General features: G+C 44.6%; 4 protein-coding genes, 1 long non-coding RNA gene, 2 other non-coding genes and 1 pseudogene across 20 annotated transcripts; 5 read left to right on the top strand and 3 right to left on the bottom strand.

Moving 5' to 3' along the window:
* Nucleotides 1-7610: 7610 nt before the first annotated feature.
* CNOT1 (CCR4-NOT transcription complex subunit 1) lies at nt 7611-119420 on the top strand. Its single transcript, XM_032325901.1, is given in 50 exon segments — nt 7611-7709; nt 37550-37825; nt 51843-51950; nt 52744-52842; nt 53234-53302; nt 53389-53443; nt 53696-53899; nt 55314-55482; nt 57341-57467; nt 57616-57726; nt 60789-60959; nt 61554-61681; nt 63572-63812; nt 66005-66124; nt 67756-67878; nt 68076-68227; nt 80316-80466; nt 81664-81865; nt 83288-83434; nt 84532-84656; nt 85116-85402; nt 86514-86592; nt 89497-89727; nt 90062-90202; nt 91111-91290; nt 92735-92851; nt 93409-93519; nt 94500-94588; nt 94760-94926; nt 95723-95853; nt 97422-97718; nt 98393-98533; nt 98630-98734; nt 99773-99788; nt 99791-99891; nt 101222-101413; nt 102023-102165; nt 102655-102763; nt 102867-103036; nt 103671-103902; nt 106548-106796; nt 107700-107863; nt 108054-108171; nt 109539-109640; nt 112670-112843; nt 114318-114467; nt 115462-115642; nt 117816-117948; nt 118773-118907; nt 119068-119420. Coding segments are annotated over 49 exon segments (7128 nt in total). The 5' UTR covers nt 7611-7709; nt 37550-37723; the 3' UTR covers nt 119147-119420.
* LOC116579931 lies at nt 72061-73588 on the top strand (annotated as a pseudogene).
* Nucleotides 80767-80902, top strand: LOC116580374. The gene has a single exon (XR_004281627.1). It is a non-coding gene; the product is annotated as a small nucleolar RNA SNORA50 (small nucleolar RNA).
* On the top strand, nt 91849-91986 carry LOC116580373. Its single transcript, XR_004281626.1, has one exon. It is a non-coding gene; the product is annotated as a small nucleolar RNA SNORA46 (small nucleolar RNA).
* A 1169-nt stretch (nt 119421-120589) lies between the features above and the next one.
* SETD6 (SET domain containing 6, protein lysine methyltransferase) lies at nt 120590-125911 on the bottom strand. Of its 2 annotated transcripts, none has more exons than XM_032325891.1 (9): nt 125829-125911; nt 124525-125137; nt 124216-124329; nt 123986-124130; nt 123756-123897; nt 123428-123622; nt 121766-122154; nt 121460-121602; nt 120590-121312 (listed from the first exon to the last, which is right to left on the bottom strand). In XM_032325891.1, exons 2-9 carry the CDS (start codon nt 124549-124551, stop codon nt 121007-121009), a joined length of 1461 nt encoding a protein of 486 aa, XP_032181782.1. In that variant the 5' UTR covers nt 124552-125137; nt 125829-125911; the 3' UTR covers nt 120590-121006. The 2 variants fall into 2 exon arrangements, with proteins under 2 accessions (XP_032181782.1, XP_032181783.1); XM_032325892.1 differs by lacking the exon at nt 125829-125911 and adding an exon at nt 123182-123302 and having other exon boundaries at nt 121766-121946; nt 124525-125781.
* A 14-nt stretch (nt 125912-125925) lies between these two features.
* NDRG4 (NDRG family member 4) lies at nt 125926-166372 on the bottom strand. Of its 6 annotated transcripts, none has more exons than XM_032325896.1 (17): nt 166242-166372; nt 147233-147327; nt 142892-142936; nt 135706-135811; nt 135366-135486; nt 135214-135276; nt 135013-135073; nt 133380-133466; nt 133224-133280; nt 132746-132849; nt 131850-131906; nt 131714-131765; nt 130717-130764; nt 130489-130524; nt 130330-130381; nt 128906-128944; nt 125926-128057 (listed from the first exon to the last, which is right to left on the bottom strand). In XM_032325896.1, the coding sequence occupies exons 2-17, from the start codon at nt 147302-147304 to the stop codon at nt 127903-127905; spliced, it is 1155 nt and encodes a 384-aa protein (XP_032181787.1). In that variant the 5' UTR covers nt 147305-147327; nt 166242-166372; the 3' UTR covers nt 125926-127902. The 6 variants fall into 6 exon arrangements, with proteins under 6 accessions (XP_032181787.1, XP_032181784.1, XP_032181790.1 ...); XM_032325893.1 differs by lacking the exon at nt 166242-166372 and adding an exon at nt 165640-165806; XM_032325899.1 differs by lacking the exon at nt 166242-166372 and adding an exon at nt 160722-160745.
* On the top strand, nt 165921-171026 carry LOC116579932. Of its 7 annotated transcripts, none has more exons than XR_004281468.1 (5): nt 165921-166095; nt 166672-167405; nt 168278-168328; nt 168757-169623; nt 170348-171026. It is a non-coding gene; the product is annotated as an uncharacterized LOC116579932 (long non-coding RNA). The 7 variants fall into 7 exon arrangements; XR_004281466.1 differs by having other exon boundaries at nt 166672-167222; nt 167345-167405; nt 168757-171025; XR_004281464.1 differs by having other exon boundaries at nt 170186-171025.
* Nucleotides 171027-213557: 42531 nt separating this feature from the next.
* On the bottom strand, nt 213558-227259 carry GINS3 (GINS complex subunit 3). 2 transcript variants are annotated; one of them, XR_004281461.1, is made up of 4 exons: nt 226863-227259; nt 219698-219931; nt 216898-218140; nt 213558-214667 (listed from the first exon to the last, which is right to left on the bottom strand). XR_004281461.1 is itself a non-coding variant. In XM_032325900.1 (3 exons), exons 1-3 carry the CDS (start codon nt 227046-227048, stop codon nt 217910-217912), a joined length of 651 nt encoding a protein of 216 aa, XP_032181791.1. In that variant the 5' UTR covers nt 227049-227259; the 3' UTR covers nt 215236-217909. The 2 variants fall into 2 exon arrangements, 1 of the variants encoding a protein (XP_032181791.1); XM_032325900.1 differs by lacking the exon at nt 213558-214667 and having other exon boundaries at nt 215236-218140.
* Nucleotides 227260-240368: the final 13109 nt, after the last annotated feature.

Raw genomic sequence — 240368 nt, 5'->3', positions numbered from 1 at the left:
AAGTCTCTTGGTTTTGGTATTTGGTTATAACGGCTTGAATGGACTAAGATCCTTCTCAAAACACTTTTTTTAAAATTTAAATCTGGATATTGTTTCATCTTTCACTACTCTAAAACAAACCAAGCACCACAGGGCAACAAAGACAAATATGGGCATATACCTATTTTTAGGTGAGTGAATGAGACTACTTAAGTTCAGATTTTAGAGCTGGAATGGGCCTCAAAATAGAGAGGCCAATGTTTTATTCTAGAGATCTTTTGATATTATTTTCCCTGCAGGTTCTGAATTTGGAAATTTTTACCTACTAGAAATTAATGAATTTAGTAAAAGAGTGGGGAAGGATATGCATTTTAAAATACTGAAAGCTGTTCATAGGACCCCAGTAGTATATTTGAGTTTAAGGATTCCTGGTCATGAACAGTCTTTTCAGGTCAGTGGGTTTGGCTGTTTAGCCCACCTTTTTTGGGAGCAGGGATGGGTGATTAGTTCAATGTATGTATCCTGGAAGAGTTTTAGCGAAAGTATTTCTCCTGGACCATTTTCCAGTGTTGAGATTTGTTTTCAAAAGATTTTATTGGGGCGCCTGGGTGGCTCAGTGGGTTAAGCCTCTGCCTTTGTCTCGGGTCATGATCCCAGGGTCCTGGGATCGAGCCCCGCATCGGGCTCTCTGCTCAGTGGGGAGCCTGCTTCCCTTCCTCTCTCTCTGCCTGCCTCTCTGCCTACTTGTGATCTCTTGTCTTTCAAATAAATAAATAAAATCTTTAAAAAAATAAAAAAAGATTTTATTTATTTATTTGACAGAGAGAGCCAGAGAGCACAAGCAGGGGGAGCTACAGAGGGAGAGAAAGAGAAATAAGCTCCCCACTGAGGAAGGAGCCTGATGCAAGACTTTTTCCCCGGCACCCTGGGATCATGACCTGAGCCAAAGGCAGATGCTCAACCAACTGAGCCACTCAGGTTGCCCTGAAAATTTTTTTAAAGATTTTATTTATATATTTTAGAGAGAGAAAGGGAGATGGAGGGGGGTGGGAGCTAGAGGGACAGGCAGGGAGAGAGAGAGAGAGAGAGAGAGAGAGAAGCAGACTCCCCACTGAGCAGAGAGCCCAGCAAAGGGCTGATCCCACAGCCCTGAGATCATGACCTGAGCCAAAATGAGGAGTCAGATACTTAACAGACCAAGCCACCCAGGTGCCCCCCAGCATTGAGATGTTTGACCCATTTGTTCTATAGGTAACATACAGCCTTCATTTGCTCACTGCTTTTTACCTGGTTTGTCTTTGCTCCTCCAAAGAGCGACTACAAATGACTGTAAAAGGCGGGGACCTTTTTTTTTTCTCAGATTCCTAAAACTCTATGCTGTATTTGGCAGAGATTAAATGTTTGATGGACTTACACCTTAATGAGGGAAATATGGTGTGCTGAAGAGGAGTTTGGAGGACTATCCTCGACTTAACGGCTCTTCTCCCATCTCCCATTCAGGATATGATGTGAGTTTAGGTCTCTAAGTTCCCTAAGATGATAGTAGAGATGAATGTTAGGTTAAAAATGTTAAGTCGAGGGGCGCCTGGGTGGCTCAGTGGGTTAAGCCGCTGCCTTCGGCTCGGGTCATGATCTCAGGGTCCTGGGATCGAGTCCCGCATCGGGCTCTCTGCTCAGCAGGGAGCCTGCTTCCCTCTCTCTCTCTCTGCCTGCCTCTCTGCCTACTTGTGATCTCTGTCTGTCAAATAAACAAATAAAATCTTAAAAAAAAAAAAGTTAAGTCGAGGGATGCCTGGGTGGCTCAGTTGGTTGGACGACTGCCTTCGGCTCAGGTCATGATCCTGGAGTCCTGGGATCGAGTCCCGCATCGGGCTCCCAGCTCTATGGGGAGTCTGCTTCTCCCTCTGACCTTCTCCTCGCTCATGCTCTCTCTCACTGTCTCTCTCTCAAATAAATAAATAAAATCTTAAAAAAAAATGTTAAGTCGAGGGAAGGGAGCAAAAAAAAAGAAAAAAAATGTTACGTTTAAGTTGGGTCTGAGATAGTTCCCTGAGAAGTCTTAATAATAAATGGACTAACTGCCAAAGGAGTGGTCCAGATGGGCAAAGGATGAAGAGTTTGGGCTCATGGTTCAGCTTCCAGGCAATCACTTCAAACAGCACGTCTCTAATCAGGGACGACACAGAAAATTAGAGCAGAGCCACAGATTCTGTCCAGCTCAGAATTCTGTCGGTGTCCTAAGTTGTATTCATCTGCCTAGAGCCCAGGCAGGCTTCTTAGACTTGCCCCAATTTGTTTGCAAGCATCTATTTAGATAATTCTAAAGAATCTGTGAACCAGAGGAGTGGATATGTGGCTTTTCCTTTTACTTCCTAGCTTCTTCCTTGTTTTCTCATGAAAAGAGACAGGGGGATAAATAAACTTAAATTAAATCAGAAACTCCTATACAGTCCTGGGACAAATTTCCTATTAAGAAGAGAATCTAATGATTTAAATGTAAACTCAACTGGAAAACACCAAACACACAGCAGTATTTTCAAAACCTGTACCACTTGCGTGCCTGGGTGGCTCAGTGGGTTAAGCCGCTGTTTTCGGCTCAGGTCATGATCTCAGGGTCCTGGGATCGAATACCGCATCGGGCTCTCTGCTCAGCAGGGACCCTGCTTCCCTTTCTCTCTCTCTGACTGCCTCTCTGTCTACTTGTGATCTCTTTGTCAAATAAATAAATAAATAAATAATCTTAAAAAAAAAAAAAACCTGTATCACTAACTCATAACACCTTGTCGGATGACATGTTGCTTTTTTTTTTTTTTTTTTTTTGGTTTGGAGAATATCTGGTTGCTAATGGGCCATTGAACGCTACGGCTAGGAGGCGACCTGGGCAGGGGTTTTTCTGAACTACAGCTGAGAGTATGGTGCCTGAGCCTGTGAGCCCTAAAGCCTGACAGTTTGGGTCCCAACTTTAGTTCTACCATTGACTAGGTATTTGACTTCAAGTAAGGGACTCAACCTATCAAAGCCTCCGTTTTATGATCTGCAAAATGGGGTAAATAACTCAGTCCCTACCTCACAGGGTCCTTATGTGTGGATGAGACAAAGCATGTAAAATTATACTGTTAGAACATATGGGGGGTGCCTCGGTGGCTCAGTGGGTTAAAGCGTCTGCCTTTGGCTCAGGTCATGATATCAGGGTCCTGGGATCGAGCCCCGCATCAAGCTCTCTGCTCAGCAGGGAGTCTGCTTCCTCCTCTCTCTCTCTCTCTCTCTCTCTGACTGCCTCTCTGCCTACTTGTGATCTCTGTCAAATAAATAAATAAATAAATAATATTAAAAAAAGAACATATGGGTTAATTGAAGAAATCTACACATGCATAAGAATTCCAGCACCCCACAGCAAGTCCTTGGCTTCCTAGGAGTCAACAGCTCACAACAACTCACGGGAGCCATGTAATGCTTGTCCAATACCCTCAGAGCAGAGAAGAAGAGGGGAAAAATGGTCCAGGGAGGGGAAGTGACCTTCCCAACGTTACACATAAAGTTAGGGGGACAGCCTGGTTTCGGACTCGGGTTTCAGAATTTCTCCATGAGCTTTTTGCAGTGTGCCTCCCTGGACATCCTCCCCTCAGGACAGAGCCACCAAAGTAATACCAAAGCCTGTGTACCTGGGGAGTTACAGCTTTGTTGCTAGGCAGTGGTGGTGGGCTGGAAGGAGATCAGAATTTAGGGTTAGGGTGTCAAGGAGTTGCTTCGGATAGGACGGAAAATCATAAGGTAGTCAAAACTATTGTGAATTGAATTTACTGAATCGCCTGATAAATAGGACTGAAAAACAGGAGCATGAAATAATAAGGCTTATATTTCTGCTTACCCTTCTTCCAAGCACCTCAAAATTAATAGAGTTCACAAAGATCTTAAAGTCTCAAAGTCCTTTGTCTTCTGGGTAAATTTACCTCTACCACCTGCAACCCAATTCAATAAGGTGTCATAAGGGTTTTGTTTCATAACAGGTAGGTTTCCTCCTCCAGGCTATTTTAGGAAACAATTTAAAGAGTTTGTAAAGTTCTTCCAGAGCCTGGGATGCACAATTAATTGGAGGGTGAAGGACTGAAAGAAGGCTGCGGAAGGAGGCCAGGTGAGTAATTAACAGCTGGCTGAAATATCCTGTTTCTAAATACGTTTGAACCCCTGGATACATAATTGCTGAGTTACATAAGGTGATTCAATCCTTTGTGAAGGTCTCTAGTAAAATAGTTTGTCTGGGCGTGATTTCCTACTATGTCTTTCAGTAAAATGAAAAAGGTACACCAGATGATCTCCATCACCTCTTACAGTTTGTGAACATTCTACCAGTCTCCTTGCTTTCTAGTAGGGACAGAAGCCACCCAGAATTCTTGACAACACACAGTTGAAGGACTTTGATCTTCTGTTGCATGAATCCTGCAGGTACCTGGCTAAGTCCTCATGACAGGTTAAATTCTAGGAGTGTTATTCATGTAATTTCAAGGGAGGGACTGGTAGTGGGTTTAAGAATGTCTTGGAACAGCCCCAGTATAAAGTAGCAAACTATTTTCCTAGCAAAAACAGGCCAAAGTGGGGAAAGGCAACTCAGTTTTATTTCAACTTATTTTATTTTATTTTTTTTAAAGATTTTATTTATTTATTTGACAGAGAGAAATCACAAGTAGTTGGAGAGGCAGGCAGAGAGAGAGAGAGAGAGGAGGAAGCAGGCTCCCTGCCGAGCAGAGAGCCCCATGTGGGACTCGATCCCAGGACCCTGAGATCATGACCTGAGCCGAAGGCAGCGGCCTAACCCACTGAGCCACCCAGGCGCCCTCAACTTATTTTAGGAGATCTCTGTTTGAGGGCTGAACTAGTTGTAGAATTATCAAGTTGACCTTAGATAGTTGACCTTGTGGGTCTCACGTTGTCTTTTTTTTTTTTTTAAAGAAAAATAATAAATTACACAAACAAAACACGAATACATCCTCTTTGTAAACAGTTCAAACAGTGTGGTAATATATAGAATAAAAAACAAAAGTTCCCTTTACCCTTCCCCATTCCACTGCCCTCCCCAGGGATAACCAGATAACCACTGGTGTCAGTTTAATTGGGATGTGTATCTTCCCAAGCCTTTCTTCTTCTTTTTTTTTAAGATTTTATTTTTAAGTCATCTCTATATCTAATGCAGGGCTCAAACTCACAACCCCAAGATTAACTCCAGCACCTGGAACCAGCCAGGTGCTCCTTTCTAAATTTTTTTTAAGCATTCAATAATATGTAAATAGGGACAAAGTTATTTTTTCCTACTCAAATGGTAACGTACTGATTATGCTATTTTTTTTCTATTGTTCACCTTTTTTTCACTTAGCAATAAATCTTGGAATCATGCCATATCAGTACATATAGATTTGCCTCATTTTTAAAAAAATATTTTTATTTATTTATTTGACAGAGAGAGAGAGATCACAAGTAGGCAGGGAGGGAGGCAGAGAGAGAAGGGGAAGCAGGCTCCCCGCTGAGCAGAGAGCCCTGTGCTGGGCTTGATCCCAGGACCCTGGGATCATGACCTGAGCTGAAGGCAGAGGCTTAACCCACTGAGCCACCCAGACGCCCCTATTTGCCTCATTCTTTTAAAAAACTTTATAGTATTCCATTATATGAATGTAGCATGCATTGATTTAACCGATTCCCTATTGTTTCCAATTTTGGGAGGCCCCCTACATGATGTGTCAGTGAATTTCTATACATTCCTATCTGTACAAATTTGCAATATTCACCTGTGGAATAAGTCCTAGACACGGAATTACTGGTCATTCAGTTTTGAGAAACTTGGCCCAAATGCTGCTATCCACAGAGGTTTTGGCAATTTTATATGGCAACATGGAATACAAAGGTGTATTCTTTAGCCTTGGTCGGTTTAAGGGGTCTTTCACTATTAACATTATAAAGTAAGTCTTCTTCTCTGTTTCCTCATATTTCAACATTCGTTTGTGTGTCTACCACACGGTAGGTGCTGTGTTAGGTGCTGAGAATATAGCTATAAATTAGACGAAAGCAATCCTTGCCCTTGCTGTATGTGGGGTCTCTGGGTCTCATACAGTTGCTTGAAAACAGAAGACACTGAGTAAATGTTTGCTGAAAGAGCTGGCCTCCAACCAAGGAAAGGCAGATGTCAAGAAGTATTTTTAGGACATTATGCGAAGTGAAATAAGCCGGTTACAAAAAGACAAATACGGCACGATTCCACCTATATGAGGTATCTGAAGTAGTCAAACTCTTAGAAAGTAGAATGATACTTGTCAGGGATTGGATGGAGGGAACTCGTAGTTGTTCAATGGGTATGAGTTTCTGTTTTACAAAATGAAAAAGTTCTAGAGATCAGTTGTCCAATACGCATATAGTTAATCTTACTGTACAGTAAATTTAATATAGTTAAGGTAAATTTTATGGTTTAAGTGTTTGGCCACCATTTAAAAAAAGAAGTATTTTTAGACACAAGAGGTAGTGAGACAGATGGCTGGGAGACAAGCTGAGTCTAGCCTAGGATGGGGTGATGAGGAGGGTAGGTTTTCTCCAAAACATAGAAAAAACCCAACCAGTCCACACTTCGTTCCCGGTTCTCCCACCTTTGTCTGGGAACAGGTGACCCTAAAATCTTACATTCTGCTCTTGATAAATCGTAGCAAAGTTATGTTTCTATGCTTTTTCTTCTGAGAGCCTCTCTGATAACCTGATAGGTATCCGTTCTGATACCGCTTACAGGGCGTAAGCCAAAAGAGAATCTTAGCTTCCTATCTTTCTGTAAGCGGTCGCTTCTTCAATAGGCAGAACTGGATAAGGAGAAAGTTCTGATCAAGTGAGGCAAACTGGGACCAAGTAGGAGACTACATTCCCCAGCATGCGCTGCTCTCTTAGGACGCAATGACGGAAGAAGACGCGATACTTTAGCGCCAGGAATGGGGCGCGGAATGAGGGACAACTACACATCCCAGAACGCAAAGCGCCCCCACTCTAGTTACAGTCCGGCTTGCTTTTGGGTAACTGGCGTTCGCGGCTAAAGGGACGCGGGGGCGGAAATGCAGCCCCGCTGTGTACGGGACTTGACACTGCCAAAGAGCAAGGAGAGGCGGGGAAAGTGCCTCAAGCCCACTCAAAGTAGCTCCCGCGCACGTTGGCGAGGGTTTATGGGCCCCCTCCCTTATTTATTGTTTCTCAGAGGCAATGCCAGGCCCCTATTGGTCGAAGACCTCGAGGGCAGGTGGGAAGTCTGTGAAGCCCCAAATCGAAGTTATCTGCGTCTCCCCATTGGTCTTCCTGTCGAGCGCAGGCGCGAGGGCTCCGTCTTCAATCCCCAGGGACGGGTGAGCGGCAATTGGCCAAAGCCCGCGAAGTAGGAGTCCGGATTGGTAGTTGCTAGCAGGAGCCTGGTTTCTTCCTTGACTTCTGCGAGTGAAAGTGTGTGATTGGTTTAAATCCGCGGGCACCTGGCGGTGATTGGGCGCGAGTCACGGGCTGGGTACGATCATTGGCTGATGCTCGGGCCATCCCTCCTCGGGCGGGCAGCGAATGATGAAATGGGAACGGGGAGGGGAAAGGCCGCGACGTGAGCGCGCGACCTCCGGCGCCATTTTGTAGAGAAACAAGCGGAGTTAACCGAAGAGGGGGTCGAGGAGAGCCGGAGTCGGGGACTCAGGAGTTTCCTGTGTCCAGCGCTGCCGGAACCGCCTGAGGTGAGGTGGGCCAGGGTCGGTGGCTGGGGCCGGCTGGCGGTGTCAGCTGCGGAACGCGAGCGCCGGTGGGCGAAGGAACGGGGGTGGTCCAGGGGCCATTGGGAGCGTTTCCCGGAGCTCCGGGGAGTGAGGGGCAGTCGGGACGGGGAAGTGGCGAGGCGGGAGAAGGCGGACTCTTCCCACGGCTCGCGGAGTCTTTGGGCTCTGAAGAGCAGAGGCCGGGACGAAGGCTTCACGGAGCTGAGGGCAGAGCGCGGGGTGGTCCCCCGGCCCGGGCCTGGAGGCTCTGAGGGCGGCGGTGGCGGCAGTTCGGGCGGCTGGGCCTCGCTTCGCGCGGGCTGCACCCTCCTCAGAGCCCACGAGCTCTTCAACTGCCCCTTTCTCTCTGGGCTTCCGGATGGGTGCAGTTGGCTTCGGCCCCCGAGGCCTAGTTCCAGAGGCGAGGGTCCGTGTTTGGAGTAGTTGCAGGCTCCTGGTTCTTTCTGGTCGACCTGGAGCTGGCAGTCCCCCTCCCTCTGCCCCCAGCACGTTGTCAAACCCCCGGTGTTTCGAGTATCCGCCGGTGGGAGGGGCGGGCGGGAGCCAGTACTTCCTCATTACTTCTTGCCACAGGTTTTGTTCCACTCGCGCGCCGGGGCGCTCAGACTTTTCTCCGAAGTCGGCCCTCACTCACTTGGGCCGGTGTCCGAGACGTAGTGGCGGTTTTGCTCTCCCACGGGAAGTGTCCCCTTAGAGAGCCGAACGTTTGTAGGCCTCGACGCTGGGGAAGGATTTCCTTCCTTCCTACAGGTCGTGTAGGGAGGCTGCTTAAGGCCAAACGAAACACTCTTATTCCATACCAGTCCCTCTTGCAGAATTCACCCAGCTGGCCTCACACAGATGACTACCCCCGTTAGGAGCACGATTTGCAGTAAAAAATAAAAAAAAGATGCCTGATAACCCGTGAGTTTGGAAATGCTGTGTTTAAAATAAACTTTGAGAAGTAAACTTTTACCCTGAAGCCACGCAATCAAACGCCACATTTCTTAGGACTCTAATAAAAAGTCTGCGTTCTTCCTGTAAGCTGAGTAATGATACTTAATTTTTCTCCTTATTTCTGTATAATTCTATTGCCTTGGGAGATTTATTTTAACAGCGAATAATTTGAGTAAATACACTTGAGTATTTTGCCGGGGGGGGGGGCGGGGAATTCTGGCCATTGCTTTCATGACAATCCGTTTGATAGGAATACGTAGGACCCCCCCCCCCCAAAAAAGGGAGGACAGGTCGAAAATTAGAAAGCAGGGCAAACACATGAACAAACCTGTTTATGTTGAGGTATTTGGGTATAATATTTTAGTAATCTGTGGCTCAGGTTGACATTCTCACCCTTCTAAAGCTGGGCAGAATAGTATTTTAGCTATTAATAAGATATATGGTAACAGTTTAAATTGTCTTGTTTTAGGACACTGCAGATTGTTACCTTGTCTAAGGAGAAAATGAGCTGATGATACATAAAGTTTTAGGCTTCTAGTTGTACTTTGAAATGGTAGCATGTTGATAAAACCTGTTGAGTTGAGAGGGTTGGTCCCTTTTCAACAAGTGTGGGTCCCAAGTCCTTCATTGGAAACTTAACTCTAGAATCAAGGCACAAAGACGTGACCATTAATAACTGAAAACATTTCCCTTTCTTGCCTAAGATTGTATGTAACCTTAGAAGGCAGAGTTTTGTGGCATGTGGTGGAACTGAACTGAAATGCATTTGGTTTCTAAACACTCAGATGGATTAGTTTTTGGCTTAGGTTTTGTTCTTTTTTCTTTTTCTTTCCTTTTTTAAATCTCTCTCTCTCTCTAGTTTCTGAGTTTCTGCTGGGCTTGTTTAAATCCCGGTCTGTTCAACATGGAATCTTGTCAGGCTAAGTACTGTGACATTCTTCTAACTTGGGGTTATGTCATTTAAAAACTACTGTGTGAAGGCAGGAGAGGAAATGCTCGCTATCTCTTCAAGACATTTCTTGAAGACTAATCGCATATTACTCTTGCATGTTGCTTTTTCTAAGCATGTTTTTGGTTAGATTCTGATAAGCAGTCATGAAAAGCTTTCTTTTTAACCAGCCTAAGGTGATGAACTTGAATTTTTATTTCATTCTACGAGGTAGCAAATCTTTTTGGCATTCAGTGCCATGGTAGGGAATTTATCCATAGTAATTCTAATTGAATGCTCACATGTTCTTTAAGATACTAATTTTGGTAAGATGTTGTTTAGCCTGCCATTTTGAAATGCTGTATTTTATGAACTTGGTATCCTTTATTAAAGTACAAAACTAACTTTCAAGTCATTTAAAAATATTAGCTGAGGCACTTCTTAAATGGCTCTGTGACCAAACTGAACTTCCTGCTGGGACCTTTCAAAATGGTATCCCACTGAGTCTTATTTTAAGACCTTATATATAGAAAAATCCTACAGTTTCTTTTCTGTTTGCTCACAATTTTAAGAAGCGTGTTTCAAAGCTAAAATGGGCTCAAAACCTTTATGCAATAGTTTAATGTACTTTTCACTCTTAAATTTCTAAGAATGTAGTAAAGCAAATAAAATAGTTTATTGAAAAGCCCGTTTAAGGGACCCCTGGGTGGCTCAGTGGGTCAGTGTCTGCCTTCCATTCAGGTCATCACGTCCCATATCAGGCTCTTTGCTCAGTGGGGACCCTGCTTTTCCCTCCGCCCGCCATTCTTCCTGCTTGTGTGCTCTCCCTTTTTCTCCCTCTCCCCCTCTGACAAATAAATAAAATCGGGGGGGGGGGGAAGCACCTTTAAGAACTCAGTAATTAGAGGTGTAGACTTAATCTGAAACCCTGTGTTGAGATTTGAAGGAAATGCAGCGTCTTTGGAAGTGTAGATTTAAGAAATGCATTTCTGTGTTTAATGTTGGAAAGCTCAGCATAAATCTCCAGGATGAAATGTTTCGGTTAATTTTGTTAACAGTTGTTAGGAGGAAATTCGTAAAATGTTGACTGAGATGTTAAACTGTCTGCAGAAGTGTGTGTGTGTGTGTGTGTGTGTGTGTGTGTTGTGCTAATTATATAAAATATAAAAGGGAGTGAAGGCGTATTTTGAAAACCTCATCTTACTGTTCTTAATCCTCATCAAGAGCTCAGCATTTTCCATTTCAGATAGTTTTAAAGTTTGTCACCTTGGATTTATAACTCAGTTTTGAAATGCAATGTTAGTTTTAAATTTTTAGACTAATCATAAGAACAGTTAACCCTTCGTTTCAGACCCTGTCTTTCCTTTATCTATCCTCAACTTGGGCTTGAACTCATGATGCCAAGATCAAGAGCCCTGTGCTCTATTTACTGAGCCAACCTGCCCACCCCCCCAGCTTGCCTTTTTTTGCAGTAGCTATATTTCTTTTCTTGCTTTTTTTCTTTTGAAAGAGCTTATTTATTTTAGAGAGAGTGCATGAGTGAGCAGGGGGAGGGGGCACAGAGAGGGAGAGAATCCCAAGCAGACTTGGGGCTTAATCCCAGACCCAGAGGTCGTGACCTGTCCTGAACTGAAATCAAGAGTTGGCACTCAACTGACTGAGCCACCCAGTCAGCACCCCTTTGCAGTAGCTTACTAATCTTCAGTATCTTTCCCTCATGATTTGTTTGTTTTTTAAATTACATACATAATATGTAAATGCATTCCAAATGTAAATAATTCCAGGAATATAGTTAACTCTTTACTGCCGAATTGCCTCCTAAATCACTGGTTTGAAAACAGTGATCCTCTGCTCAGAAGTCCTTCACATCCCATGCTGGGTGCTCTGTAAGTGTTGATCCCTCCCTACCTGTGGCATCATTTTGGTCTTTTTTTTTTTTTTAAAGATTTTATTTATTTATTTGAGGGAAAATGAGTGAGAGAGAGCATGAGAGAGGAGAAGGTCAGAGGGAGAAGCGGACTCCCCAAGGAGCTGGGAGCCCGATGCGGGATTTGATCCTGGAAGTCCAGGATCAGACCTGAGCCGAAGGCAGTTGCTCAACCAACTGAGCCACCCAGGCGCCCATCATATTACTGTCTTACGCTATAGTCACAAGACTGTTTGTGGTTCCTAATACATCTTTGCCTCTTCTATATGTAATGTCATTGTGTCTACCAAAACACCTGTCATTCAAACTTGTATGTGTCTAGGGGCACCTGGGTGGCTCAGTGGGTTAAGCCTCTGCCTTCGGCTCAGGTCATGATCCCAGGGTCCTGGGATGGAGCCCCGCATTGGACTCTCTGCTCGGCGGGGAGCCTGCTTCCTCCTCTCTCTCTGCCTGCCTCTCTGACTACTTGTGATCTCTCTCTGTCAAATAAATAAATAAAATCTTAAAAAAAAAAAACTTGTATGTGTCTATATACATCTCTGCCCTGATTTTCCTATACCTCTTGGGCAGTTTCACTTACCTATAGCATATACTGTTTTGCCTTATAAGTTTTCTGCCTCATAGTGGGTAATCCCCCCACCCCACCCCCAAACATGTTACTGCCCTGAATTGTAATTGAGTGATGCTTCATTTTTACACTTGGGTAGATTTATAGTGTTTTTCTTGGGACCGTATACTTCTAATTCTGTTGATATCTTTTAGATGGTTAAACTTTAAAAGCTAGCCGTATGGAATTATGGTATCATCCTTTAGGAAAGTGAAGCCAAGGAAGGTAAGGTGACTTTCTTAGTTTAAGGTCAGGCAGACCAGGTTTTCCTGCTCTACCCTAATGTTCATTCTGTCTTTCCACATTCCGCTTGAGTTCAGTACAAGGGAAAGAATGATGTATGAATTCATCAAAAAAGAGCATAGGGTCACCTGGGTGGCAAGGTCGGTTAAGTGTCCAGTTCTTTCTTTCTTTTTTTTTTTTTAAAGATTTATTTATTTGAGAGAACTTGTCAGAGCAAGGGAAGGGGAAGCCGACTTTGCTAAGTGCACAGCTCAGTGAGGGGCTTGATCTCATGACCCTGAGATCATGACCTGAGCCGAAATCAAGAGTTGGATGTTAAACCAACTGAGCCACCCAGGTGCTCCAGGCGGCTGACTCTTGACCTCAGCTCAGGTCTTGATCTCAGGGTTGTGAATTCAAGCTCTCCTTTAAAAAAAAAAAAAAAAAAAAAGAGCATAGTCTTCGTGGTTAACCATTTGTTTTTTGAGAGTATCATTGTATAATTAAAATCTCTGGGGCGCCTGGGTGGCTCAGTGGGTTAAGCCGCTGCCTTCGGCTCAGGTCATGATCCCAGGGTTCTGGGATCGAGTCCCGCATCGGGCTCTCTGCTCAGCAGGGAGCCTGCTTCCTCCTTTCTCTCTCTGCCTGTCTCTCTGCCTACTTGCGATCTCTCTCTGTCAAATGAATAATAAAAAATCTTTTTTTTTTTTAAGATTTTATTTATTTATTTGACAGAGAGAAATCACAAGTAGACGGAGAGGCAGGCAGAGAGAGAGAGAGAGGGAAGCAGGCTCCCTGCTGAGCAGAGAGCCCGATGCGGGACTCGATCCCAGGACCCTGAGATCATGACCTGAGCCGATGGCAGCGGCTTAACCCACTGAGCCACCCAGGCGCCCTGAATAATAAAATATCTTAAAAAAAAAAAAAAATCTCTGGAGTCTTTAGTACATCATGACTATCTCTATTAATAATAATTCTACAGAATTAAACTGTTTCTTAGGTAATTACCTAGGGAGATTTTTTTTTTCTTTGCTCCTAATCTGTGTTTCCCCCCATTTTATTGACATAATTGACTCACAGCACTCACTGTATAAGTTTCATATGCATAGTGTAACAGCTTGACCTAGATATATTGTGAGATACTGCCAATATTTATTTGGATGAGATTTTCTTTTTTTTTGGAAGAGATTTTCTTAGTTGTGACCAAAGCAAATACAGATTTTTTTTTTTCCTCAGCAGTTTTTTTGTAGGACAAGACAAAAAGATTTGAACGTTTCTTCTTTTCAGTGTGAAAATGTAAAACTCATAACTTACACAAAGGTGGTCTTTCCTGTTACAGTTACTGTGAGTGGTCATATTTAACTCAGTGTAAATTAACTTGCACTTCCTTTAAGATCTCTTTAAGTATAGGGAGGGATTTAGGTTTTAATGAATAAGTTTTTTCTTGGTATAGTTGCATATGTATATAATATATATATACTTAATATGTATATATTTAACCTATCTATATTCTTTTTTTTTTTTAAGATTTTATTTATTTATTTGTCAGAGATAGAGGGAGAGAGAGCGAGTGAGCACAGGCAGACAGAGAGGCAGGCAGAGGGAGAAGCAGGCTCCCCGCCCGAGCAAGGAGCCCGATGTGGGACTCGATCCCAGGACCCTGGGATCATGACCTGAGCCGAAGGCAGCTGCTCAACCAACTGAGCCACCCAGGCGTCCCTAACCTATCTATAGTCTTAAGATTTATTTATTTGAGAGAGTGAGACTATGTGTAAGTGTGTAAGGAGGGGGACAGAGGGAGAGAAACAATCCCACATGGACTCCTGAGCAGAGAGCCTAGCTCCAGCCCAATCCACCCATGAGACCACAACCTGAGCCAAAACAAGCAGTTGGATACCCAACCAACTGAGCTACCCAGGCACCTTGGTGTAGTGATATTTTAAAAGTAGCTCAAAGTCGGGGCACCTGGTGGCTCATTGGGTTGAGCCTCTGCCTTCGACTCAGGTCATGATCTCAGGGTTCTGGGATGGAGCCTTGCATTGGGCGCTCTGCTCAGCAGGGAGCCTGCTCCCCCCTCTCTCTCTGCCTGCCTTTCTGCCTACTTGTGATCTCTGCCAAATAAATGAATAAAATCTTAAAAAGATAGCTCAAAGAAGGGTACTTTTAGTAGTCAAGTATATTGACTTACGTAGCTTTATAATTTTGTAATTACTATTACAAAATATTACTATAATTTTGTAATTACAGATGCTTCTGAATATTCAGTTGATTCCACAGCAGGAACTTGATTGTTTCCTGATTTTGGAGTAGACATACTTCTTGGTTCACTTTCTCAGTTTTTAAAAAATAGGGGTTTATTGGGGTTTTCGATAGGCTCAGTCTGTAGAGCATGGGTCTCTAGGTCTCTGGGTCATGAGTTCAAGCCCCACGCTGGCTATAGAGCTTACTTAAAAAAACAAATGAAGGGCGCCTGGGTGGCTCAGTGGGTTAAGCCGCTGCCTTCGGCTCAGGTCATGATCTCAGGGTCCTGGGATCGAGTCCCGCATCGGGCTCTCTGCTCAGCAGGGAGCCTGCTTCCCTCTCTCTCTCTCTATGCCTGCCTCTCTGACTACTTGTGATTTCTCTCTGTCAAATAAATAAATAAAATCTTTAAAAAAAAAAAAAAAAACAAATGAAAAAGATAGGGATTTATTTGCTAACTATGTCATACTGTGCTCGTGTATGGAATGGATCAAGTCTTGTAAAATTCTGGAAAGTATAAAAGACTATTAAATGTTCTAAAGGGTTACTATTAAGATTCTGTTGAGTCTGGTAAAACTGCTTATTCAAAGTAGCATGGTTAGGAAGCAGTTCAGCTCTTGCTCCATTTGTTATTCCCTCATTTCAAACCTGTTTACTACTTGTTGACCATTATACCTTTGAATATTTCCTTAACTCTTGTCAGGTGGGTTCCCAAAAAAATGTTTTATACTAGGCTTTTCTAAGCTCAGTAATACATAATTCTGGGATGTTCATGATTGGATTATTCCCACTTGTTTGTGTTCTTTAGTTTGGGTAATAGTTACCATGTGTATACCCACAGTTATGGCATGAATATATTTTTCTTTTTAAAAAGATTTTATTTATTTGGCAGACAGAGATCACAAGTAGGCAGAGAGGCAGGCAGAGAGAGCAGAAAGCAGGCTTCCTGCAGAGCAGAGAGCCCGATGTGGGACTCGATCCCAGGACCCTGGGATCATGACCTGAGCTGAAGGCAGAGGCTTTAACTCACTGAGCCACCCACGCGCCCCATGGCATGAATATCTCAAGACTATTGCCCTTCCCTTGGGTGACTGGCTGGTTCAGTTGGTAGAGTCTGTGGTTCTTGATCTTGGGGTCATGAGTTTGAGCCCCACATTGGGTGTAGAGATTACTTAAAAATATATACATTAAAAAAGGAAACAAATAGTGTTTAAAAAAAAAAGGGAGACACCTTGCTGGCTTAGTTGGTAGAGGTTTCAAATTTTCTTTAAAAAATTTTTTTTTATTTGAGAGAGATGGAGCAGGAGCTAGAAGGAGAGGGAGAAGCAGACTCCCGCTGAGGAGAGAGCAAAGCCAGATGCAGGGCTCTATCCTGGGACCATGACCCAAGCATAAGGCAGATGATTAGCCGACTGAGCCACCCAGGCACCCCGACCTTGCAAATCTTGATCTTGGGGTTGTAGATTTGAGCCCCATGTTGGGTATAGAGATTGGTTAAAAATAAAGTCTTGGGGGGACACTTGAGTGGCTTGGTTGGTTGGGCATCTGTCTTGGTCATGACCAATCCCCACGTTGGGCTCCCTGCATAGTGGGAGGCCTCCTTTTCCCTCTTCCATTCCCCCTGCTTGTGTTCCCTCTTTCAGTCTCTCTCTCTCTCTGTCGAATAAATAAATAAAATCTTTTTAAAAAAATATGGGGAGCTTGGGTGGTTAAGTCAGTTAAGTGACCCACTCTTGATTTCACGTCAGGTTTGTGAGATCAAGCCCTGCATCCAGGCTCTGAGCTTTGATGGAGTCTGCTTAAGATTCCCTCTCTCCCTTCCCCCACACCTCTGCCTCTCTCTCTAAATAAATAATAATGAAAATAAAATCTTAAATACTCCTCTTCCCTTTTCAAACAGGCAAACATGCCAGAGATTGTAGGCATTGAGGTTATCTGTCCAAATGTAAAATGTAGAAATTATATGAAAATATTTAGTCTTGCCCAGTCACTAAGCCTTATGGCAACCACAAAACATTGGTACGATACCTTAATATACTAACTTATATTTGTATAAAACTTTGTAGAGGTCTTCTGTGTGTGGGTTTCAGTGACTAATTCTCTCATAATGTGCTATTATTATCTACCTTGCTTCTACCCTTGGTCCCCTGTAGTTTGTTTTCAGTTCATCATCTAAAGTGATTCTTCCGTTTTGAAAATCCTATCTTGTCATCCTGTTGAAAACCACCTGTTGATTCTCCATTTGTCTTTAGTAAAAGCCAGAGTCCTTCATTACTTACAGGATTTAACTCTGCCCTATACCTCCTCACATATTCTGCCTTCTCCCCAACTTACTCTCTCTGCCTCCTGTCCCCCCACCCCTGTTGGTTTCCTTCAAGTACCCTTGGCCTCCTTGCTTTTTGCCTTACACATGCCATGCACTCTCTTAGGAAGCCTTTGCACCAACTGACCAATCCTTCTACCTAGAACATTTTTTCTCTGATCTGTGTGCATGGCTAAACCCCCCCGGTCATCGGGGAGCCTGCTTCTCTCCCTCTGATGTGTTCTGTGCTTGTGCTCTGTCAGATGAATAAAGAAAATCTTTTCTTTTCTTTAAAAGATTTTATTTATTTATTTATTTGTCAGAGAAAGAGAGGGAACACAAGCAGTGGCAGAGGAGGATGCAGGCTTCCCACACAGTGGGGATCCCGATGCGTGGCTCTATCCCAGTACCCTTGGATCATGACCTGAGCTGAAGGCAGACGTGTAATGAATGACTGAGCTACCCAGGCGCCCCTAAATAAATAAAATCTTAAAAAAAAAAAAAAAAAAAGACTTCTTTTTCAGTAAGGCTCTCTCTGGCCACCACACTAATTGCAGCCCTTCAGTCTCCCTATTTGGTTCCCTTTACCTTGCTGTTTTCTTGTCTGTAGTATTTAGCATCTCCTAACATGTTTCTCATATATATATATATATATATTTTTTTTTTTAAATTTATTTTTATTAGAGAGAGGTCACATGTAGGCAGAGAGGAAAACAGAGAGAGCGGGAAAAGCAGGCCTCCCGCTGAGCAGAGAGACCGATGTGGGGCCCGATCCCAGGACCCCGAGATCATGACCCAAGCCGAAGGCAGAGGCTTAACCCACTGAGCCACCCAGGCGCCCCTCATATATATTTTTAAAAGATTTTATTTATTTATTTGACAGAGCAAGAGAGGGAACACAAGCAGGGGAGTGGGAGAGGGAGAAGCAGGCCTCCCGCTGAGCAGGGAGCCTGATGTGGGGCTCGACCCCAGAATCCTGGGATCATGACCCGAGCCAAAGGCAGATGCTTAACGACTGAGCCACCCAGGTGCCCCTCATGTACTTTTTAATATTTCATTTTTAAAAAAGATTTTACTTATTTATTTGAGAGAGCAGAAGTAGGGGGATCAGCAGAGGGAGAGGGAGAAGCGTACTCCCCTCTGAGCAGGGAGCCTGATTTGGGGCTGATCCCAGGACTCTGGGACCATGACCCAAGCCTAAGGCAGATGCTCAACCAATTAAGCCACCTAGGTGGCTCTTTTCATTTTTTAATTTCTCCTCCCATTTCGGGGTCAAACTCACAATCCTGAGATCAAGAGACATGCTCTACTGACTGAGCCAGCCAGGTTCCCCCCTTTCATTATTTCTTGAGATTATTATTTCTCACCTCCAGTGGAAATGCAGTAATTTATGAATGTCTGTTCACCCATATGTTTCAAATACCTGACACATGTAAGTACTCAATAAATATTTGACTGGGTTAATAACGTATAATAAAGTTACATAAACTGTTTTCTGTGATAAGTTGTGGTAGCCACTTAATATAAGTCGTATAATTTCTTACTGTCTGATGAATTTAAGTTGTGCTTGGCTTTGTGTTAACTTTGTGGAGAGCCAGACTTGAGGTGCTCACATCTGGGGCTTACCCTATAGAAAATAGATGCAACGCCATTTTCTTAGCAAGGGCACTATTGGTGTTTGGGCAGGATAGTTCTTTGTTTGTGGCGGTGTCCATCTTTGGTTATTTCATCTCTAATTCTCATTAAGTGCCAGTGTCTCTCCCACTCCTACAAATTTCGGAATGCTTTTGGAGATTACATTGCCTTCTAGTTTATTCCAGTAAATAACCTCTTGAGGAAGATTTCTTTTCATCGTTCTTTTATTTACTTTAGAGTCAATTATTTTTGGTGTAAATTACAAATTTCTTAAAATTGAATTTTGCAGTGTCCCAAATGAGAAAACTGCATGAAGAGAAGGAATAGTGTATTTCACTGATTCTAAAACATTGTCAACATTTTAATGACTCTGAAATTGGATGTATCATAATCTTTTTTTAAAAAATTTTTATTTATTTATTTGACAGAGAGCACAAGCAGGTGGAGTAGCAGGGAGAGGGAGAAGCAGGCTCCCTGCTGAACAAGGAGCCTGACGCGGGGCTCAGTCCCAGGACCATCAAGACCTGAGCTGAAGGCAGTCACATAATATGCCCACCCATATTTGGGCACCCCAGTGTTTCATGTTAGAAAAGTATTACCAAGTAAACTTTCTTAGTGACACATAAGTAGAGATGCTTCTGTAGTTAAAGACTAATCAATCTTGGGGCGCCTGGGTGGCCCAGTTGGTTAAGCATCCGGTTCTTGATCTCCGCTCAGGTCTTGATCTCTCCAGGTTGTGAGCTCAAGCTCTGTGTTGGGCTCCATGCTGGGTATGGGAATGGGCATGGGCACGGGCACAGAGCCTACTTAAAACAAAAACAAGACAAAGACTAACCTGAAATGAGATTATGGAAAATTATCTCTATTTCATGGGTGACGAAGATGAAAGAAGTTTCCCAAACTTTGGCTACATTTTGCTTGCTGTTATATCTAGTCAAATTGTATTTTAGGGAACTAGAAATTGATACAGTAATGGATTTATCAGGGTTCTGGAATGTTTTCAGTGCTCTCAAAGCCGGTTGGCAGTGATGGTGAGGAAGAGCTGTGGAATAAACCCAAGACATGTATGTCTCTGGGAGCCAATGTAAGGGATAATACGCAGGAAACAATAGTGAGAGTGTGATTAAATTTTATAGTGCATCATAGATACTAAAGAGGAAGAGAGATAGATTAGTAGATTATCCTGTAGATGATCTGAAGTGGTTTGGGAGATTTTGGAGGGGCTAGGGCTTGAGCTAGGCCCTGGTCTTATTACCTCATGCATTGTCCACTTACGGAGGATTCTTAGCCTGACTCCTGGTAACCACTAACTTCCCTCTCTTGAAAGTTATTAATGATCACTTAGTTGCTAATTCCAGTAATTTATAATTCCCATATACTTTTTGTACACTGCCAACTATACCTTTATTTATTTATTTTTTAAGATTTTATTTATTTATTTGACAGAGAGAGACACAACGAGAGCGGGAACACAAGAAGGGGGAGTGGGAGAGGGAGAAGCAGGCTTCTCGCTGAGCAGAGAGCCTGACGCGGGCCTCCATCCTAGGACCCTGGGATCATGACCTGAGCTGAAGGCAGATGCTTAACGATTGAGCCACCCAGGTCCCCCTATACCTTTATTTTTAAAAATATTTTTATTTTTGAGAGAGAGCAAACACACATGTGCATGCGGGTTGAGCGGGGAGAGGCTGCAGGAAAGGGTGAGAGAGAATCTCAAAAAGACTCCCTGCTTATTCACCTTGACATCCTTTGTTGTTTAATTCTTTAGAATCTTAATAATTTTTTTTTATCCTGAGAGATTAAACAGTAGACTTGTTAAGAAAACAAAAGTGAAAATGTAAACAAAATTTTAAAATAAAGTTAAAAAAAATAAAAAAACAACTCTGCTTAGTGGAAAGCTCATCACAGGACTTGAGATCATGACCTGAGGTAAAATCAAGAGTCAGATGTGTAACTAACTGAGCCACTCAGGTGCCTCTGACAACTATACCTTTGTAAAATCTCTCCCCCATGGTTTTCATAGCGTATGGATGTATTAATTATTGGTTGTGGCATAGCAAAGTACCCCCAAATTCAGCCATTTAAAACTTGTTCTTTATTTCACAGACACAGTTGGCTGATTGCTTTTGACTCAGTGTCTTTCACAAAGTTGCAGTGCAGGTATCCACAGGCAGTAGTCAGCCCAAGGCTGAAGGGTGGAGAGTTCTTATAAACTCACTCACCTGGCAGTTGGCAGGCTTCAAATCCTTGCTGGCTGTTGGTTGGCAGACATCTGTTGCTTGTCACATGTGCCTTCTCCATAGGGTTACTCACAGAATGGCAACTTGCTTTTCTTGGAGCACAGGCTCAGAGAGTTAAACAAGGTAGAAGTCAGTCTTTTTGTAGTTGAATCTTTGAAAGGACTATTTTCTTCTTTTGAAACCACTCTTAAGTAAGGTCCATCCCACTTGTAAGGGGAGGGGATTACATAAGGATAGACCTTATCTATCCTTATGCAGGGATTGTTGGGGTTATTTTAGAGGCTGCCTGCCACAGTGGACATTTGTCAAAGATTCGTCCTTGGAACTCTTTTTAGGGAATGTTATCTGTTCATAGGTTTTACTTATTGCCACTAAGTCGAGGAGGACTCTGCTTGGCTTCTGATAATATGCAGTCCAAGTTTCTTCTGCCTGTCTAGCTACTCTGCATTTCCCTTCTTGAGTTTATCTTTTTTCTTTTCTTTTTAAAAAAAATTTTATTTAGTTTTTTATTCATGAGAGACAGACAGGCAGAGGGGAGAAGCAGGTTCCAGGAAGCCTGTTGCAAGACTCAATCCCAGGACCCTGAAATCATCACTTGAGCCAAAGGCAGACACTTGAGATGCCTGAGTGGCTCAGTCAGTTGAGTTCCTCTTTTCCAGCCACCTTTAAAATGCTAAGCTTTTTTAGGATTCTTTTTTTTTTTTTTTTTCTTAAAGATTTTATTTATTTATTTGACAAAGAGAGATCACGAGTAGGCAGAGAGGCAGGCAGAGAGAGAGAGGAGGAAGCAGGCTCCTGCTAAGCAGAGAGCCCGATGTGGGACTCGATCCCAGGACCCTGAGATCATGACCTGAGCCGAAGGCAGCGGCTTAACCCACTGAGCCACCCAGGCGCCCTTTTTTAGGATTCTAAAACCCTTATTTTCTTTATATACTTCTCCTTTGCTGTTTCTTTTTTATTTTATTTTTTTACTTATTTGGGAGAGAGACAGAGACCGAGAGGAGAGCACAAGCAGGGGGAGAGGCAGAGAGAGAGGAAGAAGCAGACTCCCGACTGAGCTGAGAGCCTGACATGGGGCTGGATCCCAGGACTAGAGATCATGACCTGAGCCGAAGGCAGACACATGTCTCTTTCAAATGTTGATAACTCCCAAATCTTTTATTTGCAGCTCACCCTTGCTGTGCTGCAGGCTGAAATTCTCAACCAACTGGTGGGTTTCATTTGTATGTGTCACTCCAGATATGTCCGAAATAGAATTCCTTTTTCTTTCTTGCCATGTAAACTTTCTCTTCTCAGTTTTATGTCAGAAGTAAGTGGAACCCAGATGCTTAGTGGAAATGTTTTTGACTTTTCTTTTGGTTCACCTTTCTTGCTTATTCAGTTTCAGAATCCTTGCAGATCCCTGCTGAATGCATTCACTTCTCTTCCCTTCTAATATGTATATTTTAAAATATTTTATTTATTTGAAAGAGAGCCCGAGCAGGGGTTGGGGCAAAGGGAGAGGAAGAGAGAATCTTAAGCAGGTTCCATGCTCAGCGGGGAAGCCCAGCATGGAGCTTGATCTCAGGACTCTGAGATCATGACATGAGCTGAAATCAAGAGTCGGAGGCTTAACTGGCTAAGCCATCCAGGTGTCTAGCTTCTAAAATTTTTTTTACCTGATCCTGTCCTTTGTTAGTAGGCAAAGTGGGTTCTGTTGTATCAAACAACCCCAAGATATCAGTGGTTTAACAGAGTAGATATTTCTATTCAGATAACTTTCATTGAGAATGTTCATTAGGTTACCTTTCTTGTGGTAATTCAGGAACCCAGGCTCCTTCCATCTTAGGCACTGCTTTTCTCTAGAGGAGGGTCCAGAGTAGGTTTTATGGACAAGGTCTGGAAGTGGCTGGTATCATTTTTTGGCTTGCATTTCGTTGGCTAGAACTCGGGGTTTCTTGGCCACACCTATGCAAGAGAGGCTGAGAAATGAAATCTAGCAATTTAGCCAGGTAGAGGGAAGAGATTGGGTGAACATGTAGCTAGTTTCTCCTATTCCCTTATTCCCTAAAATATATTCAAACGAATACCTGTAGCTTCTAGGATTGTCTTTTTTTTTTTTTTTTTTAAGATATTTATTTATTTGAGAGAGTTCACAAGCTGGGGGGAGGGGTTAGAGGGAGAAGTAGATTCCCCGCTGAGCAGGCAGCCTGATGTGGGACTCCATCCCAGAACCCTGGGATTATGACCTGAGCCAAAGGCAAACACTAAACTGACTGAGTCACCCAGGTGCCCCCCAGGATCATCTTTATGACAGAATCCAGAAGTCTGAAATGGGTTCTATACATAAGAGAAAGGAAAGCCACAAATTTGGTGTCAGTTAACTCCAGAAGACATTTCATTTTGGCCAGTGGCAGGGTTAGTGTGTGGGGGTTGTACTTAAGGCTGTGATTTATTACAGCAAAAGGATACAGAGCAAAATAAAAGGGAAAAGTCCTGTAAGGTGAAGTCTGAGGAAACTAGACTCATGCTTTCAAGCTGAACCTCTCCCAGTACCTTTCCCAGTGGAGTCATATGGGGCATACTTAATTCCTCCAGCAAGGAATTGTGACAACCCATGTGTGTGAAATGTTGCCCAGCAGGGGAAGCGTGTTAGAGAATCAATGCCTAGGATTGTTACTGGGGACTTGTCATGTGAGCACCTTTTGGCTACGACATACTAAAATTCGAGGTTCTCAGAAGGAAGGCCAGGTGTTCAGCATAAATCACATTTTTGGGTAGAGTTTAGGCACAGGGACCCACTCTTAATTAGTTCTGGGAGTGGGGATTAGTTTTTCCCCATTCAAGTTATGACAGCAGCCAAAGGCCAACTTGTTAAGTCTAAGGATAGCAGTCTCAGGCATTCTGTGTTAACTGTTTTCTGCTCATTGAATGAGGTGGATGGTCTCCATGGGAAGGGATTTTGTATAATCTTGTAATACGCAAAACTTTGTTGACCTGATATTTTACTTAAATTACTTTTCTATTTCAGTAGGGGAAAAAAATTGCAGTTCCCTTCCTAGCTCCTTTCATCTATCCTTTCAGATAGTTATTTTTGTATCATTCTAGATGCTCTGCATATAAGGACATATACATATGCAGAATGCTGTTCTGTAACTTGCTTTCCTCCCAATAGATAATTTCCATTCTTTCTAACTCCTTTTTTAAGTTATTACATAATATTCCTTTTTATGATTTACTTAACCATTGCCCTTTTGATAGATATTTAGGCCATTTTCAGATGCTATGATGTTAAATAGTTGTTTGTTTCATGGAGGAAAAGGGAATGAATTAAAGATGACTGCTGAGTATTCAGTGCAGAATTGGGGCTTTAGGGTTCTAAAACTCCTTTTACTCATCTTTTATGTAAGGTTGGAGATACCAGGGTTTGTTTGTTTTAGGAATTGGTATTAAATTCCTAAAATTGGTAGGAATTGGTATTAAAACAATTATTTAGGCAGTGATTTTGGAGGTGCAGCACAGGGGGTTTTGTTTTTGTTTTTTGTTTTTTGAAATCATCTTACCTCTGCTGTCCAGTTCTTTAATGTTCTCTTAAATATTGTCTTTAGGGATGTCTGGGTGGCTCAGTCAGTTTAGTGGCTGCCTCTTGATTTTGACTCAGGTCATGATCTCAGGGTTGTGAGACAGTTGGGTTCATTCTAGGTGTGGAGCCTGCTTAAGATTCTCTCTCCCTCTCCCTTTGTGGGTACCCCCCCCCCATTTGCTTGGAAGATCTCTTTCTAAAAATAAGCATAGAGATAGAGATATATATAGGTACAGATATGGAGGGGCATATGGCTGGCACAGTTGGTAGAGTATGCAACTTTTGATCTTGGGGTTTTAAGTTCATGCCCCATGGTGGGTGTAGAGGTCCCTTAAAAATAAATTAAAAAAAAAAAATGGTGAACGGGGCACCTGGGTGGCTCAGTTGGTTAAGTGTCTGCCTTTGGCTCAGGTCATTATCCCAGAGTTCTGGGATCAAGCCAGAATCAGGCTCCCTGCTCAGTGGAGAGCCTCCTCCTCCCTCTGCCTGCCACTCTTGCCTGCTTGTGTGCTCTATCAAATAAAGAAATAAAATCTAAAAAAAAAAAAAGGTGAGCAAATACTTAAGTCTCATAATGCTACAATTTGACCTTGAAAATTCTCAACTCTGGAAAGTACCATTCCAATTTAGAAGTAGTCTAGCTGAGCGATCTCTTCTCATTTTCTCCAATTATGGAAATACATCTACATCTGAAATCAAGAGTCGTATGCTTAACTGACTGAGCCACCCAGGTGTCCCTGGGTGTTGGAGTTTTAATAAACTGGTAGTGTTGGGTCTTGCCTATTTGGCTTCTTGAAGTACCTGTTGATATTTAAATCTAGAGCAAGTTATGTGATAATGCCAGGATTGCTGGGTTCAGTGCAATGGGAGACCAAATTGCCTTTACAAAGGTATCTTTGGCCCAACTGGAAGTTAAGGAGAGAAAAAGGAACAAATGTGAAGGGCTTTCCTTGTCATCTTAGTAGAGATTGCATTAAGGTTTGATACACTACTTCTTCTTCTTCTTCTTTTTTTTTTTTTTTTTTTTTAAAGATTTTATTTATTTGAGAGAGAAAAAGAGAGAACATGAGAGGCAGGAGGGTCAGAGGGAGAAGCAGGCTCATGGCAGAGCAGGGAGCTGGATGTGGAACTCCGTCCCGGGACTCCAGGATCATGACCTGAGCTGAAGGCAGTTTCTTAACCTACTGAGCCACCCAGGCACCCAGTTTGATACACTTTTTTTTTTTTTTAAATATTTTATTTATTTATTTGACAGAGCGAGAGATCTCAAGTAGGCAGAGAGGCAGGCAGAGAGAGGGGGAAGCAAGCTCCCCACTGAGCAGAGAGCCCGATGTGGGGCTTGATCCCAGGATCCCGAGATCATGACCTGAGTGGTTAAGCAGAGGCTTAACCACTGAGCCACCCAGGTGCCCCTGATACACTTTAAAAAAATTTTTTTATTTGTATAAAAGAGCAGGAGCCTGAGGGGGAAAGGAGCAGAGGGAGAAGCAGACTCCCCCTGCCCTGTGTGGAGCCTGATGTGGGGCCCACTCCCAGGACCCTGAGATCATGACCTGAGCTGAAGTTAGACACTCAACTAACTGAGCCATCTAGGTGCCCTGGTTTGGTATACTTTAAAAAAAACATTTTCGGGGCGCCTGGGTGGCTCAGTGGGTTAATAAGCCTCTGCTTTCAGCTCAGGTCATGGTCTCAGGATCCTGGGATCAAGCCCCGCATCAGGCTTTCTGCTTGGCAGGGAGCCTGCTTCCTCCTCTCTCTGCCTACTTGTGATCTCTGTCTGTCAAATAAATAAATAAAATCTTTAAAAAAAAAACCAAACACACACATTTTCCAGAGCTATTAGTAAGGTTAGTGGTTCTCAACCTTTAAAATGAGTAAGACTAACCTGCAAAGTATGCTTAAAATACAGTGTTCTGGGGACGCCTGGGTGGCTCAGTTGGTTGGATGACTGCTTTCGGCTCAGGTCATGATCCCGGAGTCCCGGGTTCGAGTCCGGCATTGGGCTCCCAGCTCCACAGGGAGTCTGCTTCTCCCTCTGACCTTCTCCTCGCTCATGCTGTCTCTCACTGCCTCTCTCTCAAAAAAATAAATAAAATCTTAAAAAAAAAAATCTTAAAAAAAATCTTTAAAAAAAATATTCTTTCCTCAAGGATTTTGATTCTGTTGGTGTAGGGTGGTGCTTAGGAGTCAGCATTTTATGTATGTATGTATGTATGTATGTATTTGACAAACAGAGATTACACGTAGGCAGAGAGGCAGGCAGAGAGAGGAGGAAGGAGGCTCCTGGCTGAGCAGAGAGCCCAGTGCAGGGCTGAGCCAAAGGCAGAGAGAGGCTTTAACCCACTGAGCCACCCAGGTGCCCCAGGAGTCAGCATTTTAAATAGGTCTCTGTCCCATCTCCCAGATCTTTTTTTCTTTTAAATTTATTTAAGTAATTCCTAAACCCAGCATGGGCCTCGAACTCAAAACCCTGAGATAAAAATCGTGCTCTTCTGACTGAGCCACCCAGGCACCCACCCATCTCCCAGTTCTTAAACACAGTTGCCTTCGTTGCATAGCAGAACAATAAAATCTGTATTTATTCTGTTAAGCCCCTTGAGATAATGTTTACTTTTTTTTGTAGCATCTAAGGTATTCCTGTGGAATGGAGTTAGGCTCAAGCATTTGAATTAATAGGAGTGCCATTGTTAGCAAATGAAGGTTTTTTATAGAGTGTCCTGGAATGAAATGGAAGGAGATCATTTGGGAAATTTTACACAATCCTGATGAAATGAATGGTGTAATAGTAAATTTTTCTAATTAAAAATATTTTCATAGTTTAATGAAATTGAACTTGTTTCTGCAGTCAGGTTTATGTTGGTTTTATGGTTTGAAAAGACTACGTACGTTTTAATGATCTCCAGATTATTGACAGTCGTCATCAGAGAAATTTCATTTGCATAAATGTGGTATATTTAAGATATCTTTAGATCCATTCAAAGACTTAAAATTGGAATATTTAATGTTTATTTGAGAGATAGAATACAAGCTGGGGAAGGGGCAGAGGAAGAATTTTTTTTTTTTTTTTTTAAGGATTTTACTTATTTGAGAGAGCACCCCCATATGTGTTAGCAGCTGGGAGAGGCAGAGGGAGAAAATCTTCAAGTAGACTCTCTGCTGAGTGTGGAGGCAACACAGGGCTCAATCCCAGGACCCGTGAGGTCATGACCTGAGCCAAAACCAAGAGCTGGACGCTCAGTACACTGTGCTACCCAGGCCACCCAACATTGAAATACTTAAAGGTGATGGCCCTTTATCTTCTTTTTGGACAAAATATGATAATTGATTTTTAAACATTTTTGAATGTATTTGAGCCCAGCAGTAAAAATAATTAGGTAAAAGTAATGATAAACATTTAATATGAGAATTTGTGTACATTGCACATTGTAAGACATTACAGCTGTCTCACATGTCACCAAAACAGAGAAGACAAGAAATAATAGGAGTTTTAGTTCCTTCTCTCAAGAACCTGCTACTCAGCCTTTCCATATCATCATGCTGGACCAGTTAGTCACATCTTGGCTGGCCTGCTGTACTCTGTGGCATATGTAAACTTCTCCAACAGTTCTGTGGGAGATTGACAGCTACTTGCTTTTCAGCAAACTCTTATAGCAGATGTTAGATGATAGAGCATCATCTATCTCATCCACTTTGCTTGTCCTGAATACTTCCTTCTGTTGACCAGCTGATGTTATCAGAGGGTAGACTGGTTTGAGCTGCTCTCCAGAGCAATCTAGGAGACTGTCCTGAGGCCTTAGAAGATTCTTACCTCTCAGCCCTTAAAGATCTACCATTTTGGGAAAGCTCTGCTTTAGATGAGGCCTTATTTTTACAAATGGGAGGGGACGGTACAGAGGTTCAGTCACTTTTGATCTAGCCTTTTGTTATGTGTAGTTGCTTGTCCTGTGGGTTTAAATTTTGGATTTAAAAAAATTGCTACTACTTAAACTTCATTTTATAAAAACGACTTTATAGCCCTAAAAGCTAAAATACTGTTGAGTATAAAGTCAGCTTTTGGGGGACACCTGAGTGGCTCAGTCTGGTTGAGCTTCTGGTACCTGTTTTCAGCTCAGGCCATGATTCATGGTTGTGGGATTGAGCCCTGAGTGTGGTGCAGGGATTCTGCTTGAGATTCTTTCTTTGTCCCTCCCTCTGTGCTCTCCCTCTCTCTTGCTCTCTCTAAAATAAATTCTTTAAAGAAAGTCAGTTTTTGGAAATCACATTACATGCTTGTAATCTTTGTTTTAAGTTATAAAAGTAATACACGTCCCTCATCCCTAGTTTTATTTATTTATTTATTTATTTTTAAGATTTTATTTATTTATTTGACAGAGAGAGAGTACAAGTAGGCAGAGTGGCAGGCAGAAGAAGAGGGAGAGGTAGGCTCCCCACTGAGCAGGGAGCCGGATCATGACCTGAGCTAAAGGCAGCCACTCAACTGACTTGAGCCACCCAGGCCAGGTGTCCTATCCCTAGTTTTATTAAGAAAAATTTCACATGTGCAGAAGGATGAAAATAGTACAGTGTAGAGCAACATACTTGCTTCCTAGATTCAACAATTAACATCTTACCATAATAACTTTTTCTGTTGTTCGTATATTTCTCTCTCTCTTTTTTAAAAAGATTTTAGTTATTTATTTGTCAGAGAGCACGCGCACAAGCCGGGGGAGAGAGGAAACAGGCTCCCTGCTGAGCAAGGAGTCGGATACAGGACTCCATCCCAGGACCCTGGGATCATGACCTGAGCTGAATGCAGTGGCTTAACCGACTGAGCCACCAAAGCATCCCTGATACTCGTGTATTTTTTATTGAAGTATATTGGACAGTGTTAATTTCAGGTGTACAACATAGTGAGGTGACAGTTCCATGTTACGCTTATCACAAGTGTTGCTACCGTCTGTCAACATACATTATTACTGTACTATTGATTATATTCTATATGCTTTACCTTTCATTCTTTCATTACTCATTCTGGAACTCTGAACCTCCTGCTCCCCTTCACCATTTTGCCCATCCCTATTTATGTATTTTTACTGGTTTGAAGATACATACACTTGCATATATCTCCTGCAAATTAAGACATCCTTTTTCTTTTTTTTTTTTTAAGATTTATTTATTTATTTGACAGAGAGATCACAGGTAGGCAGAGAGGCAGGCAGAGAGCTTGGGGGAAACAGGCTCCCCGCCAAGCAGAGACCTTGATGGGGCTCGATCCTAGAACTCTGGGATCATGACCTGAGCTGAAGGCAGAGGCTTAAGCCACTGAGCCACTCAGGTGTCCCCTCATTTTTTTTTTTTTTTTTAAGATTTTATTTATGTATTTGAGAGAGGGAGAGCACAGAAGGAGAGTGAGAGAAGCAGACTCACTGTTGAGCAGGATGCTGGATGTGGGCTCTATCCCAGGACCCTGAAATCATGACCTAAGCTGAAGGCAGCCGCTTAGCCAACTGAGCCAACCAGGTGCCCGAGGCATCCTTTTTAAAAAAAAAAAAGACATTCTTGCATAGACACACTACAGCTAAGAATATTAAATACTCTTATAAAAACTCCAGTTGCCTAAAGAATATCTTTTACAACTTTTAAGGTTTATTTATTTATTTGAAGGCAGGAGAGTCCCAAACAGACTCTGCACTGAGTGCAGAGGTCACAACCCAAGGCAAATCCAAGAGTTTGACACTAGCCGACTGTGCTACCCTGTTTTTAATAACTTTTTTGAGTCATGATTTCATTAAGGTTCACATTTTGCTTTTGTATTGTAGTTTCATAATCAGAACAGACCCCATTTTTTCTCTCTCTACTGACCTTCTGAAAAGTACAGGCCAAAAAAAAGAAAAAGAAAAAAAAAGAAAAGAGCAGGCCAGTGGCCTGGTAGAATGAACCAGTACTTGCATTTATCTGATAAGATCTCCTGTGTAGTTTAAACCTTTCCCTTTAACCTTTTATTTCCTGGGAATTGATAGATACAGAGGTATTAGCCATATATTAATGTGGTTTATGTTCATGTGTCAAGGTGATAACTTCATATTGTAACACATCAGTAGACACATATGTTGGGCAGATTTACCATTAGTAATAAAGTATTTTTTTAGTTAAGGTAGTGACTGCCATAGCTGTATTATAAAGGGACATTTTTTTTCTTTTGCAATTAGTAGGTAATTTGTTGGGTAGTAGTATGCAGCTGTGCCAGCAACCTTTTACCTGAGGTTTTTTTTTTTTTTTAAAGATTTTATTTATTTATTTGACAGAGAGAGATGACAAGCAGGCAGAGAGGCAGGCACAGAGAGAGGAGGAAGCAGGCTCCCTGCTGAGCAGAGAGCCCGATGCGGGGCTCGATCCCAGGACCCTGAGATCATGACCTGAGCTGAAGGCAGCGGCTTAACCCACTGAGCCACCCAGGCGCCCCTTACCTGAGGTTTTTAAGGTATTGGTGATTCTTGCCTGAATCAACTTTTTAAAAAAAATTTTTAAGATTTATTTATTTATTTGAGAGAGAGACACAGCATGAGAGGGGAGAAAGTCAGAGGGAGAAGCAGTCTCCCCACAGAGCTGGGATCCTGATGTGGGACTTGATCCCAGGACTCTGGGATCATGACCTGAGCTGAAGGCAGTCGCTTAACCAACTGAGCCACCCAGGTACCCCGTGAATCAACTTTTTTAATTTAAAGATTTGTTTGAGAGAGGGAGAGAGAAAGAGCATGCGGTGTGTGAGTGGGGCAAGGGGCAGAGGGAGAGGACGGAAAACCTCAAGCAGACTCCCTGCTGAGTGTAGAACCTGACTTGGGGCCTGATCCCACACCCATGAGATCATGACCTGAACCAGAACTGAGAATCAGACACTTAACTGATCCAGGCACCCCTGTGATACAGTTTTGTTGTGTATAATCACTGTATTGTGTATTAGAGCTCTAGGACTTATTTATTGCAAGTTTTTACCCTTAAACACTCATTTCTCCACCCCCTGATAACTACTTCACTCTGGTTTTTTGAGTTTTTTTTTTTTTTAATATTTTATTTATTTATTTGAGAGAGAGACAGTGAGAGAGCATGAGCGAGGAGAAGGTCAGAGGGAGAAGCAGACTCCCCATGGAGCCGGGAGCCCGATGCGGGACTCGATCCCGGGACTCCGAGACCATGACCTGAGCCGAAGGCAGCCGTCCAACCAACTGAGCCACCCAGGCGTCCCTGAGGTGTTTTTTTTTTTTAAAGATTTTATTTATGACAGAGGGAGAGAGGGAACACAAGAACAGGGTTGCTGGAGAGGGAGAAGCAAGCTCCCACTGAGGAGGGAGCCTGATACAGAGCTTGATCCTAGGACGCTGAGATCATGACCTGGGCTGAAGGCAGATGCTTAACAACTGAGTCACCCAGGTACCCCTTGAGTTTGGTTTTTAAATTATTTATTTATTTAGATTGAGATAGAGTCTACATAGAATATTATAATAGTGTCAGGTATACAACAAAGAATGATTCAGTATTTCTGTATATTGTGAAGTGATCACTCTGATGAATATAGTTAACATCTAGCACTATCCAGGTGCAGTTTGTTAAGTGTCTAGCTCTTGCTCTCACCTCAGGTCTTAGATCCAAGGTTCTTGAGTTCAGGCCCTGTGTTGGGCTCTGTGCTGGGCTCCACCCTGGGCTTGGAGCCTGCTTAAAAAGAAAAACAAATCTACTACCTCCCATAGGAAAAAAATTATTTTTCCCTTGTGATGAGAACTTTTAAGATTTACTCTATAATTACCATGGCCTATGTTACATCCTTAGGACTTAATCATTATAACTGAAAGTTACCTGTTGACCACCTTCATCATAACCACTACTACCACCATCACCCCCTTTCACTTCCCACCAACCACAATATTCTGTTTCTGAATTGTTTTTAAGATCCCATAATAATGGATATTATATAGTATCTGTCTTATTCAGTCTTATTTATCTCAGCATAATGTTCTCAAGGCCTTCCATATTGTCACAAATGGCAGTATTTTTTTTTTCCCTCCAGGACTGAAAAGTATTCCTCTGTGTGTGTGTGTGTATCTTTTTCCATTCATCTATTGACAGACACTTAGGTTGTTTCCATAAATTTTTTTAAAGAGTTTATTTTTAAATGTTATTTAATTTTATTTTTTCTAAAAGATTTTATTTATTGATTTGAAAGGGAGAGACACGATGAGAGAGGGAACACAACCAGATATACAGTACCTCGGCATCTATCTCTCACATGGTGAGAAAGGGAGAAGCAGGCTTTCCGCCAAGCAGGAAGCCCGATTCAGGGCTCAGTCCTTGAACCCTGGAATCATGACCAGAGCCGAAGGCAGACACCCCTAAACATTTTATTTTTAAGTAATTTCTATACCCAGTGTGGGGCTTGAACTCACAACCTTGAGATCAAGAGTCACACGTTCCAACTGAGCCATCCACGCATCCTGGTTGTTTTCATATCTTGATTATTAGAATATTGGTGCAGTAAACATCAGAGTGCATATATCTCTTAAGTAACATCTTTTCATTACCTTTGGATATATACCCAGAAGTGGGATTGCTGGAATGTATGGTAATTTTATTTTTATTTTTTAAGATTTTATTTATTTATTTGGCACAGAGAGTGCGATTACAAATTACAAGTAGTTAGGTAGAGATGGGGGGGGAGAAGCAGGCTTCCTGCTGAGCAGAGGACCCGATGCAGGGCTCGATCCCAGAACCCTGAGATCATGACCTGAGCCGAAGGCAGAGGCTTAACCCACTGAGCCACCCAGTCGCCCTGGTTGTTTTATTTTTAATTAAAAAAAAAAAATTAGTTTTTAAAGTGGGCTCCGTGCCCAGAGTGGGTCTTGAACTCAAAATCCTGCGATCCAGAGTCACATGCTTTACTGATTGAGCCAGCAAGGCACCCCTATTTTTAATTTTTTGAGGCTCTTCAGCACTGTTCTACTGTTCTACTAGTTCTTCATAGTTGTAGAACCACTTTACAGTCCAGCCAGCAGTGCCCAAAGTTTCCTTTTTCTCTATATCCTCTCCAACAGTTATCTCTTGTGTTTTTGTTGCTAGCCCATCTTACAGGTGTAAGATGATACTTTATCCTGATTTTTTTAAAAATTTTATTTATTTATTTGACAGGTAGAGATCACAAGTAGGTAGAGAGGCAGGCGGAGAGAGAGGAGGAAGCAGGCTCCCTGCTGAGCAGAGAGCCCGATGCGGAGCTCGATCCCAGGACCCTGAGATCATGACCTGAGCCGAAGGCAGAGGCTTAACCCACTGAGCCACCCAGGTGCCCCTTTATCCTGATTTTGATATGCATTTCCCTTGATGATTAGTGATGAACACCTTTGCAGATACCTGTTTGCTACTTTGATGTTGTCTTTGGGAAAATGTCTGTTTAGGTTCTCTGCCCCCCCCCCCCTTTTTTTTTTAAAGATCTGCCCATTTTTTAATTGGATTTTGATTTTTTTGTTACTGAGTTGTAGGAGGGTTTATTTTAATTTTTTTAAATTTTTTAAAATAAGTTTAGTATAGAGGTGCCTGGGTGGCTTAGATGGTTGGGTGTTTGCCTTTGGTTCAGGTCATGATCTCCAGGTCCTGGGATCAAGCCCCATGTCTGGCTTTGAGCTCAGCAGGGAGTCTGCTTCTCTCTCCCTCTGGCTTTCCTCTTCTACTCTTTGTCTGTCTCTCAGATGAATTAAATAAATTTAGTACATTAACCTCTTATCTGGTACGTGTTTTGCAGATATTCTCTCATTCTGTAGGTTGCCTTTCCATTTTGTTTTTTCTTTGGTTGTGAAGAAACTTTTAATTTTGTTGTCGCATTTGTTATTTTTTTCGTTTGCTGTGCTTTTGGTATCATGTTAAAAAATGAAATCATTGCCAAGACTTGCCCTGAAAGTTTCCTTTGTGTGTTTGTTTGTTTGTTTGTTTAAAGATTTTAATTTATTTGACAGAGATCACAAGTAGGCAGAGAGGCAGGCAGAGAGAGAGGGCGAAGCAGGCTCCCTGCTGAGCAGAGCACTGGATGTGGGGCTCCATCCCAGGACCCTGGGACCATGACCCGAGCCAAAGGCAGAGGCTTTAATCCACTGAGCCACCCAGGTGCCCTCCTTTGTATGTTTTTGTCTAGGAATTTGTTTGGTATCAGGTCTTATGTTTAAGTCTTTGATCCATTTTGAGTTAATTTTTGTGAGTGGTGTAAGATATAAGTCCACTTTGATTTTTCTGCATGTAGTTATCCAGTTTTCCTAGTACTGTTTATTGAAGAGACTATCCTTTCTCCATTGGTTGCTTTGTCTCCCTTACCAAGTACTGTTTGACTGTATGTGCTTTCTGTTCTGTTGTTTTGGTCTGTGGGTCTGTTCTTATGCTGGTACCATACGGTTTTAATTGCTGTAGCTTTGTAGTACAGTTGGAGTTCAAGAAGTGTGATGCCTCCAGTTTTGTTCTTTTATTGTGAAGACTTCATTTATTTATTTGACAGAGAGCAAGTGAGAGCCAGAGAGCACAGGCAGGGGGAACAGCAAAAGAAGGAGAAGCAGGCTCTCTGCTGAGCCAGGGACCCTCATGCAGGGCTCAGTCCCAGAACTTTGGGATCATGACCTGAGCTGAAGGCAGATGCTTAAACAGTCTGAGGCACCCAGGAGCCCCTGGTTTTGTTCTCTTTCTCATGATTGCTTGGGCTTTTGAGGATTTTTTGTGGTTCCATACCAATTTAGGATTTTTTTCCTGTTTATGTGAAAAATGCCATTGGAATTTTCATAGGGTTTGTGTTGAATCTACATGGCTTTGAGTGGCATGGACATTTTATTTATTTATTTTTTAATTAAAAATTTTAAAAGATTTTATTTATTTCACAGAGAGCACATGAACACCAAGGAGGGTGGGGGTGGGGAGGAAGATTAGAGGGAGAAGGAGCCTGATGCATGGCTTGGCCCCAGGACCTCAGAATCATGACCTGAGCGAAAGGCAGATGCTTAGCCCACTGAGCCACCTAGGCACCCTTGGCATGGACATTTTTTTTTTCCAAAAAATTTTTAAAAGATTTTATTTATCACAAGTAGGCAGAGCAGCAGGCAGAGAAAGAGGGGGAAGCAGGCTCCCTGCTGAGCAGAGAGTCCGATTTGGAGCTCGATTCCAAGACCCTGAGATAATGACCTGGGCAAAAGGCAGAGGCTTAAACCACTGAGCCACCAAGGAACCATTCAGTTTTTAAATTAAAAAAAAATTATTTTATTTTTATTAGTTTTTTTTAGTGTGGGAGGGAGGGGGAGAGAGAGGATCTTAAGCAGGCACCATGCTTACTGCTGAGTCTGATATGGTGCTCTGTCTCACAATTCTGAGATCATGACCTGAACTGAAATCAAGTTTCAGATGCTTAACCTGCTGAATGGGTGGTGTGGACATTTAAGAGTATTAACTCTTCTAATCTATTAACATTTGTATCCATTTGTTTGTGTCATCTTTGATTTCAACAGAGTTTTATAGTTTCACTGTATAGTCAAGGGCTTTCTTTAGATTCAACTAAGACTTTTTTTTTTTTTTTTTTTAAAGATTTATTTATTTGGGAGTGCATTGAGCCAAAGGAGGGGCAGAGGGAGAGAATCTGAAGTCAAGCCAACTCTCTGCTGAGTGTTGGAGCCTGTTGCTGGCCAGACAACCTGGAGATCATGACCTGAGCTGAAATCGAGTCTGACACCTAACTAAGCCACCTGGGTGCTCCCGAAGAGTTACTTTTTACTGTTTTACTTCACTTTTTCTTTTTACTGAGATAGACTTACCTGAAAATATGTGTCCTTTGAGTTCCTGAGGCAAAAAGAACTCATAGGTATGGAGAGATACTTTTTTGGGGGACGGGGATACATTCCTAATAGTGGAATTAAAGGTTTAAGGATAGCGCAATAAACACTTTGTAGTATTGCCAATTTAAATTTCAAGAAATGTTGTACACAATACCGTTGTTAATAGTCTGATGAGTCCTCTTTTTGCCTGTCTTCTTGTTAGTATGTTCTCGAACTTGGATAATTTTATTGGTCTGATACAGAAAATGAGCTATGACCAGAACATGAAGAAAGCTTCTCTAAGATTTATAGCAGGCAAGTTTAGTTGCATGTAATGGATAGATAGTAATGCAATTTGTCTTTAACTTCTCACATGTTATTTAGAATGAACAAAAAACTTCTTGGCACATTTTCAGGCTTCTATTCTTTTTTGAGGAGCACGTGTAGGGATACCGTTGGTCCAGCTTTTGCTGTGTATAACATGAAACAGAACAGTTGTGTTTCTAATTCGTTTAGAAATTGTTAAAGGTAAAGGTTTTAAATGCCCTTAAGAGGGTCTTTTAATCTTTGTGAATTTTCTGATTGTAATGAAATTATGAGCTGATTTCACAGCATGAAGTTGTATGTAAGTTCATCTGTTTTCAGATTTTTGTGTTTCAGCAGCAATACCTGATGAATTCATAAGAAAAATTTGTGGTTTCCCTCCCCCCCAACTTTTTTTGTAATACAGAATAGTTACTTGGACTCAGCCCATGGTTGGAATTAAACTGATAAGCATTCTGTCATTTTCTGCTTTGGGCTTCCCTTTCTAAATCTTCCTAGTAGAATTCTCATCAATGTGGGAAGGTATTTGGGTTCTGAAGCCATTACTTGCCTTTGAGACAGTGATTCAAATACCTGAAACATACCCTAAGGTACAACTGTAGGACCAAACTGATTGCAAAACCGTGCATGAAAGTTAATGCACATTAACTTAGTTAAATAAATGGGATCTTGTAAATAGGCTGTAGATGCTCTGGGAAGAGGAACAGAAAATGGAAAATGTCAGATGAATGTTTCTTTCCATGAACCCTAATTCTAAGTACTTTCCTGTTTCTAAAGGGTATAGTATAAATAATCATTTTGAAGTAGATTTATAAATAGACATCCAGATAATACAGGTTGTCTTGCTAAACTCCAGCTTTTTAAGGGGGGATACTTCTTTTTATATTGGCGCTGCCTACTTTTCAGACTTGGCATCTTCTGTAATTGGTGGTTGAGACTTACTCATTTTTTTTCCCTGAGTCTTTAGTGGGATTTCAGGTACTAAGATGGAGAGATGATAATGTTTTAACTCTTTTTCCCCTAGTAAAAAACTAAATAAAAAATCTGATTTTTATCCTTTTCTTTTTTTAAAACAGGTGCCATGTTTCAGAACAGAGTAATACCCCTGGTAAAGAAGAACTGAAGACACTGTACAGACATCAGATATAGGCTAATTACAAGGAAAGCATTAACCTGCCTCTGAGGTGACTAAAGGGGAATAATGGTGATTTTGCGCCGGGCTCGGCCGCCTGCTTCCGCCCCAACCAGCAATGAATCTTGACTCGCTCTCGCTGGCCTTGTCTCAAATCAGCTACCTGGTGGACAATTTAACCAAGAAAAACTACCGAGCCAGCCAGCAGGAAATACAACATGTAAGTAAACAGAAAACAAGTACCATTAAAGGAATGAGTGTACAGTAGAAAGAACGTTCTCCTCAGCTTTAATATATAAAAGAGATTTTATCCCAATCTTTTTTTTTTTATTTTTTAAGGAGTCACAGATACAAATTTTTCTGTAAAAATTATGAATACCTGACTTGGTTTAGTCTCGTTTTTTTCTTATCTGCATTTTAAAATTGAGAGAGAGATATATATTTCACAAACTGTAAAGCTCTCCCTTGTAAAATGTGCAATTCAGTAGTTTCTAGTGGATTCACAAAGTTACTTAATCATCACCATCTAAATCTAGAATGTTTTCATCGCCTCAAAAAGAAATACTTGAATCCATTAGCAGTTGCTCTCCCTGCCCTCTCCAGCTCCTGGCAACCACTAATCTTTCCGCTTTTCTGGATATTTCATATAGATGGAGTCATAACAGATGGGGCTTTTTGTGCCTGTTTTCTTTCACTTAGCGCAATGTTTTTAAGATTCATACATCTTGTTGGGGCACCTGGGTGGCTCAGTCAGTTAAATGTCCGATTCTTGATTTTGACTCAGGTCAGGATCTCAGGGTGGCGAGATTGAGCTACTCCTCGGGCTCTGTGCTGGGTGTGGAGCCTGCTTAAGATTCTCTCCCTCACTTCCCCCCCTTTAAGAAAAAGATTCATCTATGTTGGAGTCTGTGTCCATACTTCCTTCCTTTTTATGAGTAATAATACGATGTGAATATTATTTATAAGAATAATAGTTCTTTGAATATTCTCCAGTTTATCTGTAAAATGGATATTTAATTTGTTTCCATTTTGTGGCTGTTGTGAGTAGTGTGGCTTTCAGCATTTGTTTATGAGTTTTTGGATGGATATTTGATTTTAATTTTTTGGGTATATGTGAAAGAATGGAATTGCTGGGTTATAGTATAACTCTCACTTCCTGAAGAATTGCCAGACTTTATCCAGGGTACCACCTCTCTTCATTTCCACAAGTAGTGAATGAGGGTTCCAATTTTTCCTCATCCTCACTAACACTCATTATTTTTTGTCTTTGTTTATACTCATTCTAGTGGATGTGAACAGGTACCTCATTATTTTGCTTATGTAGTTAATGATGTTGAACATCTTTTCATGGGCATTTTGTGTATCTTTGGAGAAAATGTCAGTTCTCATCCTTTGCCCCCCAGTTTTTTTGCCATTGACCCCCTCCAATATTTACTCTTTTTAAAAGAAGATTTAATTTATTCATTAGAGAGAGTGAACGTGCTCATGAGTGGGGGAGGGGCAGTGGGAGAGGGGAAAGCAGACTCCCTGCTGAGCGGGGAGCCTGATGTGGGCTTCTGTGGGGCTTGATTCCAGGACCCTGAGATCATGATTTGAGCTGAAGACAGATGCATAATGGACTGAGCCACCCAGGTGTCCTGATTCCCCAAGTTTTAAAAATTAAACTGTTCTCAAGTACAAGTTTGTTTTATAGAGCATTTCATTCAATCTTTATGAGAGTTAAATAGTATACTATATTTTAGTTGTAGTGATGGTACCCCCTTTTCATTAATAAATGGAGTATTATACTTAAAATTGTATATATTATTAAATTAAAATTCACTAGTTGTGTGACAGTAGGTTATCTTCTCTGAACATTATTTTCCTCATTTGCAAAATAAGGCTAAGTATAAAATTTGTCTGACATCCTTCTTAGGATTAAATGAAGTTAAGAGGAGCACCTAGTGTAGTTCCTGTCCTAAGCATTATTTAAAAAAAAGGAAATTCTCCTTTTTCTACATTATAAATTAACAGTTGTTACATAAGGTAGGTAGTACATACATACAAGTTGTAAATGAAATAGGTGCCTGATTATTTGAGCTAAATCTAAGAATTAATTTTCAGGAGTTTTTTCTCCTTTCCTTGTTTTTGGGGTGTGTGTTTGGAGGTAATTTAATTTTTATTTTTTTATTCTTTTTTTTTTTTTTTGAAGATTTTATTTATTTATTTGAGAGAGAGAGAGACAGATCACAAGTAGTCAGAGAGGAGGAAGTAGGCTACCTGCTGAGCAGAGAGCCTGATGCAGAGCTTGATCCCAGGACCCTGAGATCATGACCTGAGCTGAAGGCAGAGGCTTAACCCACTGAGCCACCCAGGCGCCCCTGTTTTTTCATTCTTAAAGATTTTATTTATTCATTTGGGGGAGGGAGGGATAGAGAGCACGAGTTGAGGGGAGAGGCAGAGGGCGAAGGAGAAGCCGACTTCCTTCTGAGCTGAGAGCTTGATGTGCGGGCTTGATCCCAGAACCCAGAGATGACCTGAGCCAAAGGCAGACACTTAAGAGTTTGAGCCACCCAGGCACCCTTTTTTTTTTTTTAAAAAAGGATTTTACTTACTTACCTGAGAGAGCACTAGCAGGGTGAGGAGCGGAGGGGGAGGCAGACTCCCTGCTGAGCAGGGACTCAGTCCTGGGAGTCCAAGATCATGACCTGAGCTGAAGGCAGATGCTTAACTGACTGAGCCACTCAGGTCTTTAAAATAGGTAATATTACTAACCTGATTACCCCAGCTACCCACTCTTTCTCTGCCCACAGGCAACTGATGTTTGCTGTTTCTTAAATGTTCTTCCAAAGATGCTTGCACATAGAAAATAGTAAAATATTATTTTTATAAAGCTAAATCAGGTTAAATAAAACTATTTTTAAAAAGTTAAAAGAAAAAACTTAGTAAAATACTTTCCATTCTTTTTTCACATATTGGCATATGATAGTTTTCTGTATCTTGGTTGTTTCTTTTTAATTTTATTTATTTATTTTAAAGATTTTATTTATTTGTTGGAGCACAAATTGGGGAGGGACAGAGGGAGAAGCAGGCTTCCCACTGAGCAAAGGAGCCTGATGTGGGACTTGATCCTAAGACACTAGAATCTTGACTTGAGTCAAAGGCAGAGCATTAACCGACTGAGCCACTTAAGTGTCTCTGTTTCCTTTTTAACTTACCAGTCTATCGTAGAAATTATTCTTGGGGTGCCTGGCTGGCTCAGTCGGTAGAGCATCTGACTCTTGATCTCTTGGGGTTTTGAGTTTGAGTCCAGTTGGGCGTGGAGCCTTCCTTAAAAAAAAAAAAATTATTCATTATCCTGTACATAAAAAGTTTGTTCTTTTAAGGCTGTATAGGAAACCATCATATGGATGAAACATTTATTTCACTATTTATGGACATTTAGATTATATACTTTATTTTTTGATTTTGCTATTGACAGTGCATTAAAACTTTTTTTTTTTTTGCATGTATGTGTTATGTAGGATAAATTCTTAGAAATTCATTCTTGGGCTACTCTTCTCCTTTCCTTTCTGATGGAAGCGCTGAATTCTTGGAATTACTCATTTCCTATTTGATTTTTTTTCTTTTCATGTAGTATTTCAGTGTATGTAGTTTATTGTAATAAACAGCTTTTTATGCTTATAGGGTTTATTGCAATTAATGCTTTGATGAATTACAGTGTTTAAGTTCATTGTTCTAATACCTTCAGGGGTCTTTTTAGTAGAGAACAAAATCTAACCTCCTCAATCTGAATTTCAGGGTCCTTTAAGTCATTCTAAATCCTGGAATTTTCATCTTTGAAGAAACAAATCCAGTAACTCCTCATCATTGAAGACTTATCAACCTTTTTTCCTTTATTCAGATTAATTCCTTAGGATAAATTCTGAAAGCTGTGTTGGTCAGAATGTGCCCTGACAATTTTATGCCGCTACTATTTAATCATCTGCTATGTACCATACGTTAGTTTTTTAGTCACCTTTTTTTTTTTTAAAGGTTTTATTTATTTGAGACAGCCAGCATGTGCATGAGCTGGATGAAAAGCAAAGAGGGAAGGAGAGAGACATGCAGACTCCATGCTGAACATGAACCCTAATGCAGAGCTTGATCTCACAACCTTGAGATCATGACTGAGCAGAAATCAAGAGTTGGATGCTTAACGGACTGAGCCACCTAGGCGCCCCCTCTCACATTTTATTTATTTATTTTTTTTCCTCTCTCACATTTTAATTTAAAACATGTTATGGGGTGCCTGGGTGGCTCGGTTGGTTAAACATTCTGCTCAGGTCATGATCTTAGGGTGGATTAGAAGGAACACTACTTGGGGCTCTGCACTGGGTGTGGATCCTGTTTGACATTCTCTTTCTCTCCCACTTTGCCCCTTCCCAGCTTTCATGGACTCATATTTATGCTCTCTCTTAAAAACAAAACAAAACAAAACAGTATTTTTTAAACATGTACTATCTAGTTAATACTCAAGTTTCTTGTTTTGTTTCATCTAAAAAATTTTTATCACACTTGGGTTTGAATTAGGATCCAAATAATATGTATGTTGCATTGGCTCTTATCAGATCTCTTTTAAAATCTTTGGTTTTCCCTCACTCTTTTTTTCTTGTAGTACTTACTTTGTTAAATCAGATTGTTTGCCTTGTTTGTCTTGTAATTATCCAGAGTGTGAATTTTGCTGTAGTGGTGTTTAACATGTTCTTTTATTGCAGTTTCTATTTTCTGTAAGTTGGTATATTTAGAAATGCAGTCAGATTAAGAGTTTTCACCTTTTAGGATGGTTTGTAGTTGATGATGGTGTGTACTTCCATCAGGAGCTTTGCAGTGTCTGGTTGCCTCTACTTCTGTGATTTTTAGCGGGCTTTGTTCATTGACTGGATTCATTAATTTGTTAGGGATTGTGAAATGTTGTTACTCTTATTGTTAAGCATTCTTGAAATAGTTCTGTAAAGGGAAACTTGCCCTTACCAACTATATGGCTACCTGAGATACATTGTATATAGGAAGGGCAAGATCAGTGCTTGATTCTCTATTTATTTGCCAGTTATCAAAGTAACTTCTTTCTGAGCATCTTCCAAACATGACCGATAAATGAGTTTTTTAGTATTCTTGGGAACTCATGTATTTTTTTTTAAGGTTTATCTTTTTAGAGAGCAAACATGCATGCATGCACGTGTGTGGATGGGAGTAGGGGTAGAGGGAGAGAATCCCAAGCAGACTCCCCTCAGTGCAGAGTCCGATGTTGGGCTCGATCCCACAGTCCTGAGATGATCTGAGCTGGAATCAAGAGTCATTCACTCAACTTACTGAGCCACCCAGATGCCCCAGGAACTCATGTATTTTTAACATATTTGATATATTTGAGTTTATTGAAAAGTATTACTGATGAAACTTTTTGGCCAGTGAATGCTTATTCTTGTTGGCTTTGGAGTCCCCTGTCCTCCTATTTTGTAATATTTACAGTCCTTGATATCATTTCAGAAGCACTGGAAACTAAAATATTCTAGAGTCATCTTGTGTATTTTTTGCTTTGGACCTGGAATTAGCAGTTTCTTTAAGAGGCCTTGGTTTTATTTAGTGGGAAATGGGATATGGAGATTGTCTCTTGAGTTAAGAAGTGATTAAGAGAGACAACTTAGGTCATGTGAAAAAACTTTATTTAGTACTTCATTAAGTGGACAATCCTCTTTAGGAGGACTACAAAATGGGGCAGAAGGAAAGAAGCTATTTTTATAGGATAATAAATAAAAAGGAAGAGACATGGAAAACATCTGGTTGGTTGGGGCCACATAGTCAACCTTATTTAAGGTGAGAAGGCACAGAGTTGGCTTGACCTTTGGGTATTGGTTAACTGATACACTGATATAAATATATTGCATTTCTGGTCGAGTGGAGCATTTATAGAGATTTCAAAGTTACCTAAGTTTTGATTTGCTGACACAGCACCCTGGGTAGTAATGGCACCATTTTGGGCTTAGGAAGTTATTTCAGCGCTTGTGTTTGCTCACTGATGATCAGTTGTTCAGTATTAGGCCTTTCGATGTACAAAGCTAAAGAGTAAATATACGAAGAGTTCATACTGATACTACTGATATTTCCAATTTATCTTTACTTTAAAAAAATTTTTTTTAAAGGTTCCATTTATTTATTTGACAGAGAGAGTGAGAGAGAGAACACAAGCAGGGGAGTGGGAGAGGGAGAAGCAGGTTCCCACTGAGCAGGGAGCCTGATGCTGGGCTCCATCCCAAGACCCTGGGATCATGACCCGAGCGGAAGGCAGTTGTTTAACGACTGAGCCACCCAGGCGCCCCTTATCTTTACTTTCAGTTCATGATCGGAAATCTCTGTCTGTCTTTTTTCCCCATGCACAAAATTCCATTTTCAGTGATATAAAAGCCGTTTACCCTGTTCCACACTGTACAATCAAGAGTTCAGATAAAGAGTCCTGACCGTTGTTAATAGCACTATGGTTAAGGAAAATATTTTACTTTTTTAGGAGGTAGGGGGGAAGGGCGGGGAGCCCTTAGGCTATCCCAGAGGTATTCCTAGACATATCTCAGAGATAATGTGAGTTTGGTTCCAGGTCATTGCAATAAAGTGAGTCAAGTGAATTTTAAGAGTTCTGTTTATACTGTAGTATAGCCTATTAAGTATGTAAAATCATTATGTCTAAAAAGTATACACACTTCTGTTAAAAAATACTTTATTGCTAAAGCATGTTATCATATAATTTTTGAGCAGAGTTAATCTTTTTGCTGGTGGAGGGTTTTACCTTTTGTTGATGGCTGCTGACTGGTCAGGGTGGTGGTTGCTGAAGGTTGGAGTGGCTGTGGCAGTTTCTTAACATAAGACAACAGTGAAGTTTGCCACATTGATTGATTCTCCTTTTATGAATGATTTCTCTGTAGTGTATGATGTTCTTTGATGGCATTTAACCCACAGTAGAACTTACTTCAGAATTGGAGTCAGTCCTGGGCTCCTGGGTGGCTCAGTTGGTTGAGCGCCTGACTCCTGATTTTGGCTCATTCATAAACTCTCAGGGTCCTAAGATGGAGCCCCACATTGTACTCTCTGCTCAAGGTGGAGTCTGCTGTTCCTTTTCCTCTGATCCTCCTCCTGCTTGTGCATGCTTTCTCTCTCAAATACATACATAAGTAAAATCCTAAAAAAAAATTTGAGTCTGGGTGCCTCGGTGGCTCAGTTGGTTAAGTGACTGCCTTCAGCTCAGGTCATGATCCCAGAGTCCTGGGATTGAGTCCCACATGAGGCTCCCAGCTCTGAGGGGAGTCTGCTTCTCCCTCTGACCCTCCCTCTTCTCATGCTTGCTCTCTCTCTCTCAAATAAATAAATAAAATCTTTTTTTTTTTTTTAATGATTTTATTTATTTATTTCTTAGAGAGAGAGCGTGCGAGCTTGAGCACAGGCAGACAGAGTGGCAGGCAGAGGCAGAGGGAGAAGCAGGCTCCCTGCCGAGCAAGGAGCCCGATGTGGGACTCGATCCCAGGACACTTGTACCATGACCTGAGCCGAAGACAGCCGCTTAACCAACTGAGCCACCCAGGCATCCCAATAAATAAAATCTTTAAAAAAAAATTTGAGTCCTCTCAAACCTCCTGCTTTATTAGCTAAATTTATGTAATATTCTAACCTTTTTTGTCATTCCACATCTTCAACAGGAGTAAATTCCATCTCAAGGAACTTTGTTTGCTCATTCAAAAGAATCAACTCCTCATCTGTTAAAGTTTTATCATGAGATTGCAGCAATTAAGTTAAATCATCAGTTCTGGTTCTCTTGCTATTTCGGCCCCATCTGTAGTTACTTCTTCCACTGAAGTCTTCATCCTCTAAAGTCATCCTTGAGGGTTGGAATCAACTTCTTCCATTAACTTCTGTTAATGTTGATATTTTGACCTCTTCCCATGAATCCTGAATGTTCTTCTTGGATGGCATCTAGAATGGCAAATCCTTCCCAGAAGGTTCAGTTTACTTTGCTCAGATCCATTAAAAATATTGCTATCTGTAGTGGCTCTAGCTTTAAGAAATGTATTTCTTAAATATTAAGATATTTCTTAAATAGCAAGACTGGAAGGTTGAGGTGACTACTTGATCCATATAGGCTGCAGAATGGATGTTGTGTTAGCAGACTAGAAAACAATATTAATCTTGTTACACATCTTGATCAGAGCTTTTGGGTGACTTGGTACGTTGTCAGGGATCAGTAATATTTTGAAAGAAATCTCTTTCTGAACAGTAGGTCTCAATAGTAAATATTCAGTAAACCATGTTGTAAACAGATGTGCTGTCCTCCAGGTTTTGTTCGATTTATATAATGCACAGGCAGGGTCACTTTAGCATAATTTGTAAGGGCCCAAGGATTTTCAGAATGGTAAGTGAACGTTGGTTTCAACATACAGACTCCTGGTGCACTAGTCCCTAACAAGAGAGTCAGCCTGTCCTTTGATCCTGGTGCACTAGTCCCTAACAAGAGAGTCAGCCTGTCCTTTGAAGTAGGCATTGACTTCTCTCTAGCTGTGAAAGTCCCAAATGGCATCTCATTCTAATAGAAGTCTGTTTCCATCTTCATTGAAAATTTGTTGTTTAGTGTAGCAGCCTTCATTATTTGGCCAGATCTTCTGGACAACTTGCTGTAGCTTCTTCATCAGCCTTTGCTTTACCTTGTGCTTTTATGGAGATGACTTCTTTCCTTAAACCCCATGAGCCAACCTCTGCTAGCTTCATATTTTTCTTCTGCAGCTTCCTCATCTATGTCAGGCTTTATACAGTTGGAGAGAGGTTAGGGCTTTGGCTTAAGGGAATGCTGTGGCTGGTTTGATCTGTGTAGACCCCCAAAACTTTCTCCATACCAGCAGTAAGACTCTTCTTTCTTATCATTTGTATGTTCTTTGGAGTACCACTTAATTTCCTTTAAGAATTTTTTTCTTTGCATTTACACCTTGGCTAACATAGGCACAAGAGGACTAGCTTTTGGCCTGTTTCGACTTTAAACTTGCCATCCTCAACTGACCTTATTAATCATTTCTATCTTTTGATTTCAAGTGAGATGTGTTTGACTCTTCAACACTTAGGAGGCCATTGTAGGGTAATTAATTGGTCTAATTTCAGTATTGCTGTGTCTCAGGTAAAAGATGGAAGTTTGGGGAACAGCCAGTTGGTGGAGTAGACAGAACACACAAGATATTTATTACGTTTGCCCTTGTATATGGGCGTAGTTCATGGTGCCCTGAAACAATTCTAATAGTAACATCCAAGATCACTGATCACAGATGACCATAAGAAATATAATGGGAAAATTTGAAATATTGTGAGAATTACCAAAATGTGACAGACAAGAAGTGAGCAAATGCTTCTGTAGAAATGGCACTGTAAACAGTTGCCGTAAATCTTCAATTCGATAAACAAAAAACATTATCTGCAAAGTGCAATGAAATGAGATATGACTAGTATCTCACTAGAGAGGTACCATCAGATTACTATATTATAGTTATTTAGAGTAGTTCTCGGCATAGTTATTAAATACTTAAATACTTTAAGAACATAGTTATTAAATATTAAATATTTAAGTATTTAAAGAACCAGGTGCCCCTCGTTCTTTTTTTTTTTAAGGTGGGCTCCATGCCCACCCATTGTGGGGCTTGAACTCAACTACCTGAGATCAAGAGTAGTGTGCTCCATCAACTGAGACAATCAGGCACCCATTACTGGAAATATATTATATATTGAAATGGATTCAAGTAAATCCAAAATATTTCATAGAAACCCAAAGTTATTCATACAGATAGGATAATAAAAACGAAAATCAGTATTTTTTAAAAGTTAAAATTGTTTAACAAGTATGATAAATATGAAGATGCATTATTACCTCTGTAGAGTGTATTACAGTCTAAAACTGTGATTATTGTAAGGTAGAGTTACTGCCTTCAATTTTTTTTTTTTTTTTAAATTTTATTTATTTGACAGACAGAGATCACAAATAGATAGAGAGGCAGGCAGAGAGAGAGGAGGAAGCAGGCTCCCTGCCGAGCAGAGAGCCCGATGTGGGACTCGATCCCAGGACCCTGAGATCATGACCTGAGCTTAAGGCAGAGGCTTAACCCACTGAGCCACCCAGGCGCCCCATTGCCTTCAATTTAAATTTCGAAAATCTGGGGCGCCTGCGTGGCTTAGTGGTTTAGGCCTCTGCCTTCGGCTCAGGTCATGATCTCGGGGTCCTGGGATCGAGCCCCACATCGGGCTCTCTGCTTAGCGGGGAGCCTGCTTCTCCCTCTCTCTCTGCCTGCCTCTCTGTCTGCTTGTGATCTCTGTCTATCAAGTAAATAAATAAAAATCTTTAAAAAAAAATTTCAAAAATCTGATACTTATTTTTGAAGTGGGGGAGGGGTTCTCATGACCCTGAGATGATGACTTGAGCTTAACTGACTGAGCCACCGGTGCCCCAAAATTGGTACTTCGTAGTTGTGTAGAATCTTGTTTTTTTTAATACCTCTGAGATAATCTGTTAGGTTTTGTATTTTTCTTTTTTTAAGTCTTTTAGAGCGTTTGTGTGAAAATCTATATCCATACACACACACACACACACACACACACTCTGCTTTTTGGAGCTACGTCGCAGGCATAAATCATCAGGTAACTGATTATCAACATTCTACCCAAAGAAGGGTGTAACAAGTATTAATAGAGAGGGATTTTTGTTGTTTCTTACTATGGAAGTTACCTTTTTTGGACAACATTATTAGGAATTTTCTTACAGTGAGCTAAAATAAATGTTTGAGGCTCTTTCTCTGTATAAGATTAATTATTTCATGTAATTACCCTTCACACAATTAAATCTTTAATTCTTTCTCATGTGTTCTCTAGGGCAAATAGTGTCCCCTTTTTCTAACCATTTCACATGGTTTTCTGAATCTCTACCTCTGTAAATGCACTGTTTGTTAATGTTCCTCTTAATATATGATTCTAGATGAGAATTTGTTACTCTAACTACAGATCAGATCATTATAGAAATATTGTAGTTTGCTTTTGATACAGTTAATTTATTTTCAATGTAGCCTAAAGATTCAATTACCAGATTGTAATGTACTTAATCTAAAACTGAAATATTTTACTGGTCTCCCCTGTTCAGTGGGTGGAATGGTTTAAATTTTAAGTGAAAATGCGTAGGACTTGATCTTGTGGGAGCAGTGATACCTTATTTCAACATCTTTGCAATCCAAGACCATGCTTTTAAAATAGCACTTTAGTGGGAAAACAAAACAGGAAAAGTTTTCTTCTAATGAAGGGGCAGCGTGGTATCACTGAATGAACATTCTGTTTACCTAGTAGTTACAAAACACATCTTCAGATCATACCACTATCCTGCAACTTATGTGTGACGTTTGTTAGTCATTGCAACCTTGATTTTCTAAAAAGAATCTTTATCTGTATTAATGTAGTATTGTTTGTCCTTCCTAGGGTTGTTGGTAAGATTGAGTGACTGTAAAAGCAATTGTAAAATTATATAATATTGTAGAAGTCAATGGAAGGATGAGAAGAGACAGTCATAAGATTGTTTATTCTAGTTAAAAACTTAAACATTTTTTTGTTTTTTAAATATTTTATTTATTTATTTATTTGAGAAAGTGAGAGTACAAGCCAGGAGGGGCAGAGGAGGAAGGGAGAAAGTATCTGAACAGACTTCCCACAACCTTGCTACAATAACCCAAGCTGAAACCAAGAGCCTGAAGCTTAACTGACTGAGATAGCCAGGCGCCCCTGTTTTGTGTGTTTTGTTTTGTTTGTTTTGTTCTTTGGCTTTTAACAGTCAAGCAGAATATCTCTTCCATTTTTAGATTGGTGTAATAGCAGATACGTTGGTAGGTTCCTTAACCATGATCTAGACTCTTGAACTTGACTCCCTCTGACTTTTTTTGTTATTAAATGCATTTGCATACTGTCTACTTTTTTTTCTTTTAAGATTTTATTTATTTGACAGAGATCACAAGTAGACAGAGAAGCAGGCAGATAGAGAGGGGGAAGCAGGCTTGCCGCTGAGCAGAGAGCCCAATGCAGGGCTTGATCTCAGTACCCTGGGATCATGACCTGAGCTGAAGGCCGAGGCTTTAACCTACTGAGCCACCCAGGCGCCCCTGCATACTATTTACTTTTTGCCTGAAATGATCTTTCCTCAAGCTCTTTCTGTGGTTGTTGTTACCTCAGTATTTTAAATCTCAGCTTATATGTTACATCTTTAGGGAAGGCCTTTCTGAGGCACCACTCCGCCCTCCTATCCATGTCACATAACCCTGTTTTGTTTTTTTCCTATGACAGTATTATCAGAAATTCTTCATACTTTTTTCCCCGGTGAGATCATACTTCATGAGAGCTATAAAGCCCATTGATCTCTCCTACTGCTACATTTGTTGTACCTTGCATAGTATCTAGTATGTGGTCAAATACTTGTTAAGCCAGATGATCTCTTTTTTTCTTCCTAAAGGTTTCATTTATTTGTTTGACAGAGCAAAGCACATGCCCGCAAACAGAGTGCCAGGGAGAGGGAGAAGCAGGATCCCTGCTGAGCATAGACCCCCTATGTGGGCTCGATCCCAGGACCCTGGGATTATGATCTGAGCCAAAGGCAGAGGCTTAATAGACTGAGCCACCCAGGCGCCCCAAAGCCAAGTATTCTTGTTCATTTTAGGGAGAGGTCCATTTGGTGGTTGGAGCATAAGTAATTTTATTCCTGACTAATTTGAATTGCCTCTTTAAGATGTTTTTAGCATTCTAGGGGATAGGGTAAAAAATAATCTCTGCTTTTATAGGACTTAAGGAACTGTAAGAGCCCAGAGAATCAATACATTGTGAATAGGTTCACAGTAATTTTTGGAGATGCAGAGGTTCTTATTATTTGATTTTATTGATTTTTAATTTTAAATGTCTGTGGGACAGTGTAAAAATTGGTGTCTTATGTTTAACTACCTGAGTTTTCGGGGTGGGAAAAACTGAAACTGAAATAAGTTAATTTAACCAGGTACCACATAATTACGATTCAGTGGAAAGCATATAGGCTCTGGAGTTGGACTATGAATTCTGATTTCTCAGCTCATCCACTATGGGATTTAAGGCTCATATAATCTGATGCAAGTGTTCGTCTCTTCATCTATAAAATTGCAGTAAATTTTGACAGAATTGTTGAAGATAAAACCAAGGAATCTCAGTACCATACTTAACCTAAAGTGTAAGAAAATATTACTTGTAATATCTTTAAAAAGCATTTGATAAATGATTATTCTGTACTTACTGTGTGCTAAGCTCTTTTCTAGGTGTGAAGAAATGAGCATCACAGCACAAATTCTGTGCTCTTGTGCAACTTAGTCTAGTGAGGGACATAGAAAATAAACAGAAATTATCAGGTGGCCATAAGCTCTACGGGGAAAAGTAAAGCAGGATAAAGGGGTGATGGTGGGGCTGGTCATGTAGCTATGAAAGGAACTGAGAGAACAGCCCATATGTAGATCCCTAAAACTTTAAGTTAGAATAGCAAGTACCAACATTGGTAAATTTGAGAAACAGCAAGAAACTAATGGAGCTTGGGGCAGCATCTAAAGATCTAAAGTACTGAAGTCAGACTTTATTTTTTTGTATTTATTTTTTTAAGTAAGCTCTGTGCCCAGTGTGGAGCCCAGTGCGAGGCTTGAACCCAAAACCCTGAGATGGAGACCTGAGCCGAGATCAGGGGCCGCATGCTTGACCCAGTGAGCCCACCCGGTGTCCCCAGACTGGTTTATTTAAGTCATTGCCTTGTCTATTTTAAGGAGTTACCATTGCGTTAGAGTGATTTATAATGCATAGAAGAAGTGAAACTCGAATAAATACAGTTTGTTACAGAATTGTTGCCTTACAACTTAAAAAAAAGAAAAAGAAAAACATTCTCTATTCTTATTACATGTCATTTTTGCTACTTTGTGTTTTGGTTTAGATACTGACCAAAGTGCACACAGTTATTTATATGAACTAATTAATTTCTTCTATTTTTCCTGTCCCCGACTGTAGGAAACATTTAAAAAACAATTATACAATATTGGCACCTCCATTTTATTAATTCCTATAACTCTTAATCAAAATGAACAATTAATGTATTTTGGGATTTTGCATAGAGACTTTTTTTTGTTAAATTCTCTTTAATGGTGACTATAAATTTATATTTTTGGTCTTTATAGATTGTGAATCGGCACGGTCCTGAGGCAGACAGGCATTTATTACGCTGCCTATTTTCACATGTGGATTTCAGTGGCGATGGTAAAAGCAGTGGCAAAGATTTTCATCAGGTATTGGGGCTTACAGAATTTATGTTTACTTAGATTTAATTGTTCAGTGAATTGCATCTTGGGCATTGTGTAGCAAATAACACCTACAAGTCATGCAGAGTCATCTTAGCTGACTGAGTGAATGAAAGGTATTGGGACTTGTCCTTTTTTTTTTTTTAAAGATTTTATTTATTTATTTGACAGACAGAGATCACAAGTAGGAGAGATGCAGGCAGAGAGAGAGAGGAGGAAGCAGGCTTCCTGCCGAAGCAGAGAGCCCGATGCGGGACTTGATCCCAGGACCCTGGGATCATGACCTGATCTGAAAGTAGAGGCTTTAATCCACTGAGCCACCCAGGCGTCCCGGGACTTGTCCTTTTTTTTCGTCCTTCCCCTCTCCTGCCTGGCTGCAGACCATTAATAGCTACCTAGGTCCGGCTTAGATTGCTGGGGATCAGACCTGCCTGTGGGAAACAGGAATGGGGGAAGTCCTGCTTGACAAGTAAGTAAGGCAGAGAGGGGATCTCTTGTTCTAGATAGAATTTCTTTGGTTTGATTTTCAGTCTGGTAATGGTTTGTCATTATATTGTTCCTTACAGTTATCTGTCAAGGGAAACTATTTTGTAAAGGTGTTGATGTTTAACTTGTTGCTAGTAGACTCTAAGTAGTTTAAATGGGATTTTTAAAGAGCTAATTTTGATAAGCTATGGAAACAATATACAGTATTGGATTATGCTTTAATGTTCTGAGTACCTATGCGTCGGTGAAGAGATGAATGTTAGTGCTAATGAAGATTCACTTTTTATTTTTAAAGACTCAGTTTCTGATTCAGGAGTGTGCGTCGCTGATTACAAAGCCAAATTTTATTTCGACGCTGTCCTATGCCATTGATAATCCATTGCACTATCAGAAGGTTGGTATTGCTTTTATCTTAGTAGTCTTAAGAATATGACTTTCCTTTTTTTTTTTTAAAGAATGTGACTTTCTAAAAAGGCTTTAAACCTTGATCTCATAGTGATCTATCTTAATTTAAAAATTTCAGTAGTTTGGGGTTTTTAAATTTTCTAGCAAAATCAAGACAGTTTGATAATAAGTAGAGACTTACTAAAACCAGATCATGTGAAGTCTTAAGATTGTCATTTCACAGTTCTAGGATATGGGGTGTTGTTTCTGATAAGACTACAGAATTCTTTCACTCCTGTGTAGTACCTTGATTGAGTGAATAGGTGTTTTTATCTTGAAAATCATTACGTTCTTTTTTCTTTTTAAGTTCTTGTTTTAAAATAAAGTTTGGTTTGTTTCAGAGTTTAAAGCCTGCACCCCACTTATTTGCCCAGCTGAGTAAAGTTCTCAAGTTAAGCAAAGTACAAGAGGTAAGTGATTTAAGAAGAGAGATAGGCAAAATTGGAATTAAAACAGTTACTTGACTCTTTGAACAACCTAATCCCTATTGTTTCAGGTAATTTTTGGCCTTGCCCTCTTGAATTCTTCCAGCTCAGATCTCAGAGGTTTTGGTAAGTTACTTTTTTCTTAAAGATCCTGTAGTGAAATTATTTCTTTAAAACCCATGAGTTTTTGAATCTTGAGGCTTCATAGTTTAGACTTAGTAAAATAATCTAAGATTATTTTCTTTTAGTTTGTCTTAAACATGAGCGGGTGAGGGGTGAGTTGGTGAATGAAGATGATGGTCATCTGTGTTCTGATGTGAGTTTTTACCTGTTGTGGTGCAAAAGTAACTTGTGGTTTTTGATTTACCTGACTTCTAGCTGCCCAGTTTATCAAACAGAAGCTTCCTGATCTTCTGCGTTCTTACATTGACGCAGACGTCAGTGGAAATCAAGAAGGTGGCTTCCAAGATATAGCAATAGAGGTCCTACATCTCCTCCTCTCCCATCTCCTCTTTGGGCAGAAGGGAGCCTTTGGAGTTGGACAGGAACAAATAGACGCTTTTCTTAAGACGCTGCGCAGAGGTAAAAGAGTATCTATTGCTTACAAAAGGTGATTTCTTAGGATGAACACAAATACATGACAGAAGGATTTTAGAATACACATGAAGACGATGATTTACTTTTCATTTTTTAAGAGAGAATTTTGTAATTTCACATATGAAAGTGATTAAAGCCCCATAGGAAAGGTGTAAAATGAACGTAACTTCAGTAATCTTGTCCTATGGATAACAATCTTGGTTAAGACTTGGTATGTTTCATGTAGTCTTTTTTTCTCCTTTAAGGTGATGGAGACTACGTTGTTGGGACATACTCTTTTTACTTAGAAAAAATTGGTCATTATTGATATGCCCACTTTAGTTCTTGGACTATTTGAATTGCTATGTTAAGATAACTCCTGGTCCTGTTGTTGATGTTCTTTTCTCTGATTTTTGTTTTGTGGAGCTGAGTAGTCTTCTTAAAACAAATCTTTGATTATACACTAACCACTATTTATTTTCACTCTTAACTTTTTAAAAAAAATCTTTTAAAAGATAGATTTATTTATTTGAGAGAGAAAGAGAAAATGCATACCAGCTGGGGGAAAGGGCAGAGGGAGAGGGAGAAAAGAAGCAGACTCCCCACTGAGTGCCCAGCTCAGTCCCAGGACTCTGAGGCCATGACCTGACCTAAAAGTAAGAGTTGTGTACTTAACTGACTGAGCTACCAAAGTGTCCCTTAATTTAAAATATTTTTAAAGTACGCTTATCTATTTAAGTAGTCTCTGCACCTCATGAGAGGCTTGAACTCAAAACTCTGAGATCAAGAATTCCATGCTGTATCAACTGAACTAGACAGGTGCCCACTATATAGTTGAATTTAATTAAAAAAATTTTTTTAACAGCTACTTTTTTTTTTTTTTAAAGATTTTATTTATTTATTTGTCAGAGAGAGTAGAGGCAGGGGGAGACGCAGGCTCCCCCGCTGAGCAAGGAGCTGGATGTAGGACTGGATCCCAGGATCCTGGGATCATGACCTGAGCTGAAGGCAGCCACTTAACTGACAGCCACCCAGGCGTCAGTTTAATTTTAAACTGCATTAACTTCTCAGTGATAAGAAATTTTCTTCCTGAAATTGATAGTGATATTCTAATTGTCTCTGATGTCTTTTTTGTATGGAAACTGATAGTCCTACTGTGAAAATTTGAAGTAATATTTAGGATGTGACTTGGTCTCTAGGTGTTGTATTAGGATCCTAATACAAAACTTAAAAATATATACCCAAGCAAAAACATCTATATTTTGGAATTGGTGTTAAGGTCCTAACTTGGATGAGTTGGATTGGAAAAAAACTTTGAAAATGAATGTGTGGAAGATTCAGGTTTGGGGGCTTCTAGAAAGAGTAAATGAGGATAGTTTGTTTTTAATCAGTATAGCAGTTGTAATCTTTTGTCCTTCAGATTTTCCCCAGGAACGCTGTCCCGTGGTGCTTGCACCACTTTTATACCCTGAAAAACGGGACATTCTAATGGACAGGATCCTGCCTGATTCTGGAGGGGTAGCTAAAACCATGATGGAGAGCTCCTTGGCTGATTTTATGCAGGAAGTAGGCTATGGCTTTTGTGCAAGGTTGGTATAAAACGTACTGAACTTCTGATTACTCTTGTGCCAGATATGATGTAATAATTCTTTAAGGCAAGTTCCTAAGATGAGTTAATGTGCCCTCATCTTTGTCTCTGAGTTTTGCTTCTGAATTTAATCTTCCACACACAGGCATACCTCATTTTGTATGCTTCACTTTGTTGTGTTTCACAGATACTGCACTTTTTCTCCAAACTGAAGTTTGTGGCAACCTGTATACAGCAGGTCTGTTGCCACCATTTTCCCAATAACATTTGCTTATTAGTTTGTCTTTGTGTCACATTCTGACATTTCTCACAGTATTTCAAACTTTTTCATTACTATATTTGTATAGTAATATAGTAATATTACTGTATAATGGTGGTTTGTCATCAGTGATTACAACTCACTGAAAGCTCAGATGATAGCTAGCAATTTTTATCAAAAGAGTATTTTTTAATTCAGGTATGTACATTTTGTTTAGATGTAATGCAATTGCAGTTTCCTTTTCTTGTTTAACAAAGCTGCTGCTTCAGTGTTTTTGTCTCTTGCTAGGGACACCAAAGGAAATACTTTCACCCCTTTACTACTACTATTACTGTGATAAAGTGGATTGTCAGTATTTTCTTGTAGACGACTTCTTCCTTTTTTTGTTTTTTTGGAGAGAGAGAGCGAGCGAGCTAGAGAGAGAGAAAGTAAGTAAGTGAGAGCATGAGAGGGAAGAAGGTCAGAGGGAGAAGCAGGCTCCCGGTCTGAGGGAGAAGCAGACCTCCTACCCCCCCATCAAGCTGGGAGCATGATGCAGGACTTGATCCTGAGAGTCTGGGATCATGACCTGAGCTAAAGGCAGTTGCCTAACCAACTGAGCCACCCAGGCGCCAGACTCAGTATTTTCTTGAGAATATGTTTTCTTGAGAATTACTATGTTCTGTTTTGACTTTGACTTTTTAATGTTTTTCAAACTTCACAGAAACCAAATTTCCATTTATTTTTGAAAATATATTAGTTGGGTGTGACTGTGTGCCTGGCATAAAACTTTTATTTAGTTAAACTTCAAGGAGCAAAGTAGAAGAGTTAGGATACATTTTCAAGGGTTTGTGCATATCAAAATAATCAAACTCACCTCGAGTTTCAGCATTTTATCTTATATTTTAAAAAACCAAATGTGTGTGTGTGTGTGTGTGTGTGTGTGTGTGTGTGTATATATATATATATATATATATATATATATATGTATTTTATGGCTGGGGGAGGGCCAGAAGGGAAGGAGAGAGAGAAGATTGATTTCCACACTGGGCTCTATGTCGTGACCCTGAGATCATATTGTGAGCTAAAATCAGGAGTCTGTAGTTAACCAACTGAGCCACCTAGGTGTGCCCTAAATATCAGTATTATAAACTTGATTCTATTGAAGGTGGAGGAAATTAATTTTGCTTTTGTGAAGGATAATCATTACTCCTGGCTTGTATTTTCTTCCATTGATCTTTTAAACCTTTTCCATTTTCCTATTTTCTTTCAGTTCTATTGAGAAATAATTGATACAGATATACATCACTGTACAAGTTCAAGCATATAGCATGATGGTGTGATTTACATATATGGTTTGATTTACATATATTGGAAAATGATTACCACAGTAGATTGAGCTAGTTCTTATCTTTTTATATAGATACAGTGAAAAGGAAAAGTTTTCCCATTTTCTTAGTTAAGTAGGTACTTCTTATATTTCTAGCTATATAAAATAACATGGAATAAAGTCATACTAGGAAAAGTCCAAGGATTTCACTCAGGGCTTTTGTATATTAACATTTCTTAACCTTTGTATTGAAGGCGGAAGCGTTTTCCTGAGGTTTAATTTCTGTTTCAGTATTGAAGAATGTCGCAATATAATCATGCAGTTTGGTGTTCGGGAGGTCACAGCTGCCCAGGTTGCCAGGGTTTTGGGGATGATGGCTCGAACTCATTCAGGATTGACAGATGGAATTCCATTACAGGTAAATATAGAAATCAGCTGTTCTACAGTGTGAATTAATATCCTGTCCTCTTTACTTTCTTTATTAAATTATAGTATGATTGATCTGCCAACCAGAGCTGAACACATTAAGTAGTTGGGTTTGTTTAATTCAAATTTTACTTGTACAGAGTATCTCTGCTCCTGGCAGTGGGATCTGGAGTGATGGAAAAGATAAAAGTGATGGAGCACAGGCACACACATGGAATGTAGAAGTCTTGATTGATGTTCTCAAAGAACTGGTGAGTACATGTAATCATGATTTTATATGCATGATGTTAATATGATAGAGCCCAAAGAAAGCAGATTTTATTTTATTATTTTATTTTTTAAAGATTTTATTTATTTATTTGACAGAGATCACAAGTAGAGAGGCAGGCAGAGAGAGAGGAAGGGAAGCAGGCTCCTGCAGAGCAGAGAGCCTGATGCGGAACTTGATCCCAGGACCCTGGGATCATGAGCTGAGCTGAAGGCAGGGTCTTTAACTCACTGAGTCACCCAGGCGCCCCAAGAAAGCAAATTTTAATAAATAAAATGCTTAGCTGAATGAGAGCAGCAGTGTTTTGGGGTTTCCCAACGTCCTTGGCTCCAAAGTAATGAACTTTACAAAGTGATTATATGTATAATTACATACCTGTTTTGTTCATTAGGAGTTGTTGCTGTTCAATTCTGAGTGACACTGCTGAGTTTGGTGAAGTCCTGGTGTGTGGTTATTTTGAAGAAACAAATTTAGTGCAAAGTAGTGATTTTATAAGGAATTACTGAGAAAGGAGGCCTTCTGAATGTTTTGTGGAAAGTACAACAAAAATTCTGCTGTCTTGTTCATGGTGGATAAGGATAATAAAATTCATATTTCTCTTACTACTTTAACTTACAGAATATCCATAAACTAAATAATTTGACCCCAAATAAACGAAGTATCTTTCTTAAAATGTAAAAATGCTTAAGTAAAACATGTAGGAATGAAACCTTGAGAATTGGGGATGATAAAGTGTAATCAGTGGGGGAATAATGGAGTCAATATGTATGTAATATCTTCATTCTCATCCATAAAATATCTAGGAACAAAATACAACTTTGAAGACTAGAGATATAGATATAGATATCTCTATATAGAGATATCTATATCTATATATATTTACAACATAATATTCCTTGTAAGGTCTCAGGACATTGATCCTAATTCTCATTTTTAGTTTTCTATGTTAGTGATTTATGATATAATTGGGTTACAGACAACTTCCATGGATTTTTAAATTTTTCTTGATAGGTAGATTTATAGTATTCAGATTTATTCTCCTTTAGTAATAGGAAAAAATAATACTTGATCATGGCACAAAATTTGGAGATGAAAAAAAAATACCAGTTTTATTACGTATGGATACCACTTCTTAATTTTTAAAGATTTTATTTATTTAAGGGAGAACACCTAGCCAGAGTGAGAGAGCACAAGCAGGGCAAGGGCTGGAGGGAGAAGCAGACTCCCCACTTAGCAGGGAACCCGATTTGGGGCTCCGTCTCAGTACCCTGGGATCATGATCTGGGCAGAAGGCAGACGCTTAACTACTGAGCCACCCAGGCGCCCCCCCAACTTACTGTTTTGATTTTATCTTGTGATCATGCATAAGTAAAAAATGCCCTTTTCACTCAGTAGTTCCATCATTGTACTATATTGCCTTACTGAAATTCTCTTTTTAAAATTGCAGATAAGGACAGTATTTCATGTTACCAATCCTGTTTGCTGTTTTCAGAGAGTGCAAAAGGCTATAAAATTGAGAGCCTGCACTGTGGGTTTGAACTGTTGAGTTAGTAATCTCTTTTCTTCCTTCTTTTTCTTCTTATATTAGAGTTTTTTACATACTTTTTGTGGCAGGGAGCAGAAGACAATTTCATTTTGGGTCAGCAATTTGATTTCTCCATTGCCCAGCAAAGATGAGAGGAAGAAACCAAGGGGATTCTTACATCTTACCAAACTTAGCTCTGGATTTACTAAATTGTCTCTATGATAATGCTGTGTAATAACACATTATTGGTTCTGTTCTGTTATAGTCAGTACTTGAAACAAATGTTAGAAAGAAGAGAAAATCTTATTTTCTGAATGTTGTTGTTACCTTAGAGTGAATACTTCCTTTTGAAGTTTGTTCTTCGTACCCTTGCTTTGTAAAGCAAGCATTGATGTCTTCATGGCTTGCAAGGAGTTGCCTTAGAGCAAAACTAAACTGTCCATGGTGCTTCGAGGATTTTTAAGTATAGAGTGTGCACAGCCTTTTTCTTTTCAAGCATAAAATAAACTTAGTACTTTGTGCAGAGTGTTTGGTAAATTATCTTCTGTAAACTTGCTTCCTTTGCTTCCCCCCCCCCTTAAGATTTTTATTTATTTGAGAGGGAAAGAGAATGAGAGAGAGTGAGCATGAGAGGGGGAAGGTCAGAGGGCGAAGCAGACCCCTTGCTGAGCAGGGAACCCAATGCAGGCCTCCATCCTGGGACTCCAGGATACTGACCTGAGCTGACGGCAGTCGTTCAGCCAATTGATTTCACTCCGGCGCCCTGCTTTATGTTTTCTTAAGGAGTCTTATACTGCTTTTTGGAATACCTTTTCATAGAACATTTTTTTAATGGCATTTTCAGTCATTTTGACATAAAGAATTTAGACCACTTTTCCTGATGCATACTTGGTATACTTTGTAGGGGAGATCTTCAGTTAATTAAGAATGGTATTTGGGAGGTGCCTGGGTGGTTCAGTCTGTTAAGGATGGATTTGATTTTGACTTAGGTCGTGATCTCGGGCTTGTGAGATTGAGCCCTATATCAGGCTCTATGCTCAGTGTGGAGTCTGCTTGAGATTCTCTGTCTCCCTTTCCCTCTGCCCTTACCCCACACTTGAGTGCATGTCTTCTCTATCTCTCTCAGTAAGTCAGATTTTTTTTTAAAAAAATGGTATTTGGGATAATTGACTTATCTTTGCAACTTTGTTCCAAGGTAGTGGAATCTGGGGTGTAAAAACAGAGAGGCATTAATTGAGGAATTTTGCCAAACTGGGATGGGATTGTTTGTTGGACTAAGTTACCCACTCCCATTGGCTGTAAGTATGTCATGAACTAAAAGGTTGGAGTGCCTTGCTAGTAGAACCAATTTATTTTAAATATTAAGAATTGTTTTTCTACGTCTTTATAAATTCCAGGTTATGATTATTTTGAGTTTATAATTAGAACATTTTAATTTCTGATTCAGTTTGGCTTTTTAGGTAAAGCATAGAAATATGTATACTTTTTGTTCATTAGGTTTCGAAATGTTTTTGTTTTAGAACCCGAGTTTGAATTTCAAGGAAGTAACTTATGAACTGGACCATCCTGGATTTCAAATTCGTGACAGTAAAGGACTTCATAATGTGGTTTATGGCATTCAGCGGGGTCTAGGTATGGAAGTGTTCCCAGTAGACCTCATATATAGACCTTGGAAACATGCAGAAGGCCAGGTAAGTGATTGGTGTTCATTTGTAGAAGGGGAGGCAAATAATGACTTCCTTCTTACGTAGTGTCTTCTGTACATTGGTTAAAATAATCTTTTAACGTAGAATTTGTCTTGTGCAGTACAGAATAGTAGAGACATCAGTATTTTGAAAAGGAGATCATCATAGTTGAGTACTAGTCAGACTTAAAGTGTAGCAAACCATTTTTCCAACTATTTCTGTCCAAGACCATTTTTTCTCTTTCATGTGTTTGAATTGTCTGTGGTTTTGAAGAGCAGGTAATTAAGATTTAAAACAGAAATTGTCGGAGCGCCTGGGTGGCTCAGTCGTTGGGCATCTGCCTTCGGCTCGGGTCATGATGGTGGGGTCCTGATATTGGGCCCTGTGTCGGTCTCCCTTTTCAGTGGGAGGCCTGCTTCTCCTTCTCCCACTCCCCCTGCTTATGTTCCCTCTCACTGGCTGTCTCTCTCAAATAAATAAATAAAACCTTAAATAAATTGTCATTTTAATAAGATTAAGATTAGCCTGTGGAAAATACTTCATTTTCATAGCATTTGCATTCATTTATGGTAGTAAGAACTTTTTTTTCTCTTGTTCCAGCTCTCCTTCATTCAGCATTCCCTTATAAATCCAGAGATCTTCTGCTTTGCTGACTATCCCTGTCATACGGTTGCCACTGATATTCTGAAAGCACCACCAGAGGATGACAATCGAGAAATTGCCACATGGTAAAGACTCACCTCTAGCTTTTCTTGCAATACAGAATTAATAGGGAATAATTATGTAGTTAAAAATTTTACTGGAACAGTAATTTTAGTGAGCCTACTTAAACTTTAAATTTTATAGAGGGTTGTTGATGGATAAAAGTGTATTTTTAGTTTCCTTATCACTAGATAGTTATGTTTTTCCTCTGTAAGGTCTGCCAGTGGGTATTCTCTGAAACTGTCAAATATTGGAAGGAAGTTTGTACTTCTCCCTTAGTTTAGACCCCTTTCTTCTGTCTACAGATATGCTTGCTTTCTTTTCTTTGTAAGTAGTCAAGATGGCCAACCCATCAATTCTAATCCTTTCAGCTAAATTACCTAGTTTATTTGAGTTCCAATTCCTAATTTCTGAGGGAGAATCTGACTCTGGCCCAGTACGTTTCTCCTGGAACTCAAGTCACTCCTCTCTAGGAATGTGAGGTAAGGATGGTGAAAGTACTTGCATTACTATTGAAAAACAAACAAACACACAGACACAGACACACACACACACACACACACACACACACACACACACACGGTGAGGGGGGGGACATGGGCTGGATTGCTCCCCAAAGGTAACTGCTTTGTTTCTTACTTTTTTTCTAACCAGTTTTCGGAGACCCTTTCACAACACGGAACAAATGATTGAATTTTGGGGGCTCTGGGTGGGATTTTTAGGGCACTTTAAAGCCCTTTAGTTATTGCCAGAACTTCTAAAGTGAGAGATGATAAACTTCCTGTAACAGATTAGTTAATACCTGGCTTTTCTGGCGAGATGGTCTCTGTAGCAACTGCTTGACTATTGTAGCACAGTATAAATATGGGTGTAGTTCTTTCAACAAAACATTTACTGAAATGAAAAGTAGGTACGATTGATCTTGTGGATGTAGTTTGCTGATCCCTGTTCTGAAAGATTGACTCCCAAACAGTAGTTTGTTCTAGTTTGTCCTTTTCTCAGGTGCTAGCAACATTGGATATGCAGGCTTGATTGATATTTTTTTCCCAATAAATTCCAAGTATATAGCAGTATTTCTTTTGTAAAACTGAAATGTCATAGCGCATTTAACAATTCCTTAACATCAAGTTTTGTCTCAAAAATGTCTTAACAGTTTGTATGATAAAGAGTCCAGACAGGGTTTATATGGTTTCTTTCATTCTATAAATCTACCTTTTCTCATTCTCTTTTTTGAAATATAATTTTGCCATTGATTTGATGAAGTAATAGGATTTTTTTATCCTTTAAACTGTCCCATGGTATGGGGTATATGTTTCCTCATGGCATTTAATTTGATCTCTGTCCCCATAGTTTTCCTGGACTAAGGGTAGAGTAAGATACTGAGATTTGATTAAAGTCAACCACATTCAGCTTCTTGGGGCAAGAATAATGCATAGGGGATGCTGTGGACTTCTGAATTTTCTTGACATCAGAAGGCACTTAAGTTAGACCTTGGCATTACCAAAGTAAGTTTTCAGGCTCTATTTTTGTGTAGAATTTTTTGTGTGTATAAATTAGGTCTGTGTTCACATTTTGGGTTTATGACTATTCCTAAATAAACTCTGTGATGTTGTTTTTATTTTTTATATCAATTACAAAAATCTTTGATGGTATCTCCTTGGTAAGAATGATCCGTGATTGTATAAGTGGTCTGTGGTGTCCCCTCTCCTAAACCACTTTTTGTCAACTTGGACCGCCTTTGAAATTAGTATGAAAGTATACCAGCATATGATTTTAATATGAACACCACCAATTTAAACACTTTTCGAGTTGACAACAACTCAGTTTTATTGTGATAGCTGGTAACACTTATTTGGAAAAGACATTTTTGTGTGCTTAGGTTTTCATTGACAGTATCTTACTTCCATTCTTCTTAGGAAGAGCTTGGATTTGATTGAATCTCTGCTGAGGCTTGCAGAGGTGGGGCAATATGAGCAAGTCAAACAGCTCTTCAGCTTCCCTATTAAACACTGTCCAGACATGCTGGTATTGGCCTTACTACAAATCAACACCTCTTGGCACACCTTGCGCCATGAGCTCATTTCTACTCTGATGCCAATTTTCCTCGGAAACCATCCTAACTCTGCTATTATTTTGCACTATGCATGGCATGGGCAGGTAAGAAATAGACATTTTTTTTCTCTTAATAACTGACATTCTTTGGAGCATGTTCAACTAAATGGTCAATCTTTAGTTATGACACTTTCGAAAAGTGGCACTTCCACAAAGCTTACTTTATCTTTTAGCATCATATGAATGTTAAAGTCTAAAACTTCGAAGAACGAGAGGGAAGAAGCAATAAACAAACAAACAAACAAATAAATAATTCGGTACCACGAAAGCTCTGTACTACAAGGGCACCAGTATGCTTTTGATAATAGTAAGGAGCTTAATTAATTATTATGGAGCCAGAAGGTGCTCATGTCACTTTTTAACAGTAAACAGAAGAAGATTATAAATCAGTTTACTTGACATTATTTTGTCTTTTATCCATATTTAGCATCTACATTTTATTTTAGATTCTGCTGAAATGCCCTTTAAGCCCTGTGCTTTCCATCCCAAAGTCTGTAGAATTGATTTAATCTGTAAATATATTTTGTTCATTGAATTTTTTCCTCTAATGCCCTATTATATTTTTAATAATGACAAATTCAGAATCTGTAGAAAAAGTTATTTATATCAAGTGCCCCCCTTTTTATTTTTTCATTTTATTTTTTTTTAAAGGTTTTTATTTATTTATTTGAGAGACAGTGAGAGAGAGCATGAGCGAGGAGGAGGTCAGAGGGAGAAGCAGACTCCCCATGGAGCTGGGAGCCCGATGTGGGACTCCATCCCGGGACTCTGGGATCATGACCTGGGCCGAAAGCAGTCGTCCAACCAACTGAGCCACCCAGGCATCCCAAGTGCCCCCCTTTTTAAAGATTTATTTAGTATTTATTTGAGAGAGAGAGACAGAGATAGGGGAAAGAGCAGAGGGAAACAGTCTCTAAGCAGACTCCCCATTGATTGTGGAGCCCAACACAGGGCTCAGTCTCCTGACCCCGAGATCCATGACCTGAGCCGAAACCAAGAGTCAGACGCTTAACCAACTGAGCCACCAGGGCTCCTCTCAAGTGCCTTTTTTTTTTTTTTTTTTTTTGGCTATTTTTTTCTTTAGTCATTTATATTCTCACTAGTTCACATTATATACAAGTACTTTAAAAAATTTGTTACAGGGTGCCTGGGTGGCTCAGTGGGTTAAGCCGCTGCCTTCGGCTCAGGTCATGATCTCAGGGTCCTGGGATCGAGTCCCGCATCAGGCTCTCTGCTCAGCAGGGAGCCTGCTTCCTCCTCTCTCTCTCTCTGCCTGCCTCTCTGCCTACTTGTGATCTCTCTGTCAAATAAATAAAATCTTTAAAAAAAAAATTTGTTACGAATCATTTATATTGAAAATGTTAAGTTTAGTTCCATGCTATTCAGTCAGCCCTCCATTTTTAGACTCAGATTACATGGTAAACTTAGAGTTTACAGAATGTTTAACAAGCATTTATCCAAAAGCTTTGCAGGCCAGGTATTTTTAGGTCTTTATCACCACAGGTATAAGGTAGAAAGGGCAGACCAAAAGGAGCTGCATCTCCTCACTCCTTGTTTCATTTGGATCTTCTGTCGCTCTAGGACCGTAACTGGAAAGTGATTAGGTATAGTGATAGCAGTTGCCTTGCCATTCCTTCTCTGAGAACTAGTCACTAAATTCCAACTTAATTTCTTTAATTCAGCTGCAAGTCTTTAGATCAGTCCTCAAAGCCAGGCTGTTTTCTGGAAATAAAGAAAATTGGATAATTACAGAAAAACGAACATTCTCATTTGTGAAAATAGCTAGATGTCGTAAAATGTACAAGTACCATTCCTGGAGTACTACACTGTGCAACATGAGAAATGATTACCTTAAACCAATTTTAAAAGCTTACAGACCAGTAATTCTCTAATTTAACAATAAGGAATTTATACAGATTTGATGTATCCTCATGTTCACATTGTATTCTGTTCTGTTTGAAAATGTATTGGCAGGTGTTTTATAGGATACATTTTTACTGAATGACTGTCGGACCCAAGGTTTAGGGACAGGCTTTCATTTGGAAGATCTGGACATAACTTGATTTTCTTATAGAGAATGTCTCTGCAATCACTGCTTGAGGATTGAACTTAAAGTCTGCACTGATATACCTCAATTTTACATATACATAGCAAATTAGATTAGCTGGGTGTTTGCAATAGTGCCTATGAAAATGTTTAGTAGTACTGATATGTAAACCCCGTTTTTCTTTTTTTAGGGACAGTCTCCCTCAATCCGCCAACTTATTATGCACGCGATGGCAGAATGGTACATGCGAGGGGAGCAGTATGATCAGGCCAAATTGTCTCGAATACTTGATGTGGCCCAGGACTTGAAGGTGAGCTTGGAGGGACAGGCTAACACTTTTATTTATTAATGAGAAAAGAAAGCTTTTTAAATAAAGATTGGTTGGTTTTGGAGAGAGAGGAGGAGTATGAGCAAGGGTAGGGCAGGGCAAGTGGGGAGTGGCAGAGGGAGAGAGAAAACTCAGGTTGACTTCTTGCTGAGTGTGGAGGCTGACACGGGGCTGGTTTTATGACCTTGAGATCATGACCTGAGCCAAAATCAAGTTGGGTGCTTAACTGACTGCACCACCCAGGCACCCCAGAAACATTTTTCATGTAACATAGATGCCTTAGGAATAATTCAAATTTAACTAGTATTTAGCTAGATTAAGTTGATATTTAGTTTGCCTTGGTAAGTACAAAGGGTTTGGAAGGAAAATGGTTTTAGAAAGGTAAGAAATGAGGGTGCCTTGGTGGCTCAGTCAGTCAAGCTGTTGGCTCAGGTCATGGTCTTGAGATTGGGTCCTGGGTTGGGCTACTTGCTGATTGGGGAGTCTGCTTCTCCCTCTGTCTCCCTGCCCCCATCCCTACTTCTTGCTCTCTCTTAAATAAATAAGTAAAATCTTTGTAAAAATGTGAAAAAAATGTTTTCAGTTCTCAGTACATTTGATTGAGTTTTGTTTTGTCTTCTGTGATAGTTGCAAGGCTATTTTATTTTTTTATTTTTAAAAGATTTTATTTATTTATTTGACAGATAGAGATCACAAGTAGGCTGAGAGGCAGGCAGAGAGAGAGAGGAGGAAGCAGGCTCCCTGCTGAGCAGACAGCCCGATGTGGGGCTCGATCCCAGGACCTTGGGATCATGACCGGAGCCGAAGGCAGAGGCTTTAACCCACTGAGCCACCCCGGTGCCCCAGTTGCAAGGCTATTTTAAAGCAAGTGATAATTCATGTAGTATGCTAGATATAATTTGTGGGGAAACTGGTTGGGTTTCACCCTTTTGGGAGTTTTATTAGCATTCATGGTATCTTTTGACAAGTAGTCTGACACTTGATGTCTTTGACCAGTAGGTGCATAGTACTGGTGTTGAAATTGTGCTTAGGTTGGAATAAGTCTGAGTTTAAATTTTTAAAAATGGAGTATTGATTGTTTTTTATGCATTGTGTCTTGCTCTGACTTAGGTTGAGTTATTTTCAGAAGCACAGGGTAAAGTCATGTGTTTGTCCACCTTTGAAATGTGATCTTATTTTTAGTAAAAACTAGTATCACCAATTAATTATACTAAGCTACTTAAAAAATGATGACCAAGAAAATATAAGCAATATGTTTTATTTAGACTTGTTTGTGAAAGTTAAAGCAGGGAACAGAGACTAGAACAGAATGAGAGAAAGATACTTAATTGCTTATCTTAACAGGTTTTTTTTTTTTTAAGATTTATTAATTAAAAAAAAAGATTATTGGAGGGAGAGGGTGTGTGCATGTTGGGGAATGGGGAGGAGGGGGCAGAGGGAGAGGGATAAACAAAAATCTCAAGTAGACTCCCTAATGAATGGGGAGCTTGCTGTGGGGCTTGATCTCACTGCTTTGACATCATGATCTGAGCCAAAGTCAAGAGTTGTAATGCTTAACTGTCTGAGCCATCCAGGCATTCTGACTTAAAGTTTCTGATATTCTTTTGTTTTAGGCCTTGTCGATGCTGCTAAATGGTACTCCATTTGCCTTTGTTATTGACCTTGCTGCACTTGCTTCACGTCGTGAATACCTCAAACTTGATAAGTGGCTCACAGATAAAATTCGAGAGCATGGAGTAAGCAGGATTTGTCCATTTATTAGTGCTTTAAAATTTTGATGGCTTAATTAGTTAAACAATGGCAATGAAGATATTATTTTTTGGATTTTAGTCATACTGTCTTTTAATAGTCTTTAATCTGAAAACAATTTATCTTAAGTCTCAAAGCAGTTAAGATCAGTTTCACATGAACTCAAAGATTTTCTTTTTTCTAGGAGCCTTTTATCCAGGCATGTATGACTTTTTTAAAGAGACGGTGCCCTTCTATTTTGGGTGGACTTGCTCCAGAGAAAGATCAGCCCAAAAGTGCTCAACTTCCTCCAGAAACTCTGGCGACAATGTTGGCCTGTTTACAAGCTTGTGCAGGGTAAGAAGAGTATGTTTACATAGGACTGTTTAGTATTGGAATTGGATTATATGAATAAATTGTTTGGGGAAAGAGAAGTTGAATGATTAAAAGTGACAGCAGCTTAGATAATCCAGTCATTTTTAAATCCAAAGTGCTGTACTAAAAATACGTATTAGATCCATTTGAGTTGATTTTTTTGTATATGAATGTAAGGTGAGATTCAGATTCATTGCTTTGCATATGGATGTTCAGTTGTCCCAACACATTTGTTACTCTCTTTCGAGTTGTGTTCTGAAAAGTTGCCTGAAATGTGGGGGTTTATTTCTGGATTCTCAGTTCTATTGATCTGTACATGTTGATCTTTACACCAGGAACACGCCATCTTGATGCTATAGCTTTTCAGTGAGTTTTGAAATTGGGGAGTGTGAATCCTTTTAACTTTGTTCCTTTTCAAGATTGTTTTGGCTCTTCTGGGTCCCTTATATTCCCATATGAATTTTTCTTTCTTTCTTTTTTTTTTTTTTTTAAGATTTTACTTATTTATTTGACAGACTAAGATCACAAGTAGGCAGAGGCAGGTGGGAGGGGGGTGCAGGCTCCCTGCTGAGCAGAGAGCCAGATATGGGGCTCGATCCTAGAACCCTGAGATCATTACCTGAGCCAAAGGCTTTAACCCACTGAGCCACCCAGGCACCCCTCCCATATGAGTTCTTGTAAAGTTGTGAAGATCATCACTGGAATTACATTGAATTTTATATCATTTTGGGAAGTATTGCCATCTTATTTTTTTTTTTAAAGATTTTATTTATTTTATTTGACAGAGAGAGAGATCACAAGTAGGCAGAGAGGCAGGCAGAGACAGAGGGGGAAGCAGGTTCCCTGCTGAGCAGAGAGCCCGATGCGGGGCTCGATCCCAGGACACTGAGATTGTGACCCGAGCCGAAGGCAGCGGCTTAATCCGCTGAGCCACCTGGCGCCCCAGTATTGCCATCTTATAATACTAAGTTTTGTGATTCATGAATTTTATTTAGGTCTTCAATTTTTTTCAGTGATGTTTTGTCCTTTTCAGTGTATAAGTCCTAATCTTTCTCTGTTGTATGTATAGTTTCTTTTGTACGAGTCAGGTAATGGCGTGAATAGTTCTTTCTCCTTCCCATCTTTTTTTTTTTTTCCCCCCCTACAGTGAACCTGCAGTCTGATGTTGAATAGAAATAGCCAGAGCAGACATTCTTGTCTTGTACTTGAATTTAGAAGGTGTTTAACCATTAAGTGTAATGTTGACTGTGGGTTTAGATACCCTTCAGGTTGAGGTGTCCGTCCTTTTAATTCTAGTTAGTTGCATGTTTTATCATGAAGGTATTTTATTAGATGCTTTTGTCTGTATCTCGTGAGGTGATTGTGTGGTTTTTGTTTATTTATTTTGTTATGCATATTAATTGAGATTTGGCTGTTAAAAAATCTTGCATTCACTTGTTCTTTGTGTATACGACTTTTTATATGTTGCTGAATTCAGTTTGCTAGTATTCAGTGAGGGTTTTTGTGTCTGTGTCCCTAAGGGATATTGTTCTGTGGTTTTCTTGTTTTGTTTGGTTTTGATTATCAGGGTAATAATAGCCTCATGCAGTGAATTGATACATGTTCTTTCCCTTTCCTCTTTAAATTGTTGTGAGAAAAATTGGTGTCAATTCTTTAAATGTTCCGTAGAATTAAGCAGTGAAGCCGTCTGGTCCTGAGCTTCTGTATCTTGTTACAGATGTAAACAGATGTATACAGATTTTTTTTTTTTTTAAGATTTTTATTTTTAAGTGATCTGTATGCTCAGTGGTGCCTTGAACTTAACAAGTCTGAGACCATGAGTCACATGGATCTATTGACCGAGCTAGTCAGGTGCCCCTAGGGAAATTTTCTTTTTTTTTTTTTCCTCTTTTGAATCAGTTTTGGTCATTTTTGTCTTCTCTAGGAGTTTGCCCATCTTGTTCCTTTATACAGTCTCCTTATACTCTTTCTCATTTCTTTCAGATTGGTGGTAAAATCCTGTTTTTCAGTTCCTGGTTTTAATAATTTGAATCTCTTTCTTTTTTTCCTTCCTCCCTCACCACCCTTTTCTTGTCATTGTGGCTAAATGTATGTCAGTTTTGTTAACCTTTTTCAAAGAAGCAACTTTTGGTTTTGTTTTTATCTGTTGTTTTTCTTTTTTTCATTTATTTCAGCTTCTTATTTTGTGTTTAGTTTGAACTTCTTAAAATTTACTAAGATGAAAAGTTCGATTTTCTGTTTGAGATTGTTCTTGTTTAATTTGGGGTGTTTATGGCTTTGAATTTCCACCTATGAAATGCTTTAAGTTTGGTATTAAGTCATCTGAAAATATTTTGTAATTTTCTTTGACCCATAAAAGTTTGTTATATTTAATTTTCACATATTTGGGAATACCTAGTTTCTCTTAACTAATTTTTAGTTTTATTCAGTTGTGAGTGGAGAATATGCTTTACATGATTTTATAGTCTCTTGAAATTATTGAGTTTTATCATGTGGCCTAACAGGGTCTATCCTGGAGAATTTTCCATGTGCCCTTGAGAAGGATGTGTAAAGTCTTCTGTTGGGTACGGTGTTCTGTATGTTTGTTAGGATTAGTTGGTTTAATAGTTTTGTTGAAGTCTGTGTTCCTTGTTTAACTGCACTGTGGTTCTTTCCCATTATTTTTTTTTTTAAGTAAGGTATAATTGACATTGTGTCCGTTCGTGTATGTGTTGATTTGATACATTTATATTTTGCAGTATACAGTTAAAATAGTGTTAGCTAACCTGTCACACCAGGTAATTATCATTTCTTTTTTTGTGTGGTGGGTACAATTAAGATCTTGTCTCTCAGCAACTTAAGTATATAATACAGTATTGCTGACTATCAGTTATTGATAATAGAGTATAGAAGCCTCCAACTATTTTTGAGTTGTTCATTTCTCCCTTCAGTTTTCCCTTCATGTGTTTGGGGGCTCTGTTTTTAAAGGTATGTATGCTTATGATTATATGTCTTCCTGTAAGAAGGATTGGCCTTTTTATTATATTAAAATCCTTTTCTTATTTCCTGTTAATTTTTTACTTTATGGCTACATTTTGTCTCTCATTAGTGGAGCTAGTGTAGTTCTCTTTTTGTTAATGTTTGCATGGTATCTTTTTTCATCTTTTATCTTCAAGTTATAGATGTCTTAATCTAAAGTGTGAGTCAGTTCTGGAAAACATATAGTTGGATTATTACTATTTTTTTAATCCATGTTATCATCTCTTAATTGGAGTATTTGATCTATATATATTTAATGTGATTACTGATAAGGTAATTTATTCATGTCATTTCTATTTTCCTGTATATTTTATGTCTTTTTTTTTCTTTTATTTCTCCATTACTGCCGCCTCCACTGTTAAAACGGGTATCTTGTAGTATATCATCTTAATTCCCTTGTTGTCTCCTTGAATATATGCTTTTGAGTTATGTTTTCCCTTTGTAGTTAACCTGTTAAAATTAACATCTTAACTTAAAACAACCTAGTTCTGATTAATACCAACTGAATTTCAATAGAATGCAAAAACTTACTCCTATAGCTCTGTCCTCTTTCTCCTTCATTGGGCTGCTATTGTTAGATTATACCTCTCTACAGAGTGGTATCATCAAAAAAGGTATAATTATTACCTTGTGCGGTAATTAAATCAAGCAGGAGGTAGGTCTCTGGCAAGCTGTGGATGCTGTTCTCTGTTTTGCAGGGTGGAGTTTGTTAAAACTGTCAAGAGAAAGTCTTGTTTTAAGAGATACCAAATGGATGTTAGAAGATGAGAGGTATAATTGATTATTATGCTCAGAAACACTTGGTAATTTAGGATAAAAATAAGTACAACACATCCAAATATAGAATGATAGTTCAAGTAGCTAACAGAAGGATCATTTGTCAGATTGCTTATGCCAGTATAGAAGGAGATATGATTGTTTTTGCAGCTTATGCTCATGAACTTCCAAAGTACAGTGTGAAGGCTGGCTTGACAAATTACGCTACAGCATATTGTACTGGTCTGCTACTGGCCTTTAGTAGGTTTGGCTTAGACAAGATCTGTGAAGGCCAGGTGGAGGTGACTAGAGATGAATACAATGTGGAAAGCATTGACGGTCAACCTGGTGTCTTCACCTGCTTTTTGGATGCAGGGCTGGCCACAACTGCTACTGGAAATAAAGTTTTTGTGGCCCTCAAGGGACCTGCGGATGGAGGCTTGCTGTCCCTCATAGTACCAAATGATTCCCTGGTTTGGAAAGCAAGGAATTCAGTGCAGAAGTACATGGGAAGCATATGGGTCAGAACATTGCAGATTATATGCATTACCAAATAGAAGATAATGAAGATGCTGACATGAATCAATTCTCAGGGCACCTGCTTGGCTCAGTCAGTGGAGCATTTATTTGACTCTTGATCTTGGGGTTGTAAGTTTGAGCCCCACACTGGGTATGGAGATTACTTTAAGAAAAAAGAAAAGAAAAGACAGTTTTGTCAATATATAAAGAACAAAGTAATTCTAAACATGGTGAAGATGTGTAAGAAAGCTCATCCTGCTGTATGAGAGAATCCAGTCTCTGAGAAGGAGCCTAAGAAAGAAGTTAGAATAGGTGGAACTGTCCCAAATTCTCTTGGCCCTGAAGAAAGATGCGGTAGCGCAGAAGAACTCAAACTTTCACAGAGCTTAGGAGCAGGCCACTGAGAGCTAATAAACCAAACAATAATTTCTATGAAGATTTTTTAGGTAAAGACAATAATAAACTTACCAAGCCAGAAAAAGAAAGATCAAGTAAGAGATTAAAAAGATATAAATTAAAAAACACACACTGTGTTTTATATTTATCTAGGTCACTATGCTGGTGCTCTTACTTGTTTCATATGAACTCAGGGTACTGTGCAGTGTCCTTTCATTTCGGCATAAAGGATTCCCTTTATTTCTTGTTAGGGTAGATTATTTAAGAATAAATTCCCTCAGTTTTGGTTTAAGTGGGGGAAGTTTTAATTTCTCCTTTGTATTTCGAGGATAGTTTTATAATACAGGATTCTTGATTGCTACTCCTTTTCCTTCAGTTCTTTGAATATGCCATCCCAGGGCTTCCTGGCTTCCATAGTTTCTGAGGGGACATCAGCTGTTAATTTTTTTTTTTTGAGGCTCCCTTGTATGCACTACATTGCCTCTCCTTGCCATTAAGCTGCTTACGTTGTCTTTTTTTCTTTCACCAGTTTATGTTTCTAGGTTTAGACCTTGTATGTTTATATTACTTGGAGTTTGTTGAGCTTCTTGGGAGTCTAGATTAATGGTTTTCATCAAATTCAGGAAGTTTTTAGCTGTTACTTCGTCAAATACTCTTTTTTTTTTTTTAAAGATTTTATTTATTTATTTGACAGAGAGAAATTACAAGTACACTGAGAGGCAGGCAGAGAGAGAGAGAGAAGGAAGCAGGCTCCCTGCCGAGCAGAGAGCCCGATGCGGGGCTCGATCCCAGGACCCTGAGATCATGACCCGAGCCAAAGGCAGTGGCTTAACCCACTGAGCCACCCAGGCGCCCCGTCAAATACTCTTTTTGCCCCTTTTCCATCTCATCTCCTTCTGGAACTCCCATTATATATGTCTTGATACGTTTGGTAGTGTTCCACTTGTCTCTGAGTTTATTTTTTTCCACTTTTTTCTTTCACTTTTTCAGGCTGGATAATCTTAGTTATCTTCAGATTCTTGGATTCTCTTGCCTGCATAAATCTGTTCTTGGGAACCTGTAGTGAAGTTGGCAGTTACTACATTTTTCTTTTTTCTTCTTCTTTCCTCTTCTTTTCTCTCATTTTTTCTTTTTGAAGGTTTTTTTTTTTTTTTTTTTTTTTTTTTTTTTTGAGAGAGAGAGAGAGAGAGAGCGAGCGTGCATTTGCAGCAGAGAGAGGGGGAGATCCTGCTGTTGAGCAGGCAGCCCATTTCAGGTCTTGATTCCAGGACTCTGGGATCATGACCTGAGCCAAAGGGAGACATTTAACTGGCTGAGCTACCCAGGCCCCCCAGTTATTGGATTTTCCAACTCTAAAAGAATTCTTTCTTAAAAGTTTTACTTACTTACTTAAGGAAGTTACTACACCTAGTGTGAGGCTGAAACCCATGACCCCAAGATCAAGAGTTGCATGCACACCAACTAAGCCAGCCAGGTGCCCCAAGAAACAATAATTTCTAGATGCTCTATCTTGAGGAACATCTTTTTTTTTTCTTTTTTTTAATTCAGAGAGTGAGAGCGAGCATGCTCAAGTGGGGGGAGGGGCAGAGGGATAGGGAGAAAGAATCCCAGGCAGGTTCCGTGTCGAGCCCCATGTAGGGCTCATTCCCACAACCCGAGATCAGGACCTGAGCCAAAACCAAGAGTAAGATTCCCAACTGACAGAGCCACCTGGGCTTGCCCTCTCCCCTCATAGAATTTTAATTTTTAAGCAATCTGCACCCATCATGGGGCTAAAACTCAAAACCCTGAGATCAGGACTTTGTATATTCCACCAACTCAGCCAACCAGCCAGCCCTTGAAGGACACCTTTTAAAAGTTTTTCTTGTAGTTCTTTTTAACATGCCTTACTTCAATTCTTTTTTTTTTTTAAAGATTTTATTTAGGGGCGCCTGGGTGTCTCAGTGGGTTAAAGCCTATGCCTTCGGCTCAGGTCGTGATCCCGGGGTCCTGGGGCTCTCTGCTTGGTGGGGGACCTGCTTCCTCCTCTTTCTCTGCCTACTTGCTATCTCTGTCTGTCAAATAAATAAAATCTTAAAAAAAAATAAAAGATTTATTTATTTGACAGAGATCGCAAGTAGGCAGAGAGAGGGAGGCAGGCTCCCTGCTGAGCAGAGAGCCCCGTGTGGGGCTCGATTGCAGGACCATGGGATCATGACCTGAGCTGAAGGCAGAAGTTTTAACCCACTGAGCCACCCAGGTGCCCCTACTTCAGTTCTTGAAACATATTGAAGTAAGTGATTTAAAGTCTTTGTCTACTAAGGCCAGCATGTCTTTTTCTCAGGACAGGTAGTCTCTCCCCACCCCCCACCCCCTGCCCCACCAGAATTTCTTACTAAATTCTGATTTTTTTTTTAAGATTTTATTTATTTATTTGACAGACAGAAATCACAAGTAGGCAGAGAGACAGACAGAGAGAGGAGAAAGCAGGCTCCCTGCTGAGCAGAGAGACTGATATGGGGCTCTTTCCCAGGACCCTGGGATCATGACCTGAGCTGATGGCAGAGGCTTTAACCCACTGAGCCACCCAGGAGCCCCTCCCAGGACAGTTTTTGATGATAGCATTTTATTGCTATGTGCAGGCCATGCTTTACTGTGTTTTTGTTTTTGTTTTTGTTTTGCATGTCTTGTAATTTGTGGTTGGAAACTGGTAAGTCAAAATAATGTTTGAGTTCTTGAAATCAGGCACCCGCCCCCACCTCTGTTTTTTGTTTTGTTGCTTTTTTTCTTTCATTTAGAGAGTTTTTGGAACTATTTCTGTCATGTTCATATTCTTTTTTGTCACCTTAGGCCATTGACATTGGGTAGCCTGGTGATCAGCTAAGACTTGGGTGATTTTTTTTTCTCTTTTCTTTAAAAAAAAAAAAGATTTTATTTATTTAATTGACAGAGAGATCACAAATAGGCAGAGAGGCAAGCAGAGAGAGAGGGAGAAGCAAGCTCCCTTCTGAGCAGAGAGCCTAATGTGGGGCTCGATCCCAGGACCCTGAGATCATGATTGGGTGATTTTCTTAAATGCCAGAATGAGCAAGTTACTCCTTTTCCTGTGTTTTTTGTGTGTGTGCATATTGGGGCACATCTTAACACTAATCACTTGACAACTCCTTGTTAGCCTTTATTTCCTTCTTAGAGCCTGAACATCAACTTGAGGTAAGAGCTTGGTCCATTTTAGGTCTTTTTGTGGTAATATCAAAGATTGACATATTGGCGTTGCTCAATACATGTCCAAGGAGTTCTTGATTCTCTGGGAAAATTAGAGTTCTCCATTTCACCCATGGGAATCTTATTCCCCAGATTTTCCTTTTAAGTTTTTTGGTTAACCTCTTATTTGCTCAAACTGTTATCTTCCACCCTAGGCAGCCAGAAAATTAAAACAGTTCCCTTTAAATATATCAACGAATATCTCGTGAGGGAAAAGGCTGTGCCTGGCCAACTCTTAGGTCAGATAGAGATAATCTTGCCATTGTTGTCTCACAGGGTTCTCTGAGGATGAGGCTTTGGAGATCCCTCAATCCAGTTCTGAGCCCTGTCCTGTGATTGTCAGGCTGCTGGTTTTTCTCTGTAATGATAGGTTTTAAAGGTTGCTGTCCAGCTGGAGGGGACGGCATGGAAGTAAAGCAAATTGAGATACCGGAAAGCTTTTATTACCAAGATTCAGTCTTTCTGGAATAAAAATTTCCGGATTGTTCTATATCAAGAGTTCATGTATCATATATATATTATGTATCATATATGTAAGAGTTCTAATATAGTTGATTCCGATAATTTTTGCCACTTTTCTAGTTGCTTTTATAGAGTAGAGAATATTTGGAGATCTTTTCATTTCACCATTTGCTTATGTACTGTGTATATTTTGTAATTTCTGAAGCATAATAAACACCTATGAGTCTACTGTGCAGCTTAACTGGTAACATTTTTGGAGCTAACTTTGTCTTCCTCTCCAGTCCTGTTTTCGTAAGCTATCCCATATAGATTTTGAATTTTATTTTGCTTTTCTATGCTTTTTGAGAAATTTGCACACATATATCCCTAACTGGGTGTTCTCAGCTAGGGAGTATTTTCCTTCCTCAGAGTTATTTGATATTGTTATAGATTGTTACAAGCAGAGAGAAAGGTGTTAAGGACATCTAGTAGGTAAAGGCCAGGGTTGCTGTTAAACATTTTACAGTCCACAGTAGAGCCTCCCAACAACAAAGAATTATCCATTCCATAGTGCTGATGGTGCAACAGTTGAGAAACCCTGCTCTGTAAGTTCTTGATGTTCTAAAATTTAGTTTTAGAATGTTGCCTTTCACATTTGTACATTGTAATCCACCTGGAAGTAAATAAACTGGAATTAAATACTGGAAATTTAAGGGCATATTGAAATTGGATAAAATGTTTTGTATTTATTTGTAAGGAGGTGGTTTACCCAACTCCAGGTTTTAATTTCTTTTGTTGCTCTATTAGAAGAACCTATCTTGTTGAAGAATTTAATGATGCATGTAAATGCCAAAGAAGGGAAGTTCTTCCAGTTAATAAATACAGAAATAATTATGATGGAGTTATAAACTTCAGTGGCTGCTAAAAGTCATGAAAGAATGTTTGAGGAGCAGGACAGTCACCTGATTTGAGTCTCCCCACAAATTACCTTATAATAACAAAAGGGGAAAGAAGCAACATTTCAGTGGAGAAGCTTGGCATATGCCACATGAATTTATAGATCAAAGTGATCACCAGCTCTCTATATCATATGTCTCCTAATTAAATGCACTGAAGGGACATCTGACTCTTGTTTTGAGTTTAAGCCCCACATTGGGTATCGAGATTATTTAAAACAATAATATAAACAAAAAATAAAATGCACGGAGAAGAATGTAATGTAACTTATGTGGTAGTCCTGCAACAAATACATCTAAAATACAAGATATCAGACAAATCAAGGGATATTGAATAAAATAACTTAAAAAAAATCAAGTTGGAGGAAGACAAATAACAGCTGATGAATTTCTCTAGTTCAAATAAGTGGTGACAGCAGTGCAGTGGATTGGATCATGACGCAGGGGAATAATAGCAGTGAAGTATCTTGTGGAAATGATGTAATTTGAATGTGATTTATTTGTGTTAAACTTCGACATATATTATTCTGTGTAGTTCTATAAGAAAATGTCCTTGTTCTTAGGATAAACGTAGCGAAGTATTTAGGGACAAAAGATTACGTCATCACATACACTTGGAGGAGAGTATAGAAAGACTGGCTAAACAAATTGGGCAAAATGTAACTAATTGGTGAGTAAAGCATTTATGGGAATCCCTAATAATATTCTGGTCTCTTTAAGTTTGAAATCGTGTCAAATATAAGCAAGTTTTTTCCAAATAATAAGGAATATTTTAATTAACCATAGCCTGTCAATCTGAGATACCCACTGTTTAATATTTTAATATCTGAAATGATTCATATCATTAGTGATGTCTTAACAGTTGAAATTAGTTTATTTCCTTTTTGTGTAATACATAAAATATTGTGTCTTAAAATTGAAGGCATTTTGTATTTATTGCAACATAGTGATTATTATTTACTGTTGGAGACCATTAACCCATGGCATAGATGTCTTTGGAATTATTTATTTATTTATTTATTTATTTATTTAGTTGGTTATGGTTTCTTTTTTTAACTAAGAGGGATTTTTGTGGCTCTTACTCCCACCTTGTTCTTGTTTGGTAACCATTTTCATTTATATTTGGGGGTTATCTTTGCATTTTAAAAAAGTATTCGTTATTTTCCTCTTTACTACAGCGAAGGGAGAATATTGTATACTCTATTACAACATGCTTTCATTTGATCAGGTATCCTACAGTTTACTCCATAGAATCAAAGAGCTTTCTTATTACTTGTAGTTGCTGCATAGTACTTCATTGAGTAGATGTTTGTGCTTTATTAAACCAGTTTCTGATTGGTGGACATTCTGATTATTTTTGCTATATATCATAAGTAGTGTTATAGTAAATAGTGTTTGCAGCCACCGTCTTTGCTAGTGTTTATTTGGGACCATTAGAAGCAGAGCCTATTGGAATAAATGGAAATGCATGTATAGTTTTATTAGTTACTGGAAAATTTCCCTCCCTAGGAAGTTTTTCATTCTGTATAACCACCAGCAGTGAAAATGTCTATTTCCTCATAGCCTTGCTAGTGGAGTATTTGGTAATCTAAGAGATCACACTGGTATGTCCATGAAGTTTTAATTACATGGGAGTAGGCATTTGAACTTATCTTAGAGGCTAGAGAGAGCTATTCATGTTTTTTTTCTGTTTTAAATGTCTTTGTTTGCAGCATCTTTTAGAAATTAACAGTACTAAAGTAAATAAGTAAACTCACACTTGCAGTACTTGACATCTCCCTCTTCTTTTCCATGATCTGTTAATATTTTTCTTTCCTGCTTTAATAGATGAGGAAAACCCCAACTCATTGTTCATTTAAATTCATAATCCATGTTGGAGCCACTGTGTCTTTCATATTGGTTCAAGCAAGAATTTTGTAGATTGTACTGTAGTGATTTGATGTCCAGTTTTATATTTCATTTCCCAAACATGAAATAATGCTCTTCTCTGACTGACTACTTTTACTTCTTGATGGCAGTAGTAATATTCCGAATTTAGGAGGAAAGATTAAAGATAGAATCAAGTTTGTGTAGAGTTTAGAAATATAAGAGTTTTCTACAGTTTTATGAGGCAGTGATACCTTAAGATGAGAAGGTGGGTTTTTCATTAAACAAAACATTTATCCTACTTGACATTTTAGGAATCAGTTCTTTATGTGCTTGACAGGTGTAGTGACTACATGTATATGGTATTTTTATCTATACTTAAATAAATGTTTTGTATTTATGAGAAACTAGTATTGAGTTTTCTTACTTGTTGGCTTTGCTATATTCAGGTTTGGGCATAATTTTTGGCAAAATGGGTGAGTATATGTAATGTTTCTTGGAGTGTTTTTTAAAATACATTTGTTGTACCATACAAAAGGTTTAGTTTCAAGGGTATAAATTAGGTATCTCAATGAGAGAGCCATTGCTCAGAAAACCCTTGTTTAATGATGAATTCAAAGAATGGGATATGGTGGAAATTTAGGCACATGTTCTGTCAGGTTTTCTTTATTAGAAAATTAGGTATGAGGGTGCCTGGGTAGCCCACTTGGTTAAGCATCCGACTCTTGATCTCACCTCAGGTTTTGGTTTCAGGGTTGTGAGTTTAAGCCCCACATTGGGCTCCACACTGGGCATGGAGCCTACTTAAAAAGAAAATCAGGTTTGTTTCTTTAGGTGTTCTGACTAAGTGATATTTTTTGTTTCTCTTCTGTCGTTAGGAGTGTTTCTCAGGAGTTATCAGAAACCATCCTTACCATGGTGGCCAATTGCAGTAATGTTATGAACAAGGCCAGACAGCCTCCACCTGGAGTTATGCCAAAAGGACGCCCTCCTAGTGCTAGCAGCTTAGATGCCATTTCTCCTGTTCAGGTAAATGAATGCTACAACTGGTACATCTGTGTGTGTTCATAGACTTGGAATAGAATAAACTTCCACCTCATTTGTAATTTGTCAAATGAAAATTTGTCTAAATTTATTACCTTATAGATACCTGCATGTCTAGCATCCACGACTACATTTTAAAGGAGATCCATAAATAGGCATTATAATTGAGGATAGACTTTAATCATTAAATAGAACGTGACTCTGAGAGGAAAGGTACAAAACAATTTATTTAGGTAAATGATAAGGGCTTCTTTTTAAAATAAGAGTAACTTAGACTTGAGAAATAAGCACTGCCTTTGAACCTGATGTGTCTTGTTTGTAGCTTCACGGGCCAAGCAACAGTGCTAGAGCATAAGGACTTGTTATAACTGGGGCTCTTCAGCTCTCAACTGAACTGCTCTTTTAAAAACAAGGTACATATAAGTTACTCCCTGACACCAACCACCCCCCTTCTCTCTGGGAGCAACATATTCCACTTCTCTTTTCATCTGCATTGATTGGCAGATTGGGGTTTAAGAAAAGAATGTTTAGTGATTCTTCAGGGGCCACTTTACAAAAGGCATTTTGTGTACCATTTTCTATGTCATGAACGTCTGAAATAATGACACAAACTAAGAAGCTTGAAAATGCAGTTACAGATATTTTAAAAGATCTTTTGGTGAATAGCTTACCTTGTTTTTTGTTTGTTTGTTCTAAATTAGAGCTGATCTCCTCCAGCCCTCAAGATCTTCATATTTTGAGTAGATTTATTTGTTTTGACTGAAAGATTTATTTCTGATTGCTAAGTTTTTCGTGTTGAAAGTTAAATAATGTAGTTTGAGAGATTCTTTCTGGTATAAAGGGACTTACTGGAAATTTTGAAGACCTAACAACTGTCCTTGTGTCACTGCTTGAGTGCTGGCTGCAGGGCAGTTCATCTTAAGTGTTATTCTTGAAGTTTTGTATCCCTCATTAACGGCTCTGATGCTTTGTTAGAGGCTAACTCTTGAAACCTACTCTGTGATATAGTAAGAAAAAAGACTAGCACAGTTGACTTGATTTGAGGATTTAGGTATTATGATTGCTCGGGGTTTTGCAGTTTACTGATTAAGCATATGAAGAGCTAAAGATTTCTTTACTTGTATCATATGTCTGTATGTTCTTAAAGTATGTTTAATTCATTTTTATAATGTTTTTCTTTAGATTGACCCTCTTGGTGGAATGGCATCTCTTAGTATAGGTGGTTCAGCTGCCCCTCACACCCAGAGTATGCAGGGTTTTCCTCCAAATTTGGGTTCTGCCTTCAGTACCCCTCAATCACCAGCAAAAGCATTTCCACCCCTTTCAACCCCAAATCAGACAACTGCTTTCAGTGGTATTGGAGGACTTTCATCACAGCTTCCAGGTAAGGGGGAGCAGTGGTGGATGAGAGTACAGATTATTTGTAAATCTCATTGTGCTTTAGTGTAGGGTAAGGTGTTCAGAGTCACTGTTGTAATGAAAGCTGTTTAAATTGTGAGGTGGTTTCATTCTTCAAAGCTGGGAAGAGAACACTATACTATTATAATATTAATTAATTCAGATGATAAGGATTCTGTTTTACCAAGTGATAATATAGACATTAACAAGTGTGTTATTGACATTCTGAAAGATGGAGGTTCAGATAAAGAATTCACAGCTTTATGAATCATTCAGTATATAATAAAGGTAGAAAATATTTCACATAGAAGATTCAGGTATATGTTCTGCTTCGTTATACCTCACCTACCTTGAAAATGATAGTAAATCCCTAAAACTTTTTTAGTTATTTTAAATGTTTTGGCTTTGAACTTCATATTGAAGTAAAGGTTAAGTTTTTTCCCCTCTCCTGTACCCATTTGTTTCCTCCTAAGTTATCTGCATCTTTTATCTTCAGGGTATAAGTTTCAGTGTACCAGAATTTAAGGACTGAAAATGTGATGACTCTGTAACCTGATTAGTAGTTCTTTTGTGTGGTTCTAGCCCTGATTGTTGATTTATTTAAGTCAAAATTAATTTCCTTAATAAGGCCTTCTTATAAATTCTGTTGGCTATAGTTGAGTGGAATAAGCAGGTCCTGGCTCATGCTAACTGGAAGATACAATGAAATTCTTTAGTTTTCAATCAGCGTTAAAAGCAAACCAGTTCCTCTTAGTTTGACTGTCTTATATAGCATATCGCCTATGAGAATGTACAGTTAAGGGTGGCTCAGTGGGTTAAGCCACTGCCTTTGGCTCAGGTCATGGTCTCAGGGTCCTGGGATCGAGTCCCGCATCCGGCTCTCTGCTCAGCAGGGAGCCTGCTTCCTCCTCTTTCTCTCTGCCTGCCTCTCTGCCTACTTGTGATCTCTCTCTGTCAAATAAATAAATAAAATCTTAAAAAGATTTCTATATTAGTCTTATTAAGAATATAAATAAATGAATAATTCTATATGCTGAAGACATTTTTGTGTTTTCCTTTTTTCAAAAAAGATTATTTGAGAGCGAGAGCATGTATGTGTGCACAAACGGGTGGGGGCAGAGGGAGAGGGAGAAGCAGACGCCCTGTGAGGGAGTCTGACACAGGGCTGGATCACAGGACCCTAAGATCATGTGCCAGGCTGAAGGCAGGTGTTTAACCAACGGAACCACCCCGATACCCCACCTTGGCCATTTTTATCTACTTTTATTAGTTTAGATCTGTATAAAATTAAATATTGTTATAAGCGAATTTACAAAGACACTGTCTTTCTAAATAAAAACCTAGATCTTTGATGTAAGTAAAGAATATGAGTAATGATAAGACTTCTGGCTGCCTCCCTTTTTTCTAGTAGGTGGTCTTGGCACAGGCAGCCTGACTGGTATAGGAACTGGGGCTCTTGGACTCCCTGCAGTGAATAACGATCCTTTTGTACAGAGGAAACTGGGCACCTCTGGACTGAACCAGCCTACATTCCAGCAGAGTAAGATGAAACCTTGTAAGTGGTAGTGTTGTCTGTGATTGTGAAGTGTGACTGATGTACATAAAGCTTTTTAGATTTCCAGTTTGTTGCCCCTACAGTTATGTGGACAAAAAAATTGACTTAATATATTGTTAGTAGGGGTGATTGTTTGATGTGCCTTGTAGGTCAGTGGGAATTAATTGACTAACTTGAGTTACTGAAGTAAAAAATTGAGTTATCTCTCCACCATTGATGTGGATTGTTAGAACACTATGATGGTTAATAAGAGGTAGCATCTTTTAGGGGTGTTACTCTAAAAAGCCGTTTTTAGCATTTAAATGTATGTATATAAATCTTACACTTATTCTAAAAATGTGTTGGTGGTGTTCTTTTGTTGTAAACAATTCAGGAGCAGCTATGAGAATTTCAAATTTTTGTTTCAGCCTGACAGTTTTATATAAGGCAGTTTATTTTAAGGTTAAAGCTTTATGGTATATATAGCCTTACATGTAATAATCATCGCATGACATATCTGATGTAACTTGGAAGACAGCTTTTAAAGTTTCACTTCCTTAGTAAGTTAATTCTCAAAGTCAAAAGTCCTCTTTGTAAAGATGTAGGTATCATTTACCTATAAATCCCCTTGTTGGGACCAGATATTCATTATATAGGATTTGAAAGTATACCAGTTGACTTGAAAACGTTAGTGTGAAAGGCTTGTCTGAATGTTATGTTTTGTAGCATGCTTTGTGTTTACATCAGTGTCTTAATGCACATGCATTGATAATTCTTATATGTTAGATGTCATTTTTATTATAAAGTAGTAAAGACTTGTTAATGCCAAGTGAGGTTGTGTTAAGGACAAGTGCAGTGTGGATTTGAATGTAGTGAACTTTCATGGTTTGGTAAAATACTGAGGTAGAACTACGTTTGTAAGGCACTTGTTAAAATCTTTTATATGTATGCAAAATACTTGAATATTGATCTTTGACCACTTAATAATTTCTTCATTTTCTTTTATTTTTTTTCCCCTTAAGATTAAAAGGGTATTTTTCTCTTTTTCTCTCTGTATAAAAGTGGGCCATTGGGGAAAAGGCTTAAATGCCCACTGGTTGCCTTTCTGTTTCTAACAGCGGACCTGTCTCAGGTGTGGCCAGAGGCAAATCAGCACTTTAGTAAAGAAATAGATGATGAAGCGAACAGCTATTTTCAGAGAATATATAATCACCCACCACATCCAACTATGTCTGTTGATGAGGTAAGTGTCTAAGATGTTCTAATACTTGGATGGTTTATATAAATCTTAAATCCCCTTTCAGAGTTTTTAGAAATTCAGCTCAGAGTGTTTTGGTATGTGTATGTATACCCTTTGAGATATAATACTCATCTCAGGCTCAGTATATTGTTAAATATCTTGATTAAGAATCCTTTTTTAAAGATTATCTATATATCATATATCTATTTTTAAAGTATATCTATTCTTATCAGTAATCTCTACACCCAGTGTGGAACTCTACCCCCTATGTGGAGCTCGAATGCACGACCCCAAGATCAAGAGATGCATGCTTCTCCAACTGAGCCAGCCAGTCTCCCCCCACCTTAAAGATTATATTTTTAAAAATATATTCTTTTTAACAGTTCTTTGAAGAATATTTAAGGAATGCTTTTCATCATAGTTTCCTTTATGCGTGTTTTGTTTTTGTCTTGCTTTTTCTAGGTATTAGAAATGTTACAGAGGTTTAAAGATTCTACCATAAAGAGGGAACGAGAAGTCTTTAACTGTATGCTGAGGAACTTGTTTGAAGAATATCGGTTTTTCCCCCAGTACCCTGATAAAGAGTTACATATAACAGCCTGCCTGTTTGGTGGGATAATTGAAAAAGGACTGGTCACTTACATGGCACTAGGTCTGGCCCTGCGATATGTTCTTGAAGCCTTACGCAAGCCTTTTGGTTCTAAAATGTATTATTTTGGGATTGCTGCACTAGATAGGTTTAAAAATAGGTGAGTGAATAGGTTTCCTATGAAGCATTTATCTCCCTTTTTTAAAGATTTATTTATTTCTTTGAGAGAGAGGGCATGTGAGAATGGGAGGGGAGTAGAGAGAGGGAGGGAGAGAATCTTAAGCTGACTCCACACCAAGCCCTGCGCGGAACAGAGCCCCACATGAGGCTTGATCTCACCACCTTGAGTTCATGACCTGAGCTGAAACCAGGGTTCCGATGCTTAACTGACTGCTACCCAGGCGCCCTGGAAGCATCTTTATTTAATACACAAAGAAATAATAACTCACTTACCAACTAATTCTTGCCGTGCCCCATCATTATATGTATCTTAACATCTGTATGAAGTAGAAGGGGGGGAAGTGAGAACAGTTTTTTACAATTACCAGATAAGTGGTAGGAAAAGTGTAAATTGACATAGTGTTTTTGTTGTTGTTTATTTAAGTATGCTTTAGTGAAAGGCACCATTTTAGATTACAGTACTTTGAGTTTTGCAGAGTTTAGAACCACTATTACAATCAGGATCTTGAAAATTTGTTACTCCTAAGCAGTTCTCTTATTTCCCCTTTGTAGTTCTTTGACCCCTGGCAATCCTGGATCTGATTTCTTTCTAGTTTTCCTAGTGTTCTATAAGCAGAATACTCTCCATGGAGAGTATGTATGAGTCTGACTTCTTACAGTTAGGCTGATGCTTTTGAAATTAATCTGTTTTACTGTATGTTTCAGTAGTTTCTTTTTATTGTATTGATTATGTATGTATTGGTTAACCGTGTTACTGTATGGATTAACTGTGAATTGTTTTTCCATTTAGCTGTTAATGAACATTTGAAATTGTTCCCAGATAGTGATTTTAATGGCTTGTTGTAATCAAGTTTTAACTGAAATAGGACCTTTAAAAAACAAAGGATACTGTTTTCTGATGTAAAAAGAAGTTCATAGATATTTCTCTCCCTCACTTCCATGCTCTTATCTGGCAATCTCTTCAAGTAGGTGTTTCTTAGGTAGAATGGGGCAAGTGGCCTAGACTAGCAGTTGAACGAAAATCTGTTAATTTTGCTGCTTCTGTTTGTACATGAGGTGATGAATGAATGAATGAATGTTTTTGTTGGCAGATTGAAGGACTATCCCCAGTATTGTCAGCACTTGGCTTCTATCAGTCACTTTATGCAATTTCCACATCATTTACAGGAGGTAAGTGTCTTTAATACCTAAAATCTCTTTAGTAGGAGAGCTTACTTTGATTGATTGTGGATTTGCTGGGACTGGCATTAAGATTTCTTAATGATTGGCATTATATAAGCATGGATACTATTTTTTGCTCATTTTGCAGCTTAATAATAGGTCATGAAAAAATCGTTTTTGGATGATATTTTCTAAGCAGTGGTTTTGGTTCATTTAATAAAGGCTTTTATCAGTTATTTTAGCCTGATACTGCTATTAAAGTATAGACATCATCTGCTGTTAATAAGAATTCTTGCATGGGATACCTGGGTGGCCCAGTCAGTTGAACCATCAGAGTCTTGGTTTCAGCTCAGGTCATTATCTCAGGACTGAGCTCTGCTCATTGTAGAGTCTGCTTTGGATTCTTTTCCCCTCCCCACTCACATGCTCTCTCTCAGATAAGTAAAGTCCTATAAAAAAAAAAAATCTGCCTGATTTGCGAATTCAAGCTTCATGTTGGGTATAGAGATAACTTAAAAAAATATATAGTCTTATTACCACCTGCTTAGATTCCTTTGATGTACTTGTTAAAAAGGAGGCAGTCCCTGAGGAAATGAACATGGGATAGTGTTCATTTTCTTAAAGATTTTTTTTTTTTTTAATTTATGAAAGAGAAAGTGTGAGTGCTCATGTGAGTGGGGGTCAGGTGAGAAGCAGAAGGAGAGGGTCAAGTGGACTCTGCACTGAGCATGGAGCCTGATGTGGGGCTCAGTGCCACCCTGAGGTATGACCTGAACCAAAATCAAGAGTCAGAAAAAAAGGAAAAAAAAAAAATCAAGAGTCAGGTGCTCAACCAACTGAGCCACCTAGGTGCCCCTAGATATTATATGTTATAAGCCACTTTATGTGATTATTCATGAAATTTGTAAGCTTTTGTTCTAGTGATTGATTTTAGATTAATTGGTTAGTATTCATACCTTTGTCTTATCTTTGGTCAAAACCTTGCTTATAGAGAACAAGAAAGTTAATCTTTATTAACTTTGTTTTGCGTAAATCAGAGAAATGGCTTTATAATGTCATATTTACACAAATCAGAAAGATCAGAGTATGAATCTACTTTTAATTTTTATTAGAATTTAGTCCAGTATTTTCACCTAGTCCAGCTGGGTTTGTTTGTAGGAGGGGAGTTTTTGTGATGGGTTAACCTAAAAGATCTATGGAGGGAAGCCACAAGTGTTACTCATTCACGTGAGGGGTTTGGGGGAATATGCCATTACTGTAGTACAGTACAGGAAAGCAGAGTTTTGTAAGGCTAAGATGAGAAATGTGTTTGGAATTCAGAGCTGGGAATATAGACCTAGAGAGTGTGGAGACGAGAGGTGGCCTGGAAATGATCACACAAAGCAGTGATTCCTAGTACCTCCTATAACAAGATAGTTAGAGGGTGAGAGAAAGGTTATTTGTATTTCTGTACTTAGTCAATTTATTTATTTATTTTGTTTATTTTTAAAAGATTTTTATTTATTTGACAGAGAGGCAGGGAGAGAGGGAACATAAGCAGGGGGGAGTCGGAAAGGGAGAAGCAGGCTCCCCACTGAGCAGAGAGCCTGATGTGGGACTATCCCAGGACCCTGGGATCATGACCTAAGCTGAAGGTAGATGCTTAACGAGCCATTCAGGCACCCCTTAGCCAATTTAAAGTGCTATGCTTTATTCAGAGATTGTCTTTCCTACTTGAAAATGCCCTTTATTTATCTTTTTTTTGAAGATTTATTTTTTATCAAAAGCAAGGGAAAGGATTAGAGGACAGAGAGTCTTAAGCAGACTCCCTGATGAACATGGAGCCCAACACCTGGCTCAGTTTTAGGACCCTGAGATCATGACCTGAGCCAAAACCAAAAGTAGGGTGCTTAAGTGACTGTGCCACTTAGAAGCCTTGAGAATGTCCTTCTTAAATAAAGTTATATATCTAGATAGTAGTCATTTGTTTGTTTGTTTGTTTATTTGTTTAGAGCTGGGGAGGGGCAGAGGGGGAGAGAGGATCTTAAGCAGGCTCTTCACCCAGGGGAGAGCCTGATTTGGGGCTTTATCTCACAACCCTGAGATGATACCTGGACTGAAATGAAGAGCCAGATGCTTAACTGACTGAGCCACCTCGGTGCGGCTGGGTAGTAGTTTTTGTTTTGTTCACGCATGGACTGCTAGGAATAGGATTAGGAGCCTTTTATCAGTTTTCTAATTTGTGTGTGGAAAGGAGGTTGAGTGGTCTATGAAATGGAAAGAAATCTGCCTTCCTGCTTCTTTGGGTCTAGCTGACTTGGCTTTCAACAGTGTGTTTCTTTGTTTCATAGTAATATAGTTATTGAGAAATAACTCATTTTTGGTCCTTAGGTTTCTTATCAGCATCCAGTAAAAGAGATCAATGTAGTATAGAAATTTAGGGGTGCCTGGGTGACTCGGTTAAGCAGCTCCCTTCAGCTCAGGTCATGGTCTGAGTCCTGGGATCAGGTCCTGCATTGGGCTCTCTGCTCAGAGGGAAGCCTGCTTCTCCCTCTCCTGCTTCCCCTGCCTGTGCTCTCCTGCTCTCTGTCAAATAAATAAATAAAATCTTTTTAAAAAATTAAGTATAGAAATTTAAAGATGTTAAAGTTTACATATATTAAGGGATTTATGAAAGTATATATGCAGGCATTGGTGGTGGCTGTTTTGAAAGTTGTTTTGCTCGTCTAGTTCCCTTATAATATTGTAAGATAATTATTTTACCTTCCAAAGAGCCCTATGGTATCTACTTATGTATATTATGTATAGGAATATGGACCAGAATGGAGCAGGGAGTAAGGGATATCCCCTCTCAGAAGTTAGAGGAGTATAATTAAGCACTTTCAGTTTTGATTAAGAAGTCTTTTTAATGTCTTATCCTCTCCCTTCCCCTAGTATATTGAATATGGACAACAGTCTAGAGATCCTCCTGTGAAAATGCAGGGCTCTATCACAACCCCTGGAAGTATTGCACTGGCTCAGGCCCAGGCTCAGGCCCAGGTTCCAGCAAAAGCTCCCCTTGCTGGTCAGGTTAGCACGATGGTAACCACCTCAACAACCACCACTGTTGCTAAAACGGTTACAGTCACCAGGCCAACGGAGTCAGCTTTTAAGAAAGATGTGCCAGTAAGTTACATCTCTTTTCTTTCCTCGGGTCTGTTAGTGTTGTAATGTCTCCAGTAGTGAGCATGTATTTTAATTTTATTATAAGTAACACATGCCTACTGAAAGTATAAAGACCAGCATTTCTCCCTCTATATCTTCCCTCCCCAGATTTCTCAAAGACAGGCACTATATCAATACATATTCTGGCCAACGCTTAGAGTATATAGCTGTATATATCATGTGTATGTTTTTTTTTATTTTGAAAGAATTGGTATGCAATTCAAATTCCCTGGGATTTGTTAAGCAGGCATTTCAGTTTATGTTTATGTTTTTTGTTTTTGTTTTTGTTTTTTAGCCTTCTATTAATACTACAAATATAGACACGTTGCTTGTGGCCACAGATCAAACTGAAAGAATTGTAGAGCCCCCAGAAAATATCCAAGAGAAAATTGCTTTTATCTTCAATAATCTCTCACAATCGAATATGACCCAAAAGGTGAGCATGATATAATAGTTTATATACCATTGTGAATGCTATCTTTTCTTACCCTAATGGGTTGGGTGATTTATACTTGATATTCTGCACCCTTTGTAATACTTTAAAGGTGGAAGTAATAGAATCAAAACAAAGGGAATGAGGATATAAACCAGTGGCTGTAGTTTTTGCAGACATTAAGTAGCATTAGTTTTGCAGCAAGTTTTACAGGCTTTTGAAATAAACTCAGTGGTCTCGTCATGGTGGAGGGTTTCATTTGTACCACGTTCTCATGTTTTCCCAGAGACCATTCAGAGCTTTTATTAGATGTCTAATAACTGAGGTAACTTTGTACAAAGCACAAGAAATGACCATTGCTTTTCAAGATTATATGTAAGGCATTGGAAATGCCTATGTTAGCTGGTAATATTAGCCTGAACAAGTAATTTTTGAGATATTACACATACACCATCTTTCAAAATCCCTCCAGAATTGATTGGGGGATAAGCCTTTAGTGTCCTTTTGGAAGAGAGGTTTCCTGGAGTTGGAAATTTTAGGAAAACATAGTTCCGGTGTTAGGTCTCTTAATGGCAGGTTGTACATTAATAATTTATGCAATTTTGGTCAAATGGAGAGTTGGGAATGGTGGAGGTGAGGGACTTCATGGTTTATAATTTTAAAGCTGAAAGGAGCTATAGATTTTTAGTCCTAGTCAACACACAGTTTGGGAGATGACTGTGTACTAACATGGAATTGAATATACAGTACTTCATAGCATGTGTCTAATGTTGGGGGGGAGATGAAGGGTGGCGCTTGAGCATCTGATTTTGCAAGGAGCCACATGCTACATATTGTAGTGTTCACAACAAAACCCCACAAAACTGTATTATCTTTTAATTGTGTACTTCTGTGTTGCATTGGTTGGCTAGGTTGAAGAACTAAAGGAAACTGTGAAGGAAGAATTTATGCCTTGGGTTTCACAGTACCTGGTTATGAAGAGAGTCAGTATTGAGCCAAACTTTCACAGCCTCTATTCAAACTTCCTTGACACGCTGAAGAACCCTGAATTTAATAAGATGGTTCTGAATGAGACCTACAGAAACATCAAAGTAAGATTTAGTTCTTCTGTTTTTTATTCATTACTCTTTTGAATTTGGAAATACTTGATTGTACAAGTAGATTCATGAAGAATTTAGTTACATAGACATGTACTGTTTACTTGGAAAGTAATTCTCCTATTCTGATTTTGTTTTCATCATTCCGTGCATGTTTTAAATCTTAGCCCTGTTAATGTCTCCTCTTCATATTTGTAATATGCTCTGAACTTTAGTCCCTCAGGTTCTTTTTAATTGTCTTATAGAAATCCACTGTCTGTATATTTATTGCTGATGAATATTTAGAATGTTAATAGTTTATGTATTATAAAGACAGTGCTGCAGTGAGCCTTTGATTTCTTATTAAGTGCCATGTATCTCTGTACCGTAGCCTCAATTATAGCTGTTGTGAAGGATTCTCAGCAGTTCAGAGTCCCGAGTTTTCCTAATGTGCTAACACTTGTTCCATAAAAGTAGGTATTTTATTTCTCAGGAAGAATAATGTTTCAAGAAAACCAGCATACAGCTGTCATCATTCTTCGATGAATCACTTGGGGTAGTGGTTTAGGAACTAGCACTATATTTAAACCTGTGGATGGGAATTTTCCCCATTCTTGGTTACGCTGTAGTGCAAAAGAATTCCTGGCTCTTTCTGTTGCACAGCTGACTTTGTGCCGTTCTGCTGTTGCTGGATAAGGTTAAGGAACATAACTATATTCACCCTTTTTTATCTGATTAAAATTATGATTGGGATATGAACGTACGTACATATTATGGAGCAGAATTTCAAGATTCTTTTAAACAAATTGAAATTACAACTTGATAGCCATAAATTTTAAGGTGTAACATGTTGCACATGGATTTGTGTACGTGCCCCCAAACAAACTCATGTGGTGGTTATATCCTATTTAGGAAAGTAACAACTAGAGAATTAATGAAACAGGTATTCTAGAAATTTTAAAAGAAGCGATTAATGAAATAAATAGGTATTCTAGAAAATTTAAAAGAAGCATTTAAGCATTATTATACTGTATTTCAGAAAGCTATTTTAGTTCTCTGTAGAGACACATAGTGACCTAGATAATGCTAAAGATTGCACTCAGTACTATGATATTGGTTACATTTCTCCATATGCTTGTTGTCTTGAATGACTTGGAAGCATTGGTTTATTATCATTTGAATTGAATTTGGCTCTTCAAAACTAGATTTGCAGTTGGGTGTCTGCTTCAAAACTCACTAAAACCTTCAATTTTCAGATACTTTTCTGTAGGACTATACATGACCCCTTAACCTTGTGTAGTTATACTCTGATAATACAGAATAGATCTAATGTGGGGGCATGTTCTCAGAATTGAGGGCTCATTTTTAACGTAGGATAAGGAGGAATTCCAAACATTCAGTTGAGAATTTTTTTTTTTTAAGCTCATTTTCTATCTTTCTTAATCCTGTACCATTTCAGGTGCTCCTGACCTCTGATAAAGCTGCAGCGAATTTTTCAGATCGTTCTTTGCTGAAGAATTTGGGACATTGGCTAGGAATGATAACACTAGCTAAAAATAAACCCATCTTACACACTGTGAGTTTCAGGGGGTCCATGTAAAACTTGAGAATGTTCATACAGCATATTTTGTTTAAAAATCTTGACTTTATTTGGGGCTATTTTTTTAATTTATTTTTTTAAAAGATTTATTGTATTTATTTAACAGATCACAAGTAGGCAGAGCGGCAGGTAGAGAGAGAGGAAGGGAAGCAGGCTCCCTGCTGAGCAGAGAGCTGGATGCGGGGCTCGATCCCAGGACCCTGGGATCATGACCTGGGCCAAAGACAGAGGCTTAATCCACTGAGGCCACCCAGGTGCCCCTATTTGGGGCTATTTTAAAGATGATTGGGTGTTCGTAAGAGTTTGGCCCATGTTTTGAATCCACTTGCATGCTCATGATCCTGCATTGCTAAGCGGGATAAGCAAAAGCCAGTAAGGTCTGACTGTAATCTCTTTCTGTAAGGCAAGAGTCGTACTATATTGATTCCTAATTTGGAAATGAGTTTGGCAAGATAATTTTTTTTTTTGGGTACTTTGTGAAGGGTTTTGAAATACATGCCCAGTTTTTTAAAAAAATATTTTTCTTATTCTAGGACTTGGATGTAAAGTCTTTGCTGCTTGAGGCTTATGTTAAAGGACAGCAAGAGTTGCTCTACGTAGTTCCCTTTGTTGCCAAAGTCTTAGAATCAAGCATTCGTAGTGTGGTGAGTATATTTTAATATTTTATCGGTGGTTGATTTTTAAGAGTTAGCTTGTTTCAGCAAAAGTGCAAGAGATTATGTCTTTAGTTGCTATGAACACAGAGCAACTTTAGTTAGGCTTCCTTAGGGAAACTCGTATTTCGAGTATGAGAGGCTAAAGTAGCATGATTTTAAAGGATTTGGTGTTTTCCTAAAATACATAGATGGGAAACCCAAGGGTTTTGTTATGGCCATATGGGTATAAGTGCTTAACTTTTATATTTTTTAATTCTTCAAATTTTATGATTTATCCTAAGATTTTTTTTTTTTCATGTGATGAAGAGAGACACACAGTAAGAGAGGGAACACAAATGGGGAGAATGGGAGAGGGAGGAGCAGACTTCCCGCTGAGTGGGGAGCCCAATGTGGGGCTCAATACCAAGACCCTGGGATCATGACCCCAGCCGAAGGCAGATGCTTAAGGAATTTGGACCCAATGCCCCTTACACCTGTTTTTTTTTTTTTTTTTTTTTTTTTTTTAAAGATTTTATTTATTTATTTGACAGAGAGAAATCACAAGTAGACAGACAGGCAGGCAGAGAGAGAGAGAGGGAAGCAGGCTCCCTGCTGAGCAGAGAGCCCGATGCGGGACTCGATCCCAGAACCCTGAGATCATGACCTGAGCCGAAGGCAGTGGCTTAACCCACTGAGCCACTCAGGCGCCCCACACCTGTTTTTGTTTTTTAAAATATTTTATTTATTTGACAGAGATCACAAGTAGGCAGAGAGGCAGGCAGAGAGAGAAAGGAGGGGAAGCAGGCTCCCTGCTGATCAGAGAGCCTGATGCGCGGGGCTCGATCCCAGGACCCTGGGATCATGACCTGAGCCGAAGGCAGAGGCTCAACCCACTGAGCCACCCCGGCGCCCTCTCTATAGCTGTTTTATGTAATACAAATTAAAAGATGATTTTGGTGGCCCCCTTAACATAATAGCTTTTTCTTTAGGTTTTTAGGCCACCCAACCCGTGGACAATGGCAATTATGAATGTGTTAGCAGAGCTACATCAAGAACATGACTTAAAGGTAAATTTATTGCTGCTTTATCCTTTAGAACATTTTGTGTCGTCACATTATGAAAATTTATAGAAGTAGAGGATAGTTGGGGTAAACCCTAACATTTGGGTAAGAGTAGTATGTATTGTGAATAAATCTACATTTAAAAAAATTCTTTTTGAATATTTGAAATTATGCAGTTAAACTTGAAGGTTTGAGATTGAGGTCCTCTGTAAGAACCTTGCACTAGACATCAATGAGCTAAAACCTGGAAACCTCCTAAAGGATAAAGATCGCCTAAAGAACTTAGATGAGCAACTCTCTGCTCCAAAGAAAGATGTCAAGCAACCAGAAGAACTCCCTCCCATCACAACCACAAGTAAGTGTCATAATTAGCCCTCTCCTTACCAGAAGGTTTTCTTAAATGGTACGTCTTCATGCATATAGAAAGTTGTGATTTTCCATGTAATGTGGTGCTAAAATTTTATATACTTAGGTGAGCCGCCTAAATTAAGTAAAAGTTAGTTATGTGTAGGCATTGTCTTAGGTATTAGAATTCATATGGTATTCTTAATTAAGCATCATTAATCATAACCCAACTAAGGTTATCTTTTACATTGTTTGAGGTCTCAGAAGAAACTGAATGGTATGATGGTCTCTGTTATTCCTCAAATTTTGGGCTGGCCAGGCAACCAGTTAGATCTGCCAGGGGTGGGGGGTGAATTATTATACTTGGATCATATAGATTGGAAATGTGGGAGCTGTAGAAGTGTTGGGGAAAAAAGATTGGGAGGTGTGTTAGGATAAACCAGCTTTCATTCTCTCTCAGTCCTCAATGGCTAAGAATCTCCAAGTAAAACCAGGGAACAGCTTAGACTGGAAATAGATACCTATAAGAAAGAGTAATTCAGCAAGGCTTGGGCTTCTTAATGAAGCATGTCCTCACAGTTGATGATTTGCCCTGGGGCATTGTCACTGACATAGTTTTATATACTTTGTTCAAATGTCTGTTTAAAATAATAGAAGTTTTCTTATAATTGAGGGTGGAAAAAATGTGACTTGTGCCATTCCCCCAAGTCCTCCAAGAGACTAATCTCTTTGAGAGCCTGCTAATGTTACAATAAAATCAAGAAGTATGCTTTTTATTAGCTTTTATTTTATCTCTTAACATTTAGCAACTTCTACAACACCAGCTACCAGTACTACTTGTACAGCCACGGTTCCACCACAACCACAGTACAGCTACCACGACATCAATGTCTATTCCCTTGCAGGCCTGGCACCACACATTACCCTAAATCCAACGGTATGTAAACACTGCTCCATACCCCATTTCCTACTTTGTGACAAGATAAACTGGTCACCTTCCTTTTCTTTTCGCCATTTCTTCTGGATTCTTAGTGTGTAGACTTGCAGAGAGCAGGAACTGGGAACTGCTCTGTAGTATAGCTTGGCTTTTTTCCTACTCTAAAAATAGTTATTGTGACTAGACATCGTCTATATTTGTTCCTCATATCCAAATCCTGAGATAGTAAGTAGCTGGCAGTCTAATCACAATCACCAGGAATTCCTTCCACAGGTCAAAAGATCTTTAGTGTGTTTATAGCTTTTTGCTCTTTATTTTCATTATCATGTCACCCTTAGCCTTGCATTATGACCTTTCCTGGCAGATAGTTTGAACTGAGCTGATTCCCGTGTGTGTATGTGAAATCTCCAGGCCAGGGTCTAGAAGTGGGACTTAACACTTTTAGTTATATTTCTTTAGCCTGGTTCTAGGAGGAAGTTTGATTTGGTCTATAAAATTCCTACATTTGAAAGGTAGTAGTTACTCTGTATGTTCAGAGTGATGATTATCTTTTATTCTGCTTAACACTTGTTCAGAATCAGGTACTTGGAGTATTCATGGTCTTTGTTTTTTAGAAACTGAAAATGTTTACACATATAGGAGTAACGTGAATACAGTGAGCCCCTTTTTTTTTTAAAGAACATAAAAGGATTTTGAAAGAGATATTTTAACCCTCATCCTATTTTTTGTTGGGGTTGGGGGCTAGATCTACAAATTGTGGTTCCCTTTATAACACTGTCAGTAATCTGAATACTTAATGTATCCCTCATGAGTATTTTAAAAATTTCTTGCAAGGACATTGAGTTAAAGAGACCAACTGAGTATTAGGGCATAGTTTGTTTTAGAGATAAAAGATTGGAAATAGTTTTCCAAGTGAAGCAAATTGTCTTCAATGTATGGTAGTGTAAAATGTTTGGTATTCTGAGGAATTATTTGTGGTAGTGCTTTTTAAGAAATCTTTTTCTCTTAGAAATCTTTGATTCATTTGCATTACTCCAAGCAGCTAAAGAAGTCACTTTCTTTAAATGCCCACATGGGGCACCTGGGTGACTCTGTTTGTTAAGTATTTTCCTTTGGCTCAGGTCATGATTTCAGAGTCCTGGGATCCAGCCCCGTGTTGGGCTCCCTGCTTAGCAGGGAGTCTGCTTCTCCTTCTGCCCTGGCTCTTGTGCTCATGTGCTCTCTCTTTCTCTCTCTCAAATAAATAAATAAAAATCTTTAACAAAAGAGTACTTAAGGCACAAATTTTAACTAAGGAAGCAGGTAATCATCCAGTAATAAAAAATTTGCCCATAAGACTTTTAAAAAACCGAAGACTCTGTCTCTTATCATATATCATAAAGTATCCGAATACTGCTCTCTTTGTAGCTTAGCTTCTATTTCTTGTGTTCTTCATTGGTTTAAGTAGAAATTGGTAGTTAATGGTTAATACTGAAGTAACTTCCAAAATCATGGGTGTGATTACTGATGAAAGTTGGGTTGTCTTACTTAAATAAGCTGTTGACTTAACTTGTTTTTTCCCCACCTAGATTCCCTTGTTTCAGGCCCATCCACAGTTGAAGCAGTGTGTGCGCCAGGCAATTGAACGGGCTGTTCAGGAGCTGGTCCATCCTGTGGTGGATCGATCGATTAAGATTGCTATGACTACTTGTGAGCAAATAGTCAGGAAGGATTTTGCCCTGGATTCTGAGGAATCTCGAATGCGAATAGCAGCTCATCACATGATGCGTAATTTAACAGCTGGAATGGCTATGATTACCTGCAGGGAACCTCTGCTAATGAGCATATCTACCAACCTGAAAAACAGCTTTGCATCAGCCCTTCGTGTATGTTGGTTATGTTTTTGGTATAGTACCTTACTGCTTGCCTGAAAGACGTTCTTTTTCTTCACATATCACCAGATTTGATGTCTTTCTTTCTCTTAGATTGTAAATTCTGTGAGGTGAAGCATCATGTTTGTTTTTGCTTACTGTTATATCCCTCAACATAGTGTTTGGCAGGTAGTAGATATCCAGATACTGTTTAAAGAAATGAAGAATTTTTAAAAATGCGTAAGTTAATAATCTTGTTTTTGTTTATCATTAAGAATTTAGATTAAAACACTTGGAATAGGACAATACAAAACAATGGAAAGTGACTTTGTATGTATACACATAAACAAAAAAACATGCACTCTTTCTTCAAGTAACTCAGTTATTAATTTTGGGTCTTACATGTCATGATTAATAATGACTTTTATTAAAAACTGCTTTACTGTTCACGTATTTGTTCACCATTTTCATAATTGCCTGATAAGTAAAATGTTTTGGGTGAGTACTGTTTTTATCTTATATACAGATGAAGATGATGATTAGGCTATTTCATGGTCAGAGCTAATAAGTCATAAGTCAGAACATGTAAAATTTGTCTAGGCACTGCATTTCCTGTTCTTTTACCTGTCTTGTCCATCCACAGAAAACTTTTTAAATTGTTTTCATTCTGTCTTTTCCCCTTCCAATAGACCGCATCCCCACAACAAAGGGAAATGATGGATCAGGCAGCTGCTCAGTTAGCTCAGGACAATTGTGAATTAGCTTGCTGTTTTATTCAGAAGACTGCAGTAGAAAAAGCAGGCCCTGAGATGGATAAGAGATTAGCAACTGTAAGTGTTTAGCATTTGCCATTTAAGTATTTTTTTCTTTCCTGTTTAAGAAAATGCCTCATAACAAGAACCTCAGTGACTTTTTTTTATTTGCAGGAATTTGAACTGAGAAAACATGCTAGGCAAGAAGGGCGCAGGTACTGTGATCCTGTTGTGTTAACATACCAAGCTGAGCGGATGCCAGAGCAAATCAGGCTAAAAGTGAGAACTGGGGGCTTTGTCTCTCTCTTGCCCATCTTTGTTTTCTTTCTGCTCTAGTTGCTTAAACTCTTCACCAAGACTAAGACAGTAGGGTTAAATGTTAGATGTTTCTGAGACAGATCCCACCTCAGCCTATCATTTGAAGGCCATCTGTGGAGAACACATGAAGGTGCCTTAGATAGGAGTGTCTGGCTGGCTCAGTTGGTAGAGTGTGTGACTCTTGATCTTAGGGATGGAGTTCAAGCCTCACATGAGGGATTAAAATTAAATTAAAATTACCTTCTCTCTCTCTCTCTCTCTCTTTTTTTGGATACTTGATTATTTCTTCTTTTTTAAAGATTATATTTATTTATTTGACAGCACAAGCAGGGGGAGTGGCAGGCAAAGGGAGAGGAAAAAGCAGCCTCCCTGGCTGAGCAGGGAGCTCGATCCCAGGACCTGGGATCATTACCTTAGCCAAAGGCAGACACTTAACTAACTGAGCCACCCAGGTGCCCAAAGATAAAATTACTTTGAGAGAGTACTTAAAGATAAAATCTTTAAAGGATGTGTGTATGTGTGTATTAATACAGATAACCTTAGATGTATACACCTCCCAGTTGTTGAAGTGCTCCCATAAAGAGTTCATGTCCCTGTTAGTTTTTGTGTTTCACAACTTGGTCTTCCCTTCTGGTACTTAAGTTTTTATTGCTACCTGTTGGTGAGAAGATGAGGTGAGAAATCTGATCATTTTTACCAGTTCCTTTGGCGAATTGCACTTGGTATGGTTTTATTTGAGGCATTTTCCAGTGGAAAAACTCAAATGAATTTATAAATGACGGGCACTCTTTACATGATTCAGGGAAATGGGAAACACTGTGAATTGTGTGCAGATGCGTGCATACTGAGTCATGCATCAAACATCAATATGTTGTAGTGACTCCTGTATCCGTTCTCAGAAGAACCCCTGTGCTTACTCCCATGCAGACTTTCCACTTGAAAAAACTTGCCTTTAGTTTGTGAAGAGGATCCTGTAAAAATAGGTTTTCTTCTTCACAGGTTGGTGGTGTGGACCCAAGCAGCTGGCTGTTTACGAAGAGTTTGCACGCAATGTGCCTGGCTTCCTGCCCACAAATGATTTAAGTCAGCCCACAGGATTTTTAGCTCAACCCATGAAGGTAAATTGTTGCTTGGATTAAGTTGGAATGTTTAACATTTTAATTTGAATGTTTTTAGGTGTTAATCTGTCACTTGCTTCCTGTGAGCTTAAGTTATAGGGGGAAAATGTACCCACAGTTACTGAGCATAGCATATGTGCTGTGTTCATATGGGTTTTTTTTTTTTTTTAAAAATGCATGAGGTTCATTTTCATGTTTGGCCTAACTAGAGGAATTTACATGGTGACCCCCACGGCTTTGCCTCTATTTTGTAAAAACATTTTCTAAGGGTTTGAAATATATATAGAAAAGTTGAAGATGTAGGGATGGGAAAACATTTTCCCCCTAAACCATTTGAATACAAGATACCCTGATACCCCAGTCACTCTTGAAAACTTTGGTGTGTGTTACCTAAAAAGACATTCTGTAGTATAGCTGTTGAAATCAGGAAGTTACTACAAATACCTAATCCTTAGACCTCATTCAGGTTTTATGAAGTGTCCCAGTATCACCTTTTTATAGTAAAAGGACCTATTTCAGAATCATACATTTCAGTTAGTTTTATTTTTAAAATTTACCCCAGGTTAGTCTGATCCAGCACCTCACTTTTTCCTCCTCTTTCATGACCTCAACATTTATGCAGATTATAGGCCAGTTATTTTGTAGAATGGCCTGATTTGCATTTTTCCAGTATGTTGTCAGGAATAGATTCAGATCCAGCATCTTTGATATACTTATCACAGAAATGATGCTGTGTTATTATTCTGTCATGCTTTGACACTTGAACTGAGTACTATATTTTTCCATTGTTCAGATTACCTAATTTCCTAGGCTGTGTTCTACCCCATTATTTATTTTGCTTGCTTTGATTATTTGATTGTGTTGATGTCTGGTGGGGTTTCTTCAGTCAAATTAAATACCCCTCCCCTCATCCTTGCTTGCAGTGCCCCACCTAATGTTATTAAGATCGAATAGTTCAGGAAGGGGACTGAAAGAGCCCCTCTATGTTTTGATGGGGGGGGGGCGCCCCTGGGTGGCTCAGTTGGTTGCGTGTCTCCCTTCAGTTCCGGTTATGGTCCCAGTGTCCTGGGATCGGGCCCTGCGTTGGGCTTCCTCCTTGGTGAGGAGCCTACTTCTGAACCCTCTCCTCTCAGCAGCTGTACTCACTAGCTATCGCTGTCTCTCAAATAAATAAAATCTTCGGGGTGGGGGGGGAGTTGTTTTTTAAAAACAAAAAAATTCAGGGATGTAAACATACTAAAAGACTTTTTAATTGATGTATAAGCCGGTGAAAAAAAATCTTAAAAATTATTGCTTATGACTTTCTTGGTTGTTTCCTTTTCTAAAACAGCAAGCTTGGGCAACAGATGATGTAGCTCAGATTTATGATAAGTGCATTACAGAATTGGAGCAGCACCTACATGCCATCCCGCCAACTTTGGCCATGAATCCTCAAGCTCAGGCTCTTAGAAGTCTTTTGGAGGTTGTAGTATTATCTCGAAACTCTCGGGATGCCATAGCTGCTCTTGGACTGCTCCAGAAGGTTAGTTCTTAAATGCTACTTTTAAGAAGAGATGAGGTGTGAAGCAAGTGCAGGAAGAGACTAGGTTTGTAAATAATAGTGACCCATGCCATCATCTCCTTAGGTTATCTTAAGATTTTAAAATTAAGGTAAAACAAGTTGTTTTTGGTAATAAGCAGGTAATTTTCTCTAGAATGTAGTTGTGACAGTTACTGATGGTGAAATGGGAAAGTTTTTTTTTTTTTTTTTTCTATTAAGATCTTTTGAAAATACAGTTAAGAAACTTTAAAAGATAGCAGTTTAGATTTGGAGGAATATGTTGATACCAAGTACTTGGGTAATGTGGGAAGTTTGGCAGGGAGCATTAGACTTTGACTGTTTTGGGACATTGGGCCTGTCATGTGAAGAACACAGTGAACATAAACTAGATAGAATTTAGAGAGAGAGGGAGAGAGAGAGAGTGTGTGTGGGTGTTAGGGTAAGTGAAAAGCATTTTGGTGAGCGCAGACATTGTTCACTGGAGGCTTTAGAGGGTGTGTTGTAGTTTTTGTTAAGGTTTGTGTTTTGTCTTTGATAGTTGGGTCAAGTACTATATTATCCATGTTTGTGAATACTGTTTTTCTTCCATAGGCTGTAGAGGGTTTACTAGATGCCACAAGTGGTGCTGATGCTGACCTGTTGCTGCGCTACAGGGAGTGCCACCTTTTGGTCTTAAAAGCTCTTCAAGATGGCCGGGCATACGGGTCTCCGTGGTGTAACAAACAGATCACAAGGTCGGTAACCATCTTAGAGAAGAGTACTGTTTATGGGACTGTTTCTAACATACATGCCCTGTTTATGTCCAGACATTTCTTTTTTCTAGAAGTTAAGCGAGACATTTGTTCCAGTCCTGAGTAGTGAGAATTGTTGGCCCTTTCCACTTTGGTGCCTATGATGAATGTGAAAAACCAGTACCTTGCTTTGGGGGATAAATTGTGTATCATTGGTTTTTAAAGGTTTTAGTGATTTCATAGCAGTGGTGTTCGTATATAAATATTTCATTGTCTTAAATGGAATCCTTTGTTTTCTAGACTTTGAGAGCAAAGCTTGAGTTTTAACACTGGGTTGTCTTTTTTCTATTTTATTATTGGCTGTTTTGAATCTTAGATACTAATTTGCTGTTGGTTCTCAAAGCATCCTTAATTTGGAATAAATTACCATTGAGTAAAATTGATTATTTGATAACAGTATGGTTAGGCCTTTAAAAGAAATACTTTCTCTAGGTGCCTAATTGAATGTCGGGATGAATATAAATACAATGTGGAAGCAGTGGAGTTGCTCATTCGTAATCATCTGGTTAATATGCAGCAGTATGATCTTCACCTAGCTCAGGTATGGAGGAAATTTTCTTAAACAGGAAAGGTACTCTGATTAGTTGGGATGTGTGTTTGCTGTAAGTGTTGTCTATCTTACATTGTGCTTTTTGTGTTGCCAGTCAATGGAGAATGGTTTAAACTACATGGCTGTGGCATTTGCTATGCAATTGGTAAAAATCCTGTTGGTGGATGAAAGGAGTGTTGCTCATGTTACTGAGGCAGATCTATTCCACACCATTGAAACTCTCATGAGGATTAATGCTCACTCCAGAGGCAATGCTCCAGAAGGGTGAGGATGAAGTGTTTGGGGATCTTTGTGTATTGAGTCTATGAAGGAGCTTTGAAAATGAATGTGCAGACTTAATAAGTAATATTACCTGTAAAAACTTGCTGTACATATAGTATGTGGGAAGCTTTAGTTTGACCTAATATTGTCTCTTGAAGTATGAAGCCTTAACTAACTGCCCAGCCTTCTTGCTCTAGAGCAAGCATTATGTACAGTACTAGACTTGGTATCAAGAGCCCTGTGTTTAAGCCCTGCCTCTGCCACTTTAAAATTGGAGTTTTGATAAGTTGATTTACCTTTTCTTGAATAAAATAGAAATATCTCAAAGAAACGTTGAAATTAAGATACATAACAAACCATAGCACATGGTAGGCGCACAGTGAATATTTGTTAACTGTGAACATCGATCAGCTCCATTTCAACAGGCACTATTTTTGGGGGGTTAAGAAGTGGCTTAACCAAGGTCAGTTATTTGTGTATTATGTGGTTATGAGTAAACAGAGACCGAGGATAGTTTTGTTTAAATATGGAAGTCACTGTTTTGGTTTCTATTAAATAAGCAAATTGTCCAGCTGTGTCTGTCTGTGAAATTGCGACCATGAGTAGACTGATTTTCACTCTGGATTTATTGTACTAGATTGCCCCAGCTGATGGAAGTAGTGCGATCCAACTATGAAGCAATGATTGATCGTGCTCATGGAGGCCCTAACTTTATGATGCATTCGGGAATCTCTCAAGCTTCAGAGTATGATGATCCTCCAGGCCTGAGGGAGAAGGCAGAGTATCTTCTGAGGGAATGGGTGAATCTCTACCATTCAGCAGCAGCTGGCCGTGACAGTACCAAAGCTTTCTCTGCGTTTGTTGGACAGGTAGAGCTTTTGGAAAGAAAGGTGCTTTTTATTCAACATAAGTAGGGTGTGATGCCTCCAGTATTTAAGCTCAGTATTACGTACCTGTGGTCAGACAGTTACCTCCATACTCATGTAAACCAAAATTGTCACCATCGTTACTCTGTTAAATTGATAAAGCCTATTTCTTTTCCTCATCTTTGGGTGCTAACCAGTAAATTCAACATTTCATGTTCTCTTTAGTTCAACTTATCCAATTTCATTTGTCACAGTTACAAAGTATGGGATCAGATAATGAATAATGAAATTGCTAGATGTATGTCATAATTTTACTGGCTTGATAACTAGGGCCTTATGGGCTAACAAAATTCTCACAATAGCTCCTTTTTTTTTTTTTTTTTTAAAGGTTTTATTTACTTATTTGACAGAGATCACAAGTAGGCAGAGAGGCAGGCAGAGAGAAAGGGGAAGCAGGCTCCCTGCTGAGCAGAGAGCCTGATGTGGGGCTCAATCCCAGGACCCTGGGATCATGACCTGAGTTGAAAGCAGTGGCTTTAACCCACTGAGCCACCCTGGCGCCCCTAGCTCATTAAAAAAAAAAAAAAATAATAAGAAAACACTAAAAACTTAAATGGGTGGAATCTTTTCTTATATTTTCTAAATTAAGTAGCTTATTTACCTAAAACTGACTAACATGTTCTTTTGGAAAATGGCTTACTGTATTTGTTTTCATTTGATTTGATCTAAATTGAACTTTGAATTAAAGTAGGAGGCAAGTTCCTAGAATAATTAGGTTTGGAAAGAATGTTTGTGAACAGGAGGAACAGACAAAAATGTAGAAAGAGAGCTGCAGTACCATTTAGCATTCTGTTTTTGATCATTACTGTCTGTTTTCAACCACTGGAGGGATTCATACCCAATAGTCAGTGTGTCCTAATCATACTACTTAAGGGCAAGAATGGTACTTGTGCTGACTGCCCTTAGAATTCCTTTAGTAGGACTATTGTAATGTTTATTCAGGGAGCGATATTTGTTTATCTGCTAATTTCTGCAGATTGACCATTGTATTTCTTTAAACTGAGATGAAAGTTTAGGAGTACTACCAAAGAAAGATTGCAAATTAGTTCTATTATCAGATAAATGATAGTGTGTAAGAGCTGATTTAAATTTTAAAAGTTAGAAATTGGATTTACTTTTTTTTTTTTTTTTTTTTTAAAGATTTTATTTATTAATTTGACAGAGAGAAATCACAAGTAGACGGAGAGGCAGCCAGAGAGAGAGAGAGAGGGAAGCAGGCTCTCTGCTCAGCAGAGAGCCCGATGCGGGACTCGATCCCAGGACTCTGAGATCATGACCTGAGCCGAAGGCAGCGGCTTAACCCACTGAGCCACCCAGGCGCCCTGGATTTACTTTTTAAGATGAATTTTAACTTAGTTAAATAAATCATACAGTACAGTAGCTCTGTACCCAACAAAATTCTAAAATATACATTATTGCATGGATGTTACTGAATGTTTATAGTTTGATTTCTGATTTGGATAGAAGAACTCTGAATCACTTGGTTTTTGCGATCATCAATATTTCATGGGTATGGATGTGGCACCTGTCTCAGCTCTTCCTGCTGGCTTATTTGCTCTTGTTTCTTCTCTCTGCTTAAGAAAGTATAGTTTATACTTTTCTGTTCTCTTTTGTATCCTTTTGAGAATTCTTTCCTCCTTGTGTTCCCTCTTGATCACAGCTGTTTGTCTTCATTACCTTAACCCCCTGTTAGTTTTTCAGATTTCAATGTACCAGAAGTCCCTCTGCTGAACTTCTCTCTTGCCTAGAGTACATAAATGTCAGTTCAGTTATTTTATTGCTTATCAAGGGACAGTGATTTGTTTTAAAATTTCCAAGATAACGGTCAAGTTTTCTTTCTGGGCTTGGTTTCTTTAAGTAAGCACTGACCTCCCTTTCTCTCTCTGCACCCTTAACTCTTTTTGTACTGTCTTGTTTCCTGCTAGCTAAATAACTTTTCTGCTCTGCTTCACTTCCAAATCATATGTCATAAAATTTGCACTTCTATACTTTAAAAGAACATTTTATTTTAAACTGAATTTACTTTAAAATAGACTTCAGTTTTCCTTAAAATAGCCAGATTAGATCTGTGGCTATTTTTTTGGGTACCCATTTATCATACAAATTATTACTTGATTTTCCTGTTGCAGCTGGCTGGAGTTTCAAAAATTTTGTTATTGGTTGAGTCCGTTGGAAGAAGTTAAATTCTGTGGGAAAATATACGAAATATATGGCATTTAATTTCCTACATGGGGGAGTATGAATTGGCTAGAATGTCTTTATATGATTTTAGTGGGCTCCTGAAAGTTGGTTTATTTGTCTACTTAAATTTTCACATTATTTGGCTGTACACTGTTCACAGTTGCCATGTTATTATCTCTTCTGTTCCATCTTTGCTGTTCTCCATTAAACTTAAAACTGAGGAATTCTGTCATTGATCCTTAATGGAGAAGTCATTTTCATGACACCTTTTTTAAAGTAAGAATTAGAAATGTGACAAGGAGTGAATAAGAGAGTACCTCTTAAGCATGAAGATTAAAAATTGATGTGTATTATCTCATTTTTTTTGTTTTTATCTATATATATTCTCATTGTTGTTCCCTTGGTAGATGCACCAACAAGGAATCCTGAAGACTGATGACCTCATAACGAGGTTCTTTCGTCTGTGTACTGAAATGTGTGTTGAAATCAGTTACCGTGCTCAGGCAGAGCAGCAGCACAATCCTGCTGCTAATCCCACCATGATCCGAGCCAAGTGCTATCACAACCTGGATGCCTTTGTCCGACTCATTGCTCTGCTAGTAAAGCACTCAGGGGAGGCCACCAACACTGTCACAAAGATTAATCTGCTGAACAAGGTCTGAACTTCTTTTTTGCCTTAGTCTTGGTATACTTGAAATCTGTGTCAGTGGTTCTCAGGGTCCAACCTATTCCCCAGAACATTTTGTAAGATCCCTTCAGTCCTGAAATTAAATTTGTAGATAGTAGTATAAACATAATCACTAAATTTTAGAAGAGTTTGGTACTTTAACTTAAGACCACAGGTGGTGGGGGGAACAGTGTATTTCAGTATGTTAATGTTTGGTAATGACTACATCGGAAGATACTTAGATAGTATAAAATTTTCACCTGTATACAGAATCACTGTGAATGGAATACTGATAATACACTGATAATACAAAATAGTTTTCTTTTGACATACACAGTGGAGTTCCTGGAAATTTGACTATTAAAACTACAAAAACAAACTTAGGGTTTGTGGGTAATTACCACACAGGTTATCCTGTCTCTTACTCTTCGGTGGGAAGATTAAGTGGAATGCAGGATGGCTCTTTGTATGAGACATTTCTGCAATCCAAAATCGTCCCTGGCCCCTCCATCTCCTAAATGTCAAAAGTATAAACCATTTTGCCTCATCAGTTTCACATCAGACCAGAAAAATAAGGTTTTTTAGATTGTATTAATATAATGGAATATGATGTACCATGCCTATTTTCAGAGCTCTTGAAAAACCAGTGGGTTTGTGGAGAGTATAAGTTCTGGTTGAAGATTATTGAAATTCAAAGAAAATACAAAATTCTACAGGCCACATCAAACCAGTATATGGCCCCTTTGGCTGCCAGCATATAATGTCTATTCAGATGGCATGTCTCCTTTTCTTTAATGTGGGGCACAAGAGTATGAAAAAAAAAGCATGTCTAGGGAGTGATAAAAGTGAATTATCTTCATGATTTACAGGCTCTAATCTGTATATTCTGTAGGTCCTTGGTATAGTAGTGGGAGTTCTCCTGCAGGACCATGATGTTCGGCAAAGTGAATTTCAGCAGCTTCCCTACCATCGAATTTTTATCATGTTGCTCTTGGAACTCAATGCACCTGAGCATGTATTGGAAACCATTAATTTCCAGACACTTACAGCTTTCTGGTGAGTATTACTGAATTTAATAGAGATTTCTCGTTAAGGATTGCTGTTCTTAGTGGTAAAATTCGAGAAGTAGTACTCTTGTGGATTTGAGGCATGTTGATTTTAAAACTAGCTTGTGTGTTTTCTAATTACACTGATGTGTTTGTATTTAAGTTGGACCTTGCTTCTGATGAAGGTTTTTGTCTTTCAGCAATACATTCCATATCTTGAGGCCTACCAAAGCTCCTGGCTTTGTGTACGCCTGGCTTGAACTGATCTCTCATCGGATATTTATTGCAAGAATGCTGGCACATACGCCACAGCAGAAGGTGTGGCTGCAGTTTATCTTCTACAGATGAAGACTGTAACTACTTGGAGCTTATTATTAGCACTCTTAGTCACTTAGTAATAATTGTACTCCTTCCAGGCTTAGTCAAGATTTATTTAATGTGGAGTAAAGTTATGGAGAAGGTTTAACCAATACTTGACTGCCTGTGCCTAGAAGTCATTCCTCAGTGATTAGGGTATTGCTCCTCCAGGTCTGTTGTGAGCAATGTGTTAATCTTGCTTAAGAACTTTTAAAAAAAAAGTCAAAACCTTGGAGTAGCTTTAAATAAAACTTGGGTAATGGAGCTCTAAAACCTGCCAGTTTTACAGGTTCTCACTCTAAATGCTAACGCTTTTCACTCTCAAGAGTGATGAATACCACTGGTCTGTATTTGAAGAAATTAGTATCAAGTTCTAGTAAAGAGTTTTTAAATTGTAATTACAAATAAACACAGTTAACATGAGAGGTTTCTCTCCCATCTTGCTATTTAATGGCATATGAATAGAAAGCATCCCTGATTAGCCCTTAAGAAAATGTGACTACTTAACGTGGTTGGCAAAAAAGAGAGTGAGATAATCCTTAAATGGAGTGGGTTTTGTTTGGTATTCCAGGAGGAGGAACACAGTGACATAAACTTGTCCAAAAGAACATAGTTTGTATAGTTGGGAGTTGATGACAGGCCATGTTTGGCTGAGAAGATTTGTGTTGTGAACTTTTTATAAACTGCAAGTTTTACTGGACAGGAGTTGGAAGTGGGAAAGGAAATGGTTGAGACCTAGGACTTAATTAAAAGAAGGAGTTAAGAAAACAGACCTCTGTCAGTTTCTTAATTGACTGTTTTGTTTTGTGTCTGAAATTTTCTGAGTTTTCTGAGTTTCCTTGTCCTCTTTAAATTTTGCTATAGGAACAAGGACCTCTGTATATCCTGGAATTTCTGGAGGCCCCCCCCCCTTTTTTAAAGATTTATTTCTCTTTAAAGAGAGAGTGTGAGCACATGCATACATGGCGGGGGTAGGGGCAGAGGGAAAGAAGCTCAAGCAGACTCCGCATGAGGGGGGAGCTGGACAGGGAGCTCCGTCTCCTGACCCTGAGATCACAACCTGAGCCAAAATCAAGAGTCCGGTGCTCAGCCAGCTGAGACACTGAGGCACCCCTGGAGCCATTTTGTTGTAAATATTATTTCTCACTGTTGCCATAATTACGCTTAGTCCCTTTTCATGCCAGTCTTTGCAGTATTTAATGTACGTATTCTCTAGTTACATTAGTATGAAGATGATAGTAAGTCACAGTGTAGCTGTCTGGGCATCTTTTTGGTGATAGAAGAGCAGCTGAGTATAATTACGGCTCATGTACATTTCTTTCTTTCAGGGATGGCCTATGTATGCGCAGCTACTGATTGATTTATTCAAATATTTAGCGCCTTTCCTTAGAAATGTGGAACTCACCAAACCTATGCAAATCCTCTATAAGGTAATTAATTTGCAGTTACACATTAAAATACTTTAAACTTAAAATTTTGAACACTGTCAACTGGGAATATGAGGCCTAATTTTTTTTTTTATTAATTAATGCTTTTATTTTTATTTTATTTTATTTTTTAACATTTTATTTATTTATTTGACAGAGAGAGATCACAAGTTGGCAGAGAGGCAGGCAGAGAGAGAGGAGGAAGCAGGCTCCTCACAGAGCAGAGAGCCCGATGCGGGGCTCAATCCCAGGACCCTGGGATCATGACCCAAGCTGAAGGCAGAGGCTTTAACCCACTGAGCCACCCAGGCACCCCTAATTAATGCTTTAAAAAAAAAAAAAAACTGTATTTATTTATTTGAGAGAGGGCATTGGGGGAGGGGGGGAAAGGGAAAGGGAGAGGGACTTCTATCCAGGGCTTGATCCCAGGACCCTGAAATCATGACCTGAGCTGAAGTCAGACACTTAACCGACTGAGTCACCCAAGTACCCCACTTTTCCTATTAGTTTTTAAAGAATAACAGATCCTCAGGAAAACACAAAAATCAAGTGTATTTCATAACCAGTCCCCAAAAAACATATTCATAGGTTCAACTTCAATAGATGCTGCTAGTTTTACAAAGTATATGTGTCCATTAACTCTTATACCAGAATATCCCTGGTATTGTCTGTTTTTTGTTTTAGCCATTTTGGCAGTTGTGCAGTTAGGATCTCACTGTGAATGAATTTTGCATATCCTTGATTTTTTTAATGAGTACAGTGGCCATTTGGGTATCATTTGGTGATGTTCCTTTTATAGTTTTTTGCTCATCTTTTCACCAGATTATGTTTTTCTTATTTTTAAATAGGAATTCTTCATATATTCTGGATATGAGCCCTTTGTTTAATACATAATCAGATATTTCCAAATCACTCTTGTGGCTTACCTTTTTATTCCCTTAAAAATAGGTGTCTTTTGAGGAATGGAGACTTTCAATTTAATGTAGTAAAAATGATCCAAGTTTTTGCTTTCGTTAAATGTTGGCTTTTGTATCTCATGTTGGCTTTGCCAGTCCCAAATTGCCATCTGTTCTGCTTGTACTCTGTTCATTGCCCAAGAACCTATATTATTCTGGCTTTTGTGTTACCATAATATGATCTGTCTCAAATTTAATATTGTGTATGGGTGAGGTTCATTTCCTCATCCTTCCTAGTACTGCCACCCCACAGTAAGTAATATAAGGCTTTAGAGTACCATTTTTTATTCCCCATTGAATTGATTGGGCACCTTTATCAAAATAATTGACCATTTGTGTATGCGTGTCTCTGTAGTTGATCTGTTTATCTGTTCCTAGGCCAGTACCAAACTGTCTTGATTTGTAAGACTTACTAAAAGCCAGAGTAATGAGTAGAGTAAATTGTCCTCACTTTGCTTTTTTAAAGATTATTTTGGCTATTTAATGTCATTTGCCATTGCATAAAGAACTGTATAGTCAGCTCAACTTCTGAAAGCTGGCTGGGATTTAGATTGAGATTGCAGTGGATCTATAGGTCACTTTGGAGAGAATAGAGACCTCTTAATAATATTGAGCCTTTCAGTCTTGAACATGGATGTTTCAATTTAGTTAGGTCTTTAATTTTACTCTGTAATGCTTTGTAGTTTTCCAGCATAGAGGTTTTCGGTCTCTTTCTTTAGAATTATCCTTAGTTATTTGATGTTTTTTGTAAAATTATAAAATACCTTTAAAATTTTTTCTTGTTTGTTGGCAGCATATAGAAACAAAACTGATTTTTTTTTTTTTTTATATTGCCCAGCTACCTTGTAGCTGTGTATCTAGCTACGTAACAAAATTTACTTTTTCTGAGAGTTTATCTGTGTCTTTTGTGGGGAGAAGTGTATTCTTTTTCTTTCTTTCTTTCTTTTTTTTTTTTTTAAAGATTATTCATTTATTAGCCTGCTCACATGCACAAGCAGGGGGAGCAGCAGGCTGGCTCTCTGCTGAGCAAGGAACCCAGTGTAGACATAGATGTGGGTTATGACCTGAGCCGAAGGCAGAGGCTTAACAGACTGAGCCTCTAAGGCGTCCCAGGAAGTATGTTCTATATACACAGTCAATTCATCTACATACAGCAGTGGATTTTTGCTTTACTTTTACCTGCTTATTGTCAGTGGCCAGTAACTCCACAACTGTTGAGTAGAAGATGGAGATAATGTCGTGTTTGTCTCCTTAATGATCGTAAAGAAAGCTTTCAGTAATTCACCATTATATTTTTATAAATCTACAGTTTTGTTTTGCAGATGCCATTATCTGAATAAGGAAATGCCCTTCTATTTATAATTTGTTGAGTTTTAAAATGTCATTAAATGGGTATTGAGTTACATTGAATGCTTTCTTAAAATGAAAATTTTTTTTATTAATAACTCCATCAAATGCTTAAGCTGCCGTTGCATTTGGGACCATTTCATCATGATATATCACTGTGATTTCTATTTCTAATATTTAAGATTTTTGTGTGATTTTTCACATCAAGCTTCGGTATCAAGAGTATGCAAAATCTCATTAAAAGAATTGGAAAAAACTGAGATTGGGAAAATTGTATTCATTTTTCCTTAAGTGCTTATAATGAAGATTTTGCTGGTAAAGCCATCTAAGCCTGGATTTTAATCTTTTCAAGGATACCAGCTTTGTTTCGCCCCTCCTTCAGTACTTTTTACAACATGTAATTGATTTTCCTCTTTTACTTTCTTGGTTTTCATTAGTTGTTTTTTCCAGCTTCTAAAGACAGAATTTTTTGCCTTTTAATTAATTAGTTAATTTATTTTTGCCAGCCTCTTAAAGCATACACATATAAGGTGTAAACTCCCCAAAGCTGGTTTTTGGTGATTTCCAGATGTAAATATTTTGGTAAAAAGCCTGTAATTTGTTACCGTAGTATATACTTTTGTCTTTTTTACTTACAGTAGTATAAATTTTACTCTCATTTCCTAACTTAATGCGGGAAACAGCCAATGTTTTTCTTGTTTCTTTCTTTCTTTTTTTTTTTTTAAATAGGGTACTTTGAGAGTGCTTCTGGTTCTTTTGCATGATTTCCCTGAGTTCCTTTGTGATTACCATTATGGATTCTGTGATGTGATCCCACCTAATTGTATTCAGCTAAGAAATCTCATCCTGAGTGCCTTCCCAAGAAACATGAGGCTCCCAGACCCATTCACTCCTAATCTGAAGGTAAAGTTCCAAACAGTGCAAGGAGAAGTAAGTTATATCTTAGAATTTGAGCCCTTTCTCTAGTGGTAGACCTGTTTAACCCCTCTCTTCTCAGGCATATACACATACAAGTTGTTAGGTGAGAATGCTGTTGGGTGGTGGGGGGAGATCATGTTATTAAGCTTGCTGAATGTTAGTTCACAGTATTTGCCTAGCTGCTATTTTAAATTAATTTTGATAGTAAATTCATTTTTATAGAACCTTAATAGAGGTGTTGAACCAGTTATTTGCTGGGTGGCCCTGGTTTACAGAATTGTAGAACAGAACTTTGTAATGCTCATATTTCAAAGGTGTTTTTTGTATGTGTAGCCCTGATGTGGCCACTGTAATTTTTATGTATTTTGCACTCTTTTCTTTAATATGCATTATTTATTTATTTACTTGTAAGTAGCAAGTATGATCTGTTCTGCTGGGGCTTTTTTTTATTTTTATTTTTATTTTTTTTAAGATTTTATTTATTTATTTGACAGAGAGAAAGAGAGAGCACAAGTAGGCAGAGAGGCAGGCGGGGGGCGGGGGAGCAGGCTCCCTGGTGAGCAGAGAGTTGGATGCAGGGCTCGATTCCAGGACCCTGGGATCACAACCCGAACCGAAGGCAGAGGCTCAACTCACTGAGCCACCCAGGCACCGCGCCCCCCACCCTTTAAAAAAAGATTTTATTTCTTTATTTGATCACAAGTAGCCAGAGAGGCAGGCAGGGAGGGGGGTGGGGAAGCAGGATCCCTGCTGAGCAGAGAGCCCGATGCAGGACTCATCCCAGGACCCTGAGATGATGACCTGAGACGAAGGCAGAGGCTTAACCCACTGAGTCACCCAGGCGCCCCTGGGGCATCTTTTTAAAAACTAGAACTGTTAGGATGAGGAATCTCCTCTGTATTCTTTTTTAAATCCAAGTCCAGGAAACAAACTTTTAGTGGTATACGTTAAACCTCGTTGCAAAAGTTACCTTATCCAGCCTTAATTTAGGAAGGTACCCTGCCCTAATTTAGAAAGATATATGTAAGAAAATTTATTACAGAACGAGAGATTTGTATCATGTTGGAGATATTCTTTTAATTAAAGATTAATAAAAAGTGGGAGCTCTCATCAGGACATTTACAATGTACAGTTTTGGGAAAACACTCCTACCACTTTTTATTTTATTTTATTTTAATTTTTAAAAGATTTTATTTATTTATTTGACAGAGAGACATCACAAGTAGGCAGAGAGGTGGGCAGAGAGAGCGAGGAGGAAGCAGGCTCCCTGCCGAGCAGAGAGCCCGATGCGGGACTCGATCCCAGAACCCTGAGATCATGACCTGAGCTGAAGGCAGCAGCTTAACCCACTGAGCCACCCAGGCGCCCCAATCCTACCACTTTTTAAGGCAGAGACAAAGAATTTACTATTAACTCTACATACACTTCTGGTTTTGATTATTTTATCTGTCTGCTGCAGGTGGATATGTTGAGTGAAATTAACATTGCACCCCGGATTCTTACCAATTTTACTGGAGTGATGCCACCTCAGTTCAAAAAGGATTTGGATTCCTATCTTAAAACTCGATCACCGGTCACTTTTCTGTCTGATTTGCGAAGCAACCTACAGGTTAACTGGTTTGATTTAAAACTTTTAGCTTTCATAGAAAGCATTTTGTAGGCATAGTCCCGTGGATGGCCTATTTGGGAACGAGTGTTTGTTTTGTTTTTTTAAGATTTTATTTGAGAGAGTGAGGAGGAGCATGAGCTGGGGGAAGGGCATAGGGAGAGGGAGAAGCAGACTCCTAGCTGAGCAGGGAGCCTGATGCAGGACTCAATCCCAGGACCCCTGGGATCATGACCAGAGCTGAAGACAGATGCTTGACTGAGCTACTTACGTACACCTGGGAGTTAATGTTTTCAACTGGATTTAAAATTTTTAAAACATAAATGTTATTTCTACTGGTTGGATGAAATTATATGAGATTACCTGGATTATGCATTTTACCTACTTCATTTTATCACTGACACAAAGCTATTGCCTTGGAAGAGGCAACCGGGGAATAGGCTTGTTTTCTTTAAGAATAATACTGCTGATAATCATTCCCTGTCAGTCCTCCCAAGATTGTTCTAAATGGATTCTGGTTGTTGGGTGTACAGAAGAGGACTTGAAATTGTGTTATCTTTCCAGTCTTTCCATACCAGAAAACTACTTTTTCCCCTCCAAATATTTTTTTTCTCTAAGATTTCATTAATTTCCAAAATGAATGTGGGGCTCAGACTCACAGCCCGGTTATCAAGAGTCTCACACCACCTGCTAAACCAGCCAGACGCCCCTCCAGATATTTTAATGTAGTTGAGATAATGCATAGTCTGATTTACAAACTTTACTTGTTTGCTGATACCTTTTCAAGTTTTGGCTTCCAAAGGGAAATCGTTTTTGGTACTGACCCAACCATCCTTAGGCAACTATGTATTTGTTCAGCAACCTCACAAAGTCATGCAAATTTCTAAAATATAAATCACAAATGTTGAGAGCAGTTCAGCTCTTCTATGAAGGCATGAAAAGGGCTAGAAATATTGAATCCTGTGTGAAAATAATTAGCTTTGTTTTGTTCATTTAGGTATCCAATGAGCCTGGCAATCGTTATAACCTCCAGCTCATAAATGCACTGGTGCTCTACGTAGGGACTCAGGCCATTGCACACATCCACAACAAGGGTAGTACGCCATCAATGAGCACGATCACCCACTCGGCTCACATGGACATCTTCCAGAACCTAGCTGTGGACTTGGACACTGAAGGTGAGTGAGGCCAGCCAATTCTGAGAGTTAAGTTCTCTGCACCTTTTGCCATAGTCTGATCATAAAAATATTTTAAGCCAGTTATTTTACCAGTATGTTTATGGCTGTATTTTTTAAATTTCAATCCCAGTTATCAGTGTTACATCAATTTCAAGTGTACAGTATAGTAATTTAGTAGTTCCATACATCACCCAGTGGTCATCATAAGTGCAGTCCTTAATTTTCATCACCTGTTTAATCCATCTCTATACCCACTCCCTGTTAGTAACCTCCAGATTATTCCCTAAAATTAAGTCTGATTCTTGCTTTGACTCTCTCTCATTATTTTCTTTTGCTTGTTTCTTAAATTTCCCATAATGAGTAAAATCATATGGTATTTGTCTTTCTCTGCTGGCTCTTTTATCTTTAGTTGTATACTATCTGCTTAATGCAAAAAAATTGGAGAAATGGAAAGAAATATCCAGAATCCCTACCACATTACTTAGTATTTCAGTTTGTATGATTACACTATTTTTTTTTTTTTTTAGTGTGAAAATGAACATTTTCTTTTTACTAGCCTCTCTTTAAAAATAAGCTCATCTTAGATTGTTTTGTTAGCCTATGTTTCTCCCCAGCATTTATTAGTGTCTGTTAGGCAACTTGCTAAATATTAGGTATATAAAAATTAACACAGGGTTTTCCTTAACCTGCTTTTTGGAAAGTTGACAGTATAGAATTCTTCCCAAAGGTTGCATCTTGCCTGGTCGAATCACATTTCTTTTGGTCTTCTATATTCATTCTTAATAGAGACCCCAGTAGGTACTAATCAACTACATAGACTTGCTTATTTTATTTTTTGAAAGTAGGCTCGAGCCCCACAGGGGTTTGAATTCAGGTGACCCAGCAATCAACAGCTGGATGATGCTTAACCAACTGAGCCACTCAGGCACCCATAACATACATATACTTTAAAAAGGATGCCTACTTTTAACTTCACTGTTACCAGTTCTGGAGGAGATAGTTAATCTTGATACACAAGCACTTGCTTGTCTGTTTGTGAAGGGATCTGAAACAATATAAAATCAAGATTTAACAAGACTGAACACCATTATGTCCATACCCAGCAAAAAAAGGGGGAGGGGCATAGCCTTTAGTGTTAAAGCTCACTTGAATAGCCTTATGAGTAATAATCAAGCAGAGGCAGACAACCAAATCCAGTTAATATGTATTTATTCCAATATAGTCTAAACTAGCAGTTCTCAAAGTGTGGAGTGGAAGCCCTAAGGGGTGGTCGTCCCCAAAACCCTTTCACATAAGGGCTATGAGGCCAAAAACTACTTTCACAATAATGATGTGTGTGTACTCAAGTTGTCACGAGTGTCCAGTGGAGTTCTCCAGGGGCGACATAAAACACAACATTGGAACACACTGAACATGGGGCAGAAGAATCCAGCTGTCTGTTAAGCGACATTAAAGAAATCTGTGAAATTGCTATTCTTCCCTGTTTTTTTTTTTTTAAAGATTTTATTTATTTGACAGATCACAAGTAGGCAGAGAGGCAGGCAGAGAGAGAGAGAGGAGGAAGCAGACTCCCTGCCGAGCAGAGAGCCCGATGCGGGACTCTATCCCAGGACCCTGAGATCATGACCTGAGCCGAAGGCAGCGGCCTAACCCACTGAGCCACCCAGGCACCCCAGCTTTTTTTTTTTTTTTTTTTTTTTTTTTTTAATTTATTTGACAGAGATCACAAGTCGGCAGAGAGAGAGAGGAGGAGGAGGAAGCAGGCTCCCTGCTGAACAGAGAGCCCGGTGCGGGACTCAGTCCCAGGACTCTGAGATCATGACCTGAGCTGAAGGCAGAAGCTTAACCCATTGAGCCACCCAGGCACCCCGTCCCTAATTTTTTTAAATGCTTATATGCAGTGGGTCTGTTTTTAAATATTTAAAAAAATGAAGATACAAAGTACCAACCTCCCATCCCAGAAATGAAACACTGGGGACTCAAGAACTACTGGTTGAAACTAAAGGATACTGTGAAAACCTGTATCAGAAATCCAAACCTTAGGAGTTATAGCTCAGTGGCAGAGCATTGAGTGTAGAAATCCAAACCTTAGCCCCTCAGAATGATTTGTCTTTTTATGTTGGCTTTTCATGTGAGTCAGGTCTGCAATAAAATGAGTTTTCTGAATTTCTAGGTCGGTATCTCTTCCTGAATGCCATTGCAAATCAGCTGCGGTACCCAAATAGCCACACTCACTACTTCAGCTGTACCATGCTGTACCTTTTTGCAGAAGCCAACACTGAAGCTATCCAAGAACAGATTACAAGGTAAGGGAGATGTTTTTCAGATAATTCTATGTGGTGCCTCTTCCCCTTTGTTACGAAGATTTTTTTCCCCCATGTAGTCAGTATTGAGTATCTTTTACCTGTTAAATAGGAGATACGGTTGTGAGCAAAATGGACATGGTTCCTGCCCTAGCAGTTGACTAGTCTGATAGACACAAAATGACAAGTAGAGAATTACAAATTCTAATCATTGCTAAAATAAAAGGTTTTTAACAAAAGGTACTGGCATTTTGATTGAAAGTCAGCAGTTTCTCTCAGGTGGTGGTAGTGGTGGTGGGGTTTTTTCGTCCAGAGTCCTGAATCCACAGTCCTATTAAAAGCCATCTAAAGAACTTGGGCTTTTCTTTATCGTCTAGTCTAGGAGAAGTTTGAAAGAGAAATAAGCAAATCATACGTTTTTTTCTTTCCCCCTTTTTTGATGTAATGGTAGTTTAGGAATCTGTGCAGACTGCTCAGTCTGCATAGCATTGGAGATTGGGCAGTGGGTAGATTCTGGTGAAAGAGATAAACACATTGTAAAAAGTGGGACAGACCTATTATCTGATACGGTTATCTTTACCTTAACTGAGTCTTCTAGGCTAACTAATGGGAAGAGGGGCAGGATACAAACCCAGGTTTTCTAATTCCAGAATCCACCTGATTAACCATACTATATATATAGACATTACTCCACTTGTCATTAGTAAAGCTAACTTTTACACGTAGTTTCATAATCAAGGAGAAAAGTTAGGAAAAAGGGTAAAGGAGAAGTGGTCATAAATTTGTAGGTTTCTCTGTGCAGTAACTAACCTTTTTTTCCCCTTCAGGGTTCTCTTGGAACGGTTGATTGTAAATAGGCCACATCCTTGGGGTCTTCTTATTACCTTCATTGAGCTGATTAAAAATCCAGCGTTTAAGTTCTGGAACCACGAGTTTGTACACTGTGCCCCAGAAATTGAAAAGTGAGTTCAAAGTCATTTTTTATTTAAGAATGAGAAACAGATGATGGCTCTAGCTGGGGTGGGTGATTAAGAAGGTTAATGATAGCCAAAGCTCATGTGACCCAAGATACTGCCAGGTCTGAAGTTTTTCTCACAAACTTGTAACTGTCTCTGTTTTCAGGTTATTCCAGTCGGTTGCACAGTGCTGCATGGGACAGAAGCAGGCTCAGCAAGTAATGGAAGGGACAGGTGCCAGTTAGATGGATCTGCATCTCTGCTGTAAATGTGTCACAGCCTGGAGGTCCCACTGCATCAGGTTTATAAACTGGCTGAAGAACCCTTTCAGCTCTTCCTGACTTTCCCAGCCCTTTGGTTTCCGGGTACCTGCCCCAATTACTGTTTGGGTCAGCTTCCTATGTGGGCACGTTCCAAAGTTTAAATGCTTTTTATTGACTCTTGGCCAAAATTTAGAAGATGCTGTGAATATCATTTTGAACTGTGTAAATATATGAAAGATAAAACCTTTGTCTGGAACTTCTTGGGTTTGTGCAAAATGTGTCCAAGGCTAGTAGGTAAACTTGGTACCTGCCTAGCTTGTAACTGAAGGCTGTTGAGGCCATGCACTTGTGTGGGGATATAACATAGCTCCATGTCTCTGACATTCCTGGTGTCCCAAAGAATAGCAAAAAAAGCCAGTTTAAATATTGTGTAACTTATTTTTTTAATGTGGACAGGGGACCCTGAAAATCACAAAGTTGTTAAAAATGTGTATGTGCTACTATTTGGTATGCTTAGGGAACATGGGAAGAGCTCACAATCGAGAGCCCATGGATTTTTGTTTTGCTTCTTCCCCAAATCTGAAGCTGACTGCTGGGAGAGCATCATTTTCTCATTTCAGCTGGAGAACTTATCCCTTTAGGCCCCAAGATACAGTCAGCTCTTTTTATAAAGGGAAACCACATCACGCCTACAAGTGCCCCTAGCTCTCTCTTCATACTTGTAAATTGTGGGAAAGGGACTAAAGCATATGAATTGCCCTTCCTCCTTCCCAGTGAATAGCCATATAGGCTATGTTGAACAAAAAAGTCAAAAGGACCAATACAGCCCCTTTTGTAAAGATTTTGAATGTTTTGTAAATGTATTGGTCCATGTGTTGTATTTTGTAGCCTTTCTAGTTCCTGGGCTCTAGCTCCCTTACTTGTATGTGTATGCATACTGTAGTCAAAACATTAAAGTCATGACATACGTGTGAGTCCACTGTGCCTTTCTCAGTAGCAGCAGCCAGTGCTGGTGGTGAGGAGGAAAGTGGACGGCCCCATCTCACAGAGCCAGGGGCCATGAGGAAACATCACTTCTTGCTGAATGATGAGATCTTTCCCACTAACCTGGCATGTTTCAACAGTAGAAAATCACTGGAGCAGGTTTCTGTGATAAAAGAATTACAAAAGATTTTTCATACCCTTTCTCCTCGTGGGATTTTGATATATTTAAAATTTATGCCACCTAAAAAATTCCTTACCTTTGATTGTCAAGTTCTATGGCCACAGAGGACAAAAAAGTTCAAGATTAAATAGAAATTTTAACAAGTAAGGTCTGAATGTCATTGGTGTCTTATCTTAGGGTTCCTTCCCTTAAGGTTGAGCTGTGCCATCTATAGCAAACTTCAGATTGCTGAGGAAGTAAAACAGTAGCTGAATGCCAGCGCCATACAGCTCATCAAACCCTCAAACAGGAAACAGTCTTGGAGGGAAGAAGCTTGCTCAAAGTAGATCCAGGTCTACTTTAAAGTCCATGACCTTAACTACTTACCAAAGACCAAGACCTTACTACTGTCACATTTCTGCTAACTCTAGTTCAGACTGAGAACAAAGCAGTTAAATGATTTATTGGTCTTAGTAACCATCAGCAGTTTCCAATTTTAAAGACTGTGCCCAATCTTCAAACGGTTAGCCTTACCTCAGAGTTAACCCTAACATACCACCTTTGCTGCTTTTCCTTTTGGCACTTAATGAAAGGAAAAGTGAAGCAGAAGATCCAAATTCTCATTTTTTTCAAGCATCAGTGAATATTAGCTTAGAATAAAGTTCTTGTCGATATTTCTTCAGGTAACAGAAAACCTGCTAACTTGTCAGTTCCAACAACTGGTGTAAGATCATCTTCTGACCATAGCGAACCTGCAAGGCCTGCTGTTCCCTCCAGCTCAGTTTGGTGTACACCTCCTTGTTACCTAGTAAATCTTGTTCAGATTTTAAGTCTGTGGCATAGTTTTGCAGGGTCAACAAAACACTGTCCCGAAGAAGCTGTCTCCATGATGCTCTGAGTTTCGGGATATTTGTGATTGTCAGGCTGTCCTCTTCCCTTTTATTATCTCCCCATCCATCCTGGTCTTTAAACTCTCTGAACTCCTCAGGAGACATGCACAGTACCTAGAAGCAATCATTGGGCCCTTTAATTGTGTATTTCTAAATTTAGAGAAGCCTATCTCGACAGCATTTAAGTGTGTTCTCCCTCCGTTCCATGTTTCCTTTCTCATCTAAGCTCTAAATATTTTTTGTCTATTCTCAGCCCTTTACCTTGAGTGTAGTGGTCAGTTCCTCTTCAGTGAGTATCTCCTCACGCCCAATCACAAAGGCTCCCTCTTCCCCAACCATCTCCAGTTTACATAAGAAATCCCAGCGTTCATATAGTAGGAGCCTTTCAGCTTTAGCTTTTGTTCCTGTAGACGGTAATAGTGTTAATGTCTCCATATATCCAGCAGTTCCTTTCTTCTTATCTACTACCCAGTTTCCAAAGAATGGGGCAGCTGCTATTTAAGAGCACCTGGGGTGGGCAGAGACCTATTCACTGGTGTCGCAGGATTGCATCAACCAGACACTCACCCTGTAATGCTGCTTCACGAACTGTCACCATCTGAATGTCAGCTGTGTCATCCGTGTTGTCAGGATATGGTTCAACAAAACCATACATATGAATCAGTTGCCAATTAGCCATTTGCCCGTAAGTGTTGAAAATTTCATGGCCTTTAGGAATGGGCTGAGTGGCCACCATCCGAAGACAATTCTGGGGTGGAAGGGAGAAGCTGGGACTAGGCCCTTCCCTGGCCAGCCCCATGAAGATTAATTCCCTCTTCAGAAGATCTTCCAAGTGGGTACAGTTCAGCACTGGAATTGACGATACGCCTACCCACATTTTACTTTTAGTTCCTATTAAAGTCCTGTATAGGCATACCTCAGATTGTATAGGAAAAAAAACCACAAAAAAGCAAATACTGTTTAAAAAAAAATGAGTCAAATGAACTTTTTTGTGTCCCAGTGCATATAAAATGTATATTTCAAAAAATAGTTTTGCTAAACAGTGCTAACCACCACCTGAGCTTTCTGGGAGTTTTATTTACTGATCAGATCACCAAAACGTAATAATGGAAACGTTTGAAATATTGCAATTCTTACAATTTTAATTCTTCCCAAAATAGGACACACAGTCCTGAAGCAAGAGGGTACCTGGGTGGTTCAGCCGTTAAGATTCTGCCTTCGGTTCAGGTCATGATCCCAGGGTCCTGGGATCGAGCCTTGCATCAGGCTCCCTGTTTAGCAGGAAGCCTGCTGCTCCCAAAGGGGGGAAAAAAATGGCACCGACAGACTTGCTCAACACAGGGTTGCCACAAACCTTCAATTTGTAAAAAGCACAGTATCTGAGGTGAAATATGCCTATACAGTAGAATCAAAGAGGTGAGACTTACAAAAGGTCAAGTTCAGCCTCACTGCTTTATTAGGTGAATCTCTGCTCAGTCATCTGCAGTACTTAGAAAAAAGCTGCTTGTTTATAGAAAGGAACAATTAAACCCCAAGTGAAAATGGCAGATGGAGGCCAGGATTAAAAATAGCCATTCCCTAATTCCATAAACTTCATCTTTTCTTACAACATTCCACTTAGTAAATGGAATTGATACAACCCTGGTATTATCTTTGACCTGATGTATGTCCATCCGCTTCCCCTCCCTGCTTCTCTCCACGAAGTACTGACAGTATAGCCAACCTCTGACACCAAGAAAATGATGGCAGTAGCTTAGAAAAATAACCACAACTTTCTTTGCGGGTATTGAGGTTTTGTGTTTCAACTGTTCGGAATATGCAAACAACCTACATCACAAGAAAAGCTAACTTCATCTCAGTTTTTACCATGAGGAGAACGGGGCCCACTTAGCCTCTCAGACCAGCACAAATGACAAGCACTGGTTTGAATCAAATGCCTGATCATCAGTGCACATAAGAACAGTAACAGAGGAAGGCACTCACTGGAGAGTATTCTAGATTGGCATTATGATTGGCTAAGTGGTTTAGTATGTCTGCAGCAGGCACCATCAAAGGGGAGTTTGGCTCCTTTTCATCCTCCTCTTCCTCCAGTGGTTCCTGAAAGCTGCCACAGAGAGAACTCTGCTAAAGCCCAGTGTAGGGTAAGAGACTGGGGTGCAGTTCGCCGTTCTTTCCCCTCTTATCCCTCAATTCTAAAGGAAGAAAGTCCTTCAAGGTCTGCTCACTGACCTGTAGGCCATCACAAGAGCCACGAGCTGGCGGTAGAGTTCCAGGGAGCGAACCCTGGGGCTGAAAAGATCCGGGTGGGTTTCCATGAAGGGCAACACGATGGAATAGTACTCGCTGCGGATGTTGGCCAAGTCCTTCTCTACGGCCTCCGGTACACCTGTGCCCTGCAGCAGTCGCCTGCGCTCCTCCTCAGGCCTGCAGTGACACCCCACCCGAGTTCCCTTCACACACCCCACCGGGACTAGTGCCTGGGGACCCGGTCCCCGGCCAGGCCGGTTCGAGCCACGCTCCGGTGCTGGTGCTCCCCACCCCCTACTAAGGCGCTCACCAGAACATGGGGTGCTCCAATCGGCCCAGCTCCGGCCAGAGCGCAAAGTAGGGGCTCCAGGGCGAGGCCGGGGCCTGCAGCTCGTGCAGCAGCGCCAGCAGCAGCGGCACCCAGCCCGACTGGCTCTGCAGCGCGCCTCGCTCTGAGAGAGACACAGAGGTGAAAACCCGCGCAGCTGCGCGGCCCGCCTCCCCGTCGCGTCCCCGCCGCGTCCCCGCCGGCGCACCCACCTCGCTCCAGCAGGCCGCCAATGGAGCAGGTGTGCTGCGAAAGGAGGGCGGCCCGCGGCACGGCGAACAGCAGCTCCCCGGGCCGCACGCTCTCCCGGGCCACCATGCCGTAACCGGCCACCGTTCCCTGCCGGCTCACCGCCACCTGGACCGGGCAGCCGCGGGTCAGAGAAGGCGTGCGCCCCGCCCCCACCGCCGCGTACGCCAGCCCGCAGCCCCCGCCTCTTCACCTTGGGACTCAACTCCAGCCCAACCTGCCGGCACCAGCTCAGGAAACCGGCCACCGGGTCCGGGTCCGGGTCCGGGTCCGCGTCCGCGTCGCTGCCGCCCACAGGCTCCGCCACCTGGAACGAACCAGCGCCGTGGAGAGGGCCCGCCCGGGAGAACGCGCGGGACGCGGGAGCAGACCGAGGTGCGAGAGGAGGGAGGGTTCTCGGTAGGGGGAGGGGGCGCGGAGGGCAGCCAGTGACCCCCGCAAGCGAGCGGAGCAGGGGAGCGGCGGAAAGGGGCGCGCCCCGCTCCCGTGTCCTGCGACTTACCCGCCGGCGCTTCGCCTCAGTCGCCATTGCCGAAGCCGCGCGCGTCGGGAGCTCTGCGCCGGCGTTGCCGGCGTTTCCGGCGCCTCTGGAGTCCCACAAAAGGCCCTTTTGGGGGCGGGGCCTACGTCCCCGCCCCGACGCCACGTGACGTTCGCCGGTGCCTCCGACGACCAGTAGGGAGTTGCACCTGGTCAAATCACTCCCCCGGGAACGTTCTTCAGAAGCTCAGGAGTTCGCAGCTGGGTTTAGGAAACGGGCGGTCGGACGTCTCCCTGACTGGCCTCGAGCCTGGTTCCGAGCCAGGCCCAACTCTCTCCCCTTTGTCTCCAAGAGCTGAGACATTTCGGAGAACAAAATTCAGTTTCTGGATACCAGCGCGAGGGCCTCCCGGGTGACCGGCTGTGGGCGCACCCAGGTGGGCGGCCAGCCTGCCTTCCTCATCGGGACTGGTCGTCAGCCAGGATAATCGAAGCTGTTCTTTGCGCAGAGCTGGGGTGCGCGCGCGCCTGCGTGCCCGGGCGCCGTGGGGCAGCTTGTGTGCGCTTCCGAGGGGCATGGGAAGGGTTCTCAGAAAGGGAATAAACCACCTCTGCACGCACTCGCTGGTGTATCCCTGTTTTTCATCATACGCATATGGTGGGTTTTATTTTTATTTACGTGCTTTATTGACACGTAGCAGGAACGCTATGTTTATTGAGTTAATGAGTCAGAAGTGGTGGTTAAACATAGGAAAGTGGCATGCTGTTAAGTTTAGAAAATGAAGCAGGGTTTTGAAGTCCTGCAATGCTAAAGCCAGCTCCTAGCTTGGCTGCTTCTTAGGGCAAATCCCTTATCCTGAGCTCCGTTTCTTCACCTGTGAAACTGATTATTTATATCCAGTGGAATTAATGTAAGGATTGTAGGGACACCTGGGTAGCTTAGTTAAGCATCTGTCTTCAGCTGGAGGTCGGGTTCTCAAGGTCCTGGGATCGCCCAGCCCCGCTTTTCCCGCCACCCCGCCCGGCTCCTGCTTCTCCCTCCGCCTCCCCGCTTCCCCGCTCCATGGTCTCTCTCTCTCCAAAAAAAAAAAAAAAGTAAGAATTAGTAAGATAATGTGAGGAGACCTGGAAATAAGTGGGGCACCTGGCTGGTTCATTTGGTAGAGCAGGTGACTCTTGATCACCCGGTGGTCCTGAGTTCTAGCCCCAAGGTGGGGGTAGAGTTTTAGGAAAACAAACAAAAAAACCCCCCAACAAAACTGGAAATAGAAACATGGATGGGAACTCCTGCGTTTTCAGTCCCACCTAAGCCCAAGAAGCACCAACCTCAAGGCTGCCTTTTCAAAAGCTTCCTGTGATGGGCCTGACGTCACCATACTCGAATTCTTCTTCATTTCTTTATTAGTTTGCCAGCACAGTTAACTTTCTACTTTGACAAGGGTTTTATTTGTTTTACATTTTGTCATCTCAAAGTTTCATGACATCAGCCACTGGAATACACAAAATTAGGTTCTTCACTTTATACAGAGAGGAAAATAACTCCATTAAAAGTTCACTTTGACCAAAGAGACAACCTCCGATGGAAAACCACACGCAGGAAGACCCAATATACATATATATATATATAATGTATAGATATTTATAGATATCTCATCTGAAAGAACACAGGAAAAAAAAAAATCCAAGGTCTGCAGCGCTATCTACAATAAGAGAGATTAATTCTACCAGCTTTTCAAACAGTCACATTTGATATTCAAAGGAAGCACGTGAGTGAATAGAACTGGGGACAGACTAACACTCCACCAGGCTCTAGAGCAGTCTAGTAATGGCTTAAGATTCTAGAAGGGGGTGATATGTGCCAAGGAAAGGTGGATGCAGGTGTCCGCTCAGCCTCAGCACCCCACACGCAACTGTCCCCTCCACAGCCCTGCAGTTCTCATTGCTCTCTCCCCTCTTGTTTCAGGTTGTGCGGCAACTGATTTAGGCCCCAAGACCAGTGGCTCTGGTTTCTGGGTCAGGAGAGTCTCCCTGATAGTGTGGGTGGGTGGGATGTGTATGGCACAGGCCTGGGCTTCAGGTGAAGGGAGGAGACCAGGGTGTGTGGAGAGCTTTTCTCCTCTGCCTGGCCCCTGGTCACTTCAGCAACCTTCACTTCCCACCCCAGGACCCAGTAAGGCCCAGCCCAAGCCACTCCAGACGTTCTGAGATGGCAGTGGGGGCCTGCAGAAGTCTCGCTACCTTAGACCATTTCTCTCCAAATAAACTCTCTTCTTTCTTAGTGATGTCCACAGAAAATACTGGCATAGCTTGACCAGGACCAGAGATAATACCATGTTTCTGGTGGTTCTGGACACACTGCTGCTGACTGAATTGTCCTCCACGGAACCTGTGGGCAAAAACCTTGTCCTCCACGGAACTGGGACTCTCAGCCACCACTGTCTCCAGCCACTTACTGGCTCCCGAAGGCAGACACCATGAAGTTCTTGGGTGCATCCAACCCTCATGGGCTATCCCAGCATTTAAGCTCAGTCCCCAAATCAGGTCCCAATGGAGACAGAGGATCAGGCAACTTTCTACCTCTGGGCCTTGGCTCAGACATGGGCCAAGGCCAGGGGGTGGTGGAGTGTTTGGGCTAAGACAGTCTATGGGGTTCTTGCCTTTTAGGTCCTCTGTGTTCTGTCTTCCTTGGGCAGAGAAACCCTGTTTGGACCCTACCTGCCTGGCCCTACATCACCAGGCCAGCCCAGAGAGCACCCGGAAAACTGCTGCCTGGTAGGAGCGCCCCCTTGTGGCTACGGTTCAGATGATTGTCGTAAGTGCAAAAAGACAGAAACAGATGTGCTTGGTGGAGGAGATGGGGAGAAAGGGGCCTGCAGAGCTCCAGGATTCCTGCTTCCCAATGCCCCCCAGTGCCTCCTCCTGGTTGTCCCCTCAGTACCTGAGCTGGACCCTGTGGCTCCTGCTGTCCCAGCACACCACCTCAAAACCACGTGCTGTCTCCAACTGCCCGCCCGAGGGGGCCATCCCGTGCTTTCTTCAGTCTAGGATATTATCCTGGATCCTGCCCAGAGAAGCACTCGAACTCTCTCCTTAGCAAATCCCCTTTCTCCCTGTCCCCCGCCCTAACTGTGGGGAGTTGGAAGAGGGGGTCTAAGTCAGCCAAGGTGACAAGGTGAGTGAGCTGGGGGCGGGGAGGAGTGAGTCTCTCAAAACCACCCGGAGACTGTTCTGCAGCATCTAGGATGGATCCCCTCATCTTTTTAACAAAAGAGAAGTAAACCCATTTCCTCCCCTTGGCCTTCACAAAAATAAACTAAAAGGAAAACGAGCCGGCGCGAGGATGGCAGTGGGACGTTGAGGCGGGCGGGGGCAGGTGGGTGTCTCTGCCGGGCCAAGGGCTTCAACAGGACACCTCCATGGTGTGATTGACCTGGCCCAGCCCCTCACTGCTCTCCGAGTGGGTGCAGGCCTGCGGGCGGCTGCCATCCACCGAGCTGGCACTGGTGAGAGATGCCGTACGAGAGCGGGCGAGGCGGGTCATGCTGGCCGAGGGCACTGTGGACAGAGATGGGAGCGGGTGTGAGGGCGGGCGGGCAGGGCTAGGGGCCGGCGGGTGGGACAAGGGTTGACGCAAGCGAAGCGGCCAGCCAGACCCGTTCTTCCAACGGCGCGGGGGCCCGTCTCAAGCCGCGGCTCTGGCATCTACCCTGTCAAGCCGGGGGCATGCATCACCAGCACCAGTGACTGAGCCCAAGAGGTGGGGGGCCGGGGGCCCCCGCAGAGGCCAGCAGGACCCATCTCATGACAGCTGGCCGGAGCTACGGCTAGAGCAGCGTGGTTGGACTGGGGCCCCCTGAGCTGGTGCGGGGATGGACAGATTTCCCACGATGCCTCCCTCAAGAGGATGACGGGACAGGGGAGCACGACTACTTCTGTCTAGGAGGACAAGGTGCAGAGGCCACAGACTGCCTTAAATCCAGTTTCTGTCTGTACTCAGAGTTGCACAAACAAGACTCTCAGGGCGAATTCCACCTTCCTGAATGCAACTGGCCATCCATCCAGCTCGGGCATGGCCGGACACCCCTGCTCCCAGGGCCAGGCCTGGGCTTCCGCTCTGTGAGGCTCTGGTTCCAACAGCCCGAGCTCTGAAAGCCACATGGCCCACGGCACCCCATAAGCCAGACTGCTCTAAACCCCAGCCACTCTAGAGCCTGAACGGAGGACACAACCCACTGGAGTCCAGGATCCGTGACAAAGCAGGACTCTTTCGGACTTTGGAGGCAAGCAGGACACAAGAAAGTTCCCAAGCCCAGCAAGACGAGGCCCGGCTGCAGCACCGCACAGAGGAAGGAGCAGGGGGTTGTGGGGCAGGGGTCCATGCATGGGAGGGGGCACGGGGCTACCTGCTCCTCCACTCAGCCTTCGGTCCTTCAAGTATGCAACTAAGAGAGAAGACAGAGCCAGAAGGGTGGGGGGTGGGGGTAGGGGAGACACAGAACTCGGGTGAAGAGCGTGGCCCCACAAGGCCAGGGAGAGGAGACAACAGGACAGGCACAGAGCAGGCCGGGCCGGACCACAGCCTCAGGAAGCCCACTCCTGCCCGCCCACCGAAGCAGCCCCTGAGGGAGCCCAGACGCCACGCTGGGGACACTCTTCTTGCCCCCACTTCTCTAGTCTGGGCTGCGGCCTCATGGCGAGAGGGGCTTTGGGGCCCATATCCCTAGCAGCAGCACTCTCCCCCTTCTTCTGGGCCTCAGTCTCCCCAGGCCCAGACTGGGGGAGGCCTGTACCACCTCCTAAATCCTGCCCGGCTTTTGGGCTGCCCGACGACATTTTTCACAGGGCCCTGAGAACAGGTCCCAGCCACCCAACCCTCAGACGTTTGCTGGGAGCTCCTGGAGCTCAGGCCTAGCCTCAGAGCTCCTGCTGTGTCCCTCTGTTGGCTTGGGCCTCTCTTTGCCCTACTTCTCCCCAGAGAGGCTGGCAGGCTCACTTCTGGCTGGGCCCCCAGCCAGAAAGACAGTCTTCCTTCCCTGTCTTTCCACAGAGGCACAAGCTCCAGAGGCTGAAGGCTGGGGGGAGACACAAATTCAGGGAGAGGAGTTCCAGCAGGAGAGCCAGGTATATTGGTGGGGGCGGGGGGGAGGAATCAAGGAGATGAGAAGTTGTGTGTGTGCACGTGTGTGTGCGTGTGGGCTGGAGGCACTCCTGAGCAGTCTGGGCATCTCATCCCTGCTAAGAGGCAGTCGGCAGAGGGGAGGAGGGTGGCCATTGCCACCCTACAGCCCCAATTACCTTGGGGTCTTCACCTGTGCCGCCCCCAGGTTCAGCTGCCTTTAGCTCTCCCACATGTTTTCCTCAGGCCCCAGCCCCCAAGCCCCCTCTGATGCCCCCGATACCATGGGCCACCCTGTGGCAAAAGCCCTTCTCAGGTGCTGTGGGTCTGGCAGGGGAGCGGGTGGTGTGCAGCACTCAGCTTTACGTGGGCTTCGTGGGCAGGACCCAGCCCCGGGCTCCGGTCCCCCAGGCCTGAAGAAGAGCCTACCGCCCCACATCGCCATGAGAACAGTGTCCCAAAGCCTCCCAGAGGGCACCGGAGACCCCGACACAGCCTGGGATCACCTCCTCACAACTCAGATGGAGACTACCGGGAGTCCCCAGTCATGGTGAGAATGTGTAGGGAGACGCGCGGCCTCCGGGCCTGGCGAACACGGAAGTCACACGCCAGCAGGCCGCTCGCCATCACCCGACACGGTGTGCCAGCCCCCTTCTGTTGTCTGCCCCCCGCCCCACGCTTCTAGGGCGGGGTCGGGGGAGGTTGACTTACTGTAGCCCATGCCTTGCAGGAAGTATTTGAAGGCCTCAGTCAGCTTCCCTGGCTGCGGGACAGAGAGAAAGTCACGTGCTTTGATTGGCTGCCTGAGACTGGGGAGAAGGGAAGCCTCCCGAACGGCCTAGATAAGGGAAGGAGGGCCAGGAGTCTCACCTGTGTGACCTGGGGGAGTCCTCCGGAATCTGCCATCTGCAGGGAAGAGAGGGGGGGTGAGCTGAGCAGGGGTCACCCCACACCTTGCCCAGGCCCTGTATACCTAAATAGGCTGCCCTGAGCAGACACACTGTCCGCTCCTGCCTCGGATGGGACCCTAGGCACCCCCCCTCTGAGGGTGGGCCCTTGGCTGGGGAGCTGGCCTCCAGCAGGGGAGGAAGGCCTCACCTTCAGGAAGGTCGTGGTGGTCGGATCCAGCTTGGAGTTGCACTCCACCTAAGGACAAGGTCAGCAGAGTAAGGCAGCCCCCGCCCTGGGGGAGTCCCCTAGCCCCAGTTGCTAAGGCAGGTTCTGGTCCCAGAGCTGGGAAGCTCTACTGGTGAGAGAGGGCATGCAGGCTGCCTTCAGAAAGTCCCAGCCCCTCCAATCAGGAAGCGGTCCCCCACCCCCACCCCGAGGGACCTGACACCCCTGGACTCCACTCACAACTGCTGGCAGGGCAGGAATGGGGCAGGGGCTGGGCCATGTCTTTACAGGAAGCTGAGGCCACCTCGCCGGGCGTGGCTGGGAGAGCTCCAGGGCCCACAGGGGTCAGGCGGTGAGATGAGGGAGGGTCAAGGATCGTTAAGAGATGGGGCGGAGGCGGAGGGGGGTGCTCTGCCTGGGTCCAGACAGTCTGGACCCTATTCCTACACCTATTCCTCCGGGCCCTGAGGCACAGGGAAGGTGTCCTTGTTTTGGGCACACTGGGGGCAGCCCCAGGTACTCCTGGACCTGGAGGGCTCTGTGCTAACGGGGACATGAAGCCTTGGGCTGCCTGCTTCCAGAGTTTCAGTGGGGAAGGTGATGATCCCCAAAGGCAACGGGAGCCATGGCTAGACCCAGGATGCACGTGCTCAGGGATTACTGCAGAGTGAATGAACCAGGCTGCAGAGGAGTGAGCTCAGTCTCTGGGCCTGAGGTCGGCAGAGACTGGGGTCGAGCTATACTGCTGGGAGGGACGGAGGGAGGGGGTGACTGGCAGGTGGTCCGGCCCCAGCTCCCTCCATCTACACGCCTCCCTCACCTGAAGGGTGGGCCTGCCTGGTGGAGATGCATGGCAAGATGGTGGGGAGGTGGGCTGAGAAGTCAACATCCAGGTCCTGGTCCTGCCGGCCAGAGGCCAATGATGCCCTTACTCCCGCCTCCCACACCCCCCCTAGCCAGGGCGCAGTCCCTCACTCACCACCCCATCCTCAGCGGGTGCGTTGTCCCCCACCACCAGCATCACTGGGCAGCTGCAGACACAGAGGAAAAGGGCTGTCTGGCCTGGGCCAGGGGAGGAGGGGGCAGGGGCAGCCTGGGGGGCGCAGGGCACTCACCGGAGCGTCTTGGCATTGGGCACTGTTCCGGGCCGGTTAATGTCCAGGTCTCTGCGGCTGCAGAGAGAGAGGCAGAGTAGAGACAGGCAGCTCAGGATGGGATGCCAGGGATCGTGCGCACCAGGCCCCACCCCAGCATCCCACAATGGCAATAGGGCCTGACGTCCACGTCTGGGCCCAGAATTGGGGCTTATGGTTATTGAATTGTCTCAGCTATGGAAAAGGCCTCCCAGATCCCAGCTGACCCGGAGACAAGGGACATAGCCTGCACAAATAGGGTGTCTTCAGGTGTGCCCTCATATGGGACTTCTCAGATCCCCCAATTCAGGCAGGTGGGCCCTCAATTTGACTGTCGCTCCCCCTCTAAGCACGGCCCCAACATGTACCACTGCCCATGCATGCGGATCCAAGGTCAGAGAGGCAGGGCCTGGTCCTCTGGCTCTCCACTGTATAACCAGCACCACACATACAGCAGGAGCTTAATAAATGTTAGTAGGAGGAAGGAAGGAGGGAAGGCCAGTGGGCTCCAAGGAGCACAGCCTGAAAACCGTGGGCTTCATCCAGCCTCCTCCTCACCTACAGATGTCAGCCCGGAGGTTCAGGCCGTGGGGGTCAGCGATGTTTCTGGCATCCCTCACCACCCCTGGCGGGACCGCAGTGCCCCACGGGAGAGGGTGTGGAAGAGCCCAAGCACCCGAGTCCGTCCACAGCCCTGCTCCCTGTCTGCCCTTCAAGGGGGGTGACTAGAGCCAGCAGTGACTCTTCTCAGAGCTGCACCCAGCTGCCCACCTGCAGACTGGGGAGCGCACGTGTCTGGCCTGCCGCTTTCCCCGAGCCCCAGCAGAGCGAGCACTCAGTGCCTGGGGCCACAGAGCTGAGCCCCACACCGCCCGTACCTGTTGTACATGTTCCAGAAGAGCTGCAGGTTGGCCTGGTTCACCACGTTCCCGATCTGCTGCCGGTAGCTCTGCACCAGCTCTGTGTTGTTCACCAGCTCCTCCTGGGCCCGGGGGACAGATGGGGAGGTGCGTGGAGGGGAGCAGACAGACGGACAGACGGGGATGGGGTCTCAGAGGCGGCTTGCAGGTAGCACAGCCTGCAGCCTTCTTCCCATGGGGAGGATGGGGGCAGTGCCTCGTGGAGTGAGGGGAGGGCTCCATCCGGCAGTCAGAGGAGCACCCCCATCTGTCTCAGCCAAGCGGAGACAGGTCAGATGCCCCAGAACGCCCACCCAGACCTCCTCCTCTTGCCTGGCTGTGAGGGGGTACAAGCCCTGGGCACCCCATAGAGTGGGTGGAACCAGGCCCTCTAGAGGCTCCCAAGACCCCCAGGTCAGCCCCCAGCGCAGCTCCCATGGGGGCCCCACCCCCTTACCTGGCTGAAGAGGTGAGATAGCACCGTGTCAGGTAAAGTGCTGGTGAGGCCAGAGAGCTGGGGGCGGGGGGGGGCAGGGGGGAAGGCTGCGTGAGTGCAGCCCCTCCCCCGCACCACGTCAGCACCCGCACCCCTGTCTACCAGGACCACGCTCACCTTGGTGGCCGCCCAGTCGATCCAGCCTTTGCCGTTGGGGTCAATGTTCATCAGCACCAGCCCCTCCACCAGGTCGGGAAAGATGAGCTACGGTGAGAGGGAGACAGGGTGTGGGAGGCGGAAGGGTGTGGAGGGAGCCTGTCTTCCCACTCGGGCTCTAGGTGCCTGCCCTGCTATGTCGCAGGTGGCTGGGGGGTCCGAGAGGAAGAGTCCCAGATGACTCAGGGCCCAGCCGGATCCCTGCCTGGGCTCCCCTGCCTAGGCTCCCTGCCTACGGTCCCTGCTGATCCTCCTCCTGCCCTCTTCCCCTCCCCAACCTTTCACAATTCTTTGACTGATTTGGAATCTACGTCTGTGGCATTGTTTTCCACGCCTTTTAGTCAGTCTCTGACTATGTTGCTGATGTAAAACTGAGGAGTAAACATCTTCAACGAAGTATTCTGTTTCTTTGCTTTCACAGAGAAAAAAAAACCCTAGTGAAGAAGGAAACCGACCTTTCCAAAGCCTGTGTTGTGTTCAAATGTAAAAGAGACTCGAATGCTTTCTTCAGTGGAAAGCAGTGATATAGATACGATTCTGCTATCCTATCAGTGTTCCTGGGGGGGACGGGGAACGGTCGGCAGCTAACAAGCGGTAAGTGCCGAAATCCACACGGAGTTCAAAATGCATGGCCTTTTCTTTTGGAAAAAGAAATATTTAAACAGAAAAAAATTTTTGAATCCTGAAAATTAAGTTTTTGTTTTCAGATATGAAAAGCCTATGGGCTCCTACTCAACGTGATGTTTCTGAAATGCAACTTCCTTTAAACCTTCCAAACTGGGGTGCCTGGGTGGCTCAGTCGGTTAAACGTCTGCCTTCAGCTCAGTTCATGATCCTGAGGTTGGGATCACACCCCACATGGGGTCCCTGCTCAGCCAAGAGTCTGCTTCTCTCCCTGCCTGCTGCTCCCCCTGCTTGTGCGCTTGCATCTCCAACAAATAAATAAAATCTTTAATACCAGAATGGCAACTAGAATGTCACATTTTGAAAAAAAAAATTCTTCCAAACTTAACATAAGTGTAATTTTTGGTTAAGAAATGACTCCCATTTATGGGGCACCTGGGTGGCTCAGTGGGGTAAGCCTCTGCCTTCGGCTCAGGTCATGATCCCAGGGTCCTGGGATCGAGCCCCACATCAGGCTCTCTGCTCCGCAGGGAGCCTGCTTCCCTCTCTCTCTCTGCCTGCCTCTCTGCCTACTTGTGATCTCTGCCAAAAATCTTTGAAAAAAAAAAAAGAGAGAAATGTAAAAAGGTAAAAATTACCCTAATTAGTGTGTAAGTGATTAGGAAAATCCTTGCTTAGTGGCTAGACCAATTCGTTGTAGAGTTTGTGGCTCACAGATATTTGGGTTTGGGCTAATGGCTATGCACGTTACCATTTATAGTCTTTTGAGGAAATGTATGGAAAAATAGCTTCTTTTTTTAAATTTCCTGGGATGAAAAAGAAAAAAAAGGGGGGGGGAGATTTCCTAAGTGAAGAGGAAGTAGGGGGAGGGGGAGCAGCAGGAAGAAAGAGCCAATGTTCCTGTGGCTGTGGCTGAAGCGTTGCAGGGAGAGGCCAGCCCTGGGAGGGGGGTGGGAGGAGGGAGACTCACCGCAAACTTGGCCAGCACGTAAGCTCCAGCTCCCACTCCGATGCCAATCACGTACTTGAACCTGGCGGAGAGCACGGCTGGTCACTCCAGGGCCAGGGGAGGCGCTGCCCGAGACTGCCCTCAGCTGGTGCCTGCTGGCCCGGCGGCGGCACGGGACACCCTCTGGCCCCCAGCCCAGGGAAGGGTCCCGGTGGGACTCACCCAAAGTGCTGCACCACGCTGGGGAGCATGGCTGCCAGCTGCTCCATGGAGGGGAACTGGTACCTGCGGGTGGAGCAGGCGGTCAGGGCTGGGCGTGGCCTGGACCACGGAGCCGGGGCGATCTGGAGTGGGGAGTGCTCCCTGGTACCTACCCCTGGGGAAACTGTGACGCCCCCACCTGCTGCCCGGGGGCGTCCACGTGGCACACCACGAAGTGCTTGGTGATCTCCTGCATGTCCTCGAAGTTGAAGAAGGTGTTGAAGCACAGCTTGTCTGCAAAGACACACGTCGCAGCTGTGGCTCAGCAAAGGGGGGGGAGGCCTGCGGGCCTGAGAGGGAGGGAAGGTGGAGATGACCCGCCTCGTGGTCCAGCAGGGACACCGAGGCCCAGACGGCGAAGGTCACAGAGCTGTGCGTGAGTGGGGACGTCGGCGGCCCTGTGGGGAAGGAGGGAAGGCCAAGGCAGGCAGGATGGGGCTGGGGTGCACTTACGATTGAGGCCCACGTCATGGTAGGTGAGGATGGCCGGGCGGTTCCCTTTGGGAGAGCCCCGGATCACCACGTGCAGCAGGCCATAAGGTGTCTCAATGTCATGTTCCTGGAGGAAAACAGCACAGGGGGAGCCCTTACTCCTGGCTGTGGTGGGGTCCCCACCTCCCAGCAGGGGGCATCTTAATCCCCTTCCGCCACCACCCCTCGCCCCGGGCAGCCCCCCAGGAGAGCAGACCGGCGGTGGGGGGGGTGGGTGGGAAGCACCCTTCCCGGATGGCTGGTGTGCACAGGGAGGTCTGCTAACCAGTGGGGCGGCCTGCCATTGCCCAGGCCCTGCCACTCTCGGCCCTGCAGGGTCCAGTGACCCTCATTCTCTCCAAGTCACTGCAGCCCCCGCTCCAGGACAGCACAGCCACTCCAGCCTGAGTCCCGCCCTTGCCGTGTTCCTTCACTCAGAATCCTTCAGGGCTGCTGCTGAAGGTCAATGGCCTGGACAGCCCCATCTGAAATCTGCAGTCACACCCCCCACCCCCCCAGCCAAGCCCAGCCTCCGGCACCCACACTGTCCCTGGCTCCCACCTCCAGACTCTTGCTCACGTTTTTTCCTTCCACCTTGAATGCCCATCCCCGTGACCCCCCCAAGGCCTCGCTTCCGGCAGGGCGTGGTTAGAACCCAACCCCAAAGGCCTTCTGCAGTGACCACTCTGGGATCCCCTTGGTTCACTCCCTTGATTTTGTGGCTTGGGGTTGCCAGTCCTTTGAGAACAGGCACTGGATGCTGTAGGAGGAGGCCGATGTGCGCAGGCATCCTTGAGCCTCGGGGAGGTGCCCTGGGGGCTGGTCTCTCTGCAAACTAGTCACTTTTGGCGGCTTGATGGTCAGACTCCAGGAGGGTCTGTCAGAGCTGAATTAACAGCCTTGCCCTGCACCACGGGTGTCAGTTTGCCCTGTGAGTGGGAGGTGGGGCTAAGGTCAAGGGCAGGAGTGACTGACCCCCAAATGTGTGCCAAGTGCCAAGCATGTTATGCATGCGTTTTCCCCTTCTGCACGTGGAGAACACTTAGGTTCAGAGAGAAGCCAAATTCCTGCTCCTGATGGAAAAGGGGGAACTCAAGACAGGAGACAGCTTCCTGGGGTCCCATCTTTCTGGGGTCTCATCTTCCTGGGTCAGGGCTCAGAGGACCCCTGTGTCTCAGCAGGGAATGACAAAGTGGCATCAACCCCACAGCCAAAGGCCAAACCCTGGGAGCCACAATTCTGCTGTGAGGCCTTGTTCAATAAACCTGATGTCCTCTAAGTGGGTCCAGGGCCACCACAGGCTCCCCCCATCCGAGACCTGTCCCCAGGGCCAACAAAACAAGGAACGCTTCCTGCTCACTGATGGCTGACCATCGTGTGCTTCATTTACTTTTCACAGGGACCCAAGTCCTGGAGGAGCAAACGAGGTTGGGAAAGGAGAAATGACTTGCTCAAGGTCAAGCCCAGAAGGGGTAAGCTGGGCCTTGCCAGGTGCCAGCCTCCGAGGCCAGGAGAATGCCCTGAAGCCTCCGCTCCAGAGATTTCCAAGCAGGCAGCTCTCCACGGCTGCCTGTCCCTGCTGGGGGGCCATTCTCTCTGGTCCCCCAGCCCCCACACTACTCTCTCAGCTCTGGAGGGCAGGGGGTGGGGGGCAGGAGGGGCGCCGATGCACACAAGAGCTGCAATGCGCTTCCTGCAGCATGAAGGGCGGTTCTCCGCAGGGGTCAGCGCTGGCCCTGGGGTACCAGTCAGGGCCCAGGGCGGCAGTTGTCCACCCGCACACCTCTGCCGCCCGTCGCTGTGCGTGGGGGGTGTCTACCCGCTTCCAGCCCTGGTGTGACCGCGCGTCACCATCAGCAGACCCTGGGCCTCGGGACTTAGGCACAGTGCTCTCCTCCCGCAAAGGCTGGTCCCGTGCGGCCCAGTGACTTGGCTGAACACCCACCCCCACCCCGCCACCGACCCAGGAGCTCTGACCCAGCTCAGCCAGACAGGAGCCCAGTGTCCCCGTCCCTCGGGGTGCAGCACCAGAGGGGCGACCCAAGGGCCGCAGCCGGATGCGCTCTGAGCCCCCAGCCCCCAGGACCGAGCGCTCTCATTGGCTCCCGGTGACGTCAGAGCCCCCTCCCTTGCTGCAGCGGGGCGGGCGCCCACCTGGAGGTGGGGGCTCTGACGTCCTCTCTTGGTGGGTCCATCTCCCCTCGCTCATGACCTTGAGAGCTGGGGTGGCGGGTGGTCCCAGCTGGGTTTCAACGTGTGGGTGGGGGAGAGGGGCTAGAGGGGGGCGGCTAGTACGATTCATTCCATCAACCACATCAGCGATTGGGCCGACCACTTGGGGTAGGCGCTGACATGCTGCATGGGTGCGGGGCAGTGGAGGTGGGGGAGGGGGAGTGGTGCTGTGCTCCGGCAGGGCAGGCTGGGCGTGGGGTGGAGGAGGACTTGGGCCCCGGCTTCTCCCTCTTTGAGGAAGAACAATACCCCTGGGCACTGCTGCCCGGGGCCCTTACCCCAGCAGGATCATGGCTCCAGCGCTGCCTTTCCCTACCCTCTAAATAAGACACAGCAACCCCTCCTCGTCTCCTCTCTTGCAGGGACCTCGGCCTGAAGGCTGTGATAGCAGCCGGCCCAGACCTCCCGGCCTCAGCCGGACTGGCACCGAAGTTCCCTGGGGACCGCAGCGGAGGAAGGAAGGAAGAGGCTGTCCTTCCGTTCTCACTCCGGTGCCGCCACCCAAACAACCAGGACAACCCTTGCGGGGTCAGGAAGAGTGACACCCTGACACGTGCAGGGAAGAGAGCCTCCCCCAGGGCTGAGGCGGTCAGAGGCCCGCGGCAGATGCCAGCCGGGCACCTGCCAGGCCAAGGGCACACCGTCAGTGGGAAATGCGTGCGCCTCATTCCGCTTTCTGCGGCTTTTGGCCCTTCCCCGCAGCTGACCCCCTAGCCACTGCTGTAGGCCAGGGGCACCAGGGACTCTAGAACCTGCCGCCGGCCTTGCCTCGGTGATGCCCAAGGTGAGGCGACCAAAAGCAGCTCCGCCACCAGAGGCACCGGGCTGTCCCTTGCTCCCTACCCACCTGGCCGCCCCCAGAACCCTCACTCACCCCGTCCCAGCACTCCGGCATCTTGCCGAGCGAGAAGGCGATCCGCCTCTACCAGGCAGGGCAAACAAAGGCCTGAGTCACCAGGGTCCAGAGGGAGGGGGCAGAGCAAGGGGGAGATGGCGGTGCTGTGATGGGGTGCCGCTCCCTGGGCCATTTATATGCAGAGCCCAGCCGATGGCCCGCCCCGCCTCCCTGCGGGGTTTCTGAGCAGCCACTCGCTCTCCCCAGCCCCTGCTTCCAGATTGGTGGGCAGGAGGCGAACTGGGCTCTCATTGGCTTCCAAAGTCCTCACTCACCCCAGCTCCTGCTCCTCCTCCTGCTCCCCCCACTTCCCAGCAACACAGCATCCTTGCTGGTCCCCAGGCCCTGCATCCTGCCCACCCCAGCACAGGCACCCCACCCCACCCCAACCCCCAGCCGCATGAGGGGATCCTGGGAAGATGAGACAAGAATCTACCCATACAGGTGTGTCCTGTGTCAGGGACTCAGGAGCCGCTCATGGACACGCACCCCAACATACGGCAGGGCACACAGACATGCCCTGGATGGCACAGCCCTTGACCCGTTCCCTGGGGAGCAGGGGTGCCTGAGAGGGCTGGGAGCCCAGCCTCCGCCTCAGGTAGGTCTGGATCACTGAACCTTACAGGATGGGGGAGTGACTGGCTATCTGGGGCAACCTTCTGTGGTGACCCTGTTCCTGCTCCTCCTCCCCTCCCCAGGGTCTCCCTTAGGGCAGCCCCCACTCTACCCACATGTATGCCCCGTGCCTGCCCACAGGGCCATTGGCAGGACCAGCGGCATGGTGGGCACACACCAGCTCTGCCCTCCCATCTGCATCCTACAGCAAGGGGCTGGAGGCCACCATGGGAGAAGAGGAAGAGGAGTCAGCCTGCCCAAGCAGCCGGGCCCCCCCCTCCTGCAGACGCCCCAGCTCTCTGTTCTGGGGCCAACCCATGGTGGGGGCGGGGGGCGGGAGCAGGACGCACGGCCAGCACCCGTGCCCTGTCCTCCTGAGCAGCAAGGACTTGTGTGGGGAGCTGGCTAGAGACCCTTGGATAGAGTAAACTGGGAAGGAGGAGGCAGAGGAGAGGAAATGGGTCAGGGAGTGGAGCCTAGGAGGGAGCCCAAGGACCGAGAGAAGCAGGAACGACTCAGGAGGGTGCTGGGCGCCTGTGCCCCCATTCCGTCTCTTTCATGAGGGAACGCGCCACTCAGGCCAGCCTGCTCTGCCAGCCCTGCACGCTGGCTGGCAGCCCTGGGGCGAGGGGGTCGCCTCCCCATCTCTGGGCATCCAGTGACCTGGGCAACACCTGCCATGGGTGCTAGTCCCAGCCATGTCCTCAGCCCTGGGCGCACCAACAACTTTCCCTGCCCCATCTGTGACCTCCAGCACTGGGGACCCTGTACTCTGCACTCTCCCAGCACAGCGAGGGTGCGGAATGGGGTATTCCCCTGCCCCTTAGAGATGGCCATGCTCCCTAGTCCCTGAGGCCACTCTGGCACAGCCCAGCCCCTGCCCTGTTCACCTGCTCCTCCTACCTGCTCCTTAAAGGGGACAAGGGTTGTCCTCCCACTGCTCTTCTGTGGTCTCCATCCAACCTTATGCCCAGTCCAACCTCTGACCCTCTGAGGGGCTCTGCCACCCTTGGTGCCCAGGGAGAAGCTAACCCTGGATACTGCCCACTCCCAGCCAAGGCCCCCATTTCCACTCGGCTCGCTGGCTTCAAAACCATAGACCTGAGTTCAGGTCCCGTCTCCCCCACCCACTAGCTGGGTAACCCCAGGTAAAGCTTTACAATTTCTCTGTGCTTCAGGCTCAACCGTAACACAGGAATCCAGCCTTCCTGAAGAGTTGCTGTGAAAACAAGCAAGAGCTCCATGAGGGGCTCCAAACTTGACCTCGTGCCTGCCCAGGCCCTTAGGGGAGAAACAGGGCAATCCATGTGTCTTTCCACACTGTGGTCCTTTCCCTGGACTGTGGTCGGATAAGGCAAGGTCAGGTCCTAGCCAGCCAAACCTCGGCTCCACCTGTATCTCTGCCCCTTCTCTGCTGTGTGACCCTGGGCAAGTCAGTCAACCTCTCTGGGCCTCCACATCTGTAAATGGGAGAACAGCTGTGCTGTCTGCAAGGATAACACATAGTCCTCACGCGGCTATGGAAAAGGATGAAAAAACTAAAGCACAGAGAAGTTTACTGTCCCACTTAGCTAGTAAACACGGAGCTTTCCAGCACCTTAGCACTCAGGGCCTGGGGTCACATTGTTAAGGGCAGCAAATGCTTATTAGCATATCTCCCACTTGCCAGCCTCTTCCAAACACCTTGCACATGTCATCTTATTTTATCTCCTTAACATCCACGTTACAGATGAGGAAAATGAAGCACAGAGAGGTTCTGTCACCTGCCCAACACCACACAGGAGCAGGGACCACACCCAGGCTGCCTGCCTCTGACTCCACACTCTGGAGGCCAGTCACTGGGAGCTCGGGATCTGAGTGCTGGGCCTCGGGCATCACTTCCCGGGGAGGTCTGAGCTCTCTGTCCTCACTGTGCAGGGAAGGTAGTGACAGGCTCTGCAGGTCACACGGCCCACAGGTGGAAGGGACAGGCCCTGGACCCAGGTCTGTTGGGCTCTTGTTTGTCTTGCCTCCCCCACTGGCTGGGTCCATTGAGGCAAGGAATGAAAAGGGGATAAAATTCCTGCCAGGCCTTGGCCCAGATTAGGGCCATGCATCCTCTCAGCTGCTTTTCGAGGGGAAAAAAAGAAAAAAGAGGCGGCAGCCTCTGGGGGTGTAAGTGGACTAGAAGGGCGGGAGCCTCTAACACCTGCTGTCCTCTACCGAGCAAACGGGCCTGAACACAGCTGGCCAGCCAGCTTGGCCTGGCCCATGGGGCACAGGTTCAAAGGACCCCAGGATCCCCCTGGCCCCTTTCGTACTCCCCAGCTGTGTTTTGGGGGCTGGCGGTCGACACTACTGGTCTGGTAGGTCCCACCTGCTGTCAGCCAGGTCTAGCCGGGCCTTTTGGGGATTTTACTTCTCCAGCCCCCTTCTGGCGCAAAGGGGCTGTCTGTCCTGTCCTCCTCGAGCTGGGAGAACAAGAAGTCCCCCGTGAGGTTCCCCAGCTGGGCCTGGGCCACCTCCCGGCCACATCCCTCCTCTCCCTGCTTCTGGGCTCCCTCTTGTTCCCCAGACCCAATCCCGTCCTCAGCTCCAGACCCCTTTGTGTTTGGAACCGGTGCTCCCAGGGGACAGGAGCACATGCACGTGGGTGGCTCCAAGGCCTCCTCTGGTGTCCTTGAAGGGACACATGACCCAGGGCCTGACGCACAGGCCTGGGATCCGGGTCCCTGCTGCGCACGGGGTGCTGGGGGGAGGAGCCTGCCGGCCTCCCCACCTTGCGTCACCCTGGCGTCCAGACCTGGAGGCTGGGGCTATGGGGGAGGGGGCGGGCTTCCTGAGACCAAACCAAACTGAAGGCAGGCTCAGGCGAGGGAGAGGGACCGTTCTGGCCAGCCAGGAGGAAGGTCCTAGAAGGGTCTGATTTGGTTCAGCAGCTTTTGATGGCCAGCAGCGCTTTGGAACCTGTGGAGGTTCCCGCCGTGTCTACCTTCAGATGTTTTCTGAGGCCTGGAAATAGAGGGCGACGATGGGACTCAGAGGGAAGGAATGGCACCATGCAGAGGAATAAACACAAAGAACAATTTCAATTTTCACAGGGAACCTGGCATCAAACTCCAGAGGACACGGTTGCCCCAGCGACGGTTTCCACGGAAACGGGAGCTATATCGGAGCGCCAGCCTCACTGGAGGAAAGTGCTGATTCAGATGACAACATCCCAGCTCCATCCTCGCTTCCCCTAGGCCTCACCCCTGCTCTGGTCCCAGCAGGGGAGCGGAGGCCTGTCTCTACTGAGCAGGGAGCAGGGAAAGCTGGGGTGAAGAGGGTGGGGGGGGTCCTGGAGGCTGTGAGAAGGGCCGTGACCCTCCTCTGGGACCAGGCTGGGCAAGGTCAGTGGCTGGCGGCTGGCAGTCCTCTGTCTGGGGAGGTGGGGCCGAGACCTACCTTCCAGTCTGTGTCCACGGCCAAGAGGAAGGTGTCGGAGTTCTCCTGAGGGAAGGCAAGGAGAGAGGCAGCACGTTAGGCCCTGCCTGGCCCAGGGGCTCCAGGGGCTCGGGCGGCTCAGCCTGGAGCAGACTCACTTGCTGTGTTCCCGGGTCCAGGTTAATGTTAACAAAGGCGACCCAGGGCTTGCCAAGCAGCAGGCAAGTTAAGTGCCTTGTGGATAAGCCTACAAGTAGCTACTCAGACCAACTTTACCTATTAATTGAAAATGTGGAGATGTCTATCTTACAAGTGGGAAGGGAGAGGCTTAGAGAGGCTGACTCACCTGGCCAGAAAGTGGTAAGAACTCTGGAGCCGAATCCTTGCTGGGGGTCCCTCTGCCCTGCTGCCCCCGCAAGGTCAGACCGCGGGGGCCTCACCGCAGAGGATGGCAGGGAAGGTGGGCAGAGAGAGGCAGGACGAACACACCCACATTAGGGATGGGGAAGCTGAGGCCCCGCAAGGGAGGAACTTGGGGCTTTTCCAAGCTGCACAAAGGCTCTGTCTGGGTCTGCGGCTCCTCCTACCTTTCTCTACCTGCCTGCTTTGGGCTCTCAAAGCACAGAAGTCCCCTGCTTTCAGGCTCATTGACACCGTACAGTGGGAGTCGCTGGTGCCCATCCTTCCCGCCGGGCTGCAAGTCCCATGAGGGCAGGATCCCATCCGGCTCTGCTCTCCCTACAAAGCCTGGGCCGGAAAGGGCTCCCCAAACCCAGACAGAGGTGGATGAGCGTCTGCTTTTGCAAATGAGGGGAATCAGCTTGGAAGCACCCACTGTTTGCAGGGCAGCCGCTTGCGATGCGGAGTGGAAGAGGGGGCTAGAACCCCACGTGTGTGTCCTCTGTGGGTCTGGTCTAGTGAAGGAAACCTCGTGGGGTTAAGAGGGGAGTGGCATGTGTCCAAGAAAAGCAGAGACCCTGGCCCTCTGCCTTGCTCTCTGCTGTGCCTGTCTAGAAACCTCGGCGGTGACACACGGGGCAGGCCACCTCGCTTCACGGCCTCCATGTCCGCGAGGATTAAAGAGAAGCGCGGTCACTCTGTCCTTTATTCTCCTGCACTTGACCTTCTGGGCTGCACAAGGTTCCAGGAGGCTCTACCCATGAATACGTGGATAAATGAGACAGTCAGATCAGGACCAGGATGTTACCTGAGGACGGCAAGACAAGGACTGCTCCGCTAATGGACAAGACGGAAGACGACGCCAAATCATGGGAGTTAAAAGGAAAAGAATGAAAACCAGCAATTCGGATGTTTTACTCTCAACATAAGGATAAGTTCAACCTCCTGCTTTCTGGCAGTTAAGGTGGTGGGGGCAGTGGACAGAGTGAGCCGGCTCTAGAGGGTCTCCCACCCCAAGAGGAAAGCCAGATTTCCCGTGGCTGGGACTGTGGCATACACAGTGGCTGTCCTCTGGCCTCACCTCCCCGCTCCTCCAGGGCCTGGGGGTTCTGGCTGCGGGAGGGGTGGAGAGTGCGGAGGTGGCCAGGCCACTCCTGAACCTCGGAGGGAGGGGATGGGGGTCTCCGGGAAGGGGACGAGGCTGGTGCCTGATGAAGCCTCTCACTGGAAGGTCACGCCCAAGCCGGAGGGCAGGGAAGATCGGTGAGATTTCTAGACTCAAGACCCTAAGAGCGGAGAGGAGGAAGCAGTTTTGTGAAAAACAAAATCAACACAAAGGATGAGGCAGATAATGGCGGGGCGTGCTGTGCGCTTCCAGCGGGCTGGGGGGGGGGGTCCCCGGGAGATGGGAAGGCCTTGGAGGGGCAGGAGCCAACCAAGAAAGAGCAGGGATGATACATGCCAACCCAGGGCCCCAGGAGGTCCTGGAAGGAGAGCAGGAACAGTCTGAGGCAGACGGGTGGGCGAGAGGGCCCAGCAGCGGCTTGGGGGAGTCGGAGGATGGGGACACGGCAGGGGCAGAAGGAGCAACAAATTCCCCGCGGAGCCCTGGACACGCCTGGCGTCCGGGTCTTCCAAGGCAAGCAAGCCCTGAATGGTGAGCTCGATGGTGGGTGAGGATGTGGGACTCTGCATTCCCGGGACGCAAAGAGTTGGCGCCCAGCAGACCGCAGAAGGTTTAAGAAGCGAGGGGACAGACACCTTCCGGTGCTGCAGCTAGGAGAGAGAACCGGGCAACGGCTGGGCAAGAGAGGGCCAGAATGGCTCTGGAAGCCCAAGAGTGAGGTCACGAGAATCTGCAGTGGCCGGGCTGGGAGCACACGGGTTCCCCCGGCGGGGGTGGGGGCGGGGGGGAAGGAGGGTTGGGGCTGGGGATGGGGCCGTTGATGCCGAAGTGACCAAGGCTAGAGCACGAGGTTTGTGCCAGGCCGAGGGAAGAGAGAAGCGGTGGGGGGGCTCAGGGCTGAAACGCAGATCCTTTGGCAGGGAGGGCACGTCACGGTGGCAAACTCAGGTCCGGGTCCAGGAGGGATGAAGGGGGACACCAAATACAGCAGACAGAAGGCAGGGCCAGGCTGGTCAAAGGGGCCGTGCTCACCAAGTCAGGGCGGGAGGGGCAGTAAGGACCGGGCCAGGCTGGCAGGGAAGGGGTGTGGGGGCATCGCTTGGGGTGTCCCGCAGAGGTGGAGGGTGGGAGAGCCAGGCTGGGAAGCACGAGGCCAGGGTGCCCTCAGATCTCTGTGCTGCCCACAGACACTTGGTACCTGTAGACAGCGCCTCTGGGCAGTGACTCCAGAACCCCCACGCCTCAGCTCTTGCGGCAGGGTGCAGGGGTCCCCAAGGGCACCGTCTACCCACCTAGACTCACAAGCAGGGCGGGCTCTGCTTGACTTGAAATGGGGGGAGGATTGTGGGGGGGACTTTTTCAGGAAGTTCTGGGAAACTTCCTTCTTCTGAGACACATCACAATCTACGACGACCTCGACTCTCTTCACCGAGAGCCTTAGGTGTGCAAGGCTCCACTAGGCCCTAGGGAGACCAGTAATAAAACGGGCAGGATCCCTGTTAGGGGGTCAGTATTGGACCTGGAGTTGGAGAAGACCTCTCTGAGGAGGGGCCATTGGGACAGAGCCTAAATAAAGTGAGGACAAGTTTGGAGCAAGGTAGCCCAGGGGAAAGCAGCAGCTGGGGACAGGAGTGGCTGGTTCAAGGAGGAGCAGCGGGCTCCTCGGCAGGAGAGGAGGCTGGGGGGTGGGGTGCAGACCCCCTCCTGGGCCTGGGAAGGGCGGCGGTTGCAGCTCGAGCCAGGTGGCAGGCACTGGCCAGCTTTAAGCAGAAAGTGACATGGTGTATTTTAAAAGGCTGTAGAGTAAGGAGAGCACGAGGGAGGCTCCTGGCAGCCCCGAGACAGGAGATGGGGGGCCTTGGGACAGGCCGGGGAGACAGCTAGAAGGAAGGCGGCAGCTCATCAGCCGCTCCCTGACCATTCCTGGGGGCTGCCCCCACATATTCAGTTCTTGTTCATTACCCCAAGATTCCGTCTTGAAGATAACGGGCGGGACTCCCAGCCTGGTGTGGCTGGGCCCCTGGAGCTCCATCCAGCCACTTTGTCCCAACACAAGGCACCCAGCAGTTCTGGTGCTCAGGTCCTGGCCGGAGGCTGTGAGAGGATAGGGCAGAGACCAGTGTGCCAAGGTTTTGGGGACAGGGCTCCTGGCTTCCCCATCTGTAAACGGAGGGGTGAGCGGCACAACCAGCAGAGACCCGGGGTCCCCACGCTCAAGGATTCTCTGAGCAGTGGATGCACAGCTTTTCTTTGCAGGGAGGGAAAAGGAGGCTGCACCAGGCATCACCACAACAAGAAAATGTGAGGTACAAACAACTCTGGAGTCTAACACCCAGTGCCCGGGAGGGGACCCTTGGGGACAAAACAATCTCAAGTGCCTTAATCCCATTGCTCTGGATGACACGGCTGGTCATAGCTGCCCTCGGTCCTCAGAAGCTTGTGAGGAAGGACAGAGAAGTCCGCAGAGGAGGAAAGGCCCTGCCACTGCCCAGTGGGTACCCTCTTGGGGCTCCATGGCCTTCCAGAACCAAGGGTTGAGCATGGCCTCCTTCCCAACAGCTCTGTGACCTTGGCCAAGTCAGTTAACTTTCTGTGCCTCAGTTTTCACATCACTGAAATGGGACTCACTCTCCTAAAGAGCCTCCCCGCCTCAAAGGCAGCAAAAGCCACAGCGCAGTGGGCTGGGTCTCAGGGTGGCGGGAGGACTCCAGGTGCCGGGCTCCCCAAGGAGGGTCCCTGGGCTCCAGGCCACCGGCAAGACTGGAGGGAAGACACGCGGTTTCCTTCTTGGCCACGAGGTGGCGCCCTCTACCCCAGGACCGCAAAAGGCCACTCACCAGCTCCGCAGCGTCCTGGCCCCGGAGCAGTGGCTTTTCCTCGGGGAATCGCAGCTCCTGCAGCCCGGCCATGGTCACGTCGTGGAGCAGGAGCCCTAGGGAGGGAGGACGATGGTCAGGCCCTGCTGCTGAATCTCCCCGGTGTAGAGGAGGACAGCACAAGCGCCGTGCAGGGGCACAGGGGGCCACACCCACCACTTCGTTTCTGGAACCCCGCACCCCCTCCCTTCCCAGTTCCTAAGTGCAGCCTCAGCGCAGGGCTTCGCACGGGCATCGAGGCTGCGTTTGCAAGACCCGCCTGTTCAGCTCAGAGGCCGTCATTATATTATTTGCTCTTAAAAGTTAAAACACGCTTAGAAAGAAAGAATAAAGAAGAGAAAAAGCACCAAAGGATGATTCTTAACACAATGTCAAGAAAAATTCTGCATTCATTGAGATGAAGAGGGATGGGTGTGGGGAAGCCGAATGCAGGCGCAGAAGCAGACAGAAGCCCCCTGTGGTTGGAAGTGGACAGTGGGGTCCTGGAGGGCACAGGGAGGAACAGAATCAAGGGCTCCCTTGGAGCCTGGGAGGAAAAGCCTGGCTGGGGATGGCCCTGGGAGCATGGCAGGCAGAGCATACAGTGAGGTTGAAAGAGGGGGTGCTGAGCTAAATGTTCCAGCCACAGGGAGGGATGACCGCTCAACCTAAAGCCCCCAGATACGAGCGCCCAACCCCTAACGGCTGGGTGTCCCTGGGAGACCAAGGCTTCAGTCTGAACCTCAGGAAATGGTTATGTGTGCACATGTGTGTGTGCATGCCTGGCTGGGTGTATACATTTGGAGGAGCCCGTGGTGAGGGAAGAGGAGTCAGAGACAATCTGTGGAGCACCCCCCCCAGGATCACACCCAACCCCCCAACCACCCCCCCCCCACACCCGTGATCCTCGCTTGGATCTTATGAGGGCACGGATTAGAATACACTAGGAGAAAAACTAGCCAAGGAGGTGAACTGGAAATCTGTAAAATGATTAAAATTGACCAAAAAATACACGAGAAAATAAAGCTCATGAGAAGTCAAGGAAATTAAAATTAAAACAAAAACAAGATACTTTCTTTTTTTTCTTTTTTGCCCATGGACTTGGCACAGTGTTGGCAGTGCTGGTAATGACGCACGGACGCCAGCGCTTCTCGTGTCCCACCTGTGGGTGTAGAAACGGCTACCTCTTTCTGGAGGGCAGTTTTGCAGAATGAATTAAAGTGATTTAAAAGGTTCATGGTCTGGGACTCAGCAGTCCTCTCCCTGAAGGCATTTCCTAAGGAAACCAGACAGGGTACCTCATGATTTATCTGTAAAAATGCTCACCTCAGGGCTTTCTTGAATAATAATAATAAACTAGAAAAAGCTAAAAGTCCATGAAGAAGGCACCAGACAAACTGTGGGTCAATCACTTGTGAATGATGATATAATACTATGGGGGAAATTACTGTATTCTAATAAATGGAAGAAGAAGTTACAAAACATACAAGATCATTGAGATCACAAAATAGGACCAGCCCCGCAGACAAGCCTGGAAGGATGCACATCGTAAAGTTTATGGGCATCCTTTCTGGGTGGAGGACTGAAAACAGGGGTCCACAATCTGAAATCTAGAAAAACCAGCAATTTTTAGTGACGATATGAAGAGCCCCGTCAGTTCCTTCTTGCAAGCATTTCACGGCTCATGAAGTACTTCCTTGTGCTATTTAACTTCAGCCTCCAGGAAAGTGAGATAAGGAAACCAAGAGGTTCCACGGCATGCCCAGATGGGGCCAGGCCTGGGAATGGGGTCTCTGGATTCCTACGTGGGTCTGGAGCTCATTCCTTAGGGCCACAGCCCCCTGACCAGGAAGGATGGATTCTTAGCGGTCCTCCCATTTGTCTGTCCTGCTTCAATTCTATTTTGATCTTCTCAAGGGGGAAGCCCTTGAACCTTCCCTTCTGCTCCGAAAGGCTGACAGTCCCACCAGCTGGTTGGTCAGAAGGCGCACCCCAGCCTCCCCCTGCCTGTTCCTTCTCTCTGTACAAGACCCAGTGACCGCGGAGTTGGCATGGTGAGTGCCGGGGACTCAAGGGCACAGGGCCTCAGAGGGAACCGATTTCTGTGACAGACGGTCAGGACACCAGCGTGCAGCTCCAGACCTTCCCTGGGCTTCCTTCCCTCCTGTTAGAAGCAGGAAGCATCAGTATTAGGAAGCTAGTGCCTCGAGATTACACGGGAGTCCCCACGGGAGCGTAGTTTGGGGTTCAAATAGGCTGAGGTTGGGCTGGCAGCTGCCGGTCACCCAGGCCTCACGGACATAATGGAGAGCTGCAGAGAGCTCTTGGGAGAGCCCCGTCCTCGGCATAGGGAGGTCCCTGCCCGCTCAGGCCCCAGGTCCCGCACCTCCGGTGGTGCATTCTCTTCCCAGTGGTTTCCGGGGAAACCAGCTAACACAGGGCAGATGGGCTGTATTTTTAGAAAGGCATCCTCTCCCCTCCCCCCTTTCTCTCCCATCCTTTCTGATGTGTGCACACTCATCCGCGGCGGAGGTGGGGGAGGGGGGACGGGCAGCTGAAAGAAGGGCCCCCTCCTTGGAAAACTCTTCCCCCATTAGGACTTTTTTTTAGCAGCCAGTTTCCGGGAATAACTACCTCGACTGAACGCCCTGGCAGCACTGGGGTGTCCCTCCCCTCACCCAGGCCGGTTACGAAACCCTCCTCCCCAAGGATGGAGCTATTCAGAGGACTGAGAGTGGGCAGCACAGGGACAGATGGCCCAGGATCGAGGGGGCGGTGGGGAAGGGGGCTGGAGAGAAACCTGATAATCCGGGGAGCTGGGAATGCGCGGCAGCCCCGGGAAAGCACAGGCAGCCCAGGGCCCAGCAGGTGGTGATGTGGGGCTGCAGACCAGAGACATTCCGACTGGGCTGGCATAGAGGCTTCTTCCCGGGGAAAGTTATGGTTAAAAAAAAAAAAAAGAAAAAAAGAAAAGCACCTCGATGCTAAGTTAAAGGAAAATGTAATTCCTTATGAAGTCAACACATTGTACACCTAAAATGTTCATAATGTTAAATAGCAATTCTATCTCAGTTAAGCTGGCGATAGGAGAGAGATTCCCACCAACCTCCTGCAGAGGTAGCTGGGTGGGGGGGGGCTCAGGTGGCGGGGGTGGGGGTGGAGGGGTGGGTGGGGGTGGTGCACGGAGCTGGGGGGCAGGTGGGGGGATGACCCCAGGGGTCTGGGAAGCAACAGTGTTGGTTCTTCTCACCCCCACCCTTTTTTCTCCCCTCGGATCTCTGACTCCCTAAAGGCAACCCAGCGTGTTCGATCCAAACAAGCCTGGGACCATTCTAGCCCTCCGCCTTCTTGCTCTCTCTGTGTTGAGGCCTGGAGTCATCGGAACACTGGCTCATACTTCTTCACTCGCTGCCTAGCTTTATTTTGGGCGAATCACCGAAAGGATGCTTATGTGCAAAATGGGAACCCAAGCGTTCCGGATTCTTCTGCCTGCCTCAGAGGTGCATCAGAGAGACAACAGACAGAAAATGCTTTTTCAAAGGAAGATTTTGGTACCCATTTGGATGAGACAAAAAGAATTGAGAATAGGGCACTGGGGGCTTCCTTTACTTCCTCTGCATACTGAAGGCAAGCCTGGAGCTCTTTTCCTGCTGTCTTCGGCTGGAGGAGTGATCCCTGCTTACTGGCAGGGAGGCTCCACTAATGTTCGCTATGGAGGGAAATGGCCTCTTTGCGTGACAGAGACCTGTCGACACAGAGGAGATCCGGGACTGGTGACAGGGGCTCCTGGGCAGCGCCAATGGGGGTAATCACCCCCATTCGCAGGGGTTTGGAGGAGCTTGGAGCCCTATAAACCCTCAGATGAGTTAGAGTTAAAAATATAAGTGATTGGGGGTGCCCTCCTGGGTGGCTCAGCGGGTTTAAGTGCCTGATTCTTGATCTCGGCTCAGGTCATGATCTCAGGGTGGTAAGGCTGAGCCCCGGCTTGGGCACGGAGCTCGCTCTCTGACCCTCCCACCTCTCAAAAGTAAAAAAATAAAAAAAATACATATATATGTAAGTGACTACTATGGTCATTCCTGAAACTATTCAATGTGTCCATTAAAGTGATCAGCAGTAGCTACCTCAACTAATAAAGCAATTTTGGAATGGAAATACTGCTCAGACAGTGGAAGGGCATGTCTGGAAATATACTGTGGGGAGCTTTGTTGTCTCAGCAACTGGGGACCCCTACAAGTATTAGGGTCCAGGAGCCAGACAGGACAAGGGTGCCATGCAGGGACAGTGCTGCACGATGAAGAATCACTCCCCACTCCAGGAAACCCCTCGCTGTCCCACTAAGCCACACAGGAACTGAAGCCGCTGAACGTTAAGACAGAGAATGAAGTCAGCATAGGCAGGAGAAGCCCTCCAGGTGAGCCACACCTTGTGGTGCAGGAAGAAACTGGACTGAGAGAGGAGGGGCAAGAGTGTGCAATGGTTTGTATTCTTTCAGCTCTAAGAGTGAGGGGGCCTCTGGCAGGTCATGGTCAAGGTCACAGTCCAAGGTGCCCTGTGGATACTGCATTCCTGAAAGTCCTAGTTATAAGATCCCATTATTACGGGAAAAGTCACAAGCAAATGAAATAAGTCACAACCAGGAGCAGAGTCCGAGGGGGCCTGGCCAGCTCCACCAGGGAGAAGAGATCTGGGCCATGGACAATGACACTGCAGAGGGTGCGCTTGTGACGCGTGTCCAAGCCTGTGCACCCAAGCGCCTTTCTACCACTCTCCCCATGCCAGCAAAGTAGTCTGAAAAGAATCCCCAGAAACCAGGGGACAAGAAATTTCTGGAGGGACCCCAGAAAATGAGGAATTCTTCCACAGGCACTATCTAGGGAATTTGGAACCATACCCATAGCTGGCCCCTTCCAGCCCTCTCCCTGTCCCCATCCTGACCTCAAAAGGCTGGGACAGAACCAGGGGCAGAGCCTGGATAGGACGAGACCTTCCTTCAGCATCTCTGTTCCACGGAGGAGCAAAGAGGAAGGCGCAAGGCGGGAGTGACAGGTGTAGGTCCCTTGTGGCAGATCCAGGAAGGGAACCCAGAGCCTGTGCTCTTGAACCCACACTCCATGTACCTTCTGCCTCCCTCAGGAGATGCCTAACAGCAGGATACAGGGGATGGCACTTATTGCTGGCCCACCCTTCTAGATCTTCTCTCTGGCCATGGTCCCTTGATTCATAGCAGTCTGAACTAGGCCAGCTCTGTTTTCCCCTTGATTTGGGCCTATGAATTCCCATTGCCCCATAACTGCAGCCACCCTAACAACACACACCCTCATCCTTCCAGCACATTCCACTGGGCTTAAGGCAGCCATATGTGGATACTGACACTCACACCTGAGGTCCCCAGCAGACCCAGTAGGCACATTGCTACCCACAGGAGCACGTGCCTTTGCTTGTGCTGTTCTCTCCAGCCGGAAGGCCTTTCCCCATCACATTCCCTACATGACCCCAAAACCAATCATGAATCTTTTCTGAGAGCACCTGATATGTTTTTGTTGAATGAGGTGAATGACTGATTCTTCACTTTAGACTCCAAAGTATTGAAAGACAGATAGCATTTAGCGTGGGTGAGGGTGTGGAGAAACAGCACAGGGTTTTATAGACTCTGAGGTCCGATTTATATACTCTTGGTTGCACTGCAGTGGGCTCAACTTTATTTGGAGTGGAACTTGGTAGTTTATAAAAAAATGCAAATATCTGTCAACTCTGCAAGTCTGTCTTTAGGTATTTATCCTAATCACAGGATACACTGTGAGGCAGGGTGTGCAAGGATGCATTGTTTGGAATAGGAAAAAATAGGTGGAAACAACCCAAATGACTGTCAGGAGAATGGGACATCTACACCCTGAGCACCATAAGCTATTTAAAATATGCGGTATTTCTGTATTTCCGCTGAAATGGAGAAAGCATTCTAAAATACGCAGTCAAGATAAAAAGGGATATCACAGAATATTAAGTATAAACAAACCCATTTAAGCAAAACATATGTGCACCACAATACATATATTTGCAAATTTAAAAAAGAAAAAAAGACAGGGGCTCCTGGAGGCTCAGCTGGTTAAGCGTCAGCCTTCAGCTCTGGTCATGATCCCAGGGTCTAGGGATCAAGCCCCACATTGGGCTCCCTGCTCAGTGGAGAGTCTGCTTCTCCCTCTCCCTCTGCCCCTCCTCCCTGCCTGTGTTTCTTTCTCTCTCCCTCAAATAAACAAATAAAATCTTTTTTTTTTTTTAAGGTTTTATTTATTTATTTGACAGAGATCACAAGTAGGCAGAGAGGCAGGCAGAGAGAGAATGGGAAGCAGGCTCCCTGCTGAGCAGGGAGCCCAATGCGGGGCTCGATTCCAGGACCCTGAGATCATGACCTGAGCCGAAGGCAGAGGCTTAACCCACTGAGCCACCCAGGCACCCCAAAAAATAAGATCTTAAAAAAAAAAAGTCCTCACCTTTGTCAGGGGAGCTGTAAGAGTGCTTGTCTCTAGGGAAGGATATGGTTTGGAAGGTAGAGCAGGAGATTTTTACTCCACGCGGCAGATTTGATCAAATCTAAGATACCACTGATTCTAACTCACACTAACATTTTATGTATCGACAGAAGTGAAAAAAACATTGCCAGTTCAGACATAACCCACCCCCCACTTTAAACATTTTATCCTGAAAGAATTTCAACTTTCTAGAGAAAGTGAAGAAAAAACAAAGCACAGAAATTGCCCACACCCCCGTCACCCGGCTTCCCCTAATGTCATCATGCTACAAGACTGTAACACAACTAGGAGAAACTAGACAAGGCAGGAAACGAAACACTGCCACAATGTTGTGAAGTCGCCTACAGACCCTTGCATCAATTTCAATAGTTTTTCCAATTATATCCCAATCCACGATCCACGTTGCTGGTAGTTCTTGTGGACTCGGGGACAGTTGTTCAGTCTGTCTCTGTCTTTCATGATGCTGACACTTGTGATGAACATGGATTGGTTACCTCTGCAAGACGCCCCTCCGTTTGGGCCTGCCTGCCGTTTCCTGAGGCTCAGGCAGAGGTTACGCATTTTTGGCAAGAACAGAACAGACACCATGTGCCCTTCTCCTCCCATTCCATTAGTAAGTAGGTGATGTCAGTCTGTTTTACTGCTGGGGATGCTGACCTTGACCCCTTGATTCAGGTCGTGTCTGCAGGTTTCTCTAAAGTTACTACTTTCTCTCTGTAATTAGTCAGTATCTTGTAGGAAGACACTTTCAGATTAGGCAACCTCCCGTTTCCCATCACAGTTTCCTCCACTAATCGTAGTAGCCATGGACGCCTCTTGCCTACAGTTATTACTGTCATGTTTTCTTAGGATACTTCTCTGTTTCGAGCACACCTTCTCCATTCATGAATTGGAGTCCTCCTTTGAGAAAGATCTCTCCTTTCTCTTCCATGTATTTCTTCATTCAATGACTCGTTTACATCCGTATGGACTCGGGGATAGTTATTCTATGGAGTGGGTTGTAATCCATTGCTATCATTATTTCATTGTTTAAACTGTGTCAGATTGGGCCATTGCGGGGCGGGGCGGGGGGGGGGTGTTCCCTCCATGTTGGCTTCTCCAAACGTTGGCTTCTCCAAGTTGGGTTCTTTAACTCACACCCATTACTTTCTGGGTAGCTTCTATTTTCTAGCCCCTTATGATGTTCAAAACTCACTTCGTATTTTCTCTGCCGGAATCCTGGAATCGACCGCTTCTCCAGGGAGCCCAGTCTCCTTGCATTGCAGGGTGCTGTTTAGAAACCAAGATTTAGGCACTAGGGATGCTCACCGCCACTGGGGTGCCACTGTTCTAGGGGGTCTCAACAGGCAGAGTTAGGATATGTATGTCAGTAAATTAACACACACACTTCTGTATCTGAGTGTGTGTGCACAAATCTGAAATTTATACTGATATCTTCAATTCCCAATTCAACACCAGTTTTTTCTAAAGAAATTTTTAATTTTAGTTTTTTTTTTAAAAGTAGGCTCCACACCCAACATGGGGTTTGAACTCATGACCCTGAGATTAAGAGCGGCATGCTCAAAAAAAAAAAAAAAAAAAAAAAAATTTTTTTTTTTTTCCTAATTTCCCCCTTTTTTGTAATTTTTTTCTGTCATGGTAAGAAGTCTGGCCCTCATCCTCCATAATATTTTTGCTTATTTGTTTACTCCTAGGATACACACAAAGTAATTATTTATTTTTTAAAGATGTGATTTATTTCAGACAGGGAAAGAGCAAGAGAGAGCAAGAGTGGGGAGGGGAGGGCAGGGGAGGACAGAGAAACAGAGTCCCCCCTGAGCAGGAAGCCTAGTGCAGGGCTCCATCCCAGGACCCTGGGATCATGACCTGAGCTGAAGGCAGACACTTAACCAACATAGCCACCCGGGCATCCTCGCAAAGTAATTTTAGAAGAGCTGCTCAGATAATGAGTTCTTATTATTCAGAAATCTTTGTACGTACTTTATCTAGTTTTTTGTCCTTTACTCTTTTAGACTCATACCCAGATTTTTAAACTTTTTGTTTCCTTGTTTGAGAAGGGGAGAAAGGTGGAGAGAAGCAGAGGGAGAGGGAGAGAGAGAATCTGAAGCAGGCTCCATGGAGCCTGACGCCAGGCTTGATCTCAGGACCCTAAGTCACGACCTGAGCCGAAATCAAGAGTCAGACGATCAACAGACTGAGTCACCCAGGTGTCCCAGACCCATATTTTTAAAAGCATCTATCACTCTTGTAAATTAAAAAGGAACGTACACATGAAATAAGTTCTTTAAGATCTTCCTAAAACCTTTCTACATTCAGGGTCCGATGCCCCTGAGTCACTCTGTCTCGGAGTTGTTGCAGCCGCGTGCTGTTCCATGCAGTCCCTGCTCCTCTGACGTCAGCATTTGACATCAGGGCTTCCCTATCATCCCCAGGATTTTCCTCCCACTGAGAACTCGGAGGTGCGGGAGGCAGCAAGGACAGCTGCTGAGCCCGCCTCACCGACACAGACTGCATTTTAGATGTTCAAGTACGGAAAAGATACGTGTCTCGGAGTTGACATAACAGAACTCTTTCATAAAATTTCCTTCTGCTGAGGCTCGGCTTCTGCTGGAGCTCTGTTTCGGTGCACATCATGGCTCCAGGGGTAAAACACAGGCATACTAAACCTCCAACCCCAGACCAGGACCAAGGAGAGATGGAACTAGAATCCCAGTAACACATTCCATGTGGGCAGCTGCTGTAGGAACCAATAAGAGAGTGCCACTGTGGTAGAGACTAATTGTCCACCAATATCGGCTCTCCCTGTCTTCCTTAAGTTTCCTTTCTTTTTTCTTAAACTTGGTATTCATTCATTCACTCACTCATTCATTCATTTAATTATAGTATGCTCTACACCCATTCTGGGGCTTGAACTCACAATCCTGACATCCAAGAGCTGCATGCTCTACTGACTGAGCCAGGAGCCCCTACATCCCTACATTTCAGATGGGCAGGTGGATCACAGGAATAAAACTTATTTTTGACCACATGACAACATTCTGCCAATGAGATGTAAATGGAAACACGAGATTTAAAGGGAGGAGACATGCCATTCTTCAATCCACCCTCCTTCCTGCTGACTGGAATACAGATGTGACAGTGGGAGCTTCAGCAGCTGTTTTGGACCCTGGGGCAGGATATTAAGGAGTCTGGGTACCTGAGAGTCATGAAGCCATCATTCTGGGTGGCCTATCTTCAGATGCTGTTTATAAAATAAATACACTTTTATCTTGTCAGTCTATCATTATCTTGGGTTTTCTGTCCCATTCTGTTCAAACTAAACATGGGACATTTTTCTTGGAGGCCCACCCTAACATGCTGAAGGAGCAGGAAGCAAAGGAAAAGGAAAGGGCTTGCCCAAAGGAAATCAGGGGGATGCTAGAACTCAGCCAGAACTTGCAGCTTCCCCTTTCCTGTGGGCAGCATAATCCATGAAGCAGTCCTCTCTGTCGCTCTTCAGCAAGTGAGCCAGCTCCTTCTCCCTCACCCCTCATAGGCTCACAGTAGCTGTGCTGATATGGGTAACCATGACCTACCTTAATTAGCTGAAAAGCCCAGTTTGGCTTTTTTTTTTTTCCCCCACAGATTCTCAAGCTGATTTAACACCAGTGCTTGAATTCAGCTGTGTATCTGCCTCATTTGGCAAGTTTCCCAGAAACCAAGATATACTTGTCCTGGATCTTTGTGCAAGATTTAAAGAGGTAAGCTAAGGCAACAAGCCTCGTCCAGCTCAAGGGGCTGCAATATGGTCTGAATTAAAGGAGAGTAAGAAGCTTTCTTCCTGGGCATTTTCCCACAGGAAGCCCCGATCCCCCCACAATGCCGTCATGCATTAGTGTTTCCAGGAACAGCATTCCCCCAGCAGAGAAGGGCTCACTCCACGCGACTCCCAGCGTCTTTCCACTCCAGACACAACGTCTCCAGAAGGGGCCTTTGAGCACGGACCCACTCAATACCTAGGTCCCTTCTTCTCGTCATGGCACCTGGTTTCTCTTTGGGAGACATCCCCCCTACTCTATTCTCAACCCGTGGGCTTCAGGTGTGGAGAACCACAGCTCCAGACACGTGGCTCAGACCGAAGTCTTTTTTGCATTCATTTATTCACCAGATACTGACTGAGCACCTACTGTATGCTGGGCACCGTTCCAGGCACTGGAGACCATTACAGACAAGACATCCTACCTCTGGGGAACTTTCTAGTGGAAGCAGCAATCAACATGTCTGAGTAAATGAATACACAGTGTGTCAGATGCGCCAAGTTATCCGAGGAAGCGGTGTCAGAGAAGGGACCAGACGGCGGTGCTGGGGGGCTGTGGTCTGAAGGGCGCACGCAGGTAAGGGAGAGGGCCCTGCGGATGTGGAGAAGCCCTCAGGGCAGAGAGAAGGGCAGAGGCTTGAGGCAGCCGGGCAGAGGCTTGAGGCAGCCGTTTGCCTGACGAGTGCAGGTACATGCGAGGAACCCAGCATGGCTGGAGGGGCGGTGGCGGGGAAGGACCTGGGGACAGAGCAGTAAGGGCAGGAGCATCAGACCATATTGTGCCTTGAATGTTGTTGGAAGAACTCTGGTTTCTCTGAGTGAGGGGCCCTGGAGCGTTCTGGAACTTTAAAGACACCTTCCACCTGCTCTGTGTGGAGCAGACATGGGGGTGGGAACACCGAGACCAGCTGCAAAGATCCAGAAGAGACTCGAAAGTGACAGTGGCGGTGGAGAAGTCCTCCGATTCTGGGTGCGTCCTCAAGGCAGGGCCGGTGGGAGCTGTGGGCCACTGGACGTGGGGCATGAGGGAGGGACAGGAGTCAACAGTGACTTGGGTTTTGCTCTGAGCTATTGGAGGAAGACAGCTGGGAACAAGAGGCTGGGGGACAGCTTGGGGACAGGTGTAACCTTGAGTGGATGGAGCTGCACCTGTCTGGGCTGCTGACATCACCACAGAGTTGGGGCCCAAACTCATGAGACGGGATGGGGCCAGCTAGGGGGTGACTGAGCCCAGAGAAAGGAGAAGAGAGGAAAGCAGGCTCCCCGCTGAGCAGAGAGCCCGACACGGGGCTCCACCCCAGGACCTTTGGGATCATGACCCCCGCCGAAGGCAGAGGCTTTAATCCATTGAGCCAACCTGGCGCCCCGTCATCTCGCCGTCTTGAGGCAGGGCCTGACTTAGAACCTAACCAGCCCAAAGGACTGAACAGGCAGGAGTTGGGGGGAGGGGAGAGAGTCTGGTGGCCCTGTGTGCCCTGGGTCCACTGTGCTGCACAGACACTCCCAGTCCCCTCGGTGTCACTCTATGTTCAGTTTCTGCAAAGAAGAGTCCTCACACAACGTCTACGGTCTTCTCCCCCACATGGTCCAGTGCTCACAGAGGGGCAGCGGGGCCCGGGTCTGGGAAGGGAGGCTCACAGGCTTGGAGGCGGGAGTTCATCTCCACACTCGAATGACATCGGCACGGTCCACTCCAGCTGCTCAGGGCTTTTTCAGCCCAGCACACCTTGGGGCCTCCAGGCCTCCTAGATGACCACTTCAGATCGCAAGGGACTTCTGGGTGGCCATAACAGCCCCCTCCACCCTGTCCCAGGATGCCAGCAAATATTCTCTAAGTGGCTAGGTCTTTGGGAGAGGTGGGCTGAGAGCTTTCACCGTAGGCACGAGGGAAAGCACGTGCAAGGACTCAGGGTTTCTCCAGGCGGTGGGTGGACGGGATTCTCCAGGCAGCCTCGTGGACATCCAGCTAGCCTCCCTGCTCCACTCCCAGGCCCCGGGCCCCAGCAGTCCATCTCTACTCCTCAACACAAACACAGGGAAGACTTCGGGCACCCTCAAGCCCGGCCCCCGGAGCAGAGTGTCAGGAAACGCTCGCGGCTGCACAGAACAAGATCCTGGCTACAAACTGTGGACTTGGCTATGGGAACCCCCGCCCCCCCACCAGGCTAACTAGACTACAGGCCAGAAAGAGTCCCCCAGGAGGCTAGGGTCCCCCCATCGCACCTGCCGGAGACAGGGTGCATCACCAGGCACACAGCACCTGCCTGGCCTTGTCTCTCCCAAAAGGTGAACTGAAAAAGCACTTCGATCCTCCAAGGCATTTGTTGTGGGGCTTACGATGTGCCATCGCTCTGGCTGGAGCGTGCCTTTCATCTGTGGTTTGGGGTTTCGAGCGCTTGATGACTACGACCAGAGCTCTCTGTCCCCATGCAGAGAGGGGTTCGTGTCAATGCTCATGGGGTGCTCTTCTGCTTACAGAACAGCATCACGGCACTCTCACCTGACCCTGCCGGCTCGACAAGGGGTCACGGGGCCGGGGCTGATCAGAACCAGCTTCCCCCAACCAACCCCACGGTCTGTCTACCGCACCCCCCGCCCCATGCTGCCAGACTCTGCAGAGGCTCCGAGTCGGCTCTGCACGCCAGACCTGGGTTCCTGGGCTGCTTTAGCCAATCACCACCATCTTGGAAGCTTTAAACAAGACTTATTTATCATCGTATCATTCTGGTGGTCAGAAATCCAAACTCCATCACACTGGGCGGAAATCAAGGTGTTGGCAGGACCATTCTTCCTCTGGAGGTTCCAGGGGAGAATCTGCTTTCCTGCCTTTTCCAGCTTCTAGAACCCTCTTCCTTGTGCTTCTTGACAGATGGCCTGTCCTCCACCTTCAAGGCCAGGAGTGTGCAAGGGAGGAGTCTGGGTGCCCCGTCACCTTCTTCCACACTCTGCGGTCAAATCCCCCTCCGCCCCCCTTCCCCGTAAGGATACATGTGGTTGCATTTAGGGTCTACCTGGCTATTCCAGGAGAATGACCCCATCTCAGGTGCCTTAACTCAATCAAACCTGCAAAGTCTCTTGTCCTAGAAGGTAACATTTCTAGGATCTAGGGGTTAGGATCTGAGTATCTTTGGGAGCCGTTACTCACCTAACGCACCCCCCACCCCCGACCCCGCCGTGGTCTGGCCGTCCTTGTGTGTGTCTGACTGTTCACTGTGCCTGGGGTGACTTTGGTGGCTTTCTCCTCCCTGCACTTACAGAAAACCGACTTCAGTATCCACCTTGAAGGACGGCTCTGCCCTCAAGTTTTCCAAGAACACCCCCTCCCTAGCCCTGGACTTCAGCTCTTCCTCTGAGTTCCCACTGGGTTGATTTCATCAGAATCCCAGCATTTAGCACTTTCCCCTCTGCGTTTGTTCATTTTTAGTTTTTAAAAATAGAACTCGAGTTTCATGTAACACACATTCCCTGAGAAAAGTCAGAGACACAGAAAAGAAAAAAAAAAAAGTAAAAAGCACATAGAATCCCTACTCGCCGAGGAAACCACCGTTGACATTTTTCCTTATTCCCTTTCATCATTTTTCACTGCTGATCAACATGCTGAAGAGGGATTTTTCTAAAAACAAACAAACAAAAAACCCCTGCACTGTTTGGAAACATATTTTGGGACTCTGGAGCCAGATATCCTGGTTCAAATTCCAGCTAGCCACTCGCCATCTGTGTGACTTATGGCAAGTTATTTAACCTCTCTGTGCCTCATTGGCCTTATCTCTAAAAAGGAGGAGATAATAGCGCATGCCTGAAAGGGTTGTTAGAATATACAGAAAGTGCTCAGGGCTGGGCCCAGCACGTGCCAAGTGCCATACAGGTGTGAGCTGTCATCACTGTTATCATTATCATTAGGAATGTAAGGGAACGTCTGCTCAGGTGGCCCAATCACCTTAGGTAGATGATTTGCAGCTGCTGGGCTTCCCTGGTAGGACGGCACTCGCATCCATTTATCCTCTCTGCTGTTAGGCACTTACATTGTTCCGTTTTTTTTTTTTTTTTCTTCTTCTCTAAACAACTACAGGATAAACATCCTTGAACAAACACCTCTGCACACATCTTTATTTGTTCCTAAAAATTCAACTGCTGAGTCACAGATCACACATATGTTTGAACTTCTGATACATCACTGCCAAGTGCCCTTCATAAAAGTTGCCCCTCCCCCAACCTGGGGCCCTGGGCCAACTCTAATGTCTCTTCTGCCTGCAGACTAGCCTCCTTACCTGTCTGGGTGTCCCCCGCACCCACCCTTGCAGTTCCCCTGCCCCCCCGGCGAAGCCACGACGTTTGCTGAAATGGATGAACGGGAGATGAGGTTTGGGGATCCTATTTTCAGCCTCCTGGGATAAATCTATGCTTCTCATTTTCCCCCACATGTAAAATGTGGGTCAACACACCTGCCAAGACTCAAACACTATTTAAAGGTCGTCTACGAAATTGTGTGGGACTACATATTCCATGCATTAAAACGACACTGAAATTCCAGACAGAACAGGCAAAAGTTTGGCTTTTTAATCACACATCAAGTGATTAAATATGGGCATTTTTAAGCCACTTCCAGCATCCAATATCAAGGCTCCCAAGGGACCACACTAGGGTCCCAAATCCGCCCTGTTAGAGCTCTCTCTGGTCTCTAAGCCACCCTGGAGGCATACTGTTTGCGAACAAATGCACACGAGCCATCACCTTCCTCTGTGCAAGCAGACTGATGGCCCGCTTGCCCCCACCACAAAAGGCACCGAGAGTCTGCCTTCGAGGACAGTAGCAAGTTTGTGCGTGGGCCTGGCAGCGTCCTGGGCTCCTTTTCATGGTGGTCTTGAGGGACGGCCCCTATTCCCATTTTGCTGGCCAGGAGACGGAGGCTCAGAGAAATTAAGAATTTTCTGAGGAGCTGAGAAAAACAAAGGAGACCCTGACATTACATTCTCTGGTCGCCAAATCCCTGCCCTCCCCACCCATCAAGACACTGAGGGCGTCTGGAAAATGCTGGTCACCGTGGGCATCGGTCCTTCGTGAGACTTCCTAGAACGGCCCCTACCACCCACTTCTCTCTGCAACAAATAGACATGCTCAGACTGCGTGTGACACCTTCTGGACACCTTCCTGACCCCACAGGAGAGGGGCACCTGGCTTTCCGCACCTGATGTCAGAGCTGTGATGTCACTCCAGATGCTGTGCCCCAATTTGTCCCATGTGACAGGAACCTGAGATCTTAGCAGAGTCCCCCAGGGGCACACCTCAGGGCAATCAGGATTGTGTGGAGAAGCCAGAGAAAGAACTGGAACATTCCAGAAGACGAGACCCCAGGACACGGAAAAAACTTGGGGACATCAGCCCTACAAGTACCATTTGCTGACTGCCTGCCGGACACTGCCCTCAGCATTCATGCCTGTTCTCACAGCTCACTGCTGAGGAACACAAGCAGGTAGGTGCTGTGATGATCCCATTTTACAGATGGGAGCAGTGTAGAGCAGCTCAGAGACTGGCCCGAAGCCAGGCAGTCTGAACACACAGGATGACTCAGGACTCAGGGCCGCAGCTGAGCTCCCCCTCTTCCCAGCTGTATGAAGGGACTGACCTCACTGGGAAAATGGGCACACTAACAAACGGGGAGAGTGTGAAAACTATAAACAAGCTGGAGAAGTAGGCATTCAGCCAACAGGTTTAATGAATCATCCGCTAATGCTGACGTGGGGGGCAGGGAGTTACAGGTCTCTAAGAAATTATCCTGGAGACATATCAGATGGACAGGCTAGGTGTGCCCAGGTTCCGCCGACAATTATGGGGCACTTGCTGTATGCCTCCGCAATAAACTGGGTACTGTGCTGACCTTGACCTGCTCATCATCCGACGGAAGAGGCGGGTCAAAATCTCACAGATGCAGGTGAGCAGGGTAAGGTGGAGTAGGGACAGAACCAAACTTCCTAGGGGCCAACCAGCCAGGGGAAGGCGGGGGGCGGGGGGGGGGGCTCTCCATTACAGGAACAGCAAAGATTAAGGAACCAGAAGGAAGATGAAGCCCCAGAGGTGCCCACTGGGGCGAGGCCCCTCACCTGTGCTACCTCAGAGAGCCTCATGCCGACTCTCAGAGGAAGGGGTCAGAAGTTCCATCTCTAAGAGGAGAAACCTGAAGTCAGAGAGGTTAAGCTGGGGAGCAATGGGGTTGGGATTTGAACACTTGTCTGTGGGACAAAGAAGAGGATGGGAAGGGGTTGGGGGAATGGCTGCAAAGACCACAAGGCAGAGAGTGAAGGGATGCACTGGTTTTCAGGCCCTGGTGAGAGGTGCAAGGGTGGGGGCCCGTGACCCACAACCACAGTGTGACAGTGCCTAAGGGGATCCTGTTCCAACTGGCCAGCAGGGAGGGCGGGGGAGTAGGCTTACAGAGTCTGCCAGAACACTCAAGCCTGTCTGATGAGGGAGGGAGGGGCCCTGACCCCAGTACTCAGGAGGTAACAGCGCACTGCCCCTGGGACCCCAAAGCTGGACCCCCCACTGGAGCCCCCACACATGCCTCCTGAGAGCATTCTTCCTCCAGGTCCTTCTGAAGCCAAAGACGGGAAGGGGAGGATCCAGAAGTTCTGCCTTCCATGTAGGGCTCCAACACCCACAGGCTTGTAAAAACTTCCCTCAAGGGCATTAGCAAGTGCAGTGGCCTGTGCGGTTTCCTTTAAAGTCCTGTGGGCTGGCCGGCCTCAAGTGAGCTCTACAGGGAAAAGCTCATAAGGGAGGGGAGGGCCAGCACCGGTGGCTAAGTGGGCTCAGAGGTGGCCCCGCTGAGCACCTGGGCAGATTTTCCAGCGCTTCCCTTGTGAGCCTGTCGTGAGCTGCAGGTGAGTTAGCTCTCACTCACAGCCGGAAAGTGCACCAGACCTCCTTCCCCCTGTGCCGGCCCCTCCGCATCACTCCCAGGGCCTGTGTATGAGCAGGTCTCTCCATCTGCAGCCTGGAATGCCACCTCTCTCTCCAGTAACAGAAATGGTCTTTTAGGGTCCAGTTCAAACACTGCCATGCGCTCAAATCTCTCTGCTTCCCTCCAGCAACCTCAGACTCCAACTTGTTTCCTAAGTGCACCCCCACACTGCTGCCCCCTTCGCTGTCTTGTACCAGGGTTCCTGTGCTCTGTTCTCTTGCACCAGACGGTTTCAGTCCTGGAGGTCAGGAACCAAAGCCTGCCAGGTGCCAAAGGACGGGTACAGGACACAGATCCCCCCCCCCCCCCCAGTACACACTAACTGAGCACCTCCACCATCCAGGCCCTGGAACTGGGGCAGGGGGGTCCAGGATGTTTCCCTTTCTAGCCCCCTTCCCCCTGCCTGAGTCTCTATGACCTCATGCCTGGGAGAGCTCTCCCACCTTCCAGATGCCAGCTCCCTTGTCCCTGCTCTCTGTTCTGCCTCCACTTCTGGGCATACCCAGCGTCCTCTGTTATCTCCAGCCACAGCAACCTGGAGGTGGTTTCCACGGGGCCCCAAGGCCCAAGGTCCCCGCCAGCTCGGTCCCATCTCGCTTCCCACTTCCCAGACCGCTTGGCCTCTACTCCCAGGAAGAAACTTCTCTTGCTAGGGAGAGGCGCTCAGATCGTCGCGGCGGAGCAGGAAATAAGAGGCCTTTGGCAGGGGTCCTGGTGAGAGCCCAGAGAGCTTTTTTTTTACAGGGGACACTGATTGGAAGGCAGGGGCTCTGAGCTCCCTTTCGATGACCTGACTAGTGCTCGGCTAGTCGGAGACTCCAAGGGGCCACTCCCCTGGCCCACGCTCCGGCCGGCGAAACGCCGGCCCCATGGGCTGGAGCACAGCCAGGCAGAGCACAGCCCCACGTCCTCTCCCGCCGCCGGGCTCCGCACAGGAACAGACAGCGCACAAGCTCGGAATCAGCTGGCAACCGTACCCCCTCCTCCGGCTTGAGCCCGAGCCGCCCCAAACCCCGGCCGGCGCGCGGGGCTCCCGCTCCAACTCGGAAAGTAGCGGGCGGCGAGGGCCGCGCTCCGGGGCGGCCGCGGGCAGAGCCGGCGGTACCTGTCAGCAGTTCGATCTTGTGTCCCAGCACCTTCATCTCCGCGCTGCGGCGTCGGGGAGCGCGCTCTGCCGGGCCGGGAGAGGAGCGCGGGAGGCGAGGAGCGGAGCAGCAGGAGAACCAGGAGCGAGGCAGGCGGAGCTGCCGGGAGCCAGGAGCGCTCTCGCCGCCCCCCCCTCCTCGCCGCGCTCCCCCTCCCTCCAAAACGGGTTAAAAAAATCCACCAATTGCACGACCGCGCACCCCTAAAAGGCGCGCGCCGCCACCTGGTTGGGGTAAGCTCCGGGAGGCGGAGGGAGCGCGCGGGGTGGGTGCGGGTGACACTCCCGGCGGCGGCGGGCGGGGGGCCCCGGCGCCTGTAGCTCTAACAAAGAAGACTTGCGGCCCGCTCCTCCCCCACCGCGACACCCGGGGGGTCCCCAAGCCTGGCGGGAAAGGAGGGAGGGGGCGCCACCCTCGTAAGCAAAACGTGGCGGGAGCGAAGGGGCGCGCGGCTGGCGAGTCTCGGGGCCCGCGGGGAGGAGGCTCCGGGTGGGTGGACTGGCCTCAGCCGCGGCGGCAAGGGGGGAGTGGGGGAGAAGGGCCGAGGGCGCCGCCGACTCACCGAGGGTGATATGAGCGAGACAGACGCGCAGGCGGGGAGCGGGGCCTCGGCGCCGGGGCCGCCAACGCGCGGGTGCAGGTGCGGGCAGCCGGGAGCCCCTCAGCCGAGCTGCCGCTGCGGGGGGCGGGGGCCGGGCTGGGGGCGGTGCGCCGCGGGGGGCGTGCCCACGTGGGTGTGGCGGGCGTGGGCGCTCCGCCGGCTGCCTGGGCCCCGCGGGCTGGCCGCGCCCCAGGCGGTCCGGGGCGCTGGGTTTCCACCTCCTGCGGTGGCGGGAGCGCCCAACGGGCGTCCGGCGGGAAGGGGCCCCGCCGCTCAGTGCCGGCGGGGTGCGGTGGAAGGCCCCCGCCCGCGCACCCCGCTTGTCCCCCTGCGGTCGCGCGGCGTCGGGCTCCGGGGAAGGGGGGGAGACCTTGTGTCCGTCTTTGTTTAGATTCCCGAGGGGAAGCCTGGCCAGCCGGTGGGGACAGCAGCCTCCGTCAGCCCCGGCGGCTTGGCCCCACCCGCCGCCTCCTGGGAGCCGATCGGGAAAAGCCCTGGGGGGTCAGAAAGAACCTGGTGCTCAGGGGCCCTGGAGCTTCGTCCAGTTTTCAGAGCCCCAGGGTTTCCTTGGGGGAACTCGTGGGGGGTGATGGTCTCCCGGTAAAGGTGTTCTGGGCCCCCAGGGTCCCGCTCAGAGTGTCAACGTCTCTGCTCTCCTCAGGGAGGGGAACTGGCCCAGCCCTGTCTTCCTCAGGCTGACTCTGGTCTGACCCAGTGACGTTGCTCTCACCTGTCACCCCAAATGAGGCAGAGCCAAAGCCCCTAGATGGAGTCCAGCTGTAGGGAGAATGGAAATCTGATGACCTGAAAGAATTTACTTGGTCAAGACAGCCCAGAACAGTGCTTGTGGAGACGGCAAGGTGGCTCTGTTGAGGCCCTGCTGGTGACCTTGCTCAGGGATCTGCCTTCTCCGGGATTCCAGCCTATTTTTTTGCAGAGCCAGTGAGTTGGACCAGTCATCCGGGAGATCCAGGATGACATTGGGTGGGAGGTCAAGAAGATCCTACAGCACTTCCTCCCCTTCGTCTGGGCTGGCTTGGGCTAAGGTCATGGCTTTCCCTCAGCTCCAGGCTATGTTGGAGTCTGCCAGGGCATTGAACTGACTCTCCTGCCTTGAAGAAGCCGGTAAGACTTGGCCGCCTGAGATGGGGTGCATGCTCCTGCTTGGGGTACAGTATAAGAATCACATGGAAGGCAGCAAACTTGGGTTCTCCTTACAGCCCTGGGGCTCACCTTGGGGAAATCCCTGCCTCTCACCTTCCACTTTTGTGAAGGGGATGGGTGATGTCAGTGGTGACAGAGTGGCCCTGTGTGACCAAAACATCAAGGAGACTGTGGTTCTATATATACAAGTCTGGAGCCAGTCCTTAAGAGCACAGGCTGGGTGGTTAATTTCCTGGCTGTGTGATGTCCAGCAAACTCACCCTCTCTGAGCTTTCATGCCATATTCTGAAATTGGGGTGATGAACTTTCAGAGGGTTCTTGTAACAATTAATTAATGGGGGGGCGCCTGGGTGGCTCAGTCAGTTAAGCTTCTACCTTTGGCTCAGGTCATGATCCCAGGGTCCTGGGAGGGAGTCCCGCATTGAGCTCCCCGCTCAGTGGGAGGACTTCTTCTCCTTCTGCCTGCCACTCCTCCTGCTTGTGCTCTCTCTGTGTGTCAAATAAATTTTTAAAAATCTTTAAAAAAGAGTTAAATGATGGCTCATGAAGAAAATGCTTAATGTGGGGTCTGACATGTGGTTTAAGTGATCACTGAATAGTTGCTGTTATTGATGATTAAATTGTTATGATTGTATTAGAGATTCAGGCTTCCCTGAGTTCTGCCCTTTTTAATAAATTCACACCTAGTCATCAAACAAACCTAACTGTGGATATTCTAGTAACATAATTCATGGGGCCTGTTCTGAATTCCTTGAAGGGAACACGGGCCCCAGGAGGGTCTCAGTGCTGCCTAACAAAAGCTTTGACACTATGACATGTCTGTCTGTGTGCAGAATGGCATCTGCCATGGCCTTGAACTGGGACACACGATCCAGGAGGCTCAGGTAATTCATGAACCCCAGGTGGGGTAGGTTACAGGTTTGAACCCTTAAAAGTGGACACTTAATCGATGGTGAAGAAATAAAATTGCAAGAACCCCCACTCCCCACCCCTGGGGCGGGGGGCTGTTGCACCAAGCATAGGTGCTTAGCTTGGGGAACCAGCAGGTAGAGGGGGCCCCGGCCCCTTCTGGATGGGATGGTAGTCATGCCAGGAAAGGAGGAGTCCCTGCTGAGTCAGCAGAAGGGCCAGCTCTCAGTCCCTTCTGCTCTTGGGCTCCCTTCATCTTTAACACCCTGTGCCGGAGGCAGTGCTGTTTGAGGACGGGCCAGACGGCAGGGCTTTGAACAGAGGAGGGCAGAGCCCGGCAGAGGGCCAAGCTGGTGGCTGGGACTGGGGCCTCTAAGACGCATCCCCTGGCCTTGCTCCTAAGGACCTGAAAGGTGTTGCCTGAGTCACTGCCTTTGCTGGACTTCCCCTCTGCCATCTGTAAAATGGGCAGGAGAGCAGCCTGCACCTCTGCTGGAGACGAGACACGGCCTTTCTGAAGATGCCTCTGAGCCTTGTTTCCCCATCTGGAAATTCCAGCTAATGCAGCAGTCTCGGCAGCTGTAGCAAATAGAGCCTGACGATGGCTAGTTGAAGCAGAAAAGCCTTTGCCAAAAGGAGGGCAGGCAGCTCTGGCCCAACGCGGCAGCATTGGTCTGGTGTCAAAGCCACCACTGCCATCCGTGGGCACAGCTGCTGCAGTTGGCACTGCCCATGGGCAAGGACACCAGGCACTCCATCCAGCAGGACCATGGCTGCCTCTGAAGCCTCAGGTGCCGCTGCCGCTGCTTCTGTGTCCTCATCAGTCTCCCGTGTGGCCTTGTCTTCCTTGTGCCATTCATTTCTAAATCATGGTCAAGCCTGTGCGTGTCTGATCGGAGGCGCCCAGAGCAGGACGTCTGCCAAAGCTGCAAGGGAGGCTGGGAGAAGACGCTCTGTGATCCTCTAGAAGGAGGTGGGCTCTGCCTTGTAGGAAGGGCAACTCAGGTGCTGGTGGCCAAAAGCCTGACAGTGTGCGCTTCCGACCACAGGGCACATGTGAAGCCGCGATGAGGCCACCGTGTGGGGAACACAGCAGCTCAGGTTGCTGAGATTCACGGTGCTGCAGGTCTACAGTGTCCACGGTGGTGCTCCTCCATATTTCAAGTCTTTGATTTTTCAGCAGGTGAAAGACGAAAGGACCTTGAAAGCAGTATGGCTTGCTGCCCTTCCAGACGCAGAGGCAGCTCCGGTCCTGTTGCCAGGAGGACAGGTGACTGGGTTTTTCCATTGTGGTGATGAATTGGGCTGAGTCACCATTCCTCTCCAGTCCCCTCGTGACCATGACTGGAGCAAGTAGAAAGTAAAGTAAAAGAACTAGCAGGTGGGGTCGGAGGCACAGAAGAGCCTGGGGCCATGGAAGCTTGCTCTCTTGGCAGGGAGGGTGAGGCAGGAACCACCCCCACCCCCCACTCACACTCTCCACTCACTGTGAGCCAAAGGGCCTCAGGGGGAGAAGAGTGGATCCTTTTTCTTCTTTTATGGGGTTGGTTGAGTGCCTCTTTGGTGCCAAGACCTGTGCTGTAGAGTGCACTGGTGAACCAGAGCGGATCAGGTTTATGCACTGATGGAGGAAACCAGCTTAGAGTCCCATAATCTGGTACTAGGCCAACTCTGCTAACATGCGTGATTGAGGTTAGCATGCAGTATGGTGGGGGCCTGCAGGAGTCAGCAGGAGCTTCCTGGAGGAAGAGGCATCTGAGAGGTGGAAAGTCAGCGGATGGAGATGGGAAAAGGGATGATGGGGGAGACACCATCCATCCTTCCTCCATTAGGTCAGCCAGGCCTTCCACAAAGCTCTGGGAGGCTCAGAGCTCAACCCTGTCAGGAGTTCCTGAAAGGAGGTCGAGAATGCAGGGTGTGTGTGAGCAGAAGGTAAAGAACCAGGAAGTGGGTGAGAGTGAGTGTCCGGCCTCAGCCTGGATCTGGAATTTCAGCGGGCACCAGATTACCTGCTCCCTGCTCCCTGCTCCTGGGACACCCTGGACCACGCACTGGCAATGTTGCTGCCCCCTTTCTTCCCTGCATGCAAAGACCCACTCCTGCAGGACCAGTTCTTGCTCTCCAGGTAACTCTGGACACCCTACCATCTCCTCCCCCACCCCAGAGGGCAGCAGGACCCCTCCCCACCCCCCATCCCCCACCGGAAGTCTCACCAGACACACAGAGCCCGAGTTTGTGCTACGTCAAGACAAAGGGTGGATCTGGCAATATTATTTAAAAATTCTAATAGTCCTAATAGAATTTAAGAATTCCAATTAAAAATTCTAATAAAACTTATAAGATGCAGAAGGAAAATTAAAATCTCTCATAATGCCATTGTCTAAAGATAACCAGTGTTAACATGTTAATATCTTGGGGGTTGATATCCTTCAGCAGTTTTTGTGTGTGTGTGTGTGTGTGTGTGTGTGTGTGTGTGTTATCCCCCAAAGAATCATACTGCCTGTATTATTTTTGCTGCTCTTTTTTCCCCTTGCCAGTATATCATGAACATTTACCCCGATAAAAGTTATTCTTCTACAACGTAATCACAATAGCTATATTATCTTTACTGTGTGGGAGTGTCATTATCTCCTTGGCCAGTCTCAATCACCAGGCATTCAGGATGTTAGCAAGTTTTCATTATTGAAAACTTGTTGCAAGCAATCCCAATCCTCCCAAAGACAGCTTTGCCCACATCTCTTGGATGACCTCCTAAGGTCACTCTGCAGCCTCGTTTTGCCTGGCTACTTGGTCTCTGTCTTCTGTCAATGCCAACCCATCCATCCTCAGACGGGGGACAAGGCATGCCTAAAAGCCCTCATTGTCTTCACACCTGTGCAAGTTTTGGGGGGCATTCAGTGAAACCGACGAACTGGTTGCCAGCCCTCACTTTCCTGATTGTGCCAGTATCATTTTAAAGCCAGAGGTTTTGATCTTGTAAAATATTACCATTGCAGAATGCTGAGTGAAGAGTACACAGGACCTTTCCTTTTGCAACTTCCTGTACTTTTTTGCAACTTCCTATAAATCTATAATCATTTCAAATAGCAACTTAAAAACAGAAAAAAACCGAGGCAGGCCTGGGGGTAAGCTATTTGGCCCCAATCTCAGGAACCAATGTTTTTAGTTTGTCACAAGGACCAGAGCGAAGTTTGGCCTAGTTGAGCTTGCCTCAGTTTCCCTCAAGGGTAGGAATTGTTCTAGGGAAAGGCAGCCCTGCTGGTGGGGTGGCCCTCCAGGCTGTCCTCTATCCAGCTCTAGGGGTCAGGGGAACCCTAAGGGGCAGAAAGAAGCAGATTTCCTGCGGGCTCCAGGGAGCTCCAGATAGACCGGAGTCTGGCAGGAAGCAGACGAAAGCTGAGATGCTCTCTCTGGGGGAGACAGTGTCATTTTTCTTTCCAAAGAGGACACACATGGCTGGAAGAGCCTCTGTCCCAAAGTTCTGGGGAGAAGTGGCCCCCTTTCTGCAGTGTCATTGTCCCAGCCCCACCCAGGCTTGAGTTAATCAAGACAGGTGCCATTCCTACACCTGGGGAGGACTTGGCCCTGTGGCTGGACTGCCCGCGGTGGGGAGGGGTGGGTGGCCTCCCCTCTCCAGGCCATGGTGTCCCCGCAGAGTCCTCCGCCCCATAATGACCAGAGGCTAGAAACTGAGGAAGTAACCGGGGTCCCCAAGGCTACCCTCACGCTCAGCGATTTGCACAGAGAACTCCCAGAACTCAGAAAAGCCATCACCCCTCACCGTTACCACTTATTTTCACAATACGACATGGAGCCACATCAGCAGAGAGGAAACGTGCAGGAGCAGCGTGCGGGGCCCGCAGGCGTGAGTTTCCAGGGGCACCCCCCAGCCAGTGGAGTCACACGGGACAGGCTTACTTTAGGTGCCAGGAGCAAGAACATGTGCAGAGGACTAGTCAGGCAGGCTCACCTGAGCCTTGGTGTCCAGAGTTTTATTGGTCCCATAAGAGCGCAGCACCAGTGTGACTGAGCTTAGCCGGTCCGTCTCTGGACCCCAAGAGGTCCACCGATGCAGCAGGACCCAGGGCCTTCAGTGATCCCAAACCAGCATTCTCCATAAGTCATATTATTACTGTCACCCACCTGGGCAAACCCATACAGTGTGGCCCATGGCCCCAGACGTACCCAAGCTGCAATTAGAACATTCCAGAGGCTCAGAGGTTATCCACCTCCCAGGAGCAGGAGGGAAGGCAAGTATTGTCTTTAGAATGTGCAGGATCTGAGCAACCCAGGCCTGCGGAGCTGAACCCTAACTGCGCAGATGCCAGTAGTTTAACTCCAAGAAGGTAGGCTGGATATCATGATGTGATACAGGTCAGGGGTCCCCAAGAGAAAACAGGTGGCCCAAGTTTGCTAGCTTTGAGGACGAGGGGTCAGGAGCCACTGCCCCATACCAGGAACCCTCCACGTGCATTTTTTCCCTTTAGTCCATCCAGCTTTGTCCCAAGGTAAAGAACAGAGAACTGAGAGGCTCCCTCTGGCTCCTGCACTAGCTTGAGATCAGATGTCCCTGCCCTTAGGAAAGGCCAGGCTCTGCTGAGGGCGGGAGGGCAGGTTGGGACTCTCCCTTAAGTGTCCAAGCCAGGGTCTCCTTTCCGATCTTGGGGCTTGCTGCTGTTGCAACTTATCCTGGGAAAGAGAGGAGTGTGTTCTTTTTAACAAATGCCCTGGCCTCTGCCCTGGCCTTCACCCCAGGCTCTGGCCCCCCCTAAGTTGAATCTAGCTATTTTTCAAAAGTCTCTGCCTCAGCCCGTTTTCCTCTGTCCAGCCTCCATGCCTGGGGCTGAGCCACCAAAGCCTGGGCTGCCAGCCTGTGCGGCCCTCCTGATGGGGAGTCAGACAGCCTTGGGTTCCCCCATCTATTCCCTGCATGACGTTAGGCAAGTTTCCTCTTCATTGCACATGCATCTAACTATAAAGCCATGAGGAGAGAAGTTGTGAACTGAAGAAGCCCTGGTCCAGGACCTGGCACCTTGTTGGGGCCCACTGGTTCGTGGCTGTTAGGATGCCAGATTTTGTGGCTCCAGGCCACACAGTGGGACAACAGTGAGGATCCTTGTGATGAGTGAAATATGTATAGTGAATCATCCAGCCACCTTGGAGCTAGATGCTAAGAATCCAGGGGATCCCTATGGCTTCTGGACCTTTGGGGAGGGAGCACAACTCCTATACATACAAAGCGGCAAGAGACCTGGAGTGGTATGAGGGTCTCATGAGGATTGAGGGTCCTGTTCACCACAGGGCCTTTGCACATGCACTCTCTCTCCCTGGGGTCCCTTTCTTTCACTTCCTATACTTCCCCTAGCTAATCCTGCTTATCCCTGGGGTGTCAATTTGGATCTCATGTGACTCCATGATTCCCTGACTCCCCTCCTTTGTTGCCCATCATACCACATGCTTAATAATAATATACCAATATTAATAGTCTACCATTCATTAAGCCCCTACTGTGTGGGAGGCATACTTCTAAGAGGGTAGGTACATATGCTATCTCATTTGATTCTCCCAACATTTGGAGAGAGAGTTGCCACTCTATTTTTCTGAGACCAGACAAGATCCAGCATGTTGAGGGTGGTATGGCCATAGACTAATTTTCTGATTTTACACAGGAAGAAACAGGTGTGGACACATGAAGTAAATGACTCAAACACCCTCCCTAAAGCCCGTACATGAGTGCACGGGTCCCTCTCTGCCCTGTATTGTGAGCTTCCTGAGGGCAGGGACTGTGTCTCACTGGCTGCTCAGCTTTAGCCTCCGGCATTGGGCCTCATATGCCATTATTGTTGAAGAAAGAAGAGAGGGAGTGAATGTTTGTAAGCCACCCACCCAGTGCTGAGCTTACCATAGACAACCCACAAATGCTAGTATCTGCGGTAGACAGACCGATCCCCCACATCCCGATGGGTCCGCGTCCTGATCCCGGGAGCCCAGGCATAGGTCGCATTACTTGGCGGAAGGGAACAAAGGTAGCAGGTGAGATGAAGTTGCTGATCACCTGATTTTAACATAGAAAGATTATCCTGCATTTTCTGAGGGGTCAAGATGGGATGACAAGGGTCCTTCAACATGGAGGAGAGGCGGGAGAGAGCAGAGATGGTGGTGGGAGAAGGATGTGGCCTGCAAGCACCGCTGCAGGAAGGCCACAAGCCAAGGGAAGCAGGCAGTCTCTACAAGCTGGAAAAATCAAGGAAGTGGATACTCCCCTAAAGCCTCCAAGAAGAATGCAGCCCTGCGGACACCTTGAATTTGGCCCAGTGAGACCCATTTCAGACTTTGGACCTGGAGATCTGTAAGGAAATACATCTGTGTGGCCCTAAGCCCTGAATGTACTCAGCATTCCCAGCAGCAATCAAAACCTGGCCTAGTCCCTCCCGACACCAGACCGCACCTGGGGGTCGTTTACTCTATGACCGTTGAACTGAATTGGTTTATGACCGTAAGCATCGCACTTCCTATCTGAAAAGACATGTAAAGTGCTTTTTTTTTTTTTTTGTATTTTGGGTTTATTACATCAGAGGCTTAACTTAATTGGAAGGTCGCAAGTCTGAAGATGGGTTAGAGTTCGATCCTGAGACAAAGCCATTAGCTCAGCAGGCTGGGTTGGTTGGGGCTGCAGGGAAGACACGAGCGGCCTTCTAGGGGAACAGAGCCTCTGGCTGGTGTGTGAGCACTGAAGCTGGGCAGGGAGAGTCGGCATCCTGGACCACCCACAGCCTCAGGCCTAAGATGCCGTTTCTGGGCACCGCACCTGCTGCCTCCATAATCATTAGGGACAGCACGCAGGGCCGGGCAGGGTCCGGAGCGCACCCCACCACCGCCCCCACACTCACGTCAGCTTAACCGCCCCGTCTTAGGCATCTCCCATCACTCTGACAAGTACTACAGACTGGGTGGCTTGTCTGCAGCTCTGGAGGCTGGAGGTGTGAGACCAGGGTCCGGGGAGGGCCTTTTGGGATTATAGACAGCAGCAGCCTCCCGTTGGTGGGGAGCAGAGAGAGCTCTCTGGGGTCTCTTTTATGAGGGCGCTAACTCCACTTAGGAGGATTCTACCCTCATGACCTCATCACCTCCCAAAGGCTCCACCCCCTACAACATTTACCCCTGGGGTTAGGATTTCAATATATGAATGGCGGAGGGAGCAGGCACACAATGAGTCCTAACAGATCCCAGCACGGAAGTACCACGAGGGTGCCCGACGGCCAGAGGACGGGACAGGCAGCTCTCGGATACTTCAATGCACTGAGCACTGTTCCAAGTGCTAAGCATCCTTAACCCCTTCAGTCCTCTTCGTAACTCCATGTGCTGGGTGCTATCATTATGTCCATTTTACAGATTGGGAAACTGAGGCCTAGACAGGCAAAGTCACGTGCCTGCTCACACAGTCAGTGACTGGGACTGAACAATGGCAGTGTGGCTTCAGAGTCTCTGTTACAGCCCACTGCGACCTCCTGCCTCTCTAGAAGTCATAATAACTGTAATAGCAGGAACACCGCCTCCCATTTGGAACAGACCTTTCTGTTTGCACACATTCTGTCTCGATGTCCTCCCAGTGGGTGGGCATCAGGATTAGTGCCCCAGGCTTACACTGTGGGAAGCAGAGCTCACGAGAGGAAGGCACCCAGCCTTTCGAGGCAAGGGTGGGCTTCCCGCCCCTGTCTCCTGGCTCCAAGTCCAGAGTCTCTCTCCTCCTTCAGCTGCCCCCTGCCTTACCCTGATGCATTATTTATGACCCATTACTCACCTCCCACAGGCGCCCAGATGCTGCCTGCCAGAGCTGCAACCTCGCTGTGTGCCCCGGAGGGGACCAAGGGCAGCTCCTTGCCCTCAACTTCCCTCTCTTCTCTCCCTTCCCCCCACGCAGCTTCTTTGGGTCTCAGCAGGATCCTGGTGTCTGGCACAGCCTGTCCCCTCTTCCCACCCACGAGAACCACCCTGTGAGCAGTTTCCTCTTTGCCAAGCCAGCCAACACTTTCAGCAGGCTCCCAGCTTTCTGAGCAAAGCAGTGGCAGCAGCAAAGCCCAAACTCACTGTCCCCCGCCCAACACGGCTGCTGTGTGCGCTGGTGTGGGTTGCCGGTGAGTGTATGTGTGCATGTGTGTGATGTATGGTGGGGAAAGAGATAAAGCACTAAGAGGCACGTCTGAGTTTCCTCTTCTGGGTCTTGGAGCAGAAAGCCCAATGGAGAAGGTTCATCTTCCTCCCCCTTCTCGCCACTGGGACCAGGAGAGGCGCTCAGGTATAGGGTTAAGGTTGGGGACAAGACGCTCCAAGGCTGTCGCAGCCCACAGCTGGGAGCTGTGTGACATTGAGCAAGTCACTCCAGCTCTTTGCACATTATTTTCCTCCTCATTAACTATCTCACTGGATCCTTACAGGACTAAAAGAGACAATGTGCATAATGCAGTCAGCAAAGAACTCAAGGGACAGTAAACACTGATAAATGTCTTGACAGTTCCCCATATCTTGCCTCCTGGGGGCCAGGAAGGATGGGTTTGGATCGAAGCACTTGGGAGGAAGGGCTCCCAGAAGAACGGAGAAGCCAAGGGTTCCACAGGACCAGCTGGCTGGCCTCGAGGCGCCAGCAGCGCCACCTTCCCCTCCTTCTCCACGTCTGTAAAATGGGTAGTAGCTCAGTTTAGTGGGGGCTTAACATCATGGCTAGCACCACGGAATGATGGAAAAGGAATTAGCACATAAAACCAGAGAGCAAGCATCTGTTTCTCCTCCCTGCTTGTTTTCTTTTACAATGATTTTTTAAAAAAGCAATCTGTACACCCAACGAGGGGCTCAGACTCACAACCCCGCAATCAAGAGTCACAGGCTACACCGACTGAGCCAGCCAGGTGCCCCTCTCTTCCCTGCTTTTAAGCTCAAAACTCCTGGGTCCTGAGAGACTGGCTGAGGTTCTCAGAACCCTCTGGAGATGCCGTGACCCACACAACCGCTGCTCTGACCCTGGGATCCTGGTCCTACTCTGACCCTGGGATCCTGGTTAGTACCAGCTAGGGCTACTAAAGAACATGTGTCTTTAACCAGCTTTCCCAGTGATTCCAAAGCAGGTGGCCCACGGAGAGAAATGCGAGGCCAAGCACTCTGCCAGAGATCATGCCAGATGGCTCCAGAACGAGCCCTAGACTTCCAGAGTCCTGTCTTCCAGGCTCTTTTTCCTCCATCCTAAGACCTTGCCGATGGAAGGGATGGGCTTCCCCAAACCTTGCCACGTCCCCCTTCCTCTGACTTAGCATCCCTGGATTCTGTATCTTGATCAATTTCCCATCACCAGAACTGTGCTGGACCCAGGGCAACTGACATTTGCTTTGCAGAGGCCCCTCTCGGGAGGCACAAGAGAGCGAGTGAGCGGAGCTAGATCCACAACATGCTGTTCCTCAGAAGGAAGAGAGCACGGGCTGAAGAGCCTGCCTGCCGGCAGCGAGACAGCTGAGTCTGTGTGTTCAAGTATCCAGGGAGCCCCACGTGCCAGCATCATCATTGCGTTGGCACTTGGTGCCGCCAGCTCTGGGGACCCAGTCACCCAGACACCTCCTGGTCCATGGGGCTGCTTCTTTCGGCTGGGAGAGACTGACTGCTGTGTTGTTCACCAAGTCTTCCTTCCCTGCTCTGTCCTCTCCCACCCCAGGGCAGTGTAACGTCCTTTCCCTGCTGACCCCAGGCTTGGCCACATGATTTGCTTTGGCCAATGCAATGTCGGCAGAGGCCACCTGTGTGCTTCTCAGGTTGGGGGGGCGGGTGGCTCTTGCTGTCTGTTGACTTGAAAAGGACACATACTGGGTAGCCACTGCCCACAGGCCAGGGCCAACAGAATAAGATGCAGGGAGCAGGCCTGGCAAGGCCCTGGGGACCAGCGCAGAGCCATACCAGCCCATCTGCAGACCCCTAAGCAAAGCAAACCAAACCAACCCAAGACACAAACCCTCACTGGCTGTAAGCCCCTGAAGCTGGGGATGGTTGTTATCCAGCAATACTGCAGCAATCGCTGACTAGTTCACCAGGATCGATCTATTTCCCCAGAGGCTCTTGAGCTAGCTTTGCGGCTTTGAACCTCACTGCATAATTTCTTGCCTACAGTGAATCAGCAAGAGCCTCGTTCTAAGATTCCAAGTCATTTTGGTGAGCTGCGTGGTCCTCAGTCCCTTCCTTCTCCAGCATCAGCTGCAAACCTCCTGGACGCTTGCCTGGCCTTGTTCTGTCTCATTCATGATAGGAGCAACCACAGCACTCCCCTGTAAGACTTGGGTGTTCACCACAGACTGCTAATTCCTCTGCAACCTTCTGTATATTGGTCACCACTATCCAATAAAGTAGCAGTCTAGATTATCTGTGTTTGCCACATGGGAAAACCAAGGCGTGGGGAAGTTAAGAAACATGCTGGCAACCCTAACCACGGGTAGGTGGGAGAGCAGATACTGGCTCAGATCTCCCAGCCCGTGCTCTTACTGTTCTGCCCAAATGCCTCGCGATGCCGGGAGCCATGCCTGCTCTCCTGGGCCCGCCCCTCCCCCACCCTCAGCGCGCACAGCCCTTCCCCAGGGCCACCTTCCAGTTTCCAGCCCCAGTGCCACCTCCCACTTGCCGGGAACGTACTCCGCGCCCGCCGCCAGAAGTTAATTATTTCCAGAAAGACATTTGGAAACTCAGCTCTGCCCTGTCTAATGTGTTCCCTCTTGCTAATTTAATAACTCTGTTTTTCAAATGTGAATGTACTTTTAAAATGTGTTCATTGGGCTCTTTGTCATTTTACTACCCTCCAGATATTTTCCCACTGTTGCTGTTTCTCGTTGGAACTCCCGCTTATAGGAGCCCTGCGGATTTCAGAGCTGGGACTTGCATCCTGTGACTGGGGTGGCTGTTCACCAAGGGCTCTTCTGTCTGTGTGCTCAGGCTCAGCAACCAGGCAGGACAGTCTGAAATCATAAAAAAATAAAAAGCATTGGATCATTTTTAAACGAGGCACCAGCTTGGGTTCTTACTGGTACATTTGGTTTACCAAATGCTAACAGTGGTTATTTTGGAGTGGTAGGTTTTTTTTTTTTTCAGATTTTATTTATTTATTTTAAAGAGACCCTGGGAGCAGTGAGAGGTGGAGAGCGAGGAGAGGGAGAGAATCTCCAGCAGACTCTGTGCTGCGCATGGAGCCCTATGTGGGGCTCGATCTCACAACCCTGAGATCATGACCTGAGCAGAAACCAAGAGTCTGATGCTCAACCGACTGAGCCACCCTGGTGCCTCTGAGTGGTGGGTTTAAATGAATTTTGGGTTTCTTCTTTATGTGTCTCTTGTCTGTTTTACTTACCATGGTTTTTACATAAAAGGATGTATGATTTCAATAATAAAACAAGAATAAAGTTACTATCATTAAAAATAATGTGCGTCAGATCCTGAAGGAATCTGATTAGACCCTCAGGGAGACCATCGAGGCAAGTTTGGCTTTTGTGAATTTGTGAAATGAACTTCTATAAACTTGTCAGATGAACTTCTATGACCTTGTTAAAGCCAGTTAGAGAGGCAGAAAGTGAGTCCAGCTCTGCTTAAAAAGAGAAACAAGACCCAGACTAACTATTATGTTCACTAAATAATTTTTATATTTTTCAAAAATGAAATGGAACCAAGTTTTTATTTTTATTATTTTTAATAGATTTGTATTTATTCATTTGACAGAGAGAGAGCACAAGCAGGGGGAGCCACAGAGGGAGAGGGAGAAGCAGGCTCTCCGCTGAGCAGGGAGCCCAACGTGGGGCTTGATCCCAGGACCCTGGCATCATGATCTGAGCCGAGGGCAGATGCTTAACCAACAGAGCCACCAAGCACCCTAGAACTTAAGTTTTTAAAATGTTAACTGTGTTTGTTAAACTTCAGATATGACTTTTCTTTGCCCTTGTAGAGTGCATCTGTTCCTCTATGTTTTTCATGCAACAAATATGGATTGAACTTCACCCAGTGCCAGGCAATGTTCTAGGCTCATAGGATTCAGGAAGGAATGGGGATGGATCCCTACCCCTGAGCAGGTCCTAGTCTGGGAGGGAAATAATTATGCCAACAGCAGCTGGTAGGATGAGTGTTCTGGGAGGGCACTGGGGAAGCCCAAATGAGGTGGTCTTTTTCTCTGCCTCGGAAAATCAAGGAAGGTTTCAAAGAGAAGTTGACTGACAGAGTAGTTTAGCAGGAGGAGAAGGTGGGAAGATATTCCAAGTAAAGAGAAGGTGTGCAGAGTCACCTGAGTGTATGAGGGGGTGGTAGGAAAGCTTGAAGTGTGTTCATGAAATAGCCAGTTGCTGACTGTGATGACAATTTAGGGTAGTAATAAGTGTTTGGATGGTGAAGAACCTTAGATGACAGGCTAAGAAGTTTATCTGGCTGGAGATGGGGAGCAGTTAAAAGGTTTTAAGCAGTGAAGTGGCCTGATCATATATGCTTTTTAGAATAGCTGCTCAGGGCATGTGAAGGTCCATGTTGAGACAGAAACCACATCAGTTATTTGAATAGAAAGAATTTAAGAAAAGAATTAACTAGGTGTATCTATCTGTCCATCCTTCCTTCCACCCATCCATCCATCCATCCAACCGTCTTCTTTCTTAACTGTCTTTCAAGGGAACCTGGGCATCCATGAGACCGCCCCCTCCCACACTGAAGCATGCATGCCATTAATTAAACTTCAATTTTTTCCCTGGTTTCTCTCTTCATGTAAACTTTACAATGAAATGCAAAAATGTTCAGCATATGTTTGCTGAATTTTGACAGATGCATGCATTTGTGTAACCCAAATTGCTGTCAAAATATGAGACATTAACATCAGCCTAGAAAATTCCTTCTTGCCCAGCCTCAGGCAATCCCTGTCTCTAGCTCCCAGAGACAACCACGGCTCTGATTTTTCCCCACCATGAGTTAGTTCAGTTGAGGGATCTCAACCTCAGGGCTACTAATATTTTGGTTCAAATGACTCTTCGATATTTGAGGCTGCCCTGAGCTTTGGCTAGCCTCTCTGAGACCTTCATGTCATTGGGATAAATTCTTTTTCATTTGGCTTCTTCCATTTAACATAACATTTATGAGATTCATCCTGTTGTTCTCTGCATCATTGTTTGTGCCTTTTTAAATTTTATTTTTAAATTTTTTTAAGATTTTATTTATTTGACAGAGATCACAAGTAGGCAGAGAGGCAGGCAGAGAGAGAGGGAAGCAGGCTCCCCGCTGAGCAGAGAGCCAGACTCAGGGCTTGATCCCAGGACCCTGGGACCATGACCCGAGCCGAAGGCAGAGGCTTTAACCCACTGAGCCACCCAGGTGCCCCTGTGCTTTTTAAAAAAAGAAAAAAAAAAGATTTTATTTACTTATTTGTCAGAGAGAGAGAAAGAGAGAGAGAGCACAAGCAGAGGGAAGCAGCAGGCAGAGAAGGAGAAGCAGGCTTCCCACTGAGCAGGGAGCCGGATATGGGACTCGATCCCAGGAGCCTGGGATCATGACCTGAGCCCAAGGCAGACGCTTCGCTGAATGAGCCACCCCCGTGCCCCTGTTTGTGCCTCTTTTACTGCGGAACAGTATCCCACTGTCTAGCTACCCCACGCTCTATCCACTCTCCTGTTGATGGCCACTTGGGCCATTTCCAGTTTGGGGTTATTATGAAGAAAGCTGCTATAAACATTCTTGTACAATTTTTTTGAGCGAGCATATGTCTTCATTTCTCTTGGCTAAATAGCTAAGAGGAATTGCTGAGTCATAGAGTAGGTATATAATTGGGTATTTAAGACACCGTCATTCTGTTTTCCTAAGTGGTTGAACCATTTTGCATTCCCGCAAACTCGTTGTCAGAGTCGTGCTGGCTCCACATCCTTGCCAGCGTTCGGTCTTGTCCCTCCTGAATTTCAGCCTTTCTGCTGCGGGTTAGCTTGTCACTGTGGCTGGAATGGGCATTGCCGTGATGAGTGGCAATGCTAAGCCCTCGTGCTGTTGGCCATCTGTCCATCTTCTTTTGCAAAGGCTCTGTTCAAGTCTTTTGCCTATTTCACAATGGACTGTCTGTGATGTCGTGCCTGCCTGAAGAGAGGAGCCACTGTGAGCCGGCCTGGGACCGAGCTGAGCTGGTGGGTTTCCTGAGGGCTTCGTAGCATCCTGTTGAAGCCCCAGGCAGTCTGGGCCAGGAGAGGTTTTGCTCTGCCTCACCTCCATCTCTCTTTCTGCTCCCCAACACTGTGTGCCTCCCTGGAGACCGGTGAGCAGTCCCCTGTGTCACTTCCTGGTACCTTTGTCTTGGGCTGGATTGTGTCCTCCCCCAAATTCCCATGTTAAAGTCCTAACCCCCAGGACCTCAGAATGCGAGTGTCTTTACAGATGTGATTAAGGGACACCAGCCTCTGGCTGTGGCTCAGTCGGTTGGTTAAGTGATTAAGCGGCTGCTTTGGGCTCAGGTCATTGTCCTGGGGACCTGGGATCAAGTCCATCATCTGGCTCCCTGCTCAGCGGAGAGTCTGCTTCCTCCTCTCTCTCTGCTGCTCCCCCTGCTTGTGCTCTGTCAAATAAAGAAATAAAAATTTTTTTTAAGATTTTTTATTTATTTGACAGAGACACAGTGAGAGAGGGAACACAAGCAGGGGGAGAAACAGGCTTCCTGTGAAACAGGGAGCCCGATGCAGGGCTTGATCCCATGACCCTGGGACCATGACCTAAGCTGAAGGCAGATGTTTAATGGCTGAGCCACCCAGGCGCCCCAGAAAGAAAATCTTTAAAAAAATAAAGAAGTGACTAAGTTAAAATGAGGTGGTTAGAGTGGGCTGTAATCCAATAAGAGTAGGGTCCTTATAAGAAGAGGACACATGGGGGCGCCTGGGTGGCTCAGTGGGTTAAGCCTCTGCCTTCCACTCAGATAGATAATGATCTCAGGGTCCTAGGATCAAGTCTCACATCGGGCTCTCTGCTCAGCAGGGAGCCTGCTTCCTCCTCTCTCTCTGTCTGCCTCTCTGCCTACTTGTGATCTCTGTCTGTCAAATAAATAAATAAATAAATAAATAAACAAACAAACAAACAAAAAAAAACGAAGAGGACACATGGACACAGACAGAAGGAAGACCGTATGAGGACACAGGGAGGAGGCAGCCATCTACCAGCCAAGAAGAGAGGGAGAAACCAAACTTGCAGGCACCTTGATCTGGGACTTCCAGCCTCCAGCATGCTGAGAAAGTACATCTCTTATCTGAGACCCTGGGTCTGTGGCGTTGGCTACCGCAGCTCTGACATGCTAGTACAGCCTCACCAGAGAGTGGGGGCCTCGGCCGCCATTGTCCATCCTGGCAGATGCTGTTCTCGGGGCGCTCACCTTGGCAACAGCATCAGGACGCCCCTCAAGCAAGTGTGGGCTGGCTGATGGTCCTTCTTATTTATGACGAAGCCTTGGCTCTCTCTGTTCACTTTCCACCTCCTCTTGGTGTGAGCCAGGTCCGGGGGGGAGGTTTCTGGGTGGGGCGTGTGGGCACCTTCCAGCCCCTGTCCCCAGCCCCTGTCCCCAGGGCCACACAGGTGGCTTTGCCTCATGATGCTCACAGGCAGGTCCATGGTCTTCCTGCTTCCCTGTCAGTGAAGTAGGATTGACCATAGAGCCAACCTGGAAGGTCGGGGGTGGGGGGGGGTGTGCTCATGGCCCTGGCTCACAGGCCTCTTCAGTTTTGGCCCATTTACTGCCACCATGAGGAGCTACTGCTGCCTGGGTGGGGTTGTCGTCCGCAGCTGCATCGTAACAGTGAGGAAACCCAGTCAGAGACCTGCAGCTGGACTTCTAAGTGTCTAAGGGAAAACTCTCTATAAAGCGCTGGGCTGTATCACCCCACAGGCCCTCCTTGCTCCCAGGAATGCCATGGACAAATCAAGCCTGGAAGAATATCTGAGGTTTTGACTCCGCAGGCAAAAGAAACCAAGCCCGAATCAGAGACACAGTTTCTTACAGCAAAAGGAGAGATTTCTCCACGAATGAGAAAGGCCCTGGGGGAGCAGACAGACTGGGTCAGGGGCAAACCAAGGCTGGTGGCCCCAGGCCTCTCGCAGCTCAGACATGTGCTTTCTGCAATGGTCACTTAAAAAAAATAATTGCAAACATTTAAAAATCAGGGATTCTCTCTCCTTCTTCTGTCTGTCTGTCTGTCTGTCTCCCCCCCGCCCTCCCACAACACAACACAGAGTCTAGGTACCAGTCTTCTGAAGGCTCAGAAGATTGGACAATACTGGGGAGCCACCAGTGGGGGCTGAAAGCAACTGGCCTTTGTTGAGCAGGAGTGCCACAGCCCACCCTGGCTGTCCTTCACACGGCTCATAAGGCACTTCATCTGGCATCTCTGACTCTCAGGTGTTAATGCTGCCTTTTGCATTTGGGGGTTGTTTCTCAGATAGGATCCTCAATCTGGCAGGCCCAGGTCAAATTCAGGGGTCCTGTGAATCTGGATGGGTGTATTCGGGAGGTATTCCTGATGTTTTCACATCTGGGGACTTGCTGAGCCTCCGGAGAGACTGCCCCTCCCAGTGTTAGCTAATTCCTAGAGATGGTAAACGCCAGGCCTGTCAGTACATCTCTCAATCAAAACCCATCTAAATCGAAAACCATACACCAACCACCTCTTTCTTGGGGTCATTATTCCCCCGTCTTCATTTCCCCTTGGGCAGGTAGCAGACAACTGGAAACCCTACAGCTCAGAGCCACTGAGATGATCGTAAGCAAGCCTGTCTATCCTGCATCACTGCCTCCTCCCACCCCAACCCCAACACAGGCTCTTGGGTATGGTTTTCTCCTGCTCCTTCTGCCTCCCAACTGACCCCAGTGCCTCCCTGTGTGGTACCCCCTCCTTGAAATCTGGAACACACTACCCCTCCGGGGACAATCATCTCCTAATCTTTTGCCTTTATTCTACCTGAATAATAAAATCTAATCTACACTTTCTGTAGATTTTTTTGCCAATGAGCAAAAAAGATGACATCTTTCTTTCAACGAACCTCTAAGTGCAACTGACTGTAGGCATGAACCCCATGTCAACAGTGCCTGGACCCCATCCAGGGCCACCAGACCTTTTCATGCCACACTACGGTTGTTGTAGATGATTTGAAATACTTTGTTCAGCGCTGCTTTGAAATGATGGCAGCTAATAAGCCTATAGCAAGATGGGGAGCTGGACAGGAAGGCTCTGAGCAGCCCAGCCTGGACCCCACACCCCTGCTGTTCATCATCAGCAAATCAAGCAGCGGAATCCAGGACCAGGACTTCAACCTAAAGAAAGAGGGAGGAGATGGTCCCAAAGGGGAGCCCAGAGGGGCAGCAGGACAGGTCACTGGAGCAGCTGGGGAGGTCCCAGCCTGGAGTCTGCAAGCCATGGATTTGCTGTGTCCTCTATTCCTGTGCTGTTCTGTCCCCGCAACCCAGGACACATACCTCTTAGGATGCACAGGATGCACAAGATGGTTTTAAGTGGTGCTAAATCTCACGGGAAGTTACTCCTTCCAGTGCTGATCATATAAAGGGACAGTCTCTGCTTGGTGCTGGTGGTCTTTAAAACCTCTCATCAGTTGTTCTTAACAGAGAGAGACTGGCTTAGAATTATTGCCTCTGTGTTGTAGAGGCACATGCTGTAGCACATTTAAGTTTTTATTAATTTTTTAAAAAGATTTTATTTATTTGCCAGAGAGAGAGAGAGAGAGAGAGAAGAGCACAGGCAGGCAGAGTGGCAGCAGAGGCAGAGGGAGAAGCAGGCTCCCCGCCGAGCAAGGAACCTGATCTGGGACTTGATCCCAGGATGCTGGGATCATGACCTGAGCCGAAGGCAGCCGCTTAACCAACTGAGCCACCCAGGCGTCCTGCACATTTAAGTTTTTAAAAATCCGGTTACTTGCAATAAAACTGGTGGCATGGAAATGTGGCAAAAAAAAAAAAAATTCTGAATGACAGATTTGAGACATACTACACCAGAGGTGACGTCCCAAGGTCTTCTGAGGTCTTGGGAAATTCCCTGCATAATAACCACCTCCACACTCTGCTCTTCGGGGAGGTCTGCTCATTCATTCATTCATGTCTTTGGAAATACCAGTTTACTGAGCACCTGCAGGTGCTGACCCCATTAGCTGACAGAGATCGAGCAGCTTCCTAACATTCCTCATCTGGACATGGAAGGCCTTTGGCTGTTTTGCCAACTTCCATCTAAAAACTTTTGTACCTTTCCTGGTCCCTCTCCTGATCTGAGAATCCTGTTCCTGGAGGAGTAGACTGCCTTAATCCTGGGGTCAGTGAGCCTACCTGGAGCTGGGGTCATCCCAGGCTATCGGGGTGGGGGCCTGGAGGTAGTGTGGAGTAACCAGTCTGCCTGGGGGGCCACTCACCAGAGGGGAAAAGGTCAGGCTTGCGCGGGTGTCCACAGAACCACTTAGGTGAGCAGCTTTTCTGCTGACATCAGATAGTCTCCAAGCTGATCCTAAACCTGCCCCTTATCCATAGTCCCTGCCAACTCCAAGAAGTCAGGCACAACCTGCAATACCTTGGGCATATCTGTGCTCCCATTTAAGAAATCTGCAATTCGTTTGGATACGTATGTTAGAACACTTGTACGTGACAGAAACCTAACAAATAGGCTTCTAAGAAATAATTTAAGGGGTGCCTGGGTGGCTTAGTCGGTTAAGCATCTGGCTCTGGATTTCAGATCAGGTCATGATCTCAGGGTTGTGAGATCAAGCCCTACGTCAGGCTCTGTGCTTAGTGGGGAGTCTGCTTGAGATTCTCCCTAAAATAAATTTTAAAAAACTAAATTAAATTAAAAAAATGATTTAGAGAAGCTCTTAATCTGCTCATTGAGCTGGGAGGTGGGGTGGCGAACCCAGGGCCACCAATGCCATCAGGCCTCGGTTTCTCCTCCTCTCTGGCTTGTGCTTCTCCTGTGTTCACTTCGCTTTTGGGTTTTGTTTTGTGGCCAGATGGACTCAGGAGTTTGGGCCCCTACCCATCGTCTGGTCTCAGGTCCACAGGAACACACCCAGGGCTGCGTCCAGGGCTCAGACTTGGTGGTGACCCTGCTCCAGTCACGGTCAGGGGAATGGAAGGCAGGGACTGGCCTGGGCCAAGGAGGATCCTACACTCTCTCCCTGGAACTGGGCTTAAAATAGGCTTGTCTAGGACCACAGGAGTCACAGGAGTCACAGTGGTGGTTTCCCAGAGGACAATAGAGGTAGAGATATCAGGGCGGGTACAGAATGGTGACAGAGAACAACAGATGGGGGCACCTGGGTGGCTCAGTGGGTTAAAGCCTCTGCCTTCAGCTCAGGTCATGATCCCAGGCTCCTGGGATCAAGCCCTACATCGGGATCTCTGCTCAGCAGGGAACCTGCTTCCTCCTCTCTCTCTGCCCGCCTCTCTGCCTACTTGTGATCTCTGTCTGTCAAATGAATAAATAAAATCTTAAAAAAAAAAAAAAAAAGAAAACAACAGATGGCTTGTCATGGAGGCTAAGTCAGGGAATGAGGCTTGGATGTGACCCATCTATACCCCAGAGTCCCTCCCTTCCCCAACCCCCACCTCCTGTCCAGCAAACAGCAGCCACTTAATAACTGTACGGTGAGTGCCTTCCCTGTGGCTGTGCTCTGCTCCCCTGCCTGGTGGGAGAGCCTCTTTCTCTGGAAAGCCACCCAGTACCTGGCTTCTCACCCTCTAGAAATCGGGTCCTGTCCTGAAGGTGAGCCCCTTTCAACCTCCCCTCTGCTTTTGCAGCAAAGCTTGGTCTGGAGTGAAACGTCAGAAAAGAACCCAGCCTCTTGTGCTAGGGACACACACACACATACACACACACACAGCCTGCAGGTTCTAGACATCCTTTAGACTTGGGGGAGAGGGGAAGACTCTAGGGCGGGTTCAGATTCCTGGGAGCCCTACAGTGGGCTTCCCCTGGAGCTGGGCTTGTGGGGACAGGGACCTGGTACCAACTGCACCTGTTCAGGGCTGTGTGCAGGGAACCTGATGCCAAGTGGCCGGTGAGGTGGGTGCAGAGGCTGGATGGCAGAGGGCCACTGCGGTGCCAGTCACTGGCCCCAGGGAACCATGAACAGCGGCTGCAGCTCCCTGGCTGAACCTATTTGAAGAAATGAGCCAGAGGCCATGGAAGTGCACCCCATCCCCACGCCTGGAGTGAGGCCACAGTGGCACAGGCTGCCGCAGCGAAATACCAGAGGCTGCGTGGCTTCAACAGACGTGTACATCTGGCGCTTCTGGAGGCCAGAAGTCCAAGATCAAGGTCCTGGCAGTGTAGGTTTCATTCTGAGACCTCTCTTCTGGGCTTGGAGGGTGGCCACTGTTTTGTGGCAGGCCCACAGATCCTCTTCCTCGAGTGTGCGTGAAGAGGTGGGAGGAGAGACGCAAGCTCTGTCTTCCGTTAGGGCATGAATCTCATCATGAGGGCCTGCCCGCATGACCTCCTCAAAACCTCCCTCCCTCCCATAGACCCCACCTCCAAATGCCAGCACCCCGGTGTGTGTTGGGGGGGAGCACTTTGACATATGAACTTAGGGGACACTTCCAGTCCACAACACATGCCGAGTTCCTCCAGTCCCACATCCAGCCTCGCCTGCGTGGCCCCCTATGCTGCTTTGCAGATGGGAATGCTAGACTGGAAGGGTGCGAGACAGGTCCAGGGCTCAGAGACTGTGCTGGCAGAGCCAGGATTTGAACCTGGCCTCACCTGGCTGCAAGCCCACACACTGAGTGTTGGGCTCTGCAGTCCTCCCTCGGAGGGCCAGAACTCCACACTGAAGGCGGCTTGTAGAAACCAGACCTGCCGCAGGGAAGCAAGACTGGGGCCAAGCGCCACCACCGCCTTACTGTTGGTCTGACACCGGAAACCATGTAGCAGGGCCTCCAAACTTAGGGGGAAAAAAAAAAAGAGAGAAAGACTTTGATCCCCTTTGTTGGTGACAGGCTAAGGGGTTCCTGCCCTGGGTCATTGCATTTCTGGCGACACCACGTGGCATAGGCTCAGAGCTTGGTGGATGTGGGGGACGGAGGGAAGGGTGGGGAGCGCCTCTGATTAGGACATTTGGCCCCAGCTGGGAGCTCTTTAACCCATGCTTAAGGTGCAGAGAGTTGTTCCTTTTCCTCCCTTTCCTTCTTTCCCCTCTATCCCTTCTTTCTTTCTTTCTTTCTTTTGTTTTTTTTTTTCTTCCCACACTCAACTCAAACACTTGCGGACCATGGCCGTTAGCCTTTGTGGTTGTTTTTCCTTCCAGTCCTGCCTTTGTGATGCTCACCTGCTTTTGTAATTTTAACTCAGGCATTCCATACATGCTCCACGTTTGAAGATAAGGTGTCATTTGCAGTGACGGTCTTATAATTCAGTACATCTCGTCCGCAGGCAAGCTCCCAACTTCGCCCTCACATCCTGAAGACACGCGCTGGTCTGCTCTGTGAGGTGCATCGGGGCACAGAGAGCAGAAGCGCAGGTGCTGAGAGCGGCTGGGGTCCCCGGGAGGTAAGCACAAGGGGGTAACTCGTGCTCTTTGGGTTCCCATCCTCATTTTACAGATTAGGAAAGTGAGGTCCAGGGCGAAGAGCTATGTTCCAGAGGCTCCATCTGGTTTTATATGTGCAATGCTATCCGTCCAACTCTGCCCGCAGACTTGACGGCTCTTCATTTGCCTCTCCAGATCTGCTGACCTCCGTTCGCAGGTCACTCCGTGCCCTGGCCGTGGGCCCCCTGCGTCGTCCATCGCCCAGCTCCCCTTGCTTTGTGGTTACGGCCAGAGTGGGAGGAGGTCACGGAGGGAGGTGCAAATCGTCTCCTGATACCTTGCCTTCCAGGCCTGGCCTGGTGGGGTCGAGTCCTCTCCTGCAAGTCTTCCTGGTTCCTGGTGTGGTGTCCTCTCCTTGACCTTTCAGCCAGGGGAGATACTGGCATCCCCGTGGGGCTAGTCCTGGCTGCATCCCTGAGCCCACACCTCTGTATAGTCCTTCACCAATTCCCTCCCCTCGACCCTTGGAGCAGGCCAGGTCTGAGTGCAGCCGACTGAGGGACCAGGCTAAGTATGGCCCCTCTTGCTTGTTGCCTGCGCTGCCATCATATGCTCTTCCCGCCCTGATCCCTCTCAGAAATTAACTGAGGTGCTTACTCTTTGGGTTCTTGTTCCTCCCCATGGAGTGTGAGCTCCATAAGACCAGGGACCTTGTCTGCTGTGCCCACCACTGTAGCTCCAGCAGAGTGGGAACCTAATCCAGAGTCATTGGAGGATGTATCCTAGGATGGCAAAGTCACTGAACTTGAGTCTTGCCACTACTAATTCAGCATACTTCCAGCTTATGTTGTAGGCCAAAGAGTCTGATATCAGACCTGTCCTGAGGGGGTTTATTACTCTAGTAGAATATAATGATTATACAATCATACTGTCAAGATACTTAATGTTCACTAGATGCTGGTCTAGTTCTAGCTATTAACCCTCCCTTCTCTGTCTCCTGTGGACTTGATCCTGAGGGTCAGAGACTTGCTTGCTCTTCCTGGCCAGTCACCTGCAGGCTCAAGGGCCTCAACAGCAGTGAGAGAAGCTCTAGAAAGGAGGAGCTGTCCCGTCCACTGCTGTGGTCCATAGAGCCTTGTACATGTCTGGCTGGCTCCGATTTAGCCTGGGCTAAATGAATCAATGTTCAATGGATGGAGAAACCAAGAAATTACTCTAATGGCAGTTGGCGGGAAGCCCTTGGAGTTGGTATAGCCCCTTCTCCAGTCACTTTGGTAAAGCAGCAGAGGATTTCTCCTACTCTGTAGCCTGCTTAAGCCCCAAACTCTGGACATGTCTTGGCACATTTGTGTGCTATTTGAGGGCACAGGCTCTGCAAACAGTGTTGAGGGTCAGCAGAATCCAAGGCCAGCATGTTGCCAGCCTGGTTACCTGCTTGAGGTCACAAGGCCAAAACTGTAGAAGAACCAGGACTTGAATCTAGAGCAGATTCCACAGCCCCAATCCTCGTCCACCTTTGCTTCAGAATAGACACACAGGGCCCTCGGTAGCACAGTCATTGTGGAAACTTACAGATTTCTCTGTAATCTCATGCTCATGTCCCCTGAGAGGGACCCACTCAGACTTACTTCCTCCTGGCCATTGTGGAATGGAGTACCAGGGGTCGGGGAGTGAGGCTGTCTGCCATTCTGAGGTCAAATGGAGAAAGGCACAAGGCTAGGAGCATGTTAGGCTAGAAAGCTTTCCCATATAAATCCCATCTTGGGCCCTCCAGTTGAGCCTTTTTTTTTTTAACTAGAGAGGCTTTTACCTACTCTATTATTTATGATGTTGCCTCTATTAGCTTCCTTTCTCTGAGATTTAAGGGCCCAAATCTACCTACTCTTCCCATTCTCCAAAAGCACGTGGAATAGCAACAAAGAGCTTGTCAGCTGCGGGATGCAGGACATGCTAATGTTTCACCGCATATTTAGAAGGCATGGAGTTTAGGAGGAGTCAAAGTCGAGTCCTGCCCCAAAGTCAAAAGCAGACCAAGGATTCAAGAACGGGACAGAAGAGATGTGACGTTTGAAGTTTTAGGTGTTCAGTTCCTTTCCAGCTTGATGAGCATAATTTAATGTGAGATTCCCAGAGGCGCTGATCAAATCTACCAAATGCTTACTTTGCTCCAGTCAGCAGGGTCTGGAATGATGGGTCATTCTGGGACTGACCTTTTTTTCTTTCTTTCTTTCTTTCTTCTTTTATTCTTCTTCTTTTTTTTTTTTTTTTTTTTTTTTTTTTTTTTGGCATTTTGAGAAGGACACAGATACCTTAGAAATTATCTGGAAGGCAGGGCCTGGGATGGAAACCATGGTTATATGAAGGATGATAAGTGAATGGGAAAATGACCTTATCTTTTGAACCAGCAATGTTATTTCGGGTCTCCTGTTGAATTATTTTCTCATTGTTGCTATAACAAATTACTGCAACTAGGTCAATTAAAGCAATACTTATTGAAAGGACTCTGGAAAGATGGTAGAATAGGAAGTACCCAAGGGAAGTAGGTCTTCCCATCTAGACAACAGTTGGATTGGCAAAATCTGTCTGATGTGTTTTTGTAACTCTGGAGTCTGTTGAAGGCCTGTAACTTCCAGCAGACAGGTTTGGACAGGTAAATTGCAGTTAATTTGGTCAGTTTCAGCTCTGAGTTTAGAAGCACTCATCCCCCATCCCCATGGTAGACCATTGTGCCCATATTCCTGAAATAGCTTATATAACCTTTGGGGGGTTAAAGAGGGTGAAAAAGGACCTTGTCCTTTAAATAGCAGAGACCTGCGCTCTGATCACTGACTACTGTTTTTGATCAGATTTGATCAGATCACTGCTTTTGTGTAGACAAAGGGGCAGGGAGCCACTGTTGTGGCACCTCCCCCTGTTACTGCAACCCCACCCCCTCCAGCTGAAGTGACTTCCAGGGGATTTAAAGATTTTTAATTTATTTGACAGAGAGAGATCACAAGTAGGCAGAGAGGCAAGCAGAGAGAGAGAAAGGAGGAAGCAGGCTCCCTGCCAAACAGAGAGCCGGATGCAGGACTCTATCCCAGAACCCTGAGATCATGACCTGAGTGGAAGGCAGAGGCTTAACCCACTGAGCCACCCAGGCACCCCTCCAGTGGAAGGAGCCCAGCATCCTTTCGCTCACAACTTTCCTCCTTCCATTTTACCTTTTTCTACTCTTGGGAGCCAGATATTAAGACTGAGACATTGTATTAGAGTTCTCCAAAGAAAAAGAACCAATATGTTACATGTATAAATAATAAATCTCCTATATACATGTATCTAAGAATTACCTCATGCTATGGAGGTTTATAAGTCCAATGATCCCTGTCTATAAATTGGAGAATCTGGAAAGTCGTTTGTATAATTCAGTCTAAGGCTAAAGGCCTAAGAACCAAGGAGGTGGGGGGGCTGGTGGTGTGAGTCCTTGAGTCTGAAGTCCCAAAAACCAGAAGGTTTAATATCTGAGGGCAAGAAAGGATAGATATCCCAGCTCAAGAAAAGAGAGAATGTGCTTTCTGCTACCTACTTGTTCTATCTGGATCCCCAGTGGACTGGATGATGCCTGCTCACATCAGTGAGGATTGATCTTCTTTATTCAGTCTACTGATCCTATTCTAATCTCTTAAAAAAAAAAAAAAAAAACTCGCACTAACACACCCAGAAATAATGTATACCATAACAATTTGGACATCCCTTATTATAGTCAAGTTGACACATGGAATTAACCCATCACAGACATTCAAAAACAACTGCATATTTGGGGAAAAATTAAAAATGATCATGCATACCCAAAGAAAGTCTAAAAAAAGACACAATACCTTAAATTTACACTTTAGAGTGATCCTTAGCAAAGAGACATTCTATAATAATTAAAGGGGGGGAAGCTATAAACAAAAGTTAAAAAACAAAAGATGGGCAAACCCTGGGGAAAGGGGAGCATCTGATCTCTACAGTTAAAACATTATTAAACTCAAATGTCCCAAGTTTTTCTAAAAAATTACAAAGCCTACAAAGAAATAGAAAAGTACAGTCCTTCAAAAGGAAAAAATCTATCAACATAGTCTCTGACAAAGACCTGGTGGCAGAGATACTAAATAAAACCAGTCTTAAGGGGCGCCTGGGTGGCTCAGTTGGTTAAGCCTCTGCCTTTGGCTCAGGTCATGATCTCAGGGTCCTGGGATCAAGCCCCACATTGGGCTCTCTGCTCAGCAGGGAGACTGCTTCCCCCCCGCCTCTCTCTGCCTGCCTCTCTGCCTACTTGTGGTCTCTCTCTCTAAAAAAAAAAAAAAAAACACCAAAAAATAAAAAAACACCCCTCCCAAAACCACAGTCTTAAAACACTTTAAAGAGAACTATCTTAAAGATACTCAAAGAACTAAAAGAAAGACGTGGAGAAACTTAAGAAAATGATGTATGAACAAAATTCAGACATTAATAAAAAGATAGAATGTAAGAAAAAAAGAATTTGAACTGAAAATTACAATAATCAAAGTGAAAAATTCACTAGTGGGATTCAAAGGCATATTTAAGTGGGCAGAAGAATCTTGACTGGTCTTGAAGATAGGACAAAGGAAATGATGGAGTCTGGGAACAGAAAGAGATTGAAGAAAAGTGAACAAAGGCTGAGAAACCTGTAGGATACCATCCAGTGGACAAGATACACATTGTGGGAGTCCCAGAAGGAAGAGCCAGCATGAAATGGAGAAAAAGGATGTGTTGGAGGAGGGCACGGAGAAGGCAGAGAGAACGTTGGAAGAAATAATGTGTGGAAGACATGAATATAAATATCCCAGAAGTTCAACAAACTAAGTAAAATGAATTCAAAGAGACCCAGGACAAGACACATCAACCATCCAAAGACAAAGACAATCTCAAAAACAGCAGGAGAGAAAAGCTGCTTGTCATGCACAAGGGATCCTCGATAAGAATATCAGCAGATTTCTCATCAGAAACTTTTGGAGACCAAAGGTCAGTGAGCAAATGTATTCAAAGTGTTAAAAGAAAAAACTGTCAATGTAGACTCATATCTAGCAAAACTGTCCTTTGAAAGGGAGAGAGAAATGAAGACATTTCCAGATAAACACAAGTGGAAGGAGTCTGTGACCAGTAGACCTGTCCCTCCAGAAATGTTGAAGGAAGCCCTACAGGGTGAAATGAAGTGATGCTGAACAGTAATTTGAGGCCAGATGAAGAAACAAAGATCTCAAAGGTGAACACCTGGCCAATTATAAAAGCTAATATTATTGTAACAATGGCTTGCAACTCCTCTGCTTTCTGTGTGATTTAATATACCAATGCAAGGGTGCCTGGGTGGCTCAGTGGGTTGAGCTGCTGCCTTTGGCCAGGTCATGGGATCCCAGGGTCCTGGGATGGAGTCCCACATCAGGCTCTCTGCTCAGCAGGGAGCCTGCTTCCTCCTCTCTCTCTGCCTGCCTCTCTGCCTACTTGTGATCTCTCTCTGTCAAAAAAATAAATTCTTTTAAAAAATATACCAATGCATTAAAAATAATTATTATTTTACATTTTGGGGTAGATAATGTATGAAGGTATAATTTTGTGATAACATTAAGGGTGGAGCTGTAAAGGAGCAGAGTTTTTGATATTATAGAATCTGGTATAAATTCAAAGTGGAGTGTTATAACTTTAGGATATCAAGTGTCATCCCCATGGCAACCACAAAGAAAATAGTTGTACACAAAAGGAAATGAGGAATAAAAAAAAAAAAGTCAACACAAAGGAAGGCCGTGGGATGGACAAATGAATGACCAAAAATAGCTCTAAGTTGTATAGAAAACAAACAAAAATGACTGAAGTCCCTCCTTACCACTAGTTACTTTTAAATGGTCAAAAGACGGAGTTGGCAAAAAGGGATAAATACATGTGATCCAACTATATGCTCGCTGGAAGAGACCTACTTTAGACTTAATGACACAAATAGATTAAAAATGTAAAAAGGTATTCCACACAAATAGTAAAAGAGAATAAAGTGGTTATACTAATATCATACAAAAGTGACTTTAAATAAAAAATGGTTACAAGATAGGGTGCCTTGGTAGCTCAGTCAGGCCTCTGACTCTTGATTCTGGCACAGGTCATAACCTCAAGGTCTTGAGACTGAACCCTGCATTGGGCTCTGCACTCAGCATGGAGTCTGCTTGGGATTCTCTCTCTCTCTCTCCTTCTCCCTCTGCCCCCTCACTGCTTGTGCTCTCTATCTCTAAAATAAACAAATAAAATATTTTGTTAAAAAATGGTTATAAAGGGGCGCCTGGGTGGCTCAGTGGGTTAAGCCGCTGCCTTCGGCTCAGGTCATGATCTCAGGGTCCTGGGATCGAGTCCCACATCAGGCTCTCTGCTCGGCAGGGAGCCTGCTTCCTCCTCTCTCTCTGCCTGCCTGTCTGCCTACTTGTGATCTCTCTCTGTCAAATAAATAAATAAAATCTTTAAAAAAAATGGTTATAAGAAACAAAGAAGGACAATAGAAAATAGAAAGAGGCAGCCCAGCTGGCTCAGTCAGTAGAGCATGTGGCTCTTGATTTCAGGGTTCTGAGTTTGAGCCCCATACTGGGTATAGAGATTACATAAAATAAAAAGTAGAAAAAATAATAAAAATAAAATCATAAAATGGAAAATAGAAAACTAGAGAGGAGGGGAAAAAATCAACAAAACCAAATATTGGTTCTTTGAGCAACAAAACTGACAAACCTTTAGCTAGATGGACTAAGGGGAAAAAAGACAAATGACGAAAATCAAAGCTGAAAGAAGGGGGACATTACTACCGATTTTATAGAGATAAGGAGGACTCAGAGTACTATGAGCAATTGTAGGCCAACAAATTGGAAAACCTAGATGAAATGGATAAATTCCTAGAAACACAAAACCTACCAAGACTAAGTTATGAAGAAACAGAAAATCTGAACAGTCTTATAACTAGTAAGGAGACTAAATCAGTAATCAAAAATCTCCCTCAAGGGCGCCTGGGTGGCTCAGTGGGTTAAGCCGCTGCCTTCGGCTCAGGTCATGATCTCAGAGTCCTGGGATCGAGTCCCGCATCGGGCTCTCTGCTCAGCGGAGAGCCTGCTTCCCTCTCTCTCTCTCTGCCTGCCTCTCCATCTACTTGTGATCTCTCTCTGTCAAATAAATAAATAAAATCTTTAAAAAAAAAAAAAAAAAATCTCCCTCAAGAAAAGCCTGGATCTAATGGTTTCACTTGTGAGTTCTACCAAACATTTAAAGAACTAGTAGTCTTCCTCAAGCTTCTCAAAAAAAAATTGAAGAGGGGCGCCTGGGTGGCTCAGTGGGTTAAAGCCTCTGCCTTCGGCTCGGGTCATGATCCCAGGGTCCTGGGATCGAGCCCAGTGTCAGGCTCTCTGCTCTGCAGGGAGTCTGCTTCCTTCTCTCTGCCTGCCTCTCTGCCTACTTGTGATTTCTGTCTGTCAAATAAATAAACAAAATCTTAAAAAAAAAAAAAATTGAAGAGAAGGGATTATTTCCTAAGTCATTATAGGAGGCTGGCATTGCCCTGATACTGAAGCCAGAGATACTACAAGCAAAAAAATAAAAATAAAAACGAAAAACAAAACTATAGACCAATTACCCTTATGAACATTAGTAGGAAAGTCCTCAACGAATGCAGCATAGGAAAAGGATTATACACCATGACCAAGCAGGATTTATTCTTCCAATCCAAGAATGGTTCAACATACAAAAATTGATCAATAATTAATATACCACATTAACAGAATGTAGGTTGGGGAGGTAGAACCACATGATCATCTCCATCACTGCTGAAGAAGCATTTGACAAAATTCAACACCCTTTCATGATAAAAACACTTAAAGACTAGAAGAAAACTACCTCAACATAATAAAAACCATGTATGCAAAACCCACAGCCAAGCATCATACTCAATGGTGGAAGACTGAAAGCTTTTCCTCTAAGATCAGGAACAAGAACAAAGATGTTTGCCCTCACTACTTGCATTCAGTGCAGTACTGAGAGTTCCAGCCGGAGGTGTTAGCCAAGAAATAAAGAGCATCCAAATTGGGAAGGAAGTAAAACAACCTCCATTCACAGACGATAGGACCTTGTATTTGAGAAACACTAAAGACTACACAAGGGAAGAAAACCCGTTAGAATAAGTGAACTCAGCAAAGCAGCAGGATATAAAGTCAACACATTAAAGTCAGTTGCATTTCTGCACATTAACGATGAACAATCTTTAATTATAAAAATTCCATTTACGATAGCATCTGAAAGAATGCCATAATTAGGAACTAACCAAGGAGATGAAAGATCTGTACAATGAAAACTACAAAAGGATGCTGAAAGAAAATTAAAGGAGACATGAATGTAAACACATCCCATGTTCATGGATTAAAATACCTAATACTGCTAAGAGGTCATTACCACTCCATGTGATCTGCAGATTCATTGCAATCCTTTGAAATCCCAGTGATGTTTCCTCAGAGAAAGAAAATCCTATTCCAAGATTCATATGGAATCTCAAGGGACCTGGAACGGCCAACACATTATTGAAAAAGAAGATCAAACTTGGAGGACCTGAAATCACACGTTGTGATTTCAAAACTTACTACAAAGACACAGTAATCAAAACAGAACAGTGTGGCACTGGCATAAAGACAGACGTATAGAACCATAGGCTAGACTCCCAGAAATAAACCATCAAAAGTCAAAAGACTTTTGACAAGAGTAACAAGACTATTCAATAGCATAAGGACAATTTTTTCTAAAAAACAGTGTTGGGAAAACCGGATGTCCCCATGCAAAATGATGAAGTTGGATCTTCCCTAACATCACGTTCCAAAATTAACTCACAAGGGATCGAAGGCTGGGGCGCCTGGGTGGCTCAGTGGGTTAAGCCTCTGCCTTCGGCCCAGGTCATGATCCCAGGGTCCTGGGATCGAGCCCCGCATCGGGCTCTCTCCTTGGCGGGGAGCCTGCTTCTCCCTCTCTCTCTCTCTCTGCCTGCCTCTTTGCCTACTTGTGACCTCTCTATCTCTCTCTGTCAAATAAACAAATAAAATCTTAAAAAAAAAAAAGGGGGGGGGATTGAAGGCCTAAATGTAAGATCAAAAACTGTAAGGCTCTTAGAAGAAAAACAGGACAAAAGCTTCATGACATTGGATTTGGCAATGATTTCCTGGGTAAGACACTGAAAGTAGAGTCAATAAAAGGAAAAACAGATCAACTGAACTTCATGAAAGTTAAATTTTTTGCATCAAAGAACACCAACAACAGTTTAGAAAGACAACCCACAAGAATGGGATAAACCATTTGCAAATCAAATGTATGATTAAGATTTAATATCCAGAATATAGAGAGAAAACAACCAAAAAAACCCCCTGATTTAAAAATGGGCAAAAAGACTCTGGAAGAGACATTTCTCCAAAGATGATACAGGCTTTCCCCCACGACCGGAAGTAGAGCCTTCCTATGAAATCTTTCGGAAGCTGATGTGGAGAAAAGCAAAGCAGCAGTTACCATTAATTCATACGGAAAAATTTTTGAGCATGCCTAGACTCAAAATATAATGCTCCTTAGGCTTTTCTGATACCTTAGGACACATCTTGCCAGGAGATACACAGAATAAATGGAAGTAAAGTGCAGATGCTCAGAGACACAGTTCAAAGCTATGTCAGCTGGATGCTGAGTGGGGTTCCCCGAGAAAGAGTGTGGTGGGCCTCTGTGAGCTGTGCAGGCTGCACGGTGCCTTTATGAAGGCTCATTGCAAAACACGTGCCCAACGCCATTTCTGCTTTTTGCCTTTTCTCGTAAAGGTGAAAACCTCTTCATATTTCTTTCGGTTACTGAGAACAGGTGCTAATGTAGGGGTTTCATAAAAGAAAAGTAGCATCATATGAATTTTTGAAAAGCAGGGGCTACTTGTAAACACAACAGCTAAAGAGCACAGGAAAAGATGTGCAACATTACTCATGGTTAGGGAGGTGCTAATCAAAACTACAATGAAGGGCCTGGGTGGCCTGGTGGGTTGAGCCTCTGCTTTCAGCTCAGGTCATGATCTCAGGGTCCTGGGATCAAGCCCAGCATCAGGCTCTCTGCTCAGCAGGGAGCCTGCTTCCCTTTCTCTCTCTCTCTCTGCCTACTTGTGATCTCTGTGTGTCGAATAAATAAATAAAATCTTAAAAAAAAAAAAAAAGCACAGCAATGAAAAGAATCCACAGCTACCAAAATCTGTAGAACATCTGTGGAAAGGAGCTGCTTTCTCTCAACGTTTAAAGCATCTCCAGGATTTTACACACTAGTTCTTGACCCACCAAGAGCACAGAATTTCTCAACTATGTTTGCATCTCCAGTGGCTGGTAGAACCCCCTAATAGTTACCACGTGTTTTTTTTTTAGTATTTTACATCAAGTCAGCTTTGCTCTAACCCACTTGTATTTTTTTTAAAAAGAGAACTAAAAACAGATTTGATCTTCTTCTAAAAATTGTAATAAACCCTTTTGTTAAATTTAAATATCACAAGTTAGATAAAATCGTCACTGATTTTTTTTTTCCCCTGGATATCGTTACATTGTCAGCTGGTTTTTCTGCTTAGAAGCAGCTGCCGCCTCTTGGGGTCTCAACTAAGAACACCTGACTCCGTTTCCTCTGGAAATCCACCACCACATCATGGAATATCATTCAGCCTTAAAAAGGAAGGAAACTCTGACCCCTGCTATGACATGCATGAACCTTGAGGACATTATGTTAAGCAAACAAATTCAGCCCCCAAAAGACAAATACTATAGGATTCTACTATGTGAGATTCTTAGAGTAGTAAAATCAGAGAGATGGAAAAATGTGGGTTGACAGTGGGGAGGGAGGAAGGGGGAGGGGAGAAGGGGAAGAAGGAAGGTCTAGAGTTTCTGTTTTACCAGCCAAAGAGCTCTGGAGGTGGATGGTGTTGATGGTTGAACAATATTACGAATGTATCTAATGCCATTGAACAGGATCCTTAAAACACGGTTAAGATAGTAAATTTTACATTACATATATTTTACTGCAGGAAAAAAATCTGAAAAAAAAATCCACAAACTGATTTTCTTACAGTTCTGGAGCTCAGAAGTCCAAACTAGGCTTGTAAGGCTGCATTCTTTCTGGAGGCTCTAGAGGAGAAGCCGTTTCCCTGCGTTTCCTGGCTTCTAGAAGCTGTCTGTGTTATACTGGCCTGTGGCCTCCTTCTGGGAGGGCCAATCCTCCAAGTCCTGCTTCTTCTCCTGTCACCTGCTGTACCTCCTCTTACACAGAATCCTATGATTATACAGGGCCCACCTGCTAATCCAGAATTCTATGATTATACAGGGCCCACCTGCTAATCCAGAATTCTATGATTATACAGGGCCCACCTGCTAATCCAGGAGGTGCGCCTCATTAGGAGGCTTAACTCTCACACCTGCAAGGCCTTTGCCACTTGAGGAAACAGACCCCCAGGTGCTGAGGCTTTGAATACTGAAAACACACAGATAGCCCGATGTCTGGATCAACAAGGGCTCACACGTTCTGTAGGACACAATGTGGCCATAAAAAGAATGAGCTAGATGGCATGAATAGATGTCCATGGTACCTTTGAATGAGAGAGAAATTTCAGAAATTCAAAATTCATTTTTTACACAAATGTTTTCAGGGTCCACATATGCCTGGAGCTGGGGACACAGCAGTCAGTTCAACAGGAGGACTAGGTAGTCCCTTTCTGTATGAAAACGGTGTACCAAAATACGTGTGTGCATGGGGAAAACATGTCGGGAAAGTAAACACTAAATTGTTAAGAGTAATCTGGGAAAGGAAAAGCAGGGAGTGAATGCAATGATTTGCTCTTGTATTTGGATGTTTTCACAGTATTCCTTTTTTCAACAAGCATTTTTTATTTCTGCTGAAAAAGTAAACTGAGACACAGTTCAGAGGACAAGTTTTTCTGTCTTATCTCATTTCATCATGAGAAAACCATACTGTTTGCAAAACAGAAAGGAGGGGGAGGGAGGGAAGGAAGAGAGACAATGGGGGAGGAAAAAACAGAAAGGAGGGAAGAAAAGGCGGGGGGGGGGGCGGGGGGGAAAGAACAAGCTGCTTGGTGTTCACTTGGAGAAGGCAGGGCTCGCGGGGCACTGAGCCAAGCATCTCGTGGAGAAGAGCGCCCCCTCCCCACCGGCAGGAGCTGGCAGCTCCCGAAGGCACAGACCTTCATAGCCCTCTGGCTCGCAGCCCTGTGCCTGTCAGTGGTAGGTAATCGGTGACTTATCGGCCACAAGCCAAGTTACAAAAGGGAGCTCCCATCAAGGTGTAGATGAAGCCTGAGCAGCACAAGCGAGCATTCTGCCAGGGCTTGGCCTCGACCCCACGTGGCAACAGGCACCTCCTGTTCCACACCGAGATCCGTCTCCCCTCCTTTAGAACCATTTCAGCTCAGCGCCTGGTCCTGCCCAAGCGCCTGGGATGTTCTCATTTATCCCCAGTGGAGGTTTTACAGTTCGAGGAATTGGGTGGAAATTCAAGGTCACGATTTCAGCCGTGGTGGTCCCCAGCATGAACCTGCAGTTTGCTACTTCTTGGCCCTGAACTGCAGCCTCTGCAGAGCCGGCCACTCCACACCCCCCATGTGTCTCTGGGGCTGGTGCTTCGTAGGGTACAGGGAAAAGATGAGGGGGGAAGCCCGGGGTCCAGGGACCCTCACCCCTCACAATGTCATCTCAGACTCACAACCCCAAATTCCCCTGGTGACCACTGTCTCCAAGCCACGCACCTGGGAAACGGGCTGTCCGGGAACACAGCCCAGTAACAAAGAAAACACGCTTGTGTCTTTTCGTTTTTCTTGTGGTTGTCACTGTTCTGGGAAAAAGAGACTGAATTTGAGTATCTGAAACATTCACTTGTTTGGCTCAGACAACAAGGAATCTCTAATTTTCTCAGGGGGAACAGTGAGAATTATCACTTCCTTTCAGCATAGACTGCAACAAGGAAAACACAATTCCGATTTGTCCTAAATGTCTCCTTGAACACCTACCTCACCCTTCCTAGACCTCTAGTTGCACAAAAGCAAAACTGCTCCGAAAGTGGAGTTGGATTCAGGCTGCCCAGCCCTCTGCGACATGTTCTTGCCCTCCTCCGGCCCTGTCTTCTCTCCTTCCAGGTCCCCCTAGTGCAATGCTGGCACCTTCCTGCCCCAGGCCCTTTGTACTTGCTTTCCCCTCTGCCTGAACACTCCTTCCCAGCTGTCCTCATGTTTGTGTCCTGCCTTTAGGTCTCTGCTCCAGTGTCATCTTTTCAGGGAGCTTCACTGACCACCCTCTTTAGAACGGCCACCCCCCCATACTGTCCCAGCTTTCCCAACCCCGAGCCCTGCTTACTTTTTCTCCATAGTATTTGTCACTTGCAAATAAGTTACTTCTGTATTTTGTTTATTGTCTACCCACCTTTTAATGCAAGCCCCACGATGGCAGGGAGTTTGGTCTGTTTGCTTACCAGTGTAAACCCAGTCACAGGATCATTACTGAATCTGAATCTTCGTAAAGGAGTTTTGCATTATATATCTCAAATCTTATAAATATGCTAATTCCACCCAGCTAGTCCCTATCTAGAAATTTATCCCTGGGAAGTAATCACAGATGTGTGCCAAGATATAGTTAGAAATGTTGCAAAAGCAAACCACGGGAAATAATAAGAGCTGACATTTAATTAGCACTTACCATGTGCCAGACCCTGTTCTAAACATCTTATGCACACGAACCCTTAAACCACACACTACCCTATAACCCATCTGGTATTGTTTGGATTTTTCAAGCCAGGACACAGACAGACAGAGGGACTGAGGAATATGAAATAGAGCCAGCACTTGACGTGGTGTCTGACTCAAGAGCCCATATTCTTAACTATTCTATGCGTTAAATAATCCGTGCTCCATCCACACTGAGGCTTTCAATGCAAGCATTTGAAGTGATGGTGTAGGGGCACCTGGGTGAGTCGGTTAGGTGTCTGACTCTTAAGTTTGGCTCAGGTCACGATCTGAGGGTCATGAGATCGAGCCCTATGTCAGGCTCCAAGCTGAATATGGCTCCTGCTTAAGGTTCTTTCTCTCCATCTCCTTCCTCCTCCTCCTCTCCCCCCTCACATGCTCCCTCTTTCTCTTCCTTTCTTCCTTCCTTTCTTTCTCAAATACAAATATAAATATATATTATATAGAATATATATAATTACATTACATATATATTTATATATAATTACATATAAAATATATTTTAAAAAGTATATATATAAACAAAATAAAATGATGGTGTAGACTAGGAATTTTTTGGTAAGGGGAGGGCAGACCCCTGGAATTACATACAAATTATGTGCTCAAACACATTGCAGGGAAGAAAACAGCTTCACCAGATTCTCCAAGATGCCCAAGAACCAGGGTTGTAGAATAATTTTTTTACAAAAACAGATTCATCTGAATATATCCTACACATGGGTTGTTAATATTGTTCTCAGCACAGCCTTCCAAAAAAATTCTTTTTAGCTTCCCTCCTTCCACATAAGTTTTGCTTCTCTTGCCCCCAAACCATGTTAGCAATCTCAAATGTCACTGAGGAAGAATCTTGAATGACTTGGAAAGATCTTTGTGGTATCTAGTTAACCGCAAAACACATGTTTCTAGAAAGGGTATCCATTATGACCCCATTTTCATAACAATTCATGCAACAATTCATGCCCAGCCAAACCATGCAGGGCATGATAAAAGGACTCAAATAGATCACAGGTGAACAGTTGTCATTTCTGGGTAATTGGATGATGAGTGTTTTGAAATTTATTTTCTGGTCTTGTTTGTATAATATTTTAGAGCTTTTATAAGAACTTGAATTATTTGTGTAATTAAGGAGACTTTTTTTTAGAGGAAAAGACAACTTTTAGGAAGATAATTGCATAGCCGCTACCCAAATTTCAGGCATATATTCCCTTTTGAAGGAGTAATTCCATTTCCAGGAATGTGCTCTAGAGAAATCTTTGCAATGTGAGTCTGAATTCAGGTCCCATGATATTGTACCGTTGTGAAAATTTCTAAAAAGCCAAAAACCTTCAGAGAAGGTGAGTGGTTAAATAAATTATGATTATCTTCATACTCTAAAAACTGCATAGCTGGGACGCCTGGGTGGCTCAGTCAGTTAAGCGTCTGCCTTCGGCTCTGGTCTTGATCCCAGGGTCCTGGGATCAAGTCCTGCATCAGGCTCCCTGCTCCGCGGGGAGCCTGCTTCTCTCTCTGCCTGCTGCTCCCTTGCTTGTGCTCACTCACTCTCACTCCCTATTTGATAAATAAATAAAATATTTTTTTAAATAACTGCACAGCTGTTAAAGAGGGGGGAAAAAGCCTAAATAGATAGATCACATATTGTTAGGTCAAGAAGGGAAGGAGCAGAACAGGTTGTATAATGAGGTCCAACATACGTCAAGGACACGCGAGAGGGTGTCAAGGGAGCTGCCAGGCCTGGCAGAAAGCCATGTGTTTGTTGACGGGGCTTGTCTCAGGGGAGGGGCCGGGAGCTGGGCGCGGGGTGTGGGAGGTGGAGAAGGAGGGGACCTTATGTTTTATCCTGCATGATCTGACTCTCTCACGAGTCTGTATGTGCAGGAACACATAGTATTTATGTAATCAGTTAAAAAGCACACGGTCAAACTATGAAATCATTTTAAAATAAAAAAGCCTCCAAACTCCCAAATGCCCCACCATTGGCCACTCAAGAGTTCCATTTCCAAGCTAACAGTAAGTCTCAGGAAGGGCTGGGATCTTGTACTTTTGGGACTAGAAACAGGGTCCGTCGCCAGCAAGGGGCGAAGGGGTCTCTAAAGGTGGTGCAAGTGGGGCTGCGTGGAGACTAAGCCACAAAAGTCAAGTGGGACACGGCACAGCCAGAGGGACATGCATACGCCCAGGGACAGGGGCCACAGCGGCTTTGGGAACCTGATGGGATCCTCTTGTCTCGCCCCAAACCTGTTTTTTTCTGGGGCTTTCTTGAACCTGTGGGTGGTCTGGACTCCACCTGTCTCTCATCCTCACAGCCCCATTAACCTGTGTTTATCCCAGCCTTTAAGATGTCCAGGCCTCAGGCTCTGCATCGCTGTGGAAAGGTGCACTTTTAAAGGGAAACATCCTGTTTGCAAGCAGAGAATTTTCTTTTCTAAAGAACCCAGGGTTGGGGGGAGGAGGTAGTCTCAAGCTTGTTGTTAGCCCCATGGTGGGTCTGCTTAGCAGGTAATCTGGCAAAATCCTCTGCAGCTGGTCTTGAGTTAGCGGAAGTTGAGCATAACGCCATTTCCTGTCTGCTTTTTTTGTTTTTTTTTTTGGTGCCTGATTTTTGTAACTTGAAGCTGGTTTAAAGGCTTCCAACCTGCAGCAGCAAAAGTTGTTCATTCCTTTCACACCTTGTAAAAATCGAAGTACCCCCCCCCACCCCCCTCCCCGCCCCGCCAGGGGCCCAAGAAGCCAAGTGTGAAGTTTCACCCAGGAGAGCTGGAGGGATGCATTTCTCTCTACCTTTGCACCTCGAAGTCAAGTCGGCTACACTCCCATGTCTTCTGGTGCGTGGGGCCCACCACACTCCCGTATCTTAACACGGGAGCACCTTCTGGAACCAAAGGGCTTGCGATTCAACCATTCCGTAACAGAACACTTTATGCAAGGTTCTGTGCTTGTTGTTCTGGGGGATTTGGTGGGCCTGGGGCGGGACCCGAGAATTTTCATTTCTCATGAATGCACAGGTGATGCTGACCCTCTTGGTTGAGAACCACACTTTGGGAACCACTGCTTTAGGGTTTTGCTCAAATGTCACCCCTCCTGAGACAGACCCTGACTGGGGAGGGTGCTCCTGCTGTAGGTTCTTAGGCAATCTATATGGCCTCTCCCAGGATCTTGCTTGTGATGATTTAGTAATGTCTCCCACCCCCTACCTAGAGCTTCATGCACGGGGTGGGAGTTTGTTGTGTTTACCCCTCAAAGGATCTGGCCACTATTTCCTACCACTCGCCTTCCAGGCTCCTACCATCCATGCCTGCTTTCCTTCCTCAGAATAGGCCAAGCTACAGACCTCACTCTTTCCTGCCCCAGGACCTTGGCACTTGCTACATTCTTGGCCGGTAACCTTCTCTGGGCTCTTCACTTGGCAGGCTCCTTCCTCAGAGACGCCTTCTGTGAATATATCATGGTTCCTGCTCTCAGTGAAACCCATTCTGGAAGAGGCCAGAAACCAGCCAGCCTTGTCCTGGGGACTCTTCTTTCTGTCAATCTCCCTTCCATCAGGCCAAGCACCCAGCACTTTGTTTTGAGCAAGGCATTGGGGCGGGGACAGAGGGGAGGAGAGGGGAGTTTTGGGAACAGCCAAAGTTGCAGATTAGACACCTACAATCACATCCAGAGGGCTGCACTGTGTTCTGCCAAGTGAGATACCAAGAGCCCCGGGGGCAAGACGCCATGCAAAATATCTTTTCAAAAATAGCAGCTTGCAATCTCAGGAATGAGCATGAATTGTCAAAGACGCGAGCAGTGTTGTGAAACAGAGAGGAGTCCTATTTATATCGCAGATAGTGGGGGGGCAACATGGGTCGATGTTGGGCCAATGTCCCCAGAGGAGACCCATCGGAGGTGGGGGGCATGGAGATGCCTGCAGAAGTTGTGTTGGAAGGACCACGGCTGAAGAACAAGACATCTGGCGGTGTTCGGGGAAGAGGGCTTCCCGCGCCGCCTGGTCAGGCTCTCCTGCCCACGGGACAACACTGCAGTGCTGTGAAGAGCTCAACCTTCAGATGCAGCTGGACCTGGTTCCAGTCCTGGGCTCGGTGCTTGTTGCTGTGTGACACTGAGTAGTGACTTAACCTCACTGAGCCACTTTTCCAGGAAAATGAGGGAAAATTAAAATAAGAATAAAAATAAATCACTATTTATCCCTCAGGGCTGTTGTGAAGTCAGTGAGATAATGCATAGAAAGCTGGTGTCACTGAGTAAGTGCTCAATAAATGACAGCGATTATTAGCCATAACATTTAAAAAATTTTAAAGAATTTAAATTGTGGTTAAAAATAGGTAGCATAGGGGTGCCTGGGTGGCTCAGTGGGTTAAAGCCTCTGCCTTCGGCTCAGGTCATGATCTCAGGGTCCTGGGATCAAGTCCTGCATCGGGCTCTCTGCCCTGCAGAGCAGAGAGCCTGCTTCCTCCTCCTCTCTCTCTCTCTCTGCCTGCCTCTCTGCCTACTTGTGATTTCTGTCTGTCAAATAAATAAATAAAATCTTAAAAAAAAAATAGGTAGCATAGGGGCACCTGCGTGGCTCAGTGGATTAAGCCGCTGCCTTCGGCTCAGGTCATGATCTCAGTGTCTTGGGATCGAGCCCCGCATTGGGCTCTTTGCTCAGCGGGAGCCTGCTTCTCTCTCTCTCTGCCTGACTCTCCGCCTACTTATGATCTCTCTCTCTGTCAAATAAAGAAATAAATAAGTAATCTTTTTTTAAAAAAAAATAGGTAGCATAAAACTTACCATCTTGACCACTTTTAAATGTGTAAGCTCAGTAGTGGTATGTATATTCACTTTGCTGTGCAACTGATCTCCAGAACTTTTTAATCTTGCAAAATTGAAATTCTATAGCCTCAAACTCCCCATTCCTTCTGCCCCCCCAACCCCGAGCCCCTGACAACCGCCATTCTACTTTCTAAGAGTTTGACTATTTTATTAATTTTTAAATTTTTAAAAAGGTTTTATTTTATTTGGGGGGGGGGAGAGAGAATGAGAAGGGGGAGAGGCAGAGGCAGAGGGAGAATCAGACTCCCCGCTTAGTGGGGAGCCCCATGGTGGAGCTGGATCCCAGGACCCTGAGATCATGACCTGAGCTGAAGTCAGATGTCCAGTCAGTTGAGCTACCCAGGCGCCCCAAGTCTGACTATTTTAGATGACTCATATAAGTATTTATCTGTCTGTGACTGGCTTATTTCACTTACCATTATGTCCTCAAGGCTCATCCCTGTTTTAGCAGGTGTCAGAATTTCCTGTTTTTAAGGCTGGATAACATCCCTCTGTATGATTAAACCACATCTTATTTACCCATCGATCCAGAGATGGACACCTGAGTTGCTTCGAGCTCTTGACTATTGAGAACAGTGCTGCGATGAACAAGCGTAGGCAAATATCTCTACAAAATCCTGCTTTCAGTTCTTTTGTGTGTATACCCAGAAGTAGGATTATTGGATCATGTGGTAATGTCATTTTTAATTTTTTGAGGAAACTTTATACTGTTTTCCACAGTGGCTGCACCATTTTACATTCACACCAACAGCGCACAAGAGTTCCAATTTGTCTAAATCCTCACCAACACTTGTTTTTGTTTTTGTTTTGTTTTGGGCAGTGGCCATCCTAATGAGTATGAGGTGCTGTCTATCTCACTGTGGTTCTGATTAGCATTTTCCTAATGATGAGGGATGTCGAGCATCTTTTCATGTTTGTTGGCCATGTGTACGTCATCTTTAGAGAAAAGTCTATGCAGTCCTTTGCCCAACTTTTAATTGGGTTGGTTTACTGTTGTTGAGCTGTAGGAGTTGGTTATATATTCTGAACTTTAACTCCATCTCAGACACATGATTTGCAAATATTTTCTCCCTTTCTGTGTTTTCCTTTTCATGCGTTGATCATTTCCTTTGATGTGCAGAAATGTTTAATGTTTGATATAGTTCCATTTGCTTATTTTTGCTTCTATTGCCTGGGATTTTGGTGTCAGGTCCAAGAAATCATTACCAAATCCAATACCATAAAGACTTTCCCTATTTTTTCTTTAACTAGGAGTTTTATACTTTTAGGTCTTATGTTTGGATTTTTAATCAATTTTGAGTTAAATTTTGTATATAGTGTTAAGTAAGGGTCCAACTTCATTCTTCTGTAGTAATTATTTTATATTGGAATTCCTATCACTTCATTGTACCTAGGCTCTCTTCTATTAAAAAAGCAGGTTAAGAACTTTTCTCTTCATCAACAGATACAACAAAGAAAATTAAAAGACAAGCCACAAACTGGGAGATATTTTTGCAATATGGATAACTGACAAAGGATCAGTATCCAGAATAGTCCTGTAGATCAATAAGAAGAAAAACAACCTAGTAGAAAAACAGGTAACCCACATAAAAGGACATTTCAGAGAAGACTGAGCATGAATGGCCAGTGAATATATATATTTAAAAAGATCAGCCTAGGGGCACCTGGGCGGCTCAGTGGGTTAAGCCTCTGCCTTCTGCTCAGGTCATGATCTCAGGGTTCTGGGATGGAGCCCTGCGATGGGCTCTCTGCTCAACTCATTACCCCTCTCTCTCTGCCTGCCTCTCTGCCTACTTGTGATCTCTCTCTGTCAAATAAAAAAAAAAAATCTTAATAAAAAATATTTAAAAAATCAGCCTCATTAGTGTTAAGTAAAATGCAAATCAGCATCACAGTGAGTTATTTTATACCCATTAAATGGGCAAAAGTTAAGAACTCTAATAGTGAGGACAGCCGATCGGAGAGGATATCGCTACCTTTCAGCACCATCTTGTGAGGTCAAGCAAGTAATTTATCCTATAAGCCAGCAGTTTCGCTCTTGGGTGAAACTCATCCCTGAGAAACTCTCAAATAAATGACCCAGATGCATCGAAGAATGTGCACGGTGACAATGTTGATGATAGAGCAAAAGACCGTACATGAACCAAATGTCCAGTGTTGAGAGAAGGCTTCTGGAAACCATGACATGTTCCCACAATAGGCTGTATCATTCCGTGGTAAAAAGGAGCTGCCCCAGGGTGGCCGGAAGCTCAAACCTAAAACTGAGTGAGAGAGGCCAGGTGCACGCAGCGTGGTATTTGACAAAGCTTGAAACCAAACCAAAACAATATATTCATTAGATAGATAACACAAGGGGGTCATAAACATAAAGTCCAGGAGGGTGGCTACTCCGGGGGAAGGGGACAGCAGGGACCATGCAGAAGGAACCCAGAAGCATTGATTATGTTCTAGAACCTAAGTGAAGGGACATTCAAATACTTTATAATCTAAAGATACGGCACATATTTTTTTTTTACATGTATCAACATGTAACTATAACACGATAAAAAGTATTTTTTACAGGGGCACCTGGCTGGCTCAGTCTGTGGAGTGTGCAACTGTTAACCTCAGAGTCATGAGTTCGAGCCCCACATTGGGTAGAGAGATTACTTAGAAAAAACTAAGTATTCTTCACAGCCTGTCCTAGTTAATCCTCATGGGCCCCTTTGGCTCTAAGCTACTGCATCACAGCTGCCAGTTTAGCAAGGTCTGATAGGAAACACCCCATTATTCCAGTATCTGTTTATTTGGGGGAAGAATTTGGAAAGAGCAGGCATGTCACCGCCTCCAGAACAAATTCTGGTCCCAGAACCCACAGTGGAGGCTGGAGTGGTAAGATGAGGTACCAGGCAAGACTCTGGGGCAGGAGGAAAGATGACAAACTGTGCCCGACCCAGCGCCCCACTACCCCTAGGATCGCTAGAGCTCCTTAGGCTGCATCTTCCTGCACTTTGGCCAAAGTCAGACAGAGAATGAGTGGGTCATCAGGCAGCCATCTACCATTACATTTCTGGGAAGGAACAGGGATAAAATCACTAAACAAAGGGGTCCCACAGAGAATGCTATCAAGAAGCCACCTCTATAAGACTTCTCAGAGTTAGGGGCGCTTGGGTGGCTCAGTGGGTTAAACTGCTGCCTTCGGCTCAGGTCATGATCTGAGTCCTGGGATCGAGCCCCGCACTGGGCTCTCTGCTCAGCGGGGAGCCTGCTTCCTCCTCTCTCTCTCTCTGCCTGCTTGTGATTTCTGTCAAATAAATAAATAAAATCTTAAAAAAAAAAAAAAAAAAAAAGACTTCCCAGAGTTAATGACCACGGCAGGGGTCTGAAAACATCACCTCTTTCCTGAGAGCTCTGTTGTGCGGTGCGGGTCCCCACAGAACACTCGTGGGCTAAATGGAAGGAGGTGAGCGTGTTTCAGCTGTAATTAAGTGAGGCAATACCCTCATCGCCACGTAACTCAGCTTCACCATGTTCTCTCGACAAATACATATAGGTAACTGGACACATTTTTTTCCTGTGGTTTTTCTGCAGTGGCAGAAAAGCCTTTTAAAATCACAACAGTCTATGCAGATAACTAGTCTTTCAAAATGGAGTGAGGTTTGTTAGTTTTTATTAATGTCTTTTGAAAAATGCCTTAAATGTTGTGGAACTTAATTTTCACTGCTGGCCAATAAACATGATGTATCATGCTATGCGGACAGCTCCCCCTAAAGATCTTTGAAATGATGTGGACATTTAGCCAGGAGAATCCTCTGGAATGTGGATCAAGGCCTGAGCTGGCTCAAAACCTGAGAAAACCTCTCTTGGACTTCCCAATGATTTGAAAAGAGGCACATTACTTAATATTTATCTGGAAATCTTGGATAAAGACATGAACGTGAAATGCTAAATTAGAAAATGACAGTGGCTTTTGAAAAGTTTTGTTAAGTGTTTTGCTCCTGAGCCTACAAGATAGCGGAGTGCCAAGCCCTCTTGTTCACATTAAGATAAGGCCACTCTCTGGGAACAACTGTTGTCACCTCTTCCAACCGATGATTCTGGCAAATGCCAAGTCTTATTACTGGTTTCTGTCCCCAGTCTTCAAGCGTCAACATGCATCATTCCCACACATTCCCTTCAATAAGTCACACCCCTTTTCTCTGACCTGTCTCATTGGTTGCCCTTGAATCTATATTCCTTAGTCACTCATTTGCTTTTCTGGATCAAAAGAAAAGAAACTCTCCTCAGGGAAGAATGTTCATTGCAGAAAGGGAGACATGGAAATTGTGTGGGAATCAAATAAACTTTCAAGGGTGATACAAGAACAGAGAATGACATAAAGATTAAAAACTCTGAGTTTTTTTTTTTTTCTTTTTCTTAATTAGGCATAGGTGGGAGATGTTTGCAAGGATTAGCTGGTTCTGTGTGCTCCCTTTATGGATTCTGAAACACTAGCAGTTCCCAGGACTATTTTCAGAGCTGTCCTGACACTTGTTAATAATATTGGTGTATAAAGCTGTGCTCTTTTTAAACTCATTTAGACACAAAGAAAATTAGCTAGTATGTGCCAGAAGGGAAAGGGGAGAAAATCAAGTTATTGCTGTCAGAGAGAGAATGCGAAAGCTTTAAGTAAAATCAAAGAGACCTTTTCCCAACAGATCCAAGTATCAGTGAGTGACATTTTCAGGTGAAAAGCTAATATTCTCCCTTTTTGATGAGCTGACCTGCAGCTCATTCCTGGGCAAGGCCCAACAAGCCCCTAATTGGCCGCCCTGACTTAGATCAATGCAATGAAATGTTTCCAATAAGCTGAACTCCTGAAATTAACATAGTTCAGAAGAGTCTGATGTTCTTTTTTGCTTTCAAAACCGATTTCCCCCTAAATCCAACGGGGGATTTTTTTTTTTTTTTAAGATTTTTTATTTATTTATCAGAGAGAGAGAAAGGGAGAGAGAGCAAGCACAGGCAGACAGAATGGCAGGGAGAGGCAGAGGGAGAAGCAGGCTCCTTGCCGAGCAAGGAGCCCAATGTGGGACTCGATCCCAGAACGCTGGGATCATGACCTGAGCCGAAGGCAGCTGCTTAACCAACTGAGCCACCCAGGCGTCCCCCAACGGAGGATTTTAAATTGCATTCTGAACAGGAAAAGGACATTAGTGGAAAAATTGGTGAAATGTGAATAAAGACCGTGGCTTAGTTAACAGAGTTCAATAAATGCACATGGTTACATAAGATGGGGGGGGGGGGGACGCTGAGTTGAGGATATAAGCTGCCTCTCTATACTGACTTCAGTGGAATGGTGCCCCATCAGTTGACCTGACTCTGATCTCTGAAGAGCAGACAAAGGAGACCTCTGGCTTTGGGGAGGAGCCCCATTTGTACCTTCCCCTAAACCACAGCATACAGGCAATGGGAGAGGGTACCCTGAAACGAGAATGTTCTTGTCCCAAGGAAGGCTGCCAGCCGAGTGGGCTGGGTTATGGTGTCTCTGTGCTAGACAGAAATGCACAGGCCTGGAAAAATCAACAAAATGAGCTCAAACAAAAGCAGGCTGGGCCTGCCACCTTCGTTAATCATTTGCTCTCAGTAGGAGAGTGTGGTTATACATGATCTCAGGATTCCCCTTGATTCACTATTTTAGTGATTTTATTCACTATTCATTAAGGAGGGGAATTTACTGCTCACTCAAAATAGTGGTATCAAGAGTGAGCAACAGAATTCCAAATTCAGACAATTTCTTTAGGTTTTAGGGTATTTAATTGTCTTTTAGAAATTATCTGTGTGTATTTGAATTAAAAAATTTCAGCCTACCCATATGAGGTAAGGATTGTAAGATTAAGTTTCTTATTGTTAAGCATTTATCCTATATTTTATTCAAGTTATTTCAAGTATAGATTTTTCTTTTAAACACAAAGATATCTGCTTTCAGAAACACACATACAGCCTCTGCACAGTTATTTTCCTTTGCTAAGATGTGTAAAATATTTTCATTTAAGCACAACTGTTTCAAGCATAAAGATGAACAGCTCTTCTGGGGTTTCTTGAAGGATGGGGGAACAGAACAGACAGACTCACAGTGGGGCTGACCTGAGTAAGTCACTCAATACTTCTGCATTCTGACTGCACTACTTCAGAAGCAGTGTTCCGGAAACTTCTCAGGTCCAGTGGTGCTGAGAGATTAATGAGAAACTCTGTAAGATACTGAGAACTCTCTTAGGCAGAACATGCAATTTATATTTAAAATAAGAAACAAATTAATTCGGCTACAGAAGCATTAAAAAATTTTTACACCACGGGCGCCTGTGTGGCTCAGTCAGTTAAGTATCTGATTCTTGGTTTTGGCTCAGGTCATAATCTCAGGGTTTTGAGATTGAGCCCCGCCACAGGCTCCATGGTCAGTGGGGAGTCTGCTGGAGATTCCCTCCCTCTGCCCCTCCTCCTGCTCACTCACTCTCTCTCTAAATTAAATAAATAAATCTTTTCTTTGTTTTTTTGTTTTTTTTAATTTGACAGAGAGAGATCACAAGTAGACGGAGAGGCAGGCAGAGAGAGAGAGATAGAGGGAAGCAAGCTCCCTGCTGAGCAGAGAGCCTGATGCGGGACTCGATCCCAGGACCCTGAGATCATGACCTGAGCCGAAGGCAGCGGCTTAACCCACTGAGCCACCCAGGCACCCTTAAATAGCTAAATCTTTTAAAAAAACAGATTAAAAAAAATTTCTATGCCAAATCACTGGGGTTAAGTGAACTTTTTTAATAAAAGGGGCTGGGATGGTGGAATGGTCTTTTTCTTGGATTTGGAAGGGCTTTGAGCTGAGAATAAATAAGATCTGACTTATTTTTGAACAAGACCACTGTGGCTGCTATGGTGAGAAGTCTCAAGGTGGGGTGGAGAGTGGGTGCAGGGGGCCATTGGGAGGTGACCACAACCATCTAGTGCAAGACTGGCGGTGGAGGAAGACGTGTCAGATTGTACAGGTGATTTGAAGATAGACCCAAAAGATATGGAGAGGAAGGGCAGGGCCAAGGAGGCACCCAGGTTTTTGTCCTGTGCAAAAGGGAAGGATGGTGTTGTCTGAAACAGAGAAGACAGAAATTATAGGAGGAGCAGACTGAGGCAGATTAGTTCCATTTCAGCCAAGTGAGGTCAGACGTTGAAGTAGAATGTCAAGTAGGTGGTGGGATCCAAGTCTGGAGTTGGAGGGTCTGAGCTGCAGATCAAATTTTGGGTAGCACGTAGATGGTATTTAAAAAGCTTGAGATAGGATAAGATGCCCTCACGAGGGAGAATGGCTAGGCTAGGAGGGACCCAAGGACTGAGACTGGGGCCATCCAAAGTTCAGAGGTCAAGGAGAGCAGGAGGGACGAACCCAGGAGTCTAGACTTGCCCCACTCCCCTGGCAGCCCAGATGGTCCCAGGGAAAAACCTGAATGTGGTGAGGCGTTTGCATATAATTAAGGCCTCAGTTACCTGGGAACAGAGCCTTAAGGGCAAGGGACACACATTTTCTCGCTATTGATTTTAAGAGCAATTTGCTGTTTGAGTCATTTTTGGACTCATTTTGAAAAACTCACCTCTTTGAAGGGAACAAATAGTGATCTATAAGCCTGATTTGGGGAGAACTGCAGGGGAAAGGGGTAGTAATTGAAAGGCTTGAAGGCAACCTTGTAACTGGAAATAGGTTTCAAAAGCTACTTATAATAATCCGTTCAAAATGTAAAACAGGGAATAAATTCTGCACATGCATACCCACTTACTCCCAGCATGTGACTCCAGCATAATTTTTTTTTCCCAGTAAGAGAAAAAAATGGTAGCCGCCTTAGGACAGACTTTAAATACAAAGCTATCTGTGAAAACAGTGAATCCAAAAATGACACAATATACTTTCTCCCTCTGACTATGCCTTGTCTCTGGGCCCTGGCTCTATGCAAACACCGTGCTAGCAAAGAAAGGCCCACCTTTCTGGGACACAAATCATTGCTACAGAGAACGTCCCTCAAATTCATGAGTCTGGTGCAAACAAAAGAGCAGCCACGGAAGCAAGGATTTAGTTGGGCATTATTGTCAAATACGATCAAAGACAAAATTCTCTGATCGCTTTGTCTGATCATCTGTAGTACTCGAGTTACAGAAATAGTACTTGTACAGAATGTATTCATGTGCAAAATGGATCATTTATTTAGCACCAAAATCAAATTATAAAAACACTGTTTCCATCTTGAAACATGCATTTAAAAAGCCGTTCTGGCATTCTAAGTTTGCAGGGAGACATCTGCACAATTTGGATCCCCAAATCCCTCTATAATTTCTAATGACAAAGACAGTTGTCACTCATGGGAAGTCGGCGTAGAGACAACTATCCTTCAAATGGGTTGGCCTGCAGGGAACAAAGCTTCTTACTCAGGCCAAGGTTTCCGCCTTGATCTCTGGGGAAGAGCTCTGTGCTTGCTGAAACAGATCCTAGGTAAACGGTCAGGAATCCTCTAGGTAATAATGCTGCCGAATTTACTGAAGGGGGAAAACATCGTCAAGATCTCCCGCCTACTTACATTTGCCCCGTGAAGCTTCTCAAATGGGGCCCTTCCTAACCAGTCACCCTAAAGTCTGGTTTTCAATGTAAGAAAAGCTGGTACACACCCTTTAATAATTACTTTGCGATTCCAAATGACTCCCTGACAGCTGCTCTAGGGAGGGAAGGAACTGCTGTGCTGGGGGCTCTGAAGATCTCAAGACAAAAGCCAGGCTCAGGTTAACCATTTCCCCTCCAGGCTGCCTGCAGAGCTTTGTGCACCTAGACCCCAAAGCCCTGGCTACAGAGGAGGAAGGCAATGTGTAAAAGCCCCTTCAGTAAAAGCCCCACCATTCTTCTGTCTGTTCCTTTTTCTTCTTTATTCTTGGCTTGGGGTAACTCCCCATAGGCAGGAGACACAAGTAAGGCCGACATCCTAGGCCTGCCTGCTGTCCTCTGAGCACCCATGAGGAAGATGGAGCAGTTACGCTCACGTGAACATTTGTGAGCAGGCGAAGATGGCCCATTTGTACCTGTCCTTTGGAGCTAGTGAAACTGGACATTGGAGACTATTACATTCCCAGGCACAAGTGTTCCCAGTTCCAACTATACCGCGATGCATGTATTAACCATCCTTCTTTATAAGGGACTTTGGTTTCTCTCCAGCTGGGGGTTCATGGGTTAAGTAGGCCTGGGCTGTGGGTCAGCAGGTTGGGATAGTCTCATATGCCTCATAGGTCAAGGACCTCCCACAGCACATCCTTTCCCACACGGACTGCTGCAGGAAATAAGCCATGACACAGGACACGGTTCTCGTCCTACAGAAGGTCAGCAAGGCTCCTCCTATCAAGGACACACAGGGTGGTTCCCTCCACCAGGAGCATTTCTGTGTTCTTTTGGCCTTCAGTTGTCCATGTCAGTCAGTTTTCTCTTCTTATAGTTCTGAACGAGGCTGGAGGCTGTGATCTGAGAAGCCTGCCCCTTCTCCCAACACTGGAAGTCATTCAGTCCTTTCTGTCCTGTTTGAAATAAGCCCCTCTCCATCTCGTCCAGCCTGGCTACCAGTGCTGAAGTGTCTTCATTGTAAGCGTTCTGGGAGGAGTCCATGATGCGGCGAAAACGTCCAATGAATGTCTGAAGGAGAAGCGAATGAGAGAAATCAGATCCATTTTTACCCCATACATTTTTGTTTTAAAGATTTTATTTCTAAGTAATCTCTTCACCCTTTTCAAGAAGAGCTTGATCTCACAACCCTGAGATCAAGAGTCACGCGGTCCATTGATGGAGGCTGCCAGGTGGCCCATCCCTGAACATTAAATGTCATGAAGGGAAAGTCTGGACTCAGTTGGAAGGAGGTCTGAGGCCACTACCACTCAAGTTGTATCACGTTGCCACATCTCAATTTCCCCGTCTGCAAAACAGACTATTAGGAAAATCCAATGGGTTGTTACGAAAACCAGTGAAGGAATACCTGTAAAGCATCTCACAAATGACTGGCAAGAAGAAGCTCCTCAAAAAGCATTACCTGTTATTGTTTTCAGGGACAAAGGCCATAATAATGCACAGTGACACGTGCAGACAGGTTTCAACCAAAGAAGATTCCTGATCTAACTGAACACATTTTCTACTTTTTTCAGTCTGAGAGCAGGACAGCGACACGTGTGATCTAGGAGTGTCACTCCACCCTAGGGCTCCGAGACCAAGCCACGAGCCCTGGCTTCAGTTTCTTCCACGGCCTTGTGGCGATGTCACCTTATAAGTCAGCAACTTTACAGGACTTCAAAGCAATGATGGGAAAAGAAAACAAAGAAATCACTAGCCAAAGGCAGTGTTCCAGTTCAAGAACATGTCCTGGAGACACTGTAAGACAAATGAGTTTTCCTCACTTTTAGCTTCCTGCTCACAAGAGTTTCCTAAGCTCCAATGGTCTACAGTTTGTGTATTGGCTTCTTTATCTGAATGGAGAGCAATGAAATGTTTCTTTACTATCCACATTAAAAATTGCACAAGGACACATTCTTATAAAGCTAGAAATGAAGGAGTAAAACAAGAGGTAGCAAAGGAGGTTTCTTCTAATATTAGCAGAATAAAAAGTTAAAATAAGATCATACCTAAAGGATGGTACTATGTGCATAACACTGTCTTGTCCATGTAACACAACAATAATAGGTACCATTTATTAAATAGCACAATATAATCTCACTGTGATGTGGTAATTTTGGCATTATTGTATCTCCACTTAACAGGAGAAAAATTGAGAAGCCTAGAGAGAACGAGCAGCTTGACCAGATCACTGTGAGGACACAGTGCAGATGCAGAGCCACATCTCAGCCCCAGAGCAAGGGAAGGGAACAAGTAACAGGTACATTCCTGACAGGCGCCCTCTGGCCAGTCCCAGGGCTGGGCTGGTACATTTGGGAGCCTGTCCCTTGTTGGTCAACCATCATCCCTTTCTTTTTTCCAGGACTTTCTGTTGGTCCCAAGTCTTAACAAGCAAATATGAAAAGCTGCAGACCAATCATTTTGAAGTAGGTATATAATTGGCAAACATAGTCTAACTGTTGGCTGACGTGGAATAACAAACGAACTGTGTAAATAGTACACTTCCCCGAGGATCAGTGAAGTCTGCTGGTGACCACACCAGCTCTGAGGGCCCGTGCAGTGCCTTAGGTTTTCACATCAATCACTTGCCTGCAGGAGAGACTGGGAAATATCTGCATTCTCGGGACTGTCGAAATGCAGGAGCTGGGAGCCAAACCCATAGAAATGTGGCCCCAGCTTGTGGAGGTCCACCACATTGGCGTCGGCACTGAACACTGTCCTCCAACCTTGTTGGTAGATCTTGGGAAGTTCCACGGAAATGATCCGCCGCTTGTTGTCAAAAAGTCCCTTTGCCAGCCACAAAGGGAGTTCAAGCTTTGAGCCCTGTATCAGACAAGAACATAGATTTTAACAACAAATCACATAGTAAGCATGTGTGCTAGAAAAGAAATACACACACCATTGGCAAATATCAGTGTTGGCTGTTCTCCTTGGTGGCAGGGCTACCACGTGCAGAAGTCTGGTTGTGACCTGAAAAACTGAACCGCAGGTGCTCGAGTTCAATGTCATGATGGAACGGCAAGAAATGGATTTATTCAACGAAAGCAAAGTACAGAACAAAACCATGGTATTAAGGGAAAGTTTTCTAACTCAGAAATAAAAACTCCCAATTGCATACACTTCAGAAATATAATAAACATTTCTGCTTTCTCTGAATATTCCATATCTGTTTCTCATATACACTGACTAGGGGAGGGGGGGCTGCTATGTGCTAAGAAGCACACCCTGGGTGCCAAGGGGTAGATGGAAAAACAGTATCAGCCTGACCTCAGACCACAGGCCCTCTGTATCCCACTTCATAGTTTCAGAGATGACAGAAAAGATAAATTTATATTTTTAAAGCCTTAACAGAATTGGAAAATATGGTGAAGGGGCCACAACAGACCAGAAATTGAGATAAATATCCAAAATATAAAAGTCAAACCTAACTAAGTCGAAGGAGGTACAATAGCATAGAACTCTCATGGAGGAGAACTGCTACGAAAGGCGGGAGAGGCTTTGCAGTGTGTATAAGCAGAGCTTTTTGCCAACCTCCCAGGGCCGGGGAGACAAAGGCAGAGTTCAAGGCTTCCAAAGAAGCCAGAACGTAAGGGATCAAGATTTGAGAAAAAAAGGATAGAGAGAGAATGAAGTCCAATTTCTGTACCAAATATCAAGAGTAATTAGGCAATGGCTTTAAAACAAATTTTAAAAAATCAAATAGAAATTCCAGATCTGAAAAATGCAAGAATTGAACTTTAAGAACTCAACAGGGGGGAGCGCCTGGATGACTCAGTCGGGTAAGCATCCGATTCTTGATTTCAGCTCAGGTCATGATCTCAGGATCCCGAGACTGAGCCCCCTATTGGGATTCTCCCTTTCCCCCTCCCCACTTAAAAAAAAAAAAAAAAAAAAAAAAACCAACTCAATAGATTAAGTTACATTTGACTGGCCTTCCAGATTTGACACAGATAGAGGGTCATGAATTTAAAAAAGGGTGAATAGAAAATATCCAACTGAAGCATAGAAAGAAAATACAGGAAACAGCATGAGAGATGTAGAACATGGTAGAAAGGAAGTAAGTCTAACCTGCACGTAATTTGAAGCCTAGAAAGAGAAGAGGAATAGATTGAAGCAAAGGAAGTATCTGAGAAGAAAATAGTCATGGAATTTCCAAAATTTAAGAGAGATATCAAATCACAGATTCTAGGAACATTACGAAGCAGGATAAATTTTTTTTTAAAGATTTTATTTATTTATTTGACAGACAGGTATCACAAGTAGGCAGAGAGGCAGGCAGAGAGAGAGAGGGAGAAGCAGGCTCCCCGCTGAGCAGAGAGCCCAATGTGGGGCTGGATCCCAGGACCCTGAGATCATGACCTGAGCTGAAGGCAGAGGCTTAACCCACCGAGCCACCCAGGTGCCCCCGAAGTAGAATATTAATAAAACCACAACTTGGCACATCTTACTCAAATTGCTGTAAAACGAAGACCTAGAGAAAATCTTAGAAGGCACTGCTGGTGGGGGTAAGAATACATCTCTTACAAAAGGAGCTAGAAGAGTCAAAGCCAACTCTCAACGGAAATGAAGGAAGACACAAAACAATGAAAATGGAATGACGTCTTTTATTTTTATTTTTAAAGATTTTATTTATTTGAGAGAGACAGTACAAGAAGGGGTAGGGCCAGAGGGAAAAGCAGGCTCCCCACTGAGCAGGGAGCCTGATGTAGGGCTCCATGATCATCAACTGAACCGAAGGCTAAAATTTAACTGAAATAGTCAAGCAGGTACCCCTGGAATGACATCTTTTAAAAAGGCCTGAAATAACGGCAAGTCTAAAATTCTATACCCGGTGAAAATATCCTTTAAAAAATAATAGGAAAACAAAGGTATTTTCACACAGGAAGTGTGCAGAAAGTTAACAAAGCAAGCCTCAGACTGCCCTCCTTAGAAAGGCCTGCTTGCAAGGTTGGTCCTTGGTGGGTGTCCTTGAATCTGGGTTTCAGGAGGGTTCCCACTATTCTCAGAATGGATACATGTGCTTCACTGTGCGTAGTTTGCACAATGTGGTTTATGCTGAATACCTGCTTTCCTTCTGGGAGCCTGGAATCTTTGTATATGTTAGGTAGAGTGCCTGTGTAACTAGCCCTCTAGACCTTGGGTACTGAGTCTCTAATGAGCTTTCCTGGTACACAAATGTTTCACACATGTCACAATGCATTACTGGAGAAATTCAGTGTATCCTCTGTGACTCCGCTGGGACTTGAAAGCTTGTAACCGGCTTTCTACAAACTTCATTCTCCACACCCTTTCCCTTTTGCTGGTTTTACTCTATATCCTTTTATTGTATTAAAATGTAAACATAAGAATGACTGTATACTGAGTCCTTTGTGTTCTTTTACTGAATCATCAAACCGCGGATTGGTCTTGGGGACCCCCTTGTACAGACAGAAATGAAGAATTTATCAACAGAAGTAAATCTTGAAGAATGCAAATGATCCCAGAAATAAATATGGAAATACAGGACAGACAGTTAATAGTAGGAAGGCAAAAATAAACACAAATATATCAGTAATTAAATTAAATGTAAACAAGTTAAATACACCAGTTGGAAAATTGTCTAACCAAATAAAAACAAAACCCCAATATATGCTGCTTAAAAGAGATGTACCTATTTTTTTTTTTTTTGATTTTATTTATTTGACAGAGAGAGAGATCACAAGTAGGCAGAGAGGCAGGCAGAGAGAGAGCGGGGGAAGCAGGCTCCCTGTGGAGCAGAGAGCCTGATGCGGGGCTTGATCCCAGGACCCCGAGATCATGACCTGAGCGGAAGGCAGAGGCTTTAACCCACTGAGCCACCGGGTGCCCCAAAAGAGATCTATCTTAAATAAAAAGACACAGAAAATTTGAAAAAAAAAAAAAAAAAAAAGTCATGTAGATAGTAATAAAAAGAAAGGAGACTAGAGATACAATGATAAAAGGGTCATCATATCCACAAGAAAAATAGGCATCTGCTAAACTGACAGAAGTTAAAGGAGAAATAGACAAATTCATAATTATAGTGGGAGACTTTGGCATATCTCTTTAGATAAGTAATAGCCAAAAACCCCAATAAGGATTGAGAAGTTCTCAACAAAATAGCAAACTTGACCTGACTTACATTATTTATCACACATCATGACTTCAAATATATATCTATTCAAGTGCATATAGAATGTTTAAGTGGATTTTATGCTGCAGTATAAAGCAAGCTTTTTCAAAAGACTGAAATCTTTCAGACTACATTCTCTAGCCACAGTGTAATGAATTAAACTAGAAATCAAAAACAGAAAAGATGAAAAGCAAAATCCCAACATGTTTGGAATTAAGCACTGGTCTTCTAAATAACTATGAGTCAATGAAGAAATCACAATGGAAATTAGAAATTATTTTGAACTCACTGATATGAAAATAAAATACAACAAATCAAAATTTGTGGAATGCAATTAAAGCTCAGCTCAGAGGAAATGCAGAGCTAAAAAATGCATAAAGGAAAGCTGAAAAATCAATCACCTGGGGACCCATCTCAAAATGCATGGGCAGGGTTGTGGCGGGTAGGAAACAATAGAAAATTAAATCCAGGGGCGCCTGGGTGGCTCAGTGGGTTAAAGCCTCTGCCTTCAGCTCAGGTCATGATCCCAGAGTCCTGGGATTGAGCCCCACATCGAGCCCCACATCGGGCTCTCTGCTCAGCAGGGAGCCTGCTTCCTCCTCTCTCTGACCGCCTCTCTGCCTACTTGTAATCTCTGTCTGTCAAATAAATAAATAAAATCTTAAAAAAGAAAAAGAAAATTAAATCCAAAGAAAGTAGCAGTAAAGAACTAATTAAGAACTTAATAACCTAAAAACAAGGGTACAAAGAAGAAAACTGAGAGAGTTATAAGTTAGTTCTTTTAAAAGACTAATAAAACAGATGAACACATGACAGGGGGGAGAATGAGGGAGAGAAAGAGAGAGAAGGTAACAAACCATAGGAGATTCAACAGTAGAGAATAAACAGGGTTGATGGAGGGAGGGAGGTGGGGGATGGGCTAGAGGGGTGATAGGCATTAAGGAGGCATTCTGATGACACTGGGTATTGTATAATCACTTAATTCTACTCTTAATCTCTTAATTCTACTCCTGAAACTAATATTGCACTGTATGTTAACTAACAAGAATTTAAATAAAATTTTGAAGAAAATAAAAGACTAATGCAATTGATAAACTCCTAGGAAGACTAACAAAAGGAGCATAATTTCTCCACATCAAAAATAAAAACTGAGGCACCTGTGTGGCTCAGTCATTAAGCATCTGCCTTCAGCTCAGGTCATGATCCCAGGGTCCTGAGACACTGGGATTGAGCCCTGCATCAGCTCCCTGCGCAGCAGGAAGCCTGCTTCTCCCTCTCCCACACCCCCTGCTTGTGTTCCCTCTCATATCGCTATCTCTCTCTGTCAAATAAATAAATAAAATCTTTTGTTTGTTTGTTTTAAAAGATTTTATTTATTTATCTGATGGATAGAGATCACACGGTGTAAGCAGAGAGGAAGGTAGAGAGAGAAGGAAGCAGGCTCCCTGCTGAGCACTGAGTCCCATGTGAGACTTGATCCCAGGACCCTGAGATCATGACCTGAGTTGAAGGCAGGGGCTTAACCCACTGAGCCACCCAGGTACCCCTAAATAAATAAAATCTTAAAAAAAAAAAACCCCAAATAATAAAAACCAAGACACCAATATAACCCTACAGAAATCGGAAAGATAGTAAAAGGATATTTTGAAGATTATACCACTACATTTGGAAATCTGTATGAACTTGTCCAAATTCCTAGGGGAGAAAACAATGTACCAAGAAAAACACAGGAAGAAACAGAAAATCTAAATAGTCCTGTATCTATGAATGAAATTAAATATGTCTTTAAAAGCCTTCCTACACAAATCTCCCAAACAGAAGAATTCCAAATAATTTATGTAGACACCGCCCTCAAAGAGGTAGAGCACAACACCCCACTCCTTACGTGAGGCTGTGTATAATGACTCCCTCCCAAAGAGAACAGTATGGAAAGGTGGAAAAAAGTTAACTTTTTTTGGTGCGGGGGTTGGGGGAGAGAGAGAGAGGGAGGGAGAAAGAGTGTGTGTGACAGAGAGAAAGAGTGAGACAGAGAGAGAGAGGTGGGGAGGGGCAGAGGGAGAGGGAGAGAATCCCAAGCAGGCTCCACTCCCAGAACAGAGCCTAACTCGGGGCTCAATCCCATGACTCTGAGCTCAGGATCTGAGCTGAAATCAAGAGTTGGATGCTTAAGCAGCTGAGTCACCCAGGAGCCCTGGAAAAAGTAACTTTATGGTGAAGAATCCTGACAAACACTATCTTAGCCAGGTGATGGAGGTTCCTATCAGTGATAAACCACACCCCCACTATATGCCCTTTTGATATGCCGCCATGAAAATAGCACTTCACCTCTGTGATCTTCCTCCTCAAATCAGTCTAACCATGAGGGAATCATCAGACAAATCCCAGCTGAGGAACATTCCACAAATTACCTGACCGGCTCGCCACAAAACTGTCATGGTCATTAAAAACAAGGAAAATCTGATCAACTATCACAGCCAAGAGCAGCCCAAGGATGCAGGATACTAAATGGAACGGGGGGGGGTGACCTGGGTGGAATCCTGGAACACAAAAAAGGCCATTTGGTAAAACAAAGGCAATGTGAATAACATATGGGCAGCACATCTCTGTTTACAAGGGTGTATGAGAACACAATCCTTCTGACTATAACGCAACGCTAAGAAATAACGTCTTAATTTTCTACAAATCAAAAAAACAAGCTCACGATTATTATTTAAAAACACAGAGGCAAATCCTGAAGAAACGCTTTAAAAAGTCGACAGACCGGGTGGACCTGGAAAGGAAAACTGGGGGGGGGGGGGAGCAAAGCAGGGGTCCCCTAATTTTTGTTAGAAATTTTGTCTTCCCCATTTGACCTTTGTATATGGATTACTTTGATAAAAATGGAAACAAACACGCCAAACTCACACACCCTTCCAAGCAAAATGTAGGTTAAAGAGGAAATAACAAAATAACCATCTCGAGCCCGTTCCTGGGGCGAACTAGCTTGTGAAGTCCCACAGCTCCGGGCTCCAATCCCAAGCTCACCACGGGCAGTGGGACCCTGAGCAAGTTACACAACCTTTTTGGGCTTCAGATTCCTGGCGTGTAACCAGATCCAACTATAGGGTCAGGGAAGGATTAAAGGAGTCACAGAGGGGAAGATTCCCTCCCCCACACCATCCACGCCGGCACTAAAGCCCTCGGTAGGCGGTTGCGGATACCGTCGTCGCTGCGCCGGAATGAATCTAGGAATTTGCGGTTCCCAGACGTATCACATCCTCTCACAGAACCCAAAGCTGTCGTTTTAAGACAAACGGGATCAGAACCCCCGATCCTGAAGTCGTCAGTGGTAGCCGGCCCTTTAAGCCTCAGACACAAGACGGGGCGAGTGGGGGCACGGCTCAATTTGGACAAATTCAAAAACGGTACCAGACCACCTAGGATAAATTCGGTTTCACACAGGAGGCCACCGCTAAGAAAGCGCTTCAGCGCGCCGCGACCGGCGGTTACGCTTGTTTGTGCAGAAGACCCGCCTTCCCCCAGCCAAAACCACAAATCCCAAGGCGGGGGTCACGGTTTCGGCGCGGCGGCCACGCCCAACGGGAACTGTGGTCTTTCCCCGGGAACGCGCGCGGGCAGGTTTACCTGAGGGATCGCGTGGTCAGTCTCGGGCCCTCCGCTCCGCTCCAGGAAGAAAGCGCCGAGGCGAGGCATGGGGGTCTCTGTGCGCACCGGGAGCTTCTCGTGGGACATCAGGATGTCGTCCAAGGATAGAAAGTTTTCCTCAGGCCCCAGCGCCCCCGACTCCACCCGGAAATAAGCCTCAGACATGGCGGCGGCGGCGGCGGCTTGAACGTCTTCGCTTCCACTCGTGTGGTACTGGGAGTCCGAGATGTAAAAGCCTGAAAAAGCGGATGCTGGTCAAGGTCGTGAAGAGTGTGGAAGTTTGCTGTGGCCGCCAGGCTGATTGAAAATTTTCCCGCTCTGCGGACGGGCCAGACTGGAGCAATCGATCCCGGCGGGCCTGCCCAGGCAGAAACAATCGACAGCCTGCGGGCTTGGTCCCACGTGATCAGGGGCGGGGCGCAGTCCCTACCTACGCTGGGGAAGAGTTGTACTCTGCAGAGTGTGAGCTCAGTGTGGGAACTTACTTATTTTTTTGTAAAGATTTTATTTATTTGACAGAAAGAGGGAGAGCACAGAAGGAGGAACAGTAGGCAGAGGGAGAAGCAGACTTTCCGCTGAGTGGGGAGCCTGATATGGGGCTTGATCCTAGAAGCCTGGCCGAATGCACGGAAGTACCGGGTGCTCCACAGTGTGGGAACTTTAAAAAGGAGCTGGAAATGCCCATTGAAGTGTCTGGATGATTTGTACTAGATTTTATGTGGTCCTTTAAATGTTTACATGAAGTTAAAAACACTTAGCAACATGTTTGGGGGCTTATAAGTGGGCATCATTGCGGCCTCTCCTAGGTCTGATCAAGTCAGACCTATTTACAACAGTTTTGTTACTGAATCTGCTAATCTTCGTACTTCAAAGAAACATTAAAAAAAAAAAAACAAAAATAGGGGCGCCTGGGTGGCTCAGTGGGTTAAGCCGCTGCCTTCGGCTCAGGTCATGATCTCAGGGTCCTGGGATCGAGTCCCGCATCGGGCTCTCTGCTCAGCAGGGAGCCTGCTTCCTCCTCTCTGTCTCTCTGCCTGCCTTTCTGCCTACTTGTGATCTCTGTCAAATAAATAAATAAAATCTTAAAAAAACAAAAACAAAAATAAAAATAAAACAATAAAACAAAACCTCCAGCACTAACCCCAGATAGTCTGGACTGTTTGTAATATTTTGGCTTGGGTAGGGGATGGAGTCGGAGGAGATGGGAGAAAGCACTGGGCTATGTCTGGCTCACGAAGGTCCTGAGTTTACTTCAGAGCCTCCCAGTTCACCTTACCACCCACTAGAAATCTCTTTTTGCAGCTCTTAATTTGAATCCTTAAAAGAGGAAATCTGATTGGCCCAGTTTGTCTTTTTGAAAAAGATCGTAAGAGGCGTATGTTGCCAGCCACCCTATAGACTGGATGAGTATCTGTGTCAGGTGCAGTCAGTCCCTTGTCTAGTTGGGGGGAAAGGGGTAGGGAACAGATCATGGTTATGTGAAAATTAAAGAGAAACCTCAATAAAATGGAGTCAGGAGATTCAGCAGGGGGAGCTCTCCTGCCCTACCACTCTTTACCTATTTCAAATCCAACAGGGAGAGAGGAACCTTGCACATGGATACCATTTTACTACCTTAGCAAGAGGAAGAAAGGCTTTCCTCCAAAGGCCCAGACAATGAAAAACAGTCCCAACTCAGCCAATGAGAAGCCACTGTATTTGAACTCCCATTTTATTCCAGTGGATTTCTTGTTTATCACAGCTTCCCCAAGTGCCCCTCTCCTCCATAAATGAGCCAAGTCTCATGTGTTCTCTGGTCTTGTCTTTGGTTTTGCCATAGCTTGCTTGCCCTGGATGGGCATTCTCTGCTATTCCTGAATAAACATATTTTTGCTGGTAAAATAACTGGCAGTTTTATTTTTAAGGTTGACAGTTACATGCCACCAGACTTGGCCACAGTCGCCCCTGTGGACAGTGGCAGTGTTGAGAAATGCACTGTAGAACTTCATACAGAAAGGCATTTTCTGGGGTTAGGAGAGCTATGAGCAAGGGGCTCATGGAAGGAAGATATGTATTAGTCATGTTTCTTAATTTGCTGCATTTTAAGGCGCCATGACATCGTGGGGCCTTTGACCCCCTCCACCCCAGGAGCTTTCCCTCTTTGGATGAGCTAATGTCTAGAGTAACAAACAATTTATCTGTGGACACACCTTCTATTAACCAAATGGTTGAGAGCCTATATCCCAACCACTTCCTTTAACTCTCACCAAGCCAACAGTTACCCTGTCCTAAAATCATTCCAGGGCTGAGTACTGGACAATGAGAGACACTTTTTATAGCCCAGAGTCCACAGTCATTATTCAAAGTATCCCATCCTAAGCTTGCTCAAATTTGCCTACTCTGTCTCATCCATTTCTTCCTGCAAAAACCACAATAGAGGCTCTGGGTCATGTTCTCCCTCTCACTCCTTTTGCTTCCTTCCTGACCCTGGTACTTCCTGTGTGGCTCTGAATGGCATGATGTGCCCCTTTCTCTTGGGAATGGTGAGCAATAAAAGTTGTTTCAATGGCACTGACCACTCTGTCATTACTCAGTCACCCTTATGAATTAAATCCTGGTGTAACTGAAACAAGAGGTGGTGGGGGAATCGGGGCCTAACTGTGGAAAGACTTCAGCACTAAGGCGTTTAGGCTATTCCATAGGAAATAGAAAACAGTAAGATTTTTGAGCAAGTGACAACATAAATCTGACAGTGGGGTGAAGAAGGGTGTGATTTGATACAGGGAAGTCAGTTTGGAAGTTCAGGGGGCAACACCTTGCAACTAATTGGATATAGGAAGAGAAGGGCAGAGAGGGGTCAAAGGTAATTCGAGTTTTTAACCTGGCCGACCAGGTGGATGGAGATGTCACTAACAGATACAGAGCACAGGAATATGGGCAATGTGGGGCCACAGATGAGTTTGGGATGGCACTTACAGTGGAGTCCAGGGACCACTAGAGGGTAGGTCTGCGGCTCTACAGAGAAACCAACAGTGAACCTTTAGTCTGGCCTCTGTTCAGAGGCAGTTACAGGACAGCCTTGAACTTGATCATATTTTATTTTATTTTATTTTTTTTAAAGATTTATTTATTTATTTGACAGAGAGAGATCACAAGGAGGCAGAGAGGCAGGCAGAGAGAGAGAGAGATTGGAGGAAGCAGGCTCCCTGCTGAGCAGAGAGCCCAACGTGGGACTCGATCCCAGGACCCTGAGATCATGACCTGAGCCGAAGGCAGCGGCTTAACCCACTGAGCCACCCAGGCGCCCCTTGATCATATTTTATTTTATTTTTTTTTTAAGATTTTATTTATTTATTTGACAGCGAGAGATCACAAGTAGGCAGAGAGGCAGGCAGAGAGAGAGGAAGGGAAGGAAGCAGGCTCCCTGCCGAGCAGAGAGCCCGATGCGGGACTCGATCCCAGGACCCTGAGATCATGACCCGAGCCGAAGGCAGAGGCTTTAACCCTCTGAGCCACCCAGGCGCCCCACCCTTGATCATATTTTAAATGTTCAGTTCGCTACACTGTCCAATGTAAAAGTAAACATAATTCATAGTCAGAATTTATAATTTGATGAAGTGACTGTAGGGCTGATACAGTGAGTGCGTTAATTTGTCTAACTGAAGGCAATGCAGGTTATTTACATATAAGGCCAGTAAACTATTTTTGATGTTGAAACCGTTAAGATGGATGATTAATGATTTATCAGTGCCAAGAAAGGCATTATTTTTGTACAGAGACCATTGGCTCTAAACTCAAATACCACCGCTATTTTAATATTAAAGTAACAGGCCAGTGTTTAAGAGAAAATCTAATTATCTTGTTTTTCTTCTGTGATGTCTTGGCTCACAATGAAACTCATTCACTGCTTGTGTATTTTTGCTCTATTTAATCTGTCCTCTTTTTGAACTACTGAGTAAGCCAGAAAGAGTGAAATTAAAGTTTGAGCTTGGGATGCTAAATAGTTACATTAATTCACTTGACACAAGCGGTACATAGTTTATCAAGCATAGATCTGTTTATAGCCTATATTTTAAGAGCCAGGAATGTTCCTTTTCCCTCTGAACGCTTGTGTTCCTTACTACCCAGCCAATCAATCTATGTACCAGAATTGCACTAGACAGAATTTCAACATATTTATGATATTCAGAGTGTGTTCAATATATTTACCATATACAGAATTTCAGTATTCCAAAGGTGTCTGTTGGATCCCTGGGGAAAAAAAACCCCACTAATTCTCCCAGTGTCGTCCTTTCAAGACTGCAGAATCCTAGAACCGTGGGACACACACAGACTCTAGATCAGCAAAACCACAAGCGGCTTTAAATCTGTTCTTTTGAATGCTGGTGCTTTCTAAATTTCTTCCACTGAGTGGGGAGGCTGTGATTCAAGTGACAGAGATCCAGATCAAGGGGATGGGGGAGGATCTATGGAGGGATTAAAAAAAAAGAAGAAGAAATATATTGGACTCTATCCTTCCAGTTGCTTCCTAGGCCAAAAGTTCTAGGGTTTTTCTTGATTCATCTTGTCTTGTACTCTGTAACTGGTCCATCAGCAATTGTTGGCTTTGTCTTCAAAATATTTCTAGAATCTGGTTATTTCTCATCACTGTGGTCCACACCAACATAATCTCTTGCTTGGATTTTTGCAACAGCTTCCTGTCTAGTCTTGCTTTTGCCCATGACCTCCTTATGGTTGAAAGCTCCAAGCACGCTCATTTCTCCGGGCTTGGCTCTGCCTGTTCCTACTCCCTGAATTGCCTTTTTTTTTCTCTATTGAATTTCCACATGGGTGGTCCCTTTCAGGTCTTTGTATTCAAAGTCATCCTGTCAATGAGGCCTCCCTCATCACTGTATCTGAAATTTTAGCCTTCCCCTACTGAGTCTCTCTCTCTTTCTCTCTTGCTCTTTTTCCTTTAGGACGATCACGCTCTTATGTACTATATATTTTCCTTTTTAAATTATTTTTATTTATTTGTCCAAGAGAGGGAGAAAGAGAGAGAGCACAGCAGGGGGAGCAGCATGCAGTGGGAGAGGGAGAAGTAGACTCCCCGCTGAGCAGGGACGCTGATGCGGAACTCCATTCCAGGACCCTGGGATCATGACCTGAGCTGAAGGCAGATGCTGAGCCGACGGAGCCCCCAGGCCTCCCTATATTTTACTCTTTTCCTTGTTGCTTGTCTGTCACCCCTACTTGAACATTAGCTCCATGAGGGCAAGGATTCTTGAGGTGTATTTTTCATTACTATATCCCCACTTCCTCATGCATATTAGGCACTTCATAAATATTCATTGAATTAGTGGTTCTTTATTTGTAGGGGTGATATTCTCCTCTAAAACATTAGGCAAAAAACAATGAATCAATTATAAGCAAATAATAGTACAAGTGGTGAGCACCTGTTACCACAGTCCCAAAGCATGGTAGTGAAACACAGAGAGCACTGAATTAAAGGGGTAAGAAAAGTGAGGTGCCTGGATGGCTCAGTCAGCTAAACATCTGACTCTTGATTTTGGCTCAGCTCATGATCTCAGAGTTGTGAGATCGAGCCCCACATTAGGTTCCATGCTCAGTGGGGAGTCTGCTTGAGATCCTCTTCCTCCTTCTCCCCCCATCCCTCTCCCCCCTCACTTACATACACTTTCTCTCTGAAATAAATAAATAAATAAACTTTAAAAAAAAAGTAGTATCTTAAAATCTTAAAAAAAAATAGTTTGCCATGGTACAGATTAGGTTACATAATCTTCTAGATTTGTGGACTTGTCACTGCTAAATGCCTTGAAGAAAACTCATTAGTTGAGCTCCCCTGATTCAAAGTTGTTGAAGTTTTAGTAGAACTATACTGAATTTCACCTTTACGCCAACTCTAAATAATGAATGCGTAAGCAAAAGAAGTGAATGGGATTTAAAATGGTTTAACCCCCTACCCACGGAACACAGCAGCTGTTTATACTTAACTGCTGTGTGACTTCTGGGATCCAACAGGCCTGGATAGAGTCCGCTTCAGTTGGCTTTGTGACCTTGGAGTAGTTACCCATCTGAACCATGGTTTTTGCACCTGTAAAATGGGGACAATGATGGTAGGAGTGGAATGAATGAGCCAATATACACAGAGCACTTAGCTCAGGGCCTGGCCCATACATGGCAAGGGCTGGTAAGAGTCCTTCTTATTGTCATTATTCAGGTGCTATGTCCTCTGCACCTCAGACGACACCTGGCACATAGCACACACTCTGAGGCTCAAGGCTATCATCGTTCATTACTATTGTCATTGATCTAGGCAAGGTTACGCTTGCCTCCCCGCCAATTCACATTTCCAAAAGGATTTGAAGAGGACAGATCAGTATTCTTCAACTTCTTCCTGCAAAGATCATATAGAACTTATCTCTCCTGAGTTCAAATTATTAAAGGTGGTTTTTTTTCATTTTTTTGCAATTACAGTACTATGTTTGAAATGTTATTATGTAAGGTTAATGGATTTAAATCACTGGAGTTCATTTTTGCATAATTTAAATGTTCTTTTGGTTGAGCTATTTCTTGAGCACTGCTCCACACGCCTTCAATGAGATCAAAATAAATTGATAGGCATGATGCGACCTTATGTGTGGGTAGTGCCGATTTTGGATTCTTCCCACAGTCTTTAGCAGTACGAGGAGACACTGTAAACCCATCTCATACATCCAGAGAGACTCAGTGTGTGTGTCACCCTCCTAACTTGGCAAAGGAGCAGCGATCGCATCATTATAATCAAGGTGCTTACTTGATCCAACTTTTCTTTTTCTGTATTCCCAGCTCCATAAAAATACCCCTTCCTCGCGTTCCTGTATTTTCATCTTTTTTTGGGTAATCTTTATATAATTTAAACCATGATCTGATAGCCAGAGTTTCCCTCAGTCCAAAGTGGGTGGAGTGGCAAGTAAATTCATTAGTATGAGAAGAATACGGGGGAAGAATAGCCTCTCATTTATTTGTCGAGAGGATCAGCGGCTACAGGTCCTCCTCATGTGGACGTGGAAAAAGATACAATGTGTTCTGGGCTGTCTAGGAGGCTGGTGTCCAGTGGAGGAACTAGTAACATGAGGTGACAAAAGCTATGATAGAACTGTGTCCAAAATACTGTGGAAGCTCAGAAAGAGTCGTGAATTCTGACCTACGCAGAATAGGGGTTCATGAAGGCTTTACAAAGGAAGGTGCATAAGAATGGGGCCTCTGGGTGTGAGGAGGACTTTTGGAGGGGGTCATTCCGGACCCAAAAATCAATTCTGAGCAAAGGGGTGGGACTGTGATAGTTCAAGATGAACCTTCTTTCCTTTCAAAGGAGCCCCTCCTCTTGCCTTGCATATGTGAGTTAATGGCTCCACCATTCACCTGATTACCCGTTATCTATCTGGCGAGTCACAGGAAAACACAATTCAAACCTGCTTAAACGTCAGCGGATTTCTAGACTCCATAACTGGAGAGCCCAGGACTTCATGGTCAGTTGATCCAAACGTGTCCCTGGGGATCTATCTTTGCTTTGCTCTGCCTATGGTCAGCTCTAGTCTATGGCTCCTTTCCCTGGAGTCACCAAATGTTTGCCAGTTAAGTCGGGCCTACAAGCTTCCTTGTTCTTGTTCAGTGGAGAGAAGCACTCAGTCCTAGCCTTCCAGTCGAGGGCTTTGACATTCACTGACAATGTTTAGACCACATGCTCACTCCTGAACCAAAAACTATAGCCAGACCAATGCAATATACTAATTAATGTAAGTCAGCCAAAGCCCACCATTAATGCTGGGACAGGGTGAGCTTCCCCAAAGTAAAGGGGCTACACAATAGGGAAATCTGGGGTCAATTCTGGAGTGTTCTTTGGATGGAGGAAGCTGGGTAGGAAACAAATAAATGTGCACTACAATCACCACCCAGTCAGGAACCCGGGAAAATTCACTACCACTTCCTTTCTCCCTTCCCCATATCCAGCTGGTCAGTACAGTCGACTGATTCTACTGTCTTACATTCTTTTGTCTGTCCAGTTGCTCTTGTTTGAGTCCTCATCATTTCTTACCCATACTCTTAAAATCCCTCCTGACTGTTTTTTTTTTTTTTCCCTGTCTCTACTCTCTCCTTCCTCCAAAGTCCCTTTGTACTTCTCTGGCAGGGATCTGTCCAAAAGATTTGATCCTGTTACTCCCAGCTTACAACCCAAATCACCCCCTACTGATTACAGAATACATTCTAAACTCCTCAGTAAGTCTTAGGTGTCTTCTAAGAGCCGTGTATTAGTTTGTGAGGGCCACCATCACGAAATACTGCAGCCTGGGTGGCATCACCAACAGCAATCTTTCTCACAGGCCTAGAGGCTGCAAGTCCAAGTTCAAGGTGTCAGTAGGGTTGGTTTCTTCCGAGGCTCTTCTCCTTGGTTTGCAGATGGTCACCACCTTGCTGTGTTCTCACATGGCCTTTCCTCTGTACATGCACATCCTTGCTGACTCTTCCTCTTCTTCTTCTTCTTCTTCTTCTTTTTTTTTTTTTAAGATTTTATTTATTTACTTGAGAGAGAGAGAGGAAGAATAGAGGGAGAGGGACAAGCAGACTCCATGCTCAGCACAGAGCCCAACACGGGGCTTGAGCTCACAATTCTGAGATCATGACCTGAGCCGAAATGAAGAGCTGGATGCTTAACTGGCTGGGCCATACAGACGCCCCTCTCTTCCTCTTCTTATACAGACACCAGTACTGTTGGATTAGGGCCCCACCTTTATGACCTCATTTAACATTAAGGGCCTAGGCTTACTTGCAGAAGACAGAACAAAACTGGGAGGAGGTCTGAAAGATTAGCATGGGCCCTTGCAAGGACCACGTGACTTTGTGAAGCATCCCATATTCTTCATAGTATGACCCATGTCTGACTGCACACTAATCACAGAGAGGGAAATGAATTTCTACAGTGGAGAAATTGGCTAGTCACCAACACATGGAAGTGCTCAAATCTAACACACAAACAGTGGGACGGTACAAGCAGCTCTCTGAGAGTCTTAAGGGTGTACTTTGTAGCTCCTCTCAGCTCAATAGCTGTGCTTCTAATACAGGTATGCTTCATTTTATTGTGCTTTGCAGAGACTGCATCACTAATATTATTATTAATCTTTTTTTTTTTTTCAAATTGAAGATTTATGGCAACCCTGTATTGAGCAAGTCTGTTGGTGCCATGTTCCCAACAGCGTTTGCTCACTTCCTGTCTCTGTGTCACCTACTGGTAATTATCACAATATTTAAAAATGCTTCATTGTTATTATATTTGTTACAGTGTCTGTGATCATATTTCTTTTAGCAATGAAGTGTGTTTTAATTAAAGTAGTACATTCTTTAGATAGCTATTACACATTGAATAGACTACAGTAGAGTAAATATAAATATTGTATGCACTGGGAAACCAAAAAATTCATTTGGCTCACTCTGTTGAGATGGTCGGAATTGAACCTGTAATATCTCAGAGGTATGCTTGTTCTCCTAAGGATGTGGTCCAACTGAATCTTCACAGGGAGCCCAGGATAAGGAACAGCATCTCTCAAAGAACCTGATCCTGTTGTCATAATGGGAGAAGATTCTGCAGAAGTCCTTGGAAAAGGTGTATGTCTTTTGCAAGTGAAAGAAAAGCAAATAATTTATGGCTGGAGAGCACGATGGTCTCATGGCAATTTTTTAAAAAAGATTTTATTTATTTATTTGATAGACAGAGATCACAAGTAGGCAGAGAGACAGGCAGAGAGACAGGAAGGGAAGCAGGCTCCCTGCTGAGCAGAGAGCCCAATGTGGGACTCGATCCCTGGACCCTGAGATCATGACCTGAGCCGAAGGCAGAGGCTTTAACCCACTGAGCCACCCACCCACCCATCTCGTGGCAATTTTTAAGACATAGTTTCAAATTCTTTAAATCTTTTTGGGTTCTGTGACTAGTTCTAGCAATGCAGTGTGATGGAAGTGATGCTACGTGACTCTGAAGCTAATAAATTAAAATAATAATAATAATAATAATAATAATGCAGCTTCTGTCCTGATTACATTGTTCCCAGATGAAGAGCTATTCTATCAGAACACTGACCATAGTGAGGCCACTGTGGTAGAGAGAGACTCCATGGATATGCTCTGGTGGGCATTCCCAGCTGAGCTCAGCCTTCCAGCCACCCCAACCCAGGTCCTCCACAGACACACAAAGCCAACTTGGACCCTCTGGCCCAGTCCATCTTCCAAACAAATACCAGCCAGCAATTTCTATCAATGTTATAGGTAATAGATGACTTGGCCCTGCCTGGATTCATGATTCACAAAATTGTGAGACAGAAACAGTTGTTTTAAGGGACACCTGGCTGGCTCAGTTAGTAGAACATGTAATTCTTGATCTCAGGGTTGTGAATTCAAGCCCCACGTTGGATGTAGAGATTACTTAAAAATAAATCTTAAAAAAAATTAAAATTAAAAAATAGTTGTTTTAAGCTACTAAAGTTATAAAATACTTTAAAATTTCTTTCTATTGACAGCCAGAACAGAATGTGGCTCTTCGGAAAGTCAAAGTCATGTGGGGGAAAAGATGGGTCGGTTTAAAGGACTACAGCAGCCAAATGCAGTAAATCAGCCCTGATTGGCTACTGGTTCAAAAATTAAATTGCAAATACTTTGGGAAAAACGGGGGAGACTTGAACATGGACTATTTGATAGCATTTAAAAATTATTGTTTATTTTCTAGATACAATCATGATTTTGCAGTTATGTAGAAAAATGTCTCGATTTCTAAGAGATACTTCCTGAAGTAATTATGGATCAAATGTCATTATGAGGGGCACCTGGGTGGCTCAGTGGGTTAAAGCCTCTGCCTTTGGCTCAGGTCATGATCCCAGGGTCCTGGGATCGAGCCCCACATCAGGCTCTCTGCTCAGCAGGGAGCCTGCTTCCCTTCCTGTCTCTCTGCCTGCCTCTCTGCCTACTTGTGATCTCTGTCTGTCAAATAAATAAATAAAATTTTTAAAAAATGTCATTATGATTGTGATTTACAATATAATGCGTCAGCAAAATAATCAGACATACACACAAAGCAAATACAGCAAAAGGTTAACAATTGCTGGATTTCAGGTACTAGGTATATGGTTGGTTGTTCATCATACAGCTCTTTTAACTTTTCTGCACGTGAAATTTTTATAATAAAAAGCTGAGAAAAAATTATCAGGGCAAATTAACTTATGAATCAGAGTATGTGGCAGAATACATGGTAGGTGTTCAATAAATGTTGTTTAAAGTACTTAGGGTGGGGTGCCAGGTGGCTCAGTGGGTTAACTGTCTGTCTTTGGCTCAGGTCCTGATCTCAGGGTCCTGGGACCGAGTCCTGCCATCAGGGTCTCTGGTCAGTGGAGAGTCTGCTTCTCCCTCTCACTCTCCCTCTATGTTCTCCCCCGCTCTGTCTAAATAATAAATAGAGAAAATCTTAACAAAAATGAATAAAAAATAAAGTACTTAGGATAGTCAAATTCATAGAGAAAGCAAGTCAAATGGTGGTGGCCAGGAGCTACCAGGAGGGGAGAATGGGAAGTTGATGTTTAATGGGTATGGAGACTCAGTCTAGAAAGATAAGAGTTCTGGAGCTGGATGGTGGTGATGGTTGTACAACATGAACGTACTTAATGGCACTGAGTTGAAAAGTGCTAAATTTTATGTCCTGTCTCATTTACCACAATTTGAGTAAAGAGGTTTAATGTTGGATGACTGGTGTGGTAAACAGAATACTGCCCCCAACCCCAAACACATCAAGACCTAATACCTGGAAACTGGAAATATGTTCCATGACAAGGGGGAATTAAAGTTGTCAATCAACTGACCTTGAGATAGGAAGATTATGCTGGATGATTCAGTCTAACCCAGTGTAGACATACGGATCTTTATAAGTGACACAGTGAGGCTACAGAAGGAGCCAGAGATTTTAAGATGTGGCTCTGTTGGCTCTAAAGAGGGAGAAGGGGTGATGAACTAAGGAATGCAGAAACTGGAAACATAAGGATTCTCCGTTAGAGCCTTCTGAAGGAACAAGGCCCAGCCGACATCTTGGCTTTAACCCCATGGAACCCATTTCAGACTTGTGATGTCCAGAACTGAAACATAACAGACTTGGCATAGTTGTAAGCCACTAAGTTTGTAGCAGTTATTAATACAAAGGGCAAGAAGGAAAATGTTAGGAAAAATGTTAATGCATAACAACATTTGGTCTCTATTACTATGAAATATTTTAGGCACGCCAAAAAGGCATAACCACCTGAGTACCTGCATATCCAGGCTTGCGCAACATGGAAAGAGTAAGCAACGAAAGTGGAAATGTGATCATTTTCTCCTTACAGCCATCAGTGGTTCCTACAGACTGTAGAAGAGCTTAAATCTTTGCTTCTAACTGGGCTCCTGCTTGAATTTTGGCCTAATCCTCGGCCTGGCTCTCTAGAAATGCTAAATTTCTGGTGTTTTCATTCCCCAAGCTTGTTTGCTCATGCCTCAGTGTCTTTGCCTATGCTGTTCCCTCTGCTTAGATTGCCATTCCCTCCGTGGTGCACCCAGCTAACGTTCATTCCTTCTTTACTGATCAACTCAGCTCAAAGCCTTCTCTAACCTCCAGGTGCAACTTAGCTCCTTTTCTTTCTTTCTTTCTTTCTTTCTTTCTTTCTTTCTTTCTTTCTTTCTCTCTCTCTCTCTCTCTTTCTTTCTTATCTTTACTATATAGAGAGTGTCTACAGACACATGGGGCTTGATCCCAGGACTTTGGGTTCATGACCTGAACCAAAGGCAGATGCCTAACCAACTGAGCCAACCAGGCGCCCCTAAATTTGATTTCATTTCAAGCAAAGTTTAAACTCGTCTTAAAACTCAGCAACTACGACCACAAAATCCTTTTTTTATCTATCAGATTGGCAAAGATTTTAAAAATTTGAGAAGACACTGTGTTGAATGTGACTATAAATTGGTCCAACTTCTTTGGAGGATAATTCAGCCACTGTCAAGATATAAAGTGAACATATATATTTTTTAAAGATTTTACTTATTTATTTGACAGAGAGAGACACAGTGAGAAAGGGAATACAAGCAGGGGGAGTGGGAGAGGGAGAAGCAGGCTTCCCGCTGAGCAGGGAGACTGATGTGGGGCTTTATCCCAAGACTCTGGGATGAGACTCAGACCCACGACCTGAGCCAAAGGCAGGCGCTTAATGACTGAGCCACCCAAGTACCCCTAAAGTGAACATATTTTTAATGCAGTAATTCTTTGTCTAGGATTTTTTCCCTATAGTTTCCTGTGCATGTGTGAAAGATATGTACAAGGACATTTATTGAAGCGTTGTTCCTAATAATAGCAAAAGATCAGAATCAAGTAAAAGCGTACTGATAGGACACTAGTAAAATAAATTAAGGAAATTTTACTATAGAACACTACAAAACCATTAAAAAGAATAAGGCAGATCCTATTAG

The sequence above is a fragment of the Mustela erminea genome, chromosome 19 (assembly GCF_009829155.1).
Source record: "Mustela erminea isolate mMusErm1 chromosome 19, mMusErm1.Pri, whole genome shotgun sequence".
Lineage (NCBI taxonomy): Eukaryota > Metazoa > Chordata > Mammalia > Carnivora > Mustelidae > Mustela > Mustela erminea.
Note: the sequence above shows the minus strand (reverse complement) of the source record. Positions and strands in the feature narration are given on the sequence as shown.

What these genes read in the sequence shown, in the direction of transcription:
- SETD6 (XM_032325891.1), bottom strand. Translation starts at nt 124,551, where the DNA reads ATGGCGACTGAGGCGAAGCGCCGGCGG. An exon ending in GGCTGGAGTTGAGTCCCAAG is followed by an intron (nt 124,131 to 124,215) that starts GTGAAGAGGCGG and finishes TGCCCGGTCCAG; the next exon opens with GTGGCGGTGAGCCGGCAGGG. An exon ending in GCTCTTGTGATGGCCTACAG is followed by an intron (nt 122,155 to 123,427) that starts GTCAGTGAGCAG and finishes TTTTTTAAACAG; the next exon opens with TATTTGCTTTTTTGTGGTTT.
- NDRG4 (XM_032325893.1), bottom strand. Translation starts at nt 165,676, where the DNA reads ATGAAGGTGCTGGGACACAAGATCGAACTGCTGACAG. An exon ending in CCATGACGTGGGCCTCAATC is followed by an intron (nt 135,487 to 135,705) that starts GTAAGTGCACCC and finishes GTGTCTTTGCAG; the next exon opens with ACAAGCTGTGCTTCAACACC. An exon ending in AAGGCTGAGTGGAGGAGCAG is followed by an intron (nt 128,058 to 128,905) that starts GTAGCCCCGTGC and finishes CTCTGTCCACAG; the next exon opens with TGCCCTCGGCCAGCATGACC.
- GINS3 (XM_032325900.1), bottom strand. Translation starts at nt 227,048, where the DNA reads ATGTCTGAGGCTTATTTCCGGGTGGAGTCGGGGGCGCTGGGGCCTGAG. An exon ending in CTGACCACGCGATCCCTCAG is followed by an intron (nt 219,932 to 226,862) that starts GTAAACCTGCCC and finishes TGTCTGATACAG; the next exon opens with GGCTCAAAGCTTGAACTCCC. An exon ending in TTTCCCAGTCTCTCCTGCAG is followed by an intron (nt 218,141 to 219,697) that starts GCAAGTGATTGA and finishes CTTCTCCTTCAG; the next exon opens with ACATTCATTGGACGTTTTCG.